The sequence below is a fragment of the Hakea prostrata genome, chromosome 10, assembly GCF_041222555.1.
Source record: "Hakea prostrata isolate BN-2017 chromosome 10, UWA_Hpros_2, whole genome shotgun sequence".
Classification (NCBI taxonomy): domain Eukaryota; kingdom Viridiplantae; phylum Streptophyta; class Magnoliopsida; order Proteales; family Proteaceae; genus Hakea; species Hakea prostrata.
In genome coordinates, this window is record NC_142609.1 from 5312405 (window position 1) to 5564155 (window position 251751).

Sequence of the window (251751 nt, forward strand, 5' to 3'; positions counted from 1 at the left end):
GAGAGGAATGAGAAAGAGATCTCAATTTTAGATTTTTTTATTGCTTTTGATCTATCTATTGCAAATACTTACTTCAAAAAGAGATATTAGAATTTAATTACCTTCAAAAGTGGACATCATAGCTGCAAAATAGATTTTTTCTTAACTAGAGGACGGATAAATTGTTGTGCAAGGATTGCAAGATGATACCAAGGGGAAGCTTAACTGCAATATAAATTTGTGGCCTTGGATATATGCCTAACTCCAAAAACTCATAAAAGGTCCAAGGTTAACTATTTCAGGATAAGATGGTTGAACTTGAAAGGAGAGTGCTCAAAATCATTCGCTAATGAAGTAGACAAACAAGAAAAGTGGGATTTTAAGGGGGATATTATTGTGATGTGGAATGAGATGGTTATGTGTATCAAGAAGGTGACTAAAGATGTCCTAGGTAAATCAAAAGGAAATTTCCATTTTTATAGAGATATTTGGTGGTGAGATAGTGCGGTTCAAGCTGCTATTAGGAATAAAAAAAAGCTAGTTTTAAGACATAGCAAATAACTAAGGATATTGAGGATCTTCAAAGGTATAGGTTGGATAGAAATGAAGCTAAGAAAATTGCGAGAAAAGTAAGGGAAAAGAAGTATGAAGAGTTATACAATAAGTTGGGCACGAAGGAAGGGGAAAATCTATTTATAAGATAACTAAGATGAGAGATAGGAAGAGTAGGGATCTTAACCATGTTAGATGTATTAAAAATGGAGATAGCAAAGTACTAATATGTGATGAGGACATTAAGAAAATATGGGAAATCTATTTCTCTAGTCTATTAAATGAGCACATTTCAAGCACATATAATTCGGACGATTACATCATTCACCAAGGCACCACCAATATTTGAACTTATATAAGGAGAATTTAGATGTTCGAAGTAAAAGAGGTCTAAGGAGGATGAAACTCGACAAGACACAAAGTCCTGATGAAATCTCAATAAAAGTATGGAAGAGCTTAGGAACCCATGGACTAGTTTGGTTGACTAAGTTGTTTAATAAGATTATGAGCATAGGGAAAATGCCAGATGAATGAAGGAGAAGCATCGTGGTTCCAATTTACAAAAATAAATGAGATATTCAAAGCTATAATAACTATAGGGGCATTAAATTGATGAGTCATACTATGAAATGATAGAAGAGAGTAATTGAAATCTGTTTAAGACACTTAACTACAATTATGGAAAACCAGTTTGAGTTTATGCTAGGAAGTCTATAACGGAGACTATTTACCTAATTAGGAGATTTATGGAAGGATATCGAGAATATAAGAAAGACCTCCATATGGTATTTATTGACCTAGAAAAAGTTTATGATAGATTTCCTACAATGTTAATTTGGCAAGTACTAGAGAAAATAAGTGTTGTAAGTAAATATGTAGACAATGTTAAGGATATGTATGATGGTTCAGTGATAAGTGTAAGTACAATGAGGGGATAAAGTAATGAATTCCCAATTACAATTGGGCTACATCAAGGATCAACTTTAAACCCATACCTATTTGTACTTGTAAATGATGAATTAACCAAAGACATTCAAGATGAGGTCCTCTGGTGTATGCTTTTTAGTGATGATATTGTGTTGATAGATGAGACTCAAGTGGAGATTAATACCAAATTAGAATCATGGAGAGCAGTTTTGGAATCAAGAGGCTTTAAACTAAGTAGAACGAATACAAAATATCTAGTTTGTAATTTTAGTCATGACTCGGCAAAGGATAAGGTGGTGATACTTGATGATAAGGGGATTCCTTAGAGTGATTGTTTTAGGTATCTAGGTCGAATCATAAATAAAAGAGGTAATATAGAGGATGATGCTTCCTAAAGAATTAAAATAGGGTGGATGAAGTGGAGAGGTGTGTTCGGGGTCTTGTGTGATCGACATATTCCATTAAAGTTTAAAGGAAAATTTCATAAGACCATTGTTCATCTAGCTATGATATACGGTGTAGAGTGTTGGGTTGTTAAAAAAACTCATATAGATAAACTTAGTGTAGCAAAAATGAAGATACTAAGATGGATGAGTGGCAAAACTAGTAGAGTTGGTTTGAGAGTTGCTCCCATAAGTGATAAGCTTGAGAAAGTCGCAACCATGTTCAACGAAGATCTATAAATGCCCATGTACAAAGAAGTGATATAATCCAGATTGAAGGGACTAAAAGAGTTAAGGGTAGAATTAAGACAACCTTAAGAGAAGTGGTGAGAAATGATATGTAAAGCTTAGGCCTTGTATCTAGTATGACCCCAAACATAACTGATTTGAATGCATGAATCCATGTAGCCAACCCCATTTAATTGGGATAAGACTTAATGTTATTGTTGTATTAGAATTATTGTGGTATCTAATTGTGTAGTTGATAATCTAGCCAAGAGGGCCGAGTTTTTTATGAGTAAGACTATCTGATCCATGTTTACTCTTTGGCTTCTTGAGCTTTGTAATCAAGATGACTTAGGCGGATATTGTCCCCTGTAATTTGAATATTTTTTCGCGAAAAAAAAAATTTATTATGGTATTAGGTTACTTTGATAAGAAGACTTTAATAAAGTTGTTATCTACTTTCGGCATGACACATGCCAGTGTTACCAAAAAAAACACTTGAGTATCTTGGGAGATTAAATCAACGGTTTTTTTTTTTTTCTTCTTGAAAAATTTACATGTGGGAATATTGTTGAGTCTCCTGTATGCAAAAAATTACGTCCGAGACTCAACACAGAGTTGTTCTAGTGGTTGAAACCAACACCTCTTAGTGAAGAGGTCGTGGATTCGACTTTCGCTGAGGCATATTAATAATATCCCCATCCCCCGGTTTAATAAAGTCCCTTTATAAAAAATAAAAAAAATTTAAGCAACAGTCATTTTTTTCCTGGTACAGAAGAATTTTACATACATGAATGTAAAATCAATGCCCAAGGGAGATCAATGGCAGACATTAAATCAATGTCATTTCTTGATATTTTTTTTGAACAGCATATTCCAAATCTAGTCAAGCAGCCATTTTTTGTGGTACATAAAATTTTTACATACATGAACCTAAAAATCAATGCCTAAGGGAGATCATTGGTGGACATTAAATCAATGTCATTTCTTGATCTTCTTTGAAAAGCATATTTCGAAATATTAACAAGCAGCCGTCTTTTCAAAGTAAAGAAAATCTTTACATACATGAACGTAAAAATCAAAGCCCAAGAGAAATCATTTGAGGACATCACATCCAAATGAATCACGCGTGGTGGATTTATTTGAATACCTTAAACGCATTTACTTATGCTCAAGCACATGAAAAATGATTTATACCATTCAATAATCCAAGATCAAACTCATTATGAGTTGTAGTTTTTGTAAACTCATGATTACAAAAACTTTTTTTTTTAAAGCAATTTCATTCTTCCTAGGGATTATTAGGAGTCATCAAAGATATTGAAATGTTGCATTTTCACTTGAAAGCAAATAAACCCTAAAAATTTGACTAAAGAAATATTGAAGAGATCAGGACATGCCAGCCTTCCATAACATGAAATGATTCTTAAGACTTAGCACATGAAAAAAAAAATGTTCCAAAAAAAAAAAATTGAGAAAATTTTGACTGCACAAATTTGATAAGTGGTGGGACCCATCCTTTATGAATGGAGAATATAACTCTTAGGGACAATATAACTAGACCTATCACGGCTAGACAAAATAGCTTTTATCTCAGTCACATGGGTGTCTTAGCATTAAATGGTGTTTTCTTTATGTTACAAAACAAAAGCTACTTTTGGTGTGGAGCCAAAGCTGATACTGACTTTTCAAGTGCTATTATCAAAAGCTTGGCAAACGGATTAAAACTAGCTCAACAGAATGCCATTCTGTTTTTGGTAAGAGAAACTTTATTAAAAAACAAAGCCACGGTTACATCCAAGTTCCATAACATCAAAAAATAAAAGCCAACGAATATGAGGAAGAGGAATATGGGTGAATAAGAAAGCCTCCTGGGTGGTAGCGCTTTCCTTAGCCAGCGCTTTCCTTAGCCAGCGCATCAGCCACCATATTGGCTTCCCTGTGTACGTGAGAGAATGAGACAAATTCAAAAGCTGATGCCATTCGGATTGACTCAATCTAGACTAATTGGGAACATATTGGGGAATTTGTACAGATCCCTCACAAACCTTGGCTAATAGCATTAGTTCCTGACCTAGTATTTTTGGCGTCTCATGATGCTGTTCTTCTCATTGTCAAATGCGCACCAAAATATTTAATGGATACCGCTAATACGTTGGCATTAAAAGTAGTTCGAACTATAAGACCGATGGTTTGATGTTGTGCCCTTCCCATGGTTCAGCGAGATTTATGAACTCTTGGTTATTAGTTGTGACAATCTCTATACCCTCTATATTTGGTGCTAAAAACATTAAGTCCTGAACAGCTTCCAAAGGTCAAGGTTGTTGTGGTTTTGATATGTACTCTTTGAGTTGCTCCCAGTCTGTTATAATGCCTTCTAGTCGTAGATTGTTTCTTATCGCCAATCTCACTCCCAAAACTAATCCTCTAGCAATTGTAGCTATAAACTTGTATCCTCGGTATTTTCTGCTCCAACAATAGATGATCTTCCCACATTGCATTATGCCCCAACAACTGTTACGGTCTTATACATACTGTTTTGATTTTCTTTCATCAATATAATGATTTTTTTTTCCAAGATAACAGTTTTGGATACTGTTTCTCTATTATATTATGTAATTCTTGTCCTTATTGCAAAAAAAAAAAAGTTTTGAAGACTTAGGGCCCACAGCCCATTGAAATGAGATTTTCATTTTTATTCAAGCATTAAATGATTTGATGTTACAAAACGAAAGGTACATTCATTCATTCTCTCTCTCATACATACTGTTTTGAATCTTTTGATTTTCTTTCGTCAATGTAGTGGCATTTTTTTTCTTCCGCCAAGTTTTGATGACAGTCACGGAGTTTGGGGGCCCACATGCCCCCTGGGAATGAGATATTTCTTTTGGGGAGAGGGATGTGGAGAAAGTAGAGGATTGAACTAAGGACTTCTTGAGTTCGGATCAACTCTCCCGACAAGGAGCACTCTGTACTCTCCGACGGCTTCCCGACCACAAAAATAGTGGGGTCTACGGTAAAAAATACTTTTTAAAAAAATTAAAATTAAAAATAAAAATTATTTTTTCACCCATGGGCCCCACTGTGTTTTTGTGCTTGGGAAGCCGTCGTTGACGGGGAGATGATCTGGATTCGGACTTCCTAAGACTTTATGTCTCTAATAGAGGCTGCCTTCCCAATACTTTAGAAAATAAGGATTTTTATTATTTTTGAATAAACCAAAATTTATTCGAAAACAAGAAATTTGATTTACACAACTCAAAGATCAGGTCAGAACTAGACCAATCTCTCCTTCCTGACAGAGGGACGGTAGTTTAAAAAGGCCAAATTTCTTGCTACCAATAAAGAGGGCTAAATTTCTCATGACATCATTGACAACTCAATACCAATGCATGGGCCACAATTGAGTTAAAGCCGAATCCCAAAAAGGGTTTTCTAATAGAAAGAGTAAATTGCACTGGCACTCAAAAATGGAGGCCTTAAAGCACTGACACCCCACTTTGTGTTTAAAAGCACAAAGACCCTAAAATTGGATTTTTATTGGATATATTTATCAAATTTATCACTAAAAGCAGTTAAATTACTGTTATTTTTTAATTAATATTTCTTTAATAAACAGTGTTTAAAAGGTTTTTAGTGACAAATTAGATAAATATATCCAATGAAAATCCAATTTTGAGGTTTCTATACTTTTTAAATATAAAGTGGTGTTCATTGCTTTAAAGCCTCCATTTTGGGGTGCCAGTGCAATTGCTCTTTCTAATATGATGATTCTCAAGTCTCAAGTGTAAGTATTAATGATTCAATGCATTAATGTTCATGTCTACATAAATAAAATTTTGAGTTTTTTACATAGCATTATTTTTTGGGTGAAACTAGTGGTCATCCACTAAAGTAAATTATATGGTACTTGCATAAAATTACAAGTTACCCACAATTAAGTTTTATTGTTAATAGTATGGTAAAATTACCCAAATGCCCTTACAAATCATTTAAAATTCAAATTCAAATTACTTAGACAGTGAAAGGACATAATTATGTCATTTCCTAGAGAGAATTTGAGTAATTTGAATTTTAAATTTTAAATGACTTTAATAGGGATACGGAAATTTAGATAATTTTACCACTATTTAACCAGCAAAACCTCACTGAGTAACTTGTAATTTTTCATGTGGGTTCCATGTAATTTATAGCATAATGTCGAAGGTTTGATCCAAGTTATTTTTAATAAAAAAAATAATGATATTTTTCCGTTGTTCTGCATTGGTATTCAAAAAGACCAATTAAGCGTCAGGTTTGGGTGTCTTGTATTTTGCAGGATTATATAATTATAATATGGCTATATTTATAATTGGAATGAATTTTGTTTCAATTACTTGTAGTGTGATAGAATTATAATTGTATGAGAATTAGGGTTTTGAGTTTTCCTATAAATAATTTGGGAAAACACAGGAATAAAAGTGCAAGGATAGGGTGACACTTAACAAGGTGTGAGAGTAGTGAAGTTTCAGGAAATAGTGAAATTCTTTTCTCTCTTGTAGACGTAAGCAATCTTGCCAAATCCCATCTTTTTTCAAAATTGATTTCTTGCCCTGTCAAATCTAACAATACTTCAAGTATTGCCTTAAGTGCCAAGACATCCTCAAGCTCTGCTCTGCAGGAAAGAAAAATATCATCTGCAAAAAAGATATGATAAATATTCGGAGCCCCTCTTCCCACTTTAATACCTTTAAAAGATTGAGAGATCTGTACCCATCTAATAAGCAAAACAACACCTTCACAATTAAGAGAAAAAGTATAAGGGCTGAAAGGACACCCTTTTTGCAATCTTCCCGAACTAGAAAACCACATATAGGGGAGCCATTGATTTTAACAGAGAAGGTAGGTGAGGAGATGAGGGCTTTGGTGAGTCTGCACCAATGGCTATCAAACTCAAGGAAATGAAAGAGTTTGATAATCATTCCCCATTCCGTCCTATTATAAGCTTTGGACATGTCCAATTCAAAGGCAACATAACATGTTTTAGTGTGACTCTTACTCATGAAATGAAAATTTTCATGGGCCGCAATGATGTTGTCGGTGATATTGTCTGTGGGCCACAAAGGCTCCCTGGTATGGTGATATGATATTGGGAAGTAAAGACCACAATCTTTTGGCCAAATTTTTGCAATGATTTTATATGTTATATTGCATAAGCTAATAGGACTGAAGTCATACATAGTTCCAGCCTCTTCCTTTTTCAGGATGAAGCAAAGTAAGGTATGGTTCACCCTAAAATGGAGTTGGCCTTTCGAGAAAAAGGTTGTGACAAATTTAACAACATCATCATTAACCAAGCCCTAATGCCTTTGAAAGAAAAAAAAACACTAAAACCGTCAATCCCAGGGGCTTCATAAAGACCAAGAGAAAATGCTACATTCTTAATCTTGAGGGGATCAGGGATAGACGGAAGACCTTCAGGTCCATTCCCAATAGGGGAAAAGGGAATTCTACAAAAGCAAGATCCAAGGGATTAGAAGACTGGTACAACTGACCCTAGAAAGATGGTGGATTCTACTATTTCTATCCCCATTAGAAATATACTTACCTTGCGATTTTGAAACCAAAACATTTCCTTTGCATCTAATGCCCATGCAAGTAATTTTTTTTTTTCCTGATTGATTAAATTCCAATTGGGGCAAGGAAGTTGTTCCAATGAATCAATTTCAAGGACAATCCGATGAAAAAGGTTATCAACATTACCAACAACCAATTTATTCCAGAGTTGAAGAAATTTGGAGAGATTAGCCAACTTTTTGCTTAGGGTGTGCCAAAATTCTCCATCCAAGCAGTTTGAACATCCAAAGAAGTTAGGGTGAGAAAGCCAGGCATTTTTAAAGTAAAAGAGTTTTTAACTATGAACAGGCGGTACAAGGGATTCGAGAAGGATGGGATTGTGATCAAAACCAGTAGCGGAAAGTTTAGAAACACGAGGATTGGGAAAGCAGCTTATCCAATCCGGGGAAGCAAAAATTTGATCCAATTTTTCTTTGAGAATACTAGGGTTTTCGTTTATTGGTCCAAGTGAAATAATTTCCTGCAGTAGAAATTTCAATAAGGTTTGCATCCCTTGTGATGATATGCAGAGCAGGAAGCGCAGGTGAAGGTTTAAAGGGGCTCCTATTTGGACATTCTTACTTTCCAGAGACAAAATAATACCTGAAGGCAAATCCCATTGGTATTCAGGGTTAAAATGCTCCAGCTGTTTTGAACATTTGAAATGCATAAAGACCTCAGTTCATCTGAGAATTAATATGAATTAGTACACATAAAATAGATTCGATGGGCACAATTTCAACTTAGGGAAGAACTAAAGAAAAAATTTAGAAACGTTATCAGCTTATTTTTCAAATTCAAGCTGATCCAAGCACACTGTGAACACAGCAAAGACAAACTTTAAAAACTTTTGAGGGAGAACAGAGCAAGTATACATTAAGACCAAGGTGAACACTAGTAATTTCGGAATTTGTTTATTTATCCTCCTAGAAGCACAACTTATAACTAGGATACAACAAAAGTAGAAACATCAATATCATGTATGCCTAGATGTAATAGCATTAGATTGATATGATACCCAAAACTGACATAAGCAATCATGAAGTTCTTGAAGTACCAAAGTGTTTTGGAGTTCAACTACATATCTCATCACCATTTAGTATATATAAGTCCTAGCCCACTGTGATTTTATGTTCATGATTTACAAATATATCAATGTACATCGGAATACTTATGTGGAACATAGCAATATCAGGGGAAGGAGGGGGGGGGGAGAGAGAGAGAGAGAGAGAGAGAGAGAGAGAGAGAGAGAGAGAGAGAGAGAAACATACTAATCTGAAATCAAATCCATAAAGCAAACTAGAAATAATGCAAGAGAAAACAAGTTAAAGATTCCCAACAAGTTTATCAGTGTTCAGAAAAGTTATGAGATTCTTCAGTCACTCATGAAAGACGATATGTTTCAGAATATACAGCTTTCTATCAATAATCACTCCTAGAAGCATCACTAGGAGAGTAACTTTGTAGAAATACTGTAAAAACAGAAAATGCCTTTGGTAGTTGTAAGAGAATTAGCACAAGAAGCTTGGAAGATTTTTCTACCAACCACTGGAAAATCATCAATTCTCAAGTTCCAGATGTAGAAGGTTTAAGTTTCCGCCTGAAATGAGGTGGAGTTTGGCAAACAGTGGTGACTAATGATTGCAATTCCTTTATCGTCTAAGCAGAAGTATATTCTATCCTTCATGAAACAAATAGTTTAAGGAAACAAGGTTTAAAGAAGGCAGACTAGAGAGAGTCTGATCTATGTTTAACATGCTTGATTAAATATTAATTGATAATGTTTTGATAGAAGAAAATACTATCCACTGTCCCGAACTAACCCATTAAGATTCAATGGTTAATTTCTGTCATGTTTTGATCAAACAAGTCTGTTATCAGAGAGACCAATTAGTATTAGTTTTCTTGGTCAGGCAGGTTAGTGGATCACCATCATTTAAGGATGCTGACTCTAAGTTTTTCTCAGGGAAAGCCTTTTAAATTCACCCATCTAGATTATAATCCTTTTACTTCTATTAACTAAATATCGGAGGCACCCTGCCCCCAACTAAAAAGAACTCACACAATAATGCTTTCACACAGCTAGGAAATTCGGTGGTTAAAAGACTCTGACGTTTTGATTCAACAAATAGTGATTATGGAAACAAAGCTCAACCAGAACTTACAAGAATATTGAAGTCCCTCTGCTTGTTGAGTTGAATCTTGATAAGCCATGAAAAAATCACCAACGAGAGAACTGATTGCTGAAGCAACAACTTTACTGATAAAGTATGGCCCTCATAACAGAAACGGATGGCAATTCTTTGTCATTTCAGGACTCCTGACATTAACAGACTACCAACTTCTGTTTCCAGTTTGATAAATTTACAAGTGGCATCACGCATGGACCCCCTATATGGTTTAGTACAAGTAGGAGGATTATCTGAAAGACTAACCAGAGCAAGCAAACATATTTTCTGATTGTTTTCATGAAAATGCATCTTCTCACCTACTCTCCTCTTCTTGAAGTAAATGAAGCTCCATCTCCATACATCACAGTTATGAGTCCCGATAGAATGGAGTCAGAAAGATGGAAAGCTTAAAATGACATAATTGCTATCAGCTTTGCTTTATTTCTTCAAGCATCTCCACTACCTTCTTCATTTTGGGCCGTTTAGCTGGTGTGCTGTCAGTGCAGAGCAAAGCAACCTTCAGAACTGCAAGCATCTCTCTTCTCCATGCAAAGGAAACCGTACTCAGCCTTGCATCAAGTATCTGTTCTGGGGTCTCTCCTCTTGCAGGAGCTCCATGAACCCATTTCACCAGATCAATCCCTTCACCAAAGGCCTCATCAACAGGTATTCGGGTTGTAAGGATCTCAAGTAGCACAACTCCATAGCTATAAACATTTCCTGGTGCGGTGACTTGCATTGTATATGCATATTCTGATTCACATAATAAAAATAAATAAATAGAAGTCTGATGGAAAAGAAGTGAGCTATATATGTGCAATAAGTGTACAATATTACTCCAGAAAAATCAGATATTAAGGGAAATTCTCCAAAAGTACAGCATAAAATTTATTTTTAAAAGAAATAATGGAATTGTGCAAGTATTGCACTATTTGAGTACCTGGAGGAATGTAACCAAATGAACCTGCCACTGCGCTGATACTTGCAGTGCCCCTTGATGGATCCAAGAGTTTTGATATCTCAATCTCCCCAACTAAAGGCTTTGAATTGGCATCTAAAAGGATGTTACCTGAAGAGATATCAAGATGGATAATAGCTACATGATGAAGGAAATCCAACCCTTCTGCTACTCCGATGGCAATGGAGAGCCTTGTAGGCCAATCAGGTACATAATCAGTCTTCATGGTCGAGTTATGAAGAAGCTGAGCTAATGTTCCATTGGGAAAATAATCATGAAGCAAGAGAACATGATCTTCATAAATTATGAATCCAATGGGCCTCACCAAATTATCATGGTAGAGTTTCCCCAACCTCTCAAGTTCTCTGATCATCTTGCTCTGGTGATGAATTACTGTTCTATCCATGGATTTCAACCTCTTCACTGATAGAATCATACCAGAAGGCATAATTGCCTTATAAACAGTGCTGAATGTCCCAGTGCTGAGCTTATTGGACTCCTTCAATGTTGCTTTCACAGCAGCATCGAAATCTATTGCTTGCCTAAGATTCTCAACAAAGACATTCCCTGCTATTATCACTGGTGGGTTAGTAGCTCCATCTTCCACAACGTCTGCATCCATGGATGCTTTTTCTTGCTTCTCCCTCATCATAAACAGAACAACAACAACTGTTACTGATATGAAAACTGCCAAACCCGAACCAATAACAGCCAGTAATATCCTATATGAAACCCTGTGATGGTAACCCTCATGGTCAGAACCATAAGAATTTCCACACAAATAGCTCAGTGGCTCTCCACATAGTCCTTTATTCCCTGTAAAGCTTGACTTGGTGCTCTTTTGGAACGGCCCAAAGATGGGTACTTGACCAGTCAACATATTATTGGAGAAATTTACCTCTATCAAGCTCATCATGCCCCTGAATGCTGGTGGAATGCCTCCAGAAAGATGATTGTTAGAGAAATCTAATGAAACCAGCTTGTCGAGTTTCCCAAGTTCAGAGGGTAGTGGTCCATGAAGATGATTGAAGCTCAGATTCAGTGCTATCTGCAAATTCTTGATCCGCCCTATCTCAGGAGGAATAGTGCCAGTCAAGTTGTTACTGCCCATTTCCAACTGAAGCAGCTTAGCACAATTGCCAATCTCGTGAGGTATCTCACCTCTTAATGAATTCTGACTAAGAAGCAGGAATTGCAATCTAGGAGCACTGCAGAGGTCCTCTGGTATGGTGCCATTGAATCTGTTGTTACTTAGATCGAGCTTGTTAAGGTTCCTGCACCAAATAATGGACCTTGGGATTTCTCCATAGAGTCTATTACCAGAAACAATCAATTCCTGCAAGTTGACAAGCTTCCCAAGCTCTTGAGGAATTGTTCCTATAAGCCCATTAAATGCTAAATTCAGTAGGGTGAGGTTGGAACATTGAGACAATTGTACCACAAACTCTCCAGTAAGATTATTGTTATCTGCTTCTAAGTATGTAAGACTGCTGAGATTGCCTATGGATTTAGGAATGCTTCCTATAAGCATGTTGTTTCCAATACGGATACTCGAAAGGTCTCTGCAAATTCCGACGGACTCAGGTAGATTGCCAGTCAACTTATTCATGGTAAGGACCAAAAACTGCAGTTTCCCTGAAGTGAAAATGCTCTTTGGTATATGCCCTTCTAGCTGGTTGGAGTGAAGGTTCAACAGCTGAAGATCAGAAGTAGAGCCTAAATTTTCAGGAATGTTGCCACTTAATTCATTCTCGTAGGCAGTGAATTGTCTCAGATTGGATAAATTGCCCACCCAGTCCGGAATTGACCCATTCAACCTATTCCCAGAAATTTGAAGGTTCTGTATATATTCTAGACCCTGAAGTTCATCAGGAATTCTTCCAGTAAGCTCATTATAAGAGAGGTTTAATGATCTAAGGTTTCTAACATTACCCAACTCTGAAGGGATGAAGCTCTCAAATTTATTCCAGGATAAATCAAGAAACAAAAGCTCCGATAGATTCCCAAAAGCTGGTGGGATAGGCCCACGAAAATTATTGAAAGAAAGGTCAAGCCATTTCAAGGCTTTGAGCTCAGAAACTGATGTTACATTACCTTGAAGCTCTTGGTGAGATATGTCAAGCTTTTCTACCATAGACAAGTTGGAGCTGCACTTAACGCCTGTCCAAGAACAGAAATCAGTGTCGTTGGCACTCCAGTTAGGGACTCCAAGCTCCTTCTTGAGAGCCAACATTGTAGATCGATCATCATGTTGAGCCATAACCAGGTGGGTTCTGTACAAGAAGAAGCCGACCAGAGAAAGAGAAAACCAGCAGAGCAAATCCATTTGATGTGTTCTCTTTCCTTCTTTCTTTTTTCTGCAAGTTTTTGAAGAGAATACAAGGCAAATCAAATAAAACAGAGCATCTTCCTCTCCAAAACTCCTCCTACCCACTTAATCAAACAACCAGAGGTTCTGAGAAGAACCCATGTAACAAAATCTATAAACAATGCTGGATTCGTTCTAAAACCTAACAAATGAAATTAACCAAGGCATTCAAATGACAGGACAGCTTCAAATGCGGAATGTGGTTGTTTACTTGTTTCAAGCACAAGAAGCTCAAAGCATAAAACAAACATAAAGTTATCAAGAGAACAGAGAACCCCACAAGGAAAAACATGGGCATTCATGAAAGTTCCCTGCTTCACGGAGCATCCATGATTGCACAACCAAGCCTTTATGGAGATAAAAGAGAAGTAACAGTGAAAGAGGAAAGAGTAGTACAGTTTTGGGTACCGATTTCACGGGCCAGATGTCTTTTTCCATCAGAAATCTGTTTAACTGCGTACGAGAGAGAAAGAGGGTTAGCAAATTCTGGAAAAAAGAAGAATTTGTGAAATGGGTATTGTAAAATGTAAATTCCGTTCACGAGAAAGGAACAGTCATGACTCACGATTCAACGAAGCACAAGCTGAAACTGCAGCTGCACAGGTCAGTTTGTCGGTCAAAAGGACCATTAAAAAACGAAACAAAAGCATGTAAAATAATGTCTTAGAATCCGACAAATGTACTGAACCATGGTTTCTGGTTCGAGTTTTGAAGTTGAATACCCTTCATAAATGCACTAGAAAATTCAAAGAAGCGAGAGTAAGTTTACATAGACATAAGATTTATCAGGGTTTTTTATTACAAAAGAGTAGCAGAATTTACTATGACAGAAAATTTTGAAACTCTTTTTTGTTTTAGTTCACTTCCAATACCACTAAATCTCTTATGTAAAACACCTTAATCATCAACCATATATTCAAGAATTCCTCTTTCAATCTTTCTTAAGAAGGAAAACTGAATTATCTTTTGGATGATGAGGCAGAGACTTGTTGTCCTTTATGTGAAACTGAGCACTAGTGCATGTAGAAGACAATTTCTAGAAAGGAGAGAAAGAGATCAAATTCCTTTAGATATGATAAACCAGTAAAGGCTCTGACTTCATGATTACAAACAAACATTTATTCTCCGGCGGACCTGCCTTTTTCATTGTTTGTGCTTCTGGAAAAGGAAAAGAAAAACACTGGGTCCTTTGAATTTAATCCTTCTTTGATTTTTACTCCATGGTTAAATACTGGAAGAACAGCACTAAATATATGATATTCAAGTGCCTTGGCCCATCCCAGCTGAAACCACTGATGCTTTATAAAGTGTTTTGTGGGCCGGCCACCAACCCAAACTTTTCACAGTAATTCCTAAATTCAAGATAAATTCAATGGCTTTGGGTAATCTAATATGTTTCAATAATTGTTTGTTGATCTTGTGGAAGCATTCTATATGATAAGAATTATGGTATAAGATTATAATCATATCAAGAAGCATTTGTGTTTCTGCATAAAAAATGGCAAATCAAGTATTGAAGGCTTTCGCACAAAAAGAGACGAGAGGGGGAAGAAAATTTTCTATAAATTCTTACTCTGAGAAAATTTTGTTTGTCGGGAGATTATATATATTTACTTTCAAGAAGCATTGATACAACATTCTTAGTGTTATTATTTTATGTTCCAATCTCTATCTTGAAAAACAAGTGAAGATGTCTATATGGTGGAAAACACCCATTCTTCTATTAAGAATGCCAAAATTATTTTCCGTGAATGTTACCAAATGCATCTAGAGTTAAATTGATGTGCTTTTCTTAATATCTTTATGGGCCAATCTATATATTCTTGTATTAGCCAAGTTTACTCTCACCCAATTCTTAGAACCCTAAACAAAATAAGTGTGAAATTGTAAGCAGTCAAAGATCCATATATTCATTTGTTTGCTGGAATAAAGGTTGGGTGAGAAAAAATGGGTGGAAATTTTTTTCAAAAATGTGTAAATTTTTTATTTTTTCCTTAAATCCCAAAATTGAATAAAGGTTGTTTGGAATCCGGATCATCACCCCGACGACAAGTTTTCCTTGAACCAAAGAAACGGTGGGCTCCCCACGTGAAAATATTTAAAAAAAAATCCTCCTACCCCCAGCCATTTTACCCCCCTAAGTTTTTTGTGGTTGTTTGCACAAGTGGGGTGAAACGACTGTGATTGTTTGATTGCTTAAGGCCCCATTTGTTACGTGAGGGTAGAGATGGGAGAATCTCAGATTCAAGAAAAGGAATGGGTTTTGTTGGAAAAGTCTCGATTAGTGGTGGGTCCCCTTTTTTACTTTTTTCAGAGATTTTTGGTAACGTGTGAAATCCAGAGATCCCAAAAAATATGTGCGCATTCACAAAAATCGCGTCGGTCAAAAGAAAAGTTAGGATGAATCCATAGATTTCATTCCACAACCAAACATTTAATTTTATAAATTATGACTCCATAGATTTGAAATCTATAAATTTGAAATCTCTAAATATTTGAAATCTCCAGACTCATATAACCAAACAGGCCCTAAGGTGGTGGGAAAGTAAAATTATCTGGTGATGTGGCAGTCAAACTTTCCCACCCCAAGTCATTTTAAAACACCACATATTTGGTGGGATTTTGTGGAAAAATTAGGAAAATAAAAGTAGAACCCACCACTATCACTTTTTCACAAAACCCTTTCCTTTCATTTCCTTCTCCCTCTCCCTACTACACATGGGACCCACATATTTTTTTTCCCACCCCACCTTTGCAAACAAATTTAGCCTAAAACCAAACCAGCTCAATTAGAAATTTGATGAAAGTTGTGGCATCTATTAGACATGTGGGGACACACTCGTTGGAAAGTAGAAGGCTGACCTCTATATGTATAATGTGATAAAAAGCAAACATTAGGGGAGAACATAATCTGTTTTTTCCTTCATAAATTTGGTGGAAAGGCAATAAACTGCATCATAGATGATAGACCCCTTGGCTTCTGCTTTTGGTTTAAACTATGAAAACCTAAACCCAAGATTAAAAAGATAACCTTTTTCCATTGGACCACATGAATGCAACTTCTTTCTTTCTACTTACAACCTTAATCAAAAGAACTCATGCAATTATTAGTTGTAATTACTAATTAGCAGTATTAATTTAAACCCATTAGAAAGCAGCGTGATTTACGTTCTAAGAAAGCTTTAGCTTGATTTCATGCTTAGCCAAATTAGGTCATGGGCTAATGAAGAAGAATTCAGTATTCTCTCTTCTCCTCCAGCTCAAATGAATAGCATGTGGTTGGTTGATGGTGATGGAAGCCAACTTTTGGTGATTCTTCATTCTAGCAAAGTCATGGCACTCTAGAAAAGATAGAAGAAAAGGCAAAATGGGTTTTGCTTTATGGGAAAATATTGTTGAGGTTGATTGAGATAGATGTTGGGTCTTTGTTAAACATGTATAATAGGCCTTGCATCATGGCTTGTCCCACCAAATTAAGGCATAAGAGGTCCCCTCTAGCACCTTAGGGTGATGCATATATATGTAGTATCTTATATTCTTCTCTATTTCCACTTTCTATGGTTAGAAATTGGAATATCATGGAACTGGATTTTTTTTTTTTTTTTGGTATAAAGATTTTTCATTCAAGGATTAAAAGACCGAGACAAGCTCGTGGGGACAACAAAAGAATCATCCAGCCACGGAGTGGTAATGGGCCATGGAATTGGATATTAGTGTCATATTGGTCGATACATTTGGTATAACAAACAAATAATATTACGATGTAGATCAGGGAGATTTCCCTCCATTAAAAGGAAGGACCTAAGGAAGATCATGGCCCTCACCTATCCCCTTTTCTTTCTCGTGTAAACAAATCTTTAGAAGGATCTCTTTCGATTTACTTCTTGGCTACAATAACATTGGTACGTGATTAGACCTGTAAATGGATAGTCAAAATCCGGTACTGAATTCGCATTTGTATTCGCTTAAGAGTATCCATATCCGTCCACTAAGAAGAACCGGATTCGGGTTTGGATAATTGTTTATTGGATCAGATAATATGTGGATAAAAATCTATCCAAATAGAGTAAAGTATTCAACATTATTTTCTCGAAAGTGGATGATAATCGGATTCAAAAACCGGTAATCATTAACCAAGATAATCGAAATCCAAAATTATCCAGTTTGAATAAAGTATTAAACATTTTTCTCTAAAAGAGGGCTGATAATCAGATTTGGAAACTAGTAATCGGAAATTGGAATTGTAAATTGGAAATAAAAAGTAAAATAAAATGACAATCACCAATCGGATAGTTTATCAGATCGGATTATTATTAGATATCCGATAAAGTTCAGGATTCGAATTCAGATGTCTTCTCTAAATTTCTTAATTGGATTCAAATTCGAATACTGGTGTATCCGAGCCGAATCCGATCTGTTTACAGGTCTATACATGAACAATGTAAGTTACTTCATGGTATAATTGTAATTTTCTTATTTCTTTGAGTTTTTTGCAAGTACCCACTTAAGTATGGCGCTATAATTATTGACTGCCTACTTAAGTGGGTTAAATTGCATGGCGCCCACTTTCATAGTTTTGTAAAATTGCAAGCTATTCACCCTTAATGATTAACACTTTAATAGTTAAATTTATTGATAAAATAACTCATATACCCTTTTAGGTGTAAAAAAAAACAAAATACTCTCAATTAAATTTCCCTCTCATTTTGTTCCTTTGGCATTTTCATTCTTTATCTTACCAGAAACTCCATCATCGCCCCTGCCTACCGGCGACCACCACTCCTTCCTTGCCATTGCCAAAAACCAAACCAGAGTTGAGGCAGGGGTTTGTGTGTGTTGGGGTCAATCCTTCTTTGTCAAAACTTCTTCTCAATTTTAAATTGGGCACGTAAGTTATTATTATTGAGGCTTGGCTGCTTAAAAAGTTAGAACAAACAGATTGGATGTCATCTAAAATTTAATAAATCCATGTCCTCTTGCCACTACAAGAAAAAGCAGAATTAGTGACGTTTAATTAGTGGACTATAAACCGCCACTAATAATGTATATTTAGTAGTGGTTTTATAAAAACCGCCACTAATTATGAAAAACACAGGATTTTTGAAGCATGATTCTTTAAGTAATGTTAGACTTTCAAGTTTCGAGTACTTAAATACCAATCCGATCCAAGATCTTGAGCTGGTTGAGGAACAGAAACCAAAAGGAGAATCACTACCGGAGAAGGAGATAGTGATGGAGGAAGCTGCCCATCATAGATTCAACAACTAAAGCCATTATCTTTGAAAATTAGGTTCTTCTTTTGTAAATTTAGGAATTTAAAATCTTTAAATATAAAAGACAAAAATTATATTTATCAGTTCATTATAAATAAAATGATTATTTTAGTTTTAAACTAACAACAAAATTAATAGTGGATAACTTATAATTTTATTAAAAGTGTAAAGTGAGTGTGCAATTAGCCCTATTTATACAATCAAGAATTATAAACCCACTACAAAAAACTTTATTTTTTTTATTATAAAAACAATTATATTTCTTTTCCACTAAACCTAGGGTAAGGCTGCGTTTGTTTGCTAGAATAAAGGTGGGTGGAAAAATTTTTGAAAAAAACAAATTTTTTTTACTTTTCATACTTTTCCTAAAAGTATATGTATTGTTTGGTTGCTTGCGGAGGGAAAGTGAGAGACACTAGTGACATGACAACCCAACTTTCCCACCCCAAGGCTTTTTAAAGCCTCACAAATCTGTGAGATTTTGTAATAAAGTTTGAAAAAGTAAAAAATAAGACCCACCACTCTCACTTTTCTACAAATTCCTTTTATTTCATTTCTTTCTCTTTTACCCGGCCCACTACACATGGGACCCACATATTTTTTTTCCACCCCTTTTTTTTTCACCCCGCCTTTGCAAACAAACTCAGCCTAATGGAAGTCTATTCTGTCCATTGTACTTCCAAGTCTTTGGTGAATTTTTAGAAGAAAAAAAAAGTCTTTAGTCATTGGCATTTCCAACTTTACAAGGAAGCTGTAATTTTCAAGGTGCTTGGTGTGTGTGCATATATAAAAATCACACAAGGCATTTTTCATCATCTCGATTGAATAAGAATCAAAAGAAGGTAATATTATATATAATACATCCAAATCTCAATACCCCGTTAAAAATAATGAAATCTTTTAGATATGAAATTGGATTTATATCACACCGTTGAGTTGTTAACCTTCTTATTAATTAGTGCTTCCAAGGAAGCGTAAAGGTTTATATTTTTTTTGGGTGTCTGAGGTTCATCCGGGCCAAGCTTGCGCGCACCTCGATTACATCCTCAGAGGGAGCTTTGTCGTCCGCAAGGGTCGAACCCATGACCTCTCCACTGAGAAGTATGGATCTTACCACTCTACCAACCCTGCATTTACAAGTAGCTGTAGGCTCTTGACCATAGGATCATGTCAAAGTTGATTTGCTAACTCAAATGGGTTTTTACTGAAACCGATGGGGACGGTACGTTCATAAAAATTGTCAAAAGGTGGAGATCGAAATCTTTAACAATTCTCGATGAATACAACAATCGATTTCATCGGTTTTATATTAAAGCTCAACCGAAATGGACAGTTGAGATCATTGACCGTCGCCAGCACATGCTGTGCATTTATATTGAAGCTCAACTTTAAAACCATCAGTAAAGAAATGCTTCAACCCATTTAGAAACTTAGTGCCCACTATATCCCAAGGGCTTATAGAACTTGGCAGGAAGACCATCAAGTCCAGGAGCCTTATAAGCACCCATTTTGAACATGACCTTTGGTAATTTTATCATCTGTAAAATGTGCACATAGCTTAGCATTTTCCTGTTCACCAACCAATGGGTTAGCAAACTCTAAGGCCAAATCAAAATTATAACGAGAAGATGTATTTGTTATGAAAATGTGCCACAATATTTGTGTTGAGCTGATGGTCCTCTAAGAGTTAAGACGCCCTCTTCTCATGCTGTGGTAACTCACAATGACTGATCCACTTAGCATCAAATTGAGCTAAGGAAGATCTATTCTTAAAATTCTGAAAAGTGACAGAAATCTATGATCAATTCCATGTACAGCTACCTTACTGAGCATATTCAAGAACTTTGCCTTACACAATGCCTTATCTATACTTTCCTGAATCAAAGCCCTCCCTCTCCGTTCATTCGACCATGAAAATTGTGGCCCAGTAAACCTCAACTCCATAAGTTGGCATTCATCTACAGCAAACCTAAAAGCCTCCTTATGACCAAAATGTTGCACATTGCCTCTCTTTCTTTCTTTCTTTTCAACAACGAGAGTGCTTGTTTGCAAGTACGTTGGACATATAATAATAGTGGGCTGCTGAGGTTTAATAACCCTTTCAGAATTTTCAAACAAAGCAACTCCAGAATTGGATTCAGAATTCAATTGGAGACGAAGAGAACCTGCTTTCAATGGGTTAATTTAACATTTCTAAACACTGCTGTTTGGCCTCCAGAGCGTTTAGAGGCTGGAGACAATGCCAATCAAGTGGAAGGTTATATGCGTGACCCCAAATTTCCATCTCTTTAAACTACATCTAAGTAGGGATCACATCAGGGGACCAATGCTTCGAAGAGATAAACGCATTCTTAATCAGCCAAGGCCCTTTCGAAATCAGCACGTGTAAATCAATGTCCCTCTTAAGTTGAAGAACAAAAAGATGAGAACTGATTGTTGCACTTCAAGATCATAAGAAAGCTTCCAAGCCACACTCAATGCTTTGGATATAGTTAGGGCACTGATGCATTTAGATATGAAGATTTTTCCCACAAAGTACCATTTCAGAGACAATGTATACTAAACTCAAGCATAAGTGCTAGTGGGTCCTCATCAATGATTACCCATTAACCAGGTCTCAAGACCAGTAACCAACTCGTGAGACAGAGTGACGAGACTTATCTAGAGAAAGCTAGTGTCATATCTTAATGTATTAAAAATATATCTGGAAAATCAACCAACATCCTAGCCACCCCTCCATCTCAAGCATATACGGCTAGGATTGCTTCCAAGAATTCCACTACTGTTAGAAGTTCCACAACTGATCAAATTTCCAAGAGTTCTACTGCTGTCAGAAATACCACAGCTCATCAAACTTCCAAGAGTTCCATTGATGTTAGAAGTCCCACAGCTGATCAAACACCAGTTACTACATACAAGAAGAACTCTACAGTTGGTACTCACAAAGACACTAGGCAACCCAAAGGAGATACTGATTGGTACAAATTCATAATCAATATTTTATGTAATCTAAAACACTAGAGTCCTAGCACCACAGCGACAAGACTCCTAGAACTATACAGAGAAGGACTCCAAGAACACTATGAAGAGGGACTCTGTTTCTATATAAAGCTATGTACTAATTCATTGTAAATTAATGTGATTATTATTTTCTGAGCTCTTTCATACGCACACTCAAACTCTCTCTCTCTCTCTCTCCTCAACGTCTCTCTCTCTCTCTCTCTTCTTCTCTATTGCTTTCTTCAATTATTATTATCTTCAACATAGTGTGTGTCTACAAAATAGAGATAGACTTGCATAAATTAGAGTATAATAGTATTACTGCATTACAATTCATACCATATTACATTAAATGATATCTTCAACTTATGCTGCGATTTATGTTTATATGTCTGTGATCTACTTGTTGAGTTCTTTTGAGCTCCCTCCTTGGGGATTTGTTGCTTTAGACCTTAGTGTTGATTCTGATGCCGCGTAACAAGATCACAAATTGTTGGCGACCTATCTGTACAATGTACCAAATTACAGGGATTACAATATACATGGCAACAAGTACTTGTTGTCACAACTGTGCATACCAGAATTGGAACGACCCATGAGTTGATTGATACTTTTCACGATACTGAAACTTTTGAGATTCATATTTACCATTTAATTAAGGAAACTTACCTGATGTAACTTAGGAGTTCGACTCGATTTTCTTTTCAGACCGATTATTTTAGTTTCAGCATCACTTCCGCACACTGATACGGTTTTCAGATCCCTCTGAGATCCTTGTTTATTTGATATTTCTCTTTATATATAAACATATATATGTTGATTTTGATTTATTCTTACTCATGATTGGTCTATTGTGTGGATGGTATATGATTGTCTGAGACCTAGATCTAGTGACTGTGGATCACTCTCTCGGGCATTCGGGTGGATAGATACTAGCTGGGTGGATGTGATAAGTTGTGTACTTGTGTTCTCTTTGCATGTTTACATAGGTATATATGAGTTTTTCAGACTTCCAATTTTTCCCACATACAATCGAGCATGTGCCAATCAAGAACATTAGATTATATGATGTTTAAAGTTAAATTAACGCTCCTACTATGTTTGTTGGCCTCAAATTAGGCTAATCAACAAAATTCAAGCTAAAATGACCCTAAATACCCCTGAAACCAACGGTCGAATTTTCACCGACACCAACCAAATTTTGGCGAAATGTTGCTGACATTTCGCCGTGTCGGATGGTGTCGACAACCACGTACATGCCAAAATTCAGTGACATTTCGAACCTTGGTCCTAACTTCTCTCAAGTCTCAAATTCTATTTCCATCACTCACCCAAAAAAAAAAAAAAAAAAAAAAAAAAGAGTTCTGTCTGTCAAGAATCCTAACTTCTTACTTATTTTCAATTTCTCTATTTCTCCTTTTACTTCTCAACAACTACTAATGTACTCTTTTAAATTTTGGTAACGCTAAGGAGTGTTGCGTTTGTCGCCCTTCGAGTTGACACAGAACTTTTTAGGTGACTCACTATTTGATTGGATAGATTTGATTGCCCATCTCTTTAAGGATGTAGATGATAAGTATATAATGGATCAAATTTGGAGTGCAATGATTTCGTGTATTTGGAAGTCTAAAAATGCTGCTTATTCAAGCAAATGAAGCCTTCAGTCATTCGTACCAGGCACTCTTTGATTGCAGATATCCAACTCCATGTTTGTACTGTCACTCATTTGGAATTGAGTTATCTTGCAGCAAATCTGGAAATCGAGGATGGCACAAGCCTCTTTCAATTGTGTGTTGATGGTTATTGGGAGTAAACTTCTTTTTCAGGAGGGAGAGGCTGCTTACTCTGGGATTCAGCAGGTATTTTCCTAGATACACAGTATAAATTTAGCTTAACCTAATAGGTTTTGTTGATGGAATTGGAAGCCATGGCCTTCTTCTAGCATCTTCTCTAAGAGTTTTTGCAATCCAAGTACATTCGGATTGTCAGTTTGCGATTCTAGCTTTACAGGATTTTTCTATTTCTTTATATTGGTTATGTATGGGTATTTTATGTGAGATTAAACTCTTTGCTACCAGATTTACTAATGTTTATTTCAAGTTTGTTCCTAGGCATCTTAATAGCTTTGCAAACTACTTAGCCCATGGGGCACGTCTGTTTCAATTGTTTAGGGTGTGCTGGGATATCCCCCCTTTGTTTGTAACTAACTCTACTTTGCTCTTTTCTGGTTCTCTTACTCAGGACCTCTTCATTTTATGATTACAGGGCTAGGCAAGCTAGGCCGGGCTTTTCAATCCCAATCACAATCTCATATGTTTTAATTACGTTCATTCCAGCCCTGGCCCTAATTCAGGGCCTAGAATTCTTGTCCCTTACCCTAAGTCCTATAGGGCCAAGCCAAGCTCATTCCGGCCCTAATTGTCCCTAATTGGGCTAGGTTGGGATGGGTTTGCCCTGACCCTGACTTTGATTGGCCTTGGTCCTAACCTTGATTGGCCCTGGTCCTAACCTTGATTGGCATTGATCCTGTCCATGTCCTTGTTCTTAATCAAACTTGAATCATATATAATTGATATGCATAATCTAACTTCTTATTGATTTTGAATACAACCTACAGTTAAATTTGAACCATCTGACATATAAAAATATTGATCTATTATAAACATATTATATAGTTAAGTGACTAACAAATATAAATTGATGTTAATGTTTAGACTTTTTATTATTATAATGTTAAAATATGCCTAGTCAATATATAAGACAACCACAACCACAACAGAGCACAATTGGTTTATGCAATAGACTCTGCAGCAACCACAACCACAACCACAACAAACAATGCAGCCACAACCACTACATACTATGTAGTCACAACCACAACCAATTCTGCAGCCACAACCACAATAGACAATGTAGCCACAACCACAACCGATTATGCAGCCACAACAATAACAAACTTTGCAGCCACAACCACAACTGATTCTGCAGCCAAAACCACAACACCACTAGCTACAACAACAACAACAACAACAACAATCTTCTCTGCTGCAGCAACACTACCATCAACAACGTGGGCGTATCACCTTTTTTTTTTATTTTTATACCAAAGGTCTACCTACAACAACTTTTCTCCAGCTACGCTCCAAACTGTTGTGGCTACCACCCCATAGTTTGCAGGGAAACCAAAGTTTGAGTGAGAGACAAATTCTTTAGTTTAGAGTTTAAATTATATTTCACTTGGTTACTTAAGAGTTGGTATTCTGTTTAAGTTTGTTTTCCTGTATATCTCAACTTCCTATTCATGTAATTGATTACACTATAAATACAATACTCAAGCTAATGTGAAGTCTTGAGCATTCAAAACCAAATATCAGAATTCTTTCATGAACATTGCACACCTAACCATTTCAACATTTGGAAATTGTTAGAATTAGAGGCAATAGTGATTTCGTGAAGGACATAATTCAATCAATAATCAAGCTACTGTATAAGTGGGCACTAGTAACTGTCCCTAAATATTAATAAACGTTAGGGTTATTTTGGAGTTTTTGAAAAGTAGAAAAATGTTACATCACTAGTTAATTAAGGAGCTTAACGGCAGACGATCTGTAATTTCAAGTAAAGTCTAAGATTATATTAATTTAACAAAGTATAACGAATAAAGTAGTAATTAAGCTAAGTACAAAGGGGATTTTGTTTAATTATCCCTCAAATCCTTTATCATCACATCTACCAAAAAAAAAGTATATATTATATATCTTTTTCAAAACAATTTCCTAAGAATTCGATTCACCCTAAAAGTTGATTAGACTTTTATATATTTAATTTGTTTAAATTCACAAGGGTAAATATACATTTTTATACTTAAAATCAAAGGTGTTAGGCACAAGTAAACGTTGTAATAGAATGAATTCCAAGAGGTGTGAATGTAATTTTTTTATCCACACGGGGAATATAAATGTAATTAGAACGGAAATATAATAAATATCTCTAGCTCGGTGAGGATTGAATCATGTACAAGTTGATTTGAGGAATTGAGATCCTTTGCGCCTAGCCACTAGATACCATATCACACCACAGAAATGGCATCTAGTGTTTGGATGCCCAGGCCTTCCTAAGTACCAAAGGCAGGGCAACCAGTGGTCGGACGCCCGGATGCTGAGAATTTGGATCAATATTTGAGATGGCTTTTTTCTTACCTTTGAAACCAATAGGAGTTGTATATTCATAAAAACTTTAGAAAGTAGTTACAACCTGAGTGTAAGATTGAGTTGGTTTGGATATCTTCCTATTATGCAAGAATGAGGATTGAGAACTGGATTCACCCTAATAAACTCTATTTTGGAATTAGGAGTTGAATACTTATAAAAATTGTAAACAGTATTTATAACCGGAGTATAAGATAGAGTTGGCTTGGATTTCGTCCTCTTATGCAGGAACGAGATTGCAGTTAGGATTAATTGCAAACTGAATTCAACCTTCTAAATTATGATTTGGAATTTGAATGAAGATGATCCATTACAGCAATCAATCTGAAATTAAAGAAAGAATTATGGCAAGGGGAAGAAGCTTGATCACTGTGTTGCAAATCAAATATTTCTCATCCATGCACGGATCCAAGACAATATACTAAGAAATAACAATATAGAAACTATAAAATAAAAGCAAGCAAACAAAGTATAACTACAAGGACACGGCAATTTTAATGTGAAAAATCCTTCAAATCGAACAAAAAATCCACGAAGCCAAAATTTCCACTATATGATGAATAATGGGATTACAGAATATCACAACTTCCCAAGTTTTGAATCAAGCTTAAGGATATCACTAACATCAAAAAAAATCTCTTCAAAAAAATACTTAAAAAAATATAGGGATAATTACTGTTGCCCCCTTGTACTCTGATTTTATTACTACTTTATCCCTTCTACTTTTTAAAATTGCTAATCCAACCTTTAACTTTGTCTAAAATTACTAATGCCCCCTTCCGTTAAGTTATAATACTATACTTAATTAACTATGGAGAGAAATTAACTTTAAATTAAATTTTATTTTCTAAAAAGAAACTACCGGATAAAGAAAACACTTAATTTTTCTTTTCTAAAAAGAATTCGCCGAATAAAGGAAATATGTGACTAAATAAAACTTAAAATAGAAACTAAAATATTAGGAAATATCAAATGTAATTCAAAGTTGAAAATTGAAAATCTCCTAATATATGCTAACCATTGTACAAAGTGTGTGGTCCCACCAAAACTAAAATTTATTGTAGAATATAAGATTTTAAGGATAAAATTGACATTCAATATAATTTCTAAAAATGAGGGTAATGTCATATTTTTTAACTTCTTAATTTTAATAAAGGGCAAAATAGACATTACATATTTGATGTTAACAACCACTTAACACCGTTAGAAGTGAGGGGGCAACAATAATTTCATAAAGAAAGAGGTTTGATTAGTAATAAAACCAAAGTATAATAGGGCAATAATAATTATCTCAAAAAAATATATCCAAACAATGTTTCTTTCTCTCCTTTAGAATGTGCAAATACAACTTCTAACAGCTTCAGTATAATCTCGAACGGCAACAAGAGTGTGAAAATTTGCAGGAACCAACCTCAAAAAAACCACTGGACCTAAACCTAGGGCGGATCCACATAATACAGGGTCGAAGCATTTCTATATGTAGCTCTCCAGTAGTTTCAGGCAATGGTAAAGGAGAGACGTACCAAGGTGGGAGGACAAATGGTTGTAGACTATTCAACTGCAGTGGTAGTAGATTATTCATGCAGTTGAAGTTAATCTCAGGGATATGACCCACTAGCTCTATTTTTCTGGGAGTGGTATGGTCAGTGTTGAGGTGATAAACATGGATGAAACCCCCAGATTCGACGAATAGAGCGTCTGGATTATAAGGATGGAAGCCAAACAGAGTAGCAGAATCATTCTTGGCTTCAAGTATTTTCATGCTACTTTTCTTTGACCATTCGCAACAGTTGGACTGAAAAACCCATATATTGATCTGCAATGAATGTTCATCCAACACTGCCATATGAAGTTGACCGTCAGAAGACTCTCCTAAGCGCCCAGAGAAGGTGGTGGCACGGATATGAGAAGGAACTTTAATCATCTTGAATCCACCATTGCAAACATTATATGTGATGATGCACTCCATTGGATCTGGATGTCTATCCATCCAGTAGATAATCCCTTTTATGACGATGACCTTTAGAAACGACAGCTGAAAATCTAACAATTTGCTATAGATCTCAAGGCTCACGGTCACAGATGATAAATCCCATTCTCCGGTTTCAGAAGAAAATGTCTCAATCTCAACGATATTAGGAAGAAGACCCCCATCACTGTTATATGCAGGCTCCACACGAACCACTTTGTAGGTATCAGTGGTTACCAGTCCTATGCACGATTGCAAAGATCTGTGTTGCTTTTGCTTCAGGGAAAGTGGAAGTCGGTAATAAGTCACGGAAAGAGGATTGAAGATGTAATAGGTGTAACAGTCGGTTTTACCGTTGCGTCTGACACAGAGAAAAAGGCCATTCGAATAACAGATCAAGTATTTGGAGAAGTCGTAAAAAACTTCTCTCTTAGACAAAGATGCCGTACCGTTGTTGGCATCCTCCTCCTTTGGTGTTGATAAAGGCATGAATCTCCAGAAACGTCTATTATTGACTGGGGTTTCAAATAAACCAAATAAATTGGTGTTAGGGTTAAGGCACCTGGTTAGAATGATGCTGCGGAAATGCGGGTCTGAGATAATTTTGTGCCACCTCTTTGATACACACTTGCATCTGAAAATTGATTTGACTGGCAACCGAATCAGAACCTCCATAAGAATATCATCGTTGCAATCTTCATATCCTAAATTTGCTGAGACATCACCGTCCATGTTCATCTGGTCTGTCTGGAACGAGAGGATCAAATCGAACCCGAAATCAAAGTTTATTCGTGATGGTTTGATCTGGAACGGGAAGATCGAGATGGAAACAGAAGGAATTGAGATAGAGGGCTACCAAAATTGCGAACAACAATGGCGATGGAAAAGACTCTACGAAAATTGAATATAGTGGGTCTCTTGAATGATAAGACCGGGACGAAAACAGAAAATTCAATCCGATGGTGTTGGGTTAAAATAATATCTTAGAGTTTTTATTAGGTGTTACTCCTTTTAAATCATGTAATTAACTTCTAATTTAAATTGAATATCCCAGGAATCCTAACTTCTCTCAAATTCTTATTAACTATTTCCGTCGGGAATCCTAGCTTCTCTCAAATACTTATTTCCTATTATTTTTTTATTTTTTTTGGGTAAAGTTGTTTTTCCTTTTACGTGGGATTCACATCCTTTGTAATTCCTTTCCTTACAATTCCCTGTAATTCCCTCATAGGATTGTGCCACGTGAAATTTGAGTAATCCAAAGGTTATCCAACAAACTAGAGTTTAAATAAAATTCAAATTTATGGGTGGATTTAAATAAAATTCAAATTTAGTTTAAATTGGATAACCTTTGGATTACTTAAATTCCACATGGCACAATCCTATGAAGGAATTACAGGGAATTGTAGGGAAAGGAATTACAGATGATGTGAATACGTGTCAACTACTACTCTCTTCTTCTTCTCTTTTGTTAGAATACTTCTCAACGTTCTCTTTGATTACCCTTTTCTCTACTGAAAGAAAAAAATAATGCTAATTCCTACTCAAAATTAAAAAAATCTATTATTAATTATGCCCATAACCTTATTTAGCTATTTCTAAAATTTAATATATTTTTAAGCATCCCAAGGAACAATTCAACTACAGTCTCCCTCGTATAGTATAGTTCAATGTTGAATTACTAATCAATTACTATTCAACATCACTTCTATTAGCATTTAATACATTTTTACAAGAGTTTGTACTTCTATATAATAGTATGGCATGTATACTATAGTCTATAGTATGATTTTTTGGGGAAAATCAAAACTTGGAGGGAAAGGTATGAAAAAACATACTTGTTGGGGCCTTTGGGAATAAGTAGGGATATTTTAGTCTAGTAATGAACAAATATGAATCTTGAGAGAATGTCCTTTATTTGTTTTTTTGGGTTGCCAACCCGGGTTTCCAAGGCTTTGCCCTGACTAATCCAGTGTTCAACCCGGATCGCACACCTGACTATGGTGGGTGAGTCTCCCAACGGGGATTTTTTGCATCCACAAGGTTTCGATATCAGAACCTTGCTCAAGCGGACCAAGCTGTATATTTTGGTCTAATGAAAAATTATATCAAAACTTATGTTTATACTTTTATTTAGAAGTATGATTTTTTATTTTTCTAACCTTATGTTAAGATTCACAAGAGTAAATGTAACTTTGTATACTTAAAACTAACGTTATTAGAATGAATCCACATAGGTGTAAACGTAATTGTTTACATACACAGGGTGTAAATTTTATAATTTGCTCTAATGAAAATATGATAAATAGCTCTAGGTAAGTGAGGATTGGATCATCTACAAGTTGATTTGCAAAGCTTGTATTTGAGGAATTGAAATCCTCTGCATCTAGGCAGGGAGTCCATCGATCTAACTATCCGGCCACTAGATGCCTAACTCATGGTAACCAGGATGTATTCAGTGGCTAGACACACCCAGACGGATGCCCTACCCTTCTTAGTTACGACAGGCAGGGCATCTAGTGATCGGATGCTTGGACAAACGTTGTGCCCTTCCTAAGTACCACGGGCAAGGCATTGAGCAATCGGATGCCATGATGGATGCAGAGAATTTGGATCCGTATTTGAGATGGCTTTTCTCCTTATCATTGAAACCAGTAAGAGTTGATCAAATATTTATAATAGTTGTATAAAGTATTTACAACCCAAGTATAAGATAGAGTTGGCTTGGATCTCTTCCTATCATATAGGAATGAGATTGATGTAAGGATTGCAAACTGAATTCAACCTTATAAACTCCGATTTGAAATTAGGAGTAGAATATTATAAAAATTGTAAAACGTAGTACAGTAAAACTAGAGTTGGCCTAGGAATGAGTTTGCACTTGGGATTGAATTCTACCTTATCACCTTTGATTTGGAATTTTCAATTTATGTGATGATGATTCATTACACCAATCAACTTGAAACTAAAAGAAAGGAAAAAGGAAAGGGGATGAAGCTAGATCAGGGTGTTGCAAATCAAAGATTTTCCGCCAATGTGCGAATCAAAGACAATAAACTAAGAAGATATATTATGAAACCCAAGAAAATAAAAAGCAAGCAAAAATACGAGAACATTGGAAATTTTTAACATGGAAAACCCTTCTAGCCTAGCCAAAACTTCTATCATAAGATGAACAATGGGATTTCAAAATATCATAATTTTTTTAAGTTTTGAACCAAGCTTAAGGATATTGCCAACATCTTTGCTAAAGCAGGATTGGTAGAGTGGTAGAGATCTATACTTCTAAGTGGAGAGATCGTAGGTTAAATCTTGACAAACAGTGTCTCCCTCCCTGAGAATGTAATCAAGGTGCACGCAAGCTGGCCGGATGAACCTCAGCCACACAAAAAAAAAAGTAAAAAAAAAGAGAAGATATCACAAACATCAAATAACAGAACAACTTCAAAGAGAAAGCAATCAAACAAAAATACAACTAGATAATGGTTCTTTCTCACCTCTAAAATGTTCAAATATAGCTTTTAATAGCATAGATATTACCTCCAAGCCATCAGCAACAAGAAAGTGTGAAAGATTACAAGAACCGGCCTCAAGATTACCACCATTAAGGATAAAATGCTTGTAATTTTATGCATGGCTTCTCCAAGAGAGTTTCAAAACCTTGTTAATAGCTTCCTTCAAAAGTCTCTCCAAATACCACTAACTAAAGTAGGCTCACCTCTCAAATGGCCAACTGTACCAAGACCTAGGGTGGTTCAACTCATCACAGGGTTGAATTGTGTCTATACGTAGCTTTGTAGTAGTTGCAAGTAATGGGAAAGGAGACATGTACCAAGGTGGGAGGACAAATGTTTGTAGATCATTCATGCTGGGCAAGTAACAGTGTTAAGAGAGATGTCCTAACAGTTCTATTCTTTGGGGAGTGGCAGTGACAATTTTGAGGTTAAAAATCAAGATGCAATCGCAATAATTGATCAATAGAACATTTGGATTATAAGTGTTGGGATTTATTAATTATTAATATAATTATATGCCCAAGGGCAAAATTGAAAACTCAATTTTAAGGCGGCGGTAACAAAATATAGGGTTATATACTCTCTCTCTCTCTCTCTCTCTCTCTCTCTCTCTCTCTCTCTCTCTCTCTCTCTCTCTCTCTCTCTCTCTCTCTCTCTCTCTCTCTCTCTCTCTCTCTCTCTCTCTCTCTCTCTCTCTCTCTCTCTCTCTCTCTCTCTCTCTCTCTCTCTCTCTCTCTCTCTCTCTCTCTCTCTCTCTCTCTCTCTCTCTCTCTCTCTCTCTCTCTCTCTCTCTCTCTCTCTCTCTCTCTCTCTCTCTCTCTCTCTCTCTCTCTCTCTCTCTCTCTCTCTCTCTCTCTCTCTCTCTCTCTCTCTCTCTCTCTCCAAGAAACACAGAAAGGAGATACTTCATGGATCTTCTTCTCCTTAATTTTTGGTCTCTAGTTTCATCCATCCACACGACATTTGGGTTGTGGAATACATTATCTTTCCTCATGATTGTAGAATCAAACCGATGACGAGTTCGTGGAGGAATAGAGATATATATAGAATTTGGGAAAGTGAATCCAGATAATGATCTTTCCGCTTCTATTATCGAATAGAGATATATAGAGTTTTACTAACATAAGCATCAGAGCCACGGTTCCCACGATTCGTTATTCCTCCCAACTGTTTGTGCTTTCTTGAATGGTTTCAATGGGAGGATCAAGGGTTTATAGAAACCCACGGAGAATCCAAGGTTTAATAGAAACCCATGGAGAATTGAGAGGGTTTTAAGAAACCCTAATTTTTTGTTCGGATCCAAGTGAGAGGATCCTTGTTATTTTTCCCTTATGTAAATATTGCATGAATAGATGATCAATGATGGATGTTTTTGTTTAATGTTTATTGGATTTTTTCCATGCATATTTTTGGATGAATTTTTTGGAGAAAAATCGTTTTTTTTCCATTCTATGGAACCATCTCATAATCTATTTCAGACAGATTGTTAGACGATGATCCGTCTCAGAATCCGTCTGAGAGTCTGTCTAGTTCAGAATGTGTTTATAATTTATTGGATACTAGAAGTCTGACACTCTAAGTGATGTTTGGGCATTGAGGGCCTAATGGAGCCTAGTGGGAGCTAGTGAGATAGAAGCGTTCTGTGTGAACCACCTCATAGCATAAACATGATAAGGTGTCTTATTTTATTAAAACTGTTTTGAATGTAAGTCTTTTAATCATGTTTCTAGCACATAATGAAACTAATTTATAAGTCTATGCGTGTTTGCATGAGAATTTGATTTAATGTTTGTTAGCATATCTTTTGGTTTAAATGCTTATCCCATAGGTTGATTATACTAGTGTGAATTGCTATTGCTTGTATTGTGTTTTATGCTAGAATAATTGAACTCATTCTTGTATATATTATCTCTAGTTTAATGGCTACTACCAATAGCGTAATTGCTGACATCACAAAAGGAAATAAACTGAATTAGAGGAATTATGACCTCTGGCACTAAAAGGTGCAGTATCTCCTGGAAGATCTATATATATATATATATAATCATGGCAGGGTTACAACAAGACTCAGACAAATTAATAATACATGGGCCCTTATTATATATAAACCATATAATCAAATCCTCTTAACCCGATGTGGGAATAAATAAAACCATGGATAAAAGACACAATTAAAACAAATATTTATAGAAAAATAAGTTTTAAACATATTTACAACACCACCCTCTTATATGATAACGACAACCACCACAATCTTTTCACTCAAAATCATGGCAGAGCCATCGGAAGAGATGTAGCTGCCAACGTCTCAGCCAAGATGGCTGGTGTAGGTGTGAATGGCATGGGGGTTGGCACTATTGGTTTCACACGATAACCTAGTAGAAGAAAAAAAAATTCATTTTTTGAGGGTGTCAAACTAAGTATCAAGCCGTCTTGTGGAATCAAGGACATTTCTCCCAGGAGTAAGTTGAAAACCATTCCTTGGGAGATTTTTCCTAACTTCTTACTCTTTTGGGGTATTTCTCAATTACTTGCATACTCTCTTTGAATACCCTTTTTCCTAGAGTAAACCTATGGTCTAATGATGCCCATGACCTTATTCTCCCAATCTAGCTATTTCTAAAATTGAATATAAATTTAAACATCAAAAATCATACCTTTAAGGGTAATTACTTTTGCCCTCCTATACTATAAATATAATCGGAACATAAATATGATAAACATGTCTAGCTGAATGAGGATTGAATGAGGATTGGATCATGTACAAGTTGATTTGCAAACCTAGTATTTCAGGAATTGAGATCCTCTCAGCCAAGCCACTAGATGCAATACCACACCCTAGGAGTGGCATCTATCGTCTCGATGCCCGGGCCTTCCTAAGTACCACTGGCAAGGCATCCAGTTCGACCAGGTCGAACGCTCCGATGCTGAGAATTTGGATCCATATTTGAGATGACTTTTTCTTTACCTTTGAAACCAATAGGAGTTGAATGTTTATAAAATTGTAGAAAGTAGTTACAACTTGAGTGTAAGATTGAGTTGGCTTGGATATCTTCCTATTATGCAAGAATGAGGATCGCAAACTGGATTCACCCTTATAAACTCTGTTTTGGAATTAGGAGTTGAATACTTATAAAAATGGTAAACAATATTTAAAACCAGAGTATAAGATAGAGTTGGCTTGGATTTCGCCCTCTTATGCAGGAATGAGATTGCAGTTAGGATTGCAAATTGAATTCAACCTTCTAAGTTATGATTTGGAATTGAGGATTATCCATTTTCGCAATCAATCTGAAACTAAAGAAAGAAAAATGGCAAGGGGAAGAAGCTTGATCATGTGTTGCAAATAAAATATTTCTCATCCATGCGCAGATCTAAAGACAATATACTAAGAAATAACAATATAGAAACTAGAAAATAAAAGCAAGCAAACAAAGTATAATCACAAGAACACAGCAATTTTAAAGTGAAAAACCCTTCAAATCGAACATAAAAACCATGGACCTACCTCAGCCAGACTTCCACTATATGATAAATAACGGAGTTACAGAATATCACAACTTCCAAAGTTTTGAACCAGGCTTAAGATATCACTAATATCAAAGAAAAGATCAACCACTTGGAAAAAATAATTAAACAAAATTATACCCCAACAATAGTTCTTTCTCGGCTCTAGAATGTCCAAATACAACTTCTAACAATTTAGATATTATCTCCAAGCTGTCAGCATCAAGAATGTGAAAGATTGCAGGAACCAACCTCAAGAAAACCACTAAAGAGGAGAAAATACTTGTAATTTTCTGAGCTTCTTCTCCAAGAGAGCTTCAAAACCACATTAATACCTCTCTTCAAATGTCCCTCCAAATACCAATAACTCATTCTCCTAAAAAGGGTATTCATTCCAAAAAGAATAGTTCATTCTCATACCCAATTTACTAGAAAGTAGGTCCACCTCCCAAACTAAACCTAGAGCGGAACCACCTAATACAGGGTTGAATTGTGTCTAATGTCTATGTGTCGCTCTCCAGTAGTTTCAGGTAATGGTAAAGGAGAGACGTACCAAGGTGGGAGGACAAATGGTTGTAGATTATCCATGAGGTGAATGTTAGGGATATGACCCAGCAGCTCTATTTTTTGGGGAGTGGTAGTGTCAGTGTTAAGGTGATAAACATAGATGGAATCCCCAGATTCGACGAATAGAGCGTCTGGATTATAAGGATGGAAGTCATACAGAGCAGCAGAATTATACCCGGCCGCAAGTATTTTCATGCTACATCTCCTTGACCATTCGCAAGAGTTGGACTGAAAAACCCATATATTGATCTGCAATGAATCTTCATCGAACACTGCCATATGAAGTTGACCGTCAGAAGACTCTCCTAAGCGCCCAGAGAAGCTGGTGGCACCCATATGAGAAGGAACTTTAATCATCTTCAATCCACCATTGCAAACATTATATGTGATGATGCACTCCAATGACTTTTGAAAGTCATGCAACCAGTAGATAATCCCTTTTACGACGATGACATTTATAAACGACATCTCACATTTTAACAAATTGAGATAGATCTCAACGCTCACGGTCACAGAGGATAAATCCCATTCTCCGGTTTCAGAAGAAAAGGTCTCAATCTCAACGATATTAGGAAGAAGACGCCCATCACTGTTATATGCAGGCTCCACACGAACCACTTTGTAGGTATCAGTGGTTACCAGTCCTATACACGGTTTCAACGATCTGTGTCGCTTCAGGGATCTTGGAAGTCGGTAATAAGTCATGGAAAGAGGATTGAAGATGTAATAGGTTATGTAATAGTCGGTTATCGTCATAACGCTGTTTTTGTAACAGAGAAAAAGGCCATTCGAAGAACAAATGAAGTATTTGGAGAAGTCGTAACAAATCTCTCTCTTAGACAAAGATGCCGTACCGTTGTTGGCATCGTTACTGATACCTGTCTCCTCCTCCTCCTTCGGTGTTGATAACGCCATGAATCTCCAGTAACTTTCACTGTCGATTGGAGTTTCAAATAAACCACATAAACTGGTGTTAGGGTTAGGGCACCTGCTTAGGATGCTGCTGCGAAAATGCGGGCCTGAGATAATTTTGTGCCACGTCTTTGATAAACACTTGCATCTGAAAATTGATTTGACTGGCAAGCGAATCAGAACCTCCATAAGAATATCATCATTGCAATCTTCATATCCTAAATTTGCTGAGGCATCACCGTCCATGTTCATGATCTGGTCTGTCTGGAACGAGAGGATTGAATCGAACTCGAACAAAATTTATTCGTGATGGTTTGAGGTGAAACCATCTAGCATTATTGCCGTGCTCACCTATCTGACGGGAAGATTGAGATGGACACGGAAGGAATCGAGATCGAAGGCTACCAAAATTGCTATGAACAGTTGGGATGTAAAGACTCAATTTTGTTGAGTACAGTGGGTCTCTTGAATGATAAGACCGGGACGAAAACAGAAAAAATCTATCCGATGGTGTTGGGTTAAGATAATATCTGAAGGTCTCTCCTTTTTTTTTTTTTTTTTTTTTTTTTTTTTTTTTTTCTTTTTTTTTTTTTTTTTTTTTTTTTTTTTTTTGTTTTTGTTCAGAATTTCCTACATCAAAGCGAGGATTTGAAAAAATCTAAATCAATTTAATGAGAGCTGGTCAAACGATCCACCTAAGGAACTCCTCTATACCTTGAAGGGTTTCCTGAAAGAAATGCGTAGGAGACTCCAATGTTGTTGTTCTCTTCGCCATCCAATCCGCAACCATATTTGCTTCTCTATTAGTATTAGTACGAGTAATTATGATATTTCCATGAAGGTCTCTCCCTTTATTAACTTCTAATTTAAACTGAATATCTCTTTATAAGGAATCCCCTCTCAAATACTTATTTCCTATTATTCTTATTTTTTTTTTCCAGTACAGCTGCTATTCCTTTTATGTCTCGACTACTACTCTTTTTCTTTTCTGTTTTGTTAGTATACTTCTCGACGACTCATGTGTTCTCTTTGATTAGCTTTTTACCTAAGACTGTGTTTGTTTGCTGAAATTAATGTGGGATGAAAAAATTCTTGAAAAAATCAAAAAATTTCTATTTTTCAAGAATAGACCCACTAGAGGGCCGGGTGACCATGGCCTCCGGATTTTTAATTTTTTTTAATAATTTTCTTAATTTTTTACTTTTTATATTAATTTTCTTCATTTTCTGAGTTTTTTCTCTTTTCACATGTAAAATATCATTATTTGACCCCTTCAATATTCTTATTTGATATTCAAAATATCATTTCTAATTAGAAACTAACTCATCAATCCTTATTTATTCTCTCATATCTCCTCTCTCCTCTTTTCTTTTTATTTATTCTCTTCGGTTTCTTTCTTCCTATTTACTCTTCCCTTTCTATAAGGGTAGGTTAAGAAAAATTTGGGAAAAAATCTTCTCCACAATTAGGTACTTTTTCTCTTTCTCAATTTATTTTTTGTTTATATTTTTTCATTTTTTTGTTATTCTTTATTTGATCTTATATTCTTTGTTTCTTTATTTCTCTGCAATTTTTGTTATTTGATTTTATATTACAAATAAAACGTCTACGGTTAGAAAGGTAACTAATTACCATTTGTTTGCATCTCTTACCTAAAAAACATTTGGTTTGTATCTAACTTTTTAGGGTTGAAGTCTTTTTTTTCTCTTCTTCCTTTTTTGTACTAATACCATAATTTACCTATATTTAGTTGGAAAAAATATCATTATCAATAATTTACCTATTTTTGTCAAATATGTGTGGGCCCCACAAAATATGTGAGGCCTATTCCTTAATATAATAAAATTATTTATAGGTGGGACCCCCAAAATCTTATAAGAACTCACACAATGTGTGGCAAAAAAACATTGGTGTTTTCCCAATCTGAACTTCCATTCTTCGCCCCCCCCCCCCATATTGAATCCTGGGTCCGTCCCTTCTACTTTTCTGTTAAATCCTAAAAGTATAATTTGTTTGGTTACTTCGGGTGAGAAAGTTATAGCTTGTCTGATGAGGTAGCAAGCCAACTTTTCCATTCCACACATTTTCAAAACTCGACAAAATGTGTGAGATTTTGTGGAAAAGTGAGAAAAAAAAAGTGGGACTCACAATTATAACTTTCCACAAAATTCCTTCATTTCCTTTCTTTCTCCCTCACCCCACTACACATGGGGCCCACATGTTTTTTTTTCCACCCCACATTTGCAAACAAACGCAACCTAAAAAACAAAAAATATAATGTTAATTCCCACTCAAAATTAGAAAATCTATTATTAATTATGCCCATAACTTTATTCTCCCGATTTAGCAGTTTCTAAAATTTAATCTACATTTAAACATTAGAATTAATATTATTAAGGAACAATACAATCTCCCTCCTATGATAATAATTCAATCTTGAATTACTAATCAATTGCTATTTCAACATAACTTCTTGTTGGTGCAGATTTCGCCTGAGTTGATGAACCGAGAATTTTACACCAATCTCTCAGATCTGGATCGATCTGGTCTAATTGAACACTTCCGTAAAACCGATGAATTTGTTAGAAACGGAGCCGATCAACTGGATCGGCATTCCGTCTCTCGACGATTTAGTCAGTAAATGACAGGAATTAGGGTTTCTGAGCTCTCAGGGAGCTTCTGAAGAGCTTTAATGGAGAAAAGCGGGAAAAATATGTGTTCTTGGTTTTGAATGTCTTACCCTCTTATGTATGCTTCGTTCCTATTTATAGCTTTCCCGCGTGGCTCCCTTCAGCTAATAATCGTTGGATGATCTGTCTATATTGGATGGACATGATTTGATTTGATTTGATTATGTTTTCGGGCGGACCCGTAATGTAGCTTTATGACTCCGGTTGAACCTGGTTAAGCCAGTATGAACCGGTATTAGGGTATTTTATTCACAACACGAGCCCCTAAGCCTGCTGATCAGGTTGAAATTCAATTGAAACTCTGATTAGGAGGTTTCAATCTTTCTTCTGATTAGTCAAATTATTCTTTGCTTGATCTTCTCTGACTTATTTCTTGGCATTATATAGGTTGTGAGAATTCTTCAATGTTTGAGCTCATCTCCAGTCATGAGGGTTTATTTGAACGTTGAGTTCATCAGGAATTCTGAGATCAAACTATAGCTTGGTAGAGCTCATTAGAATTTTGAGCTCATGTGTCAACCTATGGAGCTCATCAAAAATTTTCAAGCTCAATCCTTCGATCAAATGAATTCATCAGAGATTTTGATATCAATCATTTAACCTTGGGAGCTCATCGGAAATCGTTCAATTCAACTCAGCTGGAGAGATCAATCAACTGTCACTTGATTCAATCAGAGCCACTACTTTTGTTTTCAACTTTCGAAATCAGCTTCTTTCTTTTAAAAGCTTGTTCCGCGATGCACAGTATCAAACTCCTCTTCCATGTGGCAAAGCCCTGGCTCATCAACGTTTAAACTTTTAGCGCCGCTAAATTTATTTTTGTAACCGTAATTTTGATTTTCCATAATCCATCCATGCTGTCAATTTACGATCTGGCCTCCATTAAGAAAAATAGGCTTCTAATCCTCTCGGGAATATAATCAGCCACCGTAATCATCAATTTTCTGTGGTGAGCCCCCAAACCATTTCGAATATCGCTAAAAATCCTCGTTTGTCAACTTTTCAATCCCCTCATAAATGCGACCCTTCAGCTTTTATAGATGCTATCTTCCCTCAACCGCATGATTTTCAAAATGTGATTTATTATTCACCGCACGATTCTCATGCTTCTTTCATCTTCTTTATATCTATCCACGTGTTTAATTACACTGTCCCCCCCCCCCCCCCCATTAAACTATTAATTTCAGACGTCGATTACGAGTAGTTACAACTGTTGCTTCAAAACATTGCATATCTTCCCTCCAAATTTCAAGAGTTTCCAATAATGTCACTTCACACTCTATATTTACTTGCTTTTTGCCACCTCTGATCCTTTATTTCCTTCCTCAAGCTGTACTACCTCCCTCAGTTATCTACAACCTTCCCCTGTTCTTCAACAAATCAGTTGTGGTTTCTGAATCTTTTCTGAACTCCTATTTTGTTCTTTCCTCCTCTTCTCCTTGCATGGATCCTTCCACCAATCCTTCAGTTCCCAGTTCTCCTGTTCAGCCAGGGATTCCTTCAAACTTGGGTAATGATCAAACTTTAAGTGTTATCTCTTCTGACAAAACTCCATTGGATTGGAAACCTGCTGCATATGCCCATGATGAAGTTATCATTTCATATCGGCTCTTAAAACATTGTTGGTCAGAAGAAGAATGCTAAATATGCTGGTCCGGAATGGAATGACCTCCTATTTGCAGGATTATTACTTTCCTTCTAAAATTAGAGCTTGGATTCCTGGACCCTCTGATCGTCCTTATAATATTGATCCTGGTGTTATTGTTGTTTACTATTTCCATCTTGAATCAGGATTCAAAGTTCCCCTGATTCCCCTAGTCTAGTCTCTTCTTGATTACTATCAAATCTGCCCTTCCTAGCTTACTCCGAACAGTTGGAGACTTGTCTACTGTTTCTTTGCTTTTGTCCGAAAGTTGAGGTGTATCCCCTCCATTGATCTCTTTAGGAATTTTTACACTCTGAAAATTGGTTGTGAACGTGGTTATATCCACTTCTCTAGAAGAACCTATATCATCAGTGAATTAGGTAACTGCTCCACTTTTATGGACTCTTCCATTCCTCGTGACAACAAAAGGTGGAGAGAGAAATATTTTTTCTGTGCCATTCCAACTCCTAACTATCGTTCTCGATGGAGTTTACACACGCAAGATGGTTTCTCCCTTAAAAATCAACATCCCATAATCATTGAATATGATCAGCATACATGGAACTTGATTTCTAGTGGAAAACTAGTTGATGCGAATAATCTTAGGACTGATGCAGGCTTCACTAGACATGACCTTCTCCCAGGTATTACCTTCTTCTTCTTCTTCTTCTTCTTCTTCTTCTTCTTCTTCTTCTTTCTTTCTTTCTTTCTTTCTTTCTTTCTTTCTTTCTTTCTTTCTTTCTTTCTTTCTTTCTTTCTTTCTTTTCTTTCTTTTTTTTTTTTTTTTTTTTTTTTTTTTTTTTTTTTTTTTTGGCCATGTACATTTTCCTAACCAAACCCCTTCCTCAGGAACTGGAGTTTGGAGAGCTCCCAATATTTATGAACTTTAAAGGGTTGTTCGCGAGGAAAGAGAGGTCGAACGTCAGTCCAAGAAGGACTAAAGAAAAAGAAAAGCCCTCCCAAATTATCTCTCTGATGCGACTACAAAAAGAAAATCCATAAAGAAAATTGCTGAAGAGAAGGATCAGGTTGATCAAGAGAATGTTGATCAAGGCAATAATGATGTTGAAGGCTCCGATGTGAACATTGTTAAAGTTGTAGCTGGTGAAGGTCAAGAAAGAAAGTCAAGAACTTCAAGGAGGAGACTTCGCTCCATGGGTCCCTCTTCAAGTCAAGAGTTAACTTCTACCAAAAAAGGTAAGAGCAAAAAGGTTCCTACACCCTCGTCTTCCCAAGAAAATGTCAATACTTAGGGGAGAAGATGCAGAAAAAATAGTTGAATCTGTAGTTGAGCCTGCTCAGCCTTCGTACCACGAAGCCTTAGTTCCTCCAGTGTTTGTTCCTCCTTCTAATTACAATACACCTCCTGCTGTAAGAACAGTCGATCATGATGTTGAAGGTGAGGAATTTTTGGAAATTTTCCTTAGTAACTGGACAAAATGGCTGAAGAAATTATCACTTGTGTTGCAAGTGATGTTATTGTCCAAATGGCTGATGAACTTTTTGATGAGAATGATTCCGCCCTTCCTACTGAAAATATTCCCAAAGAGAATATCCCTAAAGAAAATGTCTTTCAAGAGAATATTGCTCCCGCCGATGTTGTTCAAAATATTGTTCTTGCCGATGTTATTCTCGTTACTGCTCCTCTTTTGGATGTTAATCCACTTGTCCCTGTTCCACACATTAATGTTATCCCCGTTATAGTTCTAGCAACTCTAGATGTTCTAGTTGATCCCCCCGTCAGTCCTAGAAACCAAGAAAATATTGCAGCTAAAGTTGTTGACCATCAGGTTGCTTCTAATGATGCTGCTTTGGATCACCACAAAGTTGATGGAATTGATGTACCTCACCATGCTGATCTTGGTCAATTGGAAGATACCCAGAGTGTTGCCAACTCCGGTGATCTCTTTGTTCCTCTTTGGAACCTGAAGGAGAACCATAGTTCCATTTGGAACTAGCAAGATGCTCATGAATGGGGTACAAAAGGCAGAATTCCTCGGGATAAAAGAGAAATAGCCAAAATGAGTGATGCCGGTCTCTACACTAACACTTGGGGGTAGGAAATGAATTTCCGCCTTGCTGAACTCCTTAACTCTTACTGCAGATGCTTTGGCGCTGCCTTCAATGCTTTTTCAGAAATTATTAAAGAGAAAAGATTTTGTCTTTGGAAAATCAGGATTTTATCAACAATCTCTTGACTTTAGTGGTCTCCTCCCCCTCAAGGATGGATTGTTCTAAACTCTAATGGCTCTCTCAAGAATGGGAGGAGTGTTGGCATTCTGTGTCGTGATCACACGGGTGCGGCTATCTTCGCTATCGCAGGTGGCATAGATCATAGTGGTGTGCCCACTTGTGAGCTTAAGGGGATTCAGTGTGGTCGAGAGAAGGCTGTCTCTAGAGGGCATCAATGTGTGGTGCTTTGTTTGGACTCCAAGAATGCTATTGACATGGTTATGGGTATTACAGAGAGTCATTGGCATGTTCTAGGTCTTCCTGATGATATTTGAATGCTCATTAAGAAGTTCCAGCACTGGTCATATTTGATCTGGGGGGACTCCCAGCGCAGTCCATTCCATTGTGGTGGAGGAGGCTAGTGGGAGGTTGTTCATGAGATTGTAATTTTTCTATTCTCTATATATCTTTTGGTTTTAAAAACAAAAAAAAATACAAACTTTATCTTTTCACATTCAAGTATTTAATATTTTACAAATTTACAAAATGAAAGTCCTAGCTCTAACCTCTCATACGATGATGACAACCACCACAATCTTTTCACTCAGAATCATGGCGGTGCCACCGGAAGAGATGTAGCTGCCAACGTCTCAACCAAGATGGGTGGTGCAGCTGTGAAAGGCATGGGGGTTGGCACTATTGATTTCATATTTGATAACCTAGAAGAAGGGGGGAAATCATTTTTTGAGGGTATCAAATTGAGTATTTACCCTTCTTGTGAAACCAACGAGATTTCTCCAAGGAGTAGATCGAAAACCACTCCTTGGGAGATTTTTCCTAACTTCTTACTCTTTTGGGGTATTTCTCAATCACTTGTGTACTCTCTTTGAATACCCTTTTTCCTAGAGTAAACCTATGGTCTAATGTTGCCCATGACCTTATTCTCCCACTCTAGCTAGCTATTTCTAAAATTTAATCTAAATTTAAACATCAGAAATCATACCTTTAAGGGTAATTACTTTTGCCCTTACATACTATAACTTAATCACTAATCAAACCTTACTCTTTATTAAATTGCTATTACCCCCTCACTTCAATCGGAGTTAAAGAGGTTGTTGAGTGTGAATGTGTAATTAATGTCCATTCTGCCATTTGTCAGAATTATTGATGTCCATCTATATTATAGCTTAGTTACAACACTTTGCAAGGTACTTTTTGAAATTCCTAAACTTAGACTTTGCCTCAACTATTAATGCATTTGTCTTTAAGCTCTGATAGTTAATTAATGATGTAACATCATTGTATTTTTCAAACATCCAAAAAATAAGTCTAAGGTTTGTCATTTACATTTTATGTAATCTCATTAGGATCCAACTCTTCAAAATCCAAAACCACTAGAAATTAAGGGCAAAATTAGTATTTCATATAGTTATTCGAAATGAATGTAGTATCACCTTATGTATGTAATTGCATATTTCAAAATCGAAACTATATATCCATTGCACGGAAGCTACCTTGTATATCTACTTGCTCAATACTCACATACGCTTCAAAAGTTGATCATAATCAATTGTTATTTGGGTTGTCTCATGACTTATGATTGGCCTCATCCCTAAAATCTCTGTAGCAACTCTATAAAAATATTGATGCTTTATTTTAGATTTGAAATTGGATTTATATTCTCGTCATCATAAAATTGAGTTGTGAAGCTTCTTTTACACCCCCCCCCCCACCCAAAAAAAACAAAAAAGAGTTCTGAAGCTTCTTTATTAATTAGTGCTCCCAATGCCACAAACCTAGAAATTTATAAAGGAAAAAGAAAATTATATTTACACCGCCTGTGATTGCAAATAATTAGGTTTAAGTTCACCATAATTTATTCTATTACGTTTAAACCCCTAATGTTTTGAATTATATAACAACAATACCATTACAAATTGAATAACAGGGTTATGTGATGAGTTATCATATAATATATTTTCAATATTACCCTTCTTTATTTGAAACCACTAGGAAAAAGAAAGAGAAAAAAATGGGCACAATTTTTATATTATTTTATTAAATTTAGGGATAATTATTGTTGTCTCCTTGTATCATAGCTTAATTAAGGCTTGCACCCTATTCTTTATTAAATTACTATTGCCTCCTCATTTCTAAAGAAGTTAGGAGGATGGTAATTTTAGAATTATAATGTTCATTTTGCCCTTAATTAGAATTACAAATGCCACCTTGTACCTGAACTTAATTATTACCTTATCCCCTGTAATTTTTGAATTTACAATCCTAACCTCAGATTTTGTAGATGGCCCTTGCCATTAAGCTACACTAGTTAATTGACGACATAACATCATTATATTTTTCCAAAACCCCCAAAAGTAATGCTAAGGTCTGTTATTACTAATTTATCCCTTACATTATCTCATCAAGATTCGACTCTTTGAAATCCAAAATGACAATAATATAAAGACAAAATTGTTATTCTATATGATTTTCTATGAATATAATATCATCTTTGACTTATTAATTTTAGCAAAGGGCATAATGGACATTGCACACCTAACCATTTCAACATTTGGAAATTGTTAGAATTGGAGGCAATAGTGATTTCATGAAGGACATAATTCAATCAATAATCGAGCTACTTATATATAAGTGGGCACTAGTAACTGTCCTAAATATTAATAAACGTTAGGGTTATTTTGGAGTTTTTGAAAAGTAAATAAATGTCACATCACTAGTTAATTAAGGAGCTTAACGGTAGGGGATCTGTAATTTCAAGTAAAGTCTAAGATTATATTAATTTAACAAAGTGTAACGAATAAAGTAGTAATTAAGCTATAGTACAAAGGGGATTTTGCGTAATTATCCCTCAAATCTTTTATCATCACACATCTACCCAAAAAAAAAAGTATATATTATATATCTTTTTCAAAACAATTTCCTAAGAATTCTATTCACCCTAAAAATTGATCAGACTTTTATATATTTAATTTGTTTAAAATTCACAAGGGTAAATATACATTTTTATACTTAAAACTAACGGTGTTAGTCACAAGTAAACGTTGTAATAGAATAAATTCCAAGAGGTGTGAATGTAACTTTTTATCCACACAGGGAATATAAATGTAATTAGAACGGAAATATAATAAATATCTCTAGCTCGGTGAGGATTTGATCATGTACAAGTTGATTTGCAAATCTTGTATTTGAGGAATTGAGATCCTTTGCGCCTAGCCACTAAATACCATACCACACCACAAGAATGGCATCTAGCGTCTGGATGCCCAAGCCTTCCTAAGTACCACAGGCAGGGCAACTAGTGGTCGAACGCCTGGATGCTGAGAATTTGGATCCATAATTGAGATGGCTTTTTCCTTACCTTTGAAACCAATAGGAGTTGTATGTTCATAAAAACTTTAGAAAGTAGTTACAACCTAAGTGTAAGATTGAGTTGGTTTGGATATATTCCTATTATGCAGGAATGAGGATTGAAAACTGGATTCACCCTTACGAACTCTGTTTTGGAATTAGGAGTTCAATACTTATAAAAATTGTAAACTGTATTTATGACCGGAGTATAAGATAGAGTTGGCTTAGATTTCGTCCTCTTATGCAAGAACGAGATTGCAGTTAGGATTAATTGCAAATTGAATTCAACCTTCTAAATTATGATTTGGAATTTGAATGAAGATGATCCATTACAGCAATCAATCTGAAATCAAAGAAAGAAAAATGGCAAGGGGAAGAAGCTTGATCATTGTGTTGCAAATCAAATATTTCTCATCCATGCACGGATCCAAGACAATATACTAAGAAATAACAATATAGAAACTATAAAATAAAAGCAAGCAAACAAAGTATAACTACAAGGACACGGCAATTTTAACGTGAAAAATCCTTCAAATCGAACATAAAATCCACGAAGCCAAAATTTCCACTATATGATGAATAATGGGATTACAGAATATCACAACTTCCCAAGTTTTGAATCAAGCTTAAGGATATCACTAAAAAAAAAAAAAACTCTTCCAGAAAATTCTTTAAAAAATATATATCCAAACAATGGTTCTTTCTCGCCTTTAGAATGTGCAAATACAACTTCTAACAGCTTAGGTATAATCTCCGACGGCAAAAAGAGTGTGAAAAATTGCAGGAACCAACCTCAAAAAAATCACTGGACCTAAACCTAGGGCGGATCCAACTAATACAGGGTCGAAGTGTGTCTATTTGTAGCTCTCCAGTAGTTTCAGGCAATGGTAAAGGAGAGACGTACCAAGGTGGGAGGACAAATGGTTGTAGACTATTCAACTGCAGTGGTAGTAGATTATTCATGCAGTTGAAGTTAATCTCAGGGATATGACCCACTAGCTCTATTTTTCTGGGAGTGGTAGGGTCAGTGTTGAGGTGATAAACATGGATGAAACCCCCAGATTCGACGAATAGAGCGTCTGGATTATAAGGATGGAAGCCAAACAGAGTAGCAGAATCATTCTTGGCCTCAAGTATTTTCATGCTACTTTTCTTTGACCATTCGCAACAGTTGGACTGAAAAACCCATATATTGATCTGCAATGAATTTTCATCCAACACTGCCATATGAAGTTGACCGTCAGAAGACTCTCCTAAGCGCCCAGAGAAGGTGGTGGCACGCATATGAGAAGGAACTTTAATCATCTTCAATCCACCATTGCAAACATTATATGTGATGATGCACTCCAATGGATCTGGATGGCTATCCATCCAGTAGATAATCCCTTTTATGACGACGACATTTAGAAACGACTGCTGAAAATTTAACAAATTGTTATAGATCTCAACGCTCACGGTCACAGAGGATAAATCCCATTCTCCGGTTTCAGAAGAAAAGGTCTCAATCTCAACGATATTAGGAAGAAAACGCCCATAATTGATTGCAGGCTCCACACGAACCACTTTGTAGGTATCAGTGGTTACCAGTCCTATGCACGGTTGCAAAGATCTGTGTTGCTTTTGCTTCAGGGAAAGTGGAAGTCGGTAATAAGTCATGGAAAGAGGATTGAAGATGTAATAGGCTGTGTAACAGTCGGTTCTCCCGTCGAGTTTGACACAGAGAAAAAGGCCATTCGAATAACAGATGAACCAATTGGGGAAGTCGTAAAAAATTTCTCTCATAGACAAAGATGCCGTACCGTTGTTGGCATCCTCCTCCTTTGGTGTTGATAAAGGCATGAATCTCCAGAAACGTCCATTATTGATTGGGGTTTCAAATAAACCAAATAAATTGGTGTTAGGGTTAGGGCACCTGCTTAGGATGATGCTACGGAAATGCGGGTCTGAGATAATTTTGTGCCACCTCTTTGATACACACTTGCATCTGAAAATTGATTTTACTGGCAAGTGAATCAGAATCTCTAGAAGAATATCATCATTGCAATCTTCATATCCTAAATTTGCTGAGACATCACCGTCCATGTTCATCTGTCTGGAACGAGAGGATTGAATCGAACTCGAAATCAAAGTTTATTCGTGATGGTTTGAGGTGAAACCATCTAGCATTACTGCCGTGCAAATCTATCTGTCTGGAACGGGAAGATTGAGATGGAAACAGAAGGAATCGAGATCGAAGGCTACCAAAATTGTGAAGAACAGTTGGGATGGAGTCTCGAAAATTGAGTACAGTGGGTTTCTTGAATGATCAGACCGGGACGAAAACAGAAAAAATCTATTTGATGGTGTTGGGATTAAGATAATATCTGAAGGTCTTTTATTAACTTCTAATTTAAACTAAATATCCCTTTAAGAAATCCTAACTTCTCTCAAATACTTATTTCCTATTCCGTCGGGAACCTAAATTCTCTCAAATACTTATTAGAATGAATATCTAATATGTTTTAGTAAGAGTGAGTATATGTATTTATAGTATAGAGAGTACAAAAATATATGCTACTGAGTCACTGGTTGGGACTAAATAGAGGACTCTCTAACGGACCTCCCTCAAGCATAATGGGACAGATACCGTAAGCTTGTCTCTCAAATCACATAATCGAGCGCAAGAAAGACCCTTGGTAAGTAGATTGGCCAACTGATCCTGAGTAGAAATATATCAAACAACAAGTTGACGAATGGCAACCAAATCCCAAACAAAATGAAAATCAATCTCAATATGTTTTGTGTGAGCATGAAAGATCGGATTGGCAGCCATATAAGTAGCACCAATATTGTCACACCAAATCTGAGGAGCAACAGGTAGAAAAGCCCCAATTTCTCCAAGTAAGGAATGTATCCAAAGCAACTCGGTAGCAGCTGCAGCAACAGACGATACTCACCCTTAGTAGAAGAGCGAGAAATAGTACGTTGCTTTCTAGATCCCCAAGAAATAAGATGTGAGTCAAGAAAAATGGAAAACCAGTAGTCGATCGACAATCATCCGGACAACCGGCCCAATCAAAAAGGCAAACAAAGTCATAGTGGATGTCAAGGAGAAGAAAAGACCCATAGTTAATGTCCCATATAAGTAGCGTAAGATACGCTTGACAGCACTCCAATGAACATCAGTAGGAGCATGCATAAACTGAGTAACCCGATTAACAGCAAATCCAATATTAGGTCGAGTATTAGCAAGATATTGAAGAGAGCCAATTGTATTCCTATATTCAGTTCCATCAGATAATAATATCCCATCTGAAAGCGATAGACTAGCCCCATAAGCAATAGGTGTTGAAACCGGTTTAGCAAAACTCATTTTTGTGTGGGCCAACAAATCTATGATATATTTCCGCTGTGACAGAAATAAACCCTCAGAAGACCATGTTACCTCTATACCAAGAAAAAATGTAAATCTCTCAAATCTTTAATAGCAAACTCTGAAGCAAGAGCTTTTAGGAGAGAGGAAATAGTTGGCAAACTATTAATCCTAGTGACAAGAATATCATCAACGTGAAAGAGAAATAAATTGTCACAGTTGAGGTTTTGTAGTAGAAAAGAGATGTGTCAGTCTTACTTCCACAAACCATGAGAAATAATAAAAGAAGTCAATCTTGTGTACCAAGTTCGAGGGGCTTGTTTAAGACCATAGAGAGACTTCTTTAGTTGACAAACATGTGAAGGATACGCCGGATCAACAAAACCCGAAGGTTGTTCCATAAAAACAATCTCATCCAAATTCCCATGGAGAAACGCATTAAAAACATTCAGTTGTCGAAGTGGCCACTTATTTTGAATGGCAATTGAGAGAATAATACAAATAGTTGTATTTTTCACAATTGGACTAAACGTATCCCCAAACTCATAGCCAAGCCTTAGATGATATCCCTTAGCAACAAGTCGAGCTTTATAACGCTCAATGGACTCATCTTGTTTCCTTTTAACACGAAATACCCATTTACATCCAATAACATTTTGTGAAGAAGAAGAGGGTACACGAGAACCCAAGTACCATTTTGAACCAAAGCATTAAATTCTTTGTGCATAGCATGACGCCAATGAGTAGAAAGCCAGGCTTTAGAGTAACATGTAGGAACCTCTAAGTCTTCAACAGATGAGCTCAAATTCATCCTAACAGTAGATAATATTGAAGTGCCCCCGTCCTAGATCTTGTAGTCATAGGATGAAGTGAAGATACGATTGGAGATCTCATCTTGAGATGGAATTGTTTGAGCTAAAGGATTAAAATCAGCAATTGTTTCTGAGTTAGATAGTCTAGTGTCCATAGTTGGGGCAGAAGTGACATCGGCCACTTGGATCGGATTACAGTGGGCCAGAGGACCTTGATGGTTGAGAGGTCCATTAGGAATTACTGGATCAAGACATGGTGGGGTTGGGGCATCTTCATTAGAATAAATTGGTGGGATTTAGCCACAAATATTAATCCCATTACAACCATTATGCAGCCCATTAACAAGAGGCCACATTCAATCTATTATTACAACCATTAGACAGCCCATGAACAATAGGCCCACGAATATCTAGTTCATTATTACAACCAGTAGACAGCCCATTAAGAGTAGGCCCAGTAACATCAAACCCATCATTTAATTTCTGATTCATATCTCTAGCAGAACAAGGCAAAACTACAGCAGGTACAACATTAAGCCAATCTGGAGCTTCAGGCAGAGAGACAGTAGAAACCATTCCTTTATATGGAAATACCTGTTCAACAAATTCAACATGTCTCGAAACATAAACTCTTCCAGTAGCAAGCTCCAAACAAAGATATCCTTTATAAGAAGAATGATATCCTAGAAATACACATGGTTTAAATCGAACATCAAGTTTGGATTTAGTATAAAGCCTGAGCCATGGATAACAGAGACTACCAAAAACTTTCAAAGCGTATAATCTGGCTTGATAGAGAATAACAGCTCAAGTGGAGACTTATTACCAAACTTCACCATAGGCAATTGATTAAACAAATACACAACAGTTCGAACACAAGCAATCCAAAATATTTTAGGCAAACCAGCTTGATACATCAAAGCTAAACCAGATTCCAAAATGTGCCTATGCTTAGGTCCAGCTATGCCATCTTGAGAAGGTGTATAAGGACAAGACATTCGAAAAGTAATCCCATTCGCAGCCAACATGTCAAACATTACCTTAAATTCAGTTCCGCCATCACTTTGCAAGCAACAAACCTTCAAAGAAAAATAGTTTTATACTAAAGCTTTAAACCTCAAGAATACATCATGCAAATCAAACTTATGCTTCAAGGTATACAACCAGGTATATCGTGTAAAATCATCTACAAAAACAACATAGTATCAAAATTTATCAAAAGAAGTAACAGGAGCAGGTCCCCATACATCTGTATGTATTAAATCAAGAGGCCTACGACTAAAAGTTTGATACAGCTGAAAAGGCAATCTGTGACTATGAGAACACTTATAAGCATCACACACACTCAAACCAGAAGTGGGTAAGCCAAGACCCCGAAGCACAGCACTAGTTCTTTGAGGTGCTGGATGTCCTAACCTTCTATGCTAGTCAACCACAGAAGCTTTAGAAAAATATAGTCCAGTAAACATCACACAATCTTGATTAGCAGATTTTGCAAATTGCTGACCAACAGCATCTTTATGCAGCAAAAAATCTCTTGAAAACACCAAAGTATAAAGCCCATTAACCGCCTTCCCCTCCAACAAAACTAACTGAGTCTTCAAATCCTTTACCACATAAGAGTTGGAGAAAAATTCAAAACAGACATTGTTATCCAAAGAGAATCTTGAAACAGAGAGAAGGCTATACTTAATATGTTGGAACACACAAGACATTTGACAAAGCAAAGCAATGACCAGATGCCGAAACAGTAGCACTACCAATGTGTGAAATCATAATAGAACAGAACCAGTATAAGGCTCATGAACAGCAAGATGAGCAAGATCTGCAATCAGATGACTATTAGAACCAATATCCAAAATCCAAATCGAAAAATTCTTTGAAGACTTAGTAGACAACAATTTATAAGAAGAAATCACAGATGCACAATAAATCTCACCAACAAAAGCATGGTTGAACCTTTGTGGACATTGAGAACATAGATGTCCTAGAGTGTGACATAATTGACAGATAGGGCAATTTTCATTCATAAAGGACGGAGAATTATAGTCTCCAAATCTTGACTGATTGCCAACACAATCAGAGTTAGTAGCATACCTCCCAAGGGTCCTATCACCAAAAAATCGATCATAATTCCTTCCATAGGAGCGACGAATCCAAGGCCTCCGTCCTTTGCCAAAACGAATACCAGTATTATGAGCAACAAACTGAGAATCAGATGTAGAGGAATGAGAACTGCCTTCAGCACGTACAAATCTAGTATCAGCAACATTCATAGTCGCAAGATTTGCCAGTTAAAATCAAACTAATAAAGGTCGAAGCAGAAGCATTCAAATGAAGCTCATGAGTTAACAAGAAACCAGAAAGATCTGAAAAGGTAATTGTATCGGAACGCAGGCGAATAGAAGTAGAGAAATCATTCCATGATTCTCCAAGACCCCTCAGCGTTGAAAGTAAAAGATCTTCATCAAAGACCGAAAATCTGTCGCAGCTAGAGCATCAGCAAGACTTTTGATTTGAAGAAGATATTCAGACATAGAAGAAGACCCTCGCTGAATATGAAACAACCGATCTTTGAGATCAAGAATTCTTGCTTTAGAATTCGATGCAAACACACGATTGAGGATATGCCAAGCATCACGAGACGACATCGCAGACACTATATGTGGTAAGGTACTCTCAGACAAAGAAGAAATCAACCAGCCAAGAATTAGCTGATCTTGACAATTCCATAGCATAACCGAAGAGGAAATTGCAGCCATAACTTCGGAAGAGGAAGATTCAGAAAGAATCAGACATGGAAACGAGCCATCAACATACCCTAAGAGATCATATCCTCGAAGAAAGGGTAAAAATTGTGCTCTCCAGAGAGGAAAATTGGTGGCATTGAGTTTTATGGGAAGAGAAGCAGCAACATTCAGCAACGCCACAAGCAATCTCACCGAAGGCGAAGCAGAGGTAGTGAACTCCATAGCTAGGATCGAAACAAAACACTGCTAAACACTAAATCACACCATAATTTCAGGTAAACACTATAACACAGATCTAGAACAGAACTGAAAACATAAAGCTCGAAGATGCAAACACCTCCATTATTTTGACCAAAACTATAATCAAGCAAATGCTTACATCAAATCTTGAAACCATACGAGAAACCACAGACTAGAAACAAGAAAACGCTGCTCAGAGAAGAAGAGAAAACGCTGCTCAGATCATCTTGATACAGCAAATCAGATCATAGCTTTTCTTGAAACATTGCTCAGATTTGAGAAGAACCGACCTTTCCAGAAAAGCTGATTTCTTACCTTTGAAACCAATATGACTTGAATATTCATAAAAATTGTAGAAAGTACGTAGTTACAACCTAAGTATAAGATTGAGTTGGCTTGGATATCTTCCTATTATGCAGGAATGAGGATTGCAAACTGGATTCACCCTAATAAACTCTGTTTTGGAATTAGGAGTTGAATACTTTAAAAATCGTAAACAGTATTTATAACCGGAGTATAAGATAGACTTGGCTTGGATTTCATCCTCTTATGCAGGAATGAGACTGCAGTTAGGATTGGAAACTGAATTCAACCTTCTAAATTATGATTTGGAATTTGAATGAGGATGACCCATTACAGCAATCAATCTAAAACTAAAGAAAGAAAAATGGCAAGGGGAAGAAGCTTGATCACTGTGTTGCAAATCAAATATTTTTCATCTATGCACGGATCCAAGACAATATACTATAAGAAATAACAATACAGAAACCAAAAAATAAAAGCAAGCAAACAAAGTATAACTAACTACAAGGACACGGCAATTTTAACGTGAAAAATCCTTCAAATCGAACATAAAATCCACGAAGCCAAAATTTCCACTATATGATGAATAATGGGAATTCAGAATGTCACAACTTCCCATGTTTTGAATCAAGCTTAAGGATATCACCAACATCAAAAAAACCTCTTCGTGAAAACACTTAAAAAAATATATATCCAAACAATGGTTCTTTCTCGCCTTTAGAATGTGCAAATACAACATCTAACAGCTTCGATATAATCTCCGACGGCAACAAGAGTGTGAAAAATTGCAGGAACCAACCTCAAAAAAACCACTGGACCTAAACCTAGGGCGGATCCACATAATACAGGGTCGAAGTGTGTCTATATGTAGCTCTCCAGTAGTTTCAGGCAATGGTAAAGGAGAGACGTACCAAGGTGGGAGGACAAATGGTTGTAGACAATTCAACTGCAATGGTAGTACATTACTCATGCAGTTGAAGCTAATGTCAGGGATATGACCCTCCAGCTCTGTTTTTTTGAGAATGGTAGTGTCAGTGTTGAGGTGATAAACATAGATGAAACCCCCAGATTCGACGAATAGAGCGTCTGGATTATAAGGATGGAAGCCGAACAGAGTAGCAGAATTATTCCTGGCCGGAAGTATTTTCATGCTACTTCTCCTTGACCATTCGCAACAGTTGGACTGAAAAACCCATATATTGATCTGCAATGAATGTTCATCCAACACTGCCATATGAAGTTGACCGTCAGAAGACTCTCCTAAGCGCCCAGAGAAGCTGGTGGCACGCATATGAGAAGGAACTTTAATCATCTTGAATCCACCATTGAAAACATTATATGTGATGATGCACTCCAATGAATCTGGATAGCTATGCATCCAGTAGATAATCCCTTTTATGACGACGACATTTATAAATGACTCCTGAAAATTTAACAAATTGTTATAGATCTCAACGCTCACGGTCGCAGAGGATAAATCCCATTCTCCGGTTTCAGAAGAAAAGGTCTCAATCTCAACGATATTAGGAAGAAAACGCCCATCACTGATTGCAGGCTCCACACAAACCACTTTGTAGGTATCAGTGGTTACCAGTCCCATGCACGGAGGATTCAACGATCTGTGTCGCTTCAGTGAACTTGGAAGTCGGTAATAAGTCATGGAAAGAGGATTGAAGATGTAATAGAAAGTGTAATAGTCGGTTCCCCCGTCACAGAGAAAAAGGCCATTCGAAGAACAGATGAAGCAATTGGGGAAATCGTAAAAAATTTCTCTCATAGACAAAGATGATGGCGTACCGTTGTTGGCATCGTTACTGATACCTGTCTCCTCCTCCTTTGGTGTTGATAAAGGCATGAATCTCCAGAAACGTCCATTATTGACTGGGGTTTCAAATAAACCAAATAAATTGGTGTTAGGGTTAGGGCACCTGCTTAGAATGATGCTGCGGAAATGCGGGTCTGAGATAATTTTGTGCCACCTCTTTGATACACACTTGCATCTGAAAATTGATTTTACTGGCAAGCGAATCAGAACCTCCATAAGAATATCATCATTGCAATCTTCACATCCTAAATTTGTTGAGACATCACCGTCCATGTTCATCTTGTCTGTCTGGAACGAGAGGATTGAATCGAATTCGAAATCAAAGTTTATTCGTGATGGTATGAGGTGAAACCATCTAGCATTACTTACCGTGCTCACCTATCTGTCTGGAACGGGAAGATTGAGATGGAAACAGAAGGAATCGAGATCGAAGGCTACCAAAATTGCCAAGAACAGTTGGGATGGAAAGACTCAATTTTGTTGAGTACAGTGGGTTTCTTGAATGATAAGACCGAGACGAAAACAGAAAAAATCTATCCAATGGTGTTGGGGTTAAGATAATATCTGAAGGTCTTTATTAATTTCTAATTTAAACTGAATATCTCCTTTCTTAAATACTTATTTCATCTTCCCTCGGGAATCCTAACTTCTCTCAACTATTTAATTCTTTTTTCTTTTCTTTTCTTTTTTTTTTTTTTTTTTTTGGTTAGAATACTTTCTCAACGACCCATGTGTTCTCTTTGATTATCCTTAAATCTAAGGCTGCATTTTGTTTGCTGAAATTGATGTGAAGTGAAAAAATCCTTTAAAAAAATAAACTTTTCTTATTTTTTAGAAGCAGACCCACTTTAGGCGCTGGGGCCATGGCCCCTTTTTTTTAAATATTTTTAATAATTTCTTTAATTTTTTATTTTTTATTTTAATTTTTTTCATTTTTTCAAGTTTTTCTCTTCATATGTGAAATATCACTATTTGACCCTCTCAAGCCCTCAATATTGAGAACAATATCTAAAGGTAAAATAATAAGTATAAATGTCATCCCTAACTAAAAACTAACTCTTCAATCCCTATTTATTCTCTCCATATCTTCTCTCTCATATTTTTTCTTCATATTTATTCTCTTCTCTTTCTATAAACATAAGTTAAAGGAAATTTTTGAAAAAAAAAAAACTTATTTAATATTCAAAATGTCATTTCTAATTAAAAACCAACTCCTCAATCCTTATTTATTCTCTCACATCTCCTCTCTCATCTCTCTTCCTTTTTTTTTCTATTTATTATCTTTGGTTTCTTTCTTCCTATTTACTCTTCCCTTTCTATAAACATAGGTTAAGGAAAATTTGGGAAAAAAATCTTCTCCAATTTTCTCCACAATTAAGTACTCTTTCTTTTCTTTCTTTCTTTCTTTTTTTTTTTTTTTTTTGGGTACTGATACCTTAATTTACCTATATCTTGTTGGGAAAAAAAATATCATTATCAATAATATACATATTTTGTCCAATATGTTGAGTTCCACAAAATATGTGAAATACCTATACATACATATGTTGGGAAAAAATATCATTATCAATAATATACATATTTTTGCCAAATATGTGTGAGTCCCACAAAATATGTGAGGCATATTCCTTAATATAATAAAATCAAATAATTCATAGGTGGGACCCCCAATAAATCTTTTTTTTTTTTTTTTTTTTTTTTTTTTGGGTACTGATACCTTAATTTACCTATATCTTCTTGGGAAAAAAATATCATTATCAATAATATACATATTTTGTCCAATATGTTGAGTTCCACCAAATATGTGAAATCACCTATACATACATATGTTGGGAAAAAATATCATTATCAATAATATACATATGTATGCCAAGTATGTGTGAGTCGGACAAAATATGTGAGGCATATTCCTTAATATAATAAAATAAAATAATTCATAGGTAGGACCCCCAATAAATCTTATAGGTGCTTTCCCAATCTGGACTTCATTCTTCCCCCCCCCCCCCCCCCCAATATTGAATCGACTTTTCCTTTAAATCATAAAAGTATAGTTTGTATGGTTGTTTCGGGTGGGCAAGTTAGAGCTTGTCTGGTTAGGTGGCACGCCAACTTTTCCATTCCACACATTTTCAAAACCCCACAAAATGTGTGGGATTTTGTGGAAAAGTGTGAAAAAATAAATAGTGGAACCCACAATTAAAACTTTCTACAAAATCCCTTCATTTCTTTTCTTTCACCCTCACCCCACTACACATAGGGCCCACATTTTTTTTCCACCCCACCTTTGCAAACAAACGCAGCCTACAGAACAAAAAATAACGCTAATTCCCACTCAAAATTAGAAAATCTATTATTAATTATGCCCATAACCTTATTCTCCCGATTTAGCTATTTCGAAACTTAATCTACATTTAAACATTAGAAATAATATTATTAAGGAACAACTACAATCTCCCTCCTATGATAATAATTCAATCTTGAATTACTAATCAATTGCTATTTCAACATCACTTCTTGTTGGTGCAGATTTCGCCTGAGTTGATGAACCGAGAATCTTACACCAATCTCTCAGATCTGGATCGATTTGGTCTGATTGAACACTTCCTGTAAAACAGATGAATTTGTTAGAGACGGAGCCGATCAACTGGATCAGCATTCCGTCTCTAACAATCTAGTCAGTAAATGACAGGAATTAGGGTTTCAGAGCTCTCAGGGAGCTTCTGAAGAGCTTTAATGGAGAAAAGCAGGAAAAATGTGTGTTCTTCTTGGTTTTGAATGTCTTACCCTCTTATGTATGCTTCGTTCCTATTTGTAGCTTTCCTGTGTGGCTCCCTTCAGTTGATAATCATTGGATGATCTGTCTATATTGGACGGACACGATTTGATTTGACTATGTTTTTGGGCGGACCCGTAATGTAGCTTTATGACTTCGGCTGAACATGGTTGAGCCAGTATGAACCAGTATTAGAGTATTTTATTCACAACACGAGCCCCCAAGCCAGCTAATCAGGTTGAAATTCAATTGAAACTCTAATTATGAGGTTTCAATCTTTCTTCTGATTAGTCAAATTATTCTTTACTTGATCTTCTCTGAGTTATTTCTTGGCACTATACAGACTGTGAGAATTCTTCAGTGTTTGAGCCCATCTCTAGTCATGAGGGTTTATTTGAACACAAAGTTCATCCTTCAGTTTAGAGAGTTCATCGAAATTCTTGAGATCAATCTATAGCTTCATAGAGCTCATCTGTCAACCTATGGAGCTCATCAAATATTTTCAAGCTCAGTCCTTCGATCAAATGAATTCATCAGAGATTTTGATATCAATCATTTAACCTTGGGTTCTCATTGTAAATCATTCAATTCAACTCAGCTGGAGAGATCAATCATGTCACGCCCCACCCGCCGGTCTCGGTTACCCGCTAGACAACCCGTGGGAGTGATCCGTCACAAGATCCACGGTTTTAGTCTATCGATAATAATAAATGTAAGTAAAGATAATCATAAGCAAGAATAAGTTCAATAATTAAATAAAAGGATTACAGGAGTCCAAATACTCCAATAAAATAATAAAGGAAAGAATAAATGATCAAAAAGAATATAAGTTCAGCAGAAACAATCAAAAAGAGTTATATGATTTTCTTTCTCCAAAGCTAAATAATGTTTCTCGTGAATTTCTAGAAAAGGGTCCTCCAATTCTTCTCCATTCGATGAGCAAATTGCCTGGCAACTTGTCTCCTCCGCCCATCAATGGGTGCTAAGCGCATCTCATGCACTCGCACGTGCTCCGGCACAGGCTATCTCCATTTCCCATTGTCGGTGCCACATCTTCTTCATACGAGAAGGTTCCTTCATAGGAAACCAATCCATCCTCCGACACATTTCTTCCATCTGTACAGGCTAATAAAACATAGACAAATAAAAGAATGAGTTCTTGAGAACTTAGTAAAAACAACAATAATTCCCATCCGTATGTCAAACCAATTAGAAATGCATATATGATATGTATGAGTGCAAAGTATGAATACCGTTAAGATCTAACTATGCAAGTCTCTAACAGTTGACATGCTTTAAGATATAACACCAGCCCTCCTCTGAGTAGGTCTAGTCACTTTGATCCGGCAAGGACTGGTTACCTCTGTAGGGATCCTGGGTAAAATGGAAAGTCCACATCTGGCTCTCAAACCATAGCTGGGGTTAAATCAACACTCTCTCACCACGACCATTGGCATGAGTACTGGCGCATGTCAGGGTTTCTAATCCAATGCAAATCATAATGGTAACATACTACATGAAGTCCAGATACATCCCCTATGGCACCAACCAACTCGGTTCAATATCCTTTACAACCTAGGAATGAGAACCCTCACGGACTGGCTACCGCTATTGGACTCCATTCCATAACCCTATGGTCATCCACATATTGTTGGGGCGGAATGCTCTCATGACTCCTCACGACACCCGGTCCGTTCCTTTGACGTCCATGAGCCCAACCCTACCATTTATATGATCAACAGTGGACCATTGTCACATCACTGTCGTCACGGGTCATCCGGCTTTAATTCCTTTACCGAAAGGGTAGTAGCATGTGGGGTACCTAGCCATGCAACTCTAGACTCTACCTAAGTATGTCATCTAGTAGTTATGACAGTGCTGGAGACATTAGCGAGCATGTGTCCCATACCATAGCCCTCTGATATCCCAAGCTAAGATATCCCAATGGAATACCCTTTCCATCAGAACCACAAACCAACCATCATCAGCATATCACATTCATAATTGACAAAGTATATGTAAAGACAATACAAACAGCATATAATAAGATTAGCATGCTAAACAAGGTTATAGCAGTATATGAAATGAAAGTACAGTAATAACAGACACTGGACTAGCATGTTCAAGTCATTACATAAAGATAGGATTGTATGTCCTTACCTGTAAATAATTAGAATTCCTCTAACTTGCAAACCAAGAATAATTATAAGACTTCTATTTGAAACAGAGAACACTTATATACAAGGTTACAATAAGGTATAAGTTGAATGAATCAAATTGGATCAAAACAAAAAGTCATTTGATCATTGGAAACCAGCCGGTCGCTTAGGCTGAGCAACCGCCACTAATGACCACCCCAAAAACAGAGAGTTTCAATCCGAAACTCAGGCTTCTGATCATCCGATTTCAATCCGAATCTTTAATGATCATAGTCCGAATTTCAAATCTATCACTCCCATAATCAAGGGTGATATGGGTGATACTAAACCTAACAACTGACACCAAATTGGTTATCCAGAAACCTTCACTTGATTAGATCAGCCCTTTTCACGAAAGCAGGGTTTCATTTTCGGATCTGATCTCACCAAGATCATCAAAAGGGTAGACAATGTAATATAAAGATCATGAACAACCAAAGAGGATCACTAATCTACCTTTATCATAACAGATGGTGGAGTTTGAGTCAATAGGGAATCACTTACCTCAACCAGATCAGCTATGAAGGACAGTAGAACCTTCTAGGACTCTAACAGCACTTCAGATATCCTTCCAACACATCTCCACAGCCGTCTAACCTCCAAAAATAGCAATCTCGAATATAATATTCGTAAAATAGGCGAGGGTTGCTATTTATAGAAGTCTGGGGGCAAATTAGGGTAAAACCCCACAACCAAGACCAGGCGGTCGCTTGGTCTAATCAACCGCCACTAGCAACCGCCTCCAAGTATTTTGCTCTACAAGGGTGCTTTGCTCGGGGGTTGATGTCCAAGTACAACCTAACCCTAATGAACACATGGGGGAAGTCTTACCTTCATTCCGGACATCTCCAGACATCACTTGCCTTCTAGAAAACCAGCTACCAGACAAGGCATGCTCTTCATCAAGAGAATCCAGATCCATGGGTTCAGGGTATGGCATGGACTTCTATCCGGACACTTCACAAATTTACCCGACTAGACCTTCAGGTTCTCGGACCTGCAATAGGGATCCCGGGTTAGAAATACGGGGGTTGTTACAAATCAACTGTCATTGGATTCAATCAGAACCGCTCCTTTTGTTTTCAACTCTCAAACCTGCTTCTTTCTTTTAAATGCTTGTTCCGCGATGCATAGTTTCAAACTCCTCTTCCACATGGCAAAGCCCTGGCTCATCAACGTTTAAACTTCCAGCACCGCTAAATTTATTTTTATAACCATAATTTTGATTTTCCATAATCCATGTTGTCAATTTACGATCTAACCTCCATTAAGAAAAATAGGCTTCTAATCCTCTCGAGAATATAATCAGCCACTGTAATCATCAATTTTTTGTGCTCAGCCCCCAAACCATCCAAACCATTTCGAACATCACTAAAAATCCTCGTTTGTCAACTTTTTTAATCCCCTCATAAATGTGACTCTTCATCTTTTACAAACGCTATCTTCCCTCAGCCGCATGATTTCCAAAATGTTATTTATTATTCACCGCACGATTCTTATGCTTCTTTCATCTTCTTTATATCTATCCATGTGTTCAATTACATTGTCCCCCCCCCCCCATTAAACTCTCATGTCTTATGATTGGTCTCATCCATAAAATCTCTTTAGCAACTCTATAAAAATATTGATGATATATTTTAGAACTGAAATTGGATTTATATCATTATCATCATAAAATTGAGTTGTGAAGATGAAGAGCAAATATTCGGATTTTATTGAATAGGTGGTTTATTTATCAATGAACACTGCCTTTTCCTCTCCTTATTAGGAGAGTGAGTGTCCAAGGACCCTTCAAAACCTTGAATGTTTACCTTGAATGTCAACCCCCCTCCCCCACCCAAAAAAAACAAAAAAGAGTTCTGAAGCTTCTTTATACAGGAAAGGGGGAAAAAAGAGTTGTGAAGCTTCTTATTAATTAGTGCTCCCAATGCCACAAACCTAGAAATTTATAAAGGAAAAGGAAAATTATATTTACACCACCTGTGATTGCAAATAATTAGGTTTAAGCTCACATAATTTATTCTATTACGTTTAAACCCCTAATGTTTTGAATTATATAACAACATTACCCTTACAAATTGAATAATAGGGTTATATGAATAATAGGGTTATATGATGAGTTATCATATAATATATTTTCTAATTTTCTAATGTTACCCTTCTTTATTTGAAACCATTAGGAAAAAGAAAAGAAAAAGGGGGGGGGGGGAAAGGACACAATTTTTATATCATTTTATTAAATTTAGGGATAATTATTGTTGTCTCTTTGTATCATAGCTTAATTAAGGCTTGCAACCTGTTCCTTATTAAATTACTATTGCCTCCTTTAGAAGTTAGGAGGATGGTAATTTTAGATGTATAATGTTCATTTTGCCCTTAATTAGAATTGCAAATGCCACCTTGTACTTGAATTTTGTTACTACCTCATTCCCTGTAATTTTTGAATTTACAATCCTAACCTCAGATTTTGTAGATGGCCCTTGCCATTATTAAGCTAAGCTAGTTAATTGACGACATAACATCATTGTATTTTTCCAAAACCCCAAAATGTAATGCTGAGGTCTGTTATTACTGATTTACCCCTTACATTATCTCATCAAGGTGATTTTTTGAAATCCAAAATGACTATAATATAAAGACAAAATTGTTATTCTATATGATTTTTCTATGAATATAATATCATCTTTTGACTTATTAATTTTAGCAAAGGGCATAATGGACATTGCACACCTAACCATTTTAACATTTGAAAATTGTTAGAATTGGAGGAGGCAATAGTGATTCCATGAAGGACATAATTCAATCAATAATTAAGTTGTTGTATAAGTGGGCACTAATAATTGTCCCAAAATATTAATAAACGTTATGGTTGTTTTGGAGTTTTTGAAAAGTAAAAAAATGTGACATCACTAGTTAACTAAGGAGCTTAACAGGGGATCTGTAAAGTCTAAGATTAGATTAATTTAACAAAGAATAACAAATAAAGTAGTAATTAACCTATAGTACGAAGGGGTTTTGCGTAATTATCCCTCAAATCTTTTATCATCACACATCTAAAAAAAAGTTATATATTCTATATCTTTTCAAAACAATTTCCTAAGAAGTCAATTCACCCTAAAAATTGATCTGACTTTATATATATATATATATATATATATATATATATATATATATATATATATATATATATATATATATATATTTAATTTGTTTAAAATTCACAAGGGTAAATATACATTTTTATACTTAAAACTAACGGTGTTAGGCACAATAAACATTGTAATAGAATGAATTGCAAGAAGTGTGAATGTAATTTTTTATCCACACAGGGAATATAAATATAATTGGAATGGAAATATGATAAATATCTCTAGCTCGGTGAAGATTGGATCATGTACAGGTTGATTTGCAAAGCTTGTATTTGAGGAATTGAGATCCTTTGCGCCTAGCCACTAGATACCATACCACACCATAGGAATGGTATCTAGCGTCTAGATGCCCAGGCCTTCCTAAGTACCACGAGCAGGGCAACCAGTGGTCTGATGCCCAAATGCTAAGAATTTGGATCCGTATTTAAGATGGTTTTTTTCTTACCTTTGAAACCAATAGGAATTGAATATTCATAAAAACTGTAGAAAGTAGTTATAAAAATTGGATTCACCCTAATAAACTCTGTTTTGGAATTAGGAGTTGAATACTTATAAAAATTGTCAACAATATTTATAACCGGAATATAAGATAGAGTTGGCTTGGATTTCGTCCTCTTACGTAGGAACAAGATTGCAATTAGGATTAATTGGAAACTGAATTCAACCTTCTAAATTATGATTTGGAATTTGAATGAAGATGATCCATTACAGCAATCAATCTGAAACTAAAGAAAGAAAAATGGCAAGGGGAAGAAGCTTGATCACTGTGTTGCAAATCAAATATTTTTCATCTATGCACGAATCCAAGACAATATACTAAGAAATAACAATATAGAAACTATAAAATAAAATCCACTAACCTAGTCCAACCAAAACTTCCACTATATGATGAATAATGGGATTACAGAATATCACAACTTCCCAAGTTTTGAATCAAGCTTAAGGATATCACTAATATAAAAAATAAAAAATAAATAAATAAAAGAACAACCTCTTGGAGAAAATAATTAAACAAAATTATATCCAAACAATGGTTCTTTCTCGCCTCTAGAATGCGCAAATACAACTTCTAACAGCTTTGATATTATTTCTTCAGCTGTCCGCAACAAGAGTGTGAAAGATTGCAGGAACCAACCTCAAGAAAACCACTAGAGGAGAAAACACTTTTAATTTTCTGAGCTTCTTCTACAAGAGATCGAGCTTCAAAACCACATTAATAGCTCTCTTCAAATGTCCCACCAATAACTCATTCTCCTAAAAAGGGTATTCAACCAACTCCAATTATATGTTGCTGTTCCAAAAGAATAGTTCATTCTCATACCCAGTTTACTAGAAAGTGGGTTTACCTCCCAAATGGCCACATTACCTAAACCTAGGGCGGATCCACCTACTACAGGGTTGAAGTGTGCCTATATGTAGCTCTCCAGTAGTTTCAGGCAATGGTAAAGGAGAGACGTACCAAGGATCGAGGACAAATGGTTGTAGAGAATTCAACTGCAATGGTTGTAGATTATTCATGCAGTTGAAGCTAATGTCAGGGATATAACCCTCCAGCTCTATTTTGTTGGGAGTGGTAGGGTGAGTGTTGAGGTGATAAACATGGATGAAACCCCCAGATTCGACGAATAGAGCATCTGGATTATAAGGATGGAAGCCAAAAAGAGTAGCAGAATTATTCCTGGCCGAAAGTATTTTCATGCTACTTCTCCTTGACCATTCGCAACAGTTGGACTGAAAAACCCATATATTGATCTGCAATGAATCTTCATCCAACACTGCCATATGAAGTTGACCGTCAGAAGACTCTCCTAAGCGCCCAGAGAAGCTGGTGGCACGCATATGAGAAGGAACTTTAATCATCTTCAATCCACCATTGCAAACATTATATGTGATGATGCACTCCAATGGATCTGGATGGCTATGCATCCAGTAGATAATCCATTTTATGACGATGACCTTTAGAAACGACTGCTGAAAATTTAACAAATTGTTATAGATCTCAACGCTCACGGTCACAGAGGATAAATCCCATTCTCCGGTTTCAGAAGAAAATGTCTCAATCTCAACGAATTTACGAAGAAAACGCCCATCACTGTTATATGCAGGCTCCACACGAACCACTTTGTAGGTATCAGTGGTTACCAGTCCTATGCACGCTTTCAACAATCTGTGTCGCTTCAGGGAACTTGGAAGTCGGTAATAAGTCATGGAAAGAGGATTGAAGATGTAATAGGCTGTGTAATAGTAGGTGCTCCCGCTGCGTTCGCGACAGAGAAAAAGGCCATTCGAAGAACAGATCAAGTATTTGGAGAAGTCGTAAAAAACTTCTCTGTTAGACAAGGATGCCGTACCGTTGTTGGCATCGTTACTGATACCTGTCTTCTCCTCCTCCTCCTCCTCCTCGTTTGGTGTTGATAAAGGCATGAATCTCCAGAAACGTCCATTATTGATTGGGGTTTCAAATAAACCAAATAAATTGGTGTTAGGGTTAGGGCACCTGCTTAGAATGATGCTGCGGAAATGCGGGTCTGAGATAATTTTGTGCCACCTCTTTGATACACACTTGCATCTGAAAATTGATTTTACTGGCAAGCAAATCAGAACCTCCATAAGAATATCATCATTGAAATCTTCATATCCTAAATTTGCTGAGACATCACCGTCCATGTTCATCTGGTCTGTCTGGAACTAGAGGATTGAATCGAACTCGAAATCAAAGTTTATTCGTGATGGTTTATTCGGAAACAGAAGGAATCGAGATCGAAGGCTACCAAAATTGCGTAGAACAGTTCGGATGGAAACACTCAACGAAAATTCAGTACAGTGACTCAGTGAGTCTATCCGATAGTGTTGGGGTTAAAATAATATCCCTAAGAATCCTAACTTCTCTCAAATACTTATCAAACAATTAAAAAAACTCAAAATAGTAGTACGTGTTTAATTTTATCAACATATTATTTTATTTTTTTTAATTTTACTTGGTAGTAGTACGTGTTTTTCTAATTGTTTGACAATTTTTTATTTTTTTTGTTGTCAACCCCGGTTTCTAAGGCCTTTGCCTTGACTAATCGGTGTTGTTGGCGGGTGAGTCTCCCGGAAAATTTTTTTAAGGATGTTGGGCAATAATAAAGATAATTGGTTTAACTAGGGTTTTGGTTTTTAATAATTATTTTAATTAAGGGTAATTTAGTATTTTAACTATTAGGGTGATTACGGTAATTTAGGTTTAAAAATTAAAATATATTTTAGCTGGGATAGTTTGGGGTTTTAGGAAAATATTTAATTAAATTTAATCTAAAAATTTAACAAAGGGGAGTGTTTGATATATTTACTAGGTAAGAGGTGAGGTAAGAGATATTATCCAACTAAGAGGGGTGTAAGTGCTATTTGTACAGCGAATAGGGAGGTAAGTGATATTTACCCTAAAAAAAAGGTCAAACACAATCATTAATCTATTAGGTAACTTAAACTAAGAAAGTAAAATATATTCAGAATAAAGTCCTATATATAGTATACTAATTAGTCGTGTGCTAGTCTCATGCTACCTTAAATTAAAACATTGGTACAACAGATTCAATGTTAAACATAAAATTAAACTTGAATAGGACATTGTATTCTTATGTTCTAAGTTTCTAACCACTTGAAAATGCATTCTTTGTGGAAATAATGGGAGTAAGGCAATTGTGTAATATGGACTTCTATCACATAATCCTCCATGCAAATCATACACGTCTCTATCGAACAAGATGCCCCTTCTTCTGCATAGTTGTATTTCTTAATCTCTAAAGCCTCAATCGAAGATCTTGAAGTCGAAACCAAGCGATACCCTTCATCTCCATTTAAATTCATCTCCAAGCTATGTGCTCTCCGATTTCTTCACAAGGACCTATGACTTCCAATGTAATCATACCAATTTTCAAGTTATGAGTGGCATGTGCATACTAATCTATCTACGCTGAATTAAATCCTAAAATTGGAAATTGGATTGAGGAGAAATAATCTAACCATCTGAGGTGAGTTTGCAAGCATAAGCAACAAAGATTCAAGTAACCATTATTTCTCCTTTTGTTCATATGCCAACTTTTTAAATAACCAAATCAACAAAATCAAGCCAGAAAAATAATGGTGAGGTGGCAAGAAGAACAAGGTAAATATTTCAATTCCGCAATTTATAGCTTATGATTTTATGAAATATCAAAATTAATCTATACTAACCTTTGTAGAAGGGGCTTCCTTGCAAATGCTCCAAAAGAAAATATATGTTTCAAGCATAACTCCCCACTAGCCTTAGCAGCTAGAGTATGGAATACATAATCTTACATTGCACAAGTGTTAGAAAATAAAATGCGAACAACTCAAACTGCAAAAAACCAATAAAAAATTTATAATAAATTTACCTGTAAGCAATTTGGACTCTTCCTCGGTCAATACAGTACCAATTGAATATATATCAAATCTGGCATTTGTATATATTCATTTAAAATGCCCACAAAAATGTTTATTTCTAAACATTTACCTCAATTTTTATTATAATACAATTCAATTTCATAACATCTATACTATTTTCTTAATGTTGTTGTTCTTACATCATTTATAAAAACACGAGCTCAAATGTTTGCAATAATCGATTGCTAAAAACACGAGCTGAAATGTTTGAACATTTGATATGTGATGGAATTATATGGAACTACACCCATAGAACTACATAGTTTTGTGTTTCCATGGGAAAGAATTGCAAATCTTGAAGAAGACAACGATATTGATAACATGCATGACATGTTACATGATGCATTTGGCAAACATACGTCGGGATATGTCTATCTGTCTGAAGGAATGGGGGTTAATGCCACATTGAATGTAAATAATAATGTAGATAAATTTGAAAGATTGGTGCAAGATACAGAGATGAAATTATATCTTAGATGCAAGGAATTCACCAAGTTGTCTTTTATTGTTGAACTATATCATATATAATGCCTTTGCAAATGGAGTGATAAGTCATTTTTTTTATTGTTGAATTTATTAAAAGAAAACATTTCCAGAAGATAATGCTCTACCAAAGTCACTATATGAGGCAAAGAAGATAATTAAGAACCTAGGGCTTACTTATAAAAGTATTGATGCATGTCCTCATGATTATATATTGTACTAGAAGGAGGCATCCAATACTAAATCATGTATAAAATGTGGCACTTCAAGATATGACCCTAATAATCAAAAAGTCTCAACAAAAAACATTAAGCTACTTTCCCCTAAAACCAAGATTGCAGAGATTATACATGTCATCAGAAACATCATCTGCTATGGTTTGGCATAAGGAACATCGTATTGATGATGGGAAAATGCGTCATCTTGCAGATTCAGAAGCTTGGAAAGATTTTGATAGAAGAGAACCATCATTTAGTGAAGACCCACGGAACGTTAGACTTGGCCTGGCAAGTGATGGACTTAATCCTTTCAGTTTTAAAAGTGGTAAAAGCTATAGCACATGGCCCGTTATTGTGGTTTCATATAACATACCACCATAGATGTGCATGAAACAAACATCTTTTTTGTTGACATTGTTGATTCTTGGACCCAAAGAGCCTGGTAATGATATTGATGTGTTTTTACAACTTTTAATAGATGAATTGAAGAGAACTATGGAGAAACTGGGGTTGACACCTATGATGCATATAAGAAAGAGTCATTTCGACTACGTGCATGTCTTTTGTGGACCATAAATGATTTTTGAACATATGCTAATCTATCAGGTTGGAGCACAAAAGATGCATTTGTTTGCCCTTGTTGCAATGAGCTTAAGGAGTCAGCTTTGTTAAAACATGGTAAGATGTATTGTTACTTAGGCCATCGTCGGTTCCTTCTCTCAAATCATAAATTTCGAAAAGAAAAGAGATGTTTTAATGGATCAACAAAACATAGGGATGCACCCCAACCTCCTTCAGTAGTTTTGATACTAAACCAATTGGAGGGTGTTGATTTCAACCCCGGGCAATCCTACATTTTAGGTTAAAAGGATCCAGTAGAGAATGATGGCAAAAAGAGAAAAAGAAGGATCGTGAAGAATGATGGCAAAAAGAGAAAAAGAACTCGAGTTCAGCAAAAGTCATTACCATTGAGTTGGAAGAAAAAAAAAGTATATTCTTTCAATTACCATATTGGAAAGATAATCTACTCCGCCACAATCTATATGTAATGCATATAGAAAAGAATGTATGTGACAACATTATTTATATATTGTTGGGCATTAAAAATAAAACCAAGGATCACATCAAAGCTCGTCTACATTTAAAAGAAATGGGAATTCAGCCAACTCTTCATCCACAAATGACAAATGATTGAGGGGAGGACTAATAAAATGTTAATACCTCTTGCATGCTACACGTTGTCAAAGGAAGACAAAGACATGTTTTGCACTACCCTAAATGGATTAAAAGTACCAGATGGTTATGCTAGTAATATCTCACGTTGTGTGAATGTTAAAGAGATGAATATTTTTTGTACAAAGGGTCATGATTGTCATGTTCTTATGCAACAACTACTTCCTTTGGCATTACGAAATATATTGTCAAAACATGTTAGGGTGATATTAATTGCAATATGTGGCTTCTTTAGGTGTTGTATTCTAAAGTTGGTAAAGCAGAAGACTTTGAGAAATTTGAATTAAGTATTGCAGAAACACTTTGCCAACTTGAGAGGATTTTTCCTTCATCATTCTTTGATGTAATGATACATCTTCTCCTTCATTTACCACGGGAAGCATTGTTAGGTGAACCAGTACATTACCGATAGATGTATCCTTTTTCTTCTCAACAGCTTCTTCCCTTTTCTCTCGCCTATAGAGTCTATAGAATCGCAATTTATTGGAAAAATTACGTCATTAACTGCTTTTAGGCATTCCCTTACAAAAATAGCACTCGATGTTTTACTTTACAAAATTAGCTAAAACTGAGTTTGCATTTACAAAACTAGTCAAAATAGTGCTTTTTCACCTCTTTGAACATTTTTACTCCTAAAATTGACCACCGGCACAGAGGTGGTCCAAAGGAGGTGGTCCAAAGGGTGTCAAAAAATAATGACTTTTCCCTTTTGGACAAAATAGTGATTTTTCTGCTCGATGTGATCAGTTTTAAGGGTAATAAATGTCTAAAAAGGAAAAAAAAAATCAATATTTTGACTTTTGTTGTAAATGCAAAGTAGTTTTGACTAATTTTATAAAGTAAAACATTGAGCGGCTATTTTTCCAAAGGAAAACCTAAAAGCAGTTAATCAAGTAATTTTTATTAATTTATTGGGCCAATCTAGTATTCCATAATCTTTGACTTGTTCAAAGAAGGTGAATTGAAAAGAAGACTTGAAGAGCAAACATGGCATCCTCGGTTCCTTCACGACATGCTGAAAAAAAAAAGAGAACCAGACGGTAGACGAAAACTTGTTATCTGAATAATTCCCTTCTCAAGGATTTACGATGCTTTCTTTGAGTTTCAGCAGCAAATCCCAATCACTGAGTTAATGTCTGAAACTCTAAAAATCGTCATAAATCCATCCTAGAACACTGGGTCAGTTGCAGAACGTAAACTTCCCATCTGAAACACTGAATTACGTACACCATCCTGAAGATCAATGCCATTCATCAATCCAACACTAAAAAGGTTCAATTTTCCTCATGTTCCTCTCAGTTAAGGAACCTTTTGAAACCCCCTTCTTGATTGGTACACAGGGCCGGAGTAAGACTTATTGATTGCTCTGTTCCATTTTGTTTGCACAAATCAGTCAAATGTAAAGGGCGAACTTGAAATGGAACTTTTGAGTTCATTAGAGGACTGAATTTTGAGCCAATGGGTGTGTATCGATGTTCCCTTCTTTTCTTTGTCTTCTCTTAATTCACTTCAGCCCAGTTATATCATTAGCACTGAAACCCATAAGGTACAGGGAAGGAAGAAAAATACCGAAAGGTTCCAAATCAAGACTTCTTTGAACTTACTGCATCTACCAATGAAATCGCCACCATCAATGGCCGATTCAGGTATTAATCAACTACAATACACTCAAAACAAATTCATAGCGCAGATGTAAAAGGCCTTTGGCTGTTCTAAGGATGGACTCTCCAATCAACTTCAGAGGAACCATGGCTTTGTATTTTGGGATGAAACGTTTCAACTTCCCTGAATTCTTAAAAAATAAATATTAATTAATTATAAGAAGATATTAAAGGAAAAATTCGGTATTGCAAAAAAATAAACATAAAGTCAATGAAAAGCAATTTTTACTCTCCTTTTTCTGACCCGGGAAGGTGGAGTAATACAGCATAAATTCAACATAACTGCCAATGATTGTTCAATTGGTAAAACCAACACCTCTTAAAAATAAAATCAAAAAATCTAACTCTTGCTGAAAGAATATATCATACCTCCATCCACTGTATATTAAAAAAAAAAAAAACTTTACCAAAACAAAATTCAAAATAACGAAAGAAATTCACAAAAACTGCTTCAGGTTCCAAAAGAAAGAAAATCCTAAAAATTGTCGACATTTGAAAAGAAAGACAATAAATGAATCGTTATTGTGTCTTATTCAAAGTTTTTCTCTTGTACCAAACCACCAAAATTATTCTCTTTTACTCTTTCCAGGGTAAGTATTACTTCTGTCCCATACTCTCATTAGTCTGGGAACGAAATAAGTGGAACTCAATATAAAAATTTGGGTCCAGCCAATGATTAAGTCAACAGCTCTCAGAACGAATTAGGCTAATGCAATATTTTTCCCCAAATTATCCACAACTAGGGCAAAACACCTACATGTGTGTCCGCTAAAAAGTACAAAGGCAAAAAAACAAAAGAGACTCATAGCACTTGTCTACTCTACATAACCCAAAATTTTGTTACTTCTTAAACATAGAATAAAAAAGTCTTCAGCACACACAGGCCAGAAGAAAATCCCTTAGTCGAAAAGACTGAAACCCATGTCCTGTAACAATCAAACAATATAGAACATTAGGGAATGACAGGAAAAAATATATAAAGGAAGGCTCATAGACCCTATAAAGTTGTCCAGACCAGAAAGATCAAAATAGGAACTAATTTTGATGGAAATAAAAATATTGGGCAAATTATGTATAGAACCCAGTCTGTTTGCAATCAATTACATCTACTACCCTTTAAAAAAATCAATTATGCCCCATTACTGCTTTAGCAGATCTGTCCATTTTTAGCTTTTAACTCCTAACAGTAGGGGGCATATATAATAGATTTTTTAGGGGTAGTAGATGTAATTGATTGCAAAGATAGGTGGCCTATATGTAATTTGCTCAAAAATCTGTCTCGGGTTGCACTGGGCATCCTTTGTAAGTAAGAATCCTGAACAGGCATTCACGCTATTAATAAATTAAGTTGCAGTCATAGTCTTCAAGTATATAATCATATAGAGAACCCCTAAAGTTGCAAGAGATCCAATAAGGACTCATATAGAGAACCCTTAAAAGTCGCAAAAGATATGACAAATCAATTCTGATTTGTGGATTTGCTCACAGTGGTGGTAGCCTCTTATGCAAAGGCAAGAAGACCAAGAAGGTCATGGTTCGAACTTCAATCACTCCAAAAAAAATAGAATCCACTAGGCCTATGTCACTAGTTCTTGTCACTGGCCTGATGATGACAACAAAAAATCTGATTTAGAAATGAATCTTAAGCAAATACTTACATCATCAGATTCTTCTTTCTCTTCAACTTTCTCTTCTTTCTTGGGTTCTTCTGCAGCAGCTGCAGGACCAGCACCGCCGCCACCACTGGGAGCAGCTACAGCGATAGCACCGCCACCACCAGCAGGAACTGAAGCCAACTTCTCCCTGCCAGATGCAATAAGCTCCGTAATGTCTTTTCCCTCAACTTGAGAGAGGAGCAACTCAATCTTATCCTCATCAGCATCAGCACCAACTGCAAATCAATTTAAGATTTACCATCATTACAACTAAAAAAGATTTAAGAATGTTTTTTCCTGACAAAAAAATATGATATCCAGTAATAGGAACAAAATCACATACATGTTAACATTGATCTCAATCATAGTAGACTTGGAATCCTATTATCAGATTTGAGATACATCTTCCATAAAATCTAGCCCATATTAATGAAAATCAAAACCAACACATGGAGATGGACGATAATAGTTGTTTAAATCTACAAACAACCACATCTTTGGCAAAACAAACTCCAAGTGTAAGCTGGTTAAGACTTCTAAACGACCATGCAAATAGATGGGGGTGGGGTTGAGGATGGCAGGACACTGAACTCATTGGTCACAGCACTCTGCCACCACAGCTTGCAAGCATTAACTTTGGGTCATCATGGATATATCTTAAATAATGATTAAAGGATACCTGAGCCAAGGATATTCTTCAAGTCATCCGCAGAAGGGCTGGTGTTGCCACCCAACACAGCAAGCAAATATGCAGCGACAACCTTCATTGCTGTTGAAGATGACATTAATTAGTATTAGTAATTTCCACATTCTAGTTGTCATTCAGGAAGATATAGATTATTCGTAACCCAATTCTACTATCAGCTCAATCAATGTGGCCACTGGTCATAAAGAGTAAAAACAAGTAAATGCTGTATTGCTAGGAATCTAAGGTTATTAAAAAATAACTATGAAAAACTGGGAATACCTGCTACTTACATGAGTTGAAAAATTTCAAGCTGTTGGAATTGGAATTATTTGGATGAAAATATTTTGGAATAATTCATTTTGTGAATCATAAGATGTGCAATATATAATTTGGAAAATTTAACCATTGATGCTAGTTTTAAAATTTGTACCACATATTTCACATTATCAATGAATTACCATTTCTGCATGATATAAGAATGACACAAATCAGAATGACGGCTTGTTTCATTTATCACAAAGAATAGAAAATTTTCAAAATCATAACATCCAATCAAATCTAGAACAAACACCGCACAAATTATACAAATTGCAACTATAATAAATTAATAACTATAACCATATCAAAGTTGAAACAAATCAGAGATTGGGTGATCCATTTTTCAAAGAGTACTCAATAAAAATATACAAGCATCGCACTAAATCTGGGATAAAATCTAGGTTGGTATCTGACTAAAGGAAGCAAAATTTGTTTTAAACCAGAACCCCCCCCCCCACCACTTCTCTCAGCAGGAGATTGTTTCAGTATCTCCAATCTAGTTTTATTGAGGAAAATGATCATCTTGGTCATGACACCGCGAACCACTGAGTCAGGACTCGGACAAAAGGATTGAAATTTAGAAAGCTGTTGATTTGTGGATTCAAAACCAGAAATCTCTATTGACCTGGAGTGAAGAATGTAAACAACAAACTGCCAATCTGGTTGGTATTGAAGAAATGCCTTAGAAATTGACCAAGACAGATTAATCAAAATCAGTGTCCCACAATAGAGAAAGGGTTAAAGGTGAAATGCCTTAGATAAGAAGCTTCAACTATAGGTCCTCTAAGCAAAGCCCATCATTGGCATAGATATGCCAGCATCTTACATCACCACCATAATCGAACCCAGGAAGGATGCAAGAAAAACAATTACTTGTCTTACTTGTCAAGTTAAGATTCTAGATGCTCAGCAGCCACAACCAACCCATTGCCTTACCTATCCAATTTCAAATTCAAACAACTCCACAATAACTCTGAAAAATCAAGCACTATAGAACCGTCACCCGTACTGACTCATTGAAGATAAGCACAAAAGAAAGGGAAGAGGGGGGAAATCAAACAAGCTGAATCGATCTAAAACGAACAACAAGAGGAGAGAGATGGGTTACCTGATCTTCAAAGGTCAGGTGCTCCAATAAGCTCTGGTTAGCACAGAAGCTGGTACGCAGGGTCTCTCCTTCACTGCCTCGATTGCTACTGGAACAGAAAGAAAACCCTAAACCTAATTCGCGATATATATTAATGGATGGTGTGGGTTCATCTGAAATTAATCTGGAACGTTCATTTCAGACCGTTCTTCAACTCGTTCCTCAAAATGCTCAAACTTGAGCCCGGTCCATATATCCTATGTGTACAAATCGTAAGGGTTTCAATCAATACGGTTTATGTAATTTGGTACGATTTTGGTATGGTACCAACTTTGAATACCAAAGATAAGAACCATACCACACCGAATTTACACGGTATGGTAAAACGGTTTAGTACGATCGACATTAAATTAGTGGTGGGAAAACGAATGAAACACGGTATCTAGTGAGGTACAATTTTGATACGAACGAACTCATACCACTTTTGTTATTAATTCATTAAGATCCTAATGAAATTGCGATTAAACAATCGATAGAATCTGTTATTAACAGAGACAAAGCAAATAAATCTAATTAACAAAGACAAAGCAAGTAAATAGAAACTTAGAAATATCAATCTCTCCAAGCTCTGATAGATGCACGAAAAGAAGAATGATCACATAGGCATATTCTTCTTTTTTCATGCTTATGATTGATATGAAGTAGTATGCAATGAAACAAACTAGCCCATGTTAATTTAATAATAATTCTAATAATGAATCATCCAAATCTATGCTCAAGATCTTAATTTCAGATGAGTTCTTAGGGCAAAAATGGAGTAGACATTTATGAACAAGGAATAATAGTTTTCAAGATCTTTATCCATTAATTTTTATTGAAAAGGAAAACCAAAGTTTGTAGGATCTTTGTTAAGAATGTTCTTATAGACAAACAAGCTGGCTCAAAATTTTGGTTTATAGAAGCATCATCAATTCCTTTTAGGATGTCCATTAATAAGTAGTAAGCATCATTTACCCGATTTGCCAATTGAAAGGTAAAATATATCAATAGTATATAGTGTTGTCCACGTGGATTTAGCATCATTCTATAAATGCAAGTATAGATAATTGAAAAAAAAAAAAACAATGGGTGGGACCGTAGAAACTGGATTGCAGATGATATATTTTTTCAATGATTGAGGACTTAAAACAAATGGAACGATTGTCTACTTATAACCATCGATGATCGAACCCATCAAGGTGTCAACAAAGAAGAAGATCTAGTCGACTGCAAATCTCATGTGTGGCTTCAGATGGCAAGAAAAAGGGGAAATAAACTGTAAGTAGAACTCTCTCTTTGGGCTCCGGAGTTTCGCCTCTCGTTGTCTCGGTTGCTCTCACGAGTCAAAGAAAAGGAGTGAAGGACGATAGAAAGACTAAAATAGGGAATTAGAGATAGGGTAAAGGTAAAGTGTTTTATGTTGGAACTTCTAGGTTTTCCCTCAAAACCCTAATTAATAATAAAACCATGCAAGAACTAGAATACGATATTATACTTATAAAAGTATTTGGTATACCTTACACCAGACGTATATTGAAGAAGATCGATGCAAACCTTGAATGCCAAATCTGCAGAGTGACGAAGCCTTCTCCAATCTCCTCGTCTTTCTACCGTACCTCTTTCTTGTGAAAACAAAAGAACTTGAGACGTTGGAGGGACCCATCATAGCTATTTATAATAGCAATCCCAAACCCTAGTCCACTTCCACAATGGACCGGTTTGGCCCATCTCAATCCTAATGGCAGTGCATCGGCCCGATGTATTGAGACCCCCATCAATTATTAACCCCAGCAATTAATCCAAGTCCATATATTGCTTAGGATAAACTTAACATTTTAATTGTAAATTACATTTATATCCCTTAATTTGGTATGGTACCTATTCGATACGGTTTCAGTACACACCCATGGTACGAGTACCTGAAACCAATACCATACCGAATTTTGAATGATGCGGTTTTAGACGGCGCAGTTTGGAGGGTTAAATGGTTTCCAATACGCAATTGATGCCCTTACAAATCATCCACTTTTTTAAGGGCCTGTTTGGTTACATGAATCTAGAGATTTGAAATCTTTGGATTCATGAATGTGAAATTTATACTTGTTTGATTGTGAAAATCCCTGGATTCATGAAATATAGAGATTTATATATTTACACTAAAAACATAAATCTATAGATTTGTGGATACATGGTGAAATCTCTAGATACCTACTATAAAAGTGATAAACATTTGCACATTCACAAAAATCATGTCGACCAAATAATTTTCTAGGATGAATCCACTTATTTCATTCCAAAGATTCAGGTTAACCAAACTGTTAATTTTATGAATTATGACTCCATAGATTTGAAATCTCTAAATATTTGAAATCTACATACTCGTGCAACCAAACAAGCCCTAAAGAACACATGATCAACTAAGTACATTTTTTTTTTTTTTTAATTTTCTTGCTGATTAACTATCAGGCTTTTTACGAAGTGGGCCTGAGATGTAGCTGAATGGGTCTAATTTCCCAACCCATCTACAAGGGGTTGATAAGGGAGTCAGGACCACCTCCCCATCAAGGGGATCACGAACCATAAAATAGGGGCGAACCAGGATTCAACATGAGGAGGCGGGCCCGACTAATGAGAGTCTATATCACCTTCCCATCAGGAGAGCAATATGCTTTTCATCATACATAGTGTGTGGCCCATGCGTAGCCCTCTGGAGGGATCCCACCTATGAATTATTTTGTCACATTCAGATGTAGGCTCACATATTAAAAATATAGGTAAATTAATAATTATATTTTTTTACTCTTACAAACTTACAAAATATGGGTAAGTTAAAGAACGAGGATCACTAACAAAAAAAAAATCTTATAGAATAACTTTCCCCGTTTTTTACGGGCCCGCCCCCCCCGCGGGGGGCCCTAGCGGAAATTTTTCCCCGGTCGACCGACCTTCTAGCGCCCCTCCACCCCGTTGGTTATAGAATAACTCTTTAATGAATGTTCCTCTTTCATTAGAAAAAAATATTTAAAAAATTAACATTATTCCTAAAAAAAAAAAGAAGAAGAAGAAGAAAGAGAAAGAAAGAAAAAGGAAGAGGGTACATGATTTACATTGAAGAATAGATGAAACCTAAATGAATTATGGTAGTTACTTTCCTTACAGATATCACATTTACAATATAAAATCAAATAAAAAATGAATAACAAAAAAAAAATCGAGAGAGAGAATACTTAATTGTGGAGAAGATTGAGGAATGACCCTGAGCTTTCCAAGTTGTCCCTAAGACACATGGGAAGAAATAGGAGAGAATAAACATGGAAGGAAAGAGGAGAGAATTAATAATGAGAAATTTTAAGATTGAAGAGTTAGTTTCTGATTGAGAATTAAATACTTCTTCCTTGAATATAGGGTTTTAGTTATAACCCTTGAGTAGTTATTGAGAATCTGAGGGGGGGTGACAAAATGTGTGGAACTATAAAACTATCTCCAAAGTGAAGAATTTTTACAAAGGGTGTGATGTGAAGGTTTGGCGACGATGGAGGGCTTAAACATCGGGAATGTGAGAGCGGAACAATTATGTCATCGTGCGGTAAAGAAATCGAAACAACCAACCATGGAATGATGCTTCGAAGGTGGCGAACCGAGCGAAATGGCGAATAATCGCCGAGATCTCGGCGGCAATAAACTTGTTTTCTTTTCCTTTCTCTCTTTCTTCTTCTTCTTCTTCTCCGGCAAAAACGGCTGCTACCCACCTCAGACTCAAGGAGCATATGTCTCTTTCTCTCTCTCTCTTTCTTCTTCTTCTTCTTCTCCGGCAGAAATAGTAGCGGCTGTTAGCCTGCTACCCATCTCAGACTCAAAGAGCAGTAGGAAAAAAGAAGAAAAAAAAAGTTTTGAAGTTTGGCCGGAAAATCGTCGATTTTCCGGCGAAAGTTTGAAAATATCGATTTTCCGGCAAAAAGTTGAAATGTCGGTTTCGCTCCCATTTTTATTTCACCCTTTGGCGAAATGGACGAAATTCGCCAAAACTGCGTTCCATGCAACCAACCATATTTTGCTATCTTGTTCATTTTGTCAGGGCTACTTGGTTTGTTTCATCATTATATTTTATTCCACCAGTTGATGAAGAGCCAGCGGCATCGAATTGGGTGGTGTTTTGGAGTGATATGATATTGGATAATACAAGAGAAGAGTACAAGGAAGTTGCTCTTGGCCCAGTAGCAAATTTGCAAGCCCAATTGCTAGTTATTAAAGAGGGGTCATGGACTCCCCCCCCCCCTATTGAGATCGATTAAGGTAAATAGTGATGCGTCTTTGAGGCCCAAAGCCTAGTAATGTGATTTGGGCTGGATATGCAGAGACTTAAATGGCACTTGCAGATTGTCGATCTCTAAACCGGCTCAGTTTGACTCAGTTTTGCTTGGTGAGGCGCTCGCTCTTAGAGATACACTATTATTTTCCTTGGGGGAAGGTTTTGACCACATCTTGATTGAATCGGATAGAAAGGACTTGGTGGATTTGATACTCAATCAATCGAGTTCAATAAGCATGGAAATTTTCTGGAGGCATTTTGGACAGTTGACATCTAAAGTCCTTGTTTTTGTCACACTCTATTACGCACATTTATAAGGAACGTAATTCTGTTGCGGTTCCCTAGCTAGGAGGGTTCTGTCTTGTGCATGTGAAACAGTTTGGCCCATATCATCAACCTACACTTTGGAGCTTTGTAATCAGGATCTTGTGGCTTTTCATGCATGACATCGATACGTGTTATCTTTTCCTTTAAAAGCTATTTTTCTATATTTGGAGAGATGGGCAATAATGATATTTCACATGTGGGAAGATGGAAAAAAATTAATGAAAAGAAACAAAATTTTCAAAAGGAGGTGGAGCACACAAAATATAGTTCCCCCTTCAGCCCTATGTAGTTCTGCCTCTCCCACAAAATGAGACCCCACATCTGAATATTTATAAAAAAATGTTGGAGGTGGGACCCATAGTGGATCCCCCTTGGGCCCTCCTATTTTTGTTGTCAAAAGACATTGGGTGAGCACAAACTGCTCTCCCGGTGGGGAGGTGATCCGAACTCTTTATAAAGAGGGATGCTAAGGTGCTCCCTCATTTCCATATGAGCAAGGGCAACAAGAATTAGGATCAAGCTTCAATTGATTTTGTTTTTATCTTAATTCTTGAAACCCTAGCAGTGGTGGAGTCACGTTGGGACCGGAGGGGGCCATGGCCCCCTAGATTTTTTGAAATTTGAAGCATTCCTATTATTTTTCCTTATTTCTCTCATTTTACATGTGAAATACCACTTTTTGGCCCCTCCAAAAATAAAAAATAAAAAATTTAAGATAAAGATTATGGGTACAAATGTCATTCTTAATCATTATCTAATGGTTATCATTAAATCCCTAGTTTTAAGAAATAAAATGTTAAATTCTAATTAAAAACTAATTTACGGTCCATGAATTTTTCCCTATATATCCTCTCATATTTTCATTGTTATTTATTCTCTCATGAATCTCCTCTTTTATTTATATTTTTTCTCTTTTTTTTTTCTTTTTTTTCTCACATGTCTCACACAATATTAGAGTAGTTAGCAGACATTAGAATTTTCCTAAATCTTTTTCATCAGGTATTCCTAATCATTTAATTTTTATTTTTAAATCCCTGAACTTTCTCATAAAGTTTCCAATTTTACTAATAGCAATTTTAATTTTAAGTTTTATTAGTTGGATGTTTAAATTTCTGCCATTAATATTATTATATCTAGTCATAATCATTGATTTGTTTAATTAATTTAGGATAAATTAAACGTTTATCCCATTTTTAGTTAATAGACTTTAAATCTATCTTTTTTCTTGTAATTTCTCTCACAATTTCTTTTTCGTCTTTTTCTTTCATGATTTTTTAAAGTTTTTCTCCCACAATTTTAGCATTTACTTTATTTTAATATATTTTTTTATAATTTACTTATAATTGTTTTATCTATATTTTAGTCCTTCTATTAATTTACCTAAATTTTTACTATGAATCCCATGTCAAAATATAATAAAAGATTCTGAGATGAGACCCACAGTGGGTCTCGCATTGGCCCACGTATATTCGGCCCCCCCAATGTTCAATCCTGGCTCCGCCCCTGAACCCTAGGCTTATAAGATTTGTGTTCTGAAATTTCTTTTGCCTTTTATCTTTTTGAGGAAAAAATTAACGAGACCACAAATAATGGACAAAAAGTATGAATCCGCCAAAACTATACCCAGTTGGCAATGACTCCTCAAAATGTCTTTTTAATTCACACAATATTACCCTACATTAACAAATTCCATTTGGCTTGCGGACTTCTATAAAAACAATGCCTTAGTGTGTTTCACTGGCTCAAGAATGAAAGTGTTATACAAAAAAAAAAAAAATCAAATTTCGTTAATTCATGGTTAGATAATTTCATGATTGGTATATATCTTGTGAATTTATAATGTTATTGCTAGTAAAATAGAATCATAAATTTCATCTTCTTTCTTTTTCCATGATTCTTTCTTCTTCTTATAATCATTTTATATTCTAAGATATAAAAATAATATAATCAAGTGTATATTCATATATATATTTTTAATTAATTAATGGTTTTAATGAAAAAAAGACTATTGCCAATTTGTCATATTTTTTGGGTGTTTATACTTGTTTATATTCATCATTCTTAAAAAAGAATTCAGTAACGATGATAAACTTAGAGACTAGATCACCTCCTTGTTAGTTGTTACGAGAGCATATGCTGTTTTTTTTACGCTTGTCCACCACAAATTGAAGTGAAGCACATGGGATCCTGCTTTTGAATTATTTTATCAATATTTCATGGGTGAACTTCCCCTATTCTATAGTGAAAAAGTATCTGGAAGAGCACACCCTAATAAGGAGGTGATTTGTAAGAACAAAAATTTTCCTGTGAAAGGTTTCAATCAAAATCATCATACTGATATGAACATATATATAATTACACCCCTCCTCCCTAGTGTTTAACACGCTTAGTTTTTAATATGAAAAGACATGATTGTCCTTACTAAATCAAAAACATAAATTAGATCTTGGAACAATTCCCGATTCATGTTTATTATTTTCTCTTTGAAAGAAAAAAAATCATGCCAATCCAGTTCTAAACCTAGTCCAGAACTTAAGCTCCGAGAAGTAGCCACCAACAATCTTTAATTTGGTATCTTCCAACTCATGATTTTGATGGTTGGAATTTGGGAACTTCATTAACAAAAGAAATTGAAGAAGAAGAGGAAATAAAGTCGTGTCTTAGACAAAAGAAAAGGATAAACTAGTCATTTAAAAACTACAGTTCGATTTTACCCATTTGAAGTAGCGAAATTCAAGATTCTATCCTGTGCTGGATCCTCTCTGTTTTTGGTAAGAAATCCTGCGCAGGTATCCGCAATCAAAGTTGTAATTGCAGTTGAATGCGCCTAGATTGTGCTATCTAAACAGAGGAAATAGAATTGAACGAGACTAACTCAAACCATCAGAAGAAGAAGATCGGGTCATTGACTGAATCGAGGTCAAAGATCGCTGCGAATATGTTCTTCCTGACTTTAATTCAGCAATATTTTCCAATTAATTTCCGGGATATGACAGAGGCTTGGCTGTTTCCACTCAGATCACCTTTCGAATCCGTGAACGAAGGTGCAACACCAACGATCATGACAGAAACTGGGATTATCTGGGTTTTCTGCATCGAGTTACCTTCCTTAATCTCGCCATGGATTCAAAACAGAAAAAGGAGATTGAAGAAGATTTGATCAGTTTCAGTAAGAACAGAGATTACTATGCCAAGATCCGTAAGGCTTGGAAGAAGGGTTATTTGCTTTAAGGTCCTCCAGGCACTGCAAGAGTCTTGGGAAGGACACCCGCTCCTGGTTATTTTTTTATTTCTTTTTGGTAATCCACAATTCATTTAACAAAAATAGGAGAAATAGGCCAGTCAAACCTGGTTCACCTTTTCAACTGTGTATTAAGATAGAAAAGCACAAAATCATTCTTGTGAGTTGTGATATGTGAATAGTGTGTGGGACCCACACGTTCATTACACAAAATTATGCAAAAGTAATTGCCACAAAGAAACACAGACACAATAATTTACGCGGTTCAACGTTGCCTACATCCACAACTTCTTCACTATGACAATGAAAATACACAATTTGTACAGTGCTCAGATTTAAAAACAAACCCAACTATGTATACAAAATCAAATACCCCTCTACACCCTCTTGCAATTCACACTCTCAACCTTTGAAGAGGTTACTAACCCAATACACCAACCCTAACTCAACGACAACTCACACACTCTTGATATAGTTCTTATATGCAAATTCACCTTGTCAAACTTGAGGTGCTTTTGTCAATAGCCTTTACCAGCAACATCGTTTCCAACAGTGTCCTCCTTAATAAAGAGGACCCCAACAAACTTTCCCTCCGACTCATAAGGAGAACTGGTTACGTCAGCCATGCTTTTGTATCCATACACAAGTTCTTTACCATGATGATTATTGAACTCTTACATGTTGTAAAACTATCCCAATCCTTCAACATAATTGCTTACTTTCATTCTCCACCGTGTGCATTGAAGTGTGTGTATCATATGTATACCATCGTCATGCATGTACCATTCTATATGCACCACTCGTGTTGCAGTTCTATCTTTGCTTCCTTGCTTTTTGTAATATTTTGCAGAAAATTAGCTTGTAATCATCTGCGTATTAATGAGGCATTAAGCTTTTATATCTCCCGATTAACTTCCCGATTCACTCCCCTAGCGGAATGCCTTAGAGGTAATTGATACGTTGAAAACCTTGATGCCTTATTTCTGGCTGTGAGATTTCTCCAGAGTGTTCTCCTTTTATATGTCCCGAGTGTTACACTTCTGTGTGGAATTTCTCTTATGTGACTCTTCCAAGTGCTTCATAGAAGCTCATGAAGTTTTCTCGAATGTCCACCCGAGTGAGTACCCAAGTGTGATGCCTCTGAGAGATCATCTTATAAAGCCTTCTTTGGGCTTATGTGGTGAGATTCTCCCGATTGGCTACCCGAGTGAGTACCCGAGTATGACGCCTCTGAAAGATCTTATCTTATGAAAGTCTTCCTTGAGCTTCATAACAATGATGACGGGCTAAAGAAGGTGGAGGTTGAGGAGGAATTGGAGAAGGAGGAAGCAAAGGAGGAGATGAAAATTTTGAAGGCAAAAGAAGGTCCAGGTAGGAGTTATGATCCTCTCCACCCGGGCAGGCGTTTGCCCATCCCCCCACCCTTCTGGGTAGGGTTGCGCCTGTGTCACCCATCCAGAGGGGCAAGGGGATGAGCAAATGCCATGCTTGCCCACCCCCCAACTCTCTAGGTAGGGTTGCCCATGTGTCCCCCATCTAGAGGTATGAGGGGATGATCAAATGTCGTGCCTGCCCATTTCGCCATCCTCTAGGTAGGGTTGCCCATGTATCACCCATCCAAAGGAATAAGGGGAACGCCTTACATGCGTGGAGAGGATTTGGAGTGCTAGGTGGTAGGATACCGGCATGACTGCTAATCTTCTGATGGAGCTACCATTAGTAGATATTTTAGATTTTATTAGTTATACAAAAAATTTATAGGTAGCTTTTTATCAAGAAAATTTATATGTAGTTTTTTTATCAGTACAAGGTTTTTTGTACACGTACGTACACCCCTGTGTTTGCAAACCAAGTTTTTTTTTTCCCTTTCTTGCTCGCTGCCTCGTCTGTAGCTAACCTCCTCATCCTTTTCTTCTGAATGAAAGTTGGCTTACCAATAAAAAAGTTCTTTATTTTAAGTTTTTATTTTTTATTTTTGAGATAAATATCTAAGCTTTATCTTGGAGTAACTTATACATGCATTATTATATATATATTTTTTTATTTACTTCATTACTGACAAATGTAGTAAGTTCAATAAAACTTATTAAATCGAAGATATAATTATCAAGGATATATGCTTAATAGCAGCAAAAGCTTCCAATATTATTGACTAAAAATTCTGAATTTCCATTTTAAATTGATTGGAAGTTCTGAATTTTCAATAGGTCGATGTAAAATCGCACATTATATGCTATACAAAAAGGAGGCATGCCATAGTTTTGTTGCTAAGAGAAGTACATCCAATAAAGACATAACGTGATGCATGTTTTACACTTAGACCTTCAGTATTTTTTTCATACTGATTCCAATTTAATTTAATGAAAATTTGCAACTCATACACAAGGTAAAACATTTCGGCGAATTTTGTCCAGTTTGATGAGTATCGAACCAAAAGCTGCACCGAAAAATGAAGTTAAATAATATTGCCGAAGAAATGCCGAATTTGCGAAAACTTGGCAAAAATCAACAATGAACCTACAAAATGTCGTCGACCGTGTTCAATTTCACAGTCGAAATCCTTGCTTTGATGGAGAAGACTGAAGAAGTGAAGAACTAAAGAAGAAGAAGACGACGAGCTCAATAAAATTAAACGTTGCAACTCAAACTCCAGTAGTGTTTCAGAAGGTGCGAAATATGCCCGAAACCCTTCCATCTTCCTGTTGTTCTTCACTTCTCTTCTCTCAACGCCGGAATCACCAAAACCACTGCTTGAAATAGAAACCTTCGCCGGAACCATTGCCTATTTCTCCTCTTTTTATTTGTTTAAAATCTCAGTGAAGAGTAAAGATGTGGGGACTGAAGTTTGATTCAAACTTATCCCACACGCAAGTGACGCAACCCCACTTTGAAAAATAAAAGAGAAGAAATATCTTCTCTTGGGGTTTCGTGATGATGGAAATGGGTTGGGAAATTTTGAAGTTTAAAAGTGGTTGGGACCCTGGGATTGCTTGTCATGATAAGAGGGATTGGTTTGGGAATCGGGATTTGGAAAAAATGAATGAGGAGATCGGCAAAATTTGGCGAGATTTCGCCGGTTCACATGGTTCGCCAAGTAGCAAACCGGTGAACTCGAGTGAGATTTCGTACTTTGCTCATACATAATGGATTAGAGTTGATTTGAGAATAATGCATGGTGACTGTTTTTTATATCTCCCCTTTGTTGGCAAAATTTGCTAGACATATTGAAAGATTGCATGGGTTACGGAATAAAAAAAAGAGTGCATAGCAGCATAGGATGGATTTGACCTTAATTAAGCAACGCAAAAGAGTCCAAATTTTTTATTGTAACGCATAATTCTTTGTTCTCTTCACATTTTTTCATTATATATTAGATAGGGTTAACATAAAACTCACTATAAGTCTCATCTCTTATTCATTTTGTTAGTACTTACAAGTAAGGTTCACTTCTAACGTGTGTTAAAAAAGTGTGAAAGAAGCACAAGCCTGTACTCGTCAATTTAGGTCTCAAGAGAAATGCCCTTAAATACTTGCCAGGGGCGACCAGAACCAACCCGGATCGAACGAGAATATACATGTTGGTGTAAAAACAGATCAGAAACAGAGATTCACCTTTACACAAAACGGAACAGAGATTTATGGGTAGGGGTGAAATCCGAGATTTCAAAAAGCTTTACATTTACACATTTACAAAATCACGTCGATCAAATAATTTTTTAGGATGAATCCACAGATTTCATTCCACAACCAAACACCTAATTTTATAAATTATAACTCTATAGATTTCAAATCTTTAGATATTTGAAATCTCCAGACTCATGTAACCAAACAGGCCCTTATAGATTTTGAATGAATTAAGAATTTTTTAGCGTAAATTTGCGTTCCTAAGGTTGAGCTACAAGCTTCTTCTTTTTTTGGGTAAAGGAGACACTTGGTCATTAAACATGAAACTACAAGGTAATTTAGGACTTATGCTCTCTAAATCTATTAGGCTGTGTTTGTTTGCAAAGGTGGGGTGAAAAAAAAAAAACATGTGGACCCCATGTATAGTGGGGGTGAGGGAGAATGAAAGGAAATGAAAGGGTTTGGTGGAAAAGTGATAGTGGTGATCCTACTTTTTATTTTTCCAAATTTTTTCACAAAGTCCCACTAAATTTGTAAGATTTTGAAAAGGCTTGGGGTGGGAAAGTTGGGTTGCTATTTCACCACACAAGTTTATTTGATTCAAGAGACTGCGTTTGTTTGCTGGAATAAATGTGTGGTGGGAAAATTCTTGAAAAAAACAAAATTTTCTTCATTTTCTTTTAAATCCCAAAAGTGTAAATTATTTGGTTGTTTGGGGTGAGAAAGTGAGACAAGTTTTCTTAATGGGGGTGGGAAAGTGAGTGATCAAGGAAACTTGTCTGGTGGTGATGTGGCAACCCAACTTTATCAGGCAAGTCTTTTCAAAACCACACAAAAAATGTGAAATTTTATGAAAAAGTATAGGAAAAATAAAATATGAAACCTATAATTAATATTTTTTTACACTTTTCTTTTTTTTTTCTTCTCTTCTCCCTCACCCCACTTACATATGGGGTCATATGTTTTTTTTCTTTCTCTATCCCACCTTTGCAAACAAATGCAGGCTTAATAGAGACCAACACATGAAGAGAAAGGGGTTAGAAAGATACTGGAAACAACACTGTTCTTTCTTTCCCAGCAAGTTGAGCCACGAGTCACTTCCTTTTATTTTGTTTTTTTTTTCAAATAAAATAAAATTTAAATAAGCTTAAAATTAGTTCAGGTCTAATTCTATTATATTCCAGTCAACTTAAGGTTTTCTTTTTTTTGGGGAAGACAAGTTCCTAGGTTCAAGCATTCAACGGCCTAAAAGATGAATATTAAAAGAAATCCAATATCCTCCGTAGATCATGTTCGTACACAGGCAGCGTACGGAGATCTATTCTCTAGGTGGAGCCCACCTACTTAACGGTTCGGATCAAAGGATCAAAGGATCAAATGATCAAATACAACTATACAAGTGGTTGCATTAATAATTAAAGCTCATGAAGTTGAATCATGTTAAGGGCCCACTAGAACAGTCACGAGCAAATCACGGCAAGCGATAATAAAAGGTTGTTCAAAGTTAGCGTGAACTGTGGGACCCACCTTGAAAAACATAAATTGCCTTTAGTGTGTGTATGTACACATGCCACTGGTTGCTGTACCTTAAGTTACGGAGAATTAAAGGTAATGTTTGGAAATTGGGAATCCGAAGGAAAACAGTCGGAAGAACCCTCTGGAGCTTACCTTTATTGGCTCTTCCACATGCGAGATCCAAAACGATTTTTTGGTCAAAAATTAAAAATGAAAATCATACCAAACACAACACAGTCTTATCCCTACTTTCTTCCCTTCTTCTCTCCCTACTACATTTTCCAGTATAAATTTGAGCTCAGCAGCTCTACTGTCCAGCATCCCAGACTCAAGAGTACATCTCAAACCTTCTTCTTCTGTCTAAAAGAAAATGTTGGGGTTACTCTCTCTGTTGCTTGTCTTCTCATCAGCCTTCACCAGTCAGTCTCTTGCAGCTAAAGGTTCATATTTTGATGGTAATGTCTTCCTGAAGCTCTTGACATCCCTTTTTCCTTTACAGATTTGGACATTTTATGATTTCTGTTGTTCTTTGCCTTTTCACATTTGTAATGGCTCTAATATGTTGAAGTCTTATTTCGCTTAGACGTTTGTGTCCTGGTGTTACAATGTGGTTCTTGTGTTCTCTTCTTTACCCTCTTTGTTACCTTTTATTTTTGTTTTCATGCTCTTCCTTTGCTTGCTTGGCTTACTGTGTATTTTACTGTTCTTCATAGTCCGAACAGGTGTTGGTGTTCAAAATCGCTTCCTTTTGTTGTTTTTATGTGGGTTCGCTGTATTTTGAGCTTGTATATATCTCTCTTGTGTCTTTCAGATGTGATGTTCAGAAAACTCCTATCAAAAGAAACGATTAGGAGGAATTATTTTCAAAACGCAACTCTTATATGGATCATTTGTTTAGTTCTGCTTCTGAGCTGCTGCTCGGTTTGCTTTCTTCATTTCTCCTTTACCCTGTTTTTGTGTTTAGTATTGCGTTTACTGGAATATATTCTCATTTTTCTTGTCAAACGAGATTTCCTGGATACTTTGCCTCCTAGGTTCCTACACATTTTAGCTATCGCTTATTGTGCTATTTTGCTTATTGAGATCTGTTTGCATAAACTGTTCTAATCGATCCTCTGTTCTGCTTTTCTGCTTCAGCTACTATTTGCTCATCTGTTTTCCTTCTTTGCAATGCTGAATCCTCTTTGATTCTTCTTTCTCAGGATTTCTCCAAAATGGCAACTTTGAAGAAGGGCCTAAACCAACGAAGCTGAACAAAACAGTCATCAAGGGCAAACACTCACTTCCCAAATGGGAAATCCATGGCCTAGTTGAGTACATCTCTGCTGGTCCACAACCTGGTGGCATGTTTTTCGCTGTTGCTCATGGTGTTCATGCGGTCAGGCTTGGCAATGAAGCTTCAATCTCCCAAAATGTAACAGTTAAACCAGGCTCCCTTTACGCCCTCACCTTTGGTGCTTCAAGAACTTGTGCACAAGATGAGGTGTTAAGGGTCTCAGTTCCTCCTGCAACAGGTGATCTACCTCTTCAAACTTTATACAGCAGCAATGGTGGTGACACCTATGCCTGGGGATTCAAAGCCACCTCTACTGTTGCTAATGTGATGTTCCATAACCCCGGTATTCAAGAAGATCCTACATGTGGACCACTCTTGGATGCAGTAGCCATTAAAGAGCTTTACCCTCCCAGGCCTACAAAATGTTAGTGATGTCATCTCTTTATGTGCACTAGTTTTCATTTCTGTCACAGATTTCTGATCTGGGTTTCTTCTGTTCATCTCAAATTTTATAATTTTGCTGATAATTTCACAATGTCTTGCAGTTAACTTGGTTAAGAATGGTGATTTTGAAGAGGGTCCTCATCTTTTCCATAACTCCACAAATGGTGTTCTCCTTCCCCCCAAGCTGCGAGACCTTGCATCCCCACTTCCGGGGTGGATCATTGAATCCAATAAACCTGTGAAATACATAGATGCAAAGCATTTCAATGTTCATTCTGGACAAGCAGCAATTGAGCTAGTTGCAGGCAGGGAAAGTGCGATTGCCCAGGTCTTGAGAACAGTTCCAGGAAAAATCTACAATGTCAGTTTTGCAGTTGGAGATGCAAAGAATGGTTGTCATGGATCTATGATGGTTGAAGCCTTTGCAGGGAAAGAGACCCTGAAAGTACCCTATAAATCCCAAGGAAAAGGATTGTTCAAGACAGCTAGTTTCAAATTCACTGCAGTTACACCAAGGACAAGACTTACATTCTACAGCTCCTTCTACCATACAAGGATTGATGACTTTGGAACTCTCTGTGGCCCAGTTCTGGATCAAGTTATGGTTACATCTGTTAAGCATTAGATGTCAGCCAGTACAGTCATGTGTCATTTAAGTCAAAACTGTTAGGTTATGTTTCTATATACTTGAAAACTTGGGTGTGGTAAGATTGCATTCCTGGGTGTTTGTCAATTAGCAATTCCCATGGTGTGTAACTCATGTGTCATCTAGAATTTAGAAACTGCTATTGTAAGTTGCAGTGAGAAATCTACAATGTTTATCGTTTTCTAAAAACATGAAATTTCATATTTTTCTGCTCTTAAGATCTTGCAAAAAGCCAAACCAGGTAAGGTAAATCTAGTAACAGGTCACATATATTAGATGAAATACTGAATTGATTGATTCACTTTTCCTAAACAATTAATTAAGGTAGTTTGAAGAGTGATGCGTCCAAAATATGCTCAACCCTTAAATCTCCTGAGAATGACTGGCAAAAGCGAACGTCAGATGTGGCCTGACCGGTGGGATCAGGAGTCCACCTCTGAAGGCTAAGTCAGTTGATGAACTTAATCACAAATGGCTCTGCTAGAGCACAGAGCTAAGGAATGAATAACGAGAATACGATTCAGATTGTATCTGTCCCCCTACCTTGTGAGTAGGTGATGTTTATATAGAGTGAATCTCCTTATTTGGATGTATTTGAACCTTCTTCGGATAGTTGTTGGATATTAACAGATAAATCCGTTGAGTGATAGATCTCTACTAGGTTGGACTAGTAGATGACTCCTTTGATAATACGATCGTTATATGGTAGTTATCCATATAATAGCGATGAGTGATAGCCAACAAATGCTGCTAGCCGTTTCTAGGTTGATTAACCTAATCTGATCGTATCGGATTAGGGCGTGCTTGTGACTGAGTTAGTTTTCTTCCTTAGCAAGCTATCTCCCGGACCCGGCTCGCTCGGAAGCGAGTTGATTCCTTTCGTCCCGACCGGAGTCGAGGATTGAACCAAGTTTGAACCAGGTTCGGTTATATTTTCTCCATATCAAAGAGATAAGCTCCCCTTGGACATGCAATAAACATTTACAAGTATGGATTTTAGTGTTCTTCCCAAATACTCTCCCATTAGTGTCTATCTAAACCTAAAGGGAGAGATAACAAATGTAACGGGCAGAGAGTGATCAACCAAAAACAAATTCAAGAATCTCTTATTGATTTGCAGAAATAGCAAAAGAATTGGGACAAGCTTTTAAGTCAAGGAAGCAAAAAGTAATGCTGAGTTCATACAAGGTGTCAAGAAAACCAAACCAGTACTTGGGATCCACATCCTCTATCCTTCATTTCCCTACAATTCTCTCTTAGGATTGTGCCATGTGGCATTAAATAATCCGTCACCCAATTCAAACTAGAGTTTAAATAAAATCCAAACTTATTAGTGGGTTTAAATAAAATTCAAATTTAGTTTGAATTGGGTAACAGTTGGATTACTTAATGCCACATGACACAATCTTAGGAAAGAATTGTAGGGAAATGAATTACAGAGGATATGAATCTGGATCCTCCAAGCTACAATTACGAAAAGAAAAAATAAAATAAAAACCAACCAACCGAAGCCTGGAACAGGTCAGAGAACGATTTTCTTCCTTGTTGGTCTGCATATTTCCTGGCCTTAGCAAGGCTAGGTTAGCGTTGATGCATCGGGCTGAACCGGACCCTTTCTAGCCCAGCCTTATTAATTATTATATCTAGAGCTAGCATTTTTTTTCTTAAGCCAAAGGTGAAATTGTGGGCTTTAGGCCCATTTATATTTCTAGAAAATCTAATATTGTAGCAGATTTTCTAGCCCAAAAGGCACTCTAGGTTCCATACCCAACTGAAAGGTCTTGTTTCTTTGAGTGGTTATTAGAGTTTTTTTTTTTTTTTTGGTCAATAACACTGCTAAACAAAAGAATGAGAAGAGAACAAGGGCCCAGAAGACATGACCTCCTGGGCCCAAGGACTAGATATGGGCCACTCTACTTTACTCGTTACAGTGAGAGCCCTCCGGGCTAGGGAATGAGCAAGCCCATTAAGATCCCTAGGAATAAAGATAAAAACACAATCTTCAAACTCCTCCTTCAACCTCTTAATGTCAACAACGATGGTTGACGTCCAACGGCTGCAATACATCTGCTCCTGCGAATTCAACATCTTGATGACCCTTCACAATCAGATTCCACCCTAAGTGAATTCCATCCTAGCTCCTTTGCTTGTAGCATCGCCTCCTTAATTGCTTCTGCTTCTCCTTGCTGAGCTGAAAGAAGAAGGGTTGGAATTGACAGCAACTTCTTGATCATTGTCTCATCCTCCCACATTGCAATACCCAATCCTCCTTTGAGTTCATCTTCCAAGTAGGCTGCATCGCATTGAATTCTATTCCTGTGTGTTAAGATTTCCTCATGAAATTGCCTTGCATGCCTTTGCATGTCATTTCCTTCCTCTTTATCCAAATAACCTGCTAGGGACCAGAATTCAGCAAAGGCTTTATGTGCCTTGGTAATGACTTCTTCAGCACTCCATGTGATTCTTTGGTGCACCAAATCATTCCTAGCCAGCCAAAGGTACCAGCATATATATGCACATTGGCTGAGTACTTCTCTACTGTGATGTCAACTTTCAAATGTAATCAAGTTCCACCTCTCCAGCCAAGTATGCAATTTGGGATTTCCTTCATCTGGTATACTAAAATTTAGTTGACAACCGAACCATACTAGCTTTGCAAATACACAATCCATCAGAATATGGTCAATTGTTTCTAATGTTGCTCCACATTGTTTCTAATGGTTATTAGAGTTATGTTTGGTACGTCATCAGCACGACGAGATGAATAAATTGCTTTACTACCAACAACAACAAAAATAATATCATATTAAGTACATCCTAAATGAATGGAAGGTTTTTTACCCAAAAAATATATATAAAAGTGAGGAATCCTTAAGAGATCTTCCAAAAGTGGCCATGAGATATGCAACTTTTTTTATAAATCTCAAGAGATGCATGATATATAATAAGAGGATACGTATCACACCGATGAATTGATAAGTATTGAGAATCTCATTAAAGGTATGTCCCTTTTTTTGGTAATCAAAATTTCATTCAGAAGAAGGGCAGGCCGAAATGAATTGCACCATTAGGGCATAGGATTTTGATGTAATTTGCAATGTCCCTCATAGAGAAAGAAGGGGGCTAAATTAAGACTTGAAGACATGTAATTATCATTAACTTTAAGAAGAATAACTTAACAAGCACTTTGGTTTCTTGCAGAAACTAAGGATAGTTTCTTTTCTTTTCTCTCTCTCTCTTCTCTCTTCTCTCTCTATTTCTTTTAAGGTTAGAAGACACTTTGATTAAGGCAAGCAAAACCTCAAGGTTGGGACAAGCCCAACAAAGCTTGCAGCCAAGGAGAGGAAAGGGGGCCAAAGTATCAAATTTGTTAATGATAACGTACATCCTTCAAGTTACGGCATTAGCAACTGTGTTGATCACTTGTGGAACATTCACAACAAATAACTAGGAAAACATTGAGTACAACGGTATCAGATATTATATGATGGATATTAGATGGAGATGGGATACACCCTGAATCAAATCCAACTAATGCATAATTATCTGAAGGAGAGATACAATGGTCATATGAAGAATCTCTCATTCGGGAAGAAATATGCTTTCACTTTTCTTCTTTATTCTCTTCGTCATCTCCCACCCCTTGTCATGATTTTCCTAGCACCCCCCCTCTTTGTATTAGTGTTGCACATAATAATGATTTGTTTAAACCCTTTACACATGAGGAGATTAAGATGTCCCTATTTCAAATGAAGGGGTCAAAAGCCCCTAGCATCGATGGCTTACCTGCTAAATTTCCAAGTCTGAGAAATCCTACATTTCTTTGCTGCAGGATATATGCAAAGAAGTTTTAAATAAATTCTCAATACTCTTTGATGTTTAAGTTTTCTTAGCCATTTATTTAGCATATAAATGTATTGTTGTGCACAGCAGAGAAATATGAACCGTAAATGACGTTTTTCTCTTTATGAACTACTAAAAAGGACCAGTAGAAAACCCCTTATTTATTTATTTAAAGATAGGAGATGAATAATAAGATGGATCTTTGGAATATCTCGACTCTTGAAAGCAACAACTATGGGTTTATTTCCCAAAAAGGAAAACAACTATGGGTTTGATTCCTTATAGTTGAATTACACGTATTTTTTCTTTTCCAATAATGTTTCATGTAGGCCCATGGATGTCCTCAAAGGACAGAAGGGTTGGCATGGTGGGCTAGTGGGCCAGTTTTACCAACATGTTTCAGTCAGCCGAAGTTAACTATTTTATTTATTAATTTTTTTGGGTGAGATTTGAAGTTAAATGCTTAGGATGGGCAGACCATAGGTATCATTTATTCCAATCCGACGCTTATTAACTACAACTGATGAGTTTACGGTTTACCACAAAAAAAAAAAACGACAACTGATGGAACAGACACGTGCATGATGATGACGTGGCAATCACTGACTTGCCTCTGACCTTATTCCATCCCCACGATTCCAGTGTTTGTGATATTCCAGTGTTTGGCCAAAAAAAAAAAAAAAATTCCAGTCTGTTCCATTCTGTATCCTTATCTCTCGCTCTGTTTCTGTCTCTCTTTCTACCCTTCGTTTCCTTTTCTAATTTGCTCTGGTCTCTGGTAAGAAGTAGCTGGTTCTTGTTCTTTTAGGTGTTTTGAGTTCATCTTCTCGATGTAAGCTCTCTTGATCTACTTTCTTTGGTTAATTGCTTTGTTCTTTAACACAAACTCTCTTTTTCATTCCCTGGTTGTGTGTGTTCTGGTGAAGCAGCATTATTACTTTGTGCTTCAGTGTGTTTCGATCCTTGTATTGTGTTTATGATTTAATAGTTTACTTCATTTTTGAGTGTTTTGGATCAAAATTGGACAATGTTTGACTTGTTATTCACAGTTGGAGTGTTCTTTCTTTTCAGATCTTCTTGTGTTCGAGAATCGGAAGATGTCGAAAGCTGGCGCATTCGATCTGGCATCTGGTGTTGGTGGAAAGATTGAGAAGAAAGAAGTTCTTTCTTCTGTTGATCAGTATATTCTCTTCTTCCTTTTATGGTCTTTCTTTTAGTGTGGGATTCACAATGCAGCTAAAAATCGAAGTTCTATTGTTTGAAAATGTCTTCCACTCCCTTTCCCCCCTTTTCTGTATCGGCGTATTTTTTTTATGATAATTTAGGTTGTATCTTCCCTCGGGGTTTTAAGTTTAAGTGAATTTCCTTTTGGTACCAAAGAAAGAATTAACAATGCACGTTCGCTTTTTCTTGTTCTTCGAAAATTTTTGACAAGCTTAGTTTTCTCTTTCAATCACAAACTCTTGGAAGATCTGATCTTGAAATCGTTTACGGCATTCAATGATCTTCTAGTCAGAAGAAAATCTGCAAATGCCTCTCTGTGAGACCCTTCTTTGCGTGCTGCAAGATAATTGCGGTCTTCCTTTATCAGATCGGGATTCGATTTCTTATTAGAAGTTTATCTCCTTCTGTGACTGTCATCTTAGTTGAAATCAATTAATCTTTTGAGAGATTCTACGTATCAAGTCTCCGCTGAATTACTTTTGTTTAAGTTAGTGTGTTTGCTTCAGGTTTTTGTTTGCGGGTTGAGTTTTCTCACTTGACAATTTTTTTGGTGTATAATGTAGGTATGAAAAGTATCATGCCTCTTTTGGAGGGGACGAGAAAGAGAGGAAAGCTAACTACACTGATATGGTGTGAGATTGTTTTTTCCTATTTAATTATTATTCATTTTGATTGCAATTATTTTATTACCACATTGTCCTACTTTAAGCTTTCAGATTTCAATCTGTTTTGAGTGTGTTTCTGAAATAGCTTCATGCATGATATATTCCATACCTTGCTCCACCCTTTTGTCCCCCAATAGTAACAACGATCTCCTGAATTTGTGAATTTCTTTTGATATTAGGACAAAATATCTGTTGACAAAGACATCGTGGAAACAGAATTCTTCGAGCATTTTAGTCTCTTATCATCCTTATGGAATTGAGATTTTTAGGCTTGGTTCAGGCCTGAGTTTTATTGTTCTTAGAATCTTCTGAACATTTTGGTAAATGACTGCTTTTCTGATGAACATGCATTAAGGTACATTATTGACTGTGTGGGTATCTCTATCTTTCTTGGACATTCTGATAACTATAAAATGGTAAATTTTATGATGAATACTGCAAAATGCAGTGGTGGTGTTCGAGTCAAATTATGATTAACTGATAAATAAATCCCTGCACCAAAGAACTGAAGTTAATCTGATATTATATTTCACCTGGAAGACTACTATTGTCCTTGGTTTTGTTTTGACGCTTCAGTTTTCTTTGTTGTTTCTGTTTGTTTTATACATGGTTGCAGAGAAACAGTTAGATTCATCAAACTGTTCAAACACATTGATATGTATGCATGAATCCCCTAGTTCTGTTGGACCAGAAAATATGTTGTAGCTGATAATATTTATGGCCTTTGTGGTATTTTATGCTTTCTTTATAAATTTGGTAATATCCTAACGAGATAACATCATGTTGAAATTTCAAGTCCTGTTTTGTAACTTTTTGGTTTCAGGTTAACAAATACTATGATCTTGCTACTAGTTTCTATGAATATGGCTGGGGAGAGTCTTTCCATTTTGCACACAGGTTAGTTCCCAACCTTCCATTTTTGTATTATTAAAAAGTCCCGGTTTTTCTCTTCTGCAAAGGAAATTAGCACAAATTGGATATACATTAAGACCATATTTTGTAGATGGAATGGGGAATCTCTAAGAGAGAGCATCAAGCGACATGAACACTTTCTTGCATTACAGCTAGGTTTGAAACCTGGACAAAAGGTTTGCTTTTATTTTGTTATTCTTGCAGTGTAAATGTTAAAAGAAAATATCACAATTATTAGACTTATGTATGATTTGGTTTAGAAAATGTTAAAATTTGGCTTGTGACTGTAGGTACTGGATGTTGGTTGTGGAATTGGTGGGCCATTAAGGGAAATTTCTCGATTTAGGTAACTTCTGTTATGAATCATATATTGAAAATTCATCTGTCTTAGACAAGAAATTGGAAACCCTTAATTGGAAATATGCTTATCATTCTAATGTTAGTTGAGGGTTGGAGAATTTTGCTTTTGACTTGTTTACATCATTTGTCTGTCACACGTAATGGAAGCATTGATCTTTGCATTACAATTTAGTTGTTGAAGCCCCTACATTGCAGAGATCTGAAACCCTAGCTCTTATTAGGTATTATGGCAGAACTCATCTGCTGCATCATAAACGTTAAATTTTGGACATCTCACTACTGAAACTGTCCTAAACTAACTGTATATTGATCAGTGGTTCACCTGGTGGTTGATTTTTCTTTGATATTGATTAGCTTTTCTTACAGAAGTAAGTTCAAAGACATAGAAGCCTTTTCTTGTCATTCAATTAGCTGCTATGTACATGGATTTTTGTTCGCACCTGCGTGGATATTGTCGGCGCAGGTTCCTTTTTTGTGCCACCAGGCAACGTTCAATCTAACGGTTATAATGGCGGGTAAAATGGTTACTTTGTTGACATAAATTTTGGAAATTCTCAAATTTGCAACTTCAATCCCTTTGATTTATGTTAATCACTAGTATAATAACCAGGTCAGCTGAAAACCCTAGCCATCATCTCCGGTGACCATAGCCATCAAATCTCTTTGCTTTTTGCAATGCTTTTGTTTGAGGAAGGTTTTACAGCTCTCTTCTTACTTTGATTGTCAACAATTTTGGAGTCACAGTGATGATTGCTGTAAAAAAGAAAAGAGATTTAAAGCATTCATTCAATCCTTTGGGTTGCCCGGCTTTCTCCAAAAAGAAAAGTTAGCAAAGCAGAGCCATAGATACTTTCCCCTTTCTTTCCTTCCTTGTTCTTGATTGTTAGCCTGTGTTAGGGTTTTTTCTCCCTTTTCCTCTCTTTGTTATCGATGCTGTTCTCTAATCCTTTATACATTCAAATGGAGGTATTCATTCTGTGGTTGATTTTCTCTCCTATTAGGTTTGATTCCGAAAAACCTCTTGAAAATATATATTTTGTTGATTCATTAAATGAGATCTTCAGGAAGCCAATTTTGCAGTGAAAAGTCATTTTTGGATCACTGGCTATGGAAGAGAGCAAGATAGTTGGGCTAGGGTCTGCTGAATATGAATGAGGAATCATTTTTTATTATCCCCAGGCCCCAAATCTGGCCTTCTTTTATGAATTTATTTTGAGTTAGGGATGTGTAATTGTAAATTAGAAAGAATTTTGAAATTTGAAAAATAAACGCAAACCATCGGAGCTGTTGGATGAAACTCTGACATGTGTCAATAAACTGGGCGCAAACAAAAATCCTATGTACATCTTCCATCTTGTCTTCCTTGTTTTCATCTTGTCTTTGTCATTTTTTGTTTTTGAATTAGATGGTGAGAGGGTCATGGTGCCTGGCCACTATTCTTTTAAGTATTTTTCTTACCCATAAAAAAGATTGTTGTAAGTGTTCAGAATAATTTTGTGTTTATTGAAGTTTTGAGAAGTTCAGATGGTTGAACTTGACTTTACTGAGGAAGGTTCTGAGAATTCTGGCTCATATGTTGCAGCTCAACAGCTGTCACCGGGTTGAATAATAATGAATTTCAAATATCAAGAGGAAAAGTAAGTATTTTATCCTGTTGATTTGGAATCAGACCCTCTTGAAATGGCATTATCCATAGATTGGTTTGTATCCTGACCCTGATGTGGGCCCATACATATGGTACATTTTTATTGTGACTTTTATGAGTCAGATTATTTTATATTCGGACTGCTATGTGGGCCCACATATAATCAAACTATGGTCGACTTTGATATTGATTTTTATTAGTTTGACCCATCTTTATAGTAATTACAAGTCTTGATTGCTTTACAGGATCTGAATCAAATAGCAGGAGTGGACAAGACCTGTGGATTTGTGAAGGTTGTTTTTCCTTTCACTTATTTTTGTTCTTGCAATGAAACGATTTTCGCATAGATGCTCCTTCCTGGCACTTTTACTAGCTGGTTGTTTTGAAGTTATGCGAGCATTTATGTCTAAATGGTTGCTGCCTTATTATTTCCTGATATATCGGCTAAACAACTCTGACAAGTTCCTTTTTCAAGGCAACTGCTTTTGTGTTGGGATGGACTATTGGATTTCATAGCATATGCATGGCATGACCCATAACTCATCTCTGCCTATTAACGATGGATTTTATTTAAAAGGGTTATGCTTTATTTGCTTACAGTAACTATCTGTAAAAAATTTCAGAGTCCTCAACCTGTTTAATGGTATTGTTCTATTGGAGTGCAGGCTGACTTCATGAAAATGCCATTTTCTAACAACACTTTTGATGCTGTCTACGCCATAGAAGCTACTTGCCATGCACCAGATGCAGTATGTCTTTTAAAATGTTCATTCTGGATTTCTGATTAATAATTTTCTATAGTTATGCCTTGGGTCAGTTGGCACTTTCAGATCTACTATTTCTACTTTTTGAATCTTGTGGTTCTTTTTTTCTTTTTTTTGGGGGGGACTTCTCTCTCCCTCTGCCTCTCCCATTGGTGAAATAGCTGGGATGCTACAAGGAAATCTACAGAGTGTTGAAGCCTGGCCAATATTTTGCTGCATATGAGTGGTGTATGACTGATGCTTTTGATCCCAAGAACCCAGAACATAAAGAAAATCAAGGTGATATGGTGATATAAATAGAATAAGCTGATAATGTTTTGTTTCAACTTCTTCTAGATTTTTACACAAACTCAGCTTTATGGATACAGGCAGAAATTGAGCTTGGTGATGGCCTTCCAGATATCAGGTCAACAAAGCAATGCCTTGAAGCTTTAAAACTAGCAGGATTTGAGGTGAGTGGGCAGGAGTTTGCACTTTTACTACTGTACCTTATTCTGTAGTTCAAAGCAGTAGAGTTGATGAGTGATGATTGATTTTTGGTGCATAAGGTTATATGGGAGAAGGATCTTGCTGTTGCCTCACCTGTCCCTTGGTACTTACCTTTGGATCCAAGCCATTTCTCACTGAATAGTTTCCGTCTATCCACTGTGGGTCGTTTCTTCACTAGAAATTTGGTAAGATCTCGGTGGTCTATAGATGGTATTGATAGCATTTGAAAGCTTCAAAAATTTCTTACTTGTTGGATTTTGTTAGAGAGAAATTGCTGTTTGTGCTATATTTGTCTTGCTTCCATGCTGAGTTCTTCTCATTAGTCTACATTTGTGAATTTTCTCTCTTGCAGGTCAAAGTCCTTGAATATGCGCGCATTGCTCCAGCAGGAAGTCTAAGAGTTCAAGCTTTTCTTGAGAAAGCTGCGGAAGGATTGGTTGCAGGTGGAAGGTAACAGTTCCTTCGGCCACAAACCCTCATCTCTTCCTATATCTTGTCACAGCTAAGAGAAATATGCTACATTATGGTTTTCTCTTCGGGGAAGGTCTCAAGTATCTGTCACATGGCAGATCAAATGGACCCAAATTTTTCGGGCAGTTTTGCCAATTGGGTAAAATAAAATTTGAGGGACATAAGGTATCTGTATGCGCACACATGGGAGGCTTAGGCTATTTGATTAAATCTGAGTTTGAAATCTCGCACATGGCTGATCCATAAGATAGCACTAATCCATGTAACTCAAAATGGTCAGGCTGGTCTGATATCCTATAGGCTATAGCTAATAATAGTTCACATGAACCTTCGGAAAAAAATGATTCTTTAGATGATCCACACGTAGTAGATGAATTTCTTTCTTTTGGTATATTGTATCATAATTACTGTAATTGACTTGTACAGGAAAGAGATCTTCACACCAATGTACTTCTTCCTGGTTCGGAAACCTCCCTCAAGCACACAAGAATCAGAAGCTTCTTCATGAGTGGTCGTCCTACATTTGCCATCTCATCTCAGGGGGAGACAGAAGTCTATTCCAAACCCGACAACCAATTTAGGCTATTTCTACCGCTTGTTAGATTGAATTGACGACCAGGCTTGGCAGCTACATGTTCCTGCGCTTTAAGTCTACTTATCTGGTTTTCGAGATTGGTTAATGAGCTGCAGCTCCTGTTTCTGATTCTCTTCAGAGCCTATTTCTCTGTTGTCTTAGCGCTGTATGAAAATGGCATTGAATTCTTCAGATGCATTTTCTTCTTGAGGTTTTATTCGGAGAGCTTGGATTTTTTTCATCGTCGTTTTTCTTGGATGCTAGTTGGTAGCTGAATTAAAGTTTCTGTACTATCAGACAGTTTAACAATGAATTGATTTCCCTCTTGAATATCCCCTTTTTTTTTTTTTCCTTTTTTTCAGAATTATTACTATATATATATATATATGGAAGGGGTTACTTTAGTCTAGGGGCAAAGTCCCGGCTATAAGGGGAATTGAACCCGGAGACCTCCGATTTGGGGATTTAGTTGGCTGTACAGTAAAGGGTGAAGGGGTATTGCAGTATGCTACCAAGTTCTATTTAAAAAAAAACACTTTGAGCTGCTTTAGCAAGTCTGCAATACTATTGCCTGTATTAACATCACTAAAAGTTAACATCCGAAATGAAGTAAGGCACCCAGGGCGGTGGTCGGCTCAGCCCTCTCAATCGGTTTGGTAAACTTCATTCGAATCCCCTGCTCTTTTGTTTCTTGCATTGGACAGTTGTAAAGCTGATTATCTTCTTGGATAAACTGCTTGAAGCCCAATCCAACGAGCAGGTTTGCAGTCCAAAAATACAGCATCTCTAAAGCCTCCAGCTCCATTACCGTAGCATGTGGATATCACTGCTGTGGGAATGATTTTAAGAGAACCGTGATGTATGCAGTCTTAGCTCTGTACTTGGACTTACTGCCCTTATATTGGACACTGCCACCATGGTGCTAAAAGCGAATCCACGACCATTGTAACTGGCCTATATCGACTTGCGATCAGTTAAGAGTTTCATGCGTGTGGTGGTTAATTTCTTTTCGAACGATTAAGGGCTGCTCTTATCTAGTACTCCCTTGCTTTACCTGTGAAGCCAAAATTCATGAGAGACCACGTACCCAAAATAAATAAATAAATAAATAAATAAATAAATAAATTTCATAAAAGACCAGTTTACACCAGGTTAGCAATTTTGTTAATGCGTTTGCCGAGTGATTCATTCAACATGAGCTGGAAAACTGGGAAGCACAACGGACGGGGAGTTGTGGAAATGTCATAGTTAAATACGAATCTGGATCCTCACCCCGTCGGGGGAACGGGCCCCGGGAAAAGATTTTTTTGTATTTTTCCAAAAAGTATTTTCACCGTGGGCCCCACTGCTTTGTGTGGTCAGAAACCGTCGTTTGTGCTCCCCGTCGGGGGAGCTGATCCGGACTCGTTAAATACAATCTCGTCGTCTCATGGTCGTTGCCAGGTGGACTTGTGTGACCTTTTGACTTGATCTTGAAACTTGAAAGGGATATCTCTCCTCATTCACTGCCTTTTACTCCTCCGGAACTCTCTCCATAAACATCGTCGCAAGGGTTTTGACGCTTCTGTTCTTCGTAGAATCCTTCACTGTTTTCGTTTTCCCTGCGTTTGAAAACTGCTTGGTGTCAGAGAGTGCTATGTCGGATCCATCATCTGGTCTTGGCGTGAAAAATGAGAGAAATCAAGCTCTTTCACTACTTGAACAGTAAATGCACTTTCTCTCTCCGTTTTGACTTTCTTCTCTGTTAATTGTGTACTATTACACAAAAAGAAAGAAAGAGAAAATTTGAAATGAAGGTCTTGTTGTCTTCTCTTCTTTTGTGGAAAGATACAATTTACTAACGTTAATGTTAAGATATCGACACATTTTGGGGAGAAGGCCTGGGTGGAGGAAGTAATGCTTGGTTGCATTGTTTCTCTTAAGGACCATGATTGAAAATCTGATCGTAGATAGTTAAACAAGTGAAGACCTTAGAAGTGTTAAAATTGAAATTCGAAAGCCAAAAACAGTTTACTCTGTTAATCTGCATTTTGCACCCCAATCTAGTGTAATGCTCTGTTAATCTGCATTTAAAAAGTTTTTATTTGAGGTCACTTGTGATTTAATTGTGGTATCATCGTCTAGGTATGAGAAATATCTACGCTATATTCAAGGGAGTGTGGAAGAGAGAAAAGCTAATTACATTGATATGGTAAGGAATTTTTTCTTATGAACTGTTAAATAAACTTAAACCTGCAAACATGGAATATGGGCCTGTTACCTTTTATATTTCTTTAGTATCTTTGGAGCATGGAGGAGAGGTGCTAGGCAGACCCCTATCTAGTATCACCTAGTTATTTCATTTTCTGCTCTATACAAAATCATTTAAATCTATCCCGGAAATGTGTTGTTTCAACTTTTTGATTGGCTGGCATAGTTCTGACCTATTGAGTATAACCTCTGTTGATCTCAATGTGAAACAGTGAGTCCAACCCCCCCCCCCCCCCCCCAAAAAAAAAAAAAGGAAGACTAGGGGAAAATTTCACAAATTAAAAAAGGAGTGGTGTGTTGTGCCTTTTGGTTTCTTTGTAAGCATGTTCAGTGCAGAAATCTTGTGTAGGTTACTTTCATGTCCATGTTTCTATCATGAACTTTTGCTAATAAGAAAAGGGTATACCTAGTGTTTAAGGCTTTTGCCACTGCAAGGTGTGGGGTGGGTCAAAAGGTGTGCAGATCTACTTTTTAAGACTAGAACCTGTGACTACTTGATCATAAAATAGAGCATAATACCATTGTTAAATAGGTTGACTCTTGTGGAGTTGGGTGAATATTCAACAAGATCTTTTTGTGGGATGTGTTACTTGGTAGAATATTTTTCTGGTTTTTATTTTTTAAAAATTGTTAGTTTTGTCATAGTCCTGTCTCCAATATTGTAGAGGCTCAAGCATTGTTACGTGCTAGGTTTCTTTGTCTCAACGTGATGTTTAAGTTTTCAAAAAGTGAGTACATTGTATAAAGAAACCAATCTTCATAAAAAGGGAGAACATAGTGCTAAAGGCTTCCACACAAGCAAAGCCCGAGGCGGGGGGGCCATTGTCATACACAGCCTTACTCCAGTAATTTTTTGCTGAGGAGTTGCCTTGACCTCATGTGGGATTGAAAGTAGCTCGAATATGAATCCAAATTCTTTGGTTTCATCTGAATTCTTTAGCATTCTTCCTCAGTTATGTTTTTTTCACTTCATTAAGTTAATAAGAATGAAACAAGGTGCCTTTAGGTGTATAACTCAAATTGGGAGGTATATATGCATATATCAGTGTTTTAAAGGCCAAAAAGGCTCATGCCTTCAGGCTCACTTTCAAGTAGGAAGTCACCTCAAAGCTTATGCAACAGCTGGTTTCTTGGGAGGGTCCAGCCTTACTCCTGCTTTCTTGGAGAGGCTGTTTCCAGACTCAAAACTCGTCACCTGTTCACAATGGAGCAACCTTACTTTTGCATTATAGTATATGCCTCTAAATTAATATTTTAGTTAGGAAGATTCAAAATTTGAAAACTTCTGTGTTTGGATTGGGGAGTACATATATAATGGGTGAGGGGAGGGATGGAGGGATAGATTGCTTCAGTATGTCAATGGAGGGGCAGGTAAGACTGGGGTTGACTAACTTGAGTTGCTCTAATTTGGGTTGTTAAAAAGCTGCTATATGTGTAAAAGGGATACAAATCACTCTATTTTTTTGAAAAGTCACGCATTTTATGAAACTACCTTCAGTTCCCATGCTCATAGTGGTTTTAAACTTGTAAATGGGTATTACCATGTAATATCACCAACTGGGTGACCTTTTTTTTGCTTGAAAGAAGTGGTTATACTTTTCCACGACTTTGTGTCATGTAGAGGAATGATGTGGGAAATCTGACTGTTGGATAGAAAGGTATCAGGTTGGATTAGTGGAGTGCCAATTTCAAAACCTATTTAACCAAATGCCCTCCTGTTTACATCTATGCATCCTTGTATTTTTCAGCTGCCCTCATATGTCAATGCATCCTCCTGTAGTCTCTAGATTTCAAAGCTTTAGTTTCAGCTTGGCAAACTCTACTTGTCCATGAAATTTGGACTGCATCTGATTCAGCCACATTACAGGATTGTTTAAGAGTTCCTAAAAGGATTGTATAGGAAAATTCTGCGCTTATTTTTTTTCTATATATTCATAAACTTTTAAATTAGGACGTATTCTATCCGACATCATGTATTAAAGAAGACACCATTCTTTCTGTTCTATGTTGTATCATTGATATGTTACATGGTGCTACATTCTTGTTCACGTAATATATACAAAAATTGTACCCTTATCAAATGCTTATTGCACAATTGAGGCTGTAACAAGACATCAGCTGTTGGAACCTGTTACTTTTGTTATTTTTTATTTTTTATAGTTGATGTGTTTCATGGTGCTGTATTCTCTCTCACATAATGCATAAAACACATAAGAATGGTTATACCAATCTATTCTCCAAGCATACTGAAATCATCAGTATACTTTCCTGAACTCCATTAGCCTTACAGAACTTTAAGGAAACCTCTAGAAATCTATGGGAGTGTGAGTTTTAGACTTCTTCCCTTCTAATTTTGCGATTAAGTATTATGCACATGTTGGGGAGGTCCAATGGTTTTCCATGATCATTTTTGTTACTCATTAATATATGGTAGGTCCCGTCTCACAGGCCAATTTTTATTAATTATTTGATCTTTAGTTTTCTTTTTTTGTGACTTCAGGTTGATACATATTATAATCTTGTGAGCAGCTTCTATGAATATGGCTGGGGAGAGTCTTTCCATTTTGCATCCAGGTTATTATTAACTGAAAAGATTGAATATAATTCTTTTCTCTTATACACATGCACAAGCAGATTATTATGAGTTGGATTTGCGTCTGAAGCACATTTCCTTTTATTTGAGAATATGTACTAATCAAGGGCATAATATGTCTACATGTAGATTGAATGACGAGTCACTTCAAGAGAGCAAAAAGCGGCATGAACACTTTATAGCTTTACAGTTAGGTCTGAAACATGGACAGAAGGTTTGATTCTGTTTGTTATTCTTGAACCATTGCATGAATTTTTTATGCTCCTGAGCTTATGTGCTGCTCTTGGATGGGTTGAGTTCTCAGGCATTAGAACTAATTCGAAATCCTATGATTTTATGCCTTCTGTGTGTGTACTGAATATCCAGGGTAGAAATGAAATTCCTCATATATGTCTTGAATTGCTAGGTAGGGTACATGCTCAGCTGTAATCATGAAAATTCATTTTCCCTGCTTTTACTATTATCATATTTTCTTACCTGAAACATACATAATTGGAAATGGTTCATAGTTCATCTTTGTAGCAATATAAACCATGTAATTTGTGTTAGAAATCACACACTTAGAATCAACTCAGTTACAACAACTATAGGAGAAACAAAGAAAAAGAAGTGGAAGAAGAAGAGAGAAAACAGAACCAGCAAGGAGCAGGAATTCCCTGCAATTTTGGACTAGACCTCTCCAGAATTGCAGGCATCACTTGTCACACCCCACCCGCCGGTCTCGGTTATCCACCCGACAATTCGTGGGTGCAAACCGTCACAGGATCCACGGTCTTACCCATCTATAATAATAAATGCAAGTATAGATAATCAAGAGCAAGAGCAAGTTCAATAATTAATAAAAAGGATTATAGGAGTCCAAATACTCCAATAAAATAATCAAAGAAATAATCAATGTTTAAAAGAATAACGAGTTCAACGGAAGCAATCAAAATAAACTAAATTATCTTCTTTCCAGTTTTTTTTTTTTCTAAAGCTAAGAAATGTGCTTCATGAATAGCAAGAAAGGGGGTTCTCCAGTTCTTCTCCATTCGATCTGCAAAGTGTTGGGCAATCTACCTCCTTCGGCCATCAATGAGTGCTATAAGCACACTCCAAGCATCTGCAGGAGGTTTCGTGCACGCTATCTCCATCTCCCACTGACGGTGCCACATCTTCTTAATACGAGAGGGTTCTTTCATACGAATTATCTCACATTTCCGACGATGTGAAACCATCTATGCAATTAGTATAACATACAAAGAAAAAGGAATGAGTTCTGACGAACTCAGTAAGGATAACATATTTCTCATCCATGTGTCACACAATCAGCAATGCATATATGATATGAATGTTATGCAATAGTACGAATGCTACTAAAATCTAACTATGCAAGTCTCTAGACAATTGACATGCTTTAAGATATAACACTAGCCCTCCTCTGGGTAGGTCTAGTCACTCTCATCCCTCACGAACTAGTTACCTCTGTTGGGATCCTGGGTAAAGGGGTAAAGTCCTCATCAGGCATTCATGGTTGGGGATTAAGTAACACTCTCTTACCACGACCATTGGCAATGAGTATTGGCGCATGTCGGGGTTTCTAATCCAATGCAAGTCATACTGGTAACACGCTACATGAAGTCTAGATACTTTCCCTGTGGCACCAATCAACTCGGTTCCTTATCTTTCACAACCTAGGAATGAGAACCCTTATGGACCGGCTACCGCTGTTGGACTCCACTCCCTAACCCTATGGTCATCCACATATTGTTGGAGCGGAATGCTCTCATGACTCCTCACGACACCCGATCCGCTCCTTGGACGTTTATGAGCCCAACCTTAACATATGCAACCCTACCATTGCATGAACAACAGTGGACCACTGAATCTCCGCACGGACTGTTTACCATTGTAGGATGAAACAGAGTCACGTCACCATCGTCACGGGTCAATTCCCCTACCGAAAGGGTAGTAGTATGTGGGGTACCTAGCCATGCAATTCTAGACTCCAACAGACATAATAGTGCTGGAGGCATCAGTGAGCATGTGTTCCATACCACAGCCCTCTGATATCTTAAGCCAAGATATCCAAATGGGATACCCTTTCCATCACAATTACATTACATCATTCACTATCATACCATAACTAGTTGTTCAATATCATAAATGATAAAGTACATAAAAGAACATCACAAATAGCAAGTATACAATAGTATTATTATGTTTTATACAATTACAGCAAGGTACATGATTAGTAAATAGTAAAGAAAACAACTGATTCATCATGTACATGTTATTGCATAAAGACAAGAATGTGAGTCCTTACCTGTAATTAAGTAGAAGCTTCCTAGAGTGCAAACCAATCACAATTAAAAGACTTTCAGCAAAGACAGAGAACACCTAAATATAGAGTTACAAGATTATATAAGAGACATGAGCCAAATCGAGTAAAAGCCAAAAGTCACATTGCTATTGTGATCCAGTAGGTCGCTTGGCTCAAGCGACCGCCTTAAGCAACCGCCCCAAAAACAGACAGCTTTAACTCCGAAACTCAAGCTTTTGATCATCAGATTTCAATCCGGTTTTGGGATGATCTCAATCCAAATTCTTAACTTAACAAATCTATAATCAAGGAGAAAAACATATCCCTAAAATTAACACAGATCTATCACCCAAATCATCACCTTTGATTATATCCATCCTTTATTCAAATGCAGGGATTCGTTTTCAGACAGGATCCTATCAAGAACATTGAAGAGGGGATACAGCTAATAAGATAGGTAACTACCAACAAAATGGGGATAGATCTACACCATTCAATAGCTGAAGAAAGACAATGGGTGAAAGGGATTCATTTACCTCAACCAGATCAGCAAAAACAGAGGGGGAATGGTTCCAAATCACAATCAGCACTTCGCTCACCTTCTAGCACGTCTCACTACCGCCTAACTGTCCAAAATAGCAATCCCGAGTATAATAATACGTTAATAGGGCGAAGGTTGCTAGTTCTAGAGAACAGGGGCAAATTAGGGCAATTTCCCGCAAAGCAGGACCTGGCGGTTGCTTGGGGCGGTTGATTGGCCCAATCAACCGCCTTAGGCAACCGCCCTCAAGTACATTGTTGTACTTGGGTGCTTTGCTCAAGGGGTTGACAACCACCCTAATCAACACATAGGGGAGGTCTTACTTTCATTCCGGACATCTCCAAACACTATTTGCCTTCTACCAGAGATCCAACTTCCTAGTAAGGCAAGTTCTTCATCAAGAGAATCCAGATCCATGGGTTCAGGGTATGGATCATGGACTTCTATCCGGACACTCCACAACTTAATCCGGCTTGACCTTCGGATTACCGGACCTGCAATACGGATTTCGGGTTAGAATTACGGGGGTTGTTACACCACTTATTTATAATAAAAACCTTCAAGTTACATGCTTGGAGGACAAGTAAACTTCCTCCCAAAAATAGAAATATTGTTACAAAGAAAGGACAAACTAAACAAGCAAGAGAATCTGTCCAAAAAGGAAAGAAACACAAAATAGAAAGTAATTGAAAATGAAACTTCTAAAATCCAAATTCTTGCACATCAAGCAACCACCACTCTAACTGACAATACCTAGGAGTCTTCTCTAAAAATAGAAACTCAGTTACTTGAGCACCGAGGTAACTCAATTATCAACACTCCCCCTCAAGCTCGAGTATAAACAAAGAAAACTCCAACTTGGACAATAATAATAAACTCGAAAGGCAGCACCAGTCTTGAACCATGTAGCAATAGCAGACGCCAATAAACACTATAAATGCTTCACCTATGGGTAATCAACTTAAAAAATACTTCAATTCTTCATGTCCAATGAACCATCCAATACTGAGAACAATCGACGATATTGAAGATGAACAAAATTCTTAAGTATAGCAGCATCAAAGGCACTATCCAAATAATGCTAGTAGTAAGGAGAAATTTCCACACTAAGAAATAAAATTTGAGCCAAAAGTCGCATATCATAGGTAAGTAAGGTGCAGCTCCAATGTCCCCACAGGTAGGCAAGATGCAACTTCAATGTCCACACAAGTAGGTAAGGTGCAACTCCAATGTTCGTACAAGCTCTTTGCAAGAAGGTAAGTAGTAGGTAAAATATGGGTGGATAAAAGACAATATTGGTTACTGTAGACCAAGTAGATAGGTAAAAGACAATATAGGCTACTGCAGACCAAGTAGGTAAAGTAGTATGGGTTACTACGAACCAAGTAGGTAGGTAAAGGTAGTATGGTTACTACAGACCAAGTAGGTAGGTAAAGGTAGTATGAGTTACTATTGACCAAGTAGGTAGGTAAAGGTAGTATAGGTTACTACAGACCAAGTAAGTAGATAAATGTAGTATAGGTTACTACAAACCAAATAGATAAGTTAAGGTATTGTTGTAGAAATCCATCTTAGGAGGACAAAGACCCCCACAAAAGACATCCTTTTTGGGTTTTAAGAGGGAAAAAAAAAGGGGGTGTATAGGAGTTAAGTTAGAGTTTGTATTCATATAGAATTCTATTCCTTGTAATATTCTACTTTCCACTTAATTATAAATAAAGGGCTTGAGATCATGGATCAATAAGCCATTCTACTACAATCGTTTCTTTCAACATGGCATCAGAGCCTAAGTTCGATTAGTATGTTCTTCTATTTTTTTCTGTGTCTTCAAACCTATAAACCCACAGCAGATTTTTTTCTCCAAAACCCTTCGCAGTTTTTTCTTGGTCTTCAACAACATAATTCTGCAACCATCGTTTGGCAGAAATTTTTCCCTTTTCAAACCCATCGCACCGCACCGCTGCACTATTTTTCAGTTCCACCTGAAGACCGGAGAAGAAAAAAGGGAAAGAAGAAGAGAAGAAGAACCACAACCTGCTGCGCTGCGATTAGAAAACGAATCGCAGCCACAACCGCGCCGCTTCTTGCGATTAGGTAAACCGAATCCACCAGTGGGCTAGGCCAAGAAGAAAAGGAAAGAAGAAGAGAAGCCACCATCGCCATCGCCTTCACCTTACTGCTGCTGCTGCATCATCTTCCCAATCGTGCGCAACATAAATCTTTGATTTTTCAGGTGTGTGGAAGAAGATATCGATTGTTATTTGGTTGGTTTTTTGGGTTCAACTTCGATTTGGTTTTTTAGTTCATTTGTTTGGTTCAATTCTTGGTTCATTGTCCAAAATAGACTAGACCAGAACCATATTTTTGGGTTTTTTGGTCTCTCGGTTCTATTAGACTGCACCAGAATTTTTCTTTGGTTCAAAAAAAAAAAAAAAAGAAGAAGAGGGAAAAGGGAGATTTGATCATATCATTGTTTGGCTATTGCATTGTGCGACGTTTAGTTTTTTTTCACAAGGTGACTGAAGAACTGCAGACAATTTTTTCAACATGGCAACTATCGATGGTACTACTGCTCCCACCGGACCTGAACATTACCCAAATTTTCATCCTCTTTCGGTAAGATTTGATGGGACAAATTATTTGATTTGGTCACGATCTGCTTACTTAACTATTGCTGGAAGAGGACTTGTTGGATACATTACGGCACCACTATAAACCACAGGAGAAAATGGATCTCGAAGACTTATATGATCGAAAGATAAAAGCGGAACATACGATAGGCCAAATCGAAGGCTACACCGAAACATATGGAATGGAAGATGCGTAGAGCTACGAAAGAAGCAGAGACACAGGAAAGGGAATGGAGGGACCGGAAGAGTTGGACAAGGGATTACAATAACGATGATGTGGGACTATAAGAAGACATGATAAGAGAGAATGAGGGTGAAGGAGAGAGAGAGAAAGCGGCGAAGAGCCGAGGGAGGAAAGGGAAGAGAACATGGAGAAACAGCAAGGAAAAGACGAAGGAGAGAAGAGAAACAAAAGGAAAATGAAACCATGAAGGGATTTGAGAAAAAAGAGCACAAAAAAAGGAAAAGAAAGCAACGAGAGAGCCGGAGGGCAAGAGGAGTAACTTTGGAGTACGAACCAGGGAAGACAGTACTAATCAAACAACCCACGACGGTAAAACTAAAGCTAAGTTTTGACCGGATTATGATACCGGAGAGATCATATGAGGTTTATCCTTTTTCTACAATATTCTCCAACCGGAAAGGATAAAGTTGAAGGATGGCATTCTTCAGCGGAAAAGGGACCATTCAACACCCACCGGTCAAAGTTAAGCACAACGCCAGAGAAAGACTTAAATTGTAAAGGAATTCCACAGGTCTTCAGATCCGAACGGGAAGGAGATGGACGTGGTAAACAGACAATGGACTTTATTGCGAGGATCAAGGATCACGAACACTCAACAGTCCAGGAATAGACCTCACGGCAGAGGAGGTCACCCCTAGGAACTCTAAGAAAATATCGATAGTTCTCGAATGAGGATGATTTTTTGGAAGGAAGGACGCTCACATTACCCCTTCAAATAGAAAAAATCCAGTAACAACGAGGTGGGGGGAGGTGTCACAGCATAGGTACTTTGTTACTTTATTGATTGTCACCTGTTCTACATGGATTTATCTTTTAAAACAAAAAATGAAGTTTTCCGATGTTTCGTGATTTTCATAATAGATTAAAATCAGTTAAGCAGAAGATCCTGCAGGACAATGGAGAGATATTGATGGTGAATTTCAAAGATATCTCTCCGACTGCATAATACATCGACTAGTGGTGAAGGCGAAATGGGGTGGCGAAAGGAAGAACGGCATCTCGAGATAGGAAGAGCAGAAGAGACAAGACGGAGTGATGCTATCTCAGACCAGAATAGGATGCAAGAGGATACGGTTTTAAATGTCCTAATGAGATTCTTCAAGGAGCCTCTTCTTTGTTATTTCAAAGGTTTTGGATGCGTGTGTTATGGAACAAGCAGGAGAAGTACGCAGCCACGCGCATATTTTTGGGGTAGCACTCGAAAGGGTACAAATGTTATCATCCTCCTCAAGAAAACCATGTATCCATGGATGTACTTCATGAGTTGCCTATACACCCTCAGGGGAGAGTCCTAGAGAGAGGTGTCTTTCGACTTAGATCTCCAAAAAACAACTAAGAGTCAAGAGTTTACGTGGGGAGACGGCGAACGAGGACTCTAACCCCCTTCAATTCGAACCAGTGAAGAACCAGAAGGGGAGACCACCCCCGAGAGACACACGTTGGGGTCTTTCAAAACCAGATGACCAAAATAAAGAGGGGACTTATCGAGGAAGAAATACAACCGGCTAAAGGTGGAGAAAGGGATACGTACACGTGTCGAATGATTCACCGAGGTATCTTCTTGATCTTCCTATTGTTGTTAGAAAAGGGGTCGATCTTGTACTCAACATCCCATAGCTAAATATGTTTCTTATAACTTTGTCCGACTCACCGTGCTTTTATATCCTCTCGTCATCGAGACTGCTCCTAAAAGTTGGAGAAGCTATGCCGATAAGAGATGGAAGGAAGCTATGGTAGAGGAAATGCAGGCAATGAAGAAAATGACACTTGGGAGCTGGTTACACTTCCTCCGTAAAAAACAAGGGCGCAAATGGGTATTTGTGGTTAAACAAAATATGGATGGATCACCAACAAGTTGAAAGCTAGACTAGTTGCAAAGGGGTTTACCGACCTATGGGATTGATTATCGGGAGACCTTTGCCCCAGCAGAAACTAAATACGTGAGTTGTTGTCAGTAGCGTGAACAAACACGGAACTTGCACCAACTAGACGTAAAGAATGCCTTCTTACATGGGGAGTTAGCAGAAGAGGTCTATATGGAAATCCCACATGGTTTTTCCGATGACAATACCGCAGGGAAAGTTTGTCGGTTGAAGAGGTCAATATATGGGTTAAAATAGTCTCCTAGATGCTGGTTTGGACGCCTTCGAAGGCAATGACTTCTATTGGGTACAAGCAAAGCAATGCTGATCATACACTATTTGTCAAGAAGTCAAGTACTAACATCACACTTCTCATTGTCTATGTAGACGATATTGTCATCACAGGAATGATGGTGAAGAAATTCAAAAGTTGAAGGACTATCTTGGCAAAGAGTTTGAAATTAAAGATCTAGGGAAGTTACAGATTTTTAGGGATTGAGGTGGCTCGATCAAATAAAGGTATATTCCTATCCCAAAGAAAGTATGTCCTAGATCTATTATCGAAGTGGGAATGTTGGGGTGTAAAGTAGTTGATACCCCTATGAAGCCGGAGCTAAACTTAAAGAAAAAGAGGGAGAACCAAAGGACAAAGGAAGATACCAAAGGCTGGTAGGGAAGCTTATCTACTTGTCTCACACCAGGCCGACATTGCTTATGCTGTAGGTATAGTGAGTCAATTCATGCATGACCCATATTTAGCTCATATGAAGGCGTATCGAATACTACAAGATTTGAAGGGAACTCCCGGAAAAGGAATACTTTTGTCACCCACTGATAATCTAAAAGTAGAAGCATACACCGATGCAGATCGGGCTGGATCTCCAGACAGAAGTCAATTTCAGGTTATCGTACCTTTATTGGAGGTAATCTAGTTACGTGGAGAAGTAAGAAACAGAATGTGGTAGCTTTATCTAGTACCGAAGCTGAATATAGGGCTATGGTTCGTGGAGTTTGTGAGCTACTATGGTTGAAAGGCTTGCTGCAAGATATTGGAGTCCAAGTTCCAAACCCCATGATGTTATATTGTGACAACAAGGCTGCTATTAGTATTGCTAATAATCCAAAGGCAACATGATCGAACTAAGCACATTGAAATTGACAGGTTTTTTGTCAAAGGAAAGTTGGAACAAGGGCTTATCTGCATGCCTTTTGTAAGATCTGAAGACCAATTAGCAGATGTTTTCACTAAGGGATTGAAAGAAAGAGATTTCCTTCCTATTGTAGGCAAGTTAGGCATGAGTAATATCTATGCCTCAACTTGAGGGGGAGTGTTGGATTCTATTAGGAGTCTAATAAGAGTTTGTATAGGAGTTAAGTTAGAGTTTGTATTCATATAGAATTCTATTCCTTGTAATATTCTACTTTCCACTTAATTATAAATAAAGGGCTTGAGATCATGGATCAATAAGCACATTACATGTGGACAATTGATAACAACCAATATTCAATATAGAAAGATCCCAAGCAAAAATTTCCAATGAGACCTGTATGGTAGATATAATCTTCATTCTTCTAGCAAATCTGAATCTAAGAAACAATTTCCAAACTCTCCTCATGGATTAAAGATAATGGCAACATTGTAATAAACCATAATTTTTCGAGGGGTTATTGATAAATAAAAGAAAAGAATGGTCAATCTGTAAATATCCCAAAACTGAAACAGGACTGATATATATGTAATTAGAAAAATCTCCAAAAGGAAACAAAACCAAGGAGTAAACTTGGAAGGGGAAAGCTTTCAGTGGCATCATGTAAATAACTTGGAAAGTATGGGTAATAAATAGAGACGGGATTCCCATATTTCTAATATCAAGTAAGATAAAGCTAAAAAGAGGGAAGAAAAAGTTGAATCAGGTAGCATTAGGTAATTTGACTAACACCAAGAAGGTAGAAACTCTTTTTCTTCCAACCAAAATGGCAATAAAAAGCTAGGAGAACCCCATCAACTTCAAGCAGCAGCAGTAAACCAGGATAGGTAGCATCAAGAAATCGCACAACCAACAAAACAACGGCAGTAAACCAAAAGCAGGGTAAGAAGCAGTGCAAATAAACCTGAACTAACAAAGGCTATAAATAACCAATTAACTGATGCATAATGGCAACTATAGTAGGAGGATTGAACCCTAAAATTAAAGACCAGTCAAGTGAGATCAAGGGCATTTGAAGGGCATATTTTAGATCACAAGAAAAAAAACTTCTAAAACAGGGGTTTCACAAGCTCTTTTGGGAGTACTTCTTGAGGAGGATCCAGACCATGAAACAACTCCTACTATGCATTGAGCTCTTGTAATAAGTAGCTGAACGGGTGTTTAACATCCTGCCATCCTCATGAGATTGGAAGACACTGCACAGATTTTTGAATAAATCTCAAAATATGCTACTGCAGGCATGAATTAGATGAACAAGACCTTGAGGATTCAGTTCTTCATTTATTTTGGTGTCTGATGCAGAAGCAACCAAAGTAAGCAGGAACTGTTGTGATAGCTGAAGAAGGTAAAGAAACAAGGGAGAAAAAAGGGATAAGAGAAAGAAGAAGGGACACTATGGTGGACTCTCAAAATTATAGGGGAAAACTTACCAACCCAGGCCTCAGTTTAGTGCTCTGATACCATGTTAGAAATCACACACTTAGAATCAACTTAGTCACAACAATTACAGGATAAACAAAGAAGAAGTGGAACAACAAGAGAGAAAACAGACCCAGCGAGGAGCAGCAATTCCCTACGATTCTGGACTAGACCTCTCCAAAATCGTTGGCACCTCTTATTTATAATAAAAACCTTCAATTTACATGCTTGGAGGACAAGTAAACTTCCTCCCAAAAATAAAAACAAAGTTACAAAGAAAGGACAAACCAAACAAGCAAGAGAATCTGTCCAAAAAGGAAAGAAACACAAAATAAAAAGTAAGCTGAAAAGGAAACTTCTAAACTCCAAATTCTTGCACACTAAGCAACCACCACTCTAACTGACAGCACCAAGAAGTCTTCTCTAATCTCTAAAAATAAAAACTCAGTTACTTGAGCATCAAGGTAACTCAATTCTCTAACAAATTTGGAACTATTTGACTTCTTCAAAGAGAAAATATTCTTACTGCATAGATTGGTCTTGCTCAATTTCACAGGACCAGACTTGTCTAGTTCACTGCAATTTCAACCCCCCCCCCCATCCTGCCCACTTCTCTATTTTTTATCTGGTACACATCAGTGACGCAGGCATTTTTCATTGTTGTTGTAGGTTTTGGATGTGGGCTGTGGTATTGGTGGCCCACTAAGAGAAATTGCTAGATTCAGGTAACTTAGTGTTATTCCTGATACAACTACTTTACTTGTATGCATGGAACCTTTGGTCATGACTTTTTTTTCCTTTAAGGGGGGGGGGGATGTTGGTGGTGTGATAAAGCAAGGAGCTGCACTGGTTTTGCTTCTAACAATTTGACTGCATGAAACCTTTTCCCTCTTCCACCCTATCTGCCAGATCTAATCAATGGACACCATTATTAGTAATCACACAATATTCAAGGGCTCAAAGTTTTGCAAAATGTCAAAACTGCTCCTTGCAACATGTAAGGAGCACTAGGTTTCAGTTAAGATGTTGCTGTTTCAGATAACCATCAATGGTATGTGTGAGCATTGTACATCAAAAATAACAACTCAACTCAGCCTTATTGCAACTAAATGGGGTATACATGGATCTTTCAAAACAAAGTAGGGAAAACTGAGGTCCACACGAGGGGGAAATGAAAATAAGAGGAATGAAGAATAAAGTTATTAAAAAATGATATAAATAAAGTGAGAAATGGAAAATTAAAGGTGAAAGCATGAGGAAAAAGGATAGCCCTGTGAATCAGGAAATTCCAAGCTGTATGGTGTCGACATCATGGATTGTTGCCCTCCAGTATGCTCTATCAAAGGTCATGCTCGGTACATGACATCGACTATGCATGTCATCCTTCACCGTCTCACCTATGGCCATTTTGGGCCTACCCCTGAGTCTTTTAGCTCCTTCAATTGGAATCAAACCACTGCTCCTTACTGGGGCATTCCCAAGACACCGTTGCAAATGATCAAATCACCTCAGTTGACACTCTTGGAGCTTTTCACTGATTGGGGCAATTCCCACATCAACTCTAATATGTTCAGTCCACACTTTTTCTTCCTAGTTTTGCCACATAGCCTTCTTTACATCCTCATCTCTGCAGCTCAAGGTTTCACTATATGGTACTCATTAACTGTCTCAACATTCTGCCCCATAAATCATAGCAGGTTGAACAGCAGTCATATTGAACTTCCATTTAAACTTTCGGGGAATGTGTTGGTTACTCAGGACTCTAATTGCCTTTTTGGTTTCATCCTTCCCCCTTTAATCTTATGCGAAGCATCGTCTTTGTCACCTTTTTGTGTTTATTAGACCCCAAATAACTGGAACCATCACTTCATGGTATCTCTTGCTCTTCAATTTTTACCATTTCATCATCAATTATAGTGGGACTAAAGTTGCATATCGTATACTCCTTTGATCTAATCTTTAAGTTTCTGCTTCAAGTATCCTACAAACCTTCAATATAACATGGTGTTCAGTGAAATGGACCAAATTGGTTTCTCCAGGTTCTACTCTTAAGGTGTTTGGAAATTTAGGTTTTTTTTGTGATTGGTGGCCAAACCACGAAGCATGAAACAAGTAATTGGATACCATTGGAATGCATTGAAAGCGACAATCTGCCACATTTGTGGCAGCTTTGTTCAAGTTTAAAGGTTTTCATGTTATCTTGGACACGTAATTCAAATGGGCAACTATTACTATTGATAAACACACAATATTCAAGGTCTTGAAACTTAGCAAAATATTTTTGGTTTGCCAAGATTTTGAAGCAAAAATCCTAGTGATTCTATTTATTGGTCATTGGTACTTCTTGTAGCTATAAATTTTAAACATTCCACTGAGAAAAAAAAATTTTATTTTTTTTTTTGTGTACACACTGAAAAACAATTGTTACAATTTTTTTTTTTACACACTGGAAAACAATTTTTAGTCTCGTAAATATCTACACTGGAATTCACCGTCACTTTTGGTTTCTCCATTGTTGCAAATGGCAAATGGAAATATTGGAACATATATGGAAAGTTGATAGCTGCATTTATCTTTCATTACTTCTAATGCTTCGAAATGATCATGCTATTTTCATTATCAAGTTCCATCAGATGATGCCCCAGATAATGTTATGACATTGCTTTAAACAGTTATGACATGTCTATCGTGATCTTGATGCAGCTTAACATCCATTACAGGATTGAATATCAATGAGTTCCAGATATCAAGAGGAACAGTAAGTCCTTATCTATTTACTATGTGGAAAAAATTATTTTGTTAACAGTTCTGGACAGACATGATTTTATAGGTTGATGATATTGTGGGTTCCCATAATTTGGTGGCACTCAGTTGACTCAAATCACTTTTTCTGACATCTATCCTTGTGTTGGTACACCACAGGAGCTTAATCGCATTGCAGGTGTGGACAGCACTTGCAACTTTGTCAAGGTCATAACCACTCTTTTGTTTTATTCAATTCATGCTGTGAAATCTACCACTGGAGTTATTTATATTTGCATATTTTTTGCAGTTGCAACTTTGTCAAGGTCATATCTGTTCTTTTGTTTATGTAATCCACGATTTGGAGTCCATACAGTAGTTGTTACATTTGCATAGTCTATGCAAATAATTTGCTTACATTCCTGTTTGTTGCATTTCACCCTATTTTGTATAATGTCTCCTTCATCCATGTATTTTCATTTCAATACGTTATCCACATATTCTTCAATGATCATGCAGACTTACAGCCAAAATGTATCTGCATCTTTCAATGTCATATAAGGGGAAAAAGAAGGGTGGGGGTGTTTTGCAGCCAGGGGTCGGGCATTCAAGGGGAGGGGCAGTGTGGTCCTTTCATTTTCCCATGGGAGAGAGAATATGGGGGTGCTGCTGGGCAGTGTTCTTTTTCCCATTATATAACTATCAACAACTAAACAACTGCATCAATCCTGATTTCCTGACTAATGATGATCATTGTTTTATGATGATTCAGGCTGACTTCATGAAAATGCCATTTCCTGACAACACTTATGATGCAATATATGCAATCGAAGCTACCTGCCATGCACCAGATATGGTAAAATCTTCCGGAGATAATCATTCTTACTTCTGAAAGGATTATCTTGGTTCAGTGTAAGGTTTTCCATCTTCTGATTCACACTTTGTTGCTTTCTGTACCTGGTGGAGTAGCTTGGATGCTACAAAGAGATCTTCAGAGTTTTAAAGCCAGGTCAGTGTTTTGCTGCTTATGAGTTGTGCTTGACTGATTCTTTTGATCCCAACAATCTAGAACACCAGAGAATCAAGGTGAATTGCTGAAGAATACACAGTTTATTGCATTTCTTTGCAATTGATTTGCATGTGCTTATGCTAACATATGTTCATTTATTCAGGAAGGGATTGCAGTTGGTAATGGTCTGATGTGCTTATGCTAACATATGTTCATTTATTCAGGAAGGAATTGCAGTTGGTAATGGCCTTGCAGACATGTGGTCAACAAGACAGTGCCTTCAAGCACTCAAACTTGCTGGATTTCAGGTGAGTACCATGATCGATTTGCTCTTAATCAGTGTTTTCATCTAAAGTCAAAAAGGGTAGATGATGTGAACAATGTTTGACTTTATGGAACCAAAAGATTGTGTGGGAGAAGGATCTTGCTGTGGATTCACCACTTCCTTGGTTTTTGCCTTTGGATACAAGTCACCTTTCACTTAGTAGCATCCGGTTAACAGCTCCAGCACGTTTCATCACAAATATCATGGTAAGATACTTTCAGATTCTGTCTCCTCCTTGTGATGTAATATTCCTTGTAAAAGCTTCAACAGATATGCTTGTGAATGGAACATGTAGATTCTTCTCCACTGGATGTGTGAGGTTATATCTTTCTCCTTTTGACTTCAAATTTAATAAACCTCCCAATTGCAGGTTAAGACCTTAGAATTTGTAGGCCTTGCTCCTAAAGGAAGCCAAAAAATTCAACTCCTATTGCAAGAAACTGGAGAGTGGGTTCTTCAAGGTGGAAGGTGAGAATCTTACAACAAATAAATGTCTAATATTTTTAATACCCAGATATCTAGAGTTCTTCACTAAGAATATTAAAAACAAAAAATTATCAATGAACTCGAATTTCTTTTCTTTTCTTTTCTTTTCTAATCAAGATGGACAATTTATGTTGTAGACATTCTCACATTAAAAACTGGATCATGCAGGAAAGGGATTTGCACACCTTTGTACTTCATCTTGGCACAGAAACCTCATTCAGGCAGTTAAGATTTTGCAGTCCAGTAGGTGCTATGTAAGTTGTGTAGCATTCTTGTCCCTGTCTCTGCATTGCCTTTAGTCCTGATGACCAGGAAAGCAATATACCATTTCATGCTACTAGTTGCTCTAAATCTTTCAGTAATTCAGGCAATAACCATGAGATCTAGGTCAACAGGAGAGAACACTAGTGACCTTTGGGTTTGAAATGTATGCTTATTATTCTATCAAGAAATACTTCAGTATTGTACCTGTCTTCATATATTCAAATTATACTTTCCAAATATTTACATTTATCAGTTAACTAGTGAGGAACACCTAAGATACAAATCTTGAAGACTTCTGACCCTTTTTTCACCCTCTCTCCTTATCAAAACTTTCTAACTGTAAGGTTTTGCTCTAGGGGTTTAAGATTGATTAAAATTTAAAACTTTCGAAGTTGAGGATGCCTCAATAGTTTAGGGAAGGATTTGCATGATAATCTTTATGGAGGAGATCCATATTCATTTAGGTACTGTTTGTCTTTAGCAATGGCCTTGGACTGTTTTGGCTAGGTCTTGGGATCGTAAACCTGCCTTGACCATTGATACGAACCGTATATTGAGCTCAGAGAAATGAAGAAGTTCAGAGGGTTGGAGATAGATTTCAGAAAGAAACAGGGTTAAGGAAGAAGAAGAAGAACAGAGAAACGAAACGAGAGACAAGATATGAGAGGATAATATTCTTCATTGCCTTTAATTGCCATACTCTACTATATTTATATGCTAGGATTCATACTGTAATGACCATACTGACCTTGACTAACCATGGCCTAATTCCCTCACTAACGTCCCAACCCAATAGTCACACACATTACCCTCTTCTCTTAACCAGGATCATAGCAACCATGGTACAAGATATAGGCAAAAGTCATGGATTTGGAATAGAAGCCATCATGCTAGCTAAGGGGGCACTTTTGGTTAATCTCCTGACTGTGGATGAACATCATCTCGGGCTCTGTATATTTCTAATATAGATGTCAATGATGTTCTAAATTGTGTTTTCAATATATTATTTCTTTACTTAAAAAAAAAATAAATAAATAACAAATTGCATTGGCACCCCAAAATGGAGGCCTTAAAGTACTAACACCCCACTTTATGTTTAAAAAACACAAAGACCCCAAAATTGGAATTTCATTGGATATATTTGTCTAATTTATCACTAAAAACAATCTAGGTACCTAGACTGTTTATTATGGAGATATTTTATGCATTGAAACAAAATAAACATTGATTTAACTGTTTTTAGTAATAAAATTGGACAAATATATCTAATAAAAATTTAATTTTGGGTCTTTGTATTTTTTAAATATAAAGTGGGGGTGTCGGTGCTTTAAGCCTCCATTTTGGGGTGTTGGTGCAATTTGCCCAAAAAAAAAGGAATAAACAATTGTAGATGCAGGTTTTATAAATGGGTTTTCTTCTAGTCATTGGGCAAAGTTTGTCAGACACCCATGCGACCACCCCAGGGTTGGAAGCCAACCGTGGAAACGATCCTCTATGGCCTGATGGGATTCCGAGCAGAACCCATCAAAACTGTTAATCAGATTAACAATTTCAATTCTTGGTTTAGTTTTCACCTTTTCTCAGATGGCACTATTAACTATAATGCAATTCTCACTCTCTTTTGAAATTATTAACCATAGGTAATAATAGGCTCTGTTGCCCCAATTTTCTCTAGCGTATGTAAATAAAATAGACTCTTTGATTAGGCCTTAACCACTGGACAATCTAGAACAAGCTCTCTAAATTTAGTGTAACAATTGATTAAATAATTAAAAAAAAAAAGATTAAATGAAGCAAAAAATTCACAAATTCGGTTTGTTTTGCTTAAGTTGCATTGTCCTTAGTGATAACTTCTAACTCCACATGCCAATCAAAATTAACAATGATTACATATTAAATCTCGATTCTAGCAATAGACTTATATATGAATGATTTAACAGACCTAAACTAGTAGAAATATACACAACTCAAAATCATTTAATTCAAAATAACATAATCAAATTCACAATATAGTAAGAATAACATTAATGTACTAAATAATGTATATGGTTTTAACATCCACTCAAACTAGAAAAAGAACAAGCCTAGCGTTGCATGATGAAAGAGCACATCTAGACATAAAAGAAGGAGGTTTTTGGTGAATTTTCTTGTGTTTCTTCTTTGTTCTCTTCGTCAATCTTCTTTTATAGCTTGAGGTTGATCTCTCCATTTCTAGAAATTAAGATCCTAAAAGTATCCAATAATCTTTCTAACTAAGAAATGAAAGATGTGAAGATGTTAAATGATAAATTTTCTACCAAAAATACTTAAAATTATATGAAGATGTTAAACAAACAATTCTCTTTACTTTCAATTCTCGAAAAAATATATGGCAACTTCCAAAAATTACTTTTTACATGGTATCACAAATCACAATCTTGTCAATCACGAGCCTATAGAGCAAATCCTGTTCAAATAAGGTTGTTCTTCTTGTCATTAAAATCAGTAAAAATAATTCACATTTTAAAATGCATGGCATCTTCTATCACTTGTATTAACCTATACTGCTATACATCACCAAATATCAATTAATTAAAGGTTATTAATGCGTTATAATGATGCTTGGATCCACTCCATTTAAAAAGAGGGACGGAGAAGAAGAAAAAAAAAAAAAAAAAAAAGGGAAAAAGGGAAAGTCAGGTGGATCTGTAAATGTTAACTTTTTTTTTCTCTTTTCTTTCACAAGTGGTATCTAAAGCTAACTTTAATTTTTCCTTTATATCAAATCAATTTAAACTAAGTCTTTTTTTCTTTTTTTGGTAATAATTGAAACTAAGTCAAGTCAACAACGAAATTTCCTTTATTTTGATTACTGATTTTTTTAATGTACTTCTCCAAAGACATGACAAATACAAGGCATCTTCAACTGAAACTATAATTGATATAAATTTTGAGTATTTAGATTGAAGATATGATCAAAGTTTCAGTTGAAAATATCTTTATTTGTCATGGGTCTTTTTTCAACATGTACCCTTTTGAAGAACTTGCTAAACTCATGGCATCCCTTATGAAAATTATATCTTTCATTTAACAAAATTAATGATGTAAGGATGACCAAAATGTAATATATGATTTTTTTAAAGACACGTCTAGAGAGAGAGAAGAATCTCTTAGTAAAATATAAAAATAAGCAAAAGACTAACAAAAATCATATGGATATTAGAGTCAAAGTCAATAATAAAGTTCTTTGTATATCTATTATCTTTTCCAATTGTATAATCCACTACGCAACATGTGGTAATAGAATCTGAATCCTTTATCTCTATGATTATGTTTTTCTTTTTCCTTTCCATCATACATTTATGAGAGGTTTTACTTTTAAAAACTAGTAGGGTGGACAAGAGGTAAAGCCCTCTCTTAAATACGTGGTAAAAGGGTTTAGAGAAATGAAGTCTTCTATCCGTGAAGATAGAAAATCCCAAGTCGTAATCAGTTAAAGTCTCTTTAATGAAAGACTACTAGTATGGATTTAGATACTCCAACACCTGAATCTTCAATGTTTATCATTAGTCTTATTTTATAAAAATATATCATTATTTCTGAAAAAGTAAATTTGATTTGATAAATGGAAAAATAAGATAGATAATGACTTCCCAAAACTTATGACAAATGTATACAAAAATCTCATTATTTTTGAAAAAGTAAACTTGATTTGATATATGAAAAATAAGATAGATACTAACTTCAAAAATCTATGACCAACGTGTACAAAGTGATAATTGTATCCTGTGAAAGAAGGATTTATAAGCAAAAGGTATCATGGTTTTAAATCCAACATCAATTGATTGCATAGCAGAAAGAAATTTTCTACTCTCAAACATAATTTAATTTTTTTTAAGATTAATAATAATTTTCTAAAATGATAAAGATATCATTGATGTAATTTCATTATCTTTTTATTTTCTACGATAGTTATTTGTTATCAAGATGTGAGGGGAGCACAGATTCAGTGGTGAATGAATGTGAGAGGAGAACAATCTTCTATTTGAGAAGATAGAAAATCCTGACACTTGAATATTTAAGAGAAATTTTACATTCATTCGATATTGTCAGTATTCAAAGGTAGGCTTCCTTCTTAAATGTGAGATGAAAAGATGTAAAGTAAGCATTATGATAGACCGATATTGTCAAATAAAATGGTATTGTACCTATGAAATCTTCTTCTACTCAAAAAGAAAAAAGAAGTGTGAAACCTTCTCCATTAATTTACTTTTTTGTTTTCAAAAAAAATGATAATATGACATGCGTTGAAGATCAATTATCTATTTTGGTAGGCATTGAAAATCTAGAAGCATGCTGAAATTTATAATATTCGATTATAATTCCTCTTATAACCTAAAATTATCGAAAAGATTTTTTTTTAATATTAAAAAAATATTTTATTTAATATGATTTGGCAAATAATCATAACATTGACTCATCAGATTGCCATGTCGTCATCCACATGACACAAAGTGGGGCCATCTTTCGATATAAAATAAGTAGGATGCCACGTCACCATCTACGTGGCTCAACCAAGTGGGTGATCCGCGGCTGATACTTTGGAAATCTGGTAAGCAAGAATTAAATGTTCCTTTTCTCGTGTGAATCGACAAATCGTCGAACAAAGATCAGAGCCGAAACCTGAAACAGCTGAGGACCAGACGGGGACCGTGAAGGTGCAAAAATGGCGGTTGGCAAAGAGGAAGTGGAGATACTGAAACCCCATACGGACAAGAGGGAATATAGGCGAATCGTCCTTCCTAATCGTCTCGAAGTTCTCCTTATCAGTGATCCAGAAACCGATAAGGTATGTTTATCAATTTGTAGGTTTCCCACTCTGGTTTGCCCAATTCGATTCTCTTTTGTTTTTGTTTTTTCAGTTCAGTTTCGGCTAGTTTATGAAGTAAAATCTTTTTTGTTTACTGGGTTTTGGAGTTTACGGACTCATACGGCTTCATTTGGTATTGCTATTTCAGGCTGCTGCTTCCATGAGTGTTAGAGTTGGTTCATTTAGCGATCCTGAAGGTCTAGAAGGCCTTGCACATTTTCTTGGTAAGTTGTGGAAATGCATAGACATAGTCACTTTGTGTAAAGATTTTGATTGTGATGGATATACAAATTTGGGCTTCTTTAAGACAAAAAAACATTGTATGGTATTATTACATATGGTCTGTCTGTATATAAAACATGATATGATGACTGCAAATTGTCTGACGATGTCATTGGTATTTCTTTGATTGTATTTAGGATTATAGAAGATGGTGTTTTCTTGTATTTTCCGAGCATTATTAGTATTGAGAGACAGCCTCTTTGGAAAAAAAATCCTGGGTTAAGGCTGCCTAAGAAAACTGACCCTGGACTCTGCTTGTGTGGAAGCCTTTGGTATCGGGTTCACCCTTGATTAGCATTGAGAAAATTGAAGATACTCCTTTTGTAGTGGAATGCACCACCTATTGATGCGATTGCTTCAAATTTACCTTTTCATGTGAGATGTGAAAATGAGGATGAATATTGCCGGTGTCATCATGTAATGACTTTCACATGAATTTGAAAGGAAACTTGTGTTTTCCATGACTGACAATAAAATTCAGCTTGTTCAACGGGGTGACAGAAAGTGTTGATAATCCCTATATATAATTTTGGTGGTGATTGTATATATACAGAAGGGAGAGTGCTGAGGATCTTTCATATGAGGAAGCAGTGAGAGGTTGACCAGAGACAGTGTCTGACAGGGGAGGCTGCTTCAATAACCATTGGCCTGTTTGTATATTCTTTGTGGAGCATAGTTATTATGTTTGGATGGGATAACTAAGCATATTTTCTCTTTAAAAGAATCAAGAGTTGTGTGGTCGCATGGCCTAGAGTGTTTATTTTGGTTCCCCACTTTTCAGGGTTGTTGTTTGTGGGTTGGCATTGTTGGCAGAGATGAAAGGTGGGTTTAGAATAGTTTCAACAGCTTGTTGCATTTGTTGGAGCTTAAAAGTGTTCTCTGCAGTGGGTTGCTCAATCCATGGTTCGATAGCTGTTAGGCCCGATGATAGCGGTTGGACTATTATTTTTGTTCCAAGCATCATAGTAATCTAGTGATCCATAAGATGGAGCAAAGTCTTATTATAATGCCTTATTTCTTTATACAGGAAATTTTTAGTCTGCCCCCTGAGTTAACATAGAAATCCATAAGGTGGGGTTTGATTGATAAATTGGATAAATCAAGAGGTGGCATTAATTTTAGTGGGCATTATTTGACCAAATTGTTTTTCACCCAACTTTTTTTGAATAAGCAAATAATTTTCAAATCCGAATCGGGATTGATATGTCCATTTTTATCACTTTTTTACTGAACACGATAAATTAATATATCACATTATTCCAGTTTCCAAATCATTATCCATTTAATGATTCATTGATTCCTAATTTCAAAATGACTAACCATTAAATTCGTATACGGGTTTGTAGAATAACATTTGATTTAAAAAAAAAGAAAAAAAATATTATTATGTACAAAATGTCAAAAAGTGATTGCTTTGGCGTCTAAGCGGCAAGAAGGCACACAAGGTGACAAAACTGTATCAATTAGGCGAAAAAAACGGCTGAAAAATTGCATGTAAACACAGTGGTGGCAAATAAACGCTTTGAAAACCATGCTCTCTTGCCAATACTCAATTCACCGATAAAGCGAAAATTCCATTATTAATCTTTTTGCCGGGCTAGACTTGCCATGGGGCGCTCTCGAGTAACCCCTAGTCTTAGTGGATGAGGGCTTGGGCCTAGGGGATAATTTACCATGGTCTTCATTTTGTGTGGCATATGTATACTGCAATTCCCAATGAATCAGATGGGGTACTTTGTATCTGGCAGTGGAACCACATGTAGCTCTTGAAATTAACCGTCACTTCCATGACCACTAGCATCATCTCCTAGTAGCATCATCTTCAATGTCAGAACCACCACCGTTCTGAGTCTGACACTGACTAGGAGCTTTGGTCTCATCTGGATCCTGTGCCTGACTTAATGGTTGAGCCTGACTTTGTGACTGTACCTCATGATCCCCATTGCCACTGGGACCACCTGAGAAATTGGACGAAATCCCATCTTCTGCAGTTGCTGCAGCTCCACCTGTAGCTTGGAATGGTATAGCTGATGCATCCTGTGCTTGTACCTGACCGTAGCCATGAACTTATCAACATCATACCAGCCTCAGCTTATAACAGGGTGAGGTGATGTAAGCCCAGGTCAGGGGCCAGTCTTCAGGATCCTCTTTTAGAGAACCAGCTGTGAAGACAGTTTAAACCTTGCTGTATTAGGTCAAATCTCACTTTATCTTAATGGACAGCAGCTGTATCAACCTGTGGTTGTAGGTTGAGGGCTGGATAGATGGCTCTAAAGTTATAGGAGGGGTTGGCAAGGGTTAGGGTAGGGTTAGGATTGTAGGTTTTTTTTTTTATAGAATTCAGTTCAAAACCTTGCTGTAATTTAGAATTCAGAACTGACTTCAAGTTTAGGGTTGAAAGAAAAGCTAGGGTTTATGTTTATAGGGTTGTTAGGGTTCAGGGATGATTTAGGGTTGATTGGCTAGGGAATAGGTTTTGGCCAGCAGGGTTAGAGCTTGGAAAATTAGAGAATCAAATCTGATTCTGTGGAATACGAGTTCCAGATTTGATTCCCAAGCTAGGGTTTCCTAATGTGTCTAGGACCCTAGGGAGGGTGGCTAGGGGGAGGCGGAAGGGAATAAGGTTCAGCCAAGGAGGGGTTGGTTTTAGGGTTTGATTGAAAACAGAATTCTGTTTAGTATTTGAATTCAATTCCCAACCTTAGGGTTAGGGTTTCTAGAGGTAGAAGATGAATTGCAGAATTTTCGAAAACTAAACCCCTCTCTCCCCTGATCGATAGAAGAGAAAAAGAAAAAAACGAGGAAAAAGAAAACTAAGGCAAGGAAGAGTGTACCAGTGCCACAGGATCAGGCTTTTATACCATGTAAAAAATAATGAAGAAGGAGATCAAGCCTTGTGTGTTGAAACTCCATATTCAATTCAATGTGGAACCTTGTGTTTTGAAGCTCCCTAGTCAATACAATATAATTTGTAACACGAGCGATACATTACTTGGGGGCAGAATAGTCCAACAAAATAAAAAGAATATACCATTGACTGTTCGCAGCTGCGACTGACATGCATACTTAGGCCTTTTGTATCATTTATGACTTCACATAGATTGATCCTGGGTCTAAATCAGTAGGTATAATTTTCCAAATTTCTCAGCTAGACCTAGGTTTGGCACTGGAAATCTTTCTATTTATAGAATAGCATAGAGATTGATCAGATGTCTGGTTCATTGCTAAACATTCGCTGATGCATATTCATCCTAATAGATGAAATCACATATCCAGGTCAATTCGGTTGGAAATCTTAGTAATTACTTCCCTCCTTCTCATACTTATTTCCTAAATATGTCCTTGATTTCTGTTTGGCAGAGCATATGCTATTTTATGCGAGTGAGAAATATCCTTTGGAGGACAGTTATTCAAAGTATATAACAGAGGTACTTGACTCATGCATAATTTGGTTTTAGAGCTCAAAATTTGAATATGCATTTTTTCAGTGTTTTTTCTTCTTTTTCGTTTTGGGGTATGGTGGTTCATTTCATACAATTAATGGAACTGGCAACTTTTATGATTGTATAATTCATATCTATGAGCCCACAAAATTTTTTTGGTCAATGCATGGGTATTATCATGCCTTTTTGATTTGGTTTAATGTTTGAACTGTGAATTCCTCATGCTTTTTATGAACTGGAGCAACCTTTGGGCCCATGTCCCAAGGAGATTTTTTTTGGGTGTTAAAACATATTTGATATCGTGTCTCTGGTTATTTCTTCAACTGATTTTTACCTGCCCCTATAATGTTAAGGTCTTAGCATAACTTTTTACTTCTTAATGTTAAATTGTCTAATTATTTTTCTGTTCTTGGAGTAATTGTTCCTTAATGGGAACTTTAATGAGTTGCAAGGCAAATGGTTCCTTTGATTCTCAAGGTTTTACAAAATTGCCAGAAGCTTAGGTTTTTTTCCCCTTTGTTGAATAAGTTATTACCAAACCCTAAGAAGGTCAAAGAGGTAAAAGGGGTTTGTGGGGGGTACAAACAAGGGAACCAAAAGGGGAGAGAGACTAAGACCCCAAGTAAGTACCACGGTGGGAGATCTCGGTCTTGAACGAGATTTCGCCACTTAAAAAAACCGAGATCTCGATCGAGATCTCGCCATCTCGGTCGAGATATACAAATTTTCTAGCGTAAACTCGGTGGCCCATCTCAGTGGGTTTTAGGGCCCTGGTTGGGCTGAAACTTGGTATTTAGCCTATTTAAGGCCTTTTGAACACATTGGTGGCCTTACATTTGTGAGAAATAACCCTAAGTATGTCTTCTAAGTCGACCCTATGTGTAAAATTGAAATGCTGTGAAATGCAAGGTTAGACAACATGTAATGTAGAGATATCAAGTAATTCAAGTTATCAACTATCAAGTATCAAATACATTACACATCGAACTGTTAAAGAACTTAAATGTCTTCAAAATTTTACAACCATAAGAAGTTTTAGACTTTTAGTGAGTCATAAGTCGTAATTCATAAGTTCACAATCACAAGAGTACAAGAGTAACAACTAACAAGACTACAAGATAACAAGAGTTTCACTCAACATTCTGCCTCAACTGATTTTGAACGGTGGCCATGTATGACTCCCAAGTCAACTCATCATTGTAGTATGTCACATATCGGTTTATGTATAATTGATATATCTCCATGTCAGAATACTGGAGGAATAACACTTTGGGGTAACTGTCAATTGTGGGTGGGTGAAAGAGCCATTGCTGCTCTTGTTGTTCGTGTTTTTGTTGAATATATGGGTAGGGGTTTTTAAACCAGTCAGTCAACAGCCCACCTTCGCTCCCATATGTGTACTCTCCAGGTGCAGGGTCATGAGGATTGCATCATTTTCATAAGAATCATAAGAAGAATACCTAGTGTAATCTGACCTGGTGCTGTGATCTCCATATAGGTACCCCGATGACTGTCAACTGGCCAAACTTTGTTGTGAACCACTGTGACCATGATCTAGGCTCATGCTTCCCATGTTCAATTCAAGATTCTGCATGCTCGCATCATCATTCATTTGCCTCTGGTTTGGTCTGCTCTTCCTACTCCTAGTATAAGTCTGGGAGATAAGGGAACTATGGCTCGCATGTGTTGGATGACTTCGACCTAGTGGAGGTGACTCCCTTTGTTGACCCTGACTTCAACTAGCAACACCACAGCTTGATTGCCTCCATGACTTGATGGCTGACTTGGCCACTTGGCCCCTCGGTATCATCGGCATCACTCCCATTACTAGACATCACCGCAGTTGTTTCAAGTCGACCAGGTGGCTTCACAAATGGTACACTCAGTCCTGCTGATGCTGCTATAGCAGTCGACCCTCATCAGAAGACATGTGGTCGGCCACAACATCTGGGCCCATGGCAGCAACAATGGTAGGATCCGGCTGCCCTCCTGGCCCATCCAACACTAGGCCACCTCGATCCCTAACCCACTGATATATGACATCATCTTCCTCATCCTTTGCAGGGCTCTTGGAATATATCAGTCAACTCAATTGGTTCCCGATTTTAGTCATCTATGTCATCTTGTATGTGCCCTACTCTCAATCTCATGTTGTAATGCACATACACTAAGTCCTTGAGCCTCTTACTCCCCAATTTCTTCTGTACCTTACTATGGATGAGCGAGAAGGTGATTCAGTTTTTCTCACAATCAGAGTATGAACAAGTCTGTGAGAGTACTTTAATTGCTATGTCCTTGAGATTTGGCGAACTAGTTCCATATAGCACCCACCAGTTAGCTGCATAACCAAATATAAGAATGCATTAGGCAAGTAATACTTATATAACTTATCAGTTGTCCCTTATAGAGTTATGGTAATGGACTATTTACTAGGATCAATTTTTTGCGTAGTTGCAATCGCAGAAGGCTTTCCAAAACTCCCAGAGGCATCCCTGAACTATACACCAATTGTTCAAGTATTGTACTTTTACTACTGTATATGCACTAATGCAAGAAGTTGAAGAAACAATTGAATAAGTTCTCACCTCTCCATTAATTGTCCCTTGCATGACGGGATTTGGCACAAGCTTCTCCACCACGTCTTGCACCCCATTCATCAACCTTACATTAAGCCCCAGATCATTATTGTAATGGTGCTTTTGGTTGAGGTAGTAAGCTTGTATTGTGGAAATAAAAAATTTGGTTGTTTACTTGTTTATAAATTATAAGTTATAAGTTATAACTTATAACAAATTAACGATCCAAATTATAGTATATAACAAAAACTTAAAGACTTAAAAGTGACTCACCAACCAAGTGCAAAGGATGCATCAAGTGCGTCTCCCATCTATCATCGATGATCCTCTTGTAGGATTTGAAGAAGCCAGGGGCAGCAGCTTTAACCAACTCTTTCATTTGCTGGAGGGCAGCATATATGTGGGGCATTGTGGGCTTCTTCTCCGAATCCACCATCCTTAAAACAAACATAATAGGTTCTAAAATGTCCACTGTCCTATTTAGCTGCCTCCAAAAGGAATCATCAGCTATGGTTTGTTGGACTACTACCGCATCAGGATGGCTAGATCCACGCCAATTAAACCACTGCTCACTTGCAAACATGTGCCTTTGACCCACCACTTTCTTCCTGGAAGCTTTTCGAGCTACATAGTTGGTGGCGAATCTAGTCAATTTAGGTCTGACTAGATCACCCTTACAGTGGTTCCTCATCATCTTCAGCACATAACTATGGTTACAAATAAAATTATTGACCCTTCTAGCCTTGTCAACCACAACATTGATTGACTTTCTCTTCCCCAAGTCCTTCAATATGAGGCCAATCGAGTGTGTTGCACATGGTGTCCAAAAGAGGTGGATCTTGTTGCTCTTCTTCTTCATCAACATTTCACCAACTTTCTTGAAGTTAGCACCGTTATCTGTGACAATTTGGACAACATTGCTTGGCCCTACCTCGAAGACCATCTTCCTAAGAAGCTCGTAATGGTAGTCGGCATCTTTAATTTTCTCTAAGGCATCCACTGACTTAAGGAAGGATGTCCATTGTAGCTCAGCATGAAATTAATGATAGACTGTCTAGTAGGACCACTCCATCCATCAGCCATCAGAGTAACACCATATGTTGTCCATCTTTCCTTCAATGAACCAATGTATTCCTCCACCTCCTGCTTCACCTTTGTTAAATATTTATTCATTACTTCCCAAGCTGTTGGGCCTTTAACCTCCACACTGCCCTAGAAACTGCATTGATCATCCCCTGATAGTATGGTGTTTTGGTTACATTGGTTGCAATGTTGTTATAGAGCATGAAGTTGTTGATCGCCAACCTAGCTTCCTCCTCCCTACACTCTTTTCTACCTCCAGCAAACATATATGAAATGCTTCTTTGATAGGTGTCTTGATGCTTGAAAAGGGAGGGGTCTTAGTCAAATGTGGCATCATAATATGTAGTCGTTCTCCTTTCAGTCCTCTCACTTCCATGAAAACTATGTCTAGGTGGCATGGATGCCCCGACCCCGAACCACCTGCTCCTCTTGTCTGTTCATATTGCCTCACATTCTCAAAATGTAAGGATTGTCTGCTACCTTCCTTTGCAACCTTCATTTGTCTCCACTCGGCCTGTGACTTAATACCCATAACCCTCCTCCTCTCCTCATTGTCGTCCGACTCCTCATCAACATCAACAAAGGTCTCCCCAACACTGTATCCTCAAATTCCCTTTGCTTGTGTGCCATCTCCTCCTTTTTTTGTTTCCCTCCCTTGAAAGTTGCTGCAATTGCTTTCTGCACTTTATAAGGAACATTGGGATACTTGGCAATATCTTTGTAGCTTCTAGCCAAATGTTGTTTTAATCTAGTTGAACCACCAGAATTCAAGGTCTTGAGGCAATACTTGCATCGAGATATTTTTTTGTCGGCAGTCAGTGTATCCCATGTTGCCAAGCAATGTCTTGGGTCCCATTGCCACTGCCAGTGTCGCCACTCCCATTAGTTGCCATTTAAGATACAAGTCTACAACACTGAAATACATGCATGGATGTTTCCAAATAATCATTAGAATAATTTTTAGATAAATAAAAACATCTAAAAACAATTTATAGAACAACAAAACACACTTTTTTTCTAAGATAACATATATACAATGCTCAAATAGACATGTTTGTATTTTTAAAATAAACTACAGAATATGAGCATCATTTAAGAAAAAAAAAGATAATTTTTAAATAAAATATTAATTTTATCATTATTTTATGTAAAAGCAATTTATAAAACAACAAAACACACACTTTGTTCTAAGGTAACATATATACAATGCTCAAACAGACATGTTTGTATTTTTAATATAAATTACATAATATGAGCATCATTTAAAAAAAAAAAGATAAAATTTTAAAATAATATATTACTTTTCATAATTATTTTATTTAATTATTCAAATAAAAAAATAAAAAAAATACAGCAAGCGTGATAATCAAAATATGAATACATGGGGTTGTAACCCTCTCAATGTAGTTTAGCATAAGTGATAATCACATTCATATCATAGGTATTTTTTTATATTTTTTAATTTTAATTTTTAGATAATACATTTTTTAAATACGAAAATTCAAAAAATATAGCAGAAAATTAAATTTGTTTCCATGAAAGTGTAGATGAAAGCTGGTAGATCAATATATAATTTTATGCTAGACTCACATCCATTGTAGAGCATTCTATTTGAAAAAAATTCAAATTTGAGGGAAAATCTTACCCTTGTTGAAGATCTAGTTGAAATAGGCTTGAATGATGATAATATGATGTTGTAGATGTGTTAAGGATGTTTAGAAGTTGAATCCCCAAAAAATTCTGGGAAAAAAAAAGGTTTCCGACAAGTTTTGAGAATTGCAATGAGAGAGAGGTGAGATATGCCTCTTTCGAGCAAGATAAGGGGTTTTAAAACCCCCTAATCCAAGTGGTTGGACCAGAGTTGGGAGATCTTGCGAGAACTCGAGGGGAGATCTCCCATCTTTCCCAACTCGTCTCGCTATCTCTAAATAGCGAGATATATCGCGAGATCTCCCACCATGCAAGTAACAACTTCAAATAGAAGGCTTTCCAAATCATGTTCAAAGTTTTGGTGTTTGAGTTCCATCTTTTAAGATTCTGATCTAAATGGTGATTGAGGGAAGCCCCAAACACAAAATGGCGGATGGTATCACTAATAGAATCACCACTAAAGGACCTAAGGATTCACGATCACTCTCTAGAAAAACTTGGATGAATTTAAAGCGAGGCCAAATGGAGGAATGGCATTTCTACAAATGGAACTGGTCAAGGGCAAAAAAGAAACAAGTGCTTGCTGTCTTTTAGTATGACTCCAACATAAGATACAATGCAAAGGGACAGGGAAATGGTGGGGGGTGGGGGGTGGGGATTCAGCTCATCTACATCCTTGACTCTAGGCAACTCAAAATTCAAAATAAATAGCATGATGGACGGAAAAAGAATCTGAATCCAAGAGGTTGTAGGCCTTCCAATGGGGTCTAACATATGTTAGAATCATTTCTAAAACTTAATATTTTTTTATTATGTTGTGATTTAATTCTTAAAAGATATATTTTTAATCCTGAAATTAAAAAATCTTCTTTCCATCAAACTGTAGATCAGACCAAGTTAACCTATATTTAATCAACATGCATAGAACAAGTGTAGAACATAGATTATTAAAAAAAAAAAAAAATTGGGATGAATAGCTTTCTTGAAGATTTGGTTGCAAACAACTTACCACCTTGATATTTGCAAGAGATGTTGTAGGAGTTTAGTTGATCAATGTAAGAGGTAACCCAGTGAAGTTACTGGGAAAAAGTCGCGCAAAAACCAATGAAAAGAGTAGTTGAAGAAGCTGGGGTGAGATCTCGGTCGAGATTGAGTTAAAATCTCAATTTGATCGAGATATGAGGATCTTACACTGGTGGCTCGGTCGAGATATGGAGTCATGATCTCAACTCGACCAAGATCTTGCTCGAGCTTTTTGATTTTTTTCTGTTTCACCTATAATCTGTGTCTTGACTTTGTAAAGAACAAGATGTCTCACGAGTTCTCAAACCATGAGTTTAAGTTTAAGATGAAGGTGTGTAGAAGGTTGAGATTTTGGATGTTTGTCATCAGTCAGCATGTACTTCTATTTTTCACTTTAGTTGTTCCTTGTACCATGGGAGTGTCAAGGGAACTTCTTTTTCTGTTTTGTCATGGAAGGCTTGGTCACCATAGCTTGTTTTATACCTGATGATAACAAATGCAATTTTCCTTGGTAAGGCATTTGATGCATGTAGTATCAGAAGATTCAGAACATTGTATTTTTGTGGTTTGTTGTTACTTCTATACTGCAGTATGATACATCTCTTTCCTGGATATGTTGGTTATCCATGAGATTGTTCATGTAATAATCCTAAATGAAATGGTGCAAATCTTGCTTCAATCCTTCTTCATGTGTCCTCTGTGGCTGATGTGCAGCATGGCGGCTCTACTAATGCTTTTACATCTCATGAGAACACAAACTACCATTTTGATGTCAACAATGACAGCTTTGAAGAAGCTTTGGATAGGTCAGTCGTTTTGTCTTTTTCGTGTAAGTGGCTGTCTATGTCTATACGTATGTTGATTCTTGTTGTGACCTCAAAAATGTACTTAATACAATAATAAGCTATATATATGTGTAACTAACATCACTTTTCTCACAAAAAGCTTATATTGAGATGGTGCACATCAGAATTGTTTTCAATTGGTTCCAGAAAATGAAACTCTCTTCCCCCCACCCCCCTGACTGTGTTTATGAATCGGGAATATTTAGCACTCTTTTTCTTAAAGTTCTTTTCTTCTTTTTCTTGGTTTTTTTTTTTTTTTGGGGGGGGGGGGGGGGGGACATTGTGAGGGAACTCGCCGTAACTTGTGTTGACAAAAAAAATGAGATGCATGATCGGTACAAAAGGAATGTTGGTAGATGTCCTTATTACTTTCCTTCCAGGTGTTTCAGCAAAGGATGAGAGCATCTTCCACAATAGGTTACTGGGCTTTAAAGGGCCTGCATTTCCTGTTTTGATATTTTGGCGTGGAGAAGTAACTAAAAATAGAAGTTCATATAGTCCTACTTCAGTTGCCACCTCTTTTTGGTGCAGAATACATCTTTAAATTTTTTGTGGCAGCTTTATTTTTTACTTTTATGAAAAAAATATTTAAATTCGAAGTAAGGAGGAAAAAAACAGGGGGTGGGGGGAGGGGAAGGAGAAATAGAAGTCTGAGCCAAGCACAAACACCTACTTATAATCATTGAAAGAATGAACAGAGAAAGGGGAAGAGCACCAACAAAACCAGCACGCTAAAGAAAGGGAAACTTCTTAACTAAAGTGACCAAAGCCAAGAAGCAAAACTATCCAGGATCCATTGGCTCATGACAAAGAGCATGACCTCCAATATCCAAGCTTGAAGGCAAATTCCTTTGTGGGCAGGGTTCAGAATAAGCAATTTAAGGGCAATTCTTGGGAAAAGTATGGAGCCAGGGTTTTGGTGCTTTAAATCATGAGGGGATCGGAGAGGAGCAATAGAGTAAGTGAGCCAGGATGGGTTAGAAGTCAGAACAATGGATTGAATGGCTAGAAGCTGGCCCATTAAGACAGGAAGAGTCAACCGTAGAGAAGTGGGTGGTGGGCTTGAGGCCAGGGAGGGAATGGCCAAAGGAGTAGGGGCCACAGTAGGGCCCAGCCAAGGAGGAGGTAAATGGTGGATACGGAGGATTTAGGGGCTAGAAAGGATATAATTTGCCCTTTGAGTGGTAGAGAATGACAGAGGATGTTTTTAAGAGGAGAGATTCAAGGAGGGATAGAGGGTCTCTAGAGTGTAGGAGGGTCTCAGACTGATGGAGTGATGGTGCAAGGGAATATCAGTCACTGGAGAAGGTAATCTTATTGCAGAGGACTTCTTTTCAAGATTGACTGCAGGGATCGCTGACAGGTCAGAAATGGCTGAGGCTGTTTGATTAGATGGATGATCGAGAGAAGCAGGTGCAAAATGGTTTCAACCAAGGGGCAAAGCTGGTTTTGTTTTCTTCAGTCGACTAACCGATAGAAGATGCCGAAGCCAGAGTATTCTTGTTGTGTTGCTGGTGGTGGCTGGTTCTGGTTCACTGGAGGGCTACCTGAGTGTTAAATTGATGCTTTGTCCAGTACTTCCAACCAATATTACTTTCACACATGATGGGAGTTGGGACTCTGCTTTCCAAAATCTCACATCGAGTACTTCCTATTCTCTACATGCTCCTGTTTTTCGTGGAGTTCCTCTCCAAATGCCTCTGCTCCTTTCTGGAACAGCTGTTTTGGGACTGAGAGAGCATTTAATAGACTTGAATTTCGTCTGATTCTTAGTCAAAGAAGTTTCTTCTTGAGGTTAGCCTTTAAATAACTTCATTTGGAACAAGAGCTTGTACTGCGATATGGTTTTGAAAACAAGACTTTAGTGCATTTTTTGGACCCCATGTGTCCATATGGTCCTGGAATGCTTGCAATTCAATGTGATCATGCTAATTTATCTTCCTAAATTCCTGTAGCACACTCTGAGGGTCAAACTTTAAGGTTGTTTGTATTGAGAAGTGATTGAAACAATGGTCCTAGGCCACCGACACCTCTTCTGAATCCCACCCTTGATCACTACTAGTCCATACGTTTCTCCCTGTTAATATCAAAGTCCATTTACCAAAAAGTGCATTCTTCGTTCAACAAACTTTTGCTTTTGCCAGCAGATTTCTCTAGTTTTTATTTCCTTGGAATTGTGAACCATGATTTTTATTGATTCCTATCATTCAGATTTGCGCAGTTCTTTATCAGACCGTTGATGTCTCCTGATGCTACTATACGGGAGATAAAAGCTGTTGATTCTGGTAAGTTTCGCTCAAGTTGATTGTTCTGCAGTAGTTCCAAGCGGTTCAGAAATTTACTGAAGCGTTTTATTTTTTCCTTTTGTACAGAGAATCAGAAAAATCTATTATCTGATGCTTGGAGAATGAATCAGGTATCAGTTATTCAGGACACATTAACTGTGCAACCTTGTTTAAGATTATTGCAAGTTTGCAACGCATTCTGATTGTTGATATGCAGTGTTGCTGCATTTTTAATATTAACGGCTCGAGCTTTCGGACAAGTGATTGTAACACGGATCAAAGTCGGGAGTTTGAGTGTTTGATTACGGAAGTGTAATAGATTCCCATGTCCAGACACATTATCCCCTGGTGTCTGGAGGGTCATGTGCACAAGGCCTGCCTGTGCCCAGGGTTTTAATATCATAGTTGTCAATATGTCTCCTTGACGTTGAATTTCATATGGGAAATTCTTGGGGCCACCTCTTGAGTTTACCCCGAAACATTAATGCCACCCTACAACAGATCAAAATTTCAGTTAGAGCCCCTACTGGCAGGTTCGTTTTTCTTAAAAGATTAACGTACCCCTCTAATGATGTGAAGTACATATCATACCCTTTTGACCGAAAAAAATAATAATCTTTGAACCAAGAAGAAAATACCAATGTTTGCACCTTAAAATGAAGTAACAGTATTTCAATGATTCCTTCATCAATCTCTTTTGAAGTTGTTTTGGTGTTCGTTTGGTTGGTTCTTTTGATTAAATTGGTATAATAAATACCATGGTTTGAGACCTTGATCTCGATGGGGATTTTGCTTGGCCCAAAAAACCGAGATCTCACGAGATCTTGGCTGAGTCGTCTAGTTTTTGCCAGCTCAACTCAAACCAACTTGTTGGCCCATCTTGGTGGGTTTTAGGGCTTAGTGTGGGCTGGAAATTTGTAGTTACCCTATTCCGGCCTTCCAAACACAATGGTAGCCCTAGGTTTAAAAAAAAAAACTAGTGTAGGTGTGAGTTCCAAGTTCCAACTTGACCCTAATTTCGAAAAATGTACTAATAAGTGTGCTACAAACTTACAAAACATAAGAGTACATAACCATTGTTTGATAAAATGAATACATCAAGGTTTAAAGTCAAAGAATACGTTAAACATGTTTATTGTTCACAATTTCACGTGACAAGATTGATGTACTTATAAATTAACACTGGGAGTACAAGAATAACAAGACTAAAATAAATGAGGCATTAAGAAAATTCTCCAATAACTGCTCTACCACACTGGCACCAGCACCATCTCCACCACTTCCAATGGGTTTTGCAGCTCCTTAAGGTCATTAAGCTCTAGTCAACTCCAAATGATACAAGTTTTCAGCTACAACTTCCTGCACCTTAGGAGGGACTTGGTGGCACTTGGGTCTATCTGCTTAAACTATAACCAAGCATTGGTTGAACCTTGTTTTACCTCTAGCAAGACTATACTATGGTAGGTACACATTATTTTCTGTCTTCTTGCATCCATCAGGACTCTTTGTTGTCAAGAAATATTGTCACCTGCTATTGTTTAGTATTAGGAAGTAAGACCTAGGAAGCAACCTATAAATTGAATTGGAAACCATTATATTCAGTGCTGAAGTGAAACAGTTAAGATACTTATAATATGTTTATCAAACTATTGAAGTGTGTGTTTGCATTTCAAACCTTATGCTGAAATGTGGAGAAGTGGTGACTGGTGAGTTTCACTCGACATTACATAACATTTGGTTAATGAGTTTGTAGTAAGAAAGTTTCCCATGTCATCTCGTCCCTATAGTATGCCTCTTATAAGCATCTATATTATGCATATATGTAATATGATTTGCAAACTGAAGGAACAACAACCTAGGGTAATCTTCAATGGTGGGCATGTGAAATCCATAATCTGGTATTGGCTCTTGAATATGTGGGTATGGGTTTCTGAACTTGTCACTTGATAACCCACCTTCGCTTTAATACTAGTACCAGCAAAGGTTGGTTTTATAATGAACATGACGTCCTCCATACTGGGAATAGGCACTATACTCAGAACTTGTCTTGTGATCAAGGTGCAAACATGGTTGTCTTTACCTTGGCGAGATGAAACAGCTAGGCAAGATAAGCTGTGCAGAATTTTGTGATATTTCCACGAAATTTCAACTGTTTTGTCTTGTGAATTATGGCCAATACCAGGTATATAAGCAGTGATTTCAAATCCAGAGGTTGGTCAAACTCTGGCAACTTTATGTAAGGCAGAGTTTGATTTTTGGGGGGTGATAGTGAAGATAGATGGCGAGTGCCAGATCGAATTGATCAGGTCATGTAGGAACAAGGTTCAAGTCCATTGAAATAGGGTATTTTGGAGGGACCTGTTTGTAATTTTTGGGCTTACAAACACAATTTCAATGATACATTTCCTGCGAACTTCCGATAGTCCATCTTTTTCCTCTCCATCTACCTTTTTTAGTCATTATTTACTCAAATCTTGGGTTTTCTCCCTTAATTTTGCTGGCAAATGCTGTATGGAGGTAGATTGAGCTTGATTTCATCAACTTTTGGGTGTTTCTTCCCTAAAATATATATATATATATATATATATATTTTTGAAAGTAAATATTCAACTATAGTTTAATGTTGATGAATATAACATATGTTGAACACCATAAGCCGACTACAAGACTTATGGTGTCGAAATAAATTTTTCATGCAGTCTTTTTTTTTTTTTTTTTGGTTTAAGCCCATATCTATTTGCACTGGTAATGGATGAATTAACCAAAGACATTCAAGATGAGGTCCCCTGGTGTATGCTTTTTGCGGATGATATTGTGTTGATTGATGAGACCCAAGTGGGGATTAATACCAAATTAGAATCATGGAGAGTAGCTTTGGAATCAAAAGGCTTTAAACTTAGTAGATCGAAGACAGAATATCTAGTTTGTAACTTTAGTCATGATCGGGCAGATGATGAAGTGGTGATACTTGACGATAAAGAGATTCGTCAGAGTGATTGTTTTAGGTACCTAGGTTCAATCATAAGTAAAAGAGGTGATTTAGAAGATGAGGTTTCCCAAAGAATTAAAATAGGGTGGATGAAGTGGAGAGGTGCATCCGGGGTCTTATGTGATCGGCGTATTCCATTAAAGCTTAAAGGAAAATTTTATAGGACCGTTGTCCGACCAGCTATGATGTACGGTGCAGAGTGTTGGGCTGTTAAAAAGAATCATATCGATAAACTCAGTGTAGCAGAAATGAGAATGCTAAGATGGATGAGTGGCAAAACTAGGATGGATAAGATAAGAAACGATCATATTAGAGTTGGTCTGGGAGTTGCTCCCATAAGTGATAAGCTTAGAGAAAGTCGTTTGAGGTGGCACGGCCACGTTCAACGGAGACCTATAAATGCTCCTGTTCGGAGAAGTGATATAATCCATATTGAAGGAACTAGAAGAGCTAGGGGTAGACCTAAGATAACCTTAGGAGAAGTGGTGAGAAAGGATATGTATAGCTTAGGCCTTGTATCTAGCATGGCCTTGAACAGAACTGATTGGAGGGCAAGAATCCATGTAGCCAACCCCATTTAGTTGGGAAAAGGCTTATTGTTGTTGTTGTTGTTGTTAAAAAAATTTATTTTCCTATATTCAAAATATTAAAGATTTATATGATATACAACTTGCATGGTGATGGAATAAATATATATTGTACTCCATAGGCTGTGCTACGGTTTCACAGAGTTGAAATATTTTGCCATAGTAGAATAATTTATTTTACCTAAAAAAGTTAGTATAATAATATAAAAATTATAAAAAAGGTGCCTGGTAGAACATCAGGTATGGTTTCACAAAGTTGAAATATTTTGCCTCAATATAATAAATTAATTTTCCTAAAAAGTTAGTATAATAATATACAAAATTATAAGAAATAGGAGCCTGGTAGAACATAAAGGGGCGTGCTACATAATCCATTGCAAAGTGGATGCTTTTCAACACCATCCCATCTAGGGGTGTCAATTTTCAACCCAAACCGTTAAACCGGACCGAACCAGCCTGTTATAGCCCGAACCGGCCCGAACCGATCCTTAATGGGCCGTAATCGGGCTGGCCCGGCCTAGCCCGTGTGCGGCTCGTCAGCCCGTTAGTCTTTACATAAATAAAATTAAAATATTAAATGTAATTAAATTTTGTTTGGAATTGTTTAAATGTAATTAATGATCCATGAATTTCGATGTTTGAGACGTTGAGACTCGAATTTGAGTAGTTGAGAGTTGCTTAAGTTTTAAATTTTAACTTTTTAATTTTCAAATTTCATTTAGTTTTATTATTTTAAAATTTAAAAGTCTTAATTGATAACTCTTAACTCTTAAGTCTTAATCTTAATCATTAACTTTTTAATTTTCAAATTTCATTTAGTTTTATTATTTTAAAATTTAAAAGTCTTAATTGATAACTCTTAACTCTTAAGTCTTAATATTAATCGTTAACTTTTTAATTTTCAAATTTCATTTAGTTTTATTATTTTAAAATTTAAAAGTCTTAATTGATAACTCTTAACTCTTAAGTCTTAATCTTAATCGTTAACGTTGTTTCAGTTTCAGACTTTCAGTCTTTAACATTTTCGCTTTTGTGAAATCAGGCATCAAGGTTTCAAATTTCATTTTCACCGTTTCATTTCCAAACCGTTAGTCAACCCGAACCCAAACCGCACCAAACCAAAACCGCACCGAAACCGTTATCTTTTAAATGGGCTGGTTTGGGTTGGGGGTTTTTCAGCCCGAAACCGTTAGGCCCGGCCCGAAACAGCTCCAAACCGCACCGTTGACACCCCTAATCCCATCTAACATAGCACGGTGCCCCTATTACCACATGATGATTGACACTATTGCAGAGGCTGGTCTAGGTTACCATGACACCACCCCTTATGAGATAATGAATGTGTATCTTCCGCAAGAGAGGGTAGAGATTGATGACCATGTTGGAGGAATATGGCCCATTTGGGAGAGTTATGGATAATGTGTGATGGATGGATAGGTCTGACAAAATGTCCATCAATTTTATGGTATGCTGTGATGAGTAGACAATCTTCTTAAGATCAATGGACACGTATAAAGAAGTCAAGGTTCATAGGTATACTTAGAGGCTTCTGTAGGATGTGGTGGAGGAGAGAGTTTATGATGAATAACACCAGATGCAACCTATTTTGGACACTGTGCTGGCCACTGCATTGATATTTTGTTGAAGGATATTAGGATGATCAAGATTGTGCATGGTGCAGTCGAGAAGGCAAGGTAGGTCACATGCTTTATCTACAATTACAGGTGCACCCAAGGCGTGTTGAGGGAGAAATCCAGTGGGGATCTAGTTCTACCTAGTATCTCTAAGTTTTCCATGAATTACATTGCTTTGAGAGGTATTGAGAGCAATAAATATGAACTGAGATCAATGTTGGCATCTAAAGATTGGTTTCAATGAAGAGGGTCTAACACTTAGTGTGGTTGACAGCACAGGCTACCGTTTTATTAGATGACTTCTAGATACAGTTGGGCCATGTAGTGAAGTTGATGGACTTAATTATAAACATCGCACCTATGGTAGACTCTTCTATGAAGGGGCCCACTATGCCCCAACTGTCTGCTGCCACTAAAGCAAGGGATGCCCTGTATACCACAAGTCCAAGAGGCAGCACGACATTCCTGAAGATCATCAATGATCCGTGGATTGCTCATCTTATGCATCCACTGCATAAAGCTGGTAAGTAATGGTTGTTTATGCAATATGCTAGCAATAGTTATTTGATCATACCCTATATTTGATTATGAAGTCCAAATTGTGCAGCATACCATCTTTACCCCAAGTACTAATCTAGCAAAAAAATTTGGTTTTATATAGATTTGATAGAAGCGGTGATGCAGTTGGTTGCCAAGTTGGAACTGGATCCCATGCTGTAATTCGTTAGTAATATTGAGGTGACATAGGACTTAGGAGTTCCATTTGAAAGAAGTTTGTAACATCAATTACTCTTTTGAGTTCCATTTGAAAGAAGTTAGTAAAATCAATTACTCATTTGAGTACCATTTGAAGAAGTTAGTAATGTCAATAACTCTTAACCATTATTATAAATGATGGTAGATCAAGACATCCAGGAATGCCTTTTGAGTCATTGATGCTGTGGTGCAAAGACATGCGGTGATCTTATTCAAATCAATATCTTCTAACCATTATTGCATTTTACAAATGATAAGATTATCTAATAAGTAACAAATAGTCTTTATGGTATAATGTGGTGGGTCCTATATGGCTATATGGCGTGAGTGCAAAGAACGTGAGGTGGGTGGCAATCTAGGTCCTCGTATAGTTGCTCCACATTTGGATGTGAAAGAAATTGGAGCACCTTTTCTGTGATTCACTCAAAAGAGGTGTAACAGCTTGGGTTCTTAACGCCTTAATGACTTAGTCTATGTGACTACAATAAGATGTTGAAGCTTCATCCCATAGTGTGCATGGGCTGAGAGAGCAATGGGCAAAGGGATAACATTGATCTCGCAGATGTCTTCTAGGTGGAATCTAAGGTGGAAGACCCTATGGTGGATTGAGTGACTGATGTAAATCGAATTCTGAAGGAGGGGGGGGGGGATCTCCCTAGAATTTGGGATTTGCCCAGAATCTCCAGCAAACAAAGTAAAAATATAATGGAATGCCTATGGGTATCCAAGAAAGTTGTTGGAATCTCTTAGGAGGGATATGGGTCAATCCAAAATTATGCAAGAAGGCTTTTGGAGAAGGGAAAAATTAGGGTTTTGGCAAAACCCAAGATGGAATAGTTTACTAGGTAGTAGGATAGCCAAAATAATATTAGGAAAATTAGGAAAGGTAAAGGAATCCTGTGGTAGGGGTTTGGATGGGTTAGGGAATGACTCTTGGGAAGGCTATGGGTGGATCTATAAAAGATCTTGGGCGATGTGATTCTTTTTTTCTTTTTTTATTTCTTTCTTTCTTTTCTTTTCTCTTTTATGCTACTGTTGCTGTAAGTCAGAGAGGGGAGGGAAGGGAGGCTGAGAGAAAGGGAAGGAGTTGGGGCAGGGGGGCCTGGGGGCTACTGCAAGGGGCAGGGGAGGTTGGGAATGGGTGGGGAGGGTTGTAGGGGTGAGAGGCAGGGGCTAAAGGGGTCTGCAGGGGGTGGAAGGCCTGCTGCTGTGTTGTGGCAGCAAGGGGGAGGGGTTTATTGGGATGTGCAGAACAGGGGAAGAGCAGGGAGGGTGTTGTGGGGCTAGGTGAGGGAGGGACTGTCTTGCTGGGAATGAAGGGGAAAGGGGGGAGGGGGGCGAGAATGAGCCTGTGATGGGGTGGGGTGGGTCTTCTAGGGCTGTGCAAGGAAGAGGAAGGGTGGGGAGGGCTGTGGTAGAGGGAGAAGGCAGGGGCTGGGGGTGGGGAGCTGCTGTATTTGTTACTTGCTGTACTTGAGGAATATGGCTTTGAATCTTCTAGATGCTGGAAATAATGATGGAGATGCTGATCCTTGAACAGAACTCTTTAATTCTCAAACATGCCCCCTCAACTAGGAACCATGATCCTTAACTGAACTCAATTTTATTCAGTAATCAGACTTAAGGAATTACAAAGAAGCAATGCTATTTTTAGCCTACTACTAGAACTAGACTCTTAAGTTGGATTGCTTTATAGACTAAGATCCCACCACATAATCTTGACTCTTGAAATAGAATCTAAGCATCTTAGAAAACACTTGCTGAAAATTAAAGATTAGATAACTTAAAACTCTATCCAAGGAAGTTCACTTGAATAAGAACTCTTGAGGACACAACTACCAACTACTACCCAACAACTAATAAAGACAAATTCTAATCAAAGGCAAACTCCTAAAAGATAAGAACCTTTCTTGTAAAAGGGTCTTACCTTATCCACAATTTAACCATTTCAAACACAACTCAAATTGAGAAGTAAAACCCAAATTGGACTCTAGGACTAAATCTGGAATTAATGCCAGCGATAAAAGAGGGCTGAAAATGCCCCAAATACCTTTCCTAGAAGGTTCGGCCAGCCTATGGAGGATTCTTGGAGCCATCTAGGGGGCTGCACTTAGGGTTTTGGCCAGGGGTCAAACTCGTGGTCACATTAGTGGGGTAGAGGTGAGCCACTGCTAGATTTGCTTGGGAGGAGGCCTGACCTAGTTAGGCCAACATTGATGTAGATGAGTCTATGAATGATAAAGTTAGGGTACATGCTCGGGAGGCAACAATTGTTCCTTTTGTGGCATTAGGTGGAGCTAGTGTGGATGATGAAGATTAGTCAATGGACCCAGGTGGTGATGAGGCTCAGCCTTTTACACTTGGACAAGATCCAAACGAGACCCGACCTCCTAGTCAGGCTGGGACTTGTGTTGGAAATGATGGTGGAGACTTACTTTGCTACTACTGGAGCTTCTAGAGCATTATGTGATATCAGTGCCAGAGTCATCAAGCCCATCAGATTCACTGGGGAGTTCATAGTTTACACATGCCACCTAGGTCATGCACTATGGTGGCACATCTCGTCACAGGAGCAGGCTGTCCTCATCCACTGGTATTGGGGATTACTTGAGAGCATAGTCCAAACTTTGACCGAGGCGACTGAAATTTCGGCCAAAATCTCGGGTTTTTTTTTTTTTTCCTTCCAAAACTTGAGACGAAATCGTACAGGTGAAATTTTGTTCCAATGTTTAAACTCGTGCGATCAAAATTTTGACCAAGATGGGTTGAGGGATTTGATTGAAATCTGCGAAACCCTATTCAAAAGTCCTAAAACTTGGTTGACTTCTATGAAAATTTGTAGAATTTGTAGGTGTCACCAATCAAAATTTCAGGGATTTCCCTATCTTTTTGCCATTTTTGCCTCTTGCTACCTTAAAAAATCATCGTCCTTTGTCTTCCTTCACCTTGTTTGCTACTTGCTCAATGGCTGTAGTCCTTAGGGATTATGTGGTGGAGTTGTTGGATATGGAGTACTCTGAAACTTCATTTAGAGTGTGCATCTCAAGGGATGGATCCACCCAGACACTCAACTTGGAACTGAAGCCTGGGTGTTTCTTTTTGGTTATTGTATTTGTAATTTTGCATAAATAATTTAATGTATGCAATACAGTTTGTTCAATTTTATGACGTTTGTATTTCTAGGTTCCTCTCATGTGTACTAACACTTGAATGATAACTCTTTACTGGTTCTTTTAGCAAAGTACCTTTGCCATTGTGTTCTTTATGCTTTAAATAGGTAGTATGTGGGGAATCATAGAGAAAAAAACCCCCTAAAACCTAGTGGCAAAACTACTTGGGAAAATTTCTAGGTTTCAACTGAGATTCCAAAATTTCATTACCATCTAGGTTTCAAGGCTGGTTGAAATCAGCCTCAGAGTTAAGATTTCAAACTTGCTCGAGAAGGCCTCGTGGCCAGTTCCACATACGGGGTAGACAAACACAGACATTAAGAGCTTATTGGGCTCTATCTTTGACATGAGTATTGGGAGTTGGGACTATTGGCAGGAGTTCATCTTAGAGGGGCTCAAAGCAGAGTGGGTCATATTTTAACCTGTATGGTTAAATGGTTGGGAATTGGTATGGGGATATCTGCTGAATCTTATTCTAGTGTTGACTATGGCGGCTCCTATTCATAGTCGCGGTCTCAATAATAGTATGGCAACACATGCTTCTCCTTCATTGATGTCACGTTTTTCTACCCTGTCCTTGTCCCTGCAAACCAGCCAGTATCTGTATCCGTACTCGATGTAGGCAGCACCCAATGATCCTTATGATAGGTATGGCGGTGGATTGGTCAGTAGGATGTTGCAGACTTCATGGTATGATGACCCATATCCTAGGATTGGTTATATATTGATGATGCCACATACATGGAGTTGATGTTCTATTAATGTTCATTACTTCTTAGCTTCTATGTCATAGGGTGCATATGGGATAGGGTGAGTGTTGGGTCTGGCGGACATATAGCTGAATCAAGTCAGGCTGACATGGCATCTTTTTTTAGCGTAGGTCTCACTAGTTCGTTTAACTTATATAACTTAAATTATGACTTATGAACTATGATTTACTGTGTCTTTTGGAGTTCTAGCTTGTTTATTATAAGTTGTAAATGAGTACTGAATATGATTTATGACTTCTTGAATTCTAGTTGTTCTTGTATTTTAATGAAAGTTTCAATGTTCTCTTGTATATCCATGTTTACATTTGTTAAAATACATGATCTAGATCTGTCCACATATGCATTTGCAATTCAAGAACGCTTTGTGTTTGGTTTTAGTAAAAAAAAAAAAAAAAAGATTGTCATTGTGTTTATTGGCCTCAAATTAGGCTGTACTTAGAAAAAGTAGACCCAAAAACCACTTGAAACCCACTGAGACAATCAACCAAAACATCATACACCATTATACCATGTTTTGCTAGATTTTGGTGAAATCTCGATATCTTAGTTGTCTTGAGTTTCTCGACCTTGTCGAGACACTAAGAACAAGGAACAAATTTCGGTCAAAACCTGAATTTCGACCCAAGAAAAGGCCGAAATTTTCAACTTTTGATTGTTTTGGCCAAAACATGACTTTTTCTGAAGTTTCAAACTTCAGTTTTGAGCCTTGTATGGCCTCAAAAATATTTGGATTCGTGCCTCCTACCTATTTCAAGCATAATAAATATAATTTAACTACTAGTTTACCAAAAAAACCATTGAAAAGTTAATGTTCAAATATACTACCATAGGAGAAGAATCGAGAATATTACCAAGTACAAATCTGCCTAATATGTGCCTAATAGATCAAGTGATGGTGCCTCACATTCATCAATTTGAAGTTTGTACATGAGTGTATACATGTGTATTTTAGGAATATACATATTGTAGAAAATAATTTTTAAATACAGAAAAATAAAAAAATAGCAAAAATATCCGAAAGTTAATTTTAACTTCACATAATCATAGATCAACACTCCAGACTAAACATACTTTAATTTGAAAGCAATCTAAATGGAGAACATTATTAACTCACCTTGTTTGATTCTCAAGAAAACCCAACAATAGTTGGAAACTTGGAATGCAAAGGAGATATTAAAATGAGCTCAAATGAGGGTAGAAACCAAAAGAAATTAGAGAAAAAGTGTGAAGGGGTCGAAACTTGGAGTGACGGAACCTAGTGGAACCTATGAAATTTCACAGGTTTCGCTCGAAATGAGTAGGTGTTATAATTGAGGATGTAACGTTTCTACTATCAGTACCGAAATATCATATTGTTTCAACCGAAATTTCGTTCCGTTTCGGTCGAAACAAATGACTTTGATGAAATATTTGAGATTTTGTGTCATTTTTCATAAATGCAGTAATTTTGACCAATATTTTGATTGTTTCGGTTGAAATTTAGACCATGACTGAAAAGAGATGAAATTTTAAACATTAACTGTGAATTTGTGATCATTGTATGGATAATCTAACTATGATGAGGCTGCTAGATTTGATGATGGAGAGTACCATTGGTGTTAGTGCTTACCCTCTTGATGCTCTCTCTACCATATTGTGTAGGCTCGTATCACTGTGTGACCCGTAAATTGTAAGTCGGTGAAATCTCGATATCTTGGCTATCTCGACCTTGTCAAGACACCAAGAAGAGATGAAATTTTAAACATTGACTGTCTCGATATAAGTGTGCCAATATATCGGTGAAATCTCGATATCTTGGCTGTCTCGAGACACCGAGAAGGGATGAAATTGTAAACATTGACTGTGAATTTGTGATAAATGTATGGATAATCTAACTATGATGAGGACTGCCAGGTTTAAATGGTGAGTACAATCGGTGTTGGTGCTTACACTCCGCATGCTCTCTACCAAATCATGCATGCTTGTATCACCATGCGACCTGCAAGAGTAAGTCATGGTTATGCCTCCTATAAGTAGTTGGGGCACCGTGGTCCACATCTTGTCTAGCATGGGTTAATGTTGTCAAAGCGTCCGCCTAGGCGGCAAAGTGGTTTTTTAACCGCTTTGTTTTGAACCGCTTAATTGACTTGCTCATTTTTTGCCGCTTTTTCACCTAAACACTATCGCTTTGTCGTCTTGTGCACCTTATTGCCGCCTAGATGCTAGAGCAGCCGCTTTTTTGACATTTTGTACATATTATTTTTTTCGTAATTTTTTTTTTTAAAATCAAAATTTATTCTACAAAATCATATAGAAATTTAATAGCTTACTCATTTCAGAATCGAGTCCCAAATTGCAAAGGAATTCCGAGGCCCAAAGTGACATAAAACCTCTACAAGCTCCAAGGGCGTTGCCCCCACACCCCTATCGGGGTGGCCTTCCTAGACCCTGTGTTCGTCGGTAACAGAATGTTAAGCATGAGCCATACTCTAGATCGAGAATCAATGAATCATTTAATGGACAATGACTTGGAAATCGGAATAATGAGATCTATTAATTTATCTTGTTCGCCTTTTAGTACATAGTCATTGTTATGACGAACTTATGTTTGTGTTCTTTTTTTTGGGATAATTTTTCATAAATATGATTCTTGAATGCTTTTTTTTTGGATGAATGTGGCTATTGAATGTCTTTTTAACTTATTATAGAAAGTAGTTGTTTTAAAAATTAGTTGTATTGAAAAAATTTGACCCAGCTGCTTTGGTTGCCTTATTGCTGCCTAGACACTGCTTTGTTGCCTAATCGCCTAGGCAGAGCCCCAATCGCTTTGGTCACCTTGCCGCCTTGACAACCTTGGCATGGGTAATTGTGGCTCACCATCGAATTTGATCGGTGACTTCCCCTGTTGGCTTTCACCATATTAGCTCTCTATTTTAGATCTGTCATTATCTAATGACCTCTACCTCCACCTCCACCTCCACCTTCACCACCACCACCCACTCCATTACCAGTTGCTCTACTATCATTTGCGCCATTGCCTCCCTTCATGTATTTCTTGATTTCCTCGTGCTACAGCAACATGAACCGTGTGGCATACGATGATATCTTTAGAAGTGCCAGCTAGATGTTGCCTAGTGAATAATAGTGATCCCCCCTCCCATAAACTTCTGGTGACATAAGTCACACTCAGTTTTTCTCTTATCTCCATTGATAGGTCTACCATACTGCCATGTGCCAGCTAGATGTTCCCTAGTGATCCCACCTCCCATAAACTTCTAGTGACATAGGTTGCACTCAGTTTTTCTCTCATCTTTATTGATAGGTCTACCATACTGCCATGCACTGTCACCTCTAGGAGTACTAGGCTATCCCTGTGAACTCTTCTCCCCTTGCCTCTAGGAAGTCCCTCTCCTTGCCTTTGTGATGATCGCTTCGCACTCCCCGACATTATGATTGTTGCATAAAGAAAATGCTTGTAGGTCACTGAACAACATCAGAGTAATTTCTTTTAGACAAAGAAATAATGTTTTACCTATCTAGTATTTCCCCCCAGCCTATGTATTCTTTTTCAAATATAAAATCATGTTTAAAATTTTTTGGCAATAAAATTTGTTTCCCATAGCAAAACCGACTATGAAACCATGTGGCAGCATTTCAAAAACATAACAAAGCCATTTCTTATTTTTCTACAATTTTCAAAACCATAACATGTATACTCCCTATATATATAATTTTTAAAAAGTAAAATAAATAATTATAGTGTGGCTAAATATTTCGACTCCTTCAGATTGTAGATCGGCACAAAGCTATACATATATTTGTTTGATCATTATACAAGTTGTATATCATATATATTTTTTACATTTTGTATGTAGGAAAGTAGAATTTTTTACATAAGAAAAAAGAAATGCGCTGAGCGGAAAATTTTTGACACCGTGAATTCATAGATCGACTTGATCACTATACAAGTTGTATATCATATATATTTTTTACATTTCGTATGTAGAAAAGTAGAGTTTTTTAAATAAAAAAAAAGAAATGCGCCTAGTGGAAAAATTTCGACATCATGAGTTAGTAGATCTACTGGCGGTGTTCAACATATATTATTTTCATCAATATTTCAATATTGATGAAAATTCATTTTCAAAAAATTAGTTTAGTGAAGAATGGTATACCTCAATGTCAAGAAACACCCAAATGTTGATGAGTCCGACTCATCTGCCTCCACACTGTGTTTGCCAGCAAGTTTGAGGTAGAAACCTCAAGATTGAATGACTCAAAAAAGTAAGGATTTGAAGAAGAAATGAGGAGAATAAATGGGCTTTGATGAAATTTTGCACGACATGTGTGAAATTTTGTTGAGGTGTTGCTTTCAGACCCACTTAAAAAGGGGGCACTGAAAATGCATAATTTCATAACTCAACCATATCGGTGGTCAAAACTGTGCACAAAATGTTCGCTGGCCTGTTTTGTCTCGCCAAGGTGGAGAAAAGCAGAACTTTGCAGTTTGTACGTTGGAGACAAGTGGAGATGACTCAATCTCAACCGAAATATGTTACTTTTATAACTATGGCTTGTCCTCAATCTTGACTTTAGCAAGATCTTGGCCCAGATGTTGTAATCTTCTAGTTTTGCATGAGATCTTGTTTGGAGATCTCAAAGAACTGAGATATCTCACCAGATCTCAGTGGAGGGGTATTCTAGTCTTAAAAAGATAATGTGTTGGTAGGGGTTCTTGTTGATATTTTGATTTGTTTTGGGGTGGCATTAGTATTAGGTTTTTACTTAGGGCGTGGCGCTGAGAATTTCCTTTTTCATATTTGGGCATTACTGCAAGTGCTTTAACACTGCGCTGCAGGTATTGAGTCTTGATCAATATGAGATGTTTGTTGGTGAGTCTTGTATTAGTATATTACATTCATGAAAGAATCATGAGGGATTGAGGTCACAAAATAAAAATATGAGGTCATCCTACCCCTATTAATTTCTCAAAGATGGTTCAGTTTCCTGGTCTGAGCCATCTTTCTTGATCTGGTATATTAATTAGGGGAATAGATTTTGAATCTCTAAAAATAATTTAATCCACTTCCGTCCCTCACTCTTGGTTCAAGATGTTGATCTTGAGGCCCATCTCACAAATCACAAACTATAAAAAAGAGAATTGGTTGAGATCTCGGTGAGATCTTGCTGAGTTGGTGAAATCTTTTGCCCAAGTCAAGGCTCCAACTAAAAGGGGTTTTTGGTGTCATTTAGGGTTGAAACTTGCCTGTCAGCCTGTTTGGCAAGTTTATGAAAGAAAATGGAAAAAGACTCTGCTGAAATGAAACCTTAAGATGGTTTATTGCACACATCATAAACTCATACATTAATGCTCAAAATTCAATTCAAAGTTTCAAACAAATCGAATTCATTATGCATGTTCATTCTATTACAAAGTCCAAATGATAATTCAAATCATCAAAGTCACAACTCGATAGTCAATACTTGAGACACTATGTGCTAAGCACATCGTCTTGTCTTGCACGTCATCTCATCTTGTTAAATGGAAAAAGAGAGATATCTTACCAGATCTCGGCAAGATCTGAAGTGTTCTCCTACCATGCCCTCCCCCGCCCACTGGAAAAAAAAAGTAGTTCTATTTTTATTTATTTCACTTTGATGTATTTTACTAGATATTTGTTATTTGTCACTGTTGTCAACTGATTGTATACCATTATAATCATCTTTTTCTACTCAAACTTTTTTTCCCCCCTTTACAGCTTCACAAACATTTGTCCACAGATGGTCACCCATATCATAAATTTAGTACGGGTGAGTGTCGTTGCTCTTCATATGATGGATTTTCTCTACAATAGGTGGCACTATTACACTTGTATGCAATTATTATTTCCACAATTATTTTGCTCCTTCCTTTGCTGCAAAGACAATCTCTTTCCTGTTTGGCTGTAATAGATGGACAAATTTGGAAAATGGGGGTTGTTTGATGCTTTAACAACCTTTCTTTTTAGTTTTTGGTATTTTCCGATGTTATTTAATGCAATTGGAGCTCCTATTGAGTTTCTTGCTTTTGTGAGATGTTAAGCCTCTTATTCACTTGTTTTTTGATTCTTGATACCTATTCTTTGTCGTTTTTGTTTAGTGTTTTTGTGATGCATTCTGAAAAATATTCTTGGCCATAATTTTGAGTGTATTTATTTCCTTTCATCATGCATTGAAGATCTGTGATAATTTTAGGAAATTGGGATACATTGGAGGTCCGTCCAAAAGCAAAAGGGCTGGATACACGGCATGAGCTTCTTAAATTCTATGAGGAAAACTACTCAGCAAACCTTATGCATCTGGTTGTATATTGGAAAGGTCAGGGGTTACTTTTGACATGTCTTTTTGGACTTAGTGATCATGTGAAGGCATGGAATTTTCAAGACTTTTTTTTATTGAAAATTCCAGAAAGCCTTGATAAAATACAAAGCCTGGTGGAAAACAAATTCCAGGATGTTCGGAATAATGATCGAGGCTGCTTCAAGTGTCTTGGTCTCCCATGCACGTCGGAACATCTTCAGGTACTTGTAGGATAATCTCATGTTCTGATATTTTAGCAAGCTAGGTATGTTGAAATTAAAATATTTTATCAAAATTGGTGAAATATGTTGAAGTGGTCATAATTTGATAAAAAAATTATGGAAGGATGAAAAACAAGGGAAATTTAATTTCTGTTTTTCTTTTAAGTGGAACTTTAGGGTGGCATACATGTTCAGATTTGAATTTTGACTAAATATAGAATTATACTCAAGACTTCTTTTTGAGGTCCATGGAAACCGAAATATTTTTCTATACTTAATAGAATATGGGGAATAACTGCTTGACTCCAGATGAACTTTAATATCACTCAACTGCTGTGTCTCATGGAACTTTTTTAGACCTTAAAAAATCATAATTTTGGTCAATATGTTACGTAGGATGTGAAACACGGGAGTACTAACAAAATTATTTTCCACTGATCTTCCATTTATATATTTTCTCTTCAGATTCTTGTCAAAACTGTCCCAATAAAGCAAGGTCACAAGTTGAGAATTATATGGCCCATCACTCCAGGAATTCGTCATTACAAGGAAGGTCCTTGCATGTATATTAGTCACCTTATTGGCCATGAAGGAGAGGGATCGTTGTTTTACATCTTGAAGACCTTGGGTATGTTACACAACCAAATTGCTGTGCCATTCTATTTCTTAGATTACATCTCATGCTAATAAGTTCATAGATCCATTGCTCCAGGCATTCATATTGCTAGTACATCTATTGCTCATAATCACTGAAACTCTTGGCCTCCTGGGGGCCTTGTTTGACATATACATTGATCTAGGCATCAGATCTGTCCCAAACTTGGGTCAGGGGGTGATCATCCCTATGCACCAGACCCAACCTTCGATCCATGTTACAGGCTTAAACTCTATTACCCCATCAAAACCCTTGTATCTGGCAATTATTGAATTTGAGTTCTTGAAAAATAAAGAATTTGAATATCTTCCAAAAGTAATCCAAACCCTGCCAGTCTGGGGACATTAGGACAACACCTGCACCTGCGCATCTAAGTTTTGCAGTCCTATCAAAATCCTACAGACTCTAGGGATGTAGGGACAACACTGACTCCTGTGCATCTACCCATTGGAGCTGGTTCTGAGTAAAGATCTTGGCATTACTCCAACTCCAAATATGGGTGTGATGCTGTTTTACGACTTTGCCTTGGTTTGTAGATTCTTCCACTTTTGGGCTCATGTGCTCTTTGCATTTGATAATTAATTGCTAGTCCACCCTAATAAGCAGCTGACTAGTTGATGTAGAAGCTGAGCAGATTTTAACAAGCCAAGGAATGAACCAGTTCAGACTAGTTTTGAACCAGCATTTAGACCACCTTGAATCAACCAGATGGTCCAGATAGAAGGTCCTCATGCACACAATTTTTGGCAGGCTAACTTGGACTGGTGCAGTAGAACAAAACATGAAGAAAGAGGCAAAAACACTGTTCATCTGAACAGTATCACAGCCCCATATTCTAAGTGGGAATGCTCGTAGAAGATCTGTGGGCCCAGGATTAGGTTTCGTGGAGGCTTTATTCTTGGGAGGTATAAAAGCTTAGCAAGTTCAGATTTTGTGGAGGCTTTGTTGTTCGGAGACGAAGCTTCGTGTAGTTTTAGTTATTCTTGCATGTGATGAACTGTATTATCTTAGTTATTCTTATTTGTGCTGAATATAAATATATTTTCTTTAGGTTTCTTTTTCTTTAAAAGTTGCTATTTCTTTTAGAAGCCACAATTTCTTAAGTTTCTAATTTTAGTTTATTTCAGCTTTAGAAAGTTTCTATTTCTTGTATAGCTTTCGCCAAGCTAAAAATAGTTCCTCTCATTGGGCTAGAAAATTAGACTGTCCGGAGATCAATTTTGCAAGCCATGTTGGCGTTGCTTATGGAGCAATCTTTCAACAGCTGAGATAGCTCTGGGTGAGAGAGCCCATCCCCTTTCCTCGTTTCTCTTCCAATCCATTTGAACTCCCTTGCTACTGCCAGGCTTCCACTTCGAAGCTTTAATTGGTTACTGGTACTGCACTGTTTGAAACCTAAATCAACCATTGGGTTATTGCTACTGGTCGTAATCGGAGAAGGATCACAGCATGTCTGCAGGACCAATTTCTTGTTCAGTTCTCCAGAAAGTTAAAAAGTCAAAAGATGTCTGTAAGCTGAACTGTGATCCGGTGAAGATTGAAAGACTGATTCGGATCTCCAAGAGCTCTACTGGTCCCTGATTTGAAGCCCAGATTCTCGCTGGTTTGCAAGTTCTCAATAAACCTTCTATCTTGGAGTTCTTTTCTTAATTCAATCATTAGCCATCAGAATTAGCTATGATGTAGGTCAGAAGACCTACTCAGCCCTGCTATATCCCAGTGTGATATGAAACTCCTGGTTGGTTTATCTAGTATTTGTTACTTTCCTGTTTTGGTGTCAGATCATAAATTCTGGTTTGTTTCTGTTATTGATTACCTGCTGCAACTGTAAGTGATCCTACTTTTGGAGTGGTTATTAGGTGAACCTCTTCTGTACTACTACTGGTCTTCTTAAGTCAATTGCAGAGGTTGAGTATAGATTATAGAGCTATGGCTCATACAACAACATAGTTTATGGTTGATGATTCTCCTATGAGAATCTGGGTTCTTTGTTCCTAAGCCACCAAAGTTGTATTCTTGATATTCAGGCAGCAATTCACTTTTTCATGTGAAGACCTAGAACATTGAGGTTGGTTGTCATTTTGTGACAAATGCAGAAACTTATTTCAACCCGGTTCAAAAATTCCGGCAATCAAATTTGTGATATGGTCACAAAGTTGCTGATTTGACCTTCAGTCAAATTTCCTCTCTTCTTTTTTTACAATCAATAGTTCAAGAAGATGATGTAAAACATAATTTTCCATCTTGAAGGTTGAGTAGCAGCAAAAAAATCATTCAGATGATTGTCTCCATTAGTACTTGGGGAAAAATAACTCCTGTAACTTACCCCAAAAAAAATTAAATTATTGTTTGCTTTAGTCCCTCCCTTCTTATTTTAGACAACAGCCTAACCAATATGAAAGGACCAATCTGTCCTCACTAAACAATATTTAGAATTAATAATCAGGACAAACTGGGAAAAAAAGAAAGAAAAAATAACGCAAGCGTCACTGCTGGACTCAGAAACCAGCGGCATACTCGGAAGCTTGCTTCTTAGTTTGTCACTGACTCAGAATCGACTCCTGAGCGACTCCAATTAGCTGGTTCAGTTGTTCCTCCTTGCTTTGATTATCCCTTGTCTTCCGCAAGCTCTTCAGGTGCTCTCTTTCTTCCAGAACTGCAACTTCTGACTCCATGCTGGGCTTAAATTCTCCTTCTGTTCCTAATATTTCTGGTTCTTGATCTGTCATTGTTTCTGTTGGGTATGGGAGACACACACACACTCCAGCTTGAAGGGGAGTGTCATTTTATGTCGAGGTTTGAGTTCCAAAGGTGTCTTTGGTCTCTATACCATGGGATCATGGCTTGTCTAAGTAGTTTACTTGCTTATTGTTTTCTCTTTCCCATTGTAATTAGACTTTAGTCTTGGTAGACTTATATTCTGATTATGTAATATGTCCAGACTTGATAAAAAATAAACATTTTCTGGTGCTATAGAGATTATTCTCTTCTGTCACACATCCTGCCCTCATCTCTTTGTTCTTTTTCTAATGCATGGTATGCTTACCTCTGTTTTAATTATAGATACTATACAACTAAGTCCTCATTCTGATGAATGTCGTATACCACATGGGTAATGGGTTTCTTTGCTATTGAAGCAAACTTGGTGTCTGGGGACCCTAATCTACACATACTTCTTGTCATGGGTTTCTTTTCTATTGAAGCAAACCTGGTGTCTGGTGATCCTAATCTACGCATACTTTTTGTCACCAGAATTTGTTCTGATTTGGGTATTAAAAAATATTGCAGGATGGGCCACAAGTTTATCTGCAGGTGAAGAGGATTGGACTTATGAGTTCTCTTTCTTCAAAGTAACTATAGAGCTGACTGATGCTGGTCAAGGTTTGTTCCTCTTCTGATGTGTTGCTTTCTCTTCATGCATGATACATTTTGTGCATCTCTTCTCTTATTGCTCTCAAGGAAAATGTTTTAACCATTGCTGTCAACTAGTTTCCTATTTCCCAGACGCTTGGAATGGGAAAGGCTTGCACTTGCTCATTTTTCAACTTACCCGGCCTGTACGTTGATCATCTTGATCAGTCTTTTGAGCATTTTGGGTTTGTTCCTCCCTTGAGATAGGTGTACCAGCAGGATTGGATCTGGATTGGCAGCTTCAGATCTGGTTGATACCTCTTGATACCAGCCAAAACTTGTGTAGTTGGTCAAAGATAAAGTCAAGTTGGCCAGAACGAATCAGGATTTGTCTCCTTGGTCCCGTATCCAGTACCGGTTGTTAAATTCTTCTGGTAATTAGAAAAGGAAAAAGGAAAAAAAGAGAGTACTTTCTTGATCATCCATCTCTTTTATGAGTGTCGTGGGATCCTCTCTTTTTTTTCTTTGTTTTTGATTCTTGATTTTTACTCTTTATTTACCGTAAAGAAGATCAATTATTACCCTGTCAGGGTATCATTGATAAAGGGGCGGGTTGGCATAATAGTCAGTGGACCACAGTTGTAGCCTGATGTTAAGGAACCGAATCAGCCTCTCAGCAAAAAGTTGCTGGGGTAAGGTTGGGAAGGAAAAGCGCCCCCATCCCCTGGCGGGACTTTGCTTGTGTGGAAGCCTTTGGTGACGGGTTCACCCTTTTGTTAGGGTAATTGAACAATGTACCAGCGTTAACCTGAAGGATCCTAAACTAACCCGTTCCATGGATACCTTGATGCGTAGGGAAGGCCTCAGGTCGCTGAGGTCAAGCCTCTGACCACTTGAATGGCCTTGTTGTCTAAACTATGTTTCTAGCATCCTTCCATGTGCCCATGCCCAACCGCCGCCTGGGGGTGGGGGCACTGGAGATTTGGAGATCCATGTAGTTTGACATCTTGTGATATTATGACATTGATTTCTTTGAGTTTTCTGACAGAGCACATGGAAGAGATTGTAGGGTTACTGTTCAAATACATCTTCCTCTTACAAAAATCTGGTCCCAGCAAACGGATATTTGACGAGGTATACAAGTTTTTAATTTCTAGATATGCATATTTATTGGGCCCTTGAACTTATCATATTCTTTTATATGCCAGTGGGGTTTTCTAGAAGGTCATATAGTTTGATGTGCTATATCTAGAATCCTTTTCTGGGATAAGCAGAAAATAATCTATCTATTGTCATTGATAAAAAAAAGCCAAATTTTGTGAAGTGCGTTGATCTGTAATTTCTCCGCGAAGACTTATGATTTGGTCAAAATAGATGTACTGTCCTTGCTATGATTTTCTCAAGAATTCTGATTATTTTTTATTTTCAACTTGCTTTCAATTTATAATGGGATTAATCTGCCCTGTTTGTGCACTTTAATGGACAGAAAACTTCATTTTACTTGTAGGTCTTAATCTATAGGCCCATAGCTCAGGTAAAGACCTGCTAGCACCCCAGTTGAGGAGGAACCTCTCTGCAGTTCTTTGAAACCAGCTGAACCCATGATCTCTCAGTATTTCACTTCTGCAAGTGAGAACGATAGGCAGCTGGTTTCTCTAGACTCGATCAGTGCCCCACGTGGACCTCGGGAACTCAACAAGCTGTCGCTTTGTACCCTGATCCCTCCTGGGGAATGCACAGCCATCGAAGACATGACCAACATTGCTGGAACAGCCGTCTCAGGGGACTGTTGGCCTATGGTACTTCATCTGCTCATGCTCCTTTACTGCCATTGATTAGGCGGCAAACCAACTTGAACTCCTGTACAGACTCCCAGGCTTGTGGTCCTCAGCAGTCTGCTCTAAGTCCTTGATCCTTCATGCAACCATCAGTCCAACTGCAACTGTTGGTTCTTCAATAGTCTCACAATCTAATGTCTCCAGAGTCTTGCAAGTTTCCCAGAATCTGCATCAATCAACTGTTACAAGGGCTTTTGTCTCCTCTGACATGGTCCAAGATCCTGATTTGAAGCCCATCCCTCCAGCTCAAAAAAGAGAGATCTTGCTGAGTTGGTGGAATTTTTTTTCCCCAACTCAAGGTTCTAACTCACAGGGGTATTTGGGGTCATTTGGGCATGAAACTTGCTTTCCGGCCTATTTCAGCCCTTCTGAACACACTGGATACCTTAGATTTTTGAAACTAGTTTGAATGTGAATTTTCCAGCCTATTTCAGCCCTTCTGAACACACTGGAGACCTTAGATTTTTGAAATTAGTTTGAATGTGAATTCCACTTAGACCCCAAGTGGGAAAGCTCTATGCTGAGTGAAACCTTAAAATGGCCTGTTATACAGATTACGTACCCATATATTAATGCTCCAAATTCAAAATTCAAACAAGATTAATGCATTACACGTGTTTTTTTGAAGAAGTGGCAACCATCAAAGTTACTACTTGAGAGTTGAGACTTGAGATCTATGCACCATGAGCACTCTCGTCTCGACGTATCTACTCTTGCTAAATGGAAAAAGAGAGACATCTTGTGAGAGTTTTGCAACCATGTCCTCAGGTTTTGATGGTACTGCTTCTTTGGCAACTCTGGCAACTCTGGCAACGAGGGGTCCTAGCATCACCACCACTTGGAATCAATATGGGTCGGACTAACAGCAGCAGATGGATAGAACCAAGTTAAATAAAAGAGTTGTTTAGATCTGGCAAGATGTCTGGTGTAAACCAAGAAGGGAAGGGACTAACTTTACTGTTATTTGATGAATAGCAGAGTTTCCCAGGGTTTTGGAGCTTGCGGCTAAGGGAGAATTGGGCTTCAAGGCTTGCGACTACGGTTTTAGGTGTTAGGTCAAGCTGCATTGGATAGGTGGTTGAAGAATAAGTGCTGCTTAGCTGTTTTCTAAAGGGAAAAACTTCAATTTGATTCTGATTTTGTTATTATCTTCTGCAATTTAATTTTTCAGGTCAGGTTTAGGGTTACGCTAGGTAGGGATGGGATTTCTAGGGGTGGGGGAGGGCTGCTGATCGCAACTGATGTCTCTAGGGATGATCTAGGAGTTATTCCTAATGTGATTTAGGCTTTAGAAGAGAGGGACAGCAGGTTTTAGGGTTTTACAGGTTTAGAACTTTCCAGAAAGTGCTGCAGGTAAGAGAGAAGAAAAGGAGGGCTAGGTAGGGCTTTGGGCTTAGGTTTGGGGCTGGGAAATAATACTTGCTGTATCTTCAAAGAGGATAGGAGAATTACTGCTGCTGCTGCTGTGGATGATGAATGAGTGAAGAGAATACCGACACAAGGGCTGCCGCAGGGTTTCCTCCTTGGAAACCATACCTCAACCTATCAATCCTTCTTGCTCTCAATCCTTAGCAATTTTTGATTCAAAAGCTGATTTGTAATAACTCATGGCCTTGAATTTATAGCTAATAGAGGAGACTCCCAATAGAATTCAATACTAGGGAGTTCTACTCTTAAAGAACTTAAGACCTCTATTCTAATTCAAACTCTTACTCAACTTAACTAATTATAATTTGCAGTTAATTAAACAAAATATTGATACGAACTTCTAGAACTCTGTTGACACTTGACAATGGAAATCCTACTCAAACTAAAACTCTTAAAGAAAATTGGTTAGAACTTTTGAAAATGACCAGAGTGCCCCTAGGTGGTGGCACACCTTTACTGGCGTTGAAGAGGGCTGCTGCCCTAATTCTTCTTGCGGCTCCTAATCTCCTACTAGGGGGTTGTTTGGGATGTACATCAATTCTTCCCCTCTTTTAGACATTGATCTCTGATGAATGGGTGATGGCCATGTACCTTTCATATAAATCGGGGTTGATCCTTTTGAAGTCATCTGCATGAATCCATGTACTTTCACTTATTGGCTTGCCCTTCCACTTGACAAGGAAGGTATGATAACCTGGTCCTTTGTGAGTGGTCTTGCGCATATCATCAAGGATGCTCCACCCCAAGAAAATGTGAAGCCATAGGAGGCAGGAGTCAGTAGTCTTGATCGGGGGAATAAGTTGTGGTAGTTGCAACATATGCTTCACCCCAAGAAAATGGGAAACTTAGGGAGGCACTAGTCAGGAGTCAATACCAAGCTCAGTGATGTGGCAAACCCGGGTGGGCCTAACCAATACAGGGGTATTATTATCCACCCTTGGTTCGAGTCCTATTTAGTTTGAAATAGGTCCAGCTATTTTTCTGGAGTCCTTTTATACTTTTCTTTGGTTAGTTAGCGTCCTAGTTTGTGAGTTATTTAAGAGTTTCATTTTGATTGGGAGTTGTTTGTTTGAGTACCAAGTTATCTTAATTGGCATTTGTGTTTTAAGTTTACTTAAAAGTTTAATTAAGCATGTAGTAGATTCAAATCTAGGGTTGAGGCCTTTTAAGTAATTAGATTCCATTTTGAGTGTTTTGGTCAAGAGTTGGAATCCTTATCTATTAGGGAATCCCAACCCATATTAGAGTCTCTTTTTTGAAGGCTATAAATAGCAGATTAATCCCATGTAATTTTCAGGTTTGATGAATGAAGTTTTGAGTTGAAGAAAGACCCGAGAGAAGTCATGGGTGTCCCAGGGTGGGAGGCCTGTGGCTGGCTTGTGCCAGTGTTTTCTGCAACTTTGAAAGTTATTCTTCTTCAAGCTTCAGCAGCAGCCTACTTTTAGCTTTCTTGAGTAAGTATAGCCCCTCCCCTCCATCGTAACCCAACCCAGTCCCCTCCCTCTCTTGCTTAGACCTAAAACCTCTCCAACCCCAGCGCACCTGCCCCCTCTCCCTTCCCCTTCTAGTTCAGCAAACTCTATCCCTTCCCCTAGCAACCGTAGCCCTTCCCCCTTCCCCCTTCCCCTTCCCTGCGATAGCAGCAGCTACTACCCCTTGGTAAACCATCTCCCCAGTGCCTCTAGGTTTCTTTTTTGCTTCCTCTAGGATCACATCAAACCCTAGACTGCTTACCTAAAGTTATTTTCCCCAAATCAGCTCAATTTCCTTGGCCCAGAAAATTTCTGCACTTCATCTTCTACCTCGGAAGAATTCTGCAGAATTTCAAAACTTCTAAAAACCCTAATTAGGTATACCAGGCTTCTTAAACCTTCTAAATCCTTGAAACCCAGTTCTGAAATTGCAGAACCAGAAAAGACAGATCCAAACGCACCCTCACGGAACCTACCCTAACCCCTAATTTTGACCTTCTGGTCAAATTTCAGATCTGGAACTCAACTCACAGTGAAGTTCAGAACTGATTTCCTGTTACAGCAGGGTTATTTGATACTCTAGAAGATCCTAAGACCCCTGGCATCCATCCCTTTTGCTGGAATTCCTAGCCAACCCTAAAATCTAGGGTAATTCCCAAAGTACCCCAAACTCTAGATTCGGGTTTACATCAGGGAGTTGACTTGGGCTTTATTGCAACTGAAAGAAGTACCTATAGAATGACTTTCAGGAGAGAGAATCCTGGCAGAGGCAACGCTTACACTGATAGAAGGCACTATTGAAGAAACTTCCAGCCAATACATTAGTTGATGAAGTTGCTGGAACTCCATAAGGGAAAGAGTCACACTGCAGAAAAGGAGTTGTTACTAACCAACGCATTAGCAGCAGCTGCCCGACGACCTGAGTTTCTGCTCCCACAAGAAGCTGTGGATGACCATGCACCTTCCAGCACTTATTCCCTGATAATGATGACGACAATAATCACAGTGATCAGGTGGACGAACAGATTCTGCCACCTCAGAAGAACAAGCTGAGGTAGAACCCCCAGAGGTGGAAGTGTAGGAGCCAAAAGCAGAGCGTAATGCTTCACCAATGATAGTATAAACCATGTCACTTTGTCAACTATTTTTGGCATTGACAATGGCATGTGCTTGCTCAACTATCGGAAAGGGCTCCAGTGTCAAAACATAGGCACAAATCTGGTTGTACTCCATATCCAAACCAACCAGAAAATTATAGACCGGTAGTTTGTTCTCTCAGTGACAATAAGTAACAACATCTGTTCGACAGGCATGGTTCAAAAAGTCACAAGATTTTGCCAAAATTCAGCAAAATTTCGGGTATCTTGAGGTCAGTGAAACAAGATACAGGTACAAAATGTAATTGCATGAAATCTTGTCGAAATGTTGGTACATATGCAAAATTTTGGACACTCTAGGAGGCATATTGTAAATTTGACATTACATCAACCATATTTTTATGAAATTTTGCACATTTGATGTGTATTTTGCATATTTGTTTCTGTTTTGTTAGTTGGAGTCCTATTTATGAAGTTACAGTGGAGTTCCAGTCCAAGTAGAAGTCCCTTAGTTGTTAATTTGGGACTCTCTAAGTTTGTCAAGTCTAAAAAGAAGTCCTTTAGTTGTTAGTTTGGGACTCTTTTAGTTTGTTGAGTCTGGTTAGAATTCCCTTGTGTTAGGCTATAAACAAAGGGCCAGACTTGTAACACAAATCCTTTGTTCATTAATAAAAATTCAGAATGAGAGTTGCAGCCATAGAATTGCATGGAAGTGCTTCAGGGTTTCTAAACTTGAGGAAACCCTGCAGCACCTTGGTGAGGTGGTTTTCTTCCTCAATTTTCACCAGCAGTAAATCAACAAGTGAGCGTAGCCCCTATTCCCTCCCATCTTCTATTCCCCTTTCCTGTCTTTCCCATTCTCCCCTTGAAGCTTGCAGCACCTTGAGATTTTTCTCCAAACCGTAAAAACCCATTATTCCCTATTTCCTCAACCAAACCCTTTCCCTTTCTAGGAGTACCATTGCACCCCTCCCCCCAGCCTTCAACTTTAATTGGATTCCCAACCCTAATACCGAAACCCTAGTTTTAACTCTCACCTGATTTTACAAACCCTGGAATTCATCTGCAGTTAAAACAGAAATACAGAATTAAAACCGCTTCAATTACAGTCTCAGTTGAAACTAATAGACCCTTCCAGCAACCCAGGGGCTGAAACCCTGGAATTCATCTGCAGTTAAAACAGAAAATACAGAATTAAAACCACTTCAATTACAGTCTCAGTTGAAACTAATAGACCCTTCCAGCAACCCAAGATCATCCCCTAATCCATGTTTTTTTTTTGGGATGAGTAAATAATATATTAAACTGAAAGAACGAAGAAGAAACAAAGAATGATACAAGGGGGTGGGGGTGGGAGACCAGCCACTAAATAAGGGGCTGGAAAGTGGAGTTAAGACCCTGGGAGACAACAATGAGTCTGTTCCTTGGGGTGTCAAACAACCGGGGGGTGGGGAATAGAGAGAATTCTAGCAGAAACATCAAACTGGATGGCATTCCAAATCGTATCTAGAGAGCAGGATTTGGAAGTTAATCTCCTAAGATTGCACTCCCACCAAAGATGGTGAACTGTGGCACCAAACACAAGCTTACCTATCTGATCACAAATAGAGGTGCCAGAAAATTTCATCAAAACCCAAGACTAGTCACGATCAAAACCAAAGGAACGCCAGGAGCGAGGCCATATGGATGCAAGGGCTTTTCTCCAGAGAGAACTTGAGAAAGGGTAGGAAAAGAATAGGTGCTCGAGATCTTCCAAACCGTTCCAACAATGGGTACAATTGGGGTTAGCTGGGATATGGTGACTAATAAGGAAAGCTCAGGTGGGAAAGGCTAGGTTAAGGGCTCTCCATAGTGTGAGGGAGTGGTGGGGGATGTGGTGACCAAACTAGGGAAGCATAAAGGGGGCAAGGGGGAATGGGGTTGGAGAAAGTTCTAAGCTGAGGACATGGTAAAGGATTTGGTAGTGGAGGGGAGCCAAACAAGGAGTTTTGAGGGGGAAGACAAAATAGGGGGAGAGAGTTCCAGACTTGTGTGGGATTGTGATGAGGGGGGGGGGGTAGGATTTATTGATGATGAAAGTGGTTAGGGGTAGCTTTGGGGATGCGGGTGTTATAGGCTACACAGGGGCCAAGGAGAGAGAAGAGGATGCCCATCGGATGCCACGGATCAAGCCAGAAAGATGTAGAAGATCCAAAAGAAATCTGGGTCGGGATTGTGCAAAGAGCGCAAGGCCTAAGCATAAAAAGCTTCTTCAAGGTCCAGGAAGAATTGGAAGGGGTGGGGACTGTCCAGAAGGAATTGGATATAAGGAGAGAAGAGTAAACCCTGTTAACCCATATAGAATCTTGTTTGGAAACAATTTTCCTTATGAGTTTAAGAAGGCAAGCAGTATTGACCTCTAGGATGCAGCAAATACCAAGGCTTCCTTCGATTTGGTCGAACAGATATTGGACCAACTTATAGGGCAAAGGAAACGCAAGGATTCTAGGCCCTTCCAGAGGAAGGCACCGAAGATGGATTCTATGGCCGAGGTGATAGACTTGGGGATATTAAAGATACCACACCAGTAGAGGTTAGAGGATTGGAGGATTGAACGGATAAGCTCCACTCTACCCGCGAAAGATAGAAGCTGGCTTTTCCAAAGGTGGAGATTCTTACGGATGTGGTCAAGCATAGGGGAGCAATGGTGGCGGGAAAGCCTGCTAGGGATGAGAGGGAGGCCTAGATAGACTACCCGGAAGGATCCGGGCTTGAAACCAATAGATGCAAGAGGTTAGAGCACAGAGGATCAGAGACTTCCGAGAGAAAGAGAGTGGATTTATCGAGATTGAACTTGAGACCAGAGAGGGACTTAAAAAGGGTGAGAGCCGAAAGAATGGAGGAGATAGAAGTGAGATCAACTTTTGAGAAAATCATGAGATCATCAACAAAAGCTATATGAGGGATGGGAGAGATCAAGAGTTGATTGGTTTAGGACTGGAGAATGCGGGAGAGAACTCTAGAGTTAGGGAGAAGAGGTAGGGGTAAAAGGGCAGCCTTGGGCAGATGCCAACACAGGAAGGGAAGAATCCATCGGGGGACCCATTAGTGATAATGGAGAAATAGGCAGAGGGGATACAAATCTCGATCCAATGGATGAAGGAAGGAGGTAAACCCATCACAGTAAGGACGTCACTGATAAAATTCCAATGAATGGAATCGAAGGCCTTATGGAGGTCCACTTTAAGGATTGCAGCCAGGGAATGGGAGGTCCTATCAAAACCACGAACAATCTCTGCGCAAAGAAGGACGTTGTCCGCAATACTTCGACCGGAAATGAAATTAGTTTGGTTAGCACTAACCAAACTGGGCATGACTTTCTTAGGACAGTTCGCAAGGATTTTGGAGATGAATTTGTAGAGGAGGTTACAGAGAGAGATTGGATGGAAATCCGAGAGGGAGGAGGCTCTGGCTTCTTCGGGATGAGGTGAAGGAAAGTTTGGTTGATAATGGGGAGTTGGGATGGGTTTAGGAAGAAACTACGAATAGCACGAACAAGATCCTCCTCAATAAGATCCCAAGCGGAAGAGAAGAAGCCCATACCGAACCTGAACATGGGTCTCTGTTAGGCTTATCGGAATAGATGGCTAAGAGGATCTCATCAGAGGAGGGAATAAAGGTAAGGGGGCAGTGGAGAGAGGATCAATGGATTTGTTGAGGAGGTTAGGAGGGAACAGGAGCGAGGAGGAAGGGAAGCCAGAGGAGAGGAGATTTGAGAAATAGGAGACAACCTCAGCTTTAATGCTAGGGGGGTCGGAGATTCAAGAACCATTGCTAGCAAGGAGAATTGGGATTGAGTTGAAATTGTGGCGAGCTTTGAGCGACCTATACAAAAATGTCGAGTTGGTGTCCCCCAGCTCAAGCCACTTGATTCTAGCTTTCTGGGCGAAGAAAGCTTTCTTCTTGGGAGACGAGAGAAGAGTTCAGAGGATAACAATTCCTTATTATCCGCAAAAGAGGAATTGAGAGGATCATTTTGGAGGGAAGATTGGACGGATAGAAGATTTGAACAGCAAGAGGAGACCCTAGAGGAGATGTTTTCGAAGGTAGTGGAATTGCAAAGACGGAGGGCATCCTTGATATTTTGAAGCCCTACGAGCAAAAGCAATAAGAGGGAGGGAATGACAATAGACAAGCTTATTCCAGGCCTCTTGAATAGTGGGGAAGAAAGAGGGATTGGAGCACCATATATCGAAGAATTTGAAGGGTTTTGGGCCGAAGGAGGAGGGGGGAAGAGATGGACAATGCAGGGAGAGTGGTTCGAGAGATTAGACGGGCAGAAAGAAGCATGGGAGGCCGGGAGCTGAGAGAGCCATGAATCATTAACAAGGAAGCGATTGAGTTTCGATGCAATTCTAGCCTCTCTGACCCTATGATTATGCCACGCATGGAGGTGACCTGACCAATGGAGATCGGTAAGAATAGAATCATCACTACAAAAATTGAGAGCTTTCATTGCAACAAGGTTAGGATGGCTGCCTCTAATATGCTCATGAGAATAACTGACAATATTAAAATCACCCCCAACACCCCAAGGGTGACCCACTAAAGAGGAAGAGATGGATTGGACCTTCTCCTATAGTGGTTTGCGATTTGAGGCACGGTTAAATCCATAGACAATGGTGAGGAAGAAAGGGATATGGGAATAAGAAGGGAGGATATTGAGATGCAAGAATTGGGGAGAAGAGTCCAGAAGAGAGATTTGGAATTTTTTAGGATCCCAAAGGACCCAAATTCGGCCATTGGAGCACCAGCAGAGTTGGAGATGAATGACTAGGAGGGGGCAATAGATCAGGCAATCCGATGGGAATTATCATTTTGAACACGGGTTTTGAGAAGAGCACAAATGGAGGCTTTGGATTCCATAAGAGAGTCTTTGACTTCAGCTTGTTTTGCAAGGGAATTAATTCCCTTAACATTCCAAAAAAGAAATTCAGACATAATGATAAGCATTGAAAAGCCAGGGCCCAGGGGAGGGGGACAATTTTGCAAGTGGGGTCATCAATGGAGGGGCTGATAGCTTCTAATTGGGCAAAGCAAAGGGAATCAATCTCACACAAGGGAGAATCCCACGGCGAAGGGGTTTCAAAGATTTTTGGGTCAATGGAGGAGTTTGATGAAGGGGTAGAAGGCTGAGGGGAAGGGGGAAGGGGAAAGGGGAAACGTGGTAGGGGTAGAGCTTTGGCCAAAGGGGTGAGGGGTTTGGATTTTAAGAAGTTTAGTTGGGCTGGTATGGTTAGTTAAGGTGTATAAAGGCTTAAGGGTAAGGGATGAGGGTCCAACTGAACGGAAAGGCCCAAAGGGGTCTTTTGTTAGAGGCTCATTAGCCGATGAGATGGGCTGTGGGTTGGGCTTGGGTCCAGAAACAGTGGATGAAGGGGAAAAGAACTTTTAAAAAAAAGTAGTTTGGTGGATATGGTTGAGATGAATGGTGGGCCCCATCAGGGTAAGACAAGGGAGAGGGAGTAAAGGATGGGAATTTGTGTGTTTTGGGGAAGAGGGAAGGCTCGATGAGGTGCAGGGGGAGCTGAGAGGTTTTTGGGAAGAAAAGGAAGGTTGCAGGGGTTCAGAGGTAAAGGACCTGCAGAGGCTATCAGTTTTGCAGCAAGGGGTGATTGCAAGGTCTCGGGTAGATGAGAGACACACCTGCAGTGGCCGGTCAGAAGCAAGAGTACCCACAAGATCGGGAGGAGATGCATTTATCTTAGCAGCAACGATCTCATGAATGACTTTTGCGGGATTGCAGACTGTTTTCTTAGAGTGAACAACAGTAGTAGGGCAGATTGAAAAGGTACTATTCAGAGGCACATCGGGAACCAACTTGGAGTTTCTTCTTCTTCTTCTTCTCCCTAGAAAGTTGCCGGAATATTTTTTCACAGAAGCAGCCGGCGGAGCAGAGGCAGTAGCATGGGAATCAATCGAAACTGTAATTTTTTCTAAGGTATCGATAGTTCCCAGGGTGGCTGGGATGTCATCATCGGGCATCATGTCTTCAGGAGAAGGCGGACATGCAACAAACTTTGAGGCAGTGCTTCCCGAAACAGAAAATGAGTAGCGACTTGAGTCGTGACCAAAGGATGAGCAGAGATCGCATCGGTCAGGGACCCAATCGAAAACAATGACTTGTTCGTATTTTAGCCCATTATCTTCAATAGTAAGGGAAGGGGGGGGGAGGAGATTTGCAGCTGAAAATTCCACAAAAATTCTTGCATAAGAGAGGCGGTCCATATTCAGGGTTTTTGCATTAGTTCGAATAGGTTTTCTAACAACAGAACTGATTCTACTCAGACAGTTAGAATTCCAAAATTCAAGCGGAAGACCAGGTAAGTTGATCCATAGGGGAAGTGTGCTGAAGTCGACCCTGTGGAGAGGTAGCAAAGGAACCCAAGGCTTAACGAATATTGGAGACTTCCCCACAAACCAGGGAGATCCTTCTAGAGCTCGGGCTTTGCATTCAAGAGAATCAAACTTAAGCAGAAAAATGCCAGAATCGATATGGTACGTATCCATAATGCCTTGCGCTTTCTATTGTTTAGCAAGTGAAGATTTGAGGATATTGAGGGGAGGGATGGGACCAAGGAATTGGCCTAGGATTGCAGAGTTCCAATGACTAATTCCTAGAGCAGTGGATGAAGAAGGGCAGTGGGCTAGGGGGTGGAAGTATTAGAGGAGGGAGGGACAAAGGTGAGGTCAAGGTCAATAGCAGTGGAATTTTTGTTAGAGAACAAGGAGTTCCAAGCTTTGTCAGTTGGGAGAAAAGCAGGGGGTAAAGGAGGGTTAGGTGATGGATTGGGAGGAGATGAGACGATGGAGGGGGTGGAAACTGCAGAGGGAAGGAGGGCGGCCATCAGAAAATAGAGGTGGAGCTAAGATTCCAGCGGGTGGGACATTCCGGCGGAAGCTGTCAGAGCTAGGTGATAACCAGACATAGTTGATCAGCACTACCAGCCTTCAGAAACTCGATCATTCCATCATCGTCTGCGCAAGGCTTCTAGCTTGCATAGTCCTCAACCTGTAGAGGTTACTGAACTGCAGGGTTTAGAACTAGTTTTCCCCTTGCTGCAGACCTCCAGAGCCCTTAAACAGCTGTTGCCTTGTTGCAAATTCATCCGAAACCCTAAGGCTGGATTCTGTGAACCTTAAGCCACTGCTGAAACCTAATATCAAAAGATCCTGAAGACTGGTCCTGTAGTTCAGGGTTACATCACCCATGCTGTTTAGGTGAAATATCATTGGCTTTACAAGTGTTTACGCGAGCACGTGGAAGGAGGAGATGAATTTGGAATCTTTCTTTTGTCTCGTGTCTATGGTTTTTATGCAGATATTAAGGTTTAACTTTGGATATGCACACATCTTTAGGTGTTTCAGTGGTTAATTTGCCTGATTTGCAGAATGATTTGAAAATGTTTAATTAGGAAGTTCAAACAGAATGTAAATTGAGTACATTTATATATATAACGTCTGGGGCTTTTTGTCCCTCCTTCAGTTGTATTTTTGTACTAAATAAGGTATACATGAAAGTAATGTTTTTGTGACTTGTATTGATGGTTGCATGTTTTTCCATAGTTGATGACTAAAACATGCTCAGGTTTTGGCAGATCTGTTCAGTAATGAAAGAATCGTATCTGACTTGTATATTTTCTTCTATTGATCTATACATAGCAATAACTTTTCTTGTTCAGACTACGTTTATTCTCTATTCCGAGTTTTAAGACAGCTTATTTTGTTCATAAAGCTCTCAGCGATACGTGAGACCGTCTTCCATTATCAGGACAAGATTCCTCCTATTGATTATCTGGTTAATATTGCATCAAACATGCAGGTAAGTCAGTAATAGCATTCAATCATAATATTCATTGCAATTATTCATTTTTAACAATACTACTTACCAAATTTTAAATTTTGATGAACAAAAAAAATTTACTTCAGTTCTATGTGTTTAGGTCAGTTTTGCCGTCTTTCTTTCCTTTTAACCCCCCCCCCCCGATTTGCTTTGGATTTAATGAGGAACCTAAATGACCTAAATGAATGAAGATAGCGGAACTTATTGAAATGAAAACCTAAAAAACTGCCCGAGGGTAGTTGGAGCATCATGGCAAATAATTTTACATGTGGTTGAGGGCCTAGATATTTAAAAACAACCTGATATGGTTTGCATAGGCCTAAAGAAGGATCTTTTTTTAATTTCTGCACAATTGTTCTTCTTTTTCAGCTTTAGTTAACTTCCGTTGACCTCTGTTGACATGTTTATAGGTAACTTCAACTCACCAGATCAGTGGTATTGCTCCATCAAATAATTCTTTTTGGCTTTTTGCAGGCTCAAAGTGTCCTGACATTCCTCACAATAGTTCATATGCTTATCCGCGATGGATATGTAGGGGAACCCTGAATGTGTGCTTTTTTTATGGGGTGGGGCTGGGTGGGTGGTTGAATAAAGTAATACTACTACAACCAAAGGACGAAAATGTATAAGCGGGGGGCGGGGGGAAGAGAGCAGTCTAGAGGGCTAAAAAGAGGAGCCAAGACCATCAGTAACAACCATATGCCTGTTTCTTGGGGTGTCTAAAACGGCAGGTGGGGAAGAAGCTGTAGCCTAGAGGAAACTTCAAAATAGATAGCTTTCCAAATTGAGTCCAAGGATTTGAGTTAGAGGTCCGTCTCCTGTGGTTGTATTCCCACCAAACATGAAGGGTTTTTGCTCTTTGTAATTGGAAGAAGTGGTCAAGGACCACAACCAATCCTGAGCAAAAACCAAAGTGGCATCTGTAGCAAGGCCAAGACCAAATAGAGGAGATGGCCTTCATCGTGACGTGGCAGGAGAAGGGGCATGTAAAGAAGATGTGATTAATGTCTTCGGTATAGTTCCAGCAGAGGATACAATAGGGGGAGGCAGGGATACGGCGATGGATGATGAATGGGGTTGGTAGGCAAAGCTTAAATGTTCTCCAACTGGTGAACTCATGACAGGGAGTGTGGCCTTTGAACCATATAAAAGGGCCCAGGGGATAGAATGGCTAGGAGAGCGGGATAGATTCCAAGCTGAGTTAGAGGAGAATGTACCAGATGGGGTGGGAAGCTATATCATGTAACCCAATTTTAGGGTTAAGGGTTCCTTGAAGTAACTGTCAAGAATTTAGGGTTAGCCTAGAATCTTCTTTATTGAACCAGCAAGTAACCATCAAATCAGAAGGGATTGGATAATTTGCTATGGGTAGGTTTTGGGATGTTAAAGGTAAAGGGTTGGGGGAGGGTTCCCAAGGGGCTGCGATTGGTAGGTGTTGAAATCTTGAGAGAATCCTAACTTATGTCTTGTGTGATATAGCTTATTTATAATAATAGTTATGAATGAACAAGTACAATGATCCTCGATGTGGGCCTAAAAAACATAAACAATAAGGACTCTCTAATAGACCAAACTCCCAACTAAACTCAAAATCCTAACCATAGTTGTCATGGCGACGAGGCGATGCGAGGCAGTTTAGGCTAGTTGAGGTGATGAGTCGACGATGTGTCCTCTGAGGCACTTTTGAGGTGTTTTAAGTGAAAATTTTAGTGTACATCTCATACACTCTAATTCATTATAAATCTATCATATCTTATATAATAAGAAAACTAAGATTAGCCTACCTCAAGTCATCCAACATACTACAAACCACACATAGTAGGTCGGCCCCATAGTTGTCACGACGACGAGGCAATGTGAGGTGGTTTTAGCTAGTTGAGGCGATGAGTCAATGAGGCGCCCTTCGAGGTGCTTGTGAGAGAACTGATCAACTCACAATCATCTACACTATTTAAGTTGTAGAACTTCCCAGGATTAAAAAATGAGGCTGCACCATATAGAGTTCTCTCTATCTGACACTCCCATCGCCTATCAATTATTTGTATGTGTTGGATTCTACTAGGAGTTCAATTAGAGTATGTATAAGAGTTAAAATTAGAGTTTGTATTCATGTAAAATTCTATTCCTTGTAATAATGTACTTTCCACTTAATTATAAATAGAGGGCTTTAGATCATTAATCCATAAGCCATTCCACCAATATCGTGTTTCTCAACATGGCATCAGAGCCTAAGTTCGATTAGGGTAGGGAAGAGAAGAAAAATTCTCCGCTGAGGAAGACCTACCTCCTTACCGAGACATCTCTCTAAAACCCACCGCCTCTGCTTCCGAATAGGGTTGAAATAGAGCCGTGCAAGTTCAAATCGTTCGTTGTTGAAGTTCTTGAGTTACAACGAGCATCTTCGACTGCTTTCGGTGATTTGAGAGAGGGTTTTTTTTCTTCCTTTTGATTCCATCTTCTTCTTTAACAAGACCTGCAACTTCCGCCATCACGCCTGCTTCTGTCGCCATTGCCGTCGCCGGCTTCCGTTGCCATTGCCATCGCCGGCTTCCGTCGCCATTGCTTTCGCCTGCTTCGGTCACCGTCGCCATCGCCGTCACCTGCTTCCGTCGCCGTCGCCGTCGCCATCGCCATTGCCGTCACCTGCTTCCGTTGCTATCACCAGCTTCCATCCCCATCGCCATCGTCGTTCACAGGTAACCTACGATGCTTCTATTAAAACCCATCGTATGAAGTAGACCAGACCAGATTTTATTTTCTCTGGTTCTATTAGCCAAAAAGCAGTAGACCAGACCAGATTTTTTTTCTCTGGTTCTATTATCCAAAAAAACCAGTAGACCAAACCAGACCATCCATCCTTTGACCGAACCATATTTTGATGTCTCAAGGGTTGGTTTATTTGTAATTTCTTTCATAGTTTTTCCACTTATTTTATTGTTATTATTATTATTATTATTATTATTATTATTATTATTAAATAATTTTTTTTTTAAAGGTGTTCCTTATATGTATTTTTGAATTGTTTGGGCTGTTCGACTATTGCATTCTGCGACGTTTCTATTACTTCGAAAGGGTGAAGACAGAAGAACAGACAATTTTCTCAACATGGCAACTATTAATGGCACTCCTGCTCCCACTGGCTCTGAACATTACCCCACTCTTCCTCTTGTTTCGGTGAGATTTGATGGAACAAATTATTTGATTTGGTCTCGATTTGCTTACCTGACTATTGCCGGAAGAGAACTTGTTGGACACATTACTGGAGCTACTATCAAACCTACAACTATGGGTGTTTTACAGGATAAATGGATTTCGAATGACTCTTTTATTATGTCATTCCTTTTGAATTCCATGCATCCAAATATTGCTCGGGGTTACCTATTACTTGATACTGCAACCCAAATCTGGAAGGCTACAACTGAAACATATGGATAGTTGGGGAATGATGCACTGATTTATGAGCTCCGTAAAAAACTTCATGAGACTACCCAAAAGGAACTGACTGTGGCCCACTATTATGCTGAGTTAAGATCTCTTTGGCAGGAGTTGGATTATTATGGGGATTATCACCCCACTAATCCAGATGATGTGGCTACTTATAAAAAGCACATTGATAAGATTCGAGTATATGACTTCTTGGCCGGTTTGAATGTGGAGTACGATCAGATAAGAGTGCAGGCATTAAATCGTTCTCCCTTTCCTACTTGAACAATCTTATGCCCTTGTTCAGTGTGAGGAAAGCCGTTGTTTAGCCATGTTTCATGCTCCTATTGTGGAGAAATCAACCTTACAGTCTGTTAGCACTAAATCTGATTTAGTAAATGAGATTGTCAAGTGTGAGCACTGTCACAAACCATATCATACCAAGGCAAATTGTTGGAAGCTCCATGGGAAGCCTGCTGATTTTGAGCAAAAACGAGCACAAAGAAAGGAAAAACCAAAGACTAATATTTCTGAGACAGTTTCCACCACACCCTCTGCAGACGTTGGTTTTTCACAAGAGGAGTTCGCTACTCTGCACGTATTATGCAGTCTTCTCTGCTGCGGTACAGCTTCGACCACTGCTTCCTCTACTACCCATACCAACTCCTACCTTTTGCTACTTCAGGTAAAACTTTTACAGGCTTTCAATTTTCTTCAGTTTCTACTCCTTGGATCATTGATACAGGAGCTACAGATCATATGACAGGTTTATCCTCCTATTTCTTACAATATTCTCCAATTTCTGGAAGGGATAAAGTTCGAATTGCTGATGGCTCCTATTCTTCCATTGCTGGAAAAGGGACCATTTAGCATTCTCCATCACTTTTTTTTTTTTTCTAAAGTTTTACATGTTCCCTCTTTCTCTACTAACTTGCTCTCTATCAGTAGTCTTACAAATGACTTGAATTGTAAAGTGATTTTTCCCCATCTTATTGTGTCTTCCAAGGATCTGGTCATGGGGAAGGAGATTGGACGTGGTAAACTAGACAAAGGACTTTATTTGCTCGAGCCGATTGGAGGATCTGCTTCTGCTTTGACTACATCTTCTAATCCGTTCCACTTGGTTATATCCGACCTTCATCAGTGGCATCGTAGGCTAGGTCACCCCCCTCTAGGAACTCTTAAGAAAATATTTCCTGATTTGGTTTCTTCTTATAATGAGGATAATTGTTTTTGTGAAGCCGGCATTTTTGTGAAGCAGACTCGTTCTACTTATTTACCTTCTCTTCATAATAGAAAAACTATTCCTTTTATGCTAATTCATATTGATGTGTGGGGTCCCTGCCGACGTGTGTTTATTACTGGCCATAGGTACTTTGTTACTTTAATTGATTGTCACTCTTGTTCTACATGGATTTATCTTTTAAAACAAAAAAATGAGGTTTTCCGATGTTTTCGTGATTTTCATAATATGATTAAAACTCAGTTCAATGCCCCTGTGAAGATCCTTCGCAGTGACAATGGCACAGAGTATATTGATGGTGAATTTCAGAGATATCTCTTTGACTTTGGTATAATACATCAGACCAGTTGCGTTGATACGACTGCCCAAAATGGGGTTGCTGAAAGGAAGAATTGGCATCTCTTAGAGATAGCCCGTTCCATTATGATTGCTATGAATGTACCTGACCAATATTAGAGTGATGCTATACTCAGTGCTTCTTACTTATGAATAGGATGCCCAGTAGGATACTTGGTTTTAAATGTCCTAATGAGATTTTTCAGGGAGCCTCTTCTTTTGTTATTCCCCCAAAGGTTTTTGGATGCGTGTGTTATGCCAGAATCACAACCCACTAGAGTAAACTGGCTCCCCGCGGCCTACGCTGCATATTTTTGGGGTATTCTGCTACTTAGAAAGGGTACAAATGTTATCATCCTCCTTCCAGGAAAACCATTGTATCTATGGATGTAATTTTTAATGAGTCTTGCCCTTACTATACACCTCTCTAGGGGGAGAGTCCTAGAGGAGAGGTGTTTCTTCCGACTCTAGATCTTCCTATCACACACCAACACAACTTAAGAGTTCTAGAAGAGTAACCTGACAGGGGGAGACTTTGGCCAGTATACCTGAGGACTTTAATCCTCCCCCTTCGTTTTCTGAACCATCTGAAGAACCTAGGCAGGGGGAGACCATTCTTGTGAGACACATTGTTCGGGTCTTTCAAAACTAGATTGACCAGAATAAGGAGTTACAGACTCATTAGAGGAAGAATTACATCCGGCTAAAGCAGGTGGAGAAAGGTGATACGTTACCACTTCAATCTCCTGCTCCAGAATCAGATTCTATTGTTCCCCTTAAGGTATCTTCTTATGATTTTCTTATTGCTGTTAGAAAAGGGGTCAGATCTTGTACTTAACATCCCATATCTAAATATGTTTATTATAAGTCTTTGTCTAACTCCTATCGTGCTTTTATATCCTCTCGTCATCTTGGATCTGTTCCTAAAAGTTGGCAGGAAGCTTATACTGATAAGAGATGGAAGGCAGCTATGGTAGAGGAAATGCAGGCAATGGAGAAAAATGACACTTGGGAGCTGGTTACACTTCCTCCAGGAAAAAAACCAGTGGGCTGCAAATGGGTGTTTGTGGTTAAGCAAAATATGGATGGATCAATCAACAAGTTGAAAGCTAGACTAGTTGCAAAGGGGTTTACCCAGACGGGCTAGACCTATGTGATTGATTATCAGGAGACCTTTGCCCCTGTTATGAAACTAAACACTATCAGAGTTCTGTTGTCTGTAGTTGTAAACAAAGACTGGAACTTGCACCAACTAGACGTAAAGAATGCCTTCTTACATGGGGAGTTAGCAAAAGAAGTCTATATGGAAATCCCACATGGTTTCTCCGATGACAATATTGCAGGGAAAGTTTGTCGGTTGAAGAGGTCAATTTATGGGTTAAAATAGTATCCTAGATGCTGGTTTGGACGCCTCCTGAAGGCAATGACTTCTATTAGGTACAGACAAAGCAATATTGATCATATGCTATTTGTCAAGAAGTCAGGTGCTAACATCACACTTCTCATTGTCTTTTTCTTTTTTTTGGTTGCCAATCCCGGTTTATAAACCGGTGTTCGACCCGCGTCGCACACCTGGCTGTGGTGGGTGAGTTTCCCTCACTTCTCATTGTCTATGTAGACAATATTGTCATCACAGGGAATGATGGTGAAGAAATTCAATAGTTAAAGGACTTTGTTGGCAGAGAATTTGAAATTAAAGATCTTGGGAAGTTACAGTATTTCTTAGGGATTGAGGTTGCTCGATCAAAGAAAGATATATTCCTATCCTAAAGAAAGTATGTCCTAGGTCTATTATCAGAAGTGGGAATGTTGGGGTGTAAAGCAATTGATACCCCTATTGAAGTTGGAGCTAAACTTAAAGAAAAAGAGGGAGAACCAGTGGACAAAGGAAGATACCAAAGGCTGGTAGGGAAGCTTATTTACTTGTCCCACACCAGGCCAGACATCGCTTATGCTATAGGGATAGTGAGCCAATTCATGCATGATCTATATTTAGCTCATATGAAGGTTGTTACCAGAATACTTCAGTATTTGAAGGGAACTCCTGGAAAAGGAATACTTCTGTCACCCATTGATAATCTAAAAGTAGAAGTATACACTGATGCAAACTGGGCTAGATCTCCAGACAAGAAGTCAATTTCAGGTTATTGTACCTTTGTTGGAGGTAATCTAGTTACTTGGAGAAGTAAGAAACATAATGTGGTAGCTTTATCTAGTATCGAAGCTGAATATAGAGCTATGGTTCGTAGAGTTTGTGAGCTACTATGGTTGAAAGGCTTGCTGCAACATATTGGAGTCCAAGTTCCAAATCCTATGATGTTATATTGTGACAACAAGGCTGCTATTAGTATTGCTAATAATTCGGTGCAACATGATCGAACTAAGCACATTAAAATTGACAGGTTTTTTGTCAAAGGAAAGTTGGAACAAGGGCTTATTTGCATGCATTTTCTAAGATTTGGAGACCAAGTAGCAGATTTTTTCACTAAGGGTTTAAAAGAAAGAGATTTCCTTCCTATTATAGGCAAGTTGAGCATGACTAATATCTATGCCTCAACTTGAGGAGGAGTGTTGGATTCTACTAGGAGTTCAATTAGAGTTTGTATAGAAGTTAAAAATAGAATTTGTATTCATGTAAAATTCTATTCCTTGTAATAGTGTACTTTCCACTTAATTATAAATAGAGGGCTTGAGATCATTGATGCATAAGCCATTCTACCAATATCGTGTTTGTCAACAAGTATGACTTTCTTCCGAGTCATTCTTTGCTTCCAAAATTGTCCTTTATTCTTCTCTTAGCCTCTTGTATAGCTACAAACACTTCAGGCAATGCGGGTCTTTTATCAGCATCCACAATCCTCAATACAATCATAAGAGGTTGTGATGCTTTATTACAATCCTCCACACCATGCCAAAATGCTGTAGAAAAAGTTGTTTCAGCCAAGGAAGAATTTTTGGTCGAAATGGGAATTTCAACCTTGCAAAAGGTCAAAATTTCGACCGAAACTGGACATTTTTTATGTGACTCTTGGAAACTCAATTTCGAGCCTCATATGCACTCAAATTGATTTGGATTCTTGCATACTACCTATTTCAAGCATAATAAACACTATAGAACTACTAGTTTACTAAAAAAACTACAGAAAATGTAACATGCAACTTTCCAAGTATATAGTACATCAGAGAAGAAGCGAGAATGTTATTAATAACTTGTTTATTCTATTCATCTCCCTTATCCGTCTGCACCCCATACAAATCACAATACAAGTCCCATGATGTTAGACACATATGGTTTTGGACGTATTAAACAACTGCATCTCTGTACGTGGTCTCATCCATATGCATAAGATTTCCTGACGGTGGGAAGTTGTGAATCTCCAAACAAGAAACTGGTGGTGGTGGGCCTTGTGGCTGTGGAATAGAGTGGAAGATCTGCTCAACTAATAAAAGAGCACCCTGGCTCTCAGGAGAAGGATAAGGTCCATAATGATGATGTCCCAGTGGTTGACTGAAATAGGTGACAGTGGGAGGGACACCATAAGCTCCATTGGCTACAACATAACTTAAGGCTCCACTAGTGGCTGACTAGCCTGACCCTAAATCTGATAGCCAGGAGGGACAGTGACACCATATGGTCCATAACTATAAGTCGACTCAGTAGAACCAATACTCTCCACAGCAGTATCATATGAGGATTCTGAAGGCCTATACCATCAGGATCCTCTGGAGGTGGAGTCTCTAGCATCATCAACGCTCATCAATCTCATAGATCCCACCAAGCTCTCGGCATCAGGTGGACAGTAGGACCCATATGATGGCGTGTCCCTCGTGCTACAGCCGTGCTGTCTCCCCTTCCCCTTCCTTGAATATGGAGAGGAAACATTTTGGCCTTGAGATGCAGCTCCAATGTGGTCTGAATCCTGTGTCGCATGGGTGAACTAACTCTCGCCCGTGAATCTCGGTGGTCGTCCTCCCCACCCTTGACTCTCACGTCGTGGTGGTGGTGGTCTGTCCCTAGGATCAGCTGAATCTTGATCAAGAGGTCCAACACCCTCCTCATCCCCTCCATCATCACCGCCATCGTCATCATCACCACCATCGTCGTCATCGCCGGAGGCCTGAGTCACCTCATCCTTAGTGTCGGACCAGACAATCAAATCCTCACTCTGGGTGGATGCACTAGGGTGTGGCATGAAGGGACGGGCGGGCTCTGCATGTGCACTCCCCTCCCTCGCCATGAAGTCCTCCACATCAGCCCCTATCTCCTCTGCAATCTGTCTACTAGGACGACCTCCCTCCTCATCCAGCAATGGCTCTCTACTATCCCTGATCTAGTCAACTACTGGGTTATCATCATCATCCATCTCGAATATATTGGCCAACTCGATATTGGTACTCTCTCTGTTCATCCCCTGTCTAATATGATCCTCTCTCAGTCTCATATTATAGTGTAGGTAGACAAGGTCCTCAAGACGCTTCACACCCAATCGATTGCGCCTCTTCAAGTGAATGAGGCTGAAGGTGCTCCAGTTTCTCTCACAACCAGTGGCAGAACATGTTTGGGAGAGCCCTTTGCTTGCAATCATACTCAAGTGGTGTGAATCGCGTCCAAATTGCAACCACCACTCAACTGCAACAAACATAGACTCCAAGTCATTTTAATACTTAAATAACTAAATTAAAGATAAAACATAATAATTAAATGTATAATGAAATAAATGAATGAACTTACCCGCATGGGTGGATTCCCATCCCGATACGGCCACAGAGTGACCGAAGCTCCCAGTGGCATCCCTAAATGTCTTTATCTAATATATAAAGAGAAAAAACAATAACTAGTTACTAGTTACTATGTAATAACTTAGTATAAAATTATGAATTGTGAATATCAAATTATTCATATCACTATCTCACCTCCATAAGGATGATTGCTTGTTTAGCTGGATCCAGTTCCAACTTCTCTACTACAGTTTGGACGACATCCAGCAAATCTTGCCTCATCCCAAGATTGTCCTTGTAATGGTACTTGGGATTTAAATAGTATGTTGTGTAAGAAAAAGTATATCATAAAAGGGAATAGTTAATGCTTCATAGTGTGATAACATAATGAAAATTAAATTAAATACTAGACTTAATAACTCACCAGCCTTATGCAGTGGATGCTGCAACATAGACTGGCATCTAATTACGATGATTTGGAGGACTTTCTTGTTGTCGTGTGGGTGGACTTGAGCAACTTGTTGCTTCATCCTCTTTACTGTAGCAAATATGTGTAGTAGAGTAGGTTTTCTCTGCTGTTCTACCATCCTCAACACATGCACCACATACTCAAGTATCTTCACCACTATCCTCACATGGTCAACTGTGCTCTCCTTCCTCCCACTGATGAAGAACCCTCCCATAAACCACTCCTCTGATGCAAACATGCTCCTAAGGCCAGTCTTCCTATTCTCAAAGCTCTGCAGTGCTATCCAATTAGTTATGCCAAGCCTCACTAACTCACCCTAACACTTGTCCCCTATCATCCTTAATGCATATGTGTGGTTATATATATGAAGGTGCTAACATGTCGGGCTTGCTCCACGGTCTTCTTCACAAGCTTGACCTTTTCGATGTCCTTCAATATTAAGTCAATGCAGTGAGCAGCTCATGGAGTCCAAAAGAGCTAATATCTGTCCATCCATCAAGGCATCAATACAAAGTTATAAAGTGTACATGTGATGTAAATATATGTATTTACAAATGAAAATTAATACTATATGATTAGATACTTGGAGTCTCTTGCATCTTCAACCCAACTTTCTTATAGTTGGAGCCATTATCAGTCACAATTTGAATCACATTTTCCACTCCAACCTCCTTCACCACTTGCTTTAATAATTTGTAAATGTATTTTGCATCCTTCTTCACACCGGATGCATCTACTAACTTGAAGAACACTGTCCTCCCATCACAATTCAACATGAAATTGATGATGGACTGTCTAGTGGGATTAGTCCAACCATCAGCCATCACAGTCACTCCATAATGATTCCACATGGGCTTTAATCCCTTAATGTACTCATTTATGTCCTCTTTATGCTTAGGCAAATAGACATTATATATCTCATATGGAGTGGGGCCCTGTACTCCACTCCCAGCCCTGCCTATCTCCTCAATCATATCTCTATAGTAGGGCCCCTGGGTTGTATGTGCTGTAATACTATGTTAATAAGCCCATTTGGAGATAGCCATCCCCACTTTTTCATTCACACTCCCCCATAAGCGCTTCAACTTTCTCTGTTTATGCTTAGGCCTCGCAAATAGGGTCGGATCATTGCGAAGAATCTCAAGATCTGGATCTGTAGGATGTGCTGACGAAGCTTGACCCCTTGTAGGGGCCCGTGGATAGGAGCCTCCTGCCTCACACTCTGAGTCCTCCTCATAGGGAGTTGTGAGCCACTTGTGCCTCCCATACCTATTGGCTCTCTAGAGGAACCACAACCCAGACCCCTTTGTTGCCTCCTCATGTCATCAGTCCTCTGTTGCTCCCTACTCATCATCATCGCCCTCCTCAGCTGATTGGCCTCTGGATCAGGGTCACACTCTCCTGGCTCATTCATACCATAATCCTCAGGATCTTGAAGGTCATCTAAGCATGCATCCTCGAACTCATCCCTCTGTCTTCTCTTCTCTTTCCTCTTTTGATTTCCACCACTAATGTATGAGGCCATTGCCTTCTTGACCTCTGCGGGCACCTTTGGGCACACTATTACAACCCTATTGCCACCAGCTAGATGCACCTTCAATCTAGTGGCCCCACCTCCTATTTGTTTCTTAGAATAATTACACTTGCTCTTCCTTCTATCAGCTGTCAGTGGCCTCTTGTGTTGCCAAGCTATATATATATATATATATATATTCTAGTAAAGTAAGACACGTGCAAATGCACGTGGCCATATGAGAGAGAAAAGATATCGACTCAAAAAATAGAAAGAAAATTTGTATATTAAGAAAGAAGACAATTGAAATAAACAATCAAGTTTTGGGGTGAGGGAATAATCAGTGAAACTTTTGAGAGGGAGAGTAAGTGCATGGAAAATAAGTACATGAAATAGTATTCAAAAACTTAAAAACAAAAAGAGATGATTTTCAATGAATTATGTCAACGTTGTTTTATGTGTATTGTTAGAATGAATAACGTTCTTCAAGTTTTGTTTCTCCCAATACCATACCATATGTTGGTCTGGCAGATGCAATTGTAAATTTATGACATACGGGAACATTTCGTTCAAGTTGAACTCAAAAATTCAAAACATTATCGTAACTGATAACCTTAAATAATTCATTAATTCAAAGATTTATTTAACTAACCTACAGTTAACTGCTTTGCCTCTCACAATCCCTGCACTAAGAGATGGAGAAAGATGAGCCGCTGCAACCCCGAACAGAGAAGACAAAGAGGAGAAATCGCCTTCGAAAGGACAATGGTTAGGGTTCGAAGGAGAAAAATAGACTTCAACATTACTATTACTATTTGTAAAAAAAACGAAAAGATAACAGTGCAACAGCACATACCTGACGCAGTCCACCGCCCAATTTAATGGTTTGATCAGCTATCTTTGAGAGGTCTAGTGGAAGAGGAGGTTGGTTCATGTAATTTTAGGGTTAGGTGAAGGCCTTCCGCAACAGAGGATTAGGCATCGAGAGATCGAGAGACCGAGAGACTTTGAGAGAGATTGAGGGGATTGAGAGGTTCGAGAGAGATCGAGCGAGAGATTTAGAGAGATGGTCGAGAGAGTGCTGATTTAGAGAGATGGTCGAGAGAGTGCTGATTTAGAGAGAGATTCAGAGAGAGTTCGAGAGGGAGAGGGATATAAAGAGCGACAGACTTTGAGAGAGAGAGAGAGAGATTCAGAGAGAGTTCAAGAGGGAGAGGGATATAGAGAGTGATAGACTTTGAGAGAGATTGAAAGAGGTCGAGAGATAATCGAGAGAGAAATTAAGAGAGGGATTAAAATTAATGATAAATTAATTAATATTAATTTATGACTAAAATGTTTAAATTATACTTGTAAAAATAAGTAAAGTAATAGCAAATAGTACAACATTATTGGTATTTGGAACAATGATAAGGACAGAAAAAGATTTGCGAAAAAGGTACAAGGATTAACCAAAAAAGGAAGAAAAAAAATTTACAATTTTAATTTGAATGGGGTCATTTGTGAGTTAGAGTTAGAGTTTGAGATGATTACTAATAAACAAACCTTACAATTTGAATTTGAATGGAGTCGTTTGTGAGTTAGAGTTAGAGTTTGAGATGATTATTGATACAGTCCCGGTCTCCCGTATCGTTGGACTAGAGGAGAAAAAATTCAGACAAGAGAAAAGCGGATTAGAAGAAACAGGGGTTGGGGAAGAACAAGAACGCACAGAGAGATAACGATTGGGAATTGGGGTAAATATTTTTTGTTCCTCCAAAAACTCCTTTGGCAAATCTTCCACACTCGGGATTTCGTATCTTCGAGAGGGAGAGGGATATAGAGAGCGATAGACTTTAAGAGAGATTGAGAGAGAGAGATTGAGAGAGAGTTCAAGAGGGAGAGGGATATAGAGGGTGACAGACTTTGAGAGAGGTCGAGAGATAAATCGAGAGAGAAATTAAAAGTGGGATTAAAATTAATGATAAATTAATAATAATTTATGACTAAAATGTCTAAATTATCCTTGTGAAAATAAGTAAAGTAATAGCAAATAGTACAACATTATTGGTATTTGGAACAATGATAAGGACAGAAAAAGATTTGTGAAAAAGGTAGAGTATATGCTTTTATAATAGTAGTATGATATATATATATATAAAGTATTTTTTTAATATATAAATAATTTAAAATATAAAATTCACACAAACTATCTTAAAAATATCCACAACATGCTTCCACTAATACTTTGCTATTTTTAAATTTAAAACAGAAATTAATTAGTTTTTTTAATATTTAAATTTTTTTAATTATTTAAATATATATTAAATACAGTCATATTACATAATTAACAGAAAAAAAAATAATTTAACACCATCACCGCAATATGGTGTCTCAACTCTCACATACATTAATTTAAAGCTTATACATGTACTATACATATACATTTTTAGCAATATACATAATTTAGTAAATAATTTTTAGTAACAGAAAAATAAAAAATAGTAGGAAGAATAAAAAAATAATTTTGACACTTCAAATTCATGGATCAACACTCTAAACTAAACATACATAAATTTGAAAGCAATTTAAGATGATTTAAGGCACAAATGAAACAAAAATAAAAAAAATGAGGAAGTTGGTTACTCACCTTGCAATATTTGGAAAAATGCACAAATGGAGGAGCAAATCTAGTGTTTGAAGGAAATGGAGTTGTAGAAATTAGGTGTAAAGAGAGATGAAGCAAAAGAAATAAAAAATAAAAATAAAAAACAGCTCGAAATCTCTAGGGCGATATCGCTCGGTACTACTCGAAATGACGGTAAGGTCGAAATTGGCTTGATTTTGGTCATTTTAAAGCTTGCGGAAGTGTTGTTTTGGCCCGATATGGTATCGGGCTGAAATTTCGGTCGATACGAAATGATATATGACACATTTCGTGCCTGTACCTTTATTTCGTTTCGATTTGGAATTTTGTAGACATTTTGGTCGAAATTTCGACCATTTCAATTGAATTTTTTTTCCATGGTTTTAGCTACTTTCTTCCTTTTGTCTTGGGCAAATTGGATTTTGTCCACTCCTCAGAAATGAATAAGTGCCTTAAGTCATCCTTGTGTTTCAATAAGCGTTGCAATGTCAAGAATGAAGTGGCAAACCTAGTCACTGCAGCCCTCACAAGATCCCTACCATTTGTCTTTTGTCTTAAGGCCTCCAGCAATCTTGTGTGCCTATAAATGAAAGTCATTATTCTCTTCCCTTGAATTATCACCTTCTTATATTGTTTTAAATTCCCAATTTCCTCTAGCATCAAATCAAGACAGTGGGCTGCACAGGGAGTCCAATATAATCTAGTCCTTTTCTCCATTAATAATGCCTTGCTGCTTTGTAATTTGAGCCATTATCAATCACCACTTGAACTACATGCTCTTCTCCAATTTCTTTAACTTTGTTATCCAATAATTGAAAGAGCATGTTTGCATTTCGCATATGGCTGGATGCATCCACAGAACCAAGGAAGAATGTTCCCTCTGGATAATTGACAAGAAAATTGGTGAGGTGCCTACCCTTTTTGTCAGTCTACCCATCAGACATGAGTGTGCATCCATACATTTTCCAATACCTTTCATAACTTTTCTTCATCTCTATTGTTCTTTCTTTCACATTCTTCAATAAAGGCACCCTGACTTTATGGTAAGTTGGGTGCTTATACCCAGAACCATATCGTGCTACAGACTCAGTCATCACCTTGAAGCTTTTAGCTTTAACTGCATTGAATGGAATGACACATTGATACATCCAATCAGCGATGTGGTTATCCACTCACTTCTTTTCTTCCGCGGATCTCATTATATTCAAGTTTGTTGTTTGAGTGGCACCCTTTGCCCTCCTTTCATCAACAACTTCTTTAGGAGTGTGTCTAACATACATATCCATAGGACCCCTTACTAGTGCCTTATTGAGGGCACTTTTCAATCTCTTAGATGCAGTCCCCGAGCTTGGTTTCTTGGAGCACACCTCAAACCCAATACTAGGAAATGTCCCTCCTTCAGTAGAGGCTGGAGTAGGATGTTCTTCTCCAATTACTTGTTGAATATCATCATACTCCTTATTATCCCAATCAGTAACATTGCCCTCTTTTTATTTTTCAACAACACTGCATTCATCTCTTAGGCAATTGCTACATTGGTCTTGATGCACTTCATAACATCCCCATATCCACCCACTGGATGTTGCTTCAATCTTCTAATTCCTCCTTTAGGGTCTTTTTTTTTTTTAACAAAGTGCACTTGATTGTATTCCTATCAGCCACATCTGGCTGATACCCATACTTCCACCTTGGGTCATATGACTTGGCCTTTCTCTTTGGTTCTTTCAAGGGATCATAACTAGCTTCACGCCATTAGTAGCAGCCATCGGATTATCAGTTGAGGCCATTGCAAATAACTAGGAAATATCTACAAATAAAAAACATGAAATATATACAAATAATCAACCAAATTAAAAACAACAACAACAATAATAATAATGATACCACAAAGCCAATTAAAGTATTAAACATCTATGAATTCTGGATCAATCCTAGGTTGTGTTGGGTATGCTTTATTAGAATGAATTTTGGATCAGGCCTCGAAGGGATTCTGAAAAGGAAAACAAGTTGGATTCATGGTTCGAAGTGTCAGCAATATATTGCTAAGTTTTGGCAATATATCGCCATGTCAGAGTGGGGAGACACAACACCCCCCCTTCGACACGAGGTCAACAAAAAGTCGACGACATATCATCGATATGTCGCCAGTGTCACCTCTCTCTCTCTCTCTCTCTCCTGTTTCTTGCATTTTAACCTGATTTTGCTTTGATCTTCGTCGTTTACAAGTACATCTTGCTTCGTTAACATCGACTATTACATTGTATCGATCAAGTGGAATTTCATACGAATTGCAAGTTTTTCAGACTTCCCGTTTCGCCCGCATACAGCTTGACATGTGTTGATTATGAACATTAGTTTAGGTGGTGTTTTAGGTCAAAATAACGCTCCCAGTGTGTTTATTGGCCTCAAGTTAGGCTACACAACAAAATTCAGACTAAAATGATCTCTAATACCCCTCGAAATAGGGGGTCGATTTTTCATCGACACCCCTCCAAATGTCGCTTGACATATCACACCACCACCGACATGAAACGATTTTTCGAACCTTGGTAGGCTTGGTTGGATTTCGTAATTAGTCTATAGCTAGAATCAATTCTGATAATGGATAGACAAAACTACCCCTAGTTTGGATTTTTTTTTTTTTAATTGCATACCCACATAAATACATGTATAATATGTTTCTTGTCTTAAAGAAATAAGCTAAGAATTCAATAATTTATTCAACATGCAAGACACAAACTAGAAAGGTTAACCCAATCTAAGGATGCAACCCAGAAACCAAAACCCATATGAATATCCCATCTAGAAAAGATTATACAGACTCCACAACACATTAAATTTAAAATATAAGAATTCCCATCATCCAAGTAACCAAGAACGAATCTACCAGGCAGGAGAAAATAAACAAAAACATCATTTATTAGATACTAAATTCCTAGGTATCGGCAATTATCAAGTTTAAAGTAAATGTCCGGAATTAGAACAGAAATGAATCGCAGGGAAGGAAGTATGTATTCATGGCTCAATTAGTCGTTGGCAGCCTTGAATTGTACTACTGCCTTATCAAATGCAGGAACCAATGCCAATATTCTGAGTTATAGAAAAGAGAGAATAGAGTTAAAAAAAAAAAAAAAAAAAAAAAAAAACTGGAGAAGATGGTGAACAAACAGATTTTTTATGGGAAAAAAGAAGAATAAAGAAGTCGCTGGAGAGAGGAAGCTCCTATTGGGGTGCTGCTGTGACTTGAGATGGTTAAAGTGATGTTATTCGAAGTGCCGCTGCAATCTTAGACTACCAGCGCTTTTGGCGCTGCAACAGGTTTGTACCAGAATTTTTTAGAAGAAAAAAAAGAAAAATGAAAAAGAAGAAGAAGTCGCCGGAGAGTAGAAGCAGTTATTGGAGTGCCACAGCAACTTGAGATGGTTCGAGGGATGTTATTCTCTTAGCCGGAGAGCCGCTGCAAGTTTAGACCATCGGCACTGCAAATGGTTTGTACAAAATTATTTAGAATAAAATAAAAAGGAAAAAAGAAGAAGAAAGAAGCATGAGGAAGTAGAAGAACTTACTTGCTCGACGCCTGTCACTTGTCGCTGCGTCGCTAGCTCACTGCACTTGCCGGAGTGTTGTCGCGGGAAGAAAGGAAGAGAAGAAGTCGCCTATCGCTGCCTTGCTAGTTCACTATTTGCCGAAGTGTCTTCGCGGGAAGAGAGGAAGAGAAGAAGAGTGGAAGAGAGAAAAAGATTAGGGATTTAGAGTCTTTAACTCATTATTTTTTTGATTTTGATTTCTTCTTTTTCTTTTTTTAATAAAAGTTTAAACATTTGATCACATGTAGTGTCATTACAATATGCATATAGGTTCCAACCAATAAATAATTTACAATCGGAATCTAATAAGCAAATCAATATATGTCTTCGATTTGGTATCTTTCATGTGATTTGAAAAAGAAATAAAAGTGATCGCCCAGGGGTATAAGGCGTCCGAGGCGCCTGAAGCAACGCCTCATACCCCAAGGGACTGCATTATGGTCTGAAAATAGCGACCCCAATTTATGGCGCCAAGACGTCTAGGCGACACCTTAACAACTATGCCCTTAAGTCCTTTACTATTCAAATTTACAAAAATAGTCCCCTGGTACTATTCAAATTTACAACAAACTCCCTGTGAAATCTCAGAACCACGATCCACCTCAAAATAGGTCAAAAAAAGGGTTTTCTAGAGACGAAAAAAAATTCTGATCAAGGAAGGAAGCCTGTGATGGTCCGAGAAACATCCTTGAGAGACATCGATGGTTCTAGGGACATTCAAAAGATCTGGTTAGGTTAGATGATAGGTTTTAGAGGGACTTTTGAATCTTAGAAACCCTCTAGCAACTATTAAAGGTAAGAGGAAGAAGAAGGGAGACAATCGAAAGGTATTTTTTGTTTTTTGCTTAAAAGGAATGTTGATCATCCTAGGAGAGTTGCAAATGATGCAACGAGACTCCTTGGGTCAATCACTGGGTGTAGGAAAGGTAGTTGGTGGTTTGGTTTAGGTTGGAATGGTGTTGAAGGCCTAGGCGATGGCTGTTATGGGTAGTGAAGAGCTGTCGGAGCGGAGGTGTCGATGATGGTTGGTGTGGAGATTCAAAAGCAGAAGCTTTTTCTGAATTTTTCTGACTTACTTGGAATCTGTGATGGAGTGTTGGTGCCCTAGATGGCATGACTCTGATATTATGTTGAAATCTTGAGAGAATCCTGACTTATGTCTTGTGTGACATAGCAGAGCTTTATTTATAATAATAGTTATGAATGAGCAAGTACAATGACCCTCGATGGAGCTAAAAAAACATAAACAATAAAGACTCTCTAATAGACCAAACTCCCAACTGGACTCAACTTATGACTTACAATAGTAGGGGTGGGTTTTAATAGGGCCGCAATGGGAGGGGAGGGTTTTCTAAGGCCTGCACAAGGGAGAGAAGAGGGGGGGGGGGTGAAGGCTGTGGGTGAGAGAGGAGGAAGGAGAAGGGGATCAGGTGCTGTGCTTACTTGAGGGGGCTGCTGGAACTTGAACATATGCTGCTGAAATTGAAGAAAGAAGCTTCGAACTCTGCCATGGCTTTCTCGGGAAAGCCACTACTTGTTTCCCACAAGAATCGTAATTCTTTATTCAATTCATTCTAAGTTTACAATGAGAGGAATGGCTTTTTTATAGCTCTAACTAGAAAATAGAGACTGACTTGACTGGGGTTTCCTTCATATATTATGATCCCCCTTACACTTAAGTAAATAACAACCACACAATTTAAGGACTTTAACTTGTACTAGCAGACCTAATTATCCAGCAGGAATTTTTATTTAAAATAGATTTCCTGACTCAAACTGGGAATTAGAAACAGATTTTTGGACTCAGAAAACTAAAACAAAATTAGTGGGAATGAAATAATCAAACAAGAAAAGGGGGAAATGACCAATTTGCCCCTACAGGGCTTTGGCCAGCCCCAAATTGCGCCATCTGGGTTGGGCTTTGGGGCCCAAACTAGGGTATTGGCCAGGGGGAGTTTTGTGCTTGCATCACCATATAGTGCAGTCATGGGGGATGGGGGAATCCTGAGTATGTTGATTGTCCATTAGTGTGGATGATGTCATTATATATTGGATTCAGTGGTCCAGTCATGCACTTATTGATTTTATGCATTTATTACTTCTCTTCCTAAAGAAACCTGAGTATTATATTGATCTTATCCTTCCATCTTGGTTGGATTTTTGCATCAGAAGAGGGTTCTCTAATTTAATTGAAAAGGCAACTCATGTTCAGAAATAGCCACGGTATAAATTTCGATTGAAACAGACTGAAATTCTGGCCTGGCGCCAAACCGAGATGAAGCTTACCAACCAAAAAAAATGTACCAACTTTAGGTCCATCACTGTCGAAATCTCATTCCATGTTGACTATTTGGACCGGTCTTCTTTCTTTAAACTCCCTAGTTTCAATGAGATCTACATAGTTTGCAATTGTCGTCTCATTACCGGCCTTCCAGTTTTCCAGATCTTGACCTCAAATCCAACTTTTTGGCTTCATAACCCTATTTCTTCCTCAAATTCCTACACGCCTTTGTCAACAAACATGTATTTGTTGGAATGTTGGGGATTAAGCATGCCTTGTAGTTAAGTATCTATATTCATCCCCAATTTTTTTTTTTATTTCTTGATAGTTGATAGATTAAAACATGTTCGTTTCTTTTCAAATTAGTATATGTTTAGGTTAGAAACATAATCTATGAATGTATGTTAATATTTTCCATTTTTATGGAGTGTGGTTTTTTTTTTTTTTTTTTTTTTTTTTTTTTGAGACATCATCAGTCAGTCTACGCTATGAGGGTGACGAATATATTTTTGTGTGGTTAATTATTTATTTAAATTATTTGAAAACTATTACATATTTGTTTTAATTATTTAAATTGATAAAGAAACCCAATTATTTTCTTTTTATGCTTAAAAATTGATTAAAAAAAAACATCTTTGCTTATTTAGCTTGTGGTTATCATGTTTAACATTTCTCTGATTGTACGAAATATTTTAAGTATTTTATTACAATTTACAACTCTTTGTATTGTCGGAACTGACATGGGTCTCTCGATTATCAGGATATGAATGATTAGTTCTTATTAATTTTTTATGCTAAATACCTCTCCATCGTGTTAGTTATGCTTTAAATAGGGTGTATGCAAAAGCCTAGGTAAAAAAACCCATTGAAATATGGCCATAAGGCCCATAACCACCCATCAAAAAATTTCTGGCAAAAGTGCTAGTTTTCAACCTAGATGGTTGAAATTTTGACACCATCTAGCCAACCTCAAAACCGAGATTTCAAACCATGTGAAGTAGCACGGGCTACCATAATGAGTACCATGGAGGTTTAAAGACATCATAGGCACATCAAGCATTTGGCAGCTCAATACTCAGTTGATTCTATTATTCCAATGGCTCCATTTCTTTTTGACGTAAACAGTCAGGACAAAAAAAAGAAATTTTACTCTGGAATTGATCATTTGTTCTGTAAGTTGGAAATTTCTTATTCCAGAAATATCAAAAGATAGTCCCAGAAAGTGCCTCACTTGATTGTTCAGTCTTTGCATAAAGCTTGCAGTTATTTTCTTATCCACTCCACATTCCTCATTTATTTTCTCTCTCTCAAGTTTCTTTTACTCCTACTGGTTTAGTCTCTTCAATGTCAGTTGTGGCTTCTGTTTCAGAGAGTACACCATTTTAAAATTGCTGATTCATCTTGTTCAGCCATGGTAAACTAGGCTTCTTGTTCCCCATTGCTGATTCTTTCATTCCAAATAATCTAATACATAGTGACCTTCCACTACAAAACCAAGCTCTTCACACAAAGGGCTGCTTGTGATCATAGTCCTGGATCATCTGCTCCCAATGTCAACAACAATCCTCACTTTTCCACAAAAAAGAATGGCACTTATAACTTCGAATCATTCAATTCCATGTTTGAAGCCTTTGGGATCCCTCTGCTGCCAAGTTTGTGTCAAACTGTCAGGTTCTGAAGATGGGTCTTTGTCTAGACCACTTTGTGCGCCCTTCTATCGTTCAAGCACAAACTGGAATTTGGGATTTTGTTTGCAGAAGAATCTTCTTATGTGGATATTTAAACTTTTATAGTTATTTGAAAGATAATTGGCTAGTTGATGCACGTCAATGTTCATCAGGGTTTGTTGTTGTTTGCAATTTGATGATTTTAGGGTTCAAAAGGGATGCATTTCTGGCAGTAAGTTTCATCTGTTCTAGGGAGATATAGCATTGAATGTATGGGATTGAGGAAGACTGCAAGCATTCTATATGTGTGGCAGAACCAGGCACATAGATTGCTTGTACCACCGTACCTATCAGATTTTCTCTATTTATAATGGAACTATTATTCATTAAAAAATAAAATATATTCTTATATTTATAAGGACTGAATCATCAATTGCAGTTTCAATCTAATACCAAAATGCCGAGATTTGTTCTTCTTTGACCAAAATATTCACTGAAATGTCAATTTTACTTTAGGGTGCATCTTAGCAACAAATTGAGTTGATATTTGGTTAACTGGTCGTTACATAAAAAAAAACAGATAAATATTACATTGCTACCAAAGTAATAGTTTCTGAGTTATGCTGTTATTTTCTGGGACTTTATATAAAAGAAAGGCTCTAGCAAGTAGTAACATTTTCTTAATGGTTGATGGTAACCACTAAACAGGTACTGAATCTAATGTTATAACTTTCTTCTTCTTGTCTTCTTTATTTATTTATTATTATTTTTTAATTTTTTTATTAACCTTCCATGTATTGATTAAGCTGCTTTCTGTGTAATGGTTAAAAACATCTTTTCAGTTATATCCCCCAAAAGATTGGCTAGTGGCATCATCCTTGCCTTCTAACTTCAATCCAGGAACCATTCAGATGGTACTAGATGAGCTTACTCCAAACAATATCAGGTAAGTTTTTGACATTTTATGTGATCCTTTATTTAACCTATGATTTTATATATGTCAAACGTTTTGTGTTGCGTTTGGGAAAAAAATTGCCATGATGCCAGTGTACCGAATCCTGTGCATGTCCTCTCACTTCCCACCCATGGAAAGTCTCTCTAAAACACCCTACCAGATTATTTGATCCCCCCTCCCCCAAATCAAAATCGTTGGTGGGAACTTAAGGAAAGCCTTGGCGCAATGGTGTGGTTTCTACATTGCAACCTTGTGGTCTCAGGTGTGAGTCTAGAAACAGTCTCTTCGTGAAGCTGGGTAAAACTGCATACATTATGACCCTCCTCAGACCCAGCAATGGTGGGAGCCTTGTGCACTATGGTTGCTCTTATTGGCGGGAAACTTCACTCTGGCAGCAAAATGCTTGGTTGCTATTTGCATCCATGGAATAAATTTCAGTCGAAACATGCGAAATTTCAACCAAAATGCATGCAAAATCTTATACCAAAACGAAATTCCTAATGTTTTGTATAGTTACCAAGTTTAAACCAAAATATCGGAAACAAGATTTAGGTTTCTGTCTCTGTTGAAACTTTTTGCACCACGTTTGCATCACTATGGTCCCCCCCCCCCCCCCTCTTTCAATCATGTACATGGTTCCCTCCATTTTAAACATCATTGATGTAGGCAGAAGCACATCCAGATCGTTATCTAGAAGGCAGATCTGGACTTTCCAGGCTCCTTAGGGTGTCTTGTTAACCCCCCCTCCCTTTTTTTTTTTTTTTTTTTTTGGGGGGGGGGGGGGGTTGCAGTAGGAGTTTAAGTTATTTAGTTCTGAGTTATATATTAGGTGATAGTTCTATATCTCGTAGGAGTGGAAGAGTCATTTTCTGTTTCCTGCAAATTTGTTTCGTTATAACAAGCTCCAGTAGGAATACAACTTAATCTATTCAATGTTGAAGTTTATAATTAGAGTCTGATAAATAAAGATGTAACCCGGTCAATCATAGGTATTGGAATCTGCTTTGTGTGGTCGAAAATGTTTGATGTGGTTGGCTGGACTTCAAATGAAAACTAGGTGGACTACTTGGTGGCTGGGTTAGCTAGACTCCTCCTGCTCGTGCTTCCTTCTCTTCCTCTTCTTTTCTTGTAGTTAACTCATCTTTAAGCTTCCTACCTCATGTTTCAGCTCTTCAAGAGCAGATTCGAGAAGTTTTCTGCATCGGATGAGTGGCTAACATCAAGGTTTCCGATATAGTTCGTGGATGTGAGTGGGTGACCCCCACTTGTTTCCACCAATAAAAACAATCCTTTAGCATCTCTTATTTGCTAAAGATATGATAGTTTTCTGGCCAAAGAGCTTCTGTTTCTGCCTTGCCTTGTGTTTCAGCTCTGCAAGAACAGATTCCTGAAGTTCCGTGCATTGGATTACTGGCTGTATCTAGGATCAACAGTTGCATTCTTGCTGATGGAAATGTATGATCCTGTCCATATTTGGTTGGTTCTGGGCCTAGGATGCCCAGGCCAAGTCTGGTTGTGGAGTCTCTATGAAGTTCAGTTTGTCCTAAAAGGGTTAGGCATGAGAAACCTTAAATGGCCTGAAGCATGCCCTGCACTCTTGGTGAAGGTTAGGTCCATGCTTTTAATTATTTGTATCAGAAGGGCTTTTCTATTTTAAGAGACAGATTGTTTCATATTGAAGCGATGCAAGAAATTTAAAGAATTACATGGAAATGATTTTCATAGATGCAAATTCAGTTTTGAAGCATCATATACTGTAAATAAGCAATACATACGTACTCAGATTTTAATTTCTGATTGGTTTTGAGGGCCTGCTTAATTTCCCCAGGAAGGTATAAGGGAAGGAAGACAATTTTCTGACCCTTATGAAAAAACTTGCAAGTATTTTCCCTACCCCTGATGTTGACATTATTATCATATAGCCATGGTCTTCCTAGAATAACATCAGATAACTTCATTGGAACCACATCAAACTAGATCTCCTCAGAATAGGAATTTAGACTGATGGGTACTAGGCATCTCAGTTTAACTTCTAGTTGATCACCATTAAGGGGGGATACTCAGCAAGGTTGGGAATGTTTTTCAGTTCTGACTTTAGTTCTGTTGATGAAGCTTTTAGATACTGCATTAACACTGCTACCACTGTCCACAATCACCTTGGCTGGGATTCCTTCTGATCTGAGTCAAGTGTAGAAGACAGAACTACTCCTCCGGTCTTTTTCTTCTGTTTCTGCTATCAGAATTTTGGTCATGACGTTTACGGAAGGATTGTATTCAAAATACTCTGTCATTAGGCTTCTTGAGTTCTTCTCTGTAGTTGTCTGTGGATTCACCCATGGCTCTGGTTACTGCTGATTCATCCGTAGCTTTGACACAAATCGATGTAAACCCCTAAGTCTAGGGTTAGTTGTCAAGATCCATAAAACTTGAATTTTATAAGCCTGCTGTATAGGTATAAGGCTGATTTTAGGGGTTCTAGGGCTTGGGAAAAGAGCCACAGGGTTTGTGTAGGGCTAAGGGTCTAGGTTTATATGATTTCCAGATTTGTAGCTTGCTGTAAACTGAAATTCAGATCTGAATTTCGGATTTAGGGTTTGATAGAAATTAGGGTTTCTAGAGGAATGGCTAGGGTAGAGGCTGGGGTTAAAAGTAGAGTAGGTGGACTGGTAATGGGGAATAGGGTTTGATGAATGGAAGGGGATTGGGAGGATAGGGGTAGGGGAGGTGGGTGAAACTGCTGCAGGCTAGGGGAGGGTGGAATGGAGGCTGCGATGGGGGGTGGGGTGAGGGGTAGTTAGGGTTTGGATGGGGATGGTTGTCACAGGCAAGTGGGAGGGGAGAAAGAGGGGCTGCGCAGAAGGAGAACGAATAAAAGGAATAGAAGATAGGGGGTGAGATGGGAGTGAAAATCTTGCAGCAAAATCAGAGCATCAACAGTGCCCACAGGCTTCCATCTGTAGGAAACCCACAACTCCACTGTTTCACCTTTAATCTGAAGTTTATTCAATAATCAAGTCTGTCTCTTTACAAGTTAGAGGCTTTATATATAGCTTTTACATGAGTGGACTCACACTAGACTCAACATTAGAAGGTGATTCAAACTAGGACTCTTATTGGACTTAGGACTATTATTCTAACAAGGACTCTAACTTAACTCATCCTAGGATAATTCAAATTACAAAACATGAATAGGACTAGACTCCTTGTAGAACTTGAACTACAACTAAGGGGAATCTCTCTCTAATTTGGACTCCTAACTTGATTGGGACACTTCAATTACTTGACCAAAACAATTCAAACTTCAAAACAAAAGTTGAGTTGGAATCCTACTATCATACTGGATCCAACAAACCCTAATTTGGTTCAATTAGGACAAGCAAACATTACCAAAATGCCCCAATGCTAGCCGAATTTTCTTGGGTTACTGGCGGGCCTGCAGGGAACTGGCAACCTCCTTGGGCCTTCTTTGGGTGGTCCTGGATCTGATTCACATCAGGTGGGCAATAGAAAAAGGAATTTGAGTTTTCCATGTTTGTATATATTCTCAAATAATATGGATAAAACAATTCAAGAATGCTTGACAATATTAGACCATGGGATAGAGCGTGGTTGGGGTTTAGGTTAGGGAGAAAAGGTGAAGACAGGTGAAGAAGTAGTTGACCTTGTTTGCCACCTTGATGATGTATTTATATTGGGGAGGCCATGACACTAGAGGATGGATCATAATAGCAAAATAAAAGATTGTCATATAATCTTTCTCTTAGACAATAGCTTCTCCATCTCAGTCTACGAAAGTGGTGCATAGATTATTTGTATGACAACAAAGCATATATTAGCTTCTCCATATCAATGCTTGTCTAGGTCCAAGGCATTAGCACGCCTAATTGACAGATCATGAGTTGCATTGACTTGTTTGTTGATTTGTTTTTCGATGAATACGCCTATATATTATGTTATGCATGTTTATTATATGTTTTTTTGGATCAAATGTTTATTCTATATTGGTTGTCATATTAGATTAGTACTATCATAATTATCTCATATTTCATTGATATGGATTCTTTGTTCATATGGCCGTAATTATATCAAATTACCATTGCTATTCTACATTTTTCATGTATTGCATTTGCATAGACAAGGGCATCTAGGTAATGCTGAGGCACTTTACCCATGATTTTAAGAATTCTCAAGATATCTTGGTTTTTTTTGGAAAAAAAACCGAGGTGAGATTATAGGTGAAATGGGGGGAAAAAAATCGACCAAGATCTTGACTCAAGATCATGGTTCGACCAAAATATCGGTTGTACCAACGTCATAAGATTCCTAAATCTCAATCGAGATAGAGATTTCTACTCGATATCGATCAAGATCTTGCCAATCTGGCCCGGCTTCTTCTACTACTTTCACTAGTTTTTGCCAAATTTTTTGTCAGTAACTTGATCAGAACACCCCTTACACTTGATCAACTATACTGCTATAATATCTATTGCAAAGATCAAGGTGGTTTTCAACCAAATCTTCATGAAGGGTGAAATTTAATCCCAAATGTGATCCCCCACCACCACCAACCCCCCCCCCCCACACACACCAAAAAAAAAAAAAAATCTATGTTCTATACTGGTTCTATTGTTGATTAAAATGTAAAATTACTTGGTCTAGTCTGGATTACACTTTGGTGGAAATAGAATTTTTTATACATTGATGACGATCATGTCTGATGTACAATATATCATAGTTATTGGAGTTCGAACATTAATTATTCATATACTTCAAGTAAATCATGTGTAGAATAGGATTTATAAGTCTGCATTTTCACTTCTTTAGTGCTGCAATTTCAAACTTAAGATTCAAAATGAAACGTACATTTAATTGTTTTTCATCAATCCAAGGCTACAATTGTGTATAGAAGGCCTAAAATAGCCTGCATAGCTAGTTCCATCCTCAAAAGACCCTTAAAAGTCACTGAGATGCGCCACCAAGATGGGGTGAGGTGGGAGGAAAATTTTCCTCCAACTCGCTGAGATCTCACTTTTTTGGCTCAATTGAGATGGCTGCCGAGATCAAGTCCTCAAACCGTGCTTCTCCCATGTCCTAGGTAACCTTGTTGCTGTGACAAGTGTCAGCTATGACCCAGATTGGCTCATACCCATCAAAAGCTGTCTTCATACGAAATTTAGGATTCATCTGGGTTGAAATATAGTATGTTAAACATTACATTGACATATTTTATATTTGACGTTTGGCATCCAGTTTGTTTTCTCTCTGTCTTTTTTTTTTTTTAGGGGGGGGGGGGGTGTGTTCCAAACTCTGGGGCACCCCATCCCACAGCGACCTGAAAGAATCCTTATGGTTCTGAATACTTCATGATTTATTGTTTTAGTGCTAAATGCAAGCTCTACATCTGGCTTGAAATATAGTATGTTAAACATTACATTGACATATTTTATATTTGACGTTTGGCATCCAGTTTGTTTTTCTCTCTGTTTTTTTTTTTTGGGGGGGGGGGGGTGTTCCAAACTCTTGGCACCCCATTTCTAGTGCTAAATGCGAACTCTGAAAGAATCTTTATGGTTCTGAATACTTCATGATTTATTATTTTAGTGCTAAATGCAAGCTCTTTGTTTAACAGAATATTTTGGGAATCAAAGAAGTTTGAAGGACTTACCGACTTGGTTGAGCCATGGTATGGAACTGCATATTCTGTTGAAAAGATCAGTGTTTCCGTGTTACAGGTGTGTTGCTGGATATTAAGTACGCAAGGTTCTATCTTAGTCAGGATTCAATGAAGAATTAGCCCAGCAATTTAGCTGTTTACTGCTATTTAAACCAATAAAAATAAAATACAGAGTACATTTTTGTGCAGCCATAATGTGAATCCTCTATTTTCGGTAGTCTTAAATTTGATTTCTAGTTTAATCTTGTCTGGTTGATGGTCTTTTCAGAAATGGATAGAAACAGCTCCTGACGAAAATCTACATCTACCCGCACCAAACATCTTCATTCCTACTGACTTATCAATTAAAGAACTACATGGGAAGGTACTAGTAAATGATGGTGTAAATTTTTTTATATGTACTCGTTTTCGGAAAATAGTGTCTAAACATCTGATTTTATTGGATTCAATCAGGGTAACTATCCAGTTCTGTTGAGGAAGTCTTTGTTTTCAAGATTGTGGTACAAACCTGATAAACTGTTCTTCACCCCCAAGGCGTATGTTAAGATAGACTTCAACTGTCCTTATGCGAGTCACTCACCGGAAGCAGAAGTTCTAACTGTTATTTTCACACAGTTGTTAATGGATTACTTGAATGAATATGGTAAGCTATTACAAGCATTTATGATCTTGGTCTGTTTTGAGATTCTTCCATTTAGTCATAGTCAACTATCCTTTCTTGTCTCTTGTTTCTTCTTGAAAATATATCAAAGAACTCATTGCTTTGAACTAATCTTTGGCGAAGCATATCAACGTTGCATTATGGAAGATACATTCTGTTCTGAGTGAATTAGACATCCAATTGCTAGTTTTGAAATTTTCTCCTCATGAATAATTGTAACTAGAGGAACATTATTGGAAATGATAAAATAATTATCAATAAACATGGAGGGACTGATTATTTGACAACCTGATCCTGGACAGTAAATATAAGAACGGTACGGAATTTGAAAGCTAAAACTTGTACATAAATCATGGCTTGCGGTGGTGGTTATAATTTACAAAATAGTTCTCAATGACAGCATGTTATAGAGCATCATAAAATTAATATTTTAGTCAGTTGATGATGGAGGGAAGCCTTCATTTCCATGGCTGCTACTCTGTTATGGGATCATGTTTATCACTTCTGAAGTAGGTAACAGAATTGTCTGTGTGCAAAACACCCAATCACTGGAGTTTATTATGAAGTGTTATTCTATTCCAGTAATACAAAAATAAAAGAGTATTCTGTAGACATATGAAGACACTTTGATTAGGACTTCATGGAGGGCTTGGAGGATTGCGTCTCAAAATTTCCCCCCCTACTCCTTAAAGATCATATACTGACATGCTTTGGGTTTCATTTGCTCAGCAAGTCTCCAACATTTTTGCAACAATGTTGGAATGGACTGAGATCAGGCCGACTATTGATTAGTGGTGTTTGCACTTTATCCTAACTTGAGTTGCTATTTTTGTTAGTTTCTCTCGTCTAGTCTTCATTGCGTGACTTCATGGATCCCGTATATCTATTTGGATATTTTTTTTGGTAAGCAAAAACGGTGAATTCAATGGGCCTCATTTCGGCTCTTGAAGGTGTGGGTTGTGTGTGCGTAGTTTGAGAACTCTAGAAATCTTGCAAGATATGTCGCTGTGTTTGGACTGAGATTTTGACTCAAACTCAAGCCAGCCTATGTTACAAAAGGGTCCTAACTCTATTGAGTTGAGATATGTCAACTTAATCTCACCAAAAAGAAGCTTCTATCCCCATTTCAGTTGTTGCTGCTGGGTTTGCTGGAAAGCCTCAGTTTCTTTTCTGGATATTTTCTGTGACAACATATTTGAGCTGATTCTTAGCACTCCTACCACCTCGATGCTTCACTCTGTCCATTTCATAGCTAATTCCCAAGAAGGTAACACCCATGTGCTTAGTGCATATCTCATGGGGTCTCTGAGTCTAACTCTCAAGCTGTTAACTTTGTACTATGATCTTTGATTAAGTTTGTTTGTAGTTGAACTTACAGGATTAATGTATGATTATATGATGTATATATGTGTAAAATTGGCCATTTAGGTTTTATTTCCAGTGTAGCATTTCCAACAGTGGGGTCCAAAGTGGAACTCACATTTACTCTACCTTTTCTCATAAATCCAAGGTCATCATTGTGCTCACTGCTCAGAAGGGCTGAAATAGGCTGGATGGCAAGTTTGTCTCCTCTTACCACTCAAGTAAAAAAAGAAAAAGGGAAGAAGAAAAAAAATCCCCCAACTTGGCAAGAACTCAAATCAACTCACATTTTTAAAGTGGCAAGATTGGGCTTGAGACGAGGCCTTGACTTGTGTTTGTATGGGGATCGGGGAGGGACTGACCCCATGTGGGCAACATTTGTTGTTTATCATGCAATTTTCAACAATAGCAATCTTGTTGAAGTGTCCCTTTGCCATGGATGTATTTCTTGGTTAGATTCAAAATTTGTGCTGCCCTTGTACTAGAAAATGCTTATGATAGAGTCCCTAGAGCGTTAATTTGGAAAAAGAACTAGAGAAACTAAATATTACAAGTAAATATGTGGATATAGTTAATGATATTTCTGATGGTTCAGTGACAAGTGTAAGAAAAGTGGGGATCCTCTCGATTCCTCCATCCCATCCCTTGGGACTCTGTTTGTTGTCCCAAAGCCGAGGGAGGTCTTGGGATCTGCTGAATCCTTGACGTCAATATTGCTTGTCTTTTGAAGCTCATTTGGAAGATTGTTTCTGAGTATGACTCGATTTGGGTTTCATAGGTCTACTCTTATCTTCTTAAGCAAGACTCCTTTTTGACGGTTTCTTGTCCCCCTAACCCGTCCTGGGTTTGAAGGAAAATCCTTCTCCTCCGTCCTCGAGCTCTCACTGCTATCTCCACCCAAATCTCTTTTGGATCTTCAATTCTCTTTTGGCTTGACCCATGGCATCCGTTGGGCATTCTCTACTCCCTCTTTGGCCCCCATGCTGTTTACGAGACTCGCATCCCCAAGACTACCACCCTTGATGTCTTCATCTCCAATGGTTTGTGGTCCCGGCTCCCCCACCCTAGTCTCTCTCAGGTTTGGGGTGCCCTTCCCCTTATTCTCATCCAGCCGCATGACCCCTCCAAATCCTTCACCACAGCCTCCGCTTGGAACCGTCTTCGATCCCATCACCCCCATGTTCCCTCGTCCCGGTTGGTTTGGTTTAAAGGTCACATTCCCCGCCATACTCTCACACTTTGGAGGGCCCTCAATCTTGCCCTCCTTACCCAGTCATTCCTCATTAGCCGCCATACCCTAACCCGCCAACCCTAATTGTTCCCTTTATTGGAATGCCTTTGAGGACATTGAGCACCTTTTTTTCTCCTACCCCCTTTCCCGATCTCTTTGGGACAGAGCCTTGCCTCCATTTGGCCTCGTTCGCGGTGATCTCATGGTTTTGCTAGGATTGGTCTTGGATCTTGAGAAACTTTGCTGGACACTCTATTTGCGATCACCTTGGCAAACTAGTCTTCGGTGCCACCATCCACCATCTTTGGTGGGAGCTAACCTTAGAAGATGGAACTCCAAATCTCGATCTCTTTATTTGATTTGGAGTGCCATCTACTTTGATGTTTCCTCTAGATTGCTATCTATTCCCCATCCCCCTGTTGTGGACTCCCCAAGAAATAGGTTAATTGTTAGTTTCTGGGGTCTCCGCTCATCCTTTATTTCCCCTGCTTGAGCTCTTTGAGCTATCTTTGTTGTCTCTCTGTATTGCTTGTTGGTTTAATATGATTATTTATTCATCCAGAAAAAAAGGTGGGAGGCAAGGTAGTGAATCCCAATTATAGTTGGGCTGCGTCAATGATCATCTTTAAACGCATTTACTTGCACTTATAATGGATGATTTAACCAAAGACATTCAAGATGAGGTTCCTTGGTGTGTGATCCGCCAATGATATTGTTTTGGCAGATAAGACACAAGTAGAGATTAATATCAAGTTAGAATCGTCAAGAGCAAGTTTGGAATAAAAAAGCTTTAAACTAAGTACAACCAAGACAGAATATCTAGTGTGGAACTTTGGTCATGATCAGACAGATGACGAGGTGGTAAGACTTGATTAGATAGAGATTCCACAAAGCAATTATTTAAGGTATCTCAGCTCAATCATAAATTAAAAGGATGGTACAGAGGAATGGTGTTTACCAAAGGGTTATAATAGGGTGGATGGAGTGGTGGTGCATCCAGGGTCTTGTTTTGATTAATGGATTCCTTTAAAGCTTAAAAGAAAATTCTATAGGACCATCATAAGACCAACTTTGATGTATGGTGCGGAGTGTTGGGCTATTAAGAAGTATCAATAAACTCGATATAGCAGAAATAAGGATGCTAGGATGGATGAGTGGCAGAATTAGGAAGGATAAGGTAAGGAATGATCATACTAGAGTTGGTTTAGGAGTAGCTCCGATTAATGATAAGCTTTGAGAAAGCTGATTGAAGTGGTGCAGCCACATCAATAAAGGTCTTTAAATTCCCTTTTACGGAGAAGCAATATAATCCATATCAAAGGAATTAGAAGTACTAGAGGCAGTGTTAAGAAATTAACCTAGGGGAGGTTAATAGTTTGAGACTAGTGGCATTGCCTTTTCCTTGTGGTTAGGCAACAACTAAAAATTACAGTAAGTAAAGTAAGCAAGAAGAGACAAGACACAACATTTATAGTGGTTAGATTCAATTGAATCTACATCCACTCCCTTCTAAACCTTTAGAAGGCTTCCACTAGTATGTCCTTTTCAACACCGTGGTTGGGGACAAAGCACCATTTACAACCTCTTGATCAAGGCAAGAGCACCTTTTGCACCATAATTAATTTTGGGAAAGAGCACCTAATTATAGATGAGACAACAAAAATAAGCCTTGTCCCAACTAAATGGGGTTGGCTACATGGATCTTGCCCTCCAATCAATTTTGTTCGAGGCCATGCTAGATACAAGGCCTAAGCTATACATATCCTTTCTCACCACTTCTCTTAAGGTTATCTTAGGTCTACCCCTAGCTCTTCTAGTTCCTTCAATATGGATTATATCACTTCTCCGTACAGGGGCATTTATAGGTCTCCGTTGAACGTGGCCGTGCCACCTCAAACGACTTTCTCGAAGCTTATCACTTATGGGAGCAACTCCCAGACCAGCTCTAATATGATCATTTCTTATCTAATCCATCCTAGTTTTGCCACTCATCCATCTTAGCTTCCTCATTTCTGCTACATTGAGTTTATCTATATGGTTCTTTTTAACAGCCCAATACTCTACACCGTACATCATAGCTAGTCGAACAACGGTCCTATAAAATTTTCCTTTAAGCTTTAATGGAATACGCCGATCACATAAGACCCCAGACGCACCTCTCCACTTCATCCACCCTATTTTAATTCTTTGGGAAACCTCATCCTCTAAATCACCTCTTTTACTTACGATTGAACCTAGGTACCTAAAACAATCACTCTGATGTATCTTTTTATCGTTAAGTATCACCACCTCATCATCTGCCCAATCAAGACTAAAGTTTCAAACTAGATATTCTGTCTTCGATCTACTAAGTTTAAAGCCTTTTGATTCCAAAGCTGCTCTCCATGATTCTAATTTGGTATTAATCCCCACTTGGGTCTCATCAATCAACACAATATCATCCGCAAAAAGCATACACCAAGGGACCTCATCTTAAATGTCTTTGGTTAATTCATCCATTACCAGTGCAAATAGATATTGGCTTAAAGTTGACCCTTGATGTAGCCCAACTATTATCAGGAATTCATTACTTTGTCCCCCTATTGTTCTAACACTAGTCACCGAACCATCATACATATCCTTAATTATATCCAAATATTTACTTGCATCACTTCTTTTCTTTAGTACTTGCCAAATTAACGCTCTAGGGACTCTATCATAAGCTTTTTCTAGGTCAATAAATACCATATGAAGGTCTTTCCTATGTTCTCTATACCTTTCCATAAGTCTCCTAATTAGGTAAATAGCCTCCGTTGTAGATTTTCTTGGCATAAACCCAAATTGGTTCTCTGTAACTGTAGTTAAGTGTCTCAAACGGTTTCAATTATTCTCTCCCATAATTTCATCGTATGGCTTATCAATTATAGATGAGGAATTTAACAAAAATAAAACTTATAAATACCTTAGGGAGTGGCACAATCCCTTTGTATGGATGAATGAGTGTAAGCACTTCAATGGTCTCCGACCTCCAAGCAATCTACCTTGAGATCAACACCTCAACCTTCTTGAGAAAGGGGATAAATCATTAAAGGGATTAGGTATTCGGGATACTAGGTAGCTAGAGCAAAGGCACAATTATGAGGGCAATAATCAATTTGGGATTCATGCCTTAGAGAGTCAGTAAGGCCCCTATATATTGCCCAAAGGTTGGGGGTTTGATATGGTCCCAACAAATAGAAAATGGTCACATTTTTTAACTCGTGGTTGACCTAGCATTGACTAAGAGTAGCCGTTTGAATATAGTTGGAGTGCCAGTTGGCTTGACGGTCGGTCCAAGGTCGAACTTGGCTTCAATTCTAGATTCCGATTGACTAGGAGGCCTTCACTGTACAAGCCATGAGCTTTTTGAAATGCTAATGGTCCATAAGGCCATTTTGGCTCATAGTCGACTGGCAAACAATCCTTGTGTTTCCCTTTGCCCATATGATTAGTTTTATACACCAAAAAAAAAAAAAACCCTTGAAAAATGCATGCATTTACATGTGTTTGTAATCTATATGTAATCTTCAAGCTTGGTTTCTTCTTCATTCTTGGTCTTTGATTTGTACTTGTGCGTGTATAGGTTGCTTCCTTGATCCTTTATGTCTTGAATCCTTAATCTTGGTCTTTGTGTGTCACTTGGACTGCTTCAATGCAACATACACTCTCTGCTTGAGTATATCACCTTGTTATTGTACTCACTCTATCTTATCGCACTAGTAGATTGTTAGATCTTTGTTATATGTGTTTGTGATCATCAGAATCTTATGAATCTTTTAATAGGATATGAATAAGCCTGTTCTTTCTTAGTAATTTTCTTAAGTATGATTATTTGAATAAGATTAATTGAGTTGAGGATTGTGGATCCTGTTGAGGGATCTGGTTGAGTCAAAAGTTGAGATTCTTCTTCAAAGATTAGCACCTATATTCTGTTTAGCACTCTTCTTCCAGAAAATACAGCAGCTCTACAAGTAAACAACCCCCAACCCCCTTCTCCTCTCTCTACCACCATCGTAGCAATTTTCCTCCCCTTCCCCTTCCCTTCAATGTGGCAACCCCAGCACCCTCCCCCACCTCCCAGCCCATCGCATGAGCTTCCCCTACCCGTCCCTTGTTTTTTGCAACCCTAGAATCCCCCTCCCCTTACTGCCACACCATTGGCAGCTCCTCCCCAGCCCCGTAAGATACCATAGACCCCTTCCTCCACCCCCTACGATACTACCTAACCAGTAACCCCTCCCCCACCCCTCTCCTCTTCTTTCTACCCCTTTTGGCCCTTCCTCCTCCCTCGCTGACTTGTGGCAAGCCTGAAAACAGAAAAAAGAAAAGAAAAAGAAAGAGAAGAGAAGAGGAAAAACAAAAAGAAAGAAAGAAAGAGGAAGATCCAACAAAAATTGCCCAAGATCCATTCTCAAATCCAGTTCTATTCTTAAACCCTGAAATTTCCCTAACAATCTTGTGTAACTGTATTACCCAAATTCCACAACCCATAACCATCCAAAATGTCATTCCTAAACCACCTAATACACGTGGTTCAAGATCTTGCTCTCGAGTGAGATCTTGTCCCTTCCAAAAACGAGATCTCAGCTGAGTTGGCAAGATCTTGGTCGAGATATGATCTTTTTTTGTTTTGGGCCAACTAGATGGCCCATCTCGGTGGGTTATTTTGTCCAGGTTGGGATCAAACTTGGTAGTTAGCCTAATTTAGTCCTTCTGACCCCATTGGGGCCTTGGATTTGTGAGAAAACAACCCTAAGTGTGTGTTCTGAGTCTACCCTGAGTGTGAAATCTAAATGTTGTAGGATTGGAGAATGCAAGGTTATACAACATGTAATATAAAACCTTTAAGGCATATAAATGAAAAGTAAGTGTATCAAATACATCAAATAACTTAAAATGTCATCAAAATTCCATCCATATGAATATCACAATCTCGACTCTCAAGAGTTGAATAATAAAATCATACATCCATTAGAAGTTCTATGTAAGTCAAACTCATAAGTTCATAAGACAAGCATAAAGTGATTGATCTTCCTTTGGTGTTGTAGATGTGCTAAGAATAGTTGCAAGTGAAAATTCAACTAAAATCCACCAAAATCTGGGAAAAATTAGGAGTTCTAGCGAGATCTAGCGAGATGTGGGATTCTTGCCCTTGATCTCGTCTCGCTTTCTTATGAAAATGAGATATCTCGCGAGATCTCGTACCATACTTTATACCCAACCGCAGACTTCCTTGGAACCCTTGATACACCCAATATCGCTTTGTTTCGTTCCATCTTGATAGTGGGATATCCTATTATCAAATAAACCATCCCATCTGAAGAACTATTAGGGCCATGTCTTACTCAAATCCTGCCCATTTAGATAACCATCTTTATTTATTATTATCCATCCCATCTAGACTTGATAACTATTTGCTGGTTCAAAGAATATTATCTTGGGCAAACTCTTAATTTTAGGGAATCCATTCAAGACCCTAACCCTAAAATTGGGTTTCTGTCCCTAGGGTTAGGCAAGGGTTTTAGTTAGATTCGGCAAGGCTGAGTCTAGGGTTTTTTATTTTCAAGCTTGAAACCTTGCTATTTTACTGATTACAGATCTGAATTTTCAAGTTAGGGTTTGGGGATTGTAGGGTTTTATGAGAATTTGGGTTTTAAAACTTCTAGGGTTAGGGTTTCCTAACAAGTTGCGGAAATTCTAGGGTTTTAGGTGTAGGGAGGGGCTGGAATTTAGTATCGAAGGTAGGGGACTGAGACTAGGCTCTGATTCCAAAAGGGAAGGGGTTTAGGTCAAGGGAATGGGGTTCTACTTGTTGGAATTCTGGTTTTTAGTTTTCTGAAATTCCAGAAGTTCCACAAGCGGGAAAAGAAGAGAAGGAAAGAAGGGTAGGCTAGATGGTAGTTTAGGGTTGGGGTCCTTGGGGAAGCGTAGGAGATTACGGTTTAGGATGGGGGAGGGTTTCTATGTCTGCCACAGTGTGTTGGGAGGGTTGGGGATGACCAACGATGGAGGGGGAGGGGCTAGGATTCCAGAACCAGGGGTTTGGGGAAACTGCAGCCTGGGGGAGGGGGGGGGGCAGAGGGAGGGAAAGGGGCTGGGTTAGGGGAGGTGAGGGGAAGATGGTCCCTGCGAATGAATTGGGGATGCTGTCACAGTCCCCATCTATGGAACCCGTGACTCCTATTGATTGCCTGCAATATTCAATCAATTTTATTAATCAATTCAACTTGCTGATTACAATCTCAGGGGGCTTATTTATAGCCCTTTGAAGGAAATCTTACTTGGATCTAATTGACTAAGACTTTTAACTTACACATGAGACCTTCATATCTCACTCTAGAGGAATCCAACTGGATTTCTGAGAGTAGATATGGGATCCTTGCAAGAAATAGGATAACTCTAGGGGACTCCTTCACAACTTAGGAGTCCTTACCCTAATGAGGACTCTTTAATAGCTCAACAATTATGGACTCAAATTTTAAAACTCAAAATCTCAAATAGATCCAAGGTCCCACATTCATACTGGTCCCAACTAAACCCTAATTTGGACTCAAAATGGAAAGTGTGAAATTGTCAAAATACCCCTGCTGGTATTAGGGGTCTAGGGTTTGGGGAGACAACCGTATGCCCTATTTCACTCCTGAAGCTGGTTTACATCAAAGGCAAGGATCTAGTAGCAAAACCCATTTAGTTGGGAAAAGGCTTGTTGCTTTATTCAGAATTTGAGCTGCACCTTGCAGCCTAATGGCTGAAGAGTTTTGGATCTTTAGGGCTTCCATGGAGGGGGCTGTCAGTCTTCGTAACTTTCTGTATTGTCCTTAACTGTAGAGTCTTTAAGGAGAGGAAGTTTGATGCAAATACCCTAGAAAGAAGTATGGAATTTTTCTATTCAGCCTTCTTTTCCTTGGTTTTTCAGTTGTGTAAAGGAATCGGTTTTTTTCTTCTTCTTTTTTTCCCCCTTTTAGTAGGTAAGCAGGATCATTTGACCGCCTAAGATTTTATTTCTGTTAATTATCTAGTGAACTGAGACCCTGGTTGTTGTATGTGATTTAAATTGATGGAATAAATTACTTGGGGTAAGAAGGGGTCAGCCTTGGTGAGATGGTCGAGACACAATTGTAGCCTGAGGTCAACGCACCGAAACAGCCTCTCAGCAAGAATTGATGGGTGATGCTGCATAGGAATTTCCTCCAAGACCTTCAGAACCAGGTTTGCCCTATTTTTATTAGTTGTGGTGAGGCTGAGTTGGAAAATTCTTGGGGTAAGTCTGCGTAGGGAAATTGACCCCCCCCTCTTCCCCCTGGGGTAACTCCGCTTAAGTGGAAGCCTTCGGCTCCAGGTCGGTCTGTTAGTTTACCCATCAAGGTTGCATCTTCAATTCACTGGGATAACCAAGTATATGGCTGAAATATCGTTATCTGATTTGGGCAATGTTCTGGACCTTCTCTATTTATAAACTTTGGCAAACAGACATTATTGTCATTATAGGGAACCTCTCACATGTGGGATAAGGAGTCCTATTCAATTGGCTTTGTCCAAAATAGAAACTACTAGTTTGGAAACCCTCTGGAAACTAGGAAAACAGGAACCACTGCACACAATCAAACATAACATGCAGAATGCTCTACCCAAATGTAGTATTGCTGATGTAGCCTCAAGTGAATGAGCCAATAAATCAGATATTTAGATGATCAGCAGACAAACTAGGGCTTACAAAAACTACGGCTAGGTTGCAAGGTTGTTTAGGGCTTTGGCATTTCTAGGATGGGTGAATAGGATTTGAATTAGGGTTATAGGTCTAGGGTTTTGAAAGAAAAAAAACTTAAACTGTATTTTCAGTTTCAGATTCAAGTTTCTAGGTTTTAGGTTTTGGAGTTTAGGGCAGCGAAGGAATTAGAGCTTTGAATAGGGTTCAGGAATTTTGGGCAGCAAACGAATTAGGGTTTGGAATAGGGTTTTGGGAATTTTGGGCAGCAAAGGAATGAGGACTTACACTAGGGGTTGGTTGGTCCGATGGGGCTGAAATTGGGATGGAAGGTCACTAGGGTTGGGGGAATGAGGTTCTTAAGTTTGGGACAGATCTAACACTTATATTGGTGTAGATCTGACCTTGAATTTTGGGTCTCTAGAAAATTCCAAAATTTAAAAAAACTTCCAAGTAAAAAGAAAAGGGAAAGGAAAAAAAAAAAAAGCAGTGTAAGATGGCAGAAGGTGAATGGGATGAACTGAACGGTTACTTACCAATATGGAGGGGCTGGGATGGAGAAAGTGAAGACAGGCCAGCATGCCAAAGGAAAATTCCTTTGATCTAAAACCCTTGATGCTCACACCTTGTTCTCTCCTTGCAACAAAACTCTCAATAATTTTACTCATTAAATCTGTGTTTGTTACAAGCATATGCTGTCTATTTATAGCCTTTATTAGTGACTCCTAAGCATAGAAAAAAAATTCGAGGGAAACTCAAGTTTCGACTAAGTGAAAATGGGAAACCTAGGATTTCGAGGAACCTTAGGACTTTTTTGTGCAAGTTTCGACATGAAGTTTCGACGGGTTTTAGGGAGTATTTTAGGGTGGGACTCTGCATTTAAGCTAATTAGAGTATAAAGAACACATTGGCTATATTTTGCTAAAAGAGTCAATATAGATGTGTCATTTAATGTACATAACATCAATGTGGAGTTTTTCGATAAGTACACTATAAACTTATCTACTTAAGTACATAATATTCAATATATAATTTATAACTTCAAAACATAAAATACAAAGTAACTAGCAATAAAAGGAAAGTACAACTCAGTTCCAAGAAGAGTGCCTTGATGGATCCATCTTGTGAGCCGAGTAGTACTATGCATGTAACATCCTCTCCTCCAACCAACGAACATAGACATCCCATGACATTTTATGCCTATGTTTGTCAAGGTAATCGATATATATAACTTTATAAGTCTAGTCATCAATATGCTTAAGATAACTAGTCTGAGGGAATACGTAATTTGGATAGGGAAGTCCTGAAGGGGTATTTGGGGAAACATGAAAGAAAGAAAAAAATTGAAAATATGCGAAAGCTACGAAACTTGCAGGAAAAAGTCCTAGGTTTCCACGAAATTTCCCATGTTTCCCACGAAATTTGGGATTTTTTTTTCTTTCTCATGAACCAGCTGGTCTAGCTAGGTTGAACCAGGTTTCGACAAGTTTCGAGGTTTCAACAATTTCGACCAAATTTCGACGGTTTCGATCGAAACTTGGGATTTGTTTTCGGTCTCCTAGTTTTTCATTTCGAGGTTCCCAAAATGGGAAATTTCGGAGGAAATTTCATGAGTTTCGAGGGAATTTTGTTCTTTTCTCCTAAGAGGACTTAACATTTAAAAAAATAAAAAATAAGATAAAATAAAATAGGACTTCTATCATAAATAGGACTCTTACTTTTCTCAACCTAGACTGACTCAAATAATAATTTAAAAAAGATGTAGATTCCTAACAAACTCCCAATTTTTATTATGCCCAGCTGGTTTCAAGGTAGGTCTGTCAAAATGACCAAAATATCCCTGGTATCTCTATGCTCTAATGCTGCTCGGCAGTAAGCTGGACTGCTGGACCTGCATTAATTGCAAAATTGGTCTGAAGTTTTGAAATTTCTCGTTCTAAGTTGCTATATTTCAGTCAAAAGTTAACTGAAACTTACCTAATGTTGATAGAGTGTGAACAAAGTTTGCATTGCCATCATAAAGCTTTTACATTATCTCTTGAAACAAGATATTCTATTTAGGGGATTGCCTATTCTGTAATCTCTTCTATAATACAAAAATATTAGATTTATAAAAGAAAATTTTTTTTTTATTTAGTTCAGATTAAATGTTGTGGATCTCAAAAACCAAAAACTAGAACCGGTTTATCTAGAAAAGAGTATATTCGCTTCTCCGTTATATAATTGATGTGTACTTGTACACTTTATTAGATTATTTTTCATGTAGTTATTCTCTGTAAGCATGTTATTCCACATTTTATCTTCTTTTTCATTACAGTCCTTGAACTGAAGAATTCACTTTTTGATATCTTTCAGCTTATGATGCTCAAGTTGCTGGTCTTTATTACAGTATAAATCACACAGATACCGGGTTTCAGGTTATTCATTTTTCTTCTCAAAGGAGAATAAATTATCCATGCATTGATGTGAATATATTTATTGAGGGTAGAATGCCGACTTCTGGCTAACTCTTTTTTTTTTTTGGTTCCATTTCTTCTGATGAGGTTTGAGGTATAATGGGAATTATAATTCTGACAAATTTTTTTTTTTGAAGATCTGCTTTCAAGTTTTGTTGATGGGAGACTTCTGATTTGATGGATCCTACTTTTGTTGATTATATAATGCTAATGTCTCTCTACAAGGCAGTGCTTGTGTAATAGAAGTGAAGCTGTTTTTCTTGTCACTGAATCAAAGAAAAATATTATTAAGAGCAAACCGTGAACATATCCAAGAAAAGGAATCCCCCAGTGGGAAGAAAGGAAGAAGCTGGTTGATAGGGTGAAAGGAATACTGATCTTTCAGACACATTTATGAGATGCTAAAAATATTAGAGCACAAGTAACCGCCGATTAATTACTCGCAAGTCCTTGACCATTTGTATCAATACATTGATATCACTGATGCAGCTTAGAACAAATTTTTTTTTTTGGGGTGGGGGTGGAACAAAAATATATGACCAAATTGTTGCACAGAGCCAATAAAAGAATAGATATAATGTTTTGCATCACAGACATGGTTTGAGAATTTGCTAGATTTCAGCAAGATTTCTTGTTTTTTCAACTAGTGAGAGAAGAAGAAAAATTTACCAAATCCCTTCGAGATCTTGCTCATATCAATTGACCATGGTTGTAGCCTAAGGTCAAGTCATCAAAACAGCCTCACAGCAAAACATTCTGGGGTAGACTACATAAGAAAATTGTCCCCAGACTTTGCTTGTGCACTCTGGGTTCACCGCCCATAGTTTCATGTGAACTTTGTTCCATGGTTCGACGTCTCGTGATATCTCCCCAAGATCTTAGTCAAGATCTCAATATTTTGCAAAATCTAGTCGAGTTCCTTTGCGAAACGCAAAGAATTCCCATCTTTGCCGAGATCTTGGTTCGAGTCTTCCGTTAAAATATGAGGTCTCTTATCTCATCTCTTCTCAACCCTTTGGACCTCTTTTCTTCCCCATGTTGTAACCTATGAGTCCATTTAGCCCCTTTTTTTGTTGGAGAACTGCCAGATCTTCCCTACATTGCATCAACACACTACTTAGCAATTCAACATCAAGTGATTTTGAAGCCATTCTTTAAGGATGGTGAGTTCTCTCCCCAATTTCATGTTTTTTCAAACAATATGGTTTTCGTTAGGTGAATGAGTGTGGATTAGATGTATGTTGAGTATCTTTGTCTGATCTACAATTTCATGGAACAAAAATTATTTATCTGCTATTGATTTACTTTTTTGAATTTTTAAAATATATTATATATATTCTAAGAAATTAAAATAAAAAAATGAAAAATAAGGTTCAATAGATACTTGATTGGGTATTATTTGGATGCGACCAAGTTACAAAATTTCGGGTTTCGCTACCTAGCGAAACCACCGAAAGCTCGAAATTTTGGTGGAAGTTTAACCCCCCCCCCAATTTCGTGGAGTATTTAAGGTCATTTTGGGTAGTTTTTTGTGTCTAGCCTAATTTGAGGCCAATAAACACACTTGGAGTGTTATTTTGGCCTAAAAGCTAACCTGAAGTGTTCTTCTTGTTCAGTACATGCCCGGTTGTATGCAGGCAAAATTGGAACTCTGGAATATGAATTTAAACAAATGCAAATATGCAAATGATGTAAGAAAACATAGCTATCTTTATTAAATTTCAAGAAAGAAGTGAATTATTAAAATTCATTATACAACTAGTCAAGTGTACAAGTATAATCATATCAATGCCAAGTATTGTGCCTAGGTGGATCCATCTCCTTCGATGCTCCATCACAGCATATGTCATCCTCTCCCACCAACCAATGTACATACACTACCCATATCTCTCCCTGTTGATGTCCATTTAAATAGTCCTAAACTGCAGCTTTGTAGTGGTTGTCATCCACCACCTCGAGAATTCCTGTCTGAGGGAACTAAGAATAGGACCAAGGAATCTGCTCTTGTGGCTGTGGTGGTGCTGCTGGTGCCTGTGCATATGGTGGTACTATACACCACCAAGTATGGAATCCGCAAATAATTATGGCCCTGAGAGACTACGCTCGCATTATCCATCAACTATGCCCATAGTACGAACTATCAACATCATGTCCATGAGCAGCTAGGACACTATAAGGACCATAAGCCCAATAAGTAGATGTGGAGGCTAAGGACTCATCCAAGCTTATGGATCCCATCACTCACACCAAGTTGCGTGCCGAATTTACCAGATTTAGGAAAGAATCGTACAATCTGTGCTTTCGAGTATCATCACCATAACCAGGTCTATGTTGCTTCCCCTGGCCATTCCCCTTTTGGTTGTAAGTCATAGTATGACCACGATGCCCCTCACCACCGTGATCCTGAACCTAGGTGGCATGTGTGAAGTGAGACTCTCTAATGAATTTCTTGGAGGGGGGCAGCTGTATCTTTGGCAATGGAACAAGTAAATGCTTTTGAAGTCCTCCACCACTATGACCATCATCATCATCCCCATCACCTCCAGCCTCATGATCCTCATCATCACTACCACTATCATCATCACCAATCAATAAAATGCCTCTAACTCGGACTAGGAGCGTGTCATCTGGATCGTTGTTGTGCATGCTAGGTGTCGTAATCCAATCCTCATCCACAATACCAATGCCTCTTGTGCATGTGGTTGCCATCCAGAGATGCCATAAAATCATGTACATTTCGAGCAAGCTCTAGGTCAAGCCTTCCTCAAGGCTAGTCCAACACTGGCTTGTCCATCAATCACTTAGTGAGGGGATCCTGATCCTCTGCATCAAACTTAAAGATATCATCGAGGACAATTTCCAACCATTTACCGTCAGCCTGTTCCCTAGCATGTTGTATCTTCAACTTCATGTTGTAACTGCAAAACACTAGATCAGGCGTTGGCTCCCCGACATGTGCCTCCTCTTGGAGTGGATCGTGCTAAATGCACTCCAGCTCCTCTTGTGCCCAGAGGCAAAGCAAGTCTGGGAGAGGATTTTGATCGCCAGTCTCCCAAGATTTGTTGCCCTTTTACCATAAAGAACCCACTACTCAGCTGCATTATCATAAAAACATTAATTTAATAGTTTAATACTTAACATATAATCCACTTAGTTGTAAGATATGTGCATTTAATCTGGATCCATGTTTTCTTGTCCCCTAATAGTAGCATCTCACTGAAGGACCCAAATGAGTCCCTAAATAGCTTTATCTACAATCATTTGTAATGATGGTTAGTTAAATTCTTTTAAAAAATCAAATGCAAGTTCTATGTCTGAAATCCTTGCTATAGGACCTCGTTGTCACAAAATTATAGGACCATCAAGTCCAGCCCCAACTTTGTAATCACCTACATAACGGAATTGAGCAGGGCTATCTCCAACCCCAATTGTTTGCTATAGTGATATTTGGGGTTGAGATAGTAGGATGCATAGTTGACTAACTGACAGTTTGAGTTAGGATTGAATGAATTACCAATACCTACAAGCCAACAACCCACGATAATTTCTTACCAGCCTGATGGAGCAGATGCATAATATAATCGGTCCGTCATTTATCATCAATCCTCAAGTTGCCTTGGTAGCCTTTGGGGTTTGCTTTTTGTATGGCAACCTTCATATGCTTAATGGTTGCATACAGGTGGGGCATAATGGGCCCCCTCAAGAGGAGTCCACCATATGCAAGGCCTTAATGATGGGCTCCAAGATAGACAACACAACCCCCACATTTCTCTATAAATCCTTAGATGAGATGGTGCCCTGTGCCTCGCACTTGTCCGGGGTCCCGAATGATAACACACACATTAAGCTAGTATTTAGTACGTAATAGATGATGTAATAATTTGTAAAATGAAATAATGGCTGCACTGTGTGTCCAAAAAAGATCAGACTCAGTTGAATTCATCAACACCTCAGTACCTCACCCGCCTTCTTGAAGCTGGAGCCATTGTCTGTGACATTCTACACTACATTCTTCTTGCCCACCTCATCCACCACATCCTGTAGAAGACCAATGATATATCTGTGGTCTTCTACATTACTGGTAGCATCCTTGGATCTCAAGAATACTGTCCTCCTATTACAATACACCATGAAATTGATGATGGGCTTTCTTGTCTGACTAGTCCATCCATCAGACATAATGGTGCATCCATAAGTATCTAAAGAAGGGTCTCATACCCTTGGTGTATTGTTGTAGCTCCTCCTCCTATGTAACGTAGGTGGTCATCACCTCTTTAGGGGTGGAGCCCTCATTTCTAGGACTTGCCTCAGCAATAGTATCTATCATGTGCTTGTAGTATGGTCCTTGAGCTTTGTTTGCTAAATGGAACTATAAAGCATCCACTTTGCTAGTGCACTTTTAACATTTTTACCATACTCTTCAATGCACTTGTTATCTTGGGCTGCTTGGCCCCCTTCTTCCTAAAAACTTAAAGATCCTTTTCTAGGATCGGGTCCTGACAGCATGGATAATCACCTAGTGCTGGATCTGCTGGAGGAGTGACCCTTTTGACTCTGTAATCTGCTAAACATGCCATCAATACCACCCCTCCCCCTTGGTTGAGATGCTCCAACCCTAGAGGGACCAGCTTAAGCTTGAGCCCTCTCTTGCTTCTGATGGTGTGATGCCCTACTATCTGCCATCGCCTGCCATAACTCCCTCTCCTCCAGCTCTCTGCCCACATCAGCGGGTTCAACATCCTCATCAGAATCCAAATCAACCCTGTGTGTTGAAGGTCCCGACACTGCTTCATCAAGTGTTTTATCCACTCTCATCTTCTCTTCTTTCTTCTTCCCCTTCCCTCTCTCTATCTCCATAATTGCCTTCACTACCTTTACATTGGCCTCAGTGCATGTGGCCACATTCTTCGAACTCCCGCTTTGTGTGCCTTGAACCTGCTAATGCCACTTGAATTTAACTTCTTTCCACATAAATTACATTGTGTTTCTCTTGTTTCCATCAATGGCCACACAATACTGCCATTCACAGTCAACCCTTCTTATTGGCGGTCTCTATTGTCCAACCTGTGAACCACCTCCCCTTTGATGCCCACCAGAAGATATGATAACTATTGCATCCAAAAGGATTACATAAGTCACTTAATAACACCTAAAATAATTTTCTCTAGACAAAGAAACAACCATGTACAACTAGCAATTTTTTGCCTACCCATATATATATATATATATATAAATTTCAGCTATAAAATAGGCTACCCATACCAAAACTGAAAACTGGGAAAAACCACATGGGCAGCACTTCAAAGACGCATACATAGTTATTCCACAATTTTCTATTGTTCAAAACCTTTTTTCCTTGACTATTTATATTTGCTATAAGCAATAATTTTTGAAAATTAAAATAATTATTCGTTGGGTGGGAAAATATTTTGACTCTGTGAAATCGTAGATCGGCTTATAGAGTCTTACATATATTTATTCTATCACCATACATGTTTTTGAAATTAAAAATAACCGCAAGCGCACGGTATCGTGTAGCTAACGGGTCAATCTCAAGGAGATATGTCACTTTAGAATTAACTTCTTAATGATAATGCGAGAGTGCAATGATTCAAATTTGTTAATTACTTAATTAAACTAAACGAACGGTCTTAATTCATACATCTAATGCTATTGAATTGAGACGAAAAATAAAGCAAACATAACCAATGCATAATTAATAAGGGCAGAAAAAAATGCGAATAATAAATAAATAAAAATAAAAGGGAAGTGATCCGAGTGTCAGCTCTGGATCTAGGGAAGGGGAGTATAATTATAATGACTTTGACCGTTATAATGACTTTGACCGTGGACCCTTTGTCGTAGCTTACAGTCCACCGATCGGGAGAACGGATATTAGAGAAAAAAATTGCAGAAATAAATAATCAAAGCAATAAAGAAGGGAGAACAATAAATAAATGCTGAAAGTAAATCCTAAATTAAGAATATTGAGGGGTAGATAGAAGCGGGAATGGAGGGGGGGAGAGAAGATTATTGAAGAATGTTACTTACTTGCATCTTTGAACTTCAAACAAAAAAAAAGAATTGAACAAACGATTCCAATCTCAACCAATCCTAACAACCAGATCTAGATCTAGAATGATCTGCAATTGCTAGACCCAGAGAAAAACAAATCTTGAAACTTGAAACTTGAACTTGATCTTGAACTTGAAATTGCATTACATTACATAGAAAAATTAAACCTAAACATTCAATCTAGAAATTAGAATCTCACAAAAGCAAGCAAAGAAAACTAGAGAAAGCCTAAATAAACTCAAGAGAAAAGAAAGAATGCTTCAACTAAGCTCTAAAAAACGTTCTCCCTTGATGGAGTATGCTCTCCTTTTATAGAGTTTACATGGGATATGAATCTTGACAGAATTTGAATCGAACTTAGGGTTCCTATCTGACTCAACCAATTAGGGTTTTGACGTACTAATCGGACTGACTTAGAGAGATCAAATGCGCAATTCCACCATTGGATTTGAGGATTAAGAAGTCGTGAAGCTCTCCTCCAAAAATCAGCTCGATCGGACACCGGATGACCGTTCAATAAAGGGCTTGATCGAAATTGAACAGAGACATTCAAAAACGGGATTTTATAAAATCACAAATAGGAAATAAGATATTGAGGTATGCAAGGACTCTTTTCTCCATTTGGACTCTCTCAATAATATCTCTGTAGATTTGATTGATAATTTATAATCTCAGCCGTAGATCAAATATGCCTTCTTTATCTCTTAAATATTTCGGAGTTGGCCCATAACCACATCTCTAGCCCATCATGCTCTAGATCAGGCCCATTTTCGCATTTGAGAATTTGAACGGACCTCTTGACATGTAAAATTGCATGATTCATACCCAAAACTCCAAATATTTGCTTAAATCTTGAAAAGTCCTAAAATCTTCAAAAACAACATAAAACCCAAGGTAGCTTCACTCTAAGTGTGTAAAATGCATGCTTTATGCCCTAAGATTTCACACATAAATGTGCTCATCGCAAGACATATGATGCAAATTTGCTGCATTTTTAGTGTAAGAAAAGACAATTTTTTATGTGTAAAAATAAATAAATAAATTACTTTGCGAAAAAAAAAATCCGATGGCGTAAGTTCGTAGACCAGTCCACGATCAACATACTATAAATTTGTACCCATCTGACAATAGCTTTCATTTTGTGAAAAATAAGTTTGGAGAATAGTGGTTATATCTAAGATGAAGATCTCCAAGAATCGAGCTAAATGCCACTTGATCGATGCGATGCACACGATTGCCGGCAAGAATCAAGCACAGACCACCCCTAGATGTTGAAGATTGATAGAAAAATAGCAATTATCACCAAAACCTTGAAGAGAGAAGCTCTAAAAGGAAGAATGAAATTTCACCCGAATGTGGGTGAAATGTCAACAACATTTGCTTTAAAGGCAATAAATTGGCGATAAAATGGCCTCCTGGCAATATATCGCCCACTGGTCGAAATATCAACTTTTCAGTGATATATCGCCCCTGTTTTGGTGATGTATCCCCAACATTTTGGAATGTCAATTACTCAATTTCGCTCCTGTCTCATGTTGCCATGTACTGACACACCGAAATATCGCCAAGTTGCGGTGATTTTTCATACCATGACTGCACCTCTTGTGAGGAATGCTATTCTTGACAACTTGATGGAGTTTGCTGAACTACGTAAGAGGACCTGCAAGACCTATGGCTGGAGGAGACAATGAAGCTAGTGTTGGTGTTGTGGAGCAGGAGTTGGAGGAGGAGCTGCTAAGTCACTTAGTCATTGATTTCATTTCATCCTTATACTCATGATACTTGTGGCCTTGTAATCTCGTGATGTTGTGATGTCATAATGTGGAATTGTGAAGAATTGAACATGTTTTATGTGGGTTATCACTTAAAACTTTAGTTTTTTCATTTATAGCAATTAATGGTTGTGTTTCATGTTTATAAGTCTGCATGTTCATTCCTTCAACATTTCAATTTTAAAGTTAGGGTCGAGTTGGAACTCATATATACACCCTTTTTTTTCACAAATTTAGGTCACCACTATGTATAGAAGGCCTTAAATAGGCTAAATACCAAGTTTCAGCCCAATCTAACCCTCTCACATATACAATTGTTTTCATTGTAGTGCCACGACTATGTTTAAAAAGCCTAAATAGGCAGGGCAGCAGATCTTAGCCCCAAAGGACCCTTACAAGTCATCGAGTTGGGCCATCAAATCAGGGGGAAATTCCCCAACTCGCCAAGCTCAGTTATTGGCCCATGCATGGTGGGAGATCTCGCGAGATCTTGCCGAGATCTCGCGAGATATCTCGTTTTTTCACCTTGGCGAGATGAGATGGAGGTCGAAATCTGCGAGTTGGGATATCTCGCTCGAGATCTCACCATATCTTGCTATATCTCGCCATATTTCGCCCTGGATCTCGCTGGAACTCTTAATTTTTGCTTTTTTTTTTGTGGATTTTGGCTGAATTTTCACTTGCAACTACTCTTAGCACATCTACAACAAGGACGATCAATCATTCTCTACTTGTCTTATGAATTTATGATTTAATGACTTATATATAACTTCTAATGGTTGTATAATTATTTTATTCTTGAAAATTGAGATTGTGATACTCATATGGATGGAATTTTGATAACATTTAAGTTAGTTGATGCATTTGATATACTTGCTTTTCATTTATATGCTTTAAAGGTTCTATATTACATGTTGTATAAAATTGCATTCCCTAATCCTACTACATTTCGGTTTCACACTATGGGTAGACTTAGAAATCATACATAGGGTTGTTTCTGACAAATCCAAGACCACCAACGTGTTCAAAAAGCCTTAAATAAGTTAAATACGAAGTTTCAACCCAATTGGAACCCTAAAACCCACTGAGATGGGCCACCGAGTTGACGCCAAAAAATTGTATATCTCGACCGAGGTCTCACCGAGATGGTCGAGATCTCTCTTTTTCAAGGTGGCGAGATCTCTCTCGAGAGCGAGATCTTCTACCATGATCAAGATGGCTCGCTAGATCAAGTTCTCAAACCATGATCCATAGTGTCTCGCAAAGTAATTCTGAAGGCCCCTAAAAAGGGGGATTACCATGAATTCTCACTTGGTTGGCACAAGACATCTCTTTTGGCCCGTTAATGCAAAATCCTTGTTTTTAATTGTATTAGTCTTCAATACACAGAAACAACAGCAACAACAAGAATACCCACTGCATCATTGCACACAACCAAGTTTTGTACAAGAAAATTTTATTGTTGTGGTATGGATGGCCAAACTGGTCAAGCCAATTGAACCACAAGAATTGTTTGAAATTCCGTTTCATGTTGAGGTCTCAATGGGCTCAAGACCACCAATATCTTAAGATTTGGTTCAAAATCTCGTCAAGACTTGGTATAAAAATCTTTTAGGTTTGGTGATATGTTTTGATGGATTTATGCATTTTTTGGCACTAGTTCTTCTCAGATAGCGTATATTAAGGCCTATAAAGACATTAATGGTGGCTATAGCTCCCACTCGCATTACTAGTCATTTGTGGGAAGCATATGCATGCTCCATCATATTCTAGTTTTGATAGCACTCACAATATGGTGGTATTGGATCCTTGTTTGTCAATGACATGTTCTCCTACCCAAGACACCAGCCACCATACCCACACATGCTCCCAACGGCACTGAATGATTTGTATGATGGTGGATTAATGGGTACTTGGTGCCAGTACATCATAGTTTGGTGACCTATATATCGAGGATGGGTTACCTTCAGTATGTTAATGGTGCGACATACATGTCTGTGGTGTCAAATTATGTTTAGATCTTCTTGGAGCCTATGATATGGGATTCCTATGTGTCACAATCAGAGCATAATGCTCATTGAGTCTAATGGACTTATGGTGGGGTTGAGCAACGCTGAGATAGCGGCTTCTATTAGTCTATAATTGTGAGGGATTTCTTTGGTTTAATGTTTCCTATTAATAACAGTTATCTAATCTCTTATTTTTGCACACTTTGCACATAAATTTATTTGATATTTAACCATTGATGATGTATATGAGTACGTTTTAGTTATGTGTCATGCAATATTTAATATAGGTTTAACATTTTACTTCATCATAAATTGAAATTACTATCATTTATGTCAACTATACTTCCAAGTATGTTTAGATATGTGAAAATACATTTAATTTGGACCCTACACAACCAAGCATGAGTCTAAATCTAAGAGACCATTGTGGGTTGTTTCTTAATAACTGACCCTGGATTTGTGTTTATCTGCCTTAAAATAGGCTATCAAAGAAGAACCAGACCCCCAAAAAAAAATGCATAAAACCCACCGAAACATACCACCAAACCTGGCAGACTTTTTACCAGGTTTCAGCGAGATTGGGCATAAATCTCGGTATCTTGGTGGTCTCAACCCTACCAAGATGCCGAGACGAAATGTGATCTCAGACCTTCGTGAGTGCACCCCTTTCTTCTTGATTGGGCTTTCCAATTTCTTAGTAACAATCAAGCAGCTATCTACTTGGAAGTAATCCTTTTTTTTCACAAGCACACCAAGCACATTAAATTTGACTATCATTTTCTCCAAGATGCTGTCCTAGAGAAGAAATTCATTACTCCTTCCACTCATACCAATTAGCTTGTTGACATGATTACCAAAAAAGAAATCATTGTGACATTTTTACAGAACCCAGTATTTGCCCCTCCCCAAGTATTTACTCATTATTTCTTTCCTTTTCTCTTCTAATCAGCTAAGAAGGGTTTCTTCTTTTTCTTTTCCAAAACTAGGCTTCCAAAAGTTGGACTGCTCTCAAGTTATGCACAATCTTCTATGGCAACCTTTATAACTGTTAGAATTTCACACCTCTAATCAACCTAGGGACTGAAAAGAAATTTAGAAAGAAGACTGAAGAAGATGAACTAGAAGAGAAAAGGAGAAAGCTTGTATTTGTATGTTTGGCTCTCTTGGTACTTTATTTATTAAAATCAAGTCTTAGTTTGGAAAAGTTTCCTACTGAGTTATAGCAAAAAAGAAAATTACATATTGTATTGAATCTCCCAAATCTACTAAAAGGAAACTATCCTAGGAAGATTACTTGTCAACCAAGCAGTGAGAAAATAGAAAGCAACTAAAATAGAAACAAAAGGAAAATAGAAAGTATCCAAAAAGGAAACTCCAAGCTGCAGTTCCAAAACTTGTGCACCAAGGCAACATCTCTATAACTTGTGCAAATCTCAACACTCCCCCTCAAACTGGAGTATGTACAAAGAAAACTCTAACTTGGGCATAAAAGAATAAACTTGAAAGTCAAGTCCAATCTTAAAATAACAGGAACATATATTAAAGCTCTATCATCTCGAACAAAAATAGCAATAGTAGATACCAATAAACACTGAGAGAACTTCATCCAAAAGATAATCAACATTGACTTAAAATAATAATAATAATAATAATAATAATAATAATAATAATAATAAATTAAAAATATATATATTTAATTCCTCATGTCAAAGGAACCATCTAATAATGAAAACAATCAGTAATATTTAAGACAAACAAATCTATAATAGCATCAAAGGCACTATCCAAATAATGCCAATAGTAGGGAGGAATCTCCACACTAATGGATAAAAATTGTAGCTCCAATGTCCACACATAACCTTTGCAAACATATGGGTAGGTAAATGGCAATATACGTTATTGTGGACCAAGTAGATAAGGTAGTATGGGTTACTACGGACCAAGGAGCTAGACTAATGTAGTATAGGTTATTGCAGACCAAGTATGTAGGTAAAATTAATATGGGTTATTACGGACCAATTAGGTAAATTAAGGTAGTATAGCTTACTACAGATCAAGTAGGTAGGTTAAAGTAGTATAGGTTACTACAAACCAAGTAGGTAGATAAAGATAGCATAGGTTACTATGGACTTAACCAAGTAGATAGGTGTTGCTGTAGAATACCTTCTTAGGAGGATAAAAGATATTTACAAATAATACTCTTCAAAAGACTTGAGTAGATATAAACTAAGGCTCCAAGCTCCCCCTCACATACAGCACTACATGTGGACAAAGAATGATGGCAAATTACCAGTATCTCAAAGTCTAAACTAAGGAAGGACTTGGGTACTTGAAGGAACCATGTTACTTGATGAATCCAAGTGCAAGAACTAACAATCATCACAGTCGAAAAATATGAACCACCTACATCAATTCAAACGGGGCAATAGTAAAAGAAGTAGACCACTTAGTAGTAAGGGAAGCACCAACCAATATCAGAGGAATTGAGGAAAAGCGATAACCAGTAGTATGTCCTAGATCCAAAAAGTGGCAAATTAACTTAGAGCAAATTATTGCAGAACTAATGATCATTGATATAATATTCCATCACCAGAAGAATAACCCCGTTTCCAGTTAGTTATCAGCTCCGCTAGACCTCCATTTGGTCCAAGTTTAGTCCCAATAAGTGGCCGGTTAGGCTTGCATAATCCTGTTTTCTAATTTGGGAACCATTACCATATCTTTTGAGTTGGAGAAACCTTCAGCAGTCTTTACCTACAGCCCATCATCATTCACTTTAAATTTTTGCAAGTTCTACAATCTAGTTCTCTTAGAATCCTACACCTAATTTCTGAACTTCTTTATGATTTGATTTAATGTCTGAGGTTTTACACTGATTTTATTGGAACTGGAACATCATATTTGAACTCTTTACCTTTTGTTTACAACTTTTAAGTTACTTGGATTCTAAAGGTGTATTGATTTTAATAAAACTTGTTGCTGCTCTGTTTCTAGTCAGCCTCCCCCCCCCCCCCCAAGCAACAGTGGGCTGTGATTCTAGCTTAGAACTCCTAGAATTGCAGTCTCTTATTTTTAGACCTCATTTGTCTAGGTTACAACTTGAGAAGGAAACCATCTTGCCCTCTAAAAAAATGAAATAATAAGCACATCTCATAGACTCATGAATCTGTCCAAAATAGAAAAAACCAATAAGGAAAGTACATGAAAATAGAAACTATGCTTTCTAATTCTCCTAAACCTTGATCACCAAGGAACCTTTTCCAAGAAAGGAAAGTGTGTAACTCAATTCTACAAAACTTATGAACCAAATCGCCTTCTCTAGAATTATAAACTCAATAACTTGAGCACCAAGGCAGCACAATTCTCAACACCATCAGCAGAATTTTTCAAAGTAGAAAAATTCAATAAAAAAGGCGAACCAGTGGTATATCTTGCAGCAAAATCAAATACGGTATCGGTAGTATTTTTCGGACATAAAACCAATTGAAGAATGGTAGTAGTTGAAGAAATCACATGAAACAAATTTCGTCCAGACAATAAATGCAGTCTAGAGAAGTAAAACAAAACTGAATGGAAGCAAAATAGATGTTCAGGCTAGTGAAGAACTGTATCAGGTTAAAGGGTCTTCTACGTCCAAAAACTTTGCTAAGTTATGGATTCTGCAGTAGTGGTAATAGTAGGTATGTAGATCACTTCATGAATTGTGAAAATGATCTAACATATTATTAATGCAGCAAGGGGCGGCTGCACACCAGGTCGAATGATGAAAATAAAGAATATTGAGAGAGAAGAAGCAGTCCCTAGGCTGATTAAACTTGTTTTAATACTATGTTAGAATTTCAGCACCTCTAATCAGCCTAGGGACTGAAGAAATTTATAAAGAAGAAGAATAGAAGAGGATTGAAGATGAAGGAGAAGAGAGAGAGAGGAAAAAAAAAGAAGAAGAAGAAGAAGAAGCCTAGGGAGAGAGCTTGCATGTGTATGTTTGGTTCTCCCCTGGTACTTTTTTATAATATAAAATTAAGTCTTAGTTTAGGAAAGTTTCCTAAACTGAGTTACCGCAGAAAATTACATATTACACTGAATCTCCCAAATCTACTAAAAAGGAAACCATCTTAGGAAGATTACTTGTCAACCAAGCAATAAGAAAAATAGAAAGCAACTAAAATAGAAACAAAAAGAATATAGAAAGTATCCAAAAAGGAAACTCCAGGCTGCAGCTCCAAAACTTGTGCACCAAGGCAACAACTCCAAGACTTACTCACCAAGGCAATATCTCCATAACTTGCACAAATCTCAAAAATTTCATATGGTTTTGACTATCAGAGATGTCTTTGATGGGTTAATCCAAATAGAATATGTTACTGGAATCTTTAGATAAACCAATTCCTTGAATGGCCATCTCTTTTTCAAAGTCACCCTAGGGAAATCCTTGTCATGGCAGACCTATTGTTGTCAGAGTTGAATATAAGAAACTTTCTTAGTAACTTCCTTTGAAAGAACTGAAACCTGTGAAATTTTATATGAAATTCTTTTTGTCTTCTTGAAAATATAATCCTTATGATTTGTTAATGGTTAAAGCTCATTGCCTCCCACACCCCCCACTGTTCAGTAAAGAAAACATAATAATAATTATAAATAAATGAAACATAACCCCAGCTGGTTGCTTCCTCTGTAGCCAATTCAGATTTAAACTAAATGAAAAACCTTCATAATGAGTCCAAAATTATTATCTTGTCCACCGAAAAGTGATTAGTTGAAGATGATAAATGGAAGATTGGTCAGTTTGCTCCTGATCTGAATCTGAAACTTGCATTGTCAATCATTTTATTTTGTTAATTTTGGTAAGAAATGTCAATAATTCATATGAGCTGACATTTATTTTCTTTTCCAGGTGGTTGTGGTGGGTTATAATCATAAAATGAGGATCTTATTGGAAACCATTGTTGGAAAAATTGCTCAGTTTAAAGTAAAAGAAGACAGATTTGCTGTGATTAAGGTAATTAATTGGTTTCTCTTGCTACTGAAACCATATTAACTTCATCCAATTCACAAACCCCCCCTATTCACTCTTCCCCAAAAATCTCAATATTCTTTATCCATCAGTAAAGTTTTGTTTTTTTCTGGACAATGGAATTCTTTTCTTCCCCCTTCCGTTCCTTCTAAAGTTATGGAGTAGAATGGTTGAGAAATTGATATAAAGTTTTGAAATAGTTCTGGTTTTTATTGTGTTGAACTCATAGTTTCTTCATATCTAGGCAATCTGAGGTCACCTGGAACCTAGATGTTTCCAGTGCAACTCCTTGACAAGTATGGTTTAACTTAAATGATAAAGCCACCAACAACAACTATAATGCAGTTACGTTAATGCACAAACTAATGGAAAGCCTATATGTCCTGCAGGATCTGCATATACTTTTCCCTGCAGATAATCAATCTTTCTCAATGCAAAACCATGCTACCCCTTTTGGAACTTATTTATCCTTGGGGCATATCTTCTCCCTCTAGACCCCCAAAAAATGGATTGTACTCATGAATATTCTGAGTAGAAGCAAGTTTTTGAACTTCCCTGTTTTGACTTTTGAACCCTAGGTCATAAATTTGCTAGGGTTAGTAAGGTGTTTTAACAAAATACGTTATCATTTCTTTCTTCAAAAGGTTTTTACAAGACTGTAGGTGTATGTGTATGATATCCAAATAGATGAATGGTGGTACCGTGGTTTCATGGATGGATTTCTTTGTATGCTCATGATGAACAATTGGATTCCAAGGAGTCTACTCTGAAAGTCAGGTATCTAACATTTGTTCTTTTGACTTCGAAGCAGGAAACTGTAATGAAGGAGTACCAAAATTTTAAGTTCCAACAACCATATCAGCAGGCTATGTACTATTGTTCACTAATATTGGAGGATCACATGTGGCCTTGGATTGAAGAACTTGAAGTTCTTCCTCGTCTTGAAGCTGGTGATCTTGCAAAATTTGCACCAATGATGCTTTCAAAGGCTTTCCTAGAATGTTATGTTGCAGGTTCAGAAAATTTACCAACTTCCTTTTTTTTTGGAGAGAGGAAAGAGGGGGGGGGGGGGTGTCAGTATTTATTGCTTTTATTCTAATATTTTAATTTTTCCACTGTCACTTTGTCAGGGAATATTGATCCAACTGAAGCAGACTTTCTGATCCAGCATGTAGAAGATGTTCTCTACAAGGGCCCCACTCCCCTATGCAATCCGTTGTTCCCATCTGAACATTTAACAAATAGAATTACAAGGCTTGAAACGGGCATGACTCACTTCTACCCTATCGAAGGCCTAAACCCAAGCAATGAGAACTCTGCGCTTGTTCAATACATACAGGTAAAAAAAATAAACAAAAGTAGGCGGGTGAAATGGATGTTCATGGTTCTTTGGTAGAGGTCTTGTTGTCACTTGTCAGATAACAATGGAACATTTCGGTTCAAGAACAGAAACCCGCGTTCGTTGTTGACATGAATGATAGTGAATAAATCACCATTCAGAAAACATTGATTCAAATAAAGAACAATCAGTGCCCTACATTTTATTTTCTTTTGGGGTGAAGCTGTCCTATACAAGGTCCCAGCCCATTTGCAAACTTTTGTTCCCATTTGAACATTTAATAATAGAACCATTGAACTTGACTAGAGCACAACTGCATGTCACTTCTAGCCTGTTGAAGCCTGAACCCAAGGGATACGGATTCTATTTTCGGTAGATACATATATGGTACAAAAATTTGGAAACATTAAAAAGTTTGTGTTTTAAAAGAGTATTATTGGCTGTTATGTTTTGTATGATTCTTCTGGGAATGTTATAGGTGAAATATCTCATTGTTCTTAAGGAAAATGGTTTCTGTTGCATTTTAGGGGAAAAGGAGAGGTGGGTATATGAACAATGGTACTAATACAGCTTCTCACCAAAAAAAGTCTAGCATTCTTGTCTCATTTAGAGATTGAGAACCTCATGGTACATATAATGGCAGATGAGCTGCAACAACCAATAATGATTGATTCATGATTGTTTCCCTTCTTTTCCTTTTCTTTTTAATATAGTCTACATGCAAATGCACAAGTTTTATGGAACATTTTCTCATGAGATTTTTTGTATGGAACACGATGAATGCCAGGAAAATTTCAACCTCCCTTGCTCATCTTTTAAATGTATATATATGTTCAAGCAATAAAAATGGGTTTTCCAACTGTGACATTTGTAGTCCTCTATATTCTTGTTCTCATGAGATTTCAAATGTCATAGTGCCTTTTGTGATGGTATATTTTGCTTTCAGTAATAAAAAAATTTTGAGTAGTAAAAACAATCTTGTTTGAAAACACTGAAATTGTGTTATTCACTAAAATGTTTGGTTTCAAGAAGTCCTAAAAAGAAAGCTCTTTTACTATTTCTATACATTCATTTTTCTTTAAGGGCATATTCATCCATGGGAGAAAAAGTTGCGTACTGATCTTGATTGTCTTTCTTGTTGCAATATTTAGGTTCATCAAGATGATTTGCTATTGAATGTCAAACTCCAGCTTTTTGCACTTGCTGCAAAGCAACCAGCCTTCCACCAGCTTAGATCAGTTGAGCAGCTTGGGTATATAACTGTGCTTATGCAAAGGTAAGGGAGGGTTTATACTTTATACCCAATTTCCGTTCACCAGCTAAAAATTGAATTTTGTTATCCATGCATAACTAAGTAGATTGCTTGAAGTACAGGAACGATTCTGGTATCCGGGGTGTGCAGTTTATAATCCAATCCACAGTAAAGGTATCTGATGCCTCTGCCTCTGCATACGAACAATCTGTCCTTAGGTTGTTACCTAACACTCTTCATGTATTGATCTTTGTAGGATCCAGGACAAATAGATTTGAGAGTTGAGATGTTTCTTAAATTGTTCGAAAGCAAACTTAACGAAATGACGAATGATGAATTCAAGGTGAGACTCTCATTTCTAGACTTCTTTATCCAGTTTTCACCTACCTAGCTTTTGCCTCTTTTCTTTGTGTGGCATCCCTTTGGTTGAACAGCACAAGAATGTCAGTTAGATCTTCTGCTTACCATGAAGTTTCATTGTTACACTACAAATGACCATCCTAATGTTTTTCATGCAATTTTATATTGTTTGATGAGGGGCGGGCCTTGGTGCAATGGTTGGTGGACCATAGTTGTAGCCCTAAGGTCAAGGCATTGAAACAGCCTCCTGGCAAAAATTGTTGGGGGTAAGACCGCATAGGATTTTTATTTTATTATTTTTTTAATTTTTTTAATTTTTTTTTTTTTATTTTTTTTTTTTATTTTTTAATTTTTTTTTTTTTAATTTTTTTTTTTTAATTTTTTTAATTTTTTATTTTTTTAATTTTTTTAATTTTTTTTTTTTTAGGGAGAAGGTTGCTTGTGCTTCAGCCTTTGGCACCGAATTCGCCCTTATTATATTGTTTGATAATATTACATGAGAAGAATTTAAAACAAGAAGGCTGAATAGAGAGTTTACCATATACTAGTATAGACAATGGATATGCTATGTGTGTACTCATCCAGTAGAATGTTGCTGTTTTATCCAAGACAGAATCAATTGGGACACAACAAGTGATAGAGAGGAGCATGGTATTGACTTTGTAGCAGTTCTAGGAGTTTCTAATAATCCAGTTTTTGTACCATGTTAATAAGAGACTAAAACTAGAAAAAATAAAGCGGGGGTTAAGAAGATAGAAGAGCAAGAAAGGCTTCAATTAAATTCTCCCCATTCTGTCCCTTCTAACAGAAGTTTTTCGCTGCCAGTATGTTTACTGATACTTTCTTTTGTGTACCTTAAGTATATTTCTTGTTTCAACTAGATTCACTAATCTGAAATGGAAATTCCCTGCCACATACAAACCCAGAAGGCTTTCCCGGTGCATGCGTCCATACCTATCACGTAAAGTGATAGTTGGCATCCTGGGTGTTGGATGGATGGGAAATAATCAAATGGATGGCCATGGATCAAATTTAGTGGCCCATAGAATTATTGTTCCTACAAGGCTTTCCCTAATTTTTTTGACAGTTCCAGTAGTTCCAATAACATTTCAATAAATTTTCCTTCAACATTTCATAGACATATGGACTGTTAATATTGACTGAATATAAAGATGTGAAGCTGACAAGTTTTATAACCTACCTGCTATTAGGCAGTTGTGCTGAATGGTCCTTATCTTGCGCACTCAAAATCTGTGCCCATCTATAATAATGCATCCAACATATCCTGAAAATTTTGGATACTAAAACTGGTTTTCGACAGGACAATGTCAATGCACTAATCGATATGAAGCTGGAGAAGCATAAGAATTTGCGGGAGGAATCTTCATTTTACTGGCGAGAAATTGTTGATGGCACCCTCAAGTTTGATCGCAAGGAATCTGAGGTTTGAAACCATCATTATCAATGCCACGGAATGCTTTATATTTACCTTTAATAAATTATCTCCTCGTTGTGGGCACTTTTTATTTCCCGCTACATGCGAGGTGCCTAAGAAAAAATCAGATGGTATTCACTGTTTTCCTGTTCCAATAAACAGATTGCAGCATTAAAGCAGCTCAGCAAGCAGGATTTGGTTAACTTCTTCAATGAATACATAAAAGTGGGAGCACCTCAGAGAAAGGTTCTTAGTGTACGAGTTTATGGATCCTTACATTCTGCTGAATGCAAAGAAGCAAAAAGCAAACAGAGTCAATTGTCATATGTTCGGATTGATGATATTTTCACCTTCAGAAAATCGCGACCTCTGTATGGTTCTTTCAAAGCTGGCCTTGGTCACATGAAACTGTAAATGTTACACCCAAGCTTCTTGTATAGAATGACAAGAGCATTTGGAGCTGGCAAATGCTTGCTAAGCAGAATTGTAGCTGAAAGACTGATTAATAAAAGCCCAAACAAGTCATTGAGTGCTAAGCGATGGTGGAGATCTTCCACACAGGTATTGAATCATGTGATCACTTTTACAGTTTCTCATGCATATTTTGCTGGGATTATTACTAAAGATGTAAAAAAAAAATATCCAATTCTTGCAAATTTCATTATTTTGAAAAGTAGAATTTAATTTGTCGTAATTGCTTCCATACTTAGTTTAGCCTCCATTGATCTGTTCAATACTGGTCCTGTTTGTCTAATGTGAACTGAGTAATTTATTATCCAGGAATGTGTTAGATGTTAATTCACACTTCACTTTAACCAGAGGCAACAGTGTTTGCAGTCTGAACCACTATTAAACAACCTGGGACTTAACCAGCCATGAATAGATAGATGAAAGTGAAACTGTCCTTGGATAAATTTTCTTGACAAATTCCATTTGAGTTGAAAAAGCATGTGAATCTTTGAGAATTTTAGTTTTTTACATGCACCCCTCTATAGAGTAGGTGGGTAAACGGCTCAGATTCGGATCGGATAATGGTAATGTCATATCCACATCCTATTATATTCAGACGGATTCAAATATATCTTATTGGTTTTTGGATGGATTCAGATAATATTCCATCGGTTTTTTGGCAAATTCAGATGATAATCGGATAATTATTTTTTATTAATAGATTCTTTGAAATGTGCATGAATACAAGTTTTTTACTACTTTTTAACATCTTTACCACTTTATTTGTGAGGCTAGGTTTGGAATTTAAGAACTTAACAACTTTTGTGGTTATTTTAGTAGAAAATCTAGAAAAATAGTTACATAACATATTTCAAGTAAAAAATTATAAAAATAAGAAAAAAAATCTAAATAAGCAACTTAATCAGGTAATTTAATTGAACCGATACTAATCGGTAAGAAAGGGGAATGCTATATCTGTATTTTATTAGTAATCAGACAAATTGGGATATTGTTAAATTGATGCGGATTCCTGTTATCCATTTTCGTCCGTACTATAGATAACCCCACCTTCCCCTTTGAATGGTATTGTAATAAATATGTGCCGCTCCCTTGTAACAATTTGATGCTACATCTCCTTCCTAATTTCTTATGCCATAGGCAGTTCATCATGTAGAGCCTACCTTTGATTCATCAATTAGGATTAAAATTGATCGATAGAATGAGTTGAAATGTATCATAAGGGCTTACCCAGGCACTTTAATTTTTTGTCAGGATATGTTATGCTATGCCTAATTAGGTTAGATGTATTATATGATTAACCACCCGCAGACTTGATTGAACCTTCCCCATATTCACTTAATGCTACAATCAAGCTCCTATTTAATCTTCCTCTGTAATTCTACTTTCAACTTAAAAGTAGACTGTTTTTTAAGGAATTTAAAAACGAATAAGAAAAATTAGGTAAATTAATAAGTAATTTATAGGGTTCATTACAAGTATATACTTACCAAATAAGTTGTTTTAATGGTTTACTCCAATGTCTTATCATTTGAAGTTTTATCATCGTGATTCTTCTCTAGTTGTGGTAAAAGAAAATTCAAAAAAGCAATGACCCTAAATTTTTAAGGACATTGAATAATAAGGAACTATTATACATATTTTGTTTTATCATAAGAAATGCGCCCCGCCCCCCCCCCCCCCCCACATTCTTAAGGCAAGCAATACATGCCTTATCACTCATCTCATCATTGTGACAAGACCAGGTAAGACCTTATGCATGGGGGAGAAGACAGGATATGAGGATTCAAATATATTTTATTGGTTTTTGGATGAATTTGGATAATATCCCATCGGTTTTCTGGCGGATTCGAATGATAATCGGATAATTATTTTTTTTAGTAGATTCTTCAAATGTGCATGAATACAAGTTTTTGACTACTTTTTAACATCTTTACCACTTTATTTGTGAGGCTAGGTTTGAAATTTAAGAATTTAACAACTTTTGTAGTTATTTTAGTAGAAAATCTAGAAAAATAGTCACATAATATATTTCAAGTAAAAAATTAAAAAAATAAGAAGAAAAAATATCTAAATAAGTAACTTAATCAAGTAATTTCATCGGTAAGAAAGGGGAATGTTATATCCGCATTTTATTAGTAATCCGACGAATTCAGATATTGTTAAATTGATATGGATTCCGGTTATCCATTTACACTCGTAGTGTAGACAACCCCACCTTCCCCTTTGATGATTTCTTATGCCATAAGCAGTTCGTCATGCATAACCTACCTTTGATTCATCAATTATGATTAAAATTAATCGATAGAATGAGTTGAGAGGTATCATATGGGCTTACCCAGGCACTTTGATTTTTTTTTTTTTTTGTAGGATATGCTATGCCTACTTAGGTTATATCATATGATTGACCACCCAGAGACTTGATTGAACCTTCCCCATATTCACTTAATGCAACAATCAACCTCCTATTATTACCAAAAAACAAAAAAAACAATCAACCTCCTATTTAATTCTATTTTCAACTTCCAAGTGAACTGATTTTAGACGAATTCAGATCTGCAGATAGAGGATTATGTTCCTCTGAAAATTAGTCATCTCTCCACTAGACACTTAGGAAGGAGATTTACTTCTAAGCGTCTACAACGTAAATTAGAGACGAAGTTCTCTTAAAATATATGATGAAAGGGTGTGAGGAGAGCATATTCATTTATCTTCGTGGGTAGAGGATCTCAAGTTATTCTAAAGAGGATAGGGTGGTGACGTGATATTATAAATAAGCGAGTTTTAGGTTAAGTGTATGTGAATTCTTTCGAAAACAAGATTTGGTCTAGTGTCAGACTCATTAATTTTAGGCACTAAGGAGGGCATTTTAGTCAAATAATTCTCTCAATGTCCATCAATGCTTGAATGTTGGGCATTTGATCAATCAATGAGTTAAAAGTTGAGTCAAATACTTTTAATCTATTTTATATTAGACCAACTTATGCCAACTTACACATAAGAGCTGGCTTTATTTGACACATTATATTGGAAATGTTTGTCACATCACCACTTCACAGGAAACAAATAAATTTATCCCTCAAGAAACTGCCAAGCTATTCCCGTGAAACATGCATCAAGCATCTCCTACATTTATATAAAAACAAAAATTTCGTGACCTTCAAAACTTGAAAAGATTTGATTACCAAAAAGTTAATTTAACCAAAAAAAAAATACTTGAAAAGACTTTTATCGAAAGGGATTCAAAACCAATAAAAACAAAGTGAACAGTAGGGATTCAATTAAGCTCCTAGTTAATTTTCCTCAATAACTCTACTTTTTATCTTCCAAGGGGAGTTCAGATTTTCTCCTTAGAGGACTTTTCCAATAAGATAAATATCTTATTGGAATTAGTGACATATTATATTTTAATGCAAAGGCTAAAGTAAATCTAACATATGTCGTTGGATAAAAATATTATATGTAGTTGAATTTTATAACTTTATTGAAAAGAGATGAACCAAATACGTTTTAGGAGGCTAGGTCAATTGTATGTGAATTTTTTTCCCCAAAACAAAATGGTGAGTCACAAGTCTTTTAGGACCTATTTGGTTACATGAATCTAAAGATTTGAAATCTCTAGATTCATGAATGCAAAATTTTCGTTTGGTTGTGAAAATCTTTGGATTCATAAAATCTAGAGATTCATATGTTTACACTAAAAACATAAATGTATAGATTTACGGATACTGGGTGAAATCTCTAGATTTCATCCCTACTATAAAAGCGCTAAACCTTTGCGAATTCACAAAAATTACGCTGACCAAATGATTTTTCAGAATAAATCCACATATTTCATTCCATATATTCAAGATAACCAAACAATTAATTTTATGAATTATGACTCCATATATTTGAAATCTCTAGACTCATGTAACCAAACAAGCCCTTAAGAACTACGGAGGGTGATTGAGTAAATAAAAAGAGAAAGAAAATAAAGAGACAATTGACAAATATAAATATACACTAACACGAAGGAGTATTTAGGTAGATTTGGCAAGGCAAGCCAGACAACTCTTTCAATGTCTACTAATAATTGGAAGTTAGGTACTTGATTAATGTACTAAAAGCTTTGAAGTTGATGGAATGAGTTTAATTCTTTAATCTATCTCATATTAAGCTTGGAAAATGGAAGCAGCTGAAGGTTGAACATCAGATGATCTCTTTGTTTTCGTTTTTATTTGTTATACCAAACGCAAAATCCTCAATACTGGGTGGAAGTTAGCTGCTAAAGAGATGATGTTGGAGATGCTCTATATTAATTCATACCTTTAATTATCTAGATAAGATGGACAAGCTTTTGTCGCACTATTAAGAGTCTTTTATGTAAAATAATAAGACCAAGGAGATCTCAGTACGAGCTTTTGTCTCTCTACATATTTTTCTGCCTCTTTTTTCTTTCTTTCCCTTGAGCTTACTTACGGGTGCCAATCCTCGTGGCTGGATTGATGATGATTGAAAAATAAGAATAAAAAAATTATTCATACAAGTAATGCCCATTAAATTTGATTTATACAATGATTGATCAACTACAAGATTGATGGAAACCTTCACCAAGCTTAGGAAATAATTATTGAGTGCCATTGGTTTTCTTCCATGTCTTTGGGGGCCCTCCTCTACCGACATAGTGGGGAAATTTCTACTAAATCAATCCAAATAATTAACTTAATTGGATAATTTAATCGGATGGATAATAATCGGTAAGAAAGAGATATACCATATCCGCATCCAATTAGTAATCGGACGGATTCGGATACAACTAAACGGATGTGGATGCGAATTCAAGAGCAATTTCAGTTATCCATTTGCACCCCTATTCAATACTGTGTGAAAGTAGCTATTAATGGGATGACGTTCGAGATGCTCTAGATGAAATGGATATGCTTCTAGCATAGTCTTGACAGCCTTTTATGTAAAAATGGTAAAACGGTCTCAAGTACGAGCTTCTGTCCCTTCACATATTTTTCCACCCCTTTTCTCTTCACTTCCCTTGAGCTTACAGTCCCCAATCCTTGTGGCTGGATTGATGATGACTGAAAAGAAAATTTGTTCAGACAAGTAATGCCATTAAATTTGATTTATACAATGATTGATCAACTATAAGATTGATGGAACCTTCCCCAAGCTTAAACAATAATTATTGAGTGCCATTGGTTCGCTTCCATTTCTTTGGGGCCCCTCCTCTACCGACGTAGTGGGAAAATTTCTACTAGACATTGAATGCCATCTGTAATGATGTTAGATCCAAATGCTCATTTTTGTCTTTTCAGCTTCTTGTAGATATCTAGAAGAACAGACATATTGTTGCTACCTGGGGTCTAGATAATTTTATATTATAGTCTTCCAGTAGTTCTTGGCTCAAAAGCCGTCCACTTATATCTACTCTTCCCTTCAGTATGTTTATATATATATATATATATATATATATATATTTGGTAATGATGTTTGTACATATTTTTACTCGTCAAAATAGAATCTATATCAATTTGGTTCTTCTCAGTTTTTATTATAACTTGTTATGGAATCTGGTTGGTTCGAAACGAAGCTAATGTCGCTAGAACCATGCCCCAACCCCATCGTGTTCTAGACTTTAGCCATAGATGGTTTGCAGATCTTAATCTAAGACCCCCTAGTAAAGGATTTCAAGATTCTCAGATCAGTGTGACATACTATCCTGATATCTGCTTATGTAGCGTATTTGATCCAGCATAATTTCCGAATGATAATTGTTCATAGCCTTCGCAGTTGCTTCATCAATGTTACCTACCAAACAAAAGGTCTACTCAGGAAGACCATCTAATTCGCTAGAAAGGATCAGTTGAAAACCCCTAATTGTTTTTTCTAGACTAACATATTTTCCTGGAGAACCGGTAAATACTTCTGCTACGAAGAAGGGTTGTGAGTTGGGTCGAGTGAATAAATGGATAGAGCTCGATGGCTCCAATTATAGGGAAACAAAAAGTAATGAGCTTACTATTTGGTTTGGTCTTTTCACTTAATACATACCCATACACTAAGTCTGCATAGCCGATTGAGATAGCTGAGGAGCTCTTTTCCATTGCCAAAGCCACTGCTAATGGAGCTGTTCCAAAAGAGGGAAATCCATCTTTGTTAAGCCAAAAAAATTATGTTTCTTTCTTTTACCATAAAAACAATAAATGAAATTTATTCTTTACATTTCCATTGTGAGAAAAGTAAGCAATTTGAGAAGATAGACCAAGAAAGAAAACACTTAATTTTTTCTTCAAATCATCAATCCCCTACCATCGGTTGTTGAAGTGTTGTAGAAAGGAAGGAAGAAAATTTGGAAGGAAAAAGAGGAATGTTTATTTATCCCACTTGTTGAATTGGAGGGAAATGAGGTTGGCATCATGGCCTTAATAGTCAACAAAAAAATTGAAATTTTTTGATTTTTTGATATTTTGATTGTTTTAAATGCAAGATTATTAAAGTCTCCTTTTACTTTTCACATTATTAAGATGAAACCTCAATAGAAAAAATGCAGGATTATCAAATAAACATATTGAAAAGTTTGACTTCGATTTTTACTATGAGATAAGTTTTCAAGATATTTAATTTTATTTAAAACTAGACACTAATACAAAATCAAACCTAACCTTAGCTTTACTGATATTTTTGTGAGGGTTTTAAAAAAGCACCCAATTTAAAAGTTGTGCATGAAAATATTAATAATAAAAAAAATCCTAATTAGGTTTATCTGATTGTTTTAGGGCCTATTTGGTTACACAAATTCAGAGATTTGAAATTTCTAGATTCACAAATGGAAGATTTATAGTAGTTTGGTTGTGTGAATCCCTGGATTCATGAAATCTATCTAGAATTTCTTTTTTTTAGATTAAAAACGTAAATTTGTGGATTTATGGGTTATGAAGTAAAATCCAGAGATTTCATCATTACTATAAAAACGTTAAACATATGAATCATGGCTCCATAAATGTTTTTTTATGATGAATCTACTATTTCATTTCAAAATTTTAAGCTAACCAAACAGATAATTGTATGAACTATGACTCCATAGATTTGAAATCTATATATTTCAAATCTATATATTTCAAATCTCTAGACTTTTAAAATCTTCAAATTCAAGTAACCAAACAAGCCCTTAAATTGTTATTCGTTCTTTATTATATTATTTTGATTTGATACAATATTCCAAGTTTGATATCATTGATAATTTCAACTTCAAAATTCAAATCAAATTTGAATAGAAAAAAATATATATTTTAACTTTCAAAATCAAAACTAAATAAATTTTTTTTTTTTTTTTTTTGGCATTGGTGCTTTTTTAATATTGGAAATTTAATGCCAATGGTTAAACCCATGACCTCTCGAGAAGTATGAATTTTTACCACTCAACCAATCCTGCATTGGCAAATAAATAAAATCTTTTGATACCAAAATTTTGTCATTTTTTTTTTTTTGACATCCTCATTTTAGGTGGATCAAAAACACACGGCTAAATAAGCCATAATATACAATAGATTTTCTTTTTTGGAAGAGATACACAAAATATACCTTAGACAAAAAATAAATGTGAGAGCACCAGCTAAGCAATGATAGATTCATAATATATAATGTTTTTCATTTAATAAATAAAGAGATAATCAAATAATATATTCAAACTGCCATTTTCATTGTTTGGTTTATTAATCATCAAATAATATTATTCCAATCTTAAACCCTAATTCTTAATTTAATATTTTGATTTCGTATTTGTCGGTTATGTATTATATTTTAAAGAAAAGATAAAAGCAAAAAAAAAAGTACAAGCATTTTAATTTTATAAGAGAAACGTATAACTAACGAATATAAAATTCCCATATTTTAAGCATTAAAAATCTTTTGTTTGCTCCTTAAGATACAAACCCAACAACTACCCAACTCTCATAAAGCCATTAAAAATCTTCTCTTCTCCTCGCTAATCGCTGCCCTCTCTTTCTCTTTTACTTTTTCCTGATTCCTGATTTCTCAACGGTTGAATTCTTCGTCTCTCTGACATGTTCCTCCAAACAGTTCAAGAAGAAATTAAAATCCACTTTCAGAGATAAATGAACTATGATTCTATAATTTATGAGTAAACCCACTTGTTCTTTAGCATGGTCATCCATAAGGGCCATAACCCAGAAAGATTTCAATGCAAATTCAGTCAAATTTCATCCTGAAGAACTGGAAATCACTCAGAGTTAAGGGGCAAGATCTCAAAACCCAATTTCTAGTGAATCTGAGACAGCAAGATCAACCAAGAAGAGAAGGAAACTAAACTGTAATAATCCCCTTTGGCAGTTTGCATACTTTGGTTCAATTCAACCCAGAAATCAAACAATAAAATCTGCAAATCACAATGAATGGCTACAAAAATTAAACCTAAAAGATGAGATTTTTTATTGAACAAATCGAAAATAGTATAAACCCACAATTTCTTTCTTCCTGTAATTCTTTGTTCACATGGTTTTGGTTCATACAACAGTATAAAGAATGTCGGTGTTGTTGACGCCGACGGTCTTGGGACTGCAACTACCCAACTGAGCAGAGACGTTGGAAGCACCACCATCACCGTTGCCGGCGGCGCCACCGCTTTGATGGAGGAGATTGTGGTGGTTGCCGTCAGAGTTTGAAGGAGGGTGGTAATACATCTTCGCCGTCTGAGGGCAGTGAGAGTGGAAACGAGCAACGATTCTCACCCCTGCATCGAATAGCTCCACATATTTCCCCATCTCCTCGTCTCCTCTTCCTCTCCTCTTCTTCTTCCCAGAAATCGCAAAGCTGTGCAAGAAATTTAAGAAGAAAAGAGAAGGCAACAGGAAGAAATCAAAGAAGGGAAATCAATTTTTAGAGCAACTCCAGATATCAGAGTCCATGAAAGAAAGGTGAGGTGAGATTGAGAAAACTGAAGCACCAGAAACCCTATTTATCTCCACGAACCTTGCACGGTCGGACCGGTCGGTCTCACCCTCGACCGGATCAACCTGCTTTCTTTTTCCTCTTATTTTATCGGGAAACGATACTATGCGTGACATGACAGGAAAGAGGATGTTCTTCAGGAAGAAGAATCGTCATCTGTCTGTTGTTTTGGATCCTAAAATATGCTCATCTGGAATTGGAGAATACTGGATATAGAATATTTCGGTGGTCCCATGGAATATGTTATCAACTATTCGAATATTTCGTTACCATAAAAAAAATTTCGATCATTAACTATATTTATTTGTTATATATTATTTATTATAGTTTTCGTCTTCAATTCCAGGTTCATATCGTGGGAAGCGTGTGAATTGAAAAGTGCAATAAGGCGGATTTTTATTTGCGGCAGCAGCTGCCTGCTGCTGCCGACGGCTCTGATTGAGCCACGTCATCGAAATAGAAATGAACGAATGAGATTTAAACAATGAAGGGTTGTTGTAAATATTAATTTTTTTTTTAACACTTTAATCCCTTAAAGCTTTCTTAATTTACAATAACAGGTCCTCGTCCCAGCCTCTGGAAGAAGAAAATAGGGCAGAAAGAGAGGGATGATCCAGAGGAACGGAAGATTGGGAGATTGATCGATTTTGAAACCTGGCGTGTCGCAGTTTGTTGGTGGTGCATCGAATCGTAAAGGGAAAGGGAAAGGGAAAGGGAAAGGAAAACCAAAGCTGACACCCAAAAGAGAAGAGGAGGAAGAATATGGGGAGGACGAGCATCGATCCTAAACCTGATGGAGGATCTGAGGAGCAGCAGAAACGGTCGGAAATATACGAGGAGCATCTGGTGCATCTCCGAGGGCAACGTGGAGCCTGGGGCGGCGTCGGCGTGTTCACCTCCGTCTCTGCCGACGGCTCCGTTAGGGTTTTCGACCTGCGTGACAAGGAGCACTCCACCATCATCTACGAGAGCTCCGAGCCAGACACCCCTCTTGTTCGCCTTGGCTGGAAAATAATAAAGAAATTCTGAAAGTCAAAATAGAAAAGCTAAGTACTAAATTTAACATCGTTGTTCTTCGTTGATACACCTGGAAATCAATCCAATCCAACCCCCACGAACAAGAATCAAGACTAAGAAGCATAGTTTACATACGAAGTTGAAAAGTAGAATTTGGTACTTAAATACAGATGGACACATACATGGTGACATTGAAAATATCACTTCCAGAGAGCACCTACATCTCTGACAAGAGGCACCAGCTATTCACTGAGATGAAGTGCCGTCAGATTCTCTAGTCCTCCCAGTCTCTTCCTTCCTATGAACACAACCGGTGTAGGCGAAGACGGAGGCGCAAGCCTTGAATCACCTTCACCATCGCCCCCTGACTAGTTTGAGCAGGGCGTGCTCCCAATTCGGTTTCTTCCAACTCGATGACGGATGGGTGAACACCAAGAATGAAAAGCAAATTCTTAGATCACGTTGCACATGAAGCAGGAAGTCCTTCTGAATAAACCACCGGATTTTCCATTATCAGCCTTTCTATCTTCTTCTCCGTTAGTCGTTCTCGACATCCGCTTTCCCACTCTCCCTTTCCACACTCTCCCCGTCGTCGAGCTGCAGAGGACCTGTTATTGTAAATTAAGAAAGCTTTAAGGGATTAAAGTGTGAAAAAAAAAATTAATATTTACAACAACCCTTCATTGTTTAAATCTCATTCGTTCATTTCTATTTCGATGACGTGGCTCAATCAGAGCCGTCGGCAGCAGCAGGCAGCTGCTGCCGCAAATAAAAATCCCAATAACGCGTAGAGCTGGGAACGGGAAAGCGTTCGTTTGTTCACTTGTGAATTTCAGTAGGTGCTGCCCGGAAAATAGGGGAGAAAAGAAAGGGGTTTTGGTAGGTGACGTTTTCGTCATGGAAGCTAAAGACCCAATTGATAGGGCATTCAAAAAAAAAAAAATGATAGCCCATCAAGGGTTTTTACATCAAAAAATATTATATATATATAATGTGACTTGTGAGGTATAACAATTATTAGGAAATAATCGAGAAGAGCGAGTCATGAGGCTCGATGGCCCGATGAGGGGAATGGAAGTGATTGACACGGGAGCTCCTCTAAGTGTTCCATCGGTGGAGCAACTCTCGATGTCATAATTTAGGTCCTGTAGATACCCGCACAAATATATACATATATATATATATATATATATATATATATATATATATATATATATATATATATATATATATATATATATATTGTTTTTAAATTACTTTACATATTACGTGTTAAAAATAATGTTTTTTTTTTTTGTTTAAAATTGAACATTTGATAAATTTGTCTACTAGCAATATTCATTAACTCTTTAGTGAAGAGGTTGCGGGTTCAATTCTCGCCGATGTGTCTTTCCTAAGAATGTGGTCTAGGTGCACTCAAGCAAACCCAAATGAACCTCAGCTCCCCCTATCAAAATAAAATTCCTCAATTAAACCCACAATCTGAGATTTCTATTTGCAAGTGGGAGAGCAATGTAAAAGGGATTTGTGAGCTGGGATGGAGTGGACCTTTACCACTTAAACCATTGTATCAAGATTTTTGTTGTCCAAAAGGAACAGGTTCTACAAAACTCATTCATCATACCATTTTTCTTGCTAAGTCATTCTTTATGAAACACAGGATCAATCATTTTAACAAACACCTACCATCGTTCTTCTATTCTCTGAGAACAAAAGAACATCATAACCATTCTCTAAAACTGTTACAATTATAAACACTTTCGTGAGCCATTTGATAATTGTTCTTTGCCAAGAACACTACTATTCAACAACATCATCTTTTGTGGATGTGTTTCTGGCGCAATGGTAGCAACTTCCTATACATAAACAGTAAGCCCAAAGATGTCTTGAATTCAAACGTAATGTCACCGGACCTTCCCCCCCTCAAGTTCACATCTACTACAATTCTTTGTAATTCCTATTTAGGATTGTGACATGAAGTAGTTAATTATATAAAGGTCATGATTAGAACCTAACTAATAATTGAACCTAATAAATCCCTAAATTTTTTTCCAATTTTGTCTCTCATCTTTTACGAGGCTTAATTTTAGGAATTTATTTATTTATTTATTTATTTATTTATTTTGGTATTAGTGCTTTTTTAATACTGTAAATGAAACGTCGCCGGATGGGTGCAAACCAAAGACCTCCCCATAGGAATTTATTAAGTTCAATTCTTAGTTGGGTTATAATCATGACCCTTGGATAATTAACTGCCAAATGTCACAATCCTATATAGGAATTACAAGGAATTGTAGAGGGTGAGAATTATAGAGGATGTCAATCCGATCCACAACCTCTGTAATTCCTTTCCTTACAATTCCCTCCTAGGATTGTGTCATGTGGCCATTTAAGTAATCCATGGGTTAAATGTGGATACGTCACATATGTTCCTTGGTTACTCTTCTTTTTTTTTATTTTTATTATGGAGGGGAGATACAAGCTGGGAAATAGTGGCTTACACAGAGCCTTTAACCACGTTGAAATCACCAAAAAGCTCTATGCTGGTCTAAATGTCCAATTTTTCATGAGTAATCGACACTAAGATCCAAAGAAGAGAGAAAGCAGCTGGAAAACCTGCAACAAACCCTTCTCAAACACTTGGTTTTTCTTTCAATTTGATTGGTTCCAACAAACTAAAGAACAGAGTCCACAGCATCAGATGATTTATATGAACTGGAGAACCTCAGTATGTTGCCATCCATATTCCATAACGCAGTAACGAATTAAGATTATGTCGTATCAAAGTTAACACATGAGATTAGAACCTGAAGATGAGATTAGTATTAAATAATGGAAAAATTAAGTGGGTGAATCAATCTGAGAATTCCCTCACAAACAATGATGTCTCTCTCTCTCTGGTTAATTCATACAATGGAATAAAGAATCACATCGGTAGTATTGACTCCCACAGCCTTGGCACCGCAACTACCCAACACGGCAGAGACGTTGGAGTCGGCACTGCTGCCGGTGGCGCCACCACCGTGATGGTGGAGATTCAGGTTGTGGTGTTGGTTGTCTTCGGAAGGAGGGTGGTAGTACAGCCTCGCCGTCTGAGGGCAGTGAGAATGGAAACGAGCAACGATCCTTACCCCTGCGTCCAGTATCTCCACATACTTCCCCATCTCTCTTCCTTCTTCTTCGTCTTCTTCTTCTTCTTCTTCTCCTCTCTTTCTCTCTCTGTGTTTGATGCTTCAATTTTTTCTTCTCTCTTTAAAGGGAGAAAGAATCGAATCAAAAACAGATCTTAGAACTTAGAGAACATCCCATATATCAAAGTCCATGAGAGGGACACAGAAAGAGAGGCTCAAGCTCTTCCTTTATATTGACTGGTTGCGTTTGAATATTTCTCTTCTGGTGGTTCAACGTTTTGCTTAAATTTCAAGTCCTTCAAAAAGTTGGGAATATGGACCAGCCACCCTTTTACTGTTTCGTGGTCACAACTCGGCATCATTCTTCTCTGCTGATAATTTAAAATACTCGAAGTCTCGAACTACCATTCTCACCGTCCATCCAATATCCATATTAAAATACAGGTTTCACATTTAACATAAGGGCTTTGATTGAGACTTGAGACTACCCTGTTGTGTTTTTTATTCTAAGATGGGTTCCTCATCTCTCATGCTTCTTGCTGGGTCAAGTGTGTAGAATTACACAGAGTTCCATCATCAATTGAACACAAAAGAGAAGGGTATGTGGTCTACATAATTAGACTTTGACGTAGTTGTAATTGGAACAGTTTTTTTTTTTTTTTTTCATCCGGGCCAGCTTAGGATGCGTTTATTACATTCTTAGGGAGGGAGCTTTGTCGTCGGGATCAAACCAATGATCACTCCACTGAGAAATATGGATCTTACCATTCTATTAACCCCGCATTGACTAATTGAAACAATTTTGAGTCAATTAATTATTCTGTTTGACTGTGTGAATATTCCTGGATTCATGAAATATAGGGATTCACCTTTTTAAATTAAAAACGTGAATCTAGATTTACGGATATGAAGTAAAATTTAAAGATTTCACTCCTACCATAAAAGGGTTAAGCATTTGTCATTCACAAAATCAGGATGAATTTATAAATTTCATTCCACATATTCGGTTAACCAAACAGGTAAATTTATGAACGATGATTCCAAAAATTAGAGATCTATATATTTCAAATCTATAGATTTCAAATCTCCAGACTCAAATAACCAAACAAACCCTAAATATTTGAAATCTTTAAATTTTTAAAAAGACCTGCAACATCTTAGACGGTGCAAAATGTATTCAACACAACATAAACAATACAAAAGATGCTTTCATATCCATATAAAGCTTAGAGATCGCTTGCTTCTTGAAGAGCCCAGCTCACCACTATGTGAACATTTCCATCCTGAAAAGAGGTGAAGCTGGACTCTTCAAAAAAGCAAGCGATCTCTGCTCTTTGGATAGTTTTCTTGACAAGGAACCCTAGGAATCAAGTTTGTCTAGGCTTGATGCCCAAGAGCTCACACAACCAATGGGAATTTATAGAGGCTCCATTTTGTCATACAAAAGGAATGATGTGTTGTTACAAGATACACAAAAAGGAAAAGAAGTAAATTTATGTGCTTTCCTATCAATTCCTTAAATGTTTCAATTCTTTGGGTCTTTGTTTGCTGTTATATAGACTTCAGATCATGAAACATGGCATTTTTTAGATCCAATTGTTGTGATTAACTGACTATAAGAGCAGGATAGATCATCGATGTTGCATCCCAAGAATACCACATTTCATGATCTGAGAGCAACAAAATTTTCAACTCTATATTGACTACCAAAGATGTATGAATTTGGAATATAGGTATGTATATGTGTATATATAGATTTGGAAAATGGAATAGTGGGCGCTCATAAGTAAGCATAGATTTGGTTAATTACTTAGTCAATAATTATTTTAGGGTTTGTTTGGTTATGCGAGTCTGGAGATTTCAAATATCTAGAGATTTCAAATCTATGGAGTCATAATTCATAAAATTAACTGTTTCGTTAACCTAAATTTGTGGAAATTTCATTATGAAAAACTATTTGGTCAACATGATTTTTGTGAATGCACATCACCCCATACCCATAAATCTACAAATTCACATTTTTAGTATAAAAAGATGAATCTCTAAATTTCATGAATCCAAAGATTTTCACAACCAAATGGGTATAAATTTGGTATTCATAAATCTAGAGATTTGAAATCTGCCCTAAAGAAGTAATCTAAATGAAAGGTATATTACAAGAGATGTAAAACAGGAAAAAAGTAAGCTTTAATTATACAAAATTTGCAATAAATTCCTCACAAAATCTTCCGATTTTCTTAATTTGACCACCAGATAAGTATAAATCTGAATAATAAAATTTTATTGATTGAAAACAATGTTCAAAGCGATATGATACTAGTCGATACATATCCATATTTGATATAGTTGATACAATACATATTGATACGTTTCTCCTTTTTTTTTTTTTTTTTTGAAGGCACATGTTGGTTGCACCAAAATATATTGGCAATGGTGGTATAACATAAAAGGAATGATGTGTTGTTATAAAATACAAAAAAGTAAAACTAAGTAAATTTATGAGCTTTCCTATCAATTCCTTAAATCTTTAAACTTTTTGGGTCTTTGTTTATTGTTATATGTTATGGGTGATTCGAAAGGAACCACCAAATAATAATGGTTCGAATAAAAACCGACTCGGCGTCTCGGCGGTTCAAAAAGATATTGCATGCCAGCTAGGTCAGGAGGCTTTTCGGTTGACAGAAGGCAACGCTGGAAAGACTCACTAACAAGTCCAGACGCCCTATAACTTTATAGCAGGACCAGCTGCCTTTGGGGGATCCTTGATATTTCCTCGCTTGTGATGCCTCATAGCATTAATTTCAGCAATTAATGTCTAGAAGACTGTGTAGTGATAAGAGACAGCTTGGAAGCCCAACATTCGTTCTAAGACTACGGCAAGGACAGCAACACCACTTTTTGTCTCCTCAACCATGGACTAAGGTCGCATCAGGATGATACTTGAGTTGACTCCTTGATTACAAAAGGTGTTGGCAACAGCCCAGGGTCTGCAACCTTCAAAGGGTAACGTCTCCAAGCCCCAGAAGCCATCTCCACTGTTGAGCAACGTGATGAAGAGCCAGTCGGTCATCGTAGGCGAGAAAAGGTCAGAGGTTCACTATAAATAAGGACGAGGTTCCCAGGTATAACCAGAGCTTTCTCCAGCCATTATTCTCCTCCATAACTCCTTGAGAAACATTCATTCTTCCACCTTTAGCATTTACTTTACTAGTCTTGATTCTCATCTTCTCCATTAAAGACGGACTTAATCATTGGAGGTGGCTTCCCGTCCTCAAAGGCGGCCCACTCTCACTCGTGTTTTATCTGTCA

General features: G+C 37.5%; 11 protein-coding genes across 11 annotated transcripts; 4 read left to right on the forward strand and 7 right to left on the reverse strand.

Annotated features, from left to right (window-relative positions):
• Positions 1–9225: 9225 nt before the first annotated feature.
• LOC149001660 (leucine-rich repeat receptor-like tyrosine-protein kinase PXC3) lies at positions 9226–13573 on the reverse strand. The gene is made up of 2 exons (XM_089138329.1): positions 10833–13573; positions 9226–10645 (listed from the first exon to the last, which is right to left on the reverse strand). Exons 1-2 carry the CDS (start codon positions 13174–13176, stop codon positions 10320–10322), a joined length of 2670 nt encoding a protein of 889 aa, XP_088994455.1. The 5' UTR covers positions 13177–13573; the 3' UTR covers positions 9226–10319.
• A 10850-nt stretch (positions 13574–24423) lies between these two features.
• LOC149001661 (F-box protein At5g03970-like) lies at positions 24424–28400 on the reverse strand. Its single transcript, XM_089137129.1, has 2 exons — positions 27223–28400; positions 24424–24547 (listed from the first exon to the last, which is right to left on the reverse strand). The coding sequence occupies exons 1-2, from the start codon at positions 28398–28400 to the stop codon at positions 24424–24426; spliced, it is 1302 nt and encodes a 433-aa protein (XP_088993255.1).
• A 6764-nt stretch (positions 28401–35164) lies between these two features.
• On the reverse strand, positions 35165–36415 carry LOC149001662 (F-box protein At5g03970-like). Its single transcript, XM_089137133.1, has one exon. The coding sequence runs from the start codon at positions 36413–36415 to the stop codon at positions 35165–35167; it is 1251 nt and encodes a 416-aa protein (XP_088993259.1).
• A 9530-nt stretch (positions 36416–45945) lies between these two features.
• LOC149001663 (F-box protein At5g03970-like) lies at positions 45946–48127 on the reverse strand. The gene is made up of 2 exons (XM_089137134.1): positions 46885–48127; positions 45946–46055 (listed from the first exon to the last, which is right to left on the reverse strand). Exons 1-2 carry the CDS (start codon positions 48125–48127, stop codon positions 45946–45948), a joined length of 1353 nt encoding a protein of 450 aa, XP_088993260.1.
• A 6114-nt stretch (positions 48128–54241) lies between these two features.
• On the reverse strand, positions 54242–55600 carry LOC149001664 (F-box protein At5g03970-like). The gene has a single exon (XM_089137139.1). It carries the CDS (start codon positions 55598–55600, stop codon positions 54242–54244), a length of 1359 nt encoding a protein of 452 aa, XP_088993265.1.
• Positions 55601–64809: 9209 nt separating this feature from the next.
• On the reverse strand, positions 64810–66114 carry LOC149001665 (F-box protein At5g03970-like). The gene has a single exon (XM_089137140.1). It carries the CDS (start codon positions 66112–66114, stop codon positions 64810–64812), a length of 1305 nt encoding a protein of 434 aa, XP_088993266.1.
• Positions 66115–72121: 6007 nt separating this feature from the next.
• On the reverse strand, positions 72122–75365 carry LOC149001666 (large ribosomal subunit protein P2y-like). Its single transcript, XM_089138111.1, has 4 exons — positions 75258–75365; positions 73823–73912; positions 73147–73379; positions 72122–72414 (listed from the first exon to the last, which is right to left on the reverse strand). The coding sequence occupies exons 2-4, from the start codon at positions 73908–73910 to the stop codon at positions 72388–72390; spliced, it is 348 nt and encodes a 115-aa protein (XP_088994237.1). The 5' UTR covers positions 73911–73912; positions 75258–75365; the 3' UTR covers positions 72122–72387.
• A 13180-nt stretch (positions 75366–88545) lies between these two features.
• Positions 88546–90881, forward strand: LOC149001667 (protein TEEBE-like). The gene is made up of 3 exons (XM_089138579.1): positions 88546–88746; positions 89494–89991; positions 90113–90881. Exons 1-3 carry the CDS (start codon positions 88662–88664, stop codon positions 90634–90636), a joined length of 1107 nt encoding a protein of 368 aa, XP_088994705.1. The 5' UTR covers positions 88546–88661; the 3' UTR covers positions 90637–90881.
• Positions 90882–95572: 4691 nt separating this feature from the next.
• On the forward strand, positions 95573–101921 carry LOC149001668 (cycloartenol-C-24-methyltransferase-like). The gene is made up of 13 exons (XM_089137268.1): positions 95573–95680; positions 96288–96354; positions 97213–97286; positions 97393–97477; positions 97592–97647; positions 99244–99298; positions 99552–99599; positions 99972–100055; positions 100232–100349; positions 100425–100522; positions 100619–100744; positions 100912–101009; positions 101457–101921. Exons 1-13 carry the CDS (start codon positions 95598–95600, stop codon positions 101536–101538), a joined length of 1074 nt encoding a protein of 357 aa, XP_088993394.1. The 5' UTR covers positions 95573–95597; the 3' UTR covers positions 101539–101921.
• Positions 101922–103026: 1105 nt separating this feature from the next.
• LOC149001669 (cycloartenol-C-24-methyltransferase-like) lies at positions 103027–121739 on the forward strand. Its single transcript, XM_089138071.1, has 13 exons — positions 103027–103308; positions 103729–103795; positions 106355–106428; positions 106577–106661; positions 117323–117378; positions 119357–119411; positions 119576–119623; positions 120168–120251; positions 120365–120481; positions 120629–120712; positions 120810–120935; positions 121100–121197; positions 121384–121739. Exons 1-13 carry the CDS (start codon positions 103241–103243, stop codon positions 121442–121444), a joined length of 1023 nt encoding a protein of 340 aa, XP_088994197.1. The 5' UTR covers positions 103027–103240; the 3' UTR covers positions 121445–121739.
• Positions 121740–126082: 4343 nt separating this feature from the next.
• On the forward strand, positions 126083–236658 carry LOC149001670 (Insulinase (Peptidase family M16) family protein). The gene is made up of 26 exons (XM_089136292.1): positions 126083–126307; positions 126477–126552; positions 129971–130038; positions 137100–137191; positions 139442–139515; positions 139603–139646; positions 155160–155211; positions 155635–155757; positions 155848–155960; positions 156426–156588; positions 159904–159996; positions 161015–161100; positions 173576–173662; positions 196390–196493; positions 202132–202234; positions 202445–202540; positions 202630–202819; positions 215509–215570; positions 230360–230464; positions 231291–231492; positions 231610–231818; positions 232970–233094; positions 233193–233244; positions 233327–233413; positions 234752–234874; positions 235028–236658. The coding sequence occupies exons 1-26, from the start codon at positions 126185–126187 to the stop codon at positions 235277–235279; spliced, it is 2904 nt and encodes a 967-aa protein (XP_088992418.1). The 5' UTR covers positions 126083–126184; the 3' UTR covers positions 235280–236658.
• Positions 236659–251751: the final 15093 nt, after the last annotated feature.

Coding starts and splice junctions, on each gene's coding strand:
- LOC149001670 (XM_089136292.1), top strand. CDS start 126,185: ATGGCGGTTGGCAAAGAGGAAGTGGAGATACTGAAACCCCATACGGAC. Junction 173,663..196,389: donor ATATTGCATCAAACATGCAG/GTAAGTCAGTAA, acceptor ACATCTTTTCAG/TTATATCCCCCAAAAGATTG. Junction 202,235..202,444: donor TCAGTGTTTCCGTGTTACAG/GTGTGTTGCTGG, acceptor TGGTCTTTTCAG/AAATGGATAGAAACAGCTCC.
- LOC149001661 (XM_089137129.1), bottom strand. CDS start 28,400: ATGGACGGTGATGTCTCAGCAAATTTAGGATATGAAGATTGCAACGAT. Junction 24,548..27,222: donor CCATTTGTCCTCCCACCTTG/GTACGTCTCTCC, acceptor TGTTGATGGTAG/TGTTGCTGCAGCAGAGAAGA.
- LOC149001668 (XM_089137268.1), top strand. CDS start 95,598: ATGTCGAAAGCTGGCGCATTCGATCTGGCATCTGGTGTTGGTGGAAAG. Junction 99,600..99,971: donor AGACCTGTGGATTTGTGAAG/GTTGTTTTTCCT, acceptor ATTGGAGTGCAG/GCTGACTTCATGAAAATGCC. Junction 100,056..100,231: donor CTTGCCATGCACCAGATGCA/GTATGTCTTTTA, acceptor TTGGTGAAATAG/CTGGGATGCTACAAGGAAAT.
- LOC149001665 (XM_089137140.1), bottom strand. CDS start 66,114: ATGGACGGTGATGTCTCAGCAAATTTAGGATATGAAGATTTCAATGAT.
- LOC149001669 (XM_089138071.1), top strand. CDS start 103,241: ATGTCGGATCCATCATCTGGTCTTGGCGTGAAAAATGAGAGAAATCAA. Junction 119,412..119,575: donor TCCAGATATCAAGAGGAACA/GTAAGTCCTTAT, acceptor GGTACACCACAG/GAGCTTAATCGCATTGCAGG. Junction 121,198..121,383: donor TGGGTTCTTCAAGGTGGAAG/GTGAGAATCTTA, acceptor TGGATCATGCAG/GAAAGGGATTTGCACACCTT.
- LOC149001664 (XM_089137139.1), bottom strand. CDS start 55,600: ATGGACGGTGATGTCTCAACAAATTTAGGATGTGAAGATTGCAATGAT.
- LOC149001662 (XM_089137133.1), bottom strand. CDS start 36,415: ATGGACGGTGATGCCTCAGCAAATTTAGGATATGAAGATTGCAATGAT.
- LOC149001663 (XM_089137134.1), bottom strand. CDS start 48,127: ATGGACGGTGATGTCTCAGCAAATTTAGGATATGAAGATTGCAATGAT. Junction 46,056..46,884: donor AATAGACACACTTCGACCCT/GTATTAGTTGGA, acceptor TTGGTTTCAAAG/GTAAGGAAAAAGCCATCTCA.
- LOC149001666 (XM_089138111.1), bottom strand. CDS start 73,910: ATGAAGGTTGTCGCTGCATATTTGCTTGCTGTGTTGGGTGGCAACACC. Junction 73,380..73,822: donor GAAGAATATCCTTGGCTCAG/GTATCCTTTAAT, acceptor ATTGATTTGCAG/TTGGTGCTGATGCTGATGAG. Junction 72,415..73,146: donor AGAAAGAAGAATCTGATGAT/GTAAGTATTTGC, acceptor TGATTGTTACAG/GACATGGGTTTCAGTCTTTT.
- LOC149001660 (XM_089138329.1), bottom strand. CDS start 13,176: ATGGATTTGCTCTGCTGGTTTTCTCTTTCTCTGGTCGGCTTCTTCTTG. Junction 10,646..10,832: donor ATTTGGTTACATTCCTCCAG/GTACTCAAATAG, acceptor TATGTGAATCAG/AATATGCATATACAATGCAA.
- LOC149001667 (XM_089138579.1), top strand. CDS start 88,662: ATGTTGGGGTTACTCTCTCTGTTGCTTGTCTTCTCATCAGCCTTCACC. Junction 88,747..89,493: donor TAAAGGTTCATATTTTGATG/GTAATGTCTTCC, acceptor CTTCTTTCTCAG/GATTTCTCCAAAATGGCAAC. Junction 89,992..90,112: donor CCCTCCCAGGCCTACAAAAT/GTTAGTGATGTC, acceptor AATGTCTTGCAG/TTAACTTGGTTAAGAATGGT.